This window comes from Megascapheus bottae, chromosome 4 (assembly GCF_031878675.1).
Source record: "Megascapheus bottae isolate mThoBot1 chromosome 4, mThoBot2.hap1, whole genome shotgun sequence".
Lineage (NCBI taxonomy): Eukaryota > Metazoa > Chordata > Mammalia > Rodentia > Geomyidae > Megascapheus > Megascapheus bottae.
In genome coordinates this window covers 63,466,632-63,720,877 of record NC_143512.1, presented here as the reverse complement: position 1 = coordinate 63,720,877, position 254,246 = coordinate 63,466,632, and the positions used below count along the sequence as shown (strand labels likewise).

General features: G+C 40.7%; 2 protein-coding genes and 4 pseudogenes across 2 annotated transcripts; 4 read left to right on the top strand and 2 right to left on the bottom strand.

The window, feature by feature from the left end:
- The first annotated feature begins 15,124 nt into the window (after positions 1-15,124).
- On the top strand, positions 15,125-180,219 carry Egflam (EGF like, fibronectin type III and laminin G domains). The gene is made up of 22 exons (XM_090332027.1): positions 15,125-15,293; positions 79,123-79,232; positions 80,482-80,565; positions 88,470-88,587; positions 89,783-89,918; positions 102,383-102,549; positions 126,464-126,579; positions 127,272-127,587; positions 128,534-128,634; positions 129,751-129,851; positions 131,543-131,687; positions 134,511-134,700; positions 138,642-138,767; positions 140,175-140,418; positions 144,629-144,740; positions 152,527-152,643; positions 154,932-155,112; positions 162,681-162,759; positions 165,412-165,555; positions 173,575-173,658; positions 178,236-178,339; positions 179,082-180,219. Exons 1-22 carry the CDS (start codon positions 15,197-15,199, stop codon positions 179,234-179,236), a joined length of 3,027 nt encoding a protein of 1,008 aa, XP_090188153.1. The 5' UTR covers positions 15,125-15,196; the 3' UTR covers positions 179,237-180,219.
- Positions 52,262-52,558, bottom strand: LOC150064566 (ATP synthase F(0) complex subunit g, mitochondrial pseudogene; annotated as a pseudogene).
- LOC150064565 (heat shock cognate protein HSP 90-beta pseudogene) lies at positions 148,459-149,314 on the top strand (annotated as a pseudogene).
- Positions 149,297-150,616, top strand: LOC150064564 (heat shock protein HSP 90-beta pseudogene; annotated as a pseudogene).
- Positions 174,163-174,741, top strand: LOC150064563 (ubiquitin-conjugating enzyme E2 T pseudogene; annotated as a pseudogene).
- Positions 180,220-191,553: 11,334 nt separating the features above from the next.
- On the bottom strand, positions 191,554-241,156 carry Lifr (LIF receptor subunit alpha). The gene is made up of 20 exons (XM_090332026.1): positions 240,199-241,156; positions 228,196-228,353; positions 227,170-227,284; positions 224,356-224,486; positions 223,020-223,183; positions 220,649-220,823; positions 218,170-218,424; positions 215,867-215,996; positions 214,823-214,992; positions 213,035-213,180; positions 211,813-211,975; positions 211,433-211,503; positions 209,056-209,269; positions 206,690-206,869; positions 204,207-204,308; positions 203,172-203,339; positions 199,671-199,832; positions 198,359-198,452; positions 196,807-196,885; positions 191,554-196,298 (listed from the first exon to the last, which is right to left on the bottom strand). Exons 2-20 carry the CDS (start codon positions 228,332-228,334, stop codon positions 195,678-195,680), a joined length of 3,279 nt encoding a protein of 1,092 aa, XP_090188152.1. The 5' UTR covers positions 228,335-228,353; positions 240,199-241,156; the 3' UTR covers positions 191,554-195,677.
- Positions 241,157-254,246: the final 13,090 nt, after the last annotated feature.

Below are 254,246 nucleotides of genomic sequence, written 5' to 3'. Positions count from 1 at the left end.
CATAACATAGCATTATACTATTTTCAATTATTGAATTGCCTGGACAGCTAAAAGAAGACCCAGTCTTCATTTATAGCCTCCACTATTTTTATTCATAGCCTCCACTATTTTTATTCAATGTCCATGCCTTGTTTCCTCAACTATTAAAAAAACTAACATCAGTATAATTTTTATTGAATGTTTAGGAAAAGATTTGATGATCCTAATGTCTCATATACTGAAATGCTACCATTTAAGGTGCATGTATTGTGCTTGGGTCTTTTTTATTTTCTTCTGAGAAGCTTTATGTTTCACCAATTTTCTTCAGAAAGCATGTATTTCCTAGAAACTGGCTTCATTAGTCCCTGAGTTCCTGGGAAAATCACTTAACCACCCAGAGTCCTCATTCTGCCATCTCAAATGAAAATAGTGATAGTAGCTACCTGAAGAGATTATGGACACATTAAGTCATTTACCATGGAGGACATTTAACCATCTTGTTTTTCTTTTTTTCTTTCTTTTTTTTTGGCTACCAAAGTGACAATTTGAAATGATTCAAAATAATAAGTATTTGGCTTTACATCTAACAAGTACTAAGCATTTTGGAAATATAAGCTATTAGAATGTTTAGGAAATACAGAGAAAATGAATTTAGAAATGGAGACGATATCATGTCTAATTTGTAACAGTGAGGCTTATGGAAGTAGATTTACATATAATTTATAATTTATACAATTCTATAAAATCTGGACAAACACTGGATCCTTTCATATAACTCTCCCCAATCTTAAAAAGGTATCTTAAAAATACATCCTTACAGTATTGTTCTTAGTATGGGCCTTTTTTCCTTACTTAAATTATCCAAATGTCTTTAGTTGCCTCTTTCTCTTGTGGACAGACCCCTGGCAGAGGAAGAAAGGAATTATCATCCCTCTGGTCAATCACTTACTTAGTTACTTCAGGAAAATTGCCTTTCAGTTATCTCTGAAAAGTCATTGGCTCTGGAGAGTGAAGACTGGAAGGGAATTTACAGGTGTGTGTAGCGTTGGGGAGAAGGGAGGGAGAGGCAGATACTCAATGAAACGGAAGTTGACAATGGCAGAAATGTGCTCAGGTAGCCCACTTAGCTACAGCTTCCAGAACCAAACAGATTTTTTTTTCACTCTATGATTTTACTGTTGACAACATATATACATCTGCTTGTCAAAGGTCTCATGATTCAAGTATCAATTTAAATTCCACATTCAAATACAACTTAACGAAAGCCTTTGTTCTCCAGCTATTCTTTTCAGAAAATTCTTAACCTGTGCATATAGGTACAGCCCAACATTCTTGGATGCTAGGAGCTCTCTGTGGTAAAACTTTTCTTTGTCTTCTTGACAATGTCTCCCCTCTGCCTCTCTCTTTCACCTCTATCTCTCTGTCAGCCTTACTGTGTTATCCAGGTCTTTATCCTTCTGCCTCTACCTCCTTGGTAACTGGATTACAGGATGCACCAGCAAGCCTGGCACCTTAGCCTTTCTTCATTATGGTATCATTTTCTATGAATATACTTTATTCAATATCCAATGGTCTGATCTTTATAATGCGGAAATTAGAGTAGCACTTCCTGTCCCCTGTTGCTCACTAGATGAACTCTGAACTTCTTTGTCTGTACTTCCACCCGCTCAGCCCACGCAGATTTGGATAATAGAGTTAGTACATTTAGTTGGTGCCTTTTGACCTCAACACTTACCAAGTACAAAACTGAGAACATCTATAAAATGCAGGTCACATGTTAGCTCTAGAACACATGTCAACACCATCCAAAGTGTTGGTGTCTCAGAGAGAAGGCTTCAGCAACAGTGAGAAAGAACTCAACTCCCTTTCTTTAGAATCTGCCCACTCCTTTTAGTAGCTCTTGGGCCTGTGACTTTACTGCTTCATGCTGAGGGCCTGTAACAAGCAAGGCATCTTTTAATGCTTTTTCTCCATAATGACTCCATGAGTTGGGTACTATTATTTCAGCACATTATAGATGAGGAAACTAAGGTACATTAAGGCTGTCTAATTTGCCCAAATTTTTTCAACTAAGCAACAGTTAAGATACAAATCACACATCAGAATTTTAACTCTGCTATCCCCTTTGTGGATTATGTGTCATGATGCTGTGTGGACAGGTTGATTAGCTAGCCTGTTAGTATGTTTTAGAGAAAAGTAACTGCAGTTTTCAAAATCAAACATGGGTGAGAAGAATGGCATTGTTTCACACTTTTGCAAGTCTTCTCAATGCTCAGCTTAATAAAGGGTAATTACTTCTTCAAATCTGCTTGTTCATTCTCTAGAACTTGTGATAGAACTTGACGTGGAATTGCTGGAAAAACACTTGTGAAGACTCATGAGGAAATTTAAATGAAACAGGCAGAGGGTGTCACTTTATTACAAGAGTAGTTTTAATCTTTCAGGACCACCGTAAGGCCTCTGGGATCCCAGCGAGGTTCTGGCCCCAGTCTGAGAAAAACAGCTCTAGATCATTCTGAAGAATGATCTTAGATGGCCATTTGCCATTCATCATGACTTTAAAATATTCAGTGACAATACTCTTTTGGAACTAGAGTCTATTTCTTTTTCTACTTGCAATGACTCCCTCCTCCTCTTTCCTCCTTATCTTTGGATGGTATACAGTAGTAGCTTCAACATCTACTAAGAATCTCTTCTGAAGTGGGTTGTCCATGGCTCATTTCTGAAATCCTAACATCTCAGGAAGATGATATCTAAAGAATCAAGGTTTGGTTCTAGCCCCAGCAGAAAAGCCTACGAAAGTCCATCCCCCAGATGACCAGCCATATCTGGGCTGGAGGTATGGCTCAAGTGTTGTTAGAGCACCAGTCAATGAAACACTTGTGCTTCCTTGTGTTCCACTCTATTGAATGGATTTCCAAGCTTAATTCAGTTAAGCATCTTTTACTTCAGACAGCCTTTGACTGGGCTTGCTGGTTCCTTGATCAGAGCTTTCCTTTGATTTTTGAAATGTTTCTTTAAATATTCGCTTTACAGCTGACTTGGTAGCAACCTGAGTTTTCCACCTGAAGGACCAGGATGATGTTTGTTGTTAGGTGGAAGTAAACGTAAAGAAACTCACACTGCCATTTTAACTTTCCACGCTCCCTCGTTGCAAATATATCTCCAGGAGCCATGATTCTTTCCAATTCTCAAACATCCAAAGGGATCTGTGAGGTCATTTAGACCCTGGCCACTCAAATTGGCCTTCAAATAGGCCTCACAGGAAATACCCAAGAGCTTGTTAGAAATACAGACTCTCTGGAGCCACGCAAATCCACAGATCAGAAGCTTCATTTTAACAAGATCCCGAGAGCCGGGTATGCACATGAATGTCAGTGATGCACAGCCTCAGGTCTGATGCCCAAGCCCTGCCTGCAGCGCCTTTCCCAGCCAGCCGCCAAGTGCCCAGGAGAGCCTTCACTTCCAGCTGCAGGATGCCAAGATGCCAGGCTCCCCCTCCAGAATGGGTCTTGAGTTTGCGAGTGACATCACATAAGGAGCTTTTTTAAAAGCCTCGGAGGAGCCCTCAGTCCTGACTGATCAGATGGGAATCTCTGCTGATGGCACTGCCCACCCCCCTAAGACATGCTCAAGTGCAGCCAGGCTGTGAACTCCGGATCTAGAGCTTCCCATCTGCATCCTAAGCTATCAACATCTTGCTTTGCTTTGATTTCCTGTGAAAATGCAAATAGGCCTTCCCAAAGACAAAAACCGTTATCTCTCATTTACACTTTGCTTGGAAATAGTTTATTTTTTTCTTAAATCAGCATAAATAATTTATTGTGAACTCTCTAAAATCATCCACTAGTAGGCTTAACAATTCTCCCAGGAATATTCTGGGATGTCGTGGCAGGAGTTAGGGAATGAGATGAAAGCATAGATCCCTGTTGAAGGGACAGAGGCCAGGGCCCACTGCTGTTCACCTCTTGATCAGCTAAGCTGCCTTGTGTAGTAAGGAGCTGGGCCAGTGCAGGAACCTGAATGACTCCTCCAGGCAGCCTGCTGCAGGCTCTTGCTCCTGCTTACTCACACAGGGCCCTGTGCAGTGGACCAGGTACATGGAGAAAATATAGCTGGGGCCCGGAGCATGGCCTAGTGGTAGAGAGCTTGCCTAGCATGTTTGATTCCTTAGTACCACAAACATAGAAAAAACCAGAAGTGATGCTGTGGCTCAAGTGATAGAGCACTAGCCTTGAGAAAAACCCAGGTCAGTGTCCAGACTCTGAGTTCAAGCCCTAGGACTGGCAAACACTGTAGCTCTTAGGGTTCTCTGCTCAACCCATAGAAAATTGTCCTCCCACGCCCCCACCCTTGGTCTGATAGGTCTAAGAGATATTTTTCTAATGTCATAATAATGCTGCATTTAAAAGCAAATCTGTAATTCTCTAAAGTAGTGAGCTGTTTTTATTTTTGTAATATTACCATGTAACAAACAGAAGTCTGGATTCTTTTTTTAAGATTTGATTTTTGTTGACATTTTTAAACTACCTAGTTTTTATTTAGAAAGTGCTGCATTGGATTAATTATGGTATGGGACATTCAAATCATGCAAAGTCATTTTAATTAACAATAGTATTAAAAAAATCAAATTACCACCTAGTCATATGAATGTACTATTAATACAATATAACACAGAATGAACATTTAATAATAAATAAACTTGGAGGTTCTAACATTTTAGATACCAGTGAGTATCCTCTATGTATATATATATATATATATATTTAAATACATAGTTTAAAAATTCTTCTTTATACTTATTTGTTTTGCAAACTAAATAACTTTGCAAAATAAGTAAGTTTAATCAATTTAGATGCTTGATAAAAAAATCTCATCACATATTCTCCTATTTCCTGCTGAAGCTCTGAATAACATATTAAAGTGTTTCCAATAATGAATTCAACATATAAGATAGACTTACAGATGCTGAGGTTTGAAAAATTGGTACTCAGGTCATCAAGTTTCCCAATTGGTACTAGTTACTCTTTGGAGGAAGGAAGAGATTATGTTAAGGATGACTGGTAAGGTACAAAGAGTTTTGGAATGTTTCTCTTCTTTTTGCTTTTAAATTCCTCTGTTTAGTGTGATAAAAGCAGTTAACATGAGATCTACCCTTTTCACCGATTTTAAGTGTACTCTCCAGATTGATATGTACTTAATGGGTATATAGTATTGTATGGCATATCTCTAGAATTTGTGTCCCATAACTAAGTTTATAGCTATTGATTAGAAGCACCTCAGTCCCTGGCAATCATCATATTCTACTCTGCCTCCATGTGTTTAATTGTCAAGTTACCATGCTGCTATCATGGTCAGTTTATTTCACTTGGCATAATGTCCTTAAGCTTCAACCATGGCAGGATTTCTTTGAGGTTGTTTTGTTTAGTTTTTTTAGGCTGATTATGATTCCATTGTGCATGTATCACCCTTTCCTCATCCTGATAGACAGTCAGCTTCCCATAGCCTGTATGTTCCCAGAGCATTTCAGTGTCTATTACAAGTACACAGTTTGCCTTTCCAAGAAAATATGATGGAGGACACTCTAGCAAGATGGGCAAGATTTTAAGAAGCAAACAATTTTTTTCTAAGCATAATGTTTTTCATTAGGGTTACATTTGAATTTTATTGAAATATAATTGGTATATATATATTTCTACTTTTTAAATGGTATACATTTTCATTTCAATATTTATCTTTGTTATTTGTTTATTTATTGCCAGTTCTGGGGTTTGAACTCAGGGCCTGAGTACTGTCCTTGTGCTTTCTCCAAGGCTAACACTATCACTTGAGCCACACCACCACTTCTGGCTTTTTCTGTGTAGGTGGTACCGAGGAATGGAACCCAGGGCTTTGTGCATGCAAGGCAAGCACTTACCACTAGGCTCTGCTTCTGGCCCTCATCTTTTTATTTTATTACATATAAATTGAAATAGAAGGTAACATTTTAGCTTGAGTATTCTTTTTTCTAAAATATTTATTATCTTCACGTAGATGTACCAAGGAATTGCCATTTAAAAAAGCAATTTATGAATACATTATATCTACCTGTGCCACCTCTTTCAACATTCTCACCCATCTCTCCTCTATCTACTCCTTCACTCACTCTTCTTAATTTTGTAGAATATGCATTGGATTCTTGACTACATTCTTTCTTCTTCTCCTTGTCATTTGTCTATCCTTTTGCCTTTGCTTCCATCCTACCCCTAATCAGGAAGTAGCCAAAATATTCTAAAAACATTTTTTTTTAATTTTCAAAGAAAAGCACTAGGAAAGGTCACCATAATTTTTAAAAATGCTGGTCCTAGGGCTTGAATTCAGAGCCTAAATACAGTTTCTAAGCTTTTTTGCTTAAGGCTAGTATTCTACTATTTGAGCCACAGCTCTGTTTCTAGATTTTTGGTGGTTAATTGGAGAAAAAGAGTTTTATAAGCTTTCCTGCTTGGGTTGACTTTGAATTGTGATCCTCAGACCTCAGCCTCCTGAGTAGCTAGGATTGCATGTCTGAGCCACCGGCACTCAGCTAAGCTGTCTTGTTGACTACAAGATATTTTCGTTGTTGTAGTCTTCTACCACAGATTTCTCTGCTAGCCAACAAGGCCCAGGTGAGGACAAGCACATCTGGATGAGTATGTTTAGGGCACACATGTATATACATAGGACACACATGAGACCCATACACATCCAGGGCACACACACATATGCATATACATACACATATACATACAATATACATACACATATACAGTATTTGGGGCACTCTTACACACACATGTGACACACATATACCTATGGCACATATGTGTACACATACATATATGGGACAAACAGATGGGGCCCATGCTTATACACAGGGCACACATATACACACATGGAAGGCATGCACAATTATAACCTTACATGAAACATACAGTTATGCACATATATATACACATGATTGGGACAGAAATACAGGCAATAATGTTATGCATACACATATATACATAAGTGGGTGTGCATGCATGGGCACATGCATGATACCCATAGGCGGTACACTGACAAAGGCATAATGTACATATACACACGTGGGACAAATGTACACATAGAATATATATCCACACATACATTGGAACACATATGAGAACATATATTTCTAAAAATTGGCCATATATACATATATACTTATGGGACATAAATACATAAAATAATGTATGTATATGTATACATAATATAATACCTTATATATTAGAAAATAGTCATTATATTGTCACAATCTGCTTTTCAGCCAATGAAAGTTCACAATCTGCTTTTCAGCCAATGAAAGTATCTAGCTTAAATTGAATGTGTGTATGTGTGTGTGTGTGTGTGTGTGTGTGTGTGTGTGTGTCTGTCTGTCTGTCTGTCTGTTTGGTGTGTCTTTAGTGAAACTTGGAAATATAAAAGCATTTGGGGTGAAAGAATGATTAAAACCATCCTTTTGCATTTATTAAACAAATACTTGCAGGACTGCCAAGTACACATGAGCCAGCATCTCCACCTCTGTGTCTTTTTTATGAGTTTTCCGTATTGTGATCTCAGTAGCCACTTGATCCATTTCTTTAGCTTTGATCCCAGAGCCTGAGCTGCGTTTCCTGGATTAGGGGTCAGGGTCTGGACCTGGCTGGGAAGGATGTGCCTGGGGCTGCCCTGCCCACGGACACAAGAATGTCCAAATTGGACAGGATCTTTTGTCCCACAGTTTAGCCCAGGAAACTGATGTCAGGGTCAAAGTGACTCATCCAGGGACACATAATAAGTAACAAAAGCAGCATAGCAGGGAACATGAAAAGTAAGCATATTGGATAAATTAAGAGATATTTAGGCTGTAGGAAAATATGAATGGGTCACTTGTTCCCAAGAACCATGTGGACTAAATAGCATTTCCTACCATTTGTAGGTGTGTTCTATGTTTCTTTTTCTTTATCTGAATGGCTCAGCCATTATTCCTAGCCACGAGAATCCCTAAGTATGATTTCACTACCTTCTGGAAGTTATCTTTCATTATTGTGAGATAATCTTTGACTTAACCATTCTTTCCAGTTCACAAAGAAAGTGTCTGAATGTAAGCTTTTATCTTAAGTTTTGGACTCAAGCTTTATTTGACAGCCTAGTAATAATCAGCCAGGACTGTCTGAAGTTTAACTCCGGTGAGGACTTCATCTATCCTTGGTAAATATGACAAGGATAAAACAAAATAAAACCAGCAATTAGGGAATGACAAGTGTGTGGAATGCTGAGTGCATTGTACTGTGTCATCTGATCGGCCATTGTTCAGGGCAGGAAACTGATTCTCTTCATCCTTAACCAGTGGTTTTCCTTCACACTGTCATTTAATTTAAAAACAGGTATATAAGGTAGCCTCTACTACAGTTTTGTATGAAGAATTTCCATTTTTTTTTCTTCTCCTAGCACTATCTTCCTGACAAGACAAACAACTTCAACTGCTTAAGTTCTTTCCCCTAGGGCTTCTCTAATGTCTTCCCCAATCCAGCCATTTTTTACTTGGTCAAAGACACTTCCCACTTGATGACATCCATATAATTGTCCCTCACTTGGGTATATTAGGGAGGGGTTCTAGAACTTTCCATGAATTCAACAAGCCATCATTGCTCAAGTTCCTCATATGAAATGGCATAGTGTTTGCACAGGATCTATGCACTATCTTCCTGTGTACTTTATCTCTAGTTTATAGTAATACCCAATACAAGGTAAATGCTGTGTAATTGTTATACTGTGTTGTAAAGAAAAAAAAGTCTGTAGGCTTTCAGAACAGTTTGGTTTGGTTTGGTGTGATTCCCATCCACAACTGGCTGTGGTTGTGGAATCAGTCTATACAGAGGGCTAATTGCACTTGTAAATCATGTGCTCTACAAGCTCCTCCTTCCCCTTTCCCTTAAGAAACATGCAAGGAAAAATGTAATCATCCTCAGGCTGGAATTGTCTTTGATTCTTTGCATAGCCTTTTTCATGGCATCAGAGCATCTACATTTATTTATACCACTTCTGGATAACTGGAAATGGTATTAGACTGTTTGGCTTCCCACGCTTACCTCCAGCATGGCCCACTCCATGCTCATTTCCGGTGTCTGGTGAACATAATATGAGCAGCCTGGAGATCATGTTTCCTGCAACCTTTGCAGGCAAGGTCAGCCATTTTTGTGTGATTGTGCTTGTGTGTGTGTGTGTGTGTGTGTGTGTGTGTGTGTGCATGCGTGAGTGACATTTCATTTTGTTTTGTTTCTATTTTACTTTATTTTTGGCAAGAGATATTTTTTTCCCTAACCTCAAGGTTTTTAAGGAAGAAACAACCCTTTCACAAGATTTCTTTTTGTTTTTAACAAGTGACATCTGTCTGATCTTGGGAAAGAAAAGTAGCTCTTTTATGAACTATAGGATGAACTTAGCCATCACTTTATGTGATATCCTTACTGTAGAGAAAAGAAAATCAAGGCTTCAGGAGGCCACTGAAGTTACCAAAGTCCTAATAACAGTGCCAGGTCTGAAAGTAGCAAGCTGGTCACCTGGTCTCCTATCCAAGGAGATTTCTTTGCCATAAATCAGTCCTGTATTCTGCAGTTGCATATGCTAACTTAAGTAGGTGTCCAAAGGAGTTGCCATTGAACCATGCAATTTGGTTGAGTACAATGCATCTTGATCAATGTCACCCCTCAACATTCTCAACTACCCCTCCTGACCCATCTCTTCCTTCACTTTTCTGAGTTCTGTAGGATACACATCGAATTCTTGACAGCATTCTCCCCACTCCCCTCCCCACCTCTTGTCTTTTTTGTCTACCCTTCATACATTTCTATGCAATTATATGAGACCACTTTTAGGGCCTCTTCTTTTGCTGTGTTATGTGTGACTTGCAGTTAAATGGAGTCCAGATATCCTCAGAAGGTTCCCAGTGTCTTAGCCCGGGTACATCCATTGCAGTCAGGTAACTAGTGATAACTCTTGGTTTTCTTTCCTGAAGCTGATCCTAGAAAGGATCACCTGAAGTATGGGATCTTCCAGCCCTACATCCATTAGAAGTGCTAGTTTCAAGCTCTTCCGTTTTCTTTTCCTCCTAAGGTATTCATGCCTTTCTCTTTCTCTCGTTTTCGAAGTCCCCATCACTCATCCTGTCCCAGCAAGAACTCTAAATTGCTCTATATTACATTCAGACTCATTCATACTTTGTTTTTCACCCAAATAATCCCATTCTGATATTTAGAATCATTACTAAACAGAAAAACAAGAGCCAGGCATGGTGGTTCACCCCTGTAATCCTAGCTACTCAGGAGGCTGAGATCTGAGGATCGTGGTTCAAAGCCAGTCCAGGCACTAAAAAGTCTGTGAGACTCTTATCTCCAATTAATCACCAGAAAACTGGAAGTGACACTGTGGTTCAATGAGTAGGGTGGTAGCCTTGAGCTGAAGAGCTCAGGGACAATGCCCAGGCTGAAAGTTCAAGTCCCACAACTGACAAAAAAAAAAAAAAAGAAAGAAAAACAAAACAAATAACAAAAACAAAAAAAACCCAAAATACAAATTTCCTCTATCACTCCTTCAACTTCCCATATCCTGTTAATATCTGAATTTTACACTGAATCTTGCTTGGATCATTTTGTTCCACTTTAGAACTTGAGGCTGGAAATTGTTTCCTCTTTACCTAAGAATATGTCGCTTGCACTTTTACTTAGTGCTTCCTTTGTTCTGTCTCGGAGAGTACATTGTTTAGCTGTGAGACTATTTTCTTCTTCCAAGGAAACAGAGCCCTTTTAGGTGAAGTGGCATTACACTTTAGTTGTATTTTCTCTACCATTTTATTTCTGTTTTTAACATGGAGCCTCATGCATTATGGGATTCATTTTCAATCAATGTTTGGTTTGTATTGGATGTGGGGGAAATGCCTCCATTGTATGCTGACCTATTTTTATTTATGTGTTTTTAAAAAAAGCAAATGGAAGGCATGAATTCTCTTTAACCCTTCTTAAGAAGTAGACTAGAAAAGAGGCGGGAGGAGGAAAGAGTTTATGTGCTGGTCAGCTCCTATTCTCCATCTAGTTGGTTATTATACATATGCTGTATATAACTCAACAAGTGGCTCGCTTATCATTTGTATCATTTGTGTAAATACATGTGACATGTATTTATCATGTATATGGACCATGCATCATAGTTAGGTCTAGTCTGATATGATGTGATATTTATGTAGTTTGTGGAAAGAGTTATGCTTATATATTATTTGTTTGAATACAAATCAGTACAACCTTGTTGGGAGGAAATTTGGTCAAATTAATAAAATTAAACTTTTGAGTGAGTAATGGTTCATCTAGACATGAGCCCTACAGTCATTTATAATGCATGCAAGCCCTTCTGCATTCAAGGTCATTCACTTGTAGTATGGTTTATAATACAATTGAAAACAGAGGAAGAAGGAACAAATAAATCATGTATCACAAATAGAATACTATTCAGATGTTAGTAGATAGAAACAGATCTACTGAGCTGGAAGGATATTGAAATTAACATAATGTTGAGATGCTATTGTTTGTGAAAAATACATATGCTTTGCTCTATGTTCACAAAGTGTCTATTTCTAAAAGGATTTTTTTCGGGGGGATAGTGGTCATGGGGCTTGAATTCAGCCTAAGTGCTGTCCCTGATCTCTTCAGCTCAAGGCTACTGCCCTACCCTTGAGCCAAGCACCCCTTCCTGTTTTGTAGAGGTTAGAGAGAAGAGTCTCAGGTCCTTTTGTGCCCAGGCTGGCTTTGAAACTTGATCCTCAGAGCTCAGTCTCCTGAGTAGCTAGGATTATAGGCGTGAGCCACCACTCCTGGCTTCTAAAAGGATTTCTAGAAAACGAGTGAGGTTTTCTTTCACAATGAAAGAGAGAAAGGAAATTCATGTTTCATTATGCATTTGATCCAATGTACATAGCAAATCCATTGAGAACCTTTCTAAATATTCTGTAATTGTTAAGTTTGTCTTTCCTTTCTCCTAACAGTCACCAAATTGATCCCCTTAAACAAAGGTCAAACTCATCTGCCATGTGCTCTTCCACTGGTGACCTTATTAATTGGCTTTAGATCAGAGAATTTGAACACCTTTTTTTTTTTTTTTAAATGAACCATTCCAAGCCCTTTTGTTCTGTTTAGTTCCTCTCCACTAGAAGATAGGAAGATAGTAAGGGGACAAAAACCCAAAGAAACAAAAAAGTGTTTCATTTGTCTCTAGCTAGATTTCCAAGGACCATGCTGGTTGTCAAACGGAGAGGAAGGGGAAACTAGAGGGCTGTGACTTCAGTGGTAAAGGAGGGGACCGAGTTCATCCTAGGATAGGTGTTAGCTTTGTCACAAGCTGTTTCTAGGAAGTAAGGTCTTAGCTCTCTGGCACAAGGATCTAGAGTGTTTGGAGGCCTTCAAATATAAAATATAACGCTATCATTAAAAGTGAGCCCTAGAGGAAAGAAACAAGACAGAATTTTGAAGCAACTAAGCCTGTTGCCAAATCACCCATGGCTACCTGGAAGTGATGGAAGGAACCACACCAGTCTAAGAAGAAAGGGCATGGTACAGGTCCAGGATGCCAGCAAGAGGACTAAAACTAGGTATGCAAAATTTGGAATGGAAAATTGGTGTAGATTTTTTTTAAAAGATACATTCAAAGCAAAAAAAAAATCACCTAATAAAAGTGAGGAATTTAGTGACTGTTTCATCCAGCCTATCTGCTGTCTACTTTGTCTCTATGAGAACATGGACAGTGGAAGCACAGCAACTGGATTTAGTTCCAGTTTGCCACTTAGGAGGCTCCATGACTTTAGGCAAGTTATTCAACCATGACAACCAGCCTCATATGAGTGTCATGGAGGCTAACAAGCATTTCAGAGAGAATCTGATGCTAGATGCTGGTAGCTCCTGCCTACTCTGGAGATTGAGAGCTGAGGATTGTAGTTCAAAGCCAGCCTGGGCATGGATATCTGTGGGATACTTAATTTCCAGCTAATCACCAAAAAGCTGGGAATGGAGCTGTGGTTCTAATGGAACACCTGAGCACAAAAGCTCAGGGACAGACCCATTCTTTGAGTTCTAGCCCAGGGCCCACACAGAAACAAACAGAGAATCTGTCATACTAAAGATGTTATCCAAATGTCAGCCAGATTCTGTGACTATTATTGCTTCAATAATAGTGAGTGAGAATGTTGAAAGGGGTGTCATTGATCAATATGTATCATATTCATAAATTGCTTCGTTAGATGGCATCTCCTTTGTTGAACTACTTAAGGATAACGTTAAAAATTCTGTATCAGGAAGAAACACTTTTAAGTGGGAAAAAACAAGAACCAATGTGGGAGGATTCTACATTGCCTCATTGTGCTGCTGATGTAAGAACTCTCTTTCTCTTGATCATAGCTCTCCAGCCACTTTGGCATCTGCTAGTATCTGAATTCTATGCTGAATCTTGGTTGGGTCACTTTATTCTACTTTAGCACACAACTCTGGCATGTGGTGTCTCTTCTTAACTTAAAGAGCATGTTGCTTGCACCATGGTGTCTGTATGTGGGAAAGGGAAGAAAATTCCTGAATGGAGAAGACTCAGGCCCAATGACCTCTGTGGCCCCTGGTCTAGCATCTCTAGAGACAGTTACAGTTCGGTCTTTACTTTTCTACACAAGTTCTATATAAAAGGAGGACAAGCTCTAGAGTCAGAGGCCTAACAACCCAATTTGGAGCAGATTTGCCTTTATTCATGGACTGTTGCACACTTGAAAATGCCAGCATTTAAGGAGCATATTCTCAGGCTCCTTAGGCAAGGAATGGGTCATTTTTTAAAGGGCAAAAATCTTGAGGTAGGAGAACACCAGTCAGCACGGTCCCCTGGAGCTCCACCAAGAGTGGGTTAACAACTAAGGGACCTGGGGTCCATCAAGCCTGCATGGGGACCACACACAGTCCTGGGGGCCACAGTATCAGTGTCTGTCTGTAGGGCGCTTCCAAGGGCCTCTGATCTTTCTCCAGGAACTGGTTAAAGACGTGTTTTCCTTTCAGTTTATTCTTCTTAGCTTATTCATTGCATCTGTGGTCTCTTCTTGCAGCTTAGGGGTCACAATGCCAGTAAGGGGTGGAACTTGGTCCCTGGACTCTTCCCTTCCCTGGGGTTTCCTCTTTCCAAGCTTGGAAACGAGTTAGGCTTGGAAAGAGAACTCTGAAACCTTGCAGTTTAGCTCCCCAGTCCTAGGGCCCCAAAGACAGAGGAATACAGATCAGACCTTGGCTCTGGCCTCCAGAGCCTATCCCAGCCCTAGGGAGTGCCCTCTTCCAGCCAGAAGTTTGAGGCCAGCCAAAGCCTGGAGTACACAGCCCATTCCCCAAGTCAGGATTCATGTGGAGTTTTATCTTCTTCCCTGGAGGATCTCAAGAGGCCATCCTCTGCAGCGAGGGGCCCTAATCTCCACTGGGCCTGGCTGTCTGAGCGGCCTCAGCTCTCCATCTGTTTGCCTGAAATCCCCTTTATCTCTTTACCCCGACCTGGCCGCCCCGCCCCCTCTCCCACTTGCTAATCAGCCCCGCCCCCTGCGGGAGCCGGGGAGGCCTGGGGAGAAGTTCCTAAACTAGGTGCAAAGCGCGCTGGAGCCACCGCCCTAGGAGCGTCCAGCCAGAAAGGGGCGGGGGGGGGGGGAGGAGAGGTGTGCCCAGCGCTCAGGGCCGGCCCTGACCCCTCTGCGGCCACCCAACTCCGGCCAGGCATCTCCACCTTTCCGTCCGCCCCTCCCAGGCCCCCCCAATCTAGGTCACCGGCGGGGAAACCCTGAGCTGGGGGTCGCCCAGGGTGGCGAGGGGCGGGCTGTCTGTTCCCGAGGTGGGCGACAACGACGACTCGGGGCTGCAGACCGGCCCTTCTCACTTGCACTAGATTGTAATTCCATCCCGGGGAGAGCCAAGCCTCCTTCCGTGCTGCCGGCCGGTCCTCCCGCCCCCTCCGCCTCCCCCATCCCGCCCCCCCCCCCCCAACCCCAAGCCCGGCCACTCCGAGGCGGCTTCTCTCCCGGCTGCCGTCCCGCCTCCTCTCCCACGCCCGGGGCTCCCAGGGTCCCTCCGCCCCCCCGCGCCCCCCAGGAGACACCGGCTCCCCGTGCGCCCGGGACTTGGTGAAACTTTGTGGCACCAGCGGTGAAATGGGTTTGATCCCAGGCGTCCTGCTCCGGCTCCTGCTTCTGGCTCCCAGCCTCCAGCCCTACGCCGCGTCGCCCAGAACCTCTCTTCGAAAAGCAGGTAAGGGTGGGTGGGGGGGGGGGATGCCTCCCCTTCCCCATCTCCCGGCCCCGGGCGCCCCTCGGTGGGCACCAACAGCAGGCGGCCCAGCCCTCTCCTTCCTGTGACCCGCCGCTGCCCTGCCCCGGAGCCCGGCGGAGACTCCCCTAGCCCAGGCTCTGCCAGGGGCTTGGGTGGTGGTGACAGGGGCAGCAGAGGTGATGGGGCCCGGTGGGGGCGGCGAGGGGGGAGCTCTCTGGGAGAGCTGACACTGAGTTGGGGCAGCGGTCCTGCCCTCTCAATTACAGAGGAGTCACACAGCCAGCGCCTCCAGGCTCGCTCAGCGGCTGAATGAATCCGGGTTGCCCTGAGCCCAGCCATTTCCTGGAGCCCCAGTGCCCTCTCACGCCCTGCCCACGGGGCTCTCTGTAGGGATGAGCCCCCACTCTGCTGTCCCAGCCTTTCCTGCCTAGAGGGGCGCCCCGTGGCTTAATTGGATCAGGCTTTGCACCCTGGTCTTTGCTGGGCTGTGGAAACAAAGCTGCATGCATTGTCAACTACTCCAAAGCCAGAACTTGAAACCACAGTAACTTGCATGTCCACTGCTTCTTTCCTTTCTTTAAAAAAAAAAAAATAATTATCTTTAAGTAGTTGTACAAAGGGAGTGCCATTTCACAAAGCAGATTATGAATACAATGCATCTTGATCAGTGGTATTCCCTTCCGTCCCCCTTCCACCCACCCCTTCCCTTACTTTTCTTAATTCCGTGGTATATACAAGGTATATACAATGAATTCTTGACTCCGTCCTCCTCCCTCACCCCCTTCATTCGTCCACTGTGCCTAATAAGTTAAAAGGCATGTGTTTTTATCTCGTTTGATTTGACCTGTATTGTGAAATTGCTCAAAGTAGAATATTCTAAAAGATAAAGTTCTAAACATGGATTCTGAATAACGGTTTTCATTCTTTCTTTGCTAGGACCATATTTAGAATTTTGAAAAAAAAACCACAACTGTGGTTTTTCTTTGCTTACATTGTAAGTGAAGTTGTCTTATGGGATTAATTATATCTTAAGAACAATGGAAAACAATGTGGCTATTTGAATACAGTCTGCAAAACCTCCCAGGAAGCGCAGTTTGTCTTCACAAATGTTTCTGTAAGAAACAGGCAAACCAGGGAAAATTTATCACAGGGCAAAAAAAAAAAGAGAAAAAAACAGCAGGTTCTTACTTGGCTCCTTGAATATTTTCACTGCTCAAGGATCTATTTGGAACTGTGTGACTTGTTGCTTTGGGCTGTGGGAGCCATTTTCACTTGGTAGTAGGCTTTACCTGCTGTCGCTAGTGGCTTGAAATTTAGAATCATTAACATAATTTGCACCATACACTTAAGATATGAGCCATTCCCCTTGCACACTATTCAGTTTATTAAGTAAAGTGAACAGCAGCAGTCCAAGGCAATGCTTCCTCTTTCCATATATCCAGGCACCCATACACATCTGCAAGGATTTCAATAAAGGCCTGCTTGCTAACTTTCCTCTTTCGATCAATTTTTGCATTCTACAGGCTTCTTCATATAAATCCACTTTGTTCCATGTTTCTTGAACAATGCATAGTTCTGTCTCTAGTTCTTAAATCTGACTGGTTATGACTTTAGTAGATAGGATAGACTTCAATCCATTTAAACAGAATTTTAAAGTATTTTAGCTGGCATTTCTATTCTCTCTGTTTCTCTCCTTATCCTTCTCTTGTTCTTCTCCTAAAAAGATGTTTTCTACCTGGTTCATTCAGTCTTGATTCAGAGTCATGTTGGCCTCTTTGGCTTATCTGAAGTGGTGTTCAGGTTTTGATTGTGGAAACTCTACCTTGCAAATAGTTTTGGCCTGTTACATACATCAAGTTTGAGGGAGAAGGCATATTTAGATTAGATTCAGCCTAGAAGAGTTGGGTTTTGTTTTCTTTTTGGCATTGTTTAATTTACATTATAATTTATTCAGATTTTAGGTTAGAAAGCTACTCAGATTAAAATGACAGCTACTTCGTAAACTTCAGGGGAAATTTTCCTCCTGGACTCATTTACATCCCTTGGAAAGACTAGTTTTTGATCCGTAAAATTGGTCCAGATTAAAAATGGAGTGTGTCCTGGTTGGCTCTGATGTGAACAGCAATGAGCTAATTTAGAATCTTCCCCAGACACCAGCAAAGCCTGCTCGGATCAGTGTGGGAGCATCCCTGAACCGCCTTCTTCCACGGAGATTGGGCTGTGTGCATACCTTGAAGGTAGCATAGCCATTGTGCAGGCATTCCAGAACTATCCTGTTTTGTTTGGATAGTTCTCCCTGTCTCAGGGCAAAAATCTACTTCTGATAAGCATTGCTTTGTTGGACAAGTCTTGGATTCAAACTCAACTGAGACATTCTTCATCCCCACCTATCTGTTGTTAGAAAAATCCAGGCAATGCCTTCACATAGGAGCATGGTTTCCTTCTACCCCAAGGTAGTGTATCTTTTTCAGTCAGCTTCAGTGAAGAAATCTTTGTATTTGCTAAGACCCACAAGAAACTGGCAGTTTTCAAATTATGTCAAGTTAAATAACCACTGACATTAATTTAGTGCTTGCTGCTCTGTGCTGAGAATTTGATGTGTTGATTTCTTTCATCAACCCCGTGGCCTTGTGAAATGGATCTCTTACCTCCATTTTCCTGAAGGGGAAACTGGGGCTTAGAGAGGTTAAATGTCACCATAGGCCACACAAAAAACAAGAGGTAGGATGGGAATTTAGGCTCTGATTTGGGGATTTCTTATTCAAGGAGATAAGATTGCCTATTTTCAATAGTGAGAGAGGAGAGTGGGGACCTCCCAGGTTAGGGACCCTGGGAGCCCAGACAGAGGGCCTTATCCCTTCTGGATGGGAAACCTGGGTTGCATGGGACATGCTTAGGACCTTAGCAAAGAACTGGAGATAATGCTGATTTGGGTTTGGAAACTACTGTCTGATGACTTCATTCATAAGAATCAGGGGGCGTGGCTTTGCATGCTAATGACGATCCACCTGTTTTCTGTTCTTGAGGAAGAAAGTTTAGGAGGGCCAGAAGATGCCCTTTACTGTCTGGGAATGGAAACAGGGGCCACTGAAGAATGGGAGAGTGAGGGCCCCAAGTCTACACCATCATCACGGTATAAGTGTCATTTACCCAAGTATCCATAGAAGCATAGAATTTGTCAGAAAGACTTCATTTCTTTTCTGGTATAAATTAGAATCCTAGACCTGGAAACAAAGGATAGGAGGATCATCCCTCATTTTGCATCTGGGCTGAACTGGGATTAGGTGACTTGCCCAAATTTCTATGAGAAGTTGAACTGAATAGCACAGATTCCTCCCTGGTCCCTCAGTGGCCTGCAGACTAGTACTCTCAATTGCCAGTCTTAGCAAGAAGTACAGGAGGAAAGGAAGGGAAATGAAGATATCTTCTGGAGCCAGCAGTAAAGAGCAATCTGTGCTCCTATGAGCAATTGGTAAAGCTCACCTTTATTATGATCAGATTTTGGATATATAGATATAGTCATGGGGCTTGAACTCTGGGCCTGGGCATTGTTCCTGAGCTCTTCAGCTCAAGGTTACCCATCTTACCCTTTGAGCCACAGCACCACTTCTGGTTTTCTAGAGGTTAATCAGAGATAAGAATCTCACAAAGTGCCTGGGCTCGCTTTGAACTGTGATCCTTGGATCTCAGCCTCTTGAGTAGCTAGAATTACAGGTGTGAGCACCTGGCAAGATATAATTTACATCTAGTAAAGTTTGTCTTTCTCAAGTGTATAGTTCGAGGAGTTCTAGCAAACATGTTTAGGAAGGTAGCCATCATACAAGAGATATACACAAAATTCAATATATATTTATATATACATATATACTCTCTCCAATCCTTTATTTTTAATTATTATTTGTATTTGAAAATACTAAAAACAGGCTACAGTTAATAAGTCAGGCAAAGAGTACATTTCCTTTTAGGTAATGTCACCCCTTCCCTCCTTTGCTCTCTCCAAGCTTTTCCAATCCTTTTGTAGAAAATAAAGCCTCCATCCAGCCTGTAGCATACAGGGATCGGAATTCTCTCGCTATACTCTTGCCTTGCTCAGAATGTCATACTGGGTATCTGCCTTCTGATGCTTAACATAGTGCTTTTTAGTATCTGTGATGTATTATACACATCAGTAGTGTGTTCTTTTTTCATCACTTAGTAGCAATCCATTGTGTCCATCATAGATGAGTACAGTTTGTTTAGTGAGTGAGCTTTTGAATTGTTTTCAGTGACATGATACTGTGAACAAAGCTGTTTCACACAGTCATGTATGAGTTCTCAGATAGGCTTTCATTTCTCTTGTTACATTACAAGAGTGGGATCATGACATAATATATATATACACACACGTATATATATATATATATATATATATATATACATATTGAACTTGATGGGGAACTCTGGATTGCTTTCCAGAGCAGCTGGACCATTTCACAGCCCTAGCAGCAATGTATGGAAGTCCTAGTTACTCAGAATCCCCCAGGGTACTTGGTACAGCTGGCTTTTGCTGTTGTTTTCTATTTGTTAAGCTATAGAAACAAAATGACAACAGTTTACTTAGCCTTTCCCTCTTGACTAATGATATCAAACACTTTTTTGTCTCCGAATTTTTTCTTGTAAAATCTTTTGTTTGTTTTTTCAGTGACTTTTAAATGTTCTTCATCTGTTGTGAATGCAGGTCCTTTCCATCAAACCTTTGCTTCATAAATACCAACTTCTAGTATGTAATTTATCTTCTCATTTTCTTAATGATGTCTTTCAAAAAGTGGAAGCCTTGGGGCCAGGAGTTTGGCCTAGTGGTAGAGTGCTTGCCTAGCATGCATGAAGACCCAGGCTTGGTTCCTTGGTACCACATACATAGAAAAAAATGCTGGAAGTGGTGCTGAGGTCCAAGTGGTAGAGCTCTGGCCTTAAGAAAGACCAACGACAGTGCTCCGACCCTGGGCTCAAGCCCAGGACAGGCAAAATAAAAAAATGCAGAAACCTTAAATTTTGATAAAGTCCAATTTAATTATTTTTTTAATAGCATATGGTTTTGAGAAAGCTGAACTCATGCTCACAAAGACCTTTTGCATGTCTAATTCTAGAAGATTTTAAGTTCCATTTCCATTTGGACCTATGACTCAATTTTGAGTCCGTTTTTGCATGAGGTATGAGGAGTAAGTCAAAGGTTTCTCTTCTTGAGTGTGAGGAGAGCATTTTTGTTGAGCACTTTTGTGCTTGTGGTGAGAGGCCCAATAGCCTTTGGTTTAGAGGCCTGCTGGAATTCTCCATCTGTACTGGCTAGTAGAGCTCAGACCTGCTTCTAGTTTCATGTACTAAACAGGGTGCATCTGTTTTGTCTCTACAAGGATCAAATAGGGCCTTGCTTATGGCTAAACTGCCCAGAGCCTGATACCAAGTGTTAAAGATAGATGTAGGGCTCTGGAGTTCTAGAGGTTGCTTGATTAAAGGCTTCTGCTCCCTGGCCTACAGCCTGGGCTGTTGGTTTATTTAAACAGCACTTGTGGCGTTAGTTAGCTCTCTGGTAAACACAGCTCCTGCCTGTTCCATTTGCCTGATATTCCATAGACAGTGGCAGTGGATCACTCAGGGTTTTGAGTTTATTTCCCCAGTGCCCTCTGGACCAACCTGGAATTCACAAGAGACCATTATTTCCTTACTTACAGCTTTCATACAAGTTTCCAAAGTATGTAATTTGGAGTACTAAACTCTTCTCAAATCCCAATCCCCTTCTTTCCAATTGTGTTCCATCACAATGATGATATGAATTGTTGTGCTTCTCAGGGAGACTGGAGTTTTTAAAATCCTGAGACATTGTGTGTGTGTGTAAAAGAGATATAGGAGTAGTATATGGATCTGCATTTATATCCCCAGCTCCTAGATGAAATGTTCATGAAGTTCAGGAACCATGTAGAAGACTCTTCTGAGCCATCATTTCATTCTACCACCCTTCTTCCTCTTCTGCTAGTTTTTAAGTCATAGCTATTCGCTATAAAGACCCCCTCCCCACCGCCCCGCCTCTCCTGTCATTCTCTGTTCTCTGTGAGGTAAGGGCTAGAGAAATCAAGGTTAGAGATTAATGTACCTTTTACACAAGGCAGTACTTGTTTCTCAGAATTTTTTCTAAGGAAGAGAGGCTCACTCAGAAAGGAATTTTTTTTTTCCTTAGAATTTTTTGACATTGAAATTCTCTTGGGGACAGTCGTCCATCTGTCCTTGGGTAAGAATGGCTCCAAAAATGTTCAGAGACTCCAAGCTAGTCTATGAAAGTCAGTGTTATCCTGGGGTTAGTTGGTATTCCCATGCCTCATCCACTTTGATTGTGGACCTCTCTTTGGGAGCAGGACCAAAGTGTAGTTTCAATTGCCTAGAAGGAGTAGTTATTACCACATCTCACAGAGGCGAAAAATAAAATTAAATCAAATTTCTGCCAGCAGAGAGCGCACTTTCCGGAAGTGTCTCTGAGCAGGTCTCCAAATGCATTCAAGTCCTGAACTTCCTTCTTGGTAAGGATTTGTACAGTACATGTCAGATATCCATCTGGTTCGCTTCATTGGAATACTTCACTTGTAGAATATGGGCTCTTCTGCCTCCACTTTCTTGGACCTCCACCCTAGATACTCCTTCATATCTGCAGTGTCCACTGGGATCATGCATACTGGACTGTTCAAGCAGCAGCATGCGCCTTGGACATCTGTAATCCAACAACCCTATGTTATAGTCCCCAAATGATGAGCTAGATGCCCTTCACCCTCTTTCTGCTCCTTCCTAGGAGACTCTGCCAGAGGCTATTCCATTTTCCAAGTTAACCAGTTTCTGCCCTTCATTTTCTCCTCTCTCCGCATGTTCTGTGAGTGCTTTCTCTTAACTGAGTAGGGGCTGTTTGGGAGGGGAGAGGCTTTGACTTCAATTCTGACACTTTTGTAAAGGTTATTCAGTGACATCGGGCAAGTTATGTAAGTCTGTAAACTTTTATTCTTTCAGCTATAAAAATAGGCTAAGTACCTACCTTACAAATTTAGAGATTAAATGAGACAGTATGTAGACCAATCATTGGAAAGGATTAGAAGACTGAGAGTTAAATGCACTCTTGAAGAAAGTAGAATGGTTTAATCAGGATTTTAAGAAATCCCAAAGAATTATGCAAAGATATAAGTACAAGCATATGTATGTATTTCCAGGTATTTTTAATAAGCAGAGGTATTTACCATTTTTTGTGCTTTTATTCTTCCTTCCCTAATTTTTTTTGTCAGTTGTAGGACTTGAACTCAGGGCCTGGGTACTTTTCCTAAGTCTCTTTGTGTTCAAGGCTAACACTCTACCACTGAACTACAGCACCACTTCCAGTTAATTGGAGATAAGTGTCTCATGGAGACTTTTCTGCCTAGGCTGGCTTCAAACTTCAGTCCTCAGATCTCAGCCTCCTTAGTAACCATGATTACAGGTCTGAGCCACAGGTTCCTGGCTTTTATTCTCTTTGAATACATATTAATATATGATTGCATATTACTGAATTTGTTTTGACTGGTAAATTTCAAATTAGTTTCAAGGCCAGAAAAAGCCTGTGGTCAACTACATTATTTGATTTATAGTTTGGAAAATGTTGCTGGTAAATGTGTGATTCCCTTGGATGGATTGGGTATGTAAAATAGTAGCCCTCAGCTAATGTCAGTGGCTCATGCTTGCAATCCTAGCTAATCAAGAGGCTGAGATGTCAGAATCCAAGTTTAAAGTCAGCCCAGGCAGAAAGATTCTTGGGGCTCTTGTCTACAATGAAGCAGTAGGCTCCACAGGCTGGAAATGTGGCTCAAGTGGTAGAGTACCCGTGATCAGTGAAAAATTCCCTCTAAAGCCCAAGGCCCTAAATTCAAACCCTATATGAACACACGGGCATACATATATACATGCACATACCCCCCCCCCCACCAGCCTTTAGGATGATGGACAGTTTTTGCCTGATAATTGTACTGGGGAGGGAGGCAGCTGTTTCTTAAATGATCCAGACTTGTCTGTGACTGGGCTGGAAAGTCTCCATGAAGGCATCAAGTTAAGGAGAGTTCTGCAGATCCTTAGATCTGAGTTCTTTAGGCTCCACTAGTGGCCACATAGGAAGAAAGCCCAGGTGCCAGCCACTTCCTAATGACTCTTCCATTCCTTCAGCTCTAAGAAACTTCCAGTTCCTCCAGACAGATAACCCCGCTGGCTTATACTTCTTAAGAATCAAAGAAAAGAAAAGCAGACAAAAGCTTAGAAACAGCAAAAGTGCTTCTTAAAGTAGAACATTTGAGGCTGAGAAGCCCTATTCTGAAATCCAGAATGCTCCAAGACCCAAAAAACATGGAACCATGAGTTGAAAATTCCACAGATGACATCACATGGGAAACTTGGCTTCATGGACAAAATTACTTAAAATATTGTAAAAATTGCCTTTAGGCCATGGATATAAAGATTTTATGAAACATAAACATGTTATGTGGTTAGACTTGTGTCCCATCCAAGATATCTTATGTGAATGCAAATGCGCAAACATCTGAAAAAACAAATCCAAAATTTAAACTACTTGTGGTCCCGAGGAGTTGAGACAAAGGATACTCAAACTATAAACAATAATCAGAGTAACTCCTATTCCTTTAACAAACCAGACCAAGGAGGGTTATACTTTTTTTTTTTTTTTTTTTGGTGGGTATTGGGGCTTGAACTCGGCCTGGGCAATGTCCCTAAGCATTTCAGCTCAAGGCTACTGTACTACTCTTGAGCCAAGCACCACTTCCCATTTTTCTAGGGGTTAATTGGAGATAAGAGTCTCAGGTCCTTTGTGCCCGGGCTGGCTTTGAACCTTGATCTTCAGATCTCAGCTTCCTGAGTAGCTAGGATTATAGGCGTGAGCCAATTCGCTCAGCAGAATATAGTTTTTTTTTAATCCTTTAATTTCATTCCCAAATATCTCCTTTCTCCACTCCCCTAAAGACATTTGACATTTTGTTCTTCTTCTGACTTTACAAATCCATTTAAAATTTTAATACTTGTGTTTTCCGACAGAACACTCCCCAAATCTCGAATCAAATTTAATGAAACGTTAATGTTATTTATTTTTCTTGGTGCAATAAGTTTCTATTAGCCATTTAGTGGCTTACATTGTGCAAAAAAAGTCATATCAGCAGATCCTTTTTCTGTAACATCTGGGCAGTTGGGAATATAATACTTAAATATAACCTGCATTTAAAGCCTTCCTTGGACAGATGGTTAATTTTATTGATCTAATTGTACACTTAGAACTAAGTCCCATGATCCTTGGCTCATAACTCTTGCAGGGAACAGAGAAATAAATAAACTGGGTGATGGCTGTGAATTACGTGCCTGTTATATTGTCTGTGATTTATTTTTTAAAATACCTCAATACAAACAGTGGCTATATGAATTACTTTAATCTCTACCCTTGGGAAAGTTAATGTTTGATGTTATCCAGGCCTCAAGGCACTACTGTGGCATGGGAGTTCATATCTACTTGCATCTCTTGGTGATATGCCATGCTACTGGTTAAATATTTGGAACTTTACCTTTGTCCTAGGTGGGAGTCCACAATTCATGACTGATTGGTTTTAAAGAATTTTTCTCTGAAATCCACTCTCAAAGATGGCTCTAAAAATACTTGAATGTTATCAAAAATTCACCCTGGTAGGCCAGGCCACTCAAGCTTGTAGGCATAGCTATTTGTGGTTCCAGACCAAATAAGAAGAAAAGTTACTAAGCCTTTATCTCGCTTCAACACTGGGTATAGTGGTGCACAGGTATCATTTCAAGCTAGATGGAAGGCTGAGAGTATAAAGATCAGGGTTCTAGACCAACCTGAGTAAGAAAAGTCCAACAGATTTTTTTTAATCTCCATCATGGAATTCTGGATGTGGTAACATATGTCACTCATCTCAGCAACTATGGGAAACCTTTCGTGCACAGGTGTGCGCTTATCTAAAAAATAACCAGCAAAATAAAGGCATAGAGGTTCAGCCTATTGGCACTGTGTCAACTTATGGATCCCCATGGCTTGAATTCAGACCCTAATGTTATACATGTATAACCAAGTGCTTGTCTGATTCTGGGAGATTAACACTATGTATGTGCTATCATGAGTAATGCTGCATTTGGGTGGCTTTCACAAAATTTATTTGAACAGCAATTCTGAGATGGTCTTCTCTTTGTAATGATGCAAAGACCTGCATCATTCTGCTTCTAATATTTCTATCTTACAATGCCACCTTCTTCAAAATGACCTTCCTAGGGGAGGTGAAGAGAAAGAACGTTTGTGAGAGAGATTCTGTGGCAGGTCAGAGCACCTCAACATAATTTTAAAGATTCTGGGAAATGTTTTTAACGGTGCACAGGAAAAGAAAGTGAGAGGGATGGGTCATCACCAGGGCACTAGTGTCCCGAGGAAAAACAAGAAGAGATGTTATCAAATTAGCAAGAGCAGGTTATATGCTATTTTTGTCTTTTTTCTATGAACATGTGACAGAATTTGGCCTGAAGTTTGGTTTCTTTGTAGTGTACAACCTGGTCAAAAAGTAATTGGTTTCTAGGTGCCAATGGCGAATGCCTATAGTCCCAGCTACTCAGGAGGCTGAATCTGAGGATTGTGGTTCAAAAGCAACATCGACATGAAAGTCCATGAGACTCTTCATCTCCAATTAAACACCAAAAATAAAGAAAGCTAAAAGTGGAGCTGTGGCATGAACAGGAGACTGCTAACCGTGAGCACAAAAGCTTAGGGACAGTGCCCAGGCCCTGAATTCAAGCCCCAGGACTGGTACCTATACCTACCCTATACCCATACACCATGTATACATGAATGCACGCATGTTTGTGTGCACACACACACACACACACACACACATAGAGTGATTAGTTGCTGCATTAGTGTGTTTTCTGTGACTATAGCAGAATACTGGGTAATTCTAAAGAAAATAAACTTATTTTGGCTCCCACTCCTAGTCCCAGGTCCTGGTGCTCTATCTAGTGATGGCCTACATGGCAGAGTCCCAAAATGGTAACGGCATCAGGGAGTCAGAGAAAGAGGGTGTGTGTGTGTGTGTGTGTGTGTGTGTGTGTGTGTCTTTTTTTTTTTTTGCCAGTCCTGGGCTTGAGCTCAGGGCCTGAGCACTGTCCTTAGACAGCCTCAGCTGTCTTGAGCCTCAGCACCACTTCCGGCTCTTTTTCTATATACATGGTACTGAGGAATCGAACCCAGGTCTTTGTGCATGCTAGGCAAGCACTCTACCACTAGGCCAAACTCTCAGCCCCATGTCTGTGTCTTTTTATAAAGCCGCCAATATTTAGTCATAGAGACTTCACCCCATGACCTTTTCTAATCCTAATCACTTTCTAAGAGATCTCACCTCTAAATACTATACAATCAGATTGTTTCCATTCTCCTAATACCTCATCATGGAGATTAATTTTTTTTGTCAGTCATGAGGCTTGGGAGTCTGGGCCTGGGAGTTGCCTCTAAGCTCTTCAGTTCAAGGCTTCTGCCCTACCCTTTGAGCTATAGCACCACTTCCAGTTTTCTGGTGGTTAATTGGAGATAAGAGTCTCAAGACCTTCTGTGCCCAGGCTGGCTTTGAACCATGATCCTCAGAACTCAGCCTCCTGAGTAGTTAGAATTACAGACGTGAACCATCACACCCGGCTTTGGAGATTAAATTTTAATGCATGAATTATCGGAGGTCAGAGTCAGATCACATCTAAACCATGGCAGTTACCATTTACCTTTATAGGTAAACCATCTATCAGATAGATAGATAGATAGATAGATAGATAGATAGATAGATAGATAGATAGATAGATAGACAGACAGATAGATAGACAGACAGACAGACAGATAAATGATAGATAGATGACAGACACATACTTGGCTAACTGTCTATATACAATATGTTGCTATACTTTCCTATACTTTCTAGAAAGTAAAATTAATTCCTTAAAAATGTTACACCACTACCCAGTCAATTGAATACAGGGAATTACTAAGCATATCAACTGAATGAAACTTTTAGCTCCCACTCCACTCCAGTATTTTTTTTTTGCCAGTCCTGGGCTTGAGCTCAGGGTCTGAGCACTGTCCTTGGACTTTCTCAAGGCTAGAGCTCTACCACTTGAGCCTCAGCACCACTTCCGGCTTTTTTCTATGTATGTGGTACCAAGGAATCGAACCCGGGTCTTCATGCATGCTAGGCAAGCACTTTAACCACTAGGCCAAACTCCTGGCCCCTACTCCAGTATTTTCTAGAAGCTTCTTCTACTCTATTTGTGTACTCTAACACAAAGGGCTATTCGTGGTAGTATAATTTATTCAGTGAGAAATGCTTCTTATAATACAAAATCATTTTTCAGACACTAGAGTGTGTTATGATGAGGATGGAGATGATATGGATGGATTAAGTTGATATGTTTGGGTGAACTATTATACTTTTCAGAGAAATGATCTCATTTGACCTTTGTAATGCTGACCTCACCAGAAAGCAAGGGCAGAAAAGACTGAGCAGAAAAGAAACAGTCATATATAGGACATGGTCTTAGGCTAATTGGCTGCTAGTCTTTGTGGTTTCTGCAGCTGATGAATGAGTAAATGGGCATGCTCAGTGAAGACTGGCTGTCCAGCTCTGACACCAGGAGGGACCTGCCCTCAGGGCACCCTTCCTACCCAGCCTTTACTTGAAGAAGCTGTGTGTGTGTGTGCATGTGTGCATGCGTGCGTGCGTGCGTGCGTGCGTGTGTGTGTGTGTGTGTGTCGGGACTGTAGAATGATACAGGGGTGCTCTCTGTCATGTTCCTGGCTAGATCATGATTAGGGAAAGCGTTAATTTTGCCAAACCAGTGCTTGATAACTGGGGATTGTTTTCAATTGAAAAGCAGCCACAGCTACAGCAGGGTGGGCCTTAACCCCCAAGAGTCTTTTACCAAAGACCCTTCTTGGATTTTAAGGACCACTTAGCCTCACTTTTACAGTTTCTCGTTCCTCTACTATCCAGCCATTTTCTTTAGTAGCAAACGATAACTGATTAGACCTTTGAGATGGCCTATTTTAAGGCTTATCATTGAAGTCTCAAGGCTTTCTGTTAGTTTCTCAAACACCACTCTGTTGTTTTGGGATTTTCTAATTTGTATTGTGATATAAATAAACCATTAGGTTGGAAAAAGAAGTGCTTATTTACTGGTTATGTTGAAGTAATGGATAGATGATCCAAAGCATACATATCCATTCCTCATGGTCGAATTTTAACAAGGCTTCAGTCTGACAAATCTGGGTTTCAGTTTGAGCTTCAACCTTTATTGTTATCTGATTCTAGCTGAACACTACTCAAGGTTTCTTTTTCAGCTGAAATTTAAAATTCACAATAACAAGGATTTTGTGTGGTTTACTTAAATGTACCTACAAAATTCTTCATCTCCTTAGTATATAAAGTACACTCTAATACTAATGTGCATTGGTTAGGTTCCTATGGTTTATAGTTTCTATAATAGTAGACATAATCATTTTTTTCCACATACCTCAAAGTTTGATAATACATATCTACTTGAACTTAGGCCCCTATGATAATGCGAATGAAAGAATTTTATTGCCTTAATTTCATATTACAGATTTCTTAGACTTTATATTCCTTCATGATGACTGTTGATGTCTAGATGAGCCATGAAGTTCATATCGCTGACAAAGATTTGTAACCTCAATCGAGTTTAATAATAAAAAAATAGCTAATGTTTACTTGCGGCTTTATATAATGTCAAGAAGGAAGGATCAATTTGCTACAGTAGTATCGATGATCTGATATAAACTGTGGCTCCCTACCCAAAAAGAAGCTCTTTATATTTAGAATATTTAAAAAAAAAGTTTCTTAGCTTCATGCTTTACAATGATTAGGAGAATGAATGTAAAAGGTATCATTTCTATGATGTCTGTTCTCTCCTTATTTTGGTTCAGCCATATTCTTTGCCAGAACAATCCTTCTCAAATGCAAATTGGATTCTGTTCTTCTTGTGTTTAATATGCTTTCTTGGCTCTGTACTGTCTTCCTAAGCGCATCTGAAGTTTCTCACAATGGGACCCTTACTCATCTTACTGGGACACAACCTATTTTCCAGCCCACCTGGATTCCTTACTATTTCATGTGCCTTCTCTTTGCTTTCCAATTGTGGAATGTTGCCTGCCGTTGATCTTCCCTCTGCCCAAGGAAACTTGGGCAAGTGTAACTTCCAAGTAACTCAGTTGTCTCTCATCTGTGAGTCTTCATGCACCCTCCTAGCCAAAGCCAGCCTTTACTTCTCCTCCCTTTCTGCTTACCTGACCATGTCTCCTATGCTTTGTCAAGAAAAGCACGCTGGCTTCTTTTGCCTCTGCATTCTGTTTGTGGCTTGGAGGAGCACCTGAAGCATGGAAGGCCCTTCATCAACAGCAGTGAAATGGAAAGCAATGGCCTCATTTTGGGCAAATACGTTTTCACATTGGGTGATTAATTTGGTCCTACTCGGACTCCTAGACTCATTCCCGTCCTTCAGTGCAATACAGAAAAGGTGTTGCTTCCATGTGCCACCATTGTTGTTCCCTCTGTGCAAACATTACAAAGCCCATAGGGAGGGAGAGCCACCAGGGTGGTAATGTAAGTCTCACCTCCTGATGAAGGTTCTGCCGTAAAATATGATTCACTACCCAGAAAGCAAGGAGGACTTGAAATAACCCGTGGAGTTATTTCAGACTGGCTTTCCATCCTGTCTTTCTTGGTTAGGAATCAAGGCAAGACCATTGAAGAGAGAGGTGAGGAAGGATTAAAATGTCTAATGTTCAATAGTCCTTCCTTTTACTTAAAACTATTATTATTTTTGTTTATGTGGTACTGAGGAATTGAATCAAGGGCCTCATACCTGCTAGGCAAGTGCTTTACCACTAAGCCACATTCCCAGCCCCCTCTGTCTGTCTTTGAAACTGAAGGAAAATGCAAGAATGACATCATTGAAAAAGCCAAGTGGTAGAAAAGGGATGAAACCACTCTGTCTCCCATAATGAACCTAGCGGAAAGGGCAGTAGGAAAGTGAGACCCTCGTCTTCCCCATTCTTCCTCTGTTTTATTGGAGTGACCCTGGTTTGCTTTGGAAGATCAATTCTGCAATCCCTAGAAAGCAAAGCAGCCAAAAGCTAGAGTGTTTGCCACCATTTTCTACTCCTTTGTTTTAAAGGACCGACAAGCCTGCTGAAACAGAATGCTCCCAATTGAAAGCAGTCAGTTGTTAGGTCCATTCATCAACTGATTTTTGATATGCACAAACATATCAAGAAGTCCTTGGTGATGTACACAACACACAAATATAGCATTAAAATGTGCTACTTTACAGCAGCATTAAAAAATAATGGCATAAGTGACTTAATGCTATAGTATTAAGAGGAGATATACTGATATCTAAACATTACTTTGGAATACAACATACTATTCAATGATAGAGGAATAGAATGGTAGTTAAACATAAGAGAATGCTAACCAAGATGAACCATAGACATTTTTCACTCTAAAATTCTCTCACATTTCTGTGTATATTTGAATATTTTCATGGCAAAGTAATAGAAAAGATAAACTATGGATTAATAAAAACAAAGGATTACCCATTTCTCTCATCAAGGTGAGGTTGCCACGCATGCTTTTCTGCACCCAGATACTTGATGAGCTTCTACTTTTATCCTGAGCCTCACTCCAACTTTTCTCTCTGCAGTTCTTGGTGCGAACTCCTAGGACTGCACCATTTCAGGCGGTATCAGTGGCAAATAGGGCAGAGGATCTGGTGTTATTTCTCCCTGGACTCTTCCCTGCTTTGGGACTATTTTGTTGGCCACAGACATTTCTCTCACTGTGGTTCCAGGCTCTTCATGAAGGCTCTAGTAACACAATTTCTCTACCTCCATTCTCAGCTGTAGGGTAGTAACAGCCTCTTTCTGATGTGGTCTCTGTGTACATCGGCCTCCTCAGCTATTCTTTAAAACTGCTCAGACCTCTATAAGTAGTCTTTTAATTAAAATCTTTCTAAAATTGAATAAATGGTTCTTCCTGCTGGGATCCTAATTAATACCTTTGATACTACTGCTTTGTAATATATGCCCTGTTTCTACTATTTTCCTCCCTAGGCATACCCATAAGGATTTGATTTGTATTTAGCTTGCATTTAGAACTCTCCTAGGATCAGGTCTGATTTAGCTGCAGGTTGTATGCTGTAAAATCATGGTGAAACAGCAAGTCTAGTGGAGACATTGATTGGTGGAGGGTGAACTGTCCCTGGGTACAAATCTGCTGGCCCCTCAAGTAAGAGCGTCCTGAACCTGCCAGGCTCATGGTGTAAGTGCCAAGAAATGATTACAGTGGTCTCCAGAACTCGGACGCCTCACAGAAACTCTTAATTAAACTGTAGCAAGCTCTTCTATGACCATGTGCCTATACTCAACAGGATTGTATTTTACAATTAAAAAATCTATTCAAAGTGGAAGGCCTCACATTAAGTGCTCTCACCACAATTAAATAAAACTAGAAATTTTATGGTGGGTGCCAATGGTTTATACTTGTGATCGTAGCTACTCGAGAGTCTAAGATCTGAAGATTATAGTTCACAGCAAGCCTAGACAGACAAACCTAAGAGACTATTATTTCCTATTAGTGAGCAAAAATGCTAGAAAGGGGTATGGCTCAAGTGATAGTGTGCCAGCCTGGAGTGAAAAGCTTAAGGAAGAAGATGAGGGGCCAGGAATTTGGCCTAGTGGTAGGGTGCTTGCCTTGCATGAACTAAGACCTGGGTTCGATTCCTCGGTACCATATACATAGAAAAAATGCCAGAAGTGGTGCTGTGGTTCAAGTGGTAGAGGTCTAGCCTTGAGAAAATGCAAGGACAGTGCTTAGGCCCTTGAGCCTGAGCCCAGGACTGGCCAAAAAAAGAAAAAAGGAAATGAGGCCTTGTTATTTGAACCCTAGTACCAACGTACAGAAAAAAACATTTCTGTCATACACATTATGCTAAGTTTTGAGTAATGTAGTAACTATATGAAAAGGTAAGCTAAGTATTTCTTGAGAGTAATCAGATAAAATACTGGTTGCCAAGATTAATTTGAATTTTAGATAATAAACAAATAATTATTAGTCTTAGTATATTCAAAATGCTACAGTAGAACATCCTTATCCTTAGAAAAAGGCCACTGTTAGGGCTGGGAGTTTGGCCTAGTGGTTAAAGTGCTTACCTAGCATGCACGAAGACCCGGGTTCGATTCCTTGGTACCATATACATAGAAAAAAGCCGGAAGTGGTGCTGAGGCTCAAGTGGTAGAGCTCTCGCCTTGAGAAAGTGCTCAGGCCCTGAGCTCAAGCCCAGGACTGGCAAAAAAAAAAAAAAAAAAAAGGCCACTGTTAAACTAACTTCATTTTATTTTTTCTTTTGCTGCTGGTCCTACATCTTGAACTCAAAGCCTAAGCTCTGTCCCTGAACTTTTGGCCCAAGACTAGCACTGTACCAGCTGAACCACAGCTCCATGTCTGGCTTTTTTGGTGGCTAAGTGGTGATTAGAATCTTAGAGACTTCCCTGCCTAGACTGGCTTTGAACTGTGATCCTCAAATCTCAGCCTCTTAAATAGGAATGATTACTTGCATGAACCACTGGCTCCTGGTAATCTAACTTCAGTTTTAACTGAACATTATGTGTATAGGTGCACTAAACCTGGCAAGGTTGGTGATAGTATAATCATAACAATGTACCATATTTATTTCTCACCAACCATGCTCTGGTACCCCTGATTACAGTAGCTGTGGAAATCATATAGAGAGGAGAATGAAACATTTGGCAGTAGCTGGAGAAGAAATTGAGTCTGGATTCCATTATATACCATCTAGGTGGATCCAAAAAACTAATTTTTCATATAACTTACCTTCTTCAATAAAATGCATTGCCTATACAATATGTAATACTTAGACTTTCTGTAAGATTGACTGAAAATGATTTAACTATGTTTAATACAGACATCTAAATGAGATAAGGCTATTGTTTTACTCAAATAAAAATAATTTAACAGGAAAAAAATTCCAAGAATCTAGCAATCTGGCAAATAAATATAATTCTTCATCTCTTAAGTCAGTCATCATGAACACAAACAAACCTCTCATACGTCAATGAATTTGACCAGAGAGAAAGGCTGCAGCAAGTTTGAACTTTTTTCCTATTTACTGGTTGCATATTACTTTTTGTTGATTTTTATGTTTCTGATACATTTAATAATTTTATTCCAATTTCTCAGCAGAATACCTTATATTTTATAATATCAGTAGAGTTGGACATGCTTATTAGGCAAATGAAAATGAATGTATTAGGTCACATCCATTTTCTTAGATTGGATTTTCCAGAAACTGAACTTCCAGTAAATGTTTGATGGGAAATTGTTTATTTGAAGTACGAAACAAGAGGCACAAGGAAGTGGGACAGGGAGAACAGATGTTTCTTTATAAAGTGAGTTATATGTGGATGATTGAGTTTAAATTCATGGGAGGAAAATCTAGAACATAACTTGCCATTATCCCACCTGAGGAATGGAGGAGAAGTACTCTAGCCTGTCAGTCACTGGAGGAGGGCTGCTGGGAGGATGGGTGCTATTTCCTTAGTACTTCTTTTCTGCCAGACTTACCGGCAGAGCGGTTTTTCTTTCTTAAGCAAAAAGCTGTGGAGCCCACTCTGAAGTGGAGAGGCCTGAGGCACTGAGTTTCTGCTGCATCCATAATTGACTGATGCGATTTGGAAATGTGAGATGGAATGCCATTTACCATGTTGATGGGAACTTTCTCTTCTCTCCTCCCTCTTATCTCCCATTTCACCTTGCATAGTTTTAGTTATGGTCGTCCTCTGTTCACAATATTAAATGGGTAATTCCATACATAAACACTTCCTCAGTTTTAAATTGCCCACGCTTCTGAGTAGGACGGTGAGCCCTTGTAACCACCCCATTCCATCCTGTCCCGGAACTGATCTTCCCTTTGTTCAACATTTTCATGACCTACATGCTCCCTGCCCATTAGTCACTTAATTGTTATCTCAGATGATCACACCAACTGCATGGAAGTGCTTGAATTCACAGAAGCGTTATTTTATTTAATAATAGCACCAAAATGCAAGAATAGTGATGTCGGCATTTTTTTGTTAAAATGGCTTCATTTTATTGTTACTTGTTGCTGATAGTATCTTATTGTGCCTAATTCATAAATTCATCACAGATATATATGTATCACCAAGCCCCTATACTGTATGTAGGGCTTGTTACTATCTGTAGTTCTAGTTATTCAGTGGAGCATTAGACTGTCTCTTGATAAGGGGAGAATACGCCATATTATGGCAAAAGCCAAAAGTGCCAAGCCCCAAGTCCCATTTCTCAAATCTAACCTGTATCTATTTTCAAAATATCTATAGTATAATATGAAATACAACTTTTGATGAAACCAATTTTCCAGTCAAACTGGGATGTGAGAACTAACAAAAACAACTGAAAAAAAATCAGACAACCAAAAATTCTACTCCTTTGTGCTGATGGGAAATGGTACTTTTCACTGTTGATTCTTATGCTTTCCTCTTGTTTAGCGCTTGTTTGTTGCTCCTTGATTGTGTTCATAAGGGAGAATCCACATTTACATGTAAAGACATGCAGTGTGAAAAACAATAGTGATAGCTAACGTTTATATAGTGCCTGCTGTGTGCTCTGCACTGAATTTAGACTTTTAGATGTAGAAAGGGTAATTGTCTAACTCTTTGGGTCTAAGGAAGATGTATCCATGTCTGATGTTATGCTGCTGGTTAGGGGTGAACTCTGCTTCAGAACTGGAAGTCTTCTTCTTGCTAGATTCACCCTCTGACTATATGTCTATATGGGAGAATTATGTGTGGTCTCTGTTTCATTGAGTGCAGTCTCTGTTTCATTGACAAATTCTGCCTTCCTGGAGAAATTCAGTCTTCTACACTTAGTACTATTACCCCCCTCAGGCAGGCTTCTAACATAGTGTAGTGTCCAGGGAAAGACATGAAAGATTATCCCTGCTCTTGAGTCGCTTAAGAGCTCCCTTTTGTCTCCTTATCAGCTGCATGCTACATGTAAGAGGCATTGGTTTCTAAGCCATGGAGACCCGCAGGTGGAGAGCCAGGGGGTCAAGCAGACATGGGAAGGGTGTAAGGTAGTGTCAAATTTGCTGGAATTATCCGCACAGCATTCTCTAAAGTGAGGTGAAGGGGTAAACTGAGAGGGACTTGGTGTCAATGGGCAGTGTCAAGTGGCTTAATTGCTTGGCTTTCCTCTCAAAGTTGGAAATATCCTCAAGGAATGAATCCACTATGTCATGGTTTTTAAATTCACAGTTGTAGTCATATGTCTTAGTATTTAGTATCAGTCCTTTGAAAGCAAGGTTAGCAAAACCTTTTTGTTTTTTTCATATATTTTTTATTTAAATTAATAGAAGGGTTACATGATATTTGCCAGATAAATGGTGCATTAATTCCCATACATTGATACCCTTTCACATGTCTTGGTCCCCATTTCCCTCCCCCCCACCCCCACTCCTCATCTTGTTTTCCCCCGTTCCCTATTGGAAAGGGATAGAGGTGAAATACTTTTTATTTCTATTTCTATTCATTGAATTTCCATTGTATTTACATATGTAGAGCAAAAGCAGCCAGTCCTATGCAACGTACAGATAAATGTTCATGTCTGGTGTTTTGTTCTTAGTTTTTAAATTTTTTATTTGTATTTTTAAATAGTTGTACAAAGGAGTTGCCATTCAACAAAGTAGTATAGAATACAACCAATCTTGATCAATGTCACCCCTTAATAAAACTTATTTACAAAGACAGGCCAAGGGCCATATATGGCCTTTGAACTGCTATTGAACTGCTTTGAACTGCCACTCTCTGCCAAGAGTGCTAAAACCCTGTGAACCCTAATCTCTCAGATGGCATGCCAGCAGGCCTGCTGTTTTGTCCTTGGATGGTCTGCTCTTTCATCACTAGTATCATTAATATCCTCTCTTTTCTTATTGAATGCCTATTGTTTCCTGGCAAGTAGCATGGCCCAATTATCAAAACACCAATTAAGACTGACCTGTTATAATGGTTGAAGTACTGGACAATAGCTCATCCAGACGAGTCTGCCTGAAGTAGCTCCAAACTCCCTGTTTGTGAGAAGTACCAGCTTCTAAGCTACACAGAAGCATACATCTTATTCTAACTGTAAATAATCTTGAGAGGATAAATACCCCACCCAAACAAGATCTTTGGCAATAAATGACTGTATCCAAAATATATAGAGAAAATATGTATAGTCAATATATGTATATGTATGTGTATATCCAACATATATGTAGGGCTGACCCATATCCTAGAACCCCTATTGTGTTAATATTTTAAGACATAATAATAGCCGTGTTATAAAGAAAAATAGGTAAGACTCAGTTATTACCAAGAGTGATTATTTTTCATATAATTAAAATGCAAATTCTTATCCAGTCCAATTTGCATGGATTAGTTAATTGAAAAGCATAAAGTATGATATCCACAAGAATTTTTATTATTTTATTTTTTAGCTCAAAAATGCAGTGGAAGATGCATTTGGCAATATCTGGGTGGAAGGCAAAGCTATAATATTTGTTTTAAGTGATAGCCCTACAGGTGGACTTCTTGGTCACCCTTCCAGCATAACCTGCATAGGAATTTATTTTCTAAGCATAGGGTACTTCTCATTGGTTAGCATTGTAGCATCTTTCTGGAGTGTTATCTGAAGCAGTCTCCTTAGTTTTGACAGAACCAGCCTTTCCTTGAACTTTGGTTGCATCTGTTCCCAATGGAAAAGGCCAATGCAGTTAGAGAAACAAATAGCAGGAGTGACTCCAGGCCCAGATGCCATATAGGTGGAGGTGAGAGTTGGAGTGGGGCCACTGTACAAGAGAGGAGCAGAGAGCTCCCAGGGGCTTTGAGGACTGGCCAGTGCCAGCATCAGTATCAGTATTGGTCTGATTGACAGAGGGAAGAAGGCTAGTGATTCATTCAGAGAGTAACAGAAGGGGATTTCTATTTCTGTGTTTGCCCCCAGTGATTTGAAAAAGCTGTTTCGCTTTGGTTTTGTCTGCTGAGAATAAATTTCCTGCCTCTTGTTCACACTCATGTTTTACTCAGGTATTCGCTCCAGAATAGAACATACACAAGCTTCTGCCAGATCCTAATAAAAATATCAACTCATTCTGCCTTGGTACATTTCCAATCGATGAAACTTTCTCCAGAAAGTGACCTTCCAACCATCCCTGAAACTTGCATCTTCTGTAATGAAACACACATGTAAAAATTACAGAGATCAGCAAATTCAGGATGAGAAAAAATGTACAAATATTTATTAGCCTTATAGCGTAAGAATTGCATTGGAAGAACTTTGACATAATCTATGGCTTCATCTTGACACTATTTTCAAGCAGGCATCCTCCTGAGGCCATCTTGAAGAAACTGAAGCAGGAAGGTAAAGTAACAGAACAGCAGCTTGACCTGAGACAGGTGTGACAGTCCCCTTTGTTCTTAGCTACCTCTCCTTTCTTCTTTTCCAGCCCTGCAGTTTGCTCAGTGAGGTCCTATTGGAACACATGAAGCTTCCAATTGATGCTTATTAAGACTTAGGAGAGCCTGAGCTCCTTCCTACTTGCCCTATGGATAGGCTCCTAGTAGAAAAGATCCTTGAGGTGTTGCGTATCTGAGTTGGATGTGTTGTGCCACTAGCACCATCTTCCTACACTTTATGCACATTTTTTTTTTGTGGGTCCATGGGGCTTGAACTTGGCCTGGGCACTATCCCTGAGCTCTTCAGCTCAAGGCTACCACCCTATCCTTGGGCCAAGCTCCACTTCCTATTTTCTAGAGGCTCATTGGAGATAAGAGTCTCAGGTCCATTTGTGCCTGGGCTGGCGTTGAACCTTGATCCTCAGATCTCAGCCTCCTGAGTAACTAGGATTACTGGTGGAAACCACTGCGCCTGACTTTTATCAAGATTTTAACCGTAAGCAATCATTACTCTTGAGTCACTGTGTGAGCATGCTCAGAGAGTTGTGTCCAATTTAAACAAACCAGGAAGGACTTGAGCCCAGCAGACATGGCAGTACCTGTCACAGAACAACGGCATAGAACCCCATAGACATATCGAATGGTAATTATCAGCTTCAGACAACAGTTGTCTATGAGGCTGAATTGACAGATTAGGATAATGAGAATGCTTATGTTTGCATAATGCTTCGGTGTTTACAGATATCTTGTTTGAGCTATCACTATTGCTACTTGTATATGTGGCATAGGTGATAGACGTTTTTACAATTCTACCTCCTGGACTTCTAACTTCTGTCCACTTCCTTGATCTCTTCCTTCCTTCCTTTCTTCCTTCCTTCCTTCCTCCCTTGCTCTCTCTTCCTTTCTTTTTTTTCTTTTCTTGCCAGTTCTGGGGCTTGAACTCAGGGCCTTGGCTCTGTCCTTGCACACATTTTGCTCAAGGCTAGCACTCTATCACTTGAGCTACAGCAACACTTCTGGGTTTTTCTGTATATGTGGTACCAAGGAATTGAACCCAGGCCTACGCACCCAGAGTGCGTGCTAGGCAAGCACTCTACCACTAGGCTATGCTCCCGGCCTCTCGATCTTTCTGAGCCACAGTTTTTCTTTGTAAAATGGGATAAATCATTTACCTTTTGGAATTTTGTAAGGTATACAGTGTCTATTCTACACCTCATAGACTGGTCTGTAGTGGATTCAGTACAGATCTCTTTACACATATCAATCTGGAAAGATGAGTAGGCATGACAGTGTGGATGTTATATCTCCTGACTCTCCCATGAGGAGTCTTAGAGGCAGGCATATTCCTATTTAAATGTCTGATCAGATGAAAGTACCATCCACCCTAATGGATGCTCAGCCAATCAGAAGGAATGGATGGAATGGATGTAGTCTCAGAACAGAGACCTATGTGTGTCATTTAAGCCAGGAGTGGGAAAGTAGCAAAGTAATGTTATTTTGCTAATCACTTATTCATGTTTGTGCATCCATTCACTTGTGCAGCTGCTATTTATTTAGTAAGTCCCAAATGCCAAGTATTGTGCTAACTTTTAGGAATAAAGTAAATGAGAAATACAATAATTTGTCTAGAACTCATTAACACACTGGAAAATTTCAAAGATATAATGATTCCTATTGGAAAAAGAAATTACTTATTTGTAATTTAACTATATTAGATTTAAATCATCTGATTACAGATTACAGAACTAATTATAAAACTGAAAGGTACATTACCAACAGCTTTTTCAGTATAATTTCTTATTAGAAATCTTTATTAATGCATTCTACATAAATGAAATTTCACTGCACAGGTTAGATGGTCTTTAGATTTCACAAAAGAGATAAAAGGGTTTAAGTATGTGATAAGGGTGTTTTATTGTGTTACTCAATTTTCTGGACATCTCTAGCAGTTTCAAAGTAATTAGTAAAATAGTTGAGCTTTAGGGTTATTAAAGAAAGATGGTCAATTTCAAAAATGGGGAAAACTCATTGATAAAGAAAAAGAAAGGTCCTCCACGTTCATACTCTCTGCTATGCATATTATTCTTATCTTCTGGTCAAATATAGAGCCCTCATTTCCCAACTGCACTTTGCCTAGAAAAACTAAATGATTTTATAAAACCTTCAGGTAATCTGATTGAGTAGATCATATTTAAGGTGAAAGTGAAGTTTTGAGGTCCCAAAGCTTTTATCTAACAAGGTGAGAAAATAGAGGAATTTTTTTATTAGTCCTCTCCAGTTCTATAATGAAGCTTAGGACAACCTAAGTGGAAATTTTCTTGTGATAAATTCCTCTCAGACTATAAGAAACACAAAGATGACAAACATTTATTCCTCCACACCCTTGTAAGTTACACAATTCAGTTGTCTAGACGACGTTTAATTAAGAAAGTTGTTGAGCAACCCTTCCTCTGGCTGTGCAGAGCAGATGTGGTATTTCTTCAGTACTGGAGCAGTAGTCCAGGATAGGAAGAGCACTTGCTGTAGCCTTCAAGGCCTATAACTGGCTCCATTATCTGCTAGAAAAGTGATCCTTGAGGGTTAGGAGTGTGGCCTAGTGGTAGAGTGCTTGCCTAGCATACATGAATCCCTGGGTTTAATTCCCCAGTCCCACATAAACAGAAAAAGTGAGAAGTAGCATTGTGGCTCAAGTGGAAGAGCCGAGAGAAAGCCCAAGGATAGTGCCTATGCCCTGAGTTCAAGCCCCAGTAAAACAAAGCAAAACAAAAGAAAAAGAAAAGAAAAGAAAAAAGTGATCCTTGGAAACCCATGTGGCTCTTGTCATTGTTAATTTCTGCTTCTGTTCCAGATAAGGAGAGGGAAGTGGAAGGCTTCTCTTGTTCCTATGACATAGAATTTCTTTGATCTCTTGTCATCTGCTAGATACATTTCTCTGACATCTGCTTGTCCTCTGACCATCCTCATTCCAGTTTTCTAAGATTGAGCCCTAAAGTCATCTTTATTTCCTTCTCCTTTTTCTACTTAAGGATTTTTCTTCCTTGGAAACTACTCTTATTTCTCTCCCTTATATCTCATTTTCTAGGTTTTACTTTAGGCTTTGTACTTAAGACCTGAAGTAGATTCCTTACTAATTTTTCCTTCAGTCTTCCTGAATCTTCCTTGTGTTAGTTAATAAACTAGGTTGTGCTGAAATAACAAAAAGTTCCCCAAATCTCAGTAGCTTGAACAAATCTTTGTTACCTTCACATCAAAGATTATAGGATATGGATCACGCTGTAGTGTTTCCACTTTGTATCCCAAGTTCCGTGCATGAGGACTTTGTCATTTCTTGATGCAGGAGGAAGAGAGGAACAGGAAGACCCCACACTAATAAATGCTCCAACCTAGAAGTGACCCACTAACTCCCACTCACAGCCATCAGCTACAACCAGTCACATGGAGGAAACATTCAGTCTTTTCATGTAAATGGGATAGATACAGAAATGGATACTGGGGACACTAGAGAACTTCATTATCCTATCCTTCACCAAAGGCCATGGATTTACAAAGAAGGCCAGAGTGCTTCATGGAAGAACTTTCCAGATTCCCAACCTAAAATCCAAGGATCTTTGGCATCATTGAATAGATATTCTTGAACACCTTCTCTGTCAGGCATCCTATTAGGTCCTTTATTATGATTATTATTTTATCCATTTCCTGCAATTATTTAGGAAGACACTATTATCCCTGTTGGACAAAGAAACAGAAAATTAAAGAGTACCTTAGCTTGATTTGTTCCAAAGTCAGAGTACTGATAAGTTATCATATTGATAAGTATGATAACAGGTGGTAGAGTGTGAACTCATTCAACCACTATGGAAAGCAGTATGATGGTTCCTCAAAAGTCTAAACATAGAGCTCCCCTATGACCCAGCAATTCCACTACTTGGCATTTACCCAATTGTCCAGAAGCAAAGACACTAGCACAACGATGTTCATTGCAGCACTATTTACCATAGCAAACATATGAAACCAACCCAGATGCCCCTCAGTCAGGAGATGACTGGATCACAAAGATGTGGTATTTATATACAATGGAATTCTATGCTCCCATCAGAAAGAACGACATCACCCCATTTGTAAGGAAATAAAAAGACTTGGAAAAAATCATATTAAGTGAAGTAAGATCCAAAGGAACATAGGCTCAATGGTTTCCCTCATTTGTAATAATTAGTACACATCTAGAACTCTCCTAGCAAAGGATTACAATAAATCAAACCCTAGATACATAAGGCCATATAGGATTAGGCTAAATTAATGGATCTCCAGGACATAGAAACAAGAGCTTAATTATGAGTGACTGTTCTTCTTAATGTACCATGTTTTTCTCTCTTCTCTTGTGTTGCCCTTTGGTTAATCTCATATTGTTTCAGCATCCCACTTTGTTACCTGGTATATTATATAGATGTTTACTTGTTTAGTTGAAATAGAAGGGGAAAAATGAGGGAAGGGAAATGGGGACAGAAACATAAGAAGGGGTATCAATATGTGAGACATAATGTACCTTCTATCTGGTGAATATTACTGTAATCCCTCAATACATTAAAATAAAAAAATTGAAAAAAAAGAATTTTGATAACAGGAAGTTCAGTGAAAGGGGTAGGAGTGTACTAATAACTATGAAGAAAGAAGAGAATACTATGGTTATTAGTAATTAGTGAGTCACCTCTATACTATAGGGTCAGTGACCATTAGAACAGAGATCTATACTGTAGCTAAAGGCTGCACTAGTTTTACACCAGCTCCTCTGTGTCCCTCTTTGCTTGAGGGTTTCCCTTGGCATGGAAAACCCTATGCACTTTGGCCTCCTCTGTATAGCCAACCACAAGCTGTTTGCCACAGCAAAACCATTGACAAGTCGTCCATTTTCTGGAAGAGAAAGCCAACAACATCCATAGATTCTGATAAAGAGTGCTCAAGTTATTTGCTTAAGGAATACAAGTAGGGTAATGCATATTTAAGACTCTTGTTTTCAAACCCCACAGACTGTCCACTCTGACCTCTTCCTGCTACTCCATGCTCCAACAGCTTTGGATCACCAACCACCCTCCTAGTCCTTGGCTCTTTTCCTTCTCCATCATTCCTCCTTACACTGGGACTTCCCTTTGCTTGATGCTTCCCATTCAAGTTTTAGCTCAAATGCTCCTCATCCATGCAGCCTTCTTGGATCTTCAAAATGCTTCCTTCCAAAGTCCCCCACAATCACTTATGCTCCTGCATTTCTTATCCTGCCCTGTCTGGCAAGGCTGTGTTGCATTTATGGATTAAGCAGCATACCTCTTATGGGCATGTACCATATTTCATTCAGTGACTTTAAATACTGATGAAGAAAGGACTTGGGGAGGAAATGTTTTCCTTTTTCTTTCCTCCATGCACATCATCATGTTCTCTCCTCTGTGTTGCCACCTGTGGTGTTGTGTCCTGAGCAGGGAGGGGAGAAAGTGACTATGAGGGTATGGCCTTCTGCATCCATGTATGACAGGCTCTCCTCCAGTGGCACATCCAGAACCATGATCTCTACTCAAGAGGCAGAGTTCAAGAAGTCATCCTGTTGAGAGTCCATCTCAACAAATGCCTGGATGTGGTGGTGTAGGAATGTAATTCCAACTCTGTGTCAGCATACATAGGTAGAGTGAAGTCTAACACATGCGAGACAATTAAAAAATTAAGCAAACATGTTTGAGATGTAGCTCCTGCCTAGCAAACATGAGTCTCCAAGTCCATTCCCCTATGTTGGGAAAAAAAGTTTCTATTATACACTCGAGCTCCACAAAAAGAAATAATAGCAAAGTAGATGGCTAGGGTGGTTTTTAAACACTTACATAAAGGAGGCGATGGTAGTTCATTGTAAACAAAGACAGGTGAACCTTCTCAACTCCCTCCACCTCAAGTGCAGAAACACGTGTTCTTAGTCTTTAAAATAAAATGTATCAAATCATTTGTCTCAATTTCTTGCACAGCAAATTTGTAAGTTAATTATATACTGGATCAAAAATGCATTTTATCTGTTTCAAATGAGCTGCCCTTTGATTTCATTGATGGCCCCTTTGTTCTTGTATGGCTGAGTAAGGGCCTGTTTGAAGAATAGCTTTGTCAAATTTTCCATATTAGTTGCCACTTCTTAAGTAGAAAGTCTAGAAGGAAAACATTGGACAAATCAGCTGCTTGGTTGTGGATTGCATACAAGTACAGGTAACATAAAAGTCTTCTTTTGTCTTTCAGGTGCTGAATGTAGTCCTTTTTTTATAAACCACAGGTGTTTCTCTATTTGCATCAGTGGGCTGAAACCCAGAGTGAATTGACCATTGATCCTGTATCAAAATCGCCCAAAGGTCCCACACATAGCAAAAGGATGGTTCCCACATAACATGTATATGGGTAGGAAGTTCAATACACTGCAAGGATACATGGTCTTGTGAGAATCTTGTACTCATGTGTTTGTGTCTATGCAGATCAGCCAGGACTGGGGCTGAAGAGAGGAGTATGGTTTTTCCAGAATATTCTAGAAGAATCAAAGTTATAAACAGTATTAGAAGACTGTAATAATACAAAAAGTTATGAAAACACTTATAATTATTATGCTGATGAGATTAAGTTAGAGATTTAATGGGAAACCATTAATTATTACTATTTTTGAAAGAAGTCCTGTGTCCTCTGTCTCTAGCTGTGACACAGAACAGAGCTGCTCTTCTGCAAAAGCACCCTCGGAAATCTCTTCTCCTCTTTTGTGCTTGTTTGTTTTTAGGGTGCAGTTTTTTTTATTTCTGTCTTTGAGCCCCTGACTCCATATGTTTTACATTTCCACTTGGAAAAGTTTGTACTGCCCTTGACTCTAGTCTAATAAAGCTTTTTTTTCTTAATGTTTAACCTTTTAATTCAGCTGGTGTTTCAAATGACGAAGGGCCTTTGCTTCCTAATCTGAGCTCTACTGCATTTGTTTTCAACTGCAAAGACTTGTAGGGTTTGAGTCAGTAAACTTGATTTGAATAACAGGGTCAAATCCTTGATTTTTCTGCAAGTCCTATTTCCTTGTATATAAAATATTTTAAAGAAGAATAGCAACAGGTTTTGCCCATATAATTACAGTAAGGATGAAATTTAGTCCCATGCATTATGTACATTTTACACGATCTTTTAAAAGTGATCAGTTCCATAATTGTGCTGGCATCAGGTAGAGCCTTGGCTGCCAGAAATTCCTCTTCTAAGGTCTCCTTCCATTCCTGAAATGCTTTAATCACAGACAGTTATCCACATGGAAAGCAAGTAAAAACATATTTTCCTTAGCAGTTGTCCTTTCCCAACCTCCTAAAATGTCATCCTAGGGTATAAAGGGTGGTTACAGGTTTTGCTGATTATTTCTCACATTAGTGGTTATATCAAAATGGCACAATGAGCCAACATTACTCTTGAAAGTCTGTCTCTTTCACCTTCTGTGTTTTGTGTGTGTGTGTGTGTGAGAGAGAGAGAGAGAGAGAGACTGTGTACATGTGTGTATGTACTCATACGTACACACGTGCGTGCCCATGCATACTAGAAAGGCAAGTGCTTGTACCACTTCAGCCATGATCCTGCCATCTTGAAATTCTTATTTTGATTTTTCATAAAGTATAGTGCGTGTATATCTTATTGTCTAGCCCAAGCATTTATATAAGAGCTATTTGTGGGAAAAGCATTTCTCTTCTACATGAAGCTTGCATTTCATGGTTGATATTCATGCTGGGAGGCGCATGTGGGAACTGAGACCTTTTAAGGAATGGTAGGTACAAGACTTCCATTTCACACCCAGCCCAGGTACTCTCATGCACCCTCCTTATGATGGTTCTTTCCATTTCTTTTCAAATTACTCTCACTGCCAGCTATCACCATGTAGCAAACCACACTACATCATTTAAAAGGATATTCATGTATAGTCACTCAGGTCTTGGTAGGTTGGCAGGACCAGGCCGGCCTCAGCTGGATGCAGCTAGTCAAGGCTATTTTCAGCCACAGGTTCTTCTTGGTGACAGATTAAGCTCAGGTCTGCTCTAACCGAGTCTATCCTCAGACACAGACTGGCCTGTATCATGACAAAGATACAAGAAGCAAAAGAAGCTAGGGCAGAGTTGGAGCACATGTAAAATCTCTTATTGTATGATGACTAATAATATCTCATGTTTCAACATGAGTATTGGTGCTAAACTCTGACATAAGATGTAAAGAATATAGTTTACCTTGTTTACCATGAAGCCAGCATGAATTTTATGACCAAATCAGAGTCTGTGGGATGAGAATTGTTCTTCCATGTTGTGGTGGGGACACACAATAGTTTTGATCAGTAGTCAATGTAACCACATTTCTGAGAGCATATGTGTATACTACACATATGTGTAGTGTCATGTTATAGTAAAGAGGTCATTTCTTCCCTTCTCACCTCCAATAGCCCCACAGAGGTGACATAGAAGATGATGCGTACACGTTCTGTGGTTCTGTACAATATTTCACTCTTAGAAAAGTAAGAAAGGCTGTAGATTTTGTAAAATTCTACCATTCATCTCCCTTTCAAAGAACCTACTGTTCCTTAATCCATCTTAATTCCCACTTGCATTTCCCAGTGTGAGCACCATCAACCTCAGAAGGCGAAGTTAGTGTTTAAGAAGAAATGTCTTTCCTACAAATGGGAATTTGAGCTTAAGTGATGCTCATGAAGGTTTAACTTAAAATCTCCCTTGATTTGGCTTAAAAAGCAAACAATTCTTAAGTTTCAGTGCTTCAGATAGGACTAGCAGAACTTACACGGCTTGCCACACAGCCTGATAAGAAGTGTAGACAGATCTCATCAGCCAGTAAGCACTGTGTCTAGATAGCTAACCACAAGAAAACAGCTCATGGTGTGTGGTGTTGGACAAGACTTTTAAGTTCTTCTCCTTCTCCTCCTCTTTCTCCTCCACCTCTTCCTCCTCCTCCTTCTTCTTTTAAAAGCACTTCGAACTTTGAAAAGAAAGCATATTTGTGGTAGTAATCAAGGTAGAGATGGCATAAATAAACTTTAACATAAGGCATTTGAAAAACTTTTACAATATGGCTGATGAATTAAATGTAGCTAGACGGACAACAGAACAGGGTAAGACAATAAGCAGAATACTTTTTTCTTCCTCAAGATGTATGTTGGAAAAGACCCATTATTTCACTAAATGGAAAAGACTAAAATAGAATTGATTAAAATAAAAAATTATCTGGACTTAAAAGTTTTAAACTGGAATAGGAAGGTAAATGTTAATGTGGACTTTATTCCTCTTTATCTTTCCCTGACTTCAAAATGTTTCAAAAAATAAATGAGGTTGTGTGACCATCACTAGACAGTAAGCCCTGTTTTCTACCTTTCTTGCACACACAAAAAATGTTCATATAGCCAGGCACAGTGGCTCACACCTGTAATCCTAGCTACTCAGGAGGCTGGGATCTGAGGATCAAGGTTCAAAGCCAGCCTGGGCACAAAAGGACCTGAGACCCTTATCTCCAATTAACCTCTGGAAAACAAGAAGTGGGGCGTGGCTCAAGGGTTAAGGTGGTAGCTTTGAGATGAATAGCTCAGGGACAATACCCAGGCCCAGGGGAAGGGTGGTAGCCTTGAGCTGAAGAGCTCAGGGACAGAGCCCAGGACAAGTACATGCCGCATGACCCGCCCCCCACACACAAAAAAGTTCATATAAAAAAGCAGAATGTATTCCATCGCCTTTTTTGTCAGTTGGTAGTGAATTGAATGACCGTAGCTCCAACTTCTTGCACTGTGAAGTCCAGTGTCAAGTCACCAGTCAAAGCATATTTAGGGAGAGTGCTATTTAACCAGCAAAATACAATTAGGAGCAAACCCCAGAATAATTGTTACAGTCTTTTGGAAAGGGGTTTGCAACGTCTGTTCATTAGTGGGTCTCAATGTTTCTGGGCCATAAAATGTTTTAGAAACAGTCAAGAGAAACACATAGAGCCCATGGTGTTGGGATATGAAGAGTGGTCTCTGTCCTGCCTCCTGGTGGAATAACATTGCTTGAGCTGTGTTTCTTTATTTCAGGCCTACAGCAGGAAGCTTTAGTCTTGACAGTGATGATGCTAGTAATGATGTTGGTGGAGATAATGCAGCTGGTAATAACAATAATAGAATTTCTAAGAATAATAGAATTGCTTCCTACGGTGAATAATTTGGATTCCACGAGAGGCCAGTTTAATTTTGTAGGCTCTCATCTAAACTTAGGTATCTCTCATTTAAAGAGAATCACATCTTCTTTACAGAATAGATTTTTAAGGGGCCGGTAGTTTACCCTAGTGGTAGAGTGCTTGCCTAGCATGCAGGAAGAACTGGGTTCGAGTCCTCGGTACCACATACAAAGAAAAAAGCCAGAAGTGGTGCTGAGGCTCAAGTGATAGAGCTCTAGCCTTGAGAAAGTCCAAGGACAGTGCTCAGGCCCTGAGCTCAAGCCCAGGACTGGCAAAAAAGTTATAAATCCTGTAATAATGAGGTACAGTCAATCATTGGTTGATAAAAGTAATGAGTGAAAGTTTGAGAGGAGCAGAATAATTCAGAGTTCCAAAGAAGTCACTACCCAAGAATACTTAGTATATACAATGGGAAAAATAGTAGTAACCTTATAGTGTGAAATACTGGCAAACCCACCTTGTCCAAACAACTGGGACTAACACCATCAGCAGTGAGACTTATTGACATTGTGTTCCTCTGAGGAGGGCATGGCACTTCTGTGATCTCCTGGCCCACAATGTAGAATATCAGTTTAGGATTAGAAAAGCATCACAAAGCCAAATTAAGGGACATTCTACAAAATAAGACCAATACTCTTCAAAAATGCCTATATCCTGAAATACAAGGGAAGACATATTATATTGGAGGAAATTAAGGACGTAGGACAACTAAATGTAATATGAAATACTATAATTAGTCCTGAAACAGAAAAGGACCATTACAGAAAGCTAGAAAAAATTAATCCCATGTAAATTTCCTAGATTTTGTTTTACTATGGTTATATTAGACCTATCATTGCAGGTAGCCTGGTAAAAGGTATATAAGGATTATTATTATTATTATTATTACCACAACCTTTCTGTATATGCAAAATTATTTTCAAATTTAAAAAAATTAGAGAAGTTAATTTTCTCAAACTAGGTGTCCTATTATATCATTAGAGAATTATTGTTTTAACCAAATAAAGGCCATTATTTTCTATTATTTACTTATCCAGAAACATAGAAATCCATAGAACACTGCAAAGTGTTCAGGTTCATGGTAACCATTAAAATTACATATTTTTGTTTGGCACTGAATTGTCAGGTATTTTATTCATTTTCCCTGTAGATTTTGGAATTCTTCAGGAAACAAGGCTGTAGGAGCAATGAATCACCTCAGAAACGGAAGGAAACCTTTTAAACACATGTCCTTACCAACTTTGCTTGACACTCTCCACCTGTCATCTACAGCAATTAGCTGGTCTTTAAACTCACACTTCTCAGGCAAAAAGCCAACAAGAGCTGTTCATTAGTAAGTGTGATTCACACCAAAGCATTTTACTTGTTGTTCTGGGACTCTAGACACAAATCACAGCGCCAAGAAGGTGTTCCCACTATTCTGGGCCCTGGAAACCTCCAAGCAAAGATATATGGCTGTCTCTTGGCACCCCTAGCCCTTGGGTTTTAAATCATTTGATAGAGAAATGGTCTGAAAGATGACCTACATCTTAAATCTGCTTCCTATCCATGTCCAAGTGACAGTGTGTTCCATCAAGATCCAGGGTCATTTAGCCCAAATCCACATTGTATGTTGACAACATGACAGGAAGTGTGGTTTGAAAAAAACAAAGCTCTCAAAGGCTTGGGAAGAGTTGGATGGAAGATATCTTTGAGCTTGACAGCACAGATAACAAAGTGCTGCGGTCTTCTTAGAGAAGAGGGAAGAGCGTTTCTCACATGCTCAGTCTGCAAATTTTCAGTGAGTCTCTCTCTTGGGGCTTTTCTTCTTTTCCATCTGTGTAGCAGTTGGCTGGCCTCAGTAAAGACTTGGATCTTAACTTGTGACCCCAGCTATATCTGAGCAATGTCAGGGCAATCTGTAGAGATACTTTCCCAAGGATTCTCTTCCAAGGCTCTTCTATTAGAAAATTTGTAGAGCTTTCCCTTGCCACCCATTGTTGCTTCTCTGTTGTATTGGCTCTGCAAATTTATGTAGCTCTAGATACCTTCTCAAGACCCTGTCTGTGGACCATTTCTGGACTTTTCAGTTACTTATGGAAATGCCTGTGTTGGGGATTTAACATTACTTAAAATGTGCAAGAGCACTTTGTGCAATCTATTATAGAAGTCTGTTTGATTGCTTGTGCATATGATTGCTATTAAATAACCAAATGTATAGCAATATACATAGTTCTTCCCATTCATTTGCTAAATTTATTGACTGTTTTGTGTGTGATATCGTTTAACCCTTTTCCTTATAGTTGCTAATTTTATCTTAAACGGATGTTTCACACATGAATGCATGTATATTATGTTCCGTGCAGTGGAAAAAACAAGCACAGGAGGCAAGGAAGTTAACTTTAGGATCTATAGCTTGTGGGTGGCCGAGGCAGGTCTGGAGCACACACAAATCCAGGGATTGTGCTGTTGGTCTTATAATGTGCTGCCTGAGGTCGTGTGGCTTGGGTTCTGTACCATAAAAGAAAGAATGAAGATAAGCAAGACTGAGCCTCCTCAGAATGTATGGACCAAAACCCTCAAGGAGAATTCTTATTAACGAGGAGTCTCTGAAGTGAGATGTAAAGGAATTGAATCCCAATTATCTATTAGGGCCTTTAGGTTTTGCTGTGAGAACTATTCAGGTCTGGGTCAGAGCTGAAGTGCTGGGTGACAAGGCTGAAGCTGAAGGCTGTGAATCACTCACTCGTCTTCATCTTGCCACATTCTCTCCATCACTGCCCAGCAGTGAGCAGCCTTTGTTTCTAAGTAAGTACTTCTCAGATGTATGAAGAACACTGATTTTGCTCAAATGCTAGGGCAATGAAAGGAGGTTCAACATGCTTTGACTTGTTCTTAAACCCCACTAAAAGGACTGGTAATAGATTCCCCCCCGCAAAAGGCTTACACAGAATAGAGATACCAACCACAAAATTGTGGAAGTTGGAAAATGGATACAAAGAGAACAAATGACTTAATAGTCTTTTTTTGAAAGGCTCGTGGCTTTTATTACTTTTTCTCTTAACAACCAAATTAGCAATCCATATTAAGACTGTCTATTCACTCAATACACATTCTGAAAGACACTCAAATTTAAGTTGCATTTAATCTACTTATAAGCATCTATGTAAAGTGTAAATATAAAAGAAACATCAAAATAAGCAAAACAATTTGATAGATCAAAGCCCAGATTTAAGTGTGGAAGAATTCTACTTTCTTGTTACTTTGTAGAATAAGCAGAATATACCTATGGCCTAGTTTGGGTATTTTAAAAATACCATTGACTTAATAGTCTTAAGAGAAGATAATCTTACATGAACAGCAAGGAAAGCTGCTTGCCTAGCAGATTTATACGAGAAACACAAAATTCTCAAACATTGGTAACAGTACCAGGTATGGAAACAGGCAGTGAAGTTAAAAAGAAGACTGGTTGGGGGCAGGAGTTTGGCCTAGTGGTAGAGTACTTGCTAGCATGCACAAAGACCTGGGTTCGATTCCTTGGTACCATATATATAGAAAAAAGCCAGAAGTGGTGCTAAGGCTCAAGTGGTAGAGCTCTAGCCTTGAAAAAGTCCAAGGATAGTGCCCAGGCCCTGAGTTCAAGCTCACGACTGGCAAAAAAAAAAAAAAAAAAAAAGAAGACTGGTTGGAAATGTAATTGAGGAGAAGTCAGAAGTAGTCAGTAGATCTTTGTCTATCACTTGCTGAGGTGGGCAGTTCTGGCCCTTCTTAAATGATTAGTTAAAGCGCGGACATTCACCACAGCTCAGGATTCAGAAATTTGTATCCACTGGGTGCCAAGAGTTCCTGAGCTTGAGCTCAGGACCTGAGCACTATCCTTGGACTTTCTCAAGGCTAGAGCTCTACCACTTGAGCCTCAGCACCATTTCCGGCTTTTTCCTATGTATGTGGTACATAGGGATCAAACCCGGGTCTTCGTGCATGCTAGGCCAAACTCCCGGGCCCATCAGCCTTTTTTTTTGACTCATCTTATTTTATTCAGATAACACTCTGAACATATGTCCAAGAACACTCAAGTAATAAATCAAATAGAATCAGATGTTAAGATTGGTCTTCAAACATCATAGCCAACCATGTTTGCTTGCCTATGATTTCTCTGATATAAACCCACATCCACACCTCAGTGGCCACCAAACCATTCAGCATAGCTTCCTTAACTGTGAGCTGTTTGAAGCTACCAGTCTGAGCACTATGGATTATTTTTTCAGGCTCTGAATAGCTGTGGGGATCCCAGTAGGGGATTGGAGGAAGCTGGCTCAATCCTGGTGTAGTGCCAAAATGTGGCCAATCGAGGTATGGAGATCACTAGCATTGGAGCCTTTTCCATGAGGTTTCAGACGAATTGGGCCATGGCTCCTGGACAGACCGTCCATCTCCCCCTGGAACAGCTGGCTGAATGTCCTCCCCGAGTTCCAGTCTTCTCTCCTTGACTCCCATAATTTTGGCAAACTGACTTTCTCCATTAGGTAGGATATGGGAGAGCTCTTGGCTGGAATTAGACCCACCTAATCAGAGAGATCTAATAATAACATTGAAAACAATTGAAACAGTAAATTTCACAATCAAGAAGCTGTATTTTTCTCTTTCTCTCTGTCTCTCTCCCCTCCCCCCACACACAATTGCAATAAACATCTGATTCTAGAACATTTAAATGTGAACAGAAAATTAAGGCTTCCCAAGCATCTAAAGAATGCTTCTAGCATGAAAGATACAGCCCAAACCCTAAGATAGAAACAACACAGAGGAAACTGAAACTATGAAAGGATAAAAGAAAAGCACTCACCTAAAATTCACTCAAATACCTAGACAGATGAGATACTGCCACTATAAACATGGGCAGGGTAGTATTTAAAAGAACAGGAATAATTACTTGAGAGACCACACATCTTCAAGGTTGACCACCAAATTATTGGTCAACCTACACATGTAAGTTCAACAGTCACCTAATTGTTTCAAGGCAAAACACCCCAGCAGAGCATACATTTTCAACCAGATGTCTACTTAGCTCATCCTGCAGTCTATTGTTAGGGGCATTGCCTGGCCTTTGGGTTCACAAGAAAACTGCGGCCCAACCCATGTTTGCCATTAGCTAATGGTCAGGGCCATTTGCTTGATTGCAGTTTCCTGCTATTGTTACTTTGCCAGAATTTGTACTTCTGTTTATATACACTTTGTGATTGCATTGCTGAGTAAATGATTCTTCTGACCAGGGAGAGGAGTTGCCTTTGTGGTAAGTAGTTACATCGTGGTCCCTAGTGATGGAACCATGGTTTCCTTGGGTGTTCAGGTGCAGAGTCCATAGAAGCCCTTCTGGAATCTGGGCCACCCCATGCCTTGCATTCATAAGCAGAACACAGAAGAAAAGATGAGGAACAACTCTGGGGTCTTAGCCTTCCGGAGTCTTGAAAGTTCCTGTTTTTATACTTTGTGGTAATACTTTGCACAAAATGAAGTCTGACGTTCTAGAAAGTACCATATTGTATGGAATCCCAGTATAATTATTGCACATAGGGACCACATGTAGGGAAAGCCCCGACTGACAGCATTTTAGTTTTGACCCTATTTTAGTTTTGTATGAGAAAGAAATATTTTCCAAGTGGGATTTTTTTTAATTTTTAAATTTCTTTTATTTTCTTTTACTTTATCTTTTTATTGTCAAGGTAATGTATAGAAGGGTTATAGTTACATTTGCCAGGTAGTAGGCGCATTACTTCTCACACATTTGATACCCCTTCTCATGTTTTTGTCTCCATTTCTCTCCTCATCCCCTCCCAATCATCTTGTTTTCCCCCCTTCCTTTTCCTACTTTAAATAAACAAAGAAACCTATATACAATATACCAGGTAAAGTCAGATACAGTAACAAGATGAAATTAACCATAAGTGCAAAAAAAGAGAAGAGAAATAACATAGTACATTAAGAACAACAATCACACAAGATAAAGGTCTTGTTTCTATATCCTAGAGATCCTTTCATTTAGTCTCTTCCTATATGACCTATATGTATGTAGGCTTTGAGCTATTGTAATCCTCTACTAATTATTACATATGAGGAAAACCATTGAGCCTATGTTCCTTTGGGTCTGGCTTACTTCACTTAATATGGTTTTTTTCCAAGTCTTTCCATTTCCTTACAAATAGAGTGATGTCATTCTTTCTGATAGCTGCATAGAATTCATTGTGTACAAGTACCCCATCTTCTTGATCCAGTCATCTACTGAGGGGCATCTGGGTTGGTTGCATATCTTTGCCATGGTAAATACTGCTTCAATGAACATTGTTGTGCTAGTGGTTTTAGTATGTTCTTGTTTCTGGATGTTTGGATAAATGCCAAGTAGTGGAATTGCTGGGTGATAGGGGAGCTCTATGTTTAGTCTTTTGAGGAACTGCCATACTGCTATGTCCTGCCATCACCATCTTTTTCCTTCCTTCTCTTGAAATCTGTGAGTGTTATAATTTAACTCTAGAAGAAAAGAAAGAAGTGGCTCCATTTCTTTTTAATGCCTTATTATTAACATCAAGGCTACTACTAGCATCTACTCTTCTGGCTTGAATTTGCAGTTCATACATAACTCAAAGGTTGCAGGTTATACATCCTGGAGCCTTCCTTGAGATTTCAGTTTTGTCAAGATGTGCCAACCATGAAACAATGAGTTTAGCCAACAACCTCTTTTCTTTCCACCAATGCTGCTAACATGAGAGGGCTTCAGGAGATTGAACGTGACATGCCGAGTGTACCAGAAAGTTTGGGACAGATACAAGACTTGCAGAGTTAAATGCTTCCCAGGGACCAAAGGGAAAGATTAGCACAATCCTCCTGTCTCCTCTGCCCTCATCTACCTGGCCCCAGGTCTCCACGTAGCCAGGAGCCATCCACATTTCCTATGGATCAGCTACTTGTATTTATTTTTGTTGTTAGAAATTCAAGCTGGAAAGTGTGCTGCTGGGGATCATGTATCTATAACTTTGACCCTTGTGACAGCAAACTCCCTCAGCACTCAGTTGTTACATTAAGATGCTGGTGGTTTTTTCCTCTTAAAAAAGAAGCCCAACACATGCTTTTTAGAGTAAAATTAAAATGTATAGAAACCTAGGAAGAGAAGTGCATCATCTAAAACACATTGATTTCCTCATCCCAGGATTTTGCTTTGTACAATTTTATATTGTTGATGTATTTATTTCATGAACTTCTTGGTTTAAGTACTTCAAAACAGAATCATTTCCACTTGTTAAAAAACTCTTTATAGACATGAAGTCTGCATGTAATTATAGGTCATTGAGTACACCTATATTACTGTAACTCATTTCAACTTTCTTGCTTGAATTTCTGCCCATTTAAATGTTCAATAGATAAGTGTACTGAGATGAATATGCTTGTACATGTTCAGCAACTTCCCCCCCCATATCAAATGTTATTTCTTTGGGATAAATTTTGAAAATTAAGAAAATTTAGAGTATATTAATATATTTAACTGTCGACTTACATTGCCCAATTAGTTTCTGAAAGAGTTATATCAACGTAAACCTCTAATCAAAATGTGTGGAACCAGTTGTGCCTATAAGCCCAGTGGCCTGGAGGAGAGGTGTGAAGATTGAGAGTTCAAGGCTAGCTGGGCTCCACACTGAAACCCTCAAAAATTCATACCAAACAAATAAAAATGGTTAAGGACACTCCTTGAATGGGAACTTATCTCTCCCATAAGAACTCCCCACCAACAGCAGTAGTATTGGAGTTTGAACCTGGGACCTCTTTACCACTGAGCCATGCCACCAATTCCAGTTTTCCTCACAATTTTTGGAGATAGGATCTTCCTTCCTGAACAGTCCACACCTGGTCAAAATCTGCCTATGTTGGGCTTTCCATCTAAGCAAGATAACAGGTGCATACTAATGTATGCAGGTTTTCATTAGGAAGGGGGCCTCATGTACATGAACTTTTTATGCCCAAACTGGCCTCAAAACAGGATCTTCTTAATGTAATGAGCTTAATAGGCACAAGCCATTGGTGCGGTAGCCCTCAGGGTTAATAATAAATGTACTTGTTTTTGGCAGTTATGGAGCTTGAACTCAGAACCTGGACACTATCCTTGAACTCTTTTGTTCGAGGCCAGCACTCCAGCTTTTGAGCCACAGCACTACTCCCAGTTTTTGAGTAGTTAATTGGAGATAAGAGTCTCGTGGAAACTTTTCTTCCTGGGCTTGCTTTGAAGCACGATCTTCAGAGCTCAGCCTCCTGAATAGCTGGGATTACAGGCATGAACCTCTGGCATCTAGCTAAATGTACTTCTTTAATTGCTCCTGTGTTTTGAATATTTTTCTGTGTTTGTGGGTGTTGTAATTTTGTCATTTTTAGTTAATTATCTATTTAAGCCCTTTGTTTTTCTCTACTGACTATAAAATGTTTCTATTTGCTTATTAATTCTTTATATGATAACAGATGTTAGTCTTGTCTATCTGTAAACATTTGTCACCAGGCAGAATTTTGACTTGATAGTTGTTTTGACATAAACTTTTTAAAAAAACAAAATTGTTGTATAATCTGTTTCTCCTCTTTGATTTCTCTGGTTAGTACAAGCTTAGAAGTAATTATGTTGGGGTGGATGGGTGTGAATGAAGAGAATTTTCCCATTTTATGGTTTTACAAATGTTTATTTCTCAGATGCTTTAATCCATCTGGAGTTAAAGTTATGTCGATGTGTTGTATGAATTAAGGCTAGAAATTGATTTTCTCTTCTAATTTGCTAACCAACTGTCCTAATGCCATCTGCTGAATAATTCTTTTGCTCCTCATTGATCCAAGAAGCCTTTCTTATCATAAATTAAGTTTTTATACATTCTAGGGCTATCTGTTCTTTTCTATTGATCTGCCTGTCCATCCCCATGCCAATATCATGGTGTTTTAATTATCGTTGAAGGGTATTTTAAGTCCACTGTTTCAAGAGAGAGCTCAGCAGAGCCAGAACATTATGTGAATGTGAGGATGTGGGCAATGGATACTTACAAAGACCTAACTGTCCTGTTCTCTTTGCTCATCTTTGAGGCAGGACAGGTCACAGGTAATTGCTGTTGCTTGAAAGGAGGTCCTTCAGGGTGGAGGCCTGTCCCCAATAGACCTCTCAGGCATTTAATCCCCTGCACAGGGCCTAGATGGGTTACCAGTAGTGTTCACTTCTCTGACTCTGAATTTTCTGTGTTCTACATGGAACATCACTGCCCACCCAAAGGACACATTTTTCCTTTAAATATTGGCCAATTTCCAATGTTCTACAGGCTCCATCATGGAACTTCAGTGAGATTATATGACTAGCTCTGCTCCATGAAAAGTGAACACGAATGACTTGTGTCAGGACTGGGAGGAAGCTTGAAGACTGAGCCAATTGCTCACCATGCTCTAGGCTGAGGCTTCTTCATTGGCTGGGCCCTGCTGTGTGGGCTGTGTGGAGAAGGACTGCAGCCAACCTTTGATGACTGTACAAACAAACTTTGTTATTATAAGCCACAGGTCAAGGGAGGTCATGTTATGGTAACATGGCTTAGCCTATATCTTGACTGACAGCAGAAGGTGAATCAGACATTTAGCAGTTGGTATAGCTTGAGCTTTGGTTAATAAAAATAGCCAGGACACCTCCGGGTATATGAGGGTGATTTAACCTTGCACTTTATTCAAGTACATCTCTTTAAGGTGACTTTGCGTATGTCAAATCTCATTTCCTGAGTATTGATTTTCTAACAGGTTTTATAGGCCTACTGACTCTTGTCTCTATGATTCTCCTGTTCTCCAATAACTGTGACATGACTTGCTTGTGTCAGAAAATAGAAAGCTCTTTCTATTTGACTGCTTTAGTTATGCTGATCATTTCCCTTCATTGAAGTTTTTCTTTTTTTAAAAAAATTTATTGTAAAGACGATGTCCAGAGGGGTTACAGCTAGATAAGTAAGGTTGTAAGTACATTTCTTTTTGAACAGTGTTACTCATTCCCTCATTCTCTCCTAGTGTTCTCTCTCCTGTCCCTGCCCCCTCAGGTTGTGTAGTTCATTTGCAACATAGTGTGTAGTGAGTGTCTCTGCTGAATTGGGTCACCTGTGTCCCACCATTTCTGTGCTTTCCCTTCTTCTCCCCAAGTCAGATAAACTTATATACAACCCACAAATGGTACAGAAATCAAACATAGTGACAAAAGGGAATAAACTGGAGGAAAAATAACCAAGAAAATAACTGCAAACAATACAATAAAAATTCTCTTGTTTCCATTTCCTGTTCATTTGGATAAACATCATTTCATATGGTCCCATGCATGCAGCTAAGGAGCCCCTGTGATCTTCTCCCAAGAATACCCTCCTGCAGCCTCACTGTGTGAATGTTGATAGTGCTGTTTAGTTAATCATGTCTATGTGCAATTATTTGTCCTTTACTATCTATTAGATTTACTTGATTTATAGACACAAATGATGGAAACCATGCTGCCTATGTTTACTTAGATCTGGATTACTTTGCATAATATAAGTTTTTCCAAGTCTTTCCATTTCCTTACAAAATGGGACAATGTCATTCTTTCTGATGGAAGCATAGAATTCCTTTGTGTATATATACCTCATTTTCTTTCATCCACTGAGGGGCATCTGGGCTAATGGTAAACAGTGCTTGAAGCAGAAGTCTTAATAATCAAATCCATGTTTATGTAGCCAGTATTGTTGCAGGTAATACCAACATTCACCTACAAGTGCATATAAAGTAACTTTTGTGTTTAAAAAGTTCATGTGTAGAAGTGGTGCTGTGGCCCAAAGTGGTAGAATGCTAGCCTTGAGCAAAAAAGCTGAGGAATAGCACCCACGCCCTGAGTTGAAGCCTCACAACAAAGCATACACACAAAAAAAATTCTTATGTGAAATGCTCTCATTACACTTTTTCATTTTATCACAAGACCTTCTTTCTCTCCAATAAGAAAAGTAGATGGAGATCATGATTGAGAGCTCATGATTGACCTAGCCCAGATTTCCAGCTGCTACTTCTCTGAAAGTATGATCTGACAAGCTAACTCTCTCCCCGACCTCAATTTCCTCCCTACAAAATAAGGTTTTAATGGCAGCTTCATTGAGAAAATATAGACAAATTGCCTAAACAGAATGACTGTTTATTCCACCCCACCCTCATCTTTTTGGTGCCAGTCCTGGGACTTGAACTCTAGGTGCTGTCCCTAAGCTTTTTGGCTCATGGCTAGTACTCTACCAACTGAGCTATGGCTCTACTTCCAGATTTTTGGTGTTTTACTGTAGATAAGGGTCTCACTGACTTTCCTTTCCAGGCTGGCTTTGAACTGTGATTCTCAGATCTTAGCCTCCTGTATAGCTAGGATTACAGGTGTAAGCCACTGGTACCAAGGCTAATTACATTTATTTTTATTACTCATATACTTGGGTGCTTGGTTAAATTTAACTTGAACTTCCTTTACAGGGCTCAGAGAGGATCTAACATCTCCAAAGGATTTCAATATATGGTGTTTTACTTATTGCTGTGTCTGAGTCTTTGTGGCTAGTTTTGTTTCTGTTTCATCTTCATCTCTTACTGGACTTGAGTACCAGGTCCCATGCCTCACTCCCCACATGCCCATTCTCTAATGCATCTTGGTTCATGGTCTGTTTCCATCACTTTGAAAGAATTACTTAACTTGGGTAATCCTCAGATTACCCACTCCTAAAACAGAACACCAGTGTCTATCTCGTAGAATTGATGTGAAGACAGGTGAATTAACACATCAAATGCCCTAAAACTATAGTTCACATCTGGAGAGGTCAATGCATTCTAGTTACTGTTATCCTTCATTCCACTCTGTGTGTGTGTGTGTGGTTTGATCAGCTTTAAGGAAGAGCAGCATCTCCTCCATTTGGCAGACCCAATTTCATCACATTTGGCTGCATTCTAAAGCCCACCCTCCCACAATATGACCCCATCCTGAATGCCCTTGAGAGATGAAGTCCTTTCACTATCTGTTGGAAGAAAATCCTTGCCAGGCCAGTTTTAACTCCAAATCTGATCATATAAAATTTCTCTACTTAAAAAAAAAATTCCCTACGTTTTGTGTCAGGTTTCAAGACCTTTAAAAACAACAACAAACTGTGCCTCCACAGTTTCTTAAGACTTGACACTTCAGACCAGGGACTGAATGAGCAGAATGTTGGTGATATGACTTCTACTGGCCACCGCTGTCCATGTACGAAGTCTATCTTCCATCTTCCTTTCTCAGGGTTATTCCAACTTGAGATTTTGACCTGGTCAAATCCAGATTTCTCCACTTTCTATGATCTTGAACTTGTGAATGTGTGTCTGTCTTTTCTCGCTTGCAAAATGAGTATTTTGACATTTACCTTGCAAAGCTGTTGAAAGAATGACAAAGCAATATAGTCAATATTTATTGTATGCAGCTGTGAGGATAGTGTCAACTCAGCTGGGTTTCATCTTGTAAAGCCCCAAGTTATTAAGGCGTAAACAGCCCAGGAGAGGAAAGGGTACGACAGAAGGGGAGATGGATGGGGAGGAGTTATGTTATATCCCAGCCATTTTGGGGTCCCCAAGCCCTCTAGCAGTAGAGTAACCAGCACTCAGTGGACGGAGCTAAGAGTCAGTCTAATAGCAGTGCAGTGGCTACTCTCCACCTTTGGGCTGATAGGGAGCAGCCCTGACCTTCTGTGGAGCTGAGCTTTTAAAGGAGAGCACCACATACAGGTGGGCCTGTTCACCAGGAAAACACCACACGTAGGTGGTCATAAGGAAAACACCACACGCAGGTGGTCATAAGGAAAACACCACATGCAGGTGGTCACAAGGAAATTACCACACGCAGGTGGTCATAAGGAAAACACCATACGCAGGTGGTCACAAGGAAAACGCCACCCAGGTGGTCAAGCAGTTTAAGTAGTTTTACAAAAAAAACAAAAGCAGAATTAGACAGCTAATCCTGACAGTTTACTACAGTTACACCCTCTTCTATGACTTGTGTCGAGCCTGAGGGTCTGAATCTTTTACCAGGAAGAACCTATTTTCTATTTGTCTAGATATGTCCTCTGGGTTTGGGGTGAGTAGATTCTCTTCGTAAAATGCCAAAGCCAGCCAGAGATATGGTAGCCAATAAACTACAGCTGGTATTATGCTTAGCAAAGTTCTGTGCCAGAAATGTAAAACTACGGTTTTTCAAGTTTCCATATTTGGGGAAAAAGGTTGGTTTCCTTTCCATGTTGAGAAGACAGTTAATCTGTTTGTTGGAAAACAGAAAGTCTTAAGCTTTTGGTAATTACAAATAAGTGGATGTGGCTTATTGATTAAACTCCATGTTCTCCTAACCCGGTGGCTTTACCAGGAGGGAGCCGCAGGTGAAGGCTTGCCAGAATGTTCCCTGCTGCCAACAGAAAAAACATTTAGAGGCTGGATTCCCACCCAGCAGGGGGCAAAATGCTTCTGAAAGCCTATGAGAACACAACACAAACATGCTGCCAGGTGCTGCTAGGTATTGCCAGGTCCAGTGTTGGCTTTTCTTTTGTCAGGACTACAGCTCGGATAGTCTACTCTGGGAGAGACCATAATTGCTTGGTGAATAGGACTCTGTCTGGGAGATGAGAGTCTCTTGCTCAGATTATAACAAAAGAACAAGAGGAGTGACCCTCACTGTTTATTTTAGTCATTTTATTCTATTGATTTTATAGCTGATAACAATGTCACTAACTCAAGTACAATAATTCTGCAAATTCTCTGATGCTATAGCCCATTTTTTGGTTCCAGATCAATCCACATTTGTTTGTTATTGTTCCCCAGTCACATCTAATCTGTGGCAGATGGTCAGGCTTCTCTGTTTTTGTTCTTTGTCTCTCACGCATCTGATGTTTTTGAAATGTATGGGTCTGTTAGTTTGAAGAGTGTCTTTGATTTAGGTGTGTCTGTATTTTGTCATGATTGGACTGAGCCTGTGCATTTTGACAAAAACACAACAAAGGTGATGTGTTCTTTTCATTTCATCATATTGGAAGGCACATAATATCAAATGGCTCATCTCAGTTAGTTAAAGGGGTCTCTGCTAGCTTTTTCCCCCATTGTAAAGTCATATTTCCTCCTTTTAGTACTGTCTTTATAGGTGTGAATCACTAAACCTAATCCATATTCAAGGGGGCGGGGACTGCACATTTTGTCGCTTCCTGGATTTGTATATTGACACTTTTGATCTCCAACGTCATGGTATTTGACAGTGTGGCCTTTAAAAGCTGAATAGGTTCTGAGGGTGTCACCCCATGCATACATCAGTTTTCTTATAAGGAGCTAAAAAGTCCCATCTCTCCTTCCTACTGAATGAAGATACAGTTAAGAAGGAAAGGAAGTCTAAGCAAGGCTCCTAGGATCCTGGGCTGTGAGAGACTTGGGAGTGTATGATACGAAGGGGAAGATAGAAGAGTTAGACATTGAATGCTGTTGCAGCTGAGATACACATTAGATAAATGAAATGTACATGGCAAGATCATTCCACAGGTGCCTGGGGATATGCAGGGAATGCACACCACCACCTAGAAGTACAGGTCTCACAGTGGGCTCAGTCTGGAGCAGAAGCATAAGAACTTCGTGAAATTCCATGTCCTAATGCCTTTGACCTTGACATTGGGGAGCTTTTATTTTTTTTTTACTGTAATGTATAGAGGGGTTACAGTTCTATTCGCCAGATAGAAGGTGCATTACTTCTCACACATTGATACCCCTTCTCATGGGAGATTTTTAAATACTCTGTAGCATCATCTTCCCTAGTCAGGATCCACAGCTATTGAGATGAACAGAGGAAGGGGTGTGGGACATGTTAGTGGTAGATATTGGGAACCATTGTACAGTTGAAAAAAAGAGCTGGGGTAAATTTAATTTGCAGTTTTAGGAACTATGGAAGCATGGGATGGGTGGTAGAAAGCATCTGTCTGAATGCCATCAGGTAGGGACTTAACTTCAGTTCGACAATATAGGTTTAACTCCTATGAGTGCTACTAGACACACTGTCTTTGAGGTGAATTTCTCCATCCTCACAATTAGAGACTAGAACAGACCAGTGGTTCGGTTCAGGATCCCACAGTGACAACAGCTCGTGAGATCTTGTTAAAAAAAAAAAAAAGTACAAATTCTTAGGCCCTATCCCGATTCGCTGAAGTAAAAACTTGGGCTGTGTCTCAGCATTCAATTCTAATGTTTAACTGGAGTTTGGAGAACTACTTAGATGAATGTGAATTTCCCTGTTAGCTTCTAGCTGCCTTCTTATTCAGATGCTTTTGCCAAGATTGCTAATCTGTGCATCTCTGCCCTCCCCTAATTGGTAAAAGAGCTGCAGTTGATTTCTCCTTGTAGAGCAAGAGGGGGAGGAGGAAGGATGGACATGCAAACATGGACCTTATGTGTTTTCCCACACTCGTGTGTGGGTAATAGGGGATTAGTGAGTGGAGATCTGCAACCTTCCTGATCACACTCTTGTATGATACTGTGAGAAATGAGCTTGAGTCAGCAAAAGCACTCTATCATCCTCTCACCATCCTCAACTTACCTGAAATCATGTAGAGCTGGATCTGGAAGTCAGTTACCCACAGTGGACTGCCAACTGTCTATCCAGTGCTATCACTGTCTCTCTATCTGTGGTACTTTAGTTCCTGTGAATTCTCTAGGCACTGCTTCAAGATTAAACTGGCTTAGGTTTCCTTCTTGCTTGGAAGTCACCAGTTGGGCCAGAAGGAATCCTCTGTGTGATCTCATGATCAGCAAAGCTCAATGTATGACGAAGAGTGACATGAAGCCAAGACTCAGACCTGTGCCTGATATGTGCATTGAACATTAGTTCATTTGTATGTTTTCAGTGTAGTTCTAACAAACTATTTTCTCTTGCTATTCTGACAACTATTCAACGTGTTCAAAATGCTTTGCAAGACTAGATTTTAAATCAGCTCAGATTCCTCAGATTTCTACTTTGAGAAGAGACAATGTGCAGAGATCTACTTCCCGAAACCCTGGATTGCTCCACCACATCCTGTCCCACCTTTCCCTATCTCTGCCTGAAGGATGCTCATGTGCTCGTGGACACCTGAGTCCATCATGGTGTAGATCCCTCAACACTCTGGGATGGCAGGTTCCATTTTGGAATCACATCTGTAAAGGCAGATGTCAAAGGGAAACATGACTGGGATGGTAATGGAATGCCCAATAATAGGCTGCAGGGCTGTAAGACAGTACCTTCTGCTCCTTAGAGTCCAGGTACTTTCTTAGTCCTGTGATCTCCCCCCACCTTCTCTTATTAGCATGTATTGTATAAGACAGATCTATTGTGATAAGCCCATAAATGCATACAATATATTGTAATCAAATTAACCCCCTCTATTACACATTTTGTGTCTTAAGCCCACTGTGTGTGTGTACTGGTCCTGGAGCTTGAACTCAGGGCCTTCAGGGCCTGTGCACTGTCCCTGAGTGCTCATTTTCACTCTCTCTTTCTCTGTTTCTTGCCTCTTTCCTCCTCCTTTCTCTCCTCCCTCTCTCTTTGGCTCAGGGCCAGAGCTTTACTAGAGTTACAGCTCAAGTTCTGACTTTTTATTGGGGGTGGGGTGTGGTAGTTTATTGGAGACAAGAATTTCATGGATTTTTGTGATCAGGCTGGCTTTGAATTTCAATTCTCCAGAGTAGAGAAGTGAGGATTATAGGTGTGTACCACTGGCACCCAGAAAGCCCATATTTTCATTGCTGCCTTAAAGGCACTACTTTGCAAGTAGTTGTACTGGGGGTAGTTGGGGTTTTGTTTTTTTGTTGTTGTTACATATTCACAATACTACTTTTGTAATAGTACCTATGGCAAGCTTCAAAAAAAAAATAGAAATGGGATTTTGTTTGCCTGTTCAGAATTCTCTGGCTATTTTTAGTTGGTCTGTGTACTTTCCATTGCATCAGTGAATATAACTTAGTTCGTTCTATGAAAATCAAATCACTGGAAAGCTAGCAATGTATTTCTGTCACAGATGATATTTTTGTTTGTATTTTGAAGTGTTTTTATGAATTGGTTTGCAAAACTAATTGAGTCAGAGATGAATTTTGCTCAGGAAGCTGAAGTATTTTATAAAATAAAATTACCATAAGAAATTGACCTAATTATTCAGAAGTTTCTAATGGGAAAAAAAGTTTAATACAGTTTTAAAAGCCTTCTAAAGAAGAAAGCTGAAGAATACTGTTCCCTCATAGCAAAGAAACATATTATTCAGTTATCTCTTTAAAAGTACAGCTTTTAGTTTACAAAAGCACAGATGTAGGCCCTACTCTATAAAGCATTATGAGTTTTTTAAGCTACAGTTCTTCAAAGCTAGTTTTCCATTACAGAGCATTTTTTCTTGGCATTTGTACTCATTATTAATGAAACATAAGTGTTGCCTTTGTGTTTAACTGCTTAAATCTTTTTTGTCCCACACCTAAGTGGCTTACTACATTTTTTTAATATGGAAGAACTGTTAGTATGCTTTTATATCCTAATAGATAAGACCCTTGAAGAGTTTAGAGTTCTAATCTGTATCAATTTGGTTCTTTTACTTCCTTAAGAGTTTTCGGAGATCAGACTTTGGTCTTCATGTGCCCAATGTAAATGAATACTGGACATATTTGTGATGACTCGGGGATGGTAGAGGTGGTAGGAAAGCATCAAGTGCCTGTAAGAGATTTAAACAATCGCTGTGATCCCAGTTTGTGCCATACTCAAACATCTCCAAGTCTCTGAGGCTGATAGCAGGCCATGAGTTAGGATTTTGCTTAGTGATTTCTGCAGCATTCATGTCCACTTGGCTATGAGGCACCTAGAACTGGGCCAGAGAGGGAGAATTAGGGACCTCAGTATCTGTGTAGTAGTGACTGGTGGGGAGAAGAAAGAAATGGGCACTGAAAAGGGGAGTCATGAAAAACACTCAGCCTGGAGGGCAGGAAGAAGAGCATGTCTGTTTCATGCCTCGTGATTGCTGCCTCCTTCTGGCTCCAGAAGGAGGAAAGTAGGAAGAATGTCTTCCTCTTCCTTTACCTCAAATTGTTATGAGGCCAAGTTCTGGCAACTATAGTAGATAGAAAAAAGTGTATATATACTTGCTCAAACAACACTGAAGTATTATTAGCTGGGGAAAAGAGCACAAATCCACAGCACAAGAGAAGACAAAAGGTGGCAAAAATGGAAAATCTGTAGGATAACAAAACGTCCGTGGACAAATGACAGCCTAAGAAAGCTGATGGGCTGCAGCGAGGACAAATCAGTAGGGGACTAGTTTTTGAGAAGTGCTTTCAAATTTACAGACTTGTTTCTTTCTCCTTTGATCTCTTTTTTCATCTTTCTCCTCATCCTCCTCTTCCTTCTCTCCCTCCTTTGTGAAAGGATAAATGTTCAAGTGGTAACAATGCTGATTTATAGTCTGGATAACCAAGAAATTATCAGTTCTATTACTGATGACCAGTTAGATTATTTCCAGGAAAAATAAATTAAGGAAATAGACAAACTACAAACTTACATGAGGATATCAGGTACATTCAAAATGGTTGTTGGAAGGAAAGAAACAAGAAAAGGAAGGAAGGAGGGAAGGAAAGGAGGAAGGAGAAAGGAAGGAAAGAAGGAAGAAAAGGGGGAAGAGAAGGAAGGAGGGAAAGAAAAGGAAAGAGGGAAGGAGGGAAAGAAAAGGAAAGAGGGAAGGAGGGGAAAAGAGAGGACAGTGAGATGGAGCATAGAGTTTAAGCTGTATGTTATTTTACTTTATTTCCATTTTGAAGATCTGAAAATGAAAATGCTAATGACTAGTATTGGATGAATGTTAGAGGGAAAAATGTCTTCCCAGGGGATAGGTGAGATATGTGAAGACAGTGTGTTGGGAGCAATGGGTCTCTGCAGTTCAGAAGCTCTAGGAAGTCCTGAGGCCGCAGCCCTGTTCCTCTGCCCTTACATCTCCCTGGCTTCCTGCAAAGCTTGGTGTAATGGCCCCTCTGCTTTCACTGCTGTGAAGATGTGGGAGGGGGAGCACTAGTTTAAGATCAGCCCTGCCCTAGAGAATCTAGTACCTATAGTACAAAATATTTTGCAAACTTCTGTTCTAAATTTATCGTCAGCCACCAAGGCGGGGGAGATCTGGAGGTTCCCTGTTCTATGTCCACAATACCAGGTGCTCCCTGATGGCATTTCAGTCACTGTTCATGCACAACTCCATGCGGCACTATTGGGGTAACTAATAGCTTCCTTCTCAAGCATCATCAGTTTGCTATTCCAGTTGACTTGTGATACAAGTACAGGAAATGATGTGACTATATTACCTTTTGTTGTTGTAGCTAATAGATCTGGTCTTAATTATGAGCTATTTTTAGCCTGACCATATTTAAGGGAGAAAAACTGGTTGTAAACACAAAACTGATTGTAAAACATAATGCAGACTTCATGGGATTTCTTTAGTAACCAAGGATCTTGGTTATACCCACACCCATGCAATTTTGGCCTTTGGATGTACAAATATTTCTAGACAGGTTTTTTTAATGTGTAAAACAATATAACATTCTAAGAAGAAATGGATAAATTTCTAGCCAATATTAACATACCCACACTAAACCAAGAAGACTTACTCCAACTAAACAGACCTATTTCAAGCACTGAAAAAGAAATGGCATAAGAGATCTTCCATCCAAGAAAAGCCAAAGGCCAGATGGATTCACAGCTGAATTCTGTAAGGTTTTCAAAGCAGAGCTCACACCGATACTCCTCAAGCTCTTCAACAAAATTGAAAATGAAGGCTCTTTGCCAAACTCATTCTACAAAGACACTATAACCCTCACCCCAAACCAGACAGAGATTCATCAAAGAAAGAATTATAGACCCATTTCTTTGATGAATATTGATGCAAAACTTCTCAAAACACTGGCCAACCGTCTACAACGACTCATCAAAAAATTATACACTATGATCAAACAGGATTCATCACAGGGAGGCAAAGCTGGTTCAACATACGCAAATCAATTAATATAATTTAACATAACAGGAGCAAGGACAAGAATCAAATGATTGTCTCAATAGATGCAGAAGAGGCATTTGACAAGATCCAACACCCCTTTATGCTAAAAGCTCTGGAGAAACTAGGAATCCATGGAACATTCCTCAGTATAATAAAGGCTGTGTATGACAAACCCACAGCTAGCATTATACTTAATGGCAAAAAGCTAAAGCCATTCTCCCTAAAATCAGGAATGAGATAAGGATGCTCACTCTCTCCACTCCTCTTTAACATAGTATTAGAATTCCTTGCCAGAGCAATAAGGCAAGAAGCAAGCATAAAGGGGAAACAGGGAAAGAGGAAATGAAACTTTCCCTCTTTGCAGATGACATGATTCTGTATTTTAAGAACCCTATAGACTCCACTCCCAAGCTGCTTGAGCTGATTCAAAACTTTGGCAAAGTAGAAGGGTATAAAGTTAACCCTCAAAGATCAACTGCCTTCCTTTTACCAACTATGAGAGGAACAAGGCAACAATCAGGAACGCAACTCCTTTTGCAATAGCCTCAAAGAAAATAAAGTACCTAGGAATTAACTTAAGAATGTAAAGGACCTTTTTGATGAAAACTTTAAAACCCTGAAAAAGGAAATTAAAGCAGAACTGAGGAAATGGAAAAACCTCCCATGCTTCTGGATTGGAAGAATTAACTCGTGAAAATGGCAATCTTGCCAAGGGATATCTACAAATTCAATGCAATACCCATCAATATCCCAATGTCATTCTTTAAAGAAATAGAAGAGGCAATCCAAAATTTTATATGGAATAATAAAAGACCCCGTATAGCAAAAACTATTCTTAGCAGAAAGAACAGAGCAGGAGGAATTTCAATACCAAACTTTAGACACTATTTCAGAGCTATAGTGACCAAAACAGCTTGATACTGGCACAAGAACAGGCCTGAAGACCAATGGAATAGAACTGATGACCCAGATATTAACCCACAGACCTATGGCCACCTAATCATTGATAAGGGAGCCAAAAAAAAACCAGAATGGAAGAAAGACAGCCTCTTCAACAAGTGGTGCTGGCAGAACTGGTTAAGCACCTGCAGAAAACTAATGTTGGATCCTTCTTTGTCACCCTGCATCAGGATTAACTCCAAATGGATCAAAGACCTGGAGGTAAAAGCTGATACACTGAAAACTTTTTAAGAAGGAATAGGAGATACACTATGTCTCCTCGGAACAGATTGAAGCATTCTTAATAAGGACCAAAAAACACAACAAATCAGAGAAAGTCTGGATGAGCGGGACTGCATTAAATTGCAGAGGTTCTGTATGGCAAAGGACATGGCTAGCAAATTAACTAGAAAGCCTACAGAGTGGGAGGTCTTCGCTAACCATACGACAAAGGCCTCATATCTAAAATATATGGACAGCTCAAAAATTGAATCACTCCAAAACTAATCTCCAAGCAAACAACCATCCCATTAAAAGATGGGCCAAAGACTTAAAGAGAGTCTTCTCTGAAGAAGAAATAAAAATGGCCTATATGTCGGGGTCCTTCGTCCCCAGTCCCTCTTGAGGAGGGATGGGGAAAAGCACACCCCAACCAGTCCAAGCCGCAAGAGGAGAGGGCCCACTGTCCTCCCGCACTCAGCCTTGCTTCTCCGGAGCACGAACAGAGACGCCATGCAGCTTCATCAAGGCAGGAATCTCTCAATCTCTCTCAATCTCCCCTCCTTATATTCGGTGCGGGAGCCTATCAGCACAACAGGTGGGCAGGATAAAGAGGTCCACTTGTTTACCCCTACTGCAGGTCTCAGCAGAAAGTTATTAGAATGGCATTACTCGGCCCCCAACATCTCCCCCGTTTTTATCTTAAAAAAGACAAAAAACTTAGAATATGTGGGGCTACCACCATATTAGATCGGCTGTGCCTGTCTTAGGTGTCTCCAAGCTCATTAGTAGGCTACCAGCCGTCCATTTAAGCAAATCAGACCTGAGGGGATGCACCTATTTCCCCATGGGAGCAGATGCCTGTCGCATTAGCATTCGCTTTCTGCATTGACTTTGTAGGCAGGCAATAGACATATTACAATTACAGTGCATAAAAACAAATCCAAACTGATCAATCCCATAGTGTCAAGATAAGTCACCCAAAGTTAGAATATTGTCATTTGTGCACATTACAATTCCCGCCCTCACATTCAAAGCATTCTCTGTAGGAACCACAGTGGCAAGGACAATACTCGCAGCAGTAAGGGCAGGAAAATACCAAAGTCTCTTTTACTGATGAGCGGGAAAGCATTCTCCTCCGCCTGTACAGGCACTAGTATATACTGAGTGACTCTGACTACAACAGAGAAAATAGGGAAACATTCACACAAGCCATAGGGAAAAGCAGGGCAATGGAAGAATTAGAGGAGTCTTCCAGTCCCCCCCCCCCATTTTCGTTTTCCCTTCATTTTAAGGGGCTTATGGGTGAAGATCCATTTTCTGTAACTTCTTCAAGCTGACTCAGGGGCGTCGTCTCTATATTTTGTCAGGGACTTGAAAAAGCTTTAGCTGTTTTCAACTATTCTGAACCCGAGCACAGGCTTTCTAAATCACTACCATCAAGCGTCTCTGCGCTACTTTTCACCTGTTCTTAAACTGTTTACTCCCGTATAGACTTAGATTTACCATTCACACACACATTCTCGGTCGTTCCAGTCTGAACCCATTTGGTTCCATTCTAAAATCTTAGGCCTCGCCCTACTGCTCTGGCCAGAGACTCCCGTGAGGTTCCTCCCTTCCTGGGACATTGCCTCGCCCTCCGCGAGGTTCCTCCCGAAGTGACCCGCACGCCGGAGGCGATCTGGGAATGATTAAAATCCCTTTCACACACACATTCACTGGTTTAGTCTTTGAGGAGTTTTCTTTCTTTCTCCCTGTGTCTTCTCTTTCTCTTCCTGTCTTTTTTTCTTTCCCTGTGAGCAATTTCAGCCTGTATTTTTCCTTCAGGTTTCCCTGGCCTTTTAATTGCCTTTTCTCTCTTTGTCTTTCTCTTTTTCTTTTTCCCTGGCCTTTTAGTCCCTTTTTCATTTTCTTTGCATTATCTTCCTTTCAGGTTTCTCTGGTTTTTCAGTCTGAATCTGACTTTTGCAGGTAGTTGCTTCCCTTTTTCCTGTTTATCACCTTTTTTCAAAAACCTTTTTTCTTTCTCTTTGTCCCTCTCTCCTTGTCTTCCTCCCTGTCTTTTTCTTTTTCCCTGTGAGTGACTTCAGCCTGCATTTTCCCTTCAGGTTTCCCTGGTTGTTCAGTCTTTTTGTGCCTTTCAGGTTTTCTCTGGTTTTTCAGTCTTTCCTCCATGTATCTCTCACTTGGCTCAACTCACAGTCGTGCCCCTTTCCTGCCCCACGTTGGGCGCCAATATGTCGGGGTCCTTCGTCCCCAGTCCCTCTTGAGGAGGGATGGGGAAAAGCACACCCCAACCAGTCCAAGCCGCAAGAGGAGAGGGCCCACTGTCCTCCCGCACTCGGGCTTGCTTCTCTGAAGCACGAACAGAGACGCCACGCAGCTTCATCAAGGCAGGAATCTCTCTAAAACTCCCCTCCTTATATTCGGTGCGGGAGCCTATCAGCACAACAGGTGGACAGGATAAAGAGGTCCACTTGTTTACCCCTACTGCAGGCCTCAGCGGAAAGTTATTAGAATGGCATTACTTGGCCCCCAACACTATAGACACATGAAGAAATGCTCAACATCTCTGGCCATAAAAGAAATGCAAATCAAAACAACTCTAAGATTCCACCTCACTCCAGTTAGAATGGCCAGAATCAAGAAATCTAATAACAGCAGATGCTGGCAGGGATGTGGCCAGGAGGGATCACTACTACAGTGTTGGTGGGAGTGTAAACTCATTCAACCACTATGGAAATCAGTATGGCAGTTCCTCAAAAGATTAAACATAGAGCTTCTCTATGACCCAGCAATTCCACTACTTGGCATTTACCCAATCATCCAGAAACAAGGACATCCTAAATCCACTAGCGCAACAATGTTCATTGCAGTGCTATTTACCATAGCAAAGATATGGAACCAACCCAGAAGCCCCTCAGTGGATAAGTGGATCAACAAGATATATATTTATACACAATGGAATTCTATGATGATGTCAGAAAGAATGACATTGCCCCATTTGTAAAGAAATGGACTTAGAAAAAATCATATTAAGTGAAGTAAGCCAGACTCAAAGGAACATAGGCTCCATGGTTTCCCTCATTTGTCATAATCAGTAGAAACCTAGCAGAAATTTACAAGAGAACAAAACCTAGATACGTAAGGCCTTATAGAATGACGCTAAATGAAAGGAGCCACAGGATATAGAAACAAAAGCCATATAATGAGTGATTGTTGTCCTTAATGTACTATGTTATCTCTCATCTCTTTTGCTGTCCTGTGGTTATCTCATATTGTTACAGTATTTCACCTGGTTATCTGATATATTGTATATATGCATATTTGGTTATTTGAAGTTGGATAAGGAAGGGAGGAAAACAAGATGAGGGGCTGGGGGGGGAGGGAAATGGGGACCAAGACATGAGAAAGGGTAACAATGTTTGTGAAATAATACACCTTCTATCTGGTGAATATAATGTAACCCTTCTATTAATTACAATAAAAATATATGAAAACAAAACCAATATAACATTCTAGAATGTTTCCTAAATAGGAGTGTTCATGTTGATAATACTATTAGTGGCAATTGAGTGTACCTTTTTATTTAATACCAGATCATAATTTTGTAACAGTGTGAACCAAGTCTTGTTTCCTGAATAAGCTTTGTACTTTGAGACAATTATGGATGTGTAGAAGAGTTGCATACAAAGTGGGCAGAATTTTAATACCTCCCCATCTTTTCCTCACCTTAACATCTCCCCTCACCATGGTGCATTCATCAAATCTCAAACTCTTAACTACTGATAGTACAATAATACTACATGAGCAACAGACTTTGAGTTTTATAGGTTTCCCAACTCTAAGATCCCTTCCTTTTTCCTTCTCTCGAATTCAATTCTACTCACACAGAGTGAGTAGAAACCTCTTCTGCATTTGTACACCAGTCTATCAAGGGTCACATGTAATCCACTTGACTATTGCCTCATTTCTGAATATTTTAGTGTTCATGGCTTCTCTCTCAGACAAGTGATCCTGTGAAAAACCTCTTCAGGGTGCAGCCTGCTCTTCTTTTAAGATTCTTTCCTCAGACTAACCACACTTCTCAGAAGAGCCAAAGGATAAGAACAGATTTATGACTCTGGAAATGTTTCTGTATTGCCAGTTTTTCTTCCCAAATGCCTATGCACTCATTTACTGTGCCATCAGTGACTTTTTTTTAGATTAGCACGTTGATGTCCTTGTGTTCGTATTTGTTACTCTCATTTAAATATTTTGGCTATATTCAATAGGTGAAAACAGCATCTCAATTTTTAAAAATTGTGTTCCTTTGATAACTTGCAAATTTTAATATTTTCCCCATGTGTGTTTACTAGATATACATTTTCTTTTCAGAGTTATCTCTTCATATTTTATTTATTGGGGTCTGAGTATATTTTTAATCAATATGTATGAGTTTTATAATAAAGATATCCCTTGGCCTGTCATTCTGCAGCAATTATTCACCCCTCCATCTGTTATTTTGAATTTTCTTTTTGTAAATTTTGAAGTCCATAATGAAAGTTTTATGATTTAGAATCCATTACTTTTCTTTTGATTTATTTCATAACCTCTTTTAAGCTTAGAAAGTTTCCTCCTCAAAAAAAAATCAGATTTGGAAATCCAATTACTTATCGAGGATTAGATTTCTCATATTCATATCGAGTATTTTTCCTATTTGATTCAAAGGTCTGATCTTACCACCTTTTAATTGCTAGTACAAATGAGCAGACCTCCTCCTGCTTTATGAGTAGTGAAACACCTCTTTTAAACTTGCAGTTGACAGGGCAGTAAACACCCCTCCTCTGTATTTCAGACAGAATCCTTGGGGACATCTTGGTTTCTTCCTCTCCCTCTCCACCACATGCACTCAACCACTGGGCTCAATCACTGATTGAGGCATGTGGCTTTCCCCACAACTCTGGGAAAAAGTAGGAACTGATTCTTTAGCCTGAGGCATATTTTCCCGTCCTGAGTGTGATTCCTGCTACTGTGGAGACACACCCCATGTATGTCCTTGGCATCAGTATGCCAATCACCAAAACCCCCATGTTATCTAACCTTGACACGCCTCATACCAAAGGGCAATGCCCTACTAACTTGTTTATGCCTCTATATCTCTTTATACTTAACATGATCTCAGGGACTGGCACAGCGCCTTGTACATATAGAGCACTCAATTCACATTTTAATGCATGTGAAAAAGCAAATAAACCAGTGAGAAGGAAAATAAAGTAAGACTCCTCACTAACAGAGTCCCAGCAGAGTTTGATTTGTATACTTTACAGTAAGATATGAAGAGAAAGAGAAAATTGTAATTTATTATGTCATCTATAATGCAGGTTGATTTATTACACATTCATTTCACCTTCCTTCTAGGAGCCATTACTGTAATGCACAATCTGAAAACATAAACTACACCTCCCAGACTCCCTCGTGATCACTATTCTGAATATAAATTAGACTCCACTAATTACTTGTACTCTTTGGAGACATAGAAGGCAGGAGGGAAGCAGAGGCTGATTATCTAGCCAACCAACGTCATCAGGGTACTCCGCACTCCAGTTTCTGTCACCAGCTTGGATGTTGAGGCAATTGTGGTGGCAGTAGGGACAGTAAATCCAGATGCTTCCTGGTTCTGCATCTTCACTATGGAGCTAATTCTCCTTTGCCCTCCCTCCTTTCTCTTCTCCCTCCTCTCTCCTCCTCTCCCTTTCCCTTCTCTTCCCCTTCCTTGTGTTAGTTTCTTCAGTCTCTCTAATGAAATACTATATGGCTTAAGAAGAAAGAAACTTCTCACAGTTTCCACATGTGAGATCAAGTCAGAACAGGGTCTGGTGAAGGCCTTCTTTCTGATGTCTTGCTGTGTTCTCTTATAACAGAAGGGGACAGGAGGAGTGGGGGTTCCTTTTATAAGGCCACTAATTCTATTCATGAAGCCCACGTTCTCCTGACCTAATAACCCCCCCCCCAAAGGCCATCTAATTGGAACTTACATTCAGCATATGAATTGAATGGGAACACAAATATACAATATGGAAACATCATTTGTGTGGGGAGCGCCATTGCTTTGTTACTGCTTAGAGAGCAGGGTGCTGCTACATATTCACAATGCAGCAGGAGGGCCCCGCAACACACCTACCCAAACTACCAATAATGCCAAGGTTGAGCAGTGATCTTCAGCAGAGGAATCCTCCATACTTGGAAAGAATTGTCCCAAATGAACTAACCAAATACATGTAGTTTTCATTCATTGAATCTTTGGGAGTGAGCAATGTAAATCAAATTAACAGACATATGCCCCATATTTTTTCATAGGCATCCACCCTAGAAACACCTGCTCATGTTCACAAGAAGGCACATACAGATGTTCTTCTCTGTATATTTTAGCAGCAAATTTTTTGTTTTTTTCGGTGTTTATCCATTTTATTTTTTTTTATTTTTTTTATTGTAATTAGTAAAAGGGTTACATGATATTTGCCAGATAGAAGGTGCATTGATTCGCATACATTGATACCCTTTCACATGTCTTGGTACCCATTTCCCTTCCCCCACACCCCCCTCCCGTCTTGGTTTTCCCCCCTTCCCTATCAAATTTCAAATATCCAAATACAAATAAATTCAATATATCAGATAACAAAGTGAGATACTATACCAATATGAGATAACCAAGGGATAGCAAAGGAGATGAGAGACAACATAGTACATTAAGGACAACAATTATTCATTATATGGCTTTTGTTTCAATATCCTGGAGGTCCTTTCAATTAGCTTCACATTATATGGCCTTATGTATCAAGATTTTGCTCTATTGCGGATCTCTGTTTAGCAGCAAATTTTTAAAGAGAAATTTGTCAGTCAATGGAGTAATGGTGTTTGCATGATCAGTATTTCGTAGAGATTTTGATGGAAATCTGCATTGTTCTGAAAAAACCCATGCTGCCATCATGGCCCTCTGACATTCCCCCCCACCCCCCAACCCACCACCCAGTTCCCAGGGCAAGTTCTTGGAAAAAAACCTCACCCCAGACCCTTTTGGGGAAGTGTACATTGACACATTGACCCTGATGAGATGTCTGTGGCTGCTTTTGATTTCACAACCCAAAAGCTTCCTCAACTTACCAAAAGCTTCCTCAACTTACTATATCTAGACCCTAGACTCATCTCCCACTACCTTCCCAGCTACTTGGTGCCCCTCTCCAGTGATGATTAAGTCCTAGTCAGATTTGGTGAGGTCTCTGTCTCCTTATTTTCCTTTCCTCCCTGATCTTTCCTAAAATCTGGTGCTGAAGTCTAGGACAGAGTTCCCCAGAGGACTCCAGTCCTTATGAGGGACTCTCCTGTCTTTGTCCTTCCTCGCCAGTAGCTTTCTGAGAGCCAGTCTGTCCCTCCAGCTAAATAGTGGCTGGAAAGCAACCCAAAGCCTCCAGCTTAGAGAGAATAGATCTGAGTTAGACCTATATTGATCCAACCGGTAAATTCAGTTCTAAAGACCACTGACTGGGTCCTTTTCTCTTCCCAACCTGACTGGACCCTTCACTGGACCTCCAGACCAGAGGCTATTTACCATTTGACAGCTTCAGTCCCTCACTGGAACTTTCTCCAAGGAAATGGAAAATGGCCAGAGGTTCCCTATGTCCAAGCTTTTTTTCCCCTTTGTTCCCACCCTCCTTTTGCCCTGCCCAGTTTCACTTATCAACTGACAATCTCCCCTCCCCCCTCCTCCCCCCACCCCCTCCAAGGTAGTACAGACTTATCTGGTCTATTCTCCTCAGGTCCTTCTGCTGAAAGCCTGACCTGTCTCCAGACTTTCCTCTGCTTAATCTTACCTAACACAACCTCTTCTTATCCCTTTTTCCTGTCCTCTTTCTGGAAGTCTTCTTTTCTGGGCTAATCTAGTTATGAGAACAATCCCTATGACTTCCCTCTACCTGTTATTTTCTGGTTTAGGAATCAGAAAAGACTGACCAATCCTTCCTCTCAGCCTCTGTTGGGTCCAGGGGAAGTCATATGGCCTGAGATCAGCCATTCAGATCAGACTTCAGGTGGTGAACTATGGCAAGGGCAGAAGATTACATTACTTAATGGGGAGAATTTTAGGTAGTCATAGGGCTTCCTGGGCTCACAGTTTTTGTGAAGTGACAGAACTGAGCTATTAGTCCACCAGAAATGCCTGGGGTTCAGTTACTCAAAACATTGGCAAGAAAGTTAATCATTTAATTACTCAGTAAAAAATAACAAGAAAAATCGAAGCAACATCTGGAGGCATTTCAGAAAATGTATGTATGTAATAACAAGCTAATGGGGTTAGTTGAGCAATTTCCTCAGATTTCGTGTATTTCTAGAATTCAAGTCAATGTACTAAAGTGCTGTCTTCCCATGACATGCCTATGCTATGTACTACATAAATTGAAGTAATAATATTTTAATAGGAAAAAAAGCCTTAGAGAATCACCCCAGCAGTAATAGATTGGCCCCATCCAATAAATAGATATATTAGATCTTTGTACACTGCAAGGTATCCTAATTGATACGCCATGGAACTGCATACAATAGTTCAAAGGAACTCTGAACAGGACATACTAGTAAGTAGAACAATCAAACTTCAGAACATTCATTTGCTTAAGAAATGTTTATTGAACTTGTATCCTTCACTTGCTTCTGCATGCTAGAAAGGATAGACTTGGGCTGGGAGTTTGGCCTAGTGCTAGAGTGCTTGCCTAGCATGCACGAAGACCCGGGTTCAATTGCTTGGTACCACATGCATAGAAAAAAGCTAGAAGTGGTGCTGAGGCTCAAGTGGTAGAGCTCTAGCCTTGAGAAAGTCCAAGGACAGGGCTCAGCCCCTGAGCTCAAGCCTAGGACTGGCAAAAAAAAAAATAAATAAAAAAAGAAAGGATAGACTTAGTTCCTGTCATCATGGAACATTATTCAAAACTGCAAAATATATAGATAGACAACAAATTGCCTAACAATAGTAGAATGACAAAGTTTATATAGCATAGTAGTATATGGAAGCATTTATTATTATTAAATTAATTACTTTAATGACATAAATTAAGGGAAATAACACTTAAAATTATAAACATATGCATAAATAATAATTGTTGGATCACAAAGGCAGCAATAAAAGAGAATAGAAATCAGATGTAGATATAAATATATGTACACATAGGAGACATTTTGTTGTTTTAGTATTGCATGACAAAAAGGAGGTAGACTATAAAGCTGAATAATGAAAGTATATATGATTTTTTTTCTATTTTTGAAGTTTTAATTCATATAGGTTGTTTTATAATTTCAATTAAAACACTATAGTCAATTGTTTAAGAAGATAGTAAAACATTTGAAACATTAAACATTTTTAATACTCATATTTTTTACCATTTCCAAGCCAAGAAAATATTAAGCAGACATGTATAGTACCGATATAAAAATATATGTTATGAATTAAAAGTGGACATCTTGCTTTAATCTGTTCTAATTTCCTAACATCTAAAGTGGTTGATCTGTGCTACCTTCCATGTTGCTTTGCTGATCTCTATTATAACTGATAGTTGGGTTGATGTCCTTCGCAGTGGCAGCTGGGTAGGAAATAGCCAAGTCCCTCTAAGATCACCTGAGACAGGCATGGCTTTCCATGTGTAAATATGCACTCGGAAATCTTGTGTAAATACACCCAACATGGGATAAATGGAGCCTCTAACGCAATGTGTTCTGTTTGGGACAGGCAAGGTGGGGCCTCCTCTTGACATCAAGCTGAGCGCGCTGAACTGCACTGCTTTCAGCATCCAGTGGAAAGTACCAAGGCCCCCTATCAGTCCCATCATTGGGTACACGGTGAGTACACTGGCACAGAGGGTTCTTCGGTGGGATGGGGTGGGGTGCCTGTCCATCCTTTCTATCCTTGCATCTCCTCTACAAGTTGTCTATCCCCTCTCCATTAACTTTGGGAATTTTTCAGATTGTGGAATACATTTCTATATATGATGAAATAGATTGAGGATGAAACCCAATTTTAAACATGAAATCCCCTTGTTCAATCTAGACACACTCTAAGTTTATACCACATTTTAGTACACCTATGTTTTGACTACAACCTCTCATGTGAGGTCAGGCATGAAAATTTTTGCTTCTGGTGTCTTAGTGGGCTTTAAAAAGTTGCAGGTTTTGAACTCTTTCAGATTTTGATTTTTTGATTAGAGATGTGCAACTTGTCTGAGGCCTTTATCAACCATTGTCCCTCTTCTTTTCCCCCCACCCTCCTTTTGTTGAAACCATGGGGAATGTTTTTAAGGGCATTTATTTGTAAGAGTCTTAAACATGTACTCTACATATGTCAGTTAGGATCTTTTCTAGTCTTTCTTCTTTGCAGCAAAGGAAAAATAAAGTAAGAAGGTATGGTTTCTGCTACCTAGCATAATGCAAGAAATTTGGAGACAAATGCAGAAGTGGGGAAGTCATAGCTATGGAATGTTGTCAGTCAACAATGTAAAATCTGAATTGAAGAGATGAACAGGTGTAAAGGAGGAATGAGCAGGGAAGACAGTGTTACCATCCGAGGCTGTACGAATTGGTCTGCTTTCAGTAACAAAACTGTTTTCTTTGAACAGTGTTTTTAGGAGTAAATCAACTTTAGTAGACAGGACATTTTAGATAAATATTTGGAGTCCTGAAATCTCTTTTGTATCAGGAGAACCAGCTGAGCCCATTCCTAGAGTACCATACCCACAGAGCTGAGCTCTTCCTTTTGAAGAGATGGGATCAAAATTCCCTTCAATACTACTCACTACTCTCTGTGTCACCAAGGGACAAAAACCCTTGATCATAACTCTTGTCCTGTGTTCTATAATGGAGAAATATATTTCTGGCTCTAAGTATTATCAAACAAAAGAATGGAAAATTAGAAGGTAAAACGAGAGGCCTTGAGTTGTCTTCTTTACTCTAAGTCTCTCGAGGTCTCTCATGTGTATCCCCCCCCCCCGGCAGCTGCATATTTTTGGGCTTGTGGCCTCTGTATCTATTTAAAAGCTCTGGTCTTAGGTAAGTCGTTGTTGTATTCTCATTAGGATTTCTGCTTTATTTCAAGGTCTTTTACTCTGAGATTGCTGCAGATAAATCCCTCCGGGAGCAGTCCCATAGTGTGCCTCTCAGCCAGGACTCCTCAGAAACTGTGAGTACCTCCATTCTGGATCCTAAAAGTTGGATATTTCTGGGAAGGTCATATAAATTCTGAGTTAGAGTGTATATATAATAATATTAATGCATGTGTGGTCCTTCTTCATTCCCAAATGCCCCTCATGCATGTACTCTCTAAAGTGCTGTTCAGTGCTCCTGAAAGACAACTGTTTGATCAGAGAGCCTTTGTATGAATACATTTGTCCTGAATTACCAGCCTATTTTTTATCATCAGCTGAAGTAGCTACCTCATGGCTAAATATTTTTCCTCTTTTTATTAGAAAGTGTAATTTTGATTTAAAACAATCTCAATAAGGGACCAGGAGTTTAATGTAGTGGTAGAGTGCTTGCCTAGCATGCACAAAGACCTGGGTTTGATTCTTCAGTACCACATACAAAGAAAAAAGCCAGAAATGGTGCTGTGGCTCAAGTGGTAGAGCTCTAGACTTGAGAAAGCCCAGGAGCCCAAGGACAGTGCTCAAGCCCTGAGTTCAAGGCCCATGACTGGCAAAAACAAAACAAAACAAAACAAACCAATAAGACATAAATAAATAGGACATATATGTGTCCTGCTTGGAGATGCAATATTTTTTAAATGCTTTAATTTAAAATGTGTATTCAAATGGACCTAGTTGGTTATTTTCCTTTTCAAACTGAGTACTAATTGTCAGATCTTCCACTATTGTTTTTTATTTCCTGTGAAGATGAACTTTTTGCCTTAGACATGGTTTGATCCCTTTACTTTCACTTCTTTCTGTCCCCATTCTGTGACTATCATTTCCAGGCAGGAGTCTTTAGAAGGCTCTACAAGGCATTACTCCAGCACCCACAGCACTTCAATCATGATGGTGGCATTCCTTGACACTCTTATTTTAATAATTGACTGGTAGATGCAATATAGTCTGAAACCTATTTGTCACCACTAATAAGTAGCTATTACTTATTAAGTGTCTATTTCCCTCCAGAAACCATCGCTCGTGCTTTCCACTTGTTTTTTCCATTTAATCTTCATGACTCTCCTATGACCTCATTTTACTGACAGGATTGCTGAGGTGCAGAGAGGTGAAGAAACTTCCCCAAATCACATATTAATAAGAGACAGTGACAGGGTAAACTCAAGGCTCATGTCTGAACTACTCTCCTAACTAATAGGAGAATAGGAAGCTGCACATTTCAGCCTGCTTGTATTTTTTTCATATATTTTTTATTGTAATTAATCAAGGGTTACATTATATTCACCAGATAGAAGATGCATTACTTCACATCCATTGATACCCTTTTTCATGTCTTGGTCCCCATTTCCCTCTCCCAACCCTCTCCCCTCATCTTGTTTTCCCCACTTCCCTATCCAATTTCAAATAACCAGATACGCATATATCCAATATCTGCTTGTATTTTCATAGCATGCTTTTAATCTCAAAATTTGACTTGTCCTTAAGCAACCCTAATTAACCTTGGAAGACCCCAGCATCTGCTCTGGGATTTACTCTATCTGAAGAAGGGAGATTGGCTTGGCCTTATCTAGCAAACCACAAATTTGATGATCCCTCTTCCTTCAGCAGTTTTGGAACTTTCCACAAGTCCATTGAGCCCACCAAGGGGTTAGCATTGTCTCTGGCAGTGTTTCTTGCCTTGTGTCCTGCGGGGATCTGTACTCTGTCTTGTAAACAACCCAAGTATTGATGGCACAGAGCTGACGACACCTTAGAGTCAAAGAGAACTTCTGAAATTGAGAGCCTGAGTGTTGGAAGGGACATAGGCTAAAAACTGGCATCTCTGTGAAGATCACAAAACAGAGGGCCACAAGGGAGACAGTATCCTAAGCTTCTGCTTTTTCTACTTGCAGGTTGGGGCTTTAGCTAAGCCTCAGCTTTGCTCCATGGAGGGTATACAATAATGAGACCTCTATAAGAAATAAGCCAAATCATATATATATATATATATATATATACACATATATATGCTTCTCATAAAATGTAAAAAGCCACATAAATGTCAGTTATCATTCTTGGTGTCTTTTATGTTAAATAAGAGTTAAATATCTGCTATTTACAGGCAGGCATTAGAATAAGTTGTCAAATTCTAGCACTTGACCATCTTGCTGATGTCAAAAGCTTTTTTATATCCAACACAAGATAACAGACAATTTCTATTCAGAGACAGCATCTATATTTTCAGAAAACTAACTTTGCACTGATAAAATACTTAAAGAATAACATGAGATCAGATATCATTAACATGGCATTTAATATACACATATTTATACAGACATGCAGTGTTGAAAAAGAGAGAAGTGAGCATAGTAATAAATAAGAGGTAAAACTTGAGACTAGAAATTGAAGCAAGAAACTTTCCAGAAAGCCAGATTTGAAGGATGGCATCCCAGTAGAAATGGTTTGAACCCCAGGGGTGAGGTGTGTGTTGGGTATGTGTGTTTGGATGGTGAGGGGGAGTTGCAGAACAAACAGGATAGTAAGAAGGAATGCAGTGGGCCAGGTTCTGGGTTCAAACAATATGAGTTCAGATTCCTGTCTTTTAACAAACCGTTTCAGTTTCCTATCAATGAAATAGGGGTCCTGATATTATTGTTGCCTTAGATAATGTATCAGTGGGCCCCAGACTATGTAACAGAATGTTATGGGATTTCAGGAAGCCCCCAGAGGTACTATGAAAAATAGCAACATTTGTGTAAAATACTACTCCTAAATTGGGTAAAAGTATTTAATGGGTGAAACTGTTAGGCACTTCTTTTGGCCTGAACATGTGGTAAAAGTGTTTCTGAGAGACTAAATGTGATATTAGTGAAAAGTTTGTATCTTATCATCCTATAGCATACAGCCATTATGAGTATGAAATGAAGTGATAGCTGTCAAGCCCCCAGCTTGACACCTGGCATGGAGTAAGGACTGACCGAGTAGACAATATAATTCATATTGCAATGATCTGCGGTTTGGATACTGTCCTGGCTGTGGCTAAGGGAGGGGGCAGGTCCACTGTCAGGTTCATTTTACTCCTGCAAGTTTTCTTTTATTCTTTATGTCCCTTCTCATTTTGTTTTTGTTTCTCCTCTCCAGGGACCATCTGAACACCAGGCAGCTTTTATAAGTATGTTTTAGGAAACTTAACACCCTGACCCAACCTAGGGATGTGGTGGTGGTCTCTTGTCACCCAAACATTCTCTTCACCCCAAGCAGAGCCCAGTGGAGAGTGCTTACATTTTTTCTTTTTTTATCATTGACCAAAGAGATGCTTTTCTCTTTGTGTGTGTGACTTCATCTCACATGGCAGAGTGAGGTTAAGAGAAACATCTCTAAAGGTTGAAGCAATTTTAAGTCTGTTCTAAGAATCAGTGAAACTGATTGAAAAAGAGGGAAAGTATTTAAACTAGTGGGTAGCACTCTGGGAATGACCCTGTGTCCTTTTTAGCCTTTTCTTTCTTGATTCCCTCTAACCAACTCCTGATTTTGTTTTCAGCATTGTACCAAACATCCAGAAATGGCTTATTTAGTTTCTCATATTGAATTTCAAATAGGAGATTGAATTGATGTTTAATTTAAATGATAAATAAAAAACACACACTAGCGTGAAGTAATGTTCCTTCTATCTGGTGAATATAATAGTAACCCTTCTATTCATTGCAATAAAAAATATGAAGAAAAGAACAAAAAACAAAACCCACAATAAATTTGTCAAATAATCTAGCTGGCAAGGTAGAGTTCTGAAGCTTTCTTTATCATCTGTCTGTATCTGTCTATGTAATAGAAAGATTCTAAGTAGTTGGACAAAGGGATTTCAATTTAACCCATTAATTTGTGTGTACAATTCATCTTTGTGAGTGTCATGCCTTCTATTACCTTTGAAGCTACTGACTTCAGGATCAGAACCCAGCTCTCTATCTTAGTCTTTCCTCCATGTTTCTGTAACGGAACACCATGCCATGGTGCAGTTTCTAGGGAAAGGGAATTTCTTTGGCATGTTTCTAAAGGCTGGAAGTTCAAGGGTGTGAATGCTTAGCATCTAGTGAGTGCCTCGGGCTGCATCATCCCATACCAGAAGGCAGTACAGGAGAGCAAGAAAAGCAGAGGGGTCAGCTTCACTCTTATCATAACCCCCTCTTAATAACTGATCCACTCTCATAACAGTAATCCCTCATGCCTGAATCTTCCCTCAGGAGGCTCAATCTTCCAGCACTGATGCACTGGACATTTATCTTCCAGTACACAAACTTTGGGGGACACATTCAAACCCTAGCAAATACTGACACTGTTGATCAACGTGAAGGGGTCAGTAGTTGAGGCTCATTCTGGGATGAGGTAATCCGAGTCTGTGGATATCCTGGCTCTTGATTTCTTCCTTGCACTTCAGTTCATTTATTCATTCATCAAGAGCATTGCATGACTGTTTACTCTATGTCTGATAATACTGTGCTCAGCTGTGGAATGCTTGAGGAATAAGAACTCGCTTCCTGCCATCAAGCATGTGGGAAAAGGTGGCAAATAAACAGACAATTACACTATCAAGTGAGAAATGATAAGGTTAAGGTCTATCAAGGACATGGGGGAAGTATGGAGAAGGGACACCTAACCAGACTGGGAGCCAGGGTAGAGAAATGAGGTAATGTCTCAGCTGAACTGAGTCATGAAGGATGAGCTGGGTGAGCCAGGCAGGAGTAGGGAGAAGGACATTTCATGTAGAGGGAGCAGCAGGTTCAAAGGCCCAGAGGCGAGGAATTGGATGGCATAAATTTGAGTCCTGCCAAATTCTTGGGTATGACTGGAATGTCAAATGCAGGGAGGGGAGGTGGCACGGGATGATGCTGGAAGGGTAAGTATGGTGTCTCACAGGGGGATTGCAGGTGGGAAGTGATAGAATCAGATTCAAGATTTAGAAATATAGCTTCAGCATGGCTTTGTGGAGTCTACATTGGAAGTGTAGACAGTATTGGTGGCAGGCAGATTCGAAGGACATTGTCTTTACCTACCGTAAGGAGTTGGATGTAAAGGGTGGTAAAAGACGCAAAGAAATGAATAGGTTCAAGAAGATTGAAAGCGATGTTAGCAGCTGTATTGGTGACTGATTGGATGGTGGTGACAGTAGAGGACAAGCACAGAGGAAAGTGTGACACATTTCTGGCTTGGTTAATTAGAGGTGATGCAGTGTTTGCTTTTCGTTTTGCCAGTAGATGAAGAAATGATTAGTTGATTATATTATATTTGGTAGTGCTGGTTAGCATCGTTCAAAAGGCAGTCAGAAATGCCATCGTGGATGTAAAGCAGGCCATCCATAGCTGACTATGTACACTCAGGAGGTGTCACCACTAAGCTATGCCAGAAACTAAGGGTGGAGGAGAAGAAATTTCTCATGGGAATCTACAGAGGAAAAGATGATGGTAAGCAGGGGCTGGGCAGGGGAGGGGGGGAGCTCTTGGGAGAGACTAAATGTTAGGCTGTCAGAAAAGGGGGAAGAGGGGATTTTAGAGAGCAGAAACAAGAGGAAGTAACTGAGAGCTTGTGGTTCCCAAGAAAGCAAAGAGATTTCAGAAACAAGGATGGACAACAGTGTTGAAAGCTACAAAAAAAAAGAAAAGAAGAGAAAAACAGTGAGGGCTGGAGTTTGGCCTAGTGGTCGAGTGCTTGTGTAGCATGCATGAAAACCTGGGTTCAATTCCTTGGCACCACATACATAGGGGACAAAAAGGCAGGAGTGGTGCTTTGGCTCAAGTGGTAGAGCTCTAGCTTTGAGAAAACCCAAGGACAGTGCTCAGGCCCTGACCTTGTGACTGGCAAAAAAAAAAATCCATAGTGACTGAGTCATACCTATTGGATTAACTACAAAATTGTGGGGATTTCAGTAAGAACATCTTAATAAATTTGTAGAGAAGAGAAGCCAAATGGCAGTAAATTGAGGAGTGAAAATGGGCAAAGTAGTGGAGATGTCTTTAGAAAGTGGTCTCTAAGGAAAGAAGTTGGAGGTTCATGTGTGGCAGAAGAATGATGGCTTTTTAGGTGGGAGATATTGGAGCACAGTAAAAACAGAAGGATCAGCAAGATAGGAGAGAGATTAGAGATCCATGACAAAGAAAAAAATAGTTTGGAGTGAAGCCCAGGCATCTCTAAACTATTGCAATGTGAAATAGGGGTTTAAGAAGTACTGTATTAAGTTTTAATCATTATTTGTTGAATGGTTTTTAAACAATTGCGTTGTTGTTTCGGTACCGGGGTTTAACTCAAAACTTTGTGCTTACTTGGCAGGCACCCTACCACTTGAGCCACACCACCATCAACTCTTTTTTTAATAATATATTGTCTTTTTCATAGTCAGGCTGGACTGCAATCCTCTTATTTTACTTCCTATGTAATCAGAATGACAGGATCATGCCACCACACCTAGCTTTTTATTGGTTGCTATGAGGTCTCATGAACATTTTGATAGGCTTATGGTAAACTATATCTTCTGATTCTCAGCCTCTCAAATAGTTAGGATTACAGGTAAGAGCCACCACACCCAACTTCAAACAGATTTTGAATCCCCTTATTTTTCTTCAACAACAGTGACTGTTTTGATATCTGCAGAAGATTTTTGTGAAGAAATAGAAGGTATGATTGATTCCTGTTCTCAGGTGGCTTACAGTATCATAGGAGAGATAGCAACAATATGTACTGTTGGTTGGCTGTCCCTTATCTATCATGTTTTCAGAGATTTTTGAATTGTTGTCATATTTATATATATACATAATAAGCTATCTTGGGGATGAGACCCAGCCTAAGCATGGAATTCAGTTTTATTTTGTATATACCTTGCACGTAGCTTGAACAAAATTTTTTAGTAATATTTTCAGTGTTCCTAGTATGACTTAAGCATGAAATCAGATGTATGATATTCTACTCGTGGGTGTTATGTCAGTATTCAGTATTTGAAAATTTGGATTTGGGGATTAGGAGCATTCAGCTTGTATACATAAGTGCTAGATTAGAGGCACCAGATTTAGTAGTGTGAGATCACAGAGCTGGGTGGCCAGGGATAGTGTCCAGGGGAGGGGCTGGTTAAGGAACCTTGATGCAAGATGGTCTCATGACAAGTCTGTACTGATAAGTGAGAAGCTGAGGCTCGGGAGGGTGATTTTCAATGAGTGGCAGAATCAGTATTCAAGCTCAGGATGAATTGATTCCAAGTCTGTTCCCTTACAACTGGAACTTCCTATAGCTTCTCCACAACCATCTAGCACCACAGCCCCAGAGACACACATTATTTTGGTAGATTTGTCCAAGGTGGAGCCAGTCTTTTTCTGCTGGGGCTTTCTGCTCAGGGGAAGTCATATAGCCATCCATCCTTAATCTTAGTGGTTCTCAGCAGGGGAGGGTGTCCATGGACTAGCAGCAGGATGGAAATTCTTCAGGCCCTTCCCAAGATTAATAAATGAGATATGCTGGGAGTTAAACTCAGTAAATTATTTTAAAGCTTTCCTGAAGGATTCTGGTACTATTATAGGTTTGAGAACTAAGATTTTTCCCTTTATTTTATGGGTATGAATGTAGACTTTAGTCTGCTGTGTGGTTGGCATTGCAATTTATAAGTTGAAAGGAAGAACTTTAGTTTTAGCCCTCAGCGATCTAAGCAGTTTTGTAGTCTGGTCAGAGGATTAGGATGTTGAGAGCAGCCTTTGAGAATGGGAATAGTCCAGGCGTAGGGTGGTATGTAGATATCAGTAAAGGGTCACCTTCCAGGCTTGGGAATAATGTCACTGTATTTCCCTTGTAGCACATTTTAAAACTAGACAAATGCTAAAAGAAGCCAAATAATCTCTGCTCCAAGCAATTTTCTAGGGGCCTTAAGATGTAAACTTGTCTGCTTAAATGGAACTTCTGACCATCAGCACCTTTCTTGTTTGGTTATTGACAGGAAGAAGTGATTGGAGATTTGAAGCCAGGCACTGAATATCAAGTGAGCATAGCAGCTTACAGCCAGACTGGCAAAGGGCGGCTTAGCCCTCCTCGGCATGTTTCCACTTTGTCCCAAGGTAAAATAGGTTCCAGTTCATTAATCATAGAAAAGTGGCAGGCTATTAGTCATTTGCGTTTCATTCAGCAACCAGAAACCAGGGGGTACTAGGTATCAGGTACTGTGCTAGACCCTGAAAAGGCAGGAATGACCAAGCAAGCAGGGCCTCTGCCCTATCAGAAGTTAATGGGGTGAGTGGTGATATTATTTGATTAGGATGTGGTCAGTCACTAATTGTGAGAAGTGCCACCCACAGGGGAGATCTGATAGGTGATTAGGAAAGGAAACGTGAGAAAAATTAGCCATAGGCAAAGGAAATTAACTTGTGCTCATCAAGGATAGAAAGATAGGTGGACTGCGGGCCCTGCTTGCACAAGGTGCTCTTTGTATGGGGAGAAGGAAATAGTAGCAAGTGACCCTAATGAATCCCCAAATCAAATTACCAAAACCCCTTAGGGAGGTAGGAAATTCTTCCAGAACAGAGCAATAGCCTGAAAATGAAAACAAAAACAAAAAACGAAACAAAACAAAGCAAAACATAACAAAACAAAACAACCCTGGAAGTTAGGAAATGTCTGGACCTAAAGCATTGGCTACTGGAGGATTCTGATCATAACAGAGGCAGCATACTAGAGCTAGAAAACAAGTGGCACTGATGTTAAGCATTTCACTTAGTTTGATGGTAAATGTTGGTTCCAACATGCAAATGGAAGTGAAAGATTAATTGGCAGAGGTGCGAATATGGTGGAAGGTTCTGAAATGCATACAACTGCCCCATGGTTAAATGTAGCCTAAGTCTTCTTGCCATAGGAGAAGGGAAGGCAAGCTATCATTGAGGAGAGCCTTATGTGGACTTGCAGCTATGATTGGCATGCGTGTGTGTGTGTGTTTGGCTTCAGTTTTAAAGCTGTTTTGGTTGGTTATGGGAAGTGTATTTAGGACTGAGAGTTTGACCTAGTGGTAGAGTGCTTGCCTAGCACGCACGAAGACCAGGGTTCAATTCCTTGGTACCACATACATAGGAAAAATCTGGAAATGGTGCTGTTGCTGAAATGGTAGAGCTCTAGCCTTGAGAAAGCTCAAGGACAGTGCTCATGCCCTGAGCTCAAGGACCAGGACTGGCAAAAAAAAAAAATGAATGTATTCAGATGTATTCAGTCTCTCCAGCCTTTGTGACTTCCTGCTATAGTTAGCCATTTTATTGTCTTGCCTAGATTCCTGCCTGCCTCCAGCAGCACCCCAGCAGCCTCATGTCCTGGTGGTCTCCGATTCTGAGGTGGCTCTGTCTTGGAAACCCGGAGAGAGGGAAGGCAGCTCCTCTGTTCAGTATTACTCTGTGGAATTCATCAGGTAAGTTTGTGTGTCAAAATGACAGGTGTGCTTCGCTACACAGAGAGTGCGTAAAACTAGAGGAACATGCATCTCTTTGTCTTGACCCTGTGAAAGAAGGAACAGAGGCTTGAGGCTTAAAAAAAAAAAAACTGGTTAGCACCTATCTCCATCCTGTCTCTCTCCCCTCCTCCATTTCCCACTGCCAGACACCGTTCTGAGTTCTGAAAACTCCAGAGGAACCATTGCTGTCAATTCTGACTTCGTTTCAAGCTTAGAACTTGCTCTTCTGTTTTAAAACATTACATTTGGAGTAACTATGTGATGACTTTGCTCAGGAGAAGAGGATTTATTTTTATTTTTTATTGTCGGGGTAATGTATAGATGGGTTATAGTTACATTCTCCAGATAGTGGGAGCATTACTTCTCACACATTGATAGCCCAGGAGAAGAGGATTTTTAAAAAAATAAAAATACAATGCATCATGTCCTCTGCATTTATATTATCTTGGGCCAAGTGTCTCTGTTTGCTTTCTGTCTTGCCTCAATCTCTTACAGGCAGCAAGAGCAATGCTTAAGTGTTTATTAAATAAAAACCAAGAATAAATATAGCCACCCATGTCTTGAAATATTTGTGCTCTAAATGCCTGAGAAATCTTCCTTCTTCTGCCTAGAAATTTCCCCAGGGTAAGTGACTTTCTCACAAAACAAAAATGCGTACACAATGGTGACAGTGAAAACCAAAGGCTGGGGAAAATGTTTCTGATGGCGCTGTTGCAGTTCAGGTACCATGTCTCACATGTGTTTCTGTCAGGTTCTTTAGGAGTGAGAGCTAGTTGCCATTGAAGTTTCCTATAGTTTTTCTCTATAGATGTCATGTGACTGCTTAAAACTACTCTAGAGTTTTGCATTATCCACTGCTGGAAAAATGCTGAAAAACTTTCAGTGGGGGCTGGGCATGGTGTAATCCTAGCTACTCAGGAGGCTGAGATTTGAGGATCAAAGTTCAAAGCCGGCCCAGACTGGCTTTATCTCCAATTAACCACTAGAAAACCAGAAGAGGCACTGTGGCTCACGTGGTAGGGCGGTAGCCTTGAGCTGAAGAGCTCAGGGACAGCGCCCAGGCCTCATCACCAACCAAAAACAAACAAACAAATAAAAAAAAAAACCTTTCAGTGGATGCTTTTAGTCAAAAATTTACCACTACTTTATTTTGGATACATATAAGGGTTTAAAATATGTCTATGTTTTAGGAATAAGATAGGTGTTTGCAATCCCTATTTGGATGGTTGTGAAAGTGTCTGGCATGTGGATAAGCTTGAAACATGAGTACAGTTTCTTAGTTATTCTAATAAATGAAATGGAATGGTGCCTAGCATTGTCTGCCTTTCACAACTTTCTGCCTAAACAATTCTCTGGACCCCTGTAAATGTCTTTATAATAGGACTTGCAGAGTTAATCTTCATTTGACCCTACTTCAAGCCCAATTACACTGCCTACATATTGGTTTTACTTGAGAATGTCACAAGTCACAGACATATCCTTAGGGTATGTTTCAAAAATGATTGCCCAACAGTTGATAATTTTTAGAAGACCATTCTAACTGTATATCCCACCATAACTCTTCCTTAAACAAATCACATAAGCATTCAATTAGCTATCTCACTGGAAATAAGCTTGAAAAAGGCCATTACTGAAATGAAGATCAAGGCAGAGCTTCACAGTAGAAGCAAGGCAGATTTCTGGATTTTCTTTGAGTAGTTCTAAGACTTCATGGTACAGGTCTAAAGCTTTGAGTTTCTCATTCAGAATTGATCCTTACAGCCTGAATGATGTCATCATCTATTAGGTTTAAGTTTTTCAAATACAGACTCAGGAAAGGTATCTCTGAATTGAACAGAAGGCTTATTCTTTATCCAACATCTGTCTTCCTACCTGCTCTCTCCTGGGGTATAGCAACTCCCATGGAGCAAAAACAATGCATGTTAAGTAGGTGCTGGGACATCATTTAGACACCAGTCATGAAAATCAAACCACCAGCTCAAACCCTGAGTAAACTCTCAGTCCTCTGAGCCTGGCTTTCCTTCTCTAGAAAATGCAGATGCTCATGCCGCATCAGAAAGGGAATAAAGACACCACAGTGTCTCTGCACAGCACGTAGAAGAGTGATGCATGGGGCCTTTTTATATGGATTCTTCTACCCTTAATCACACACAGATATGCTGCCACACTACAAGCAGTCATTTTGAAGTGGATCACTTAAAAAGCATGGTCCACAGCAGTTAAATAAGGGTTGTGTTACTCATATCAGAGACCATGCAGGTAAACAGCAGAGCTAAAACTACACTAGACCCCAAACTGGCCTGTGCATGCACATGCTACTAGCCCCCTGGAAGTAACACATTCTCATTGGTATGTGGTAAGTCTTCAAATACCATATATGTATGTATATATGTGTGAGTGTGTAATATATATATATATATATACCTTGAGCATTCCCACTGTAAATTTTATTTTATTGCTTATAGAAAGCAAACTTGTGCTTTCAAGCTCTTCATAGGTAAGTTGCCAATTTACTTCATAGCACTCTAGTAGAATATGTAACAATAGACAAATATCTAATAGCAATATAGTTATAGTCCTATGCTAACTTTCTGTCAAATGTCAAGATTGAAAATATTTAAAGAAGTTTTCCTTTTTCTTTTGGCAATGCAGGGGTCTAATCCAGCCCTTTGTGCATGCTAGGCAAGTACTCTGACACTAAGCTACAGCCTCAGCCCTAAGGAATTCTTAAGCAATTAATTAATTTAGAGAAGATTGAGGAAGATGGCAAATGAAGCAATTCCCCCCTTTTTTCCAAGATGGTATTTAGGGAATTGTGCTATTATAGGTGGCAACCTTCCTTTCTGCCAGAATGGAGTAGAATAGACCATAACAGGCATAACGGGTGTGCTTGGAGGTCAGCAGAGATCCAATGTTAACAAACGGTGCTTTGTGAAAACAAGAATTCCTTTGTCTTACCTTTAGTTTCCAAATTGAAACTCTCAGAAGCACCTTCCAGATGGGTGCCTGGTTCCAGAAATTCTGATAGCTGCCAAACCCATCCACCCCAATTCAGATGGAATGGCTCTTCTGAATGTTTATGTGGAGGTCTGACCTACACTTCTGCAAATTGATTTCCTTGTAACTTTGGGCCCTCCAACTGGGAGCGGTCCTCATATCATTCCTTGCCAGATGGATGGAACTTGACATAAATTGAATTCTTGTGTAGCAGTTTGGGGAGCCATTTGTAAACTGTAAATGAAAAGTGTGCTTTCCCATTGCCCTACCTGGGACAAATTGCCATCTGAGTTTATTATTACCTGTTCCATCCATCTGTTTGTCATTTGGTGGGGTCCAGCCAACACGTAAATAAAGAAAGAGGCTGAAGGCCAAATGAAATTTTTTTTTCCTAATGTGACTTCTTAGTGCTTTTTGACTTCTCTCTTTCCATTAATTTTTGGTAGAAAACAAATCCTTCCTTTTCTTTCTTTCTTTCTTTCTTTCTTTCTTTCTTTCTTTCTTTCTTTCTTTCTTTCTTTTCTTTCTGTCTTTGTATGTGTGTGTGTGTGTGTGTGTGTGTGTGTGTGTGTGTGTGTGTGTGTGTGTGTGTGTGTGTGATGGTTGTGGGGGCTTGAATTCTGGGCCTGCGTGCTGTCCCTGAGATTTTTACCCCTGGAGTCACATCACCACTTCCAGTTTTCTAGTGATTAATTGGAGATAAGAGTCTCTCGGTCTTTAGTCCCCTTGGCTGGCTTTGAACCCTGATCCTCAGATCTCAGCCTCCTGAGTAGCTAGGATTACAGGCAAGAGCCACCACGCCTGGCTTATTTTTGTTTTATTTTTATTGTTTCCCCTCTACTATCCTGTTTACTCAGGATAATCTATGCAATGACTTTTTTTTTTTCACAGACAGGCATTTAATCTGCAGTCTGCAGCTCCCCAAGCACACTCTGAGGTAGAATTAAAGGGGTCCCTGCTCTTGGTTGGAAAATAATTACATTTTTAGTTTCAGCTATTGTAACTTAACATTTTTTTCCTAAATCAATTCAGACAGCAAACCATGGTAGCTTTAGCAGTACTATGCTTTCTGTTGTTGTTAGAATGATGAGTTTTTTCTTTTCTTATGGTAATTGTTGCCCATACTTCGAAAATAGTTATGTTTATTACTACTTAGAAATCACCACAGTGACTTAAATTCATTGCTAGGCTTTCTTAGTATGTTCATAAAGAAGTACGTGTGTGACTATATCATATTTATTATTTTTATCATTGTTTTCAACATAGCTTCCTTCGTGATCTTATTTTTTTATTGTATGCATATTCACATAGCCTGAGAAAGAGACAGCAGCTTCATCAGACTTCATAGTGGTGTAAGAAGGGTAAAGATGCCAATTTACATCAGAAGTTGTCCTCTGTCTGTGATATGAATTATGTCTCAGCTCTTCTACTTTGCCATTAGAATGATCAAGGAACAGTGGACAGAACCTAAGCAGTTCACTAGACTTGTGTCCCAGTAAAACTCCATATATACTGGCAGCTCTGGCTCCTGATTTGCCACCATTATGTTATTTCTGGGTAATTCATGGCAGCCACCTTTGACTGGGGACTAGGAGCATATATGTTGTGCTGAATGTTTTATGTCCTGTGTCTTCTGCTGTTTTGCACAGGCAAATTATGAGTGAAAGAAGACATGAGAAAGGGTATCAATGCACCTTCTGTCTGGTGAATATAACGTAATCCTTCTATTAATTACAATAAAAATATATGAAAAAAAATAAATGAATAGGATGTATATGGAGGGGTTTAGGTGCAGACATTTAAGTCTGTTGAGCAGATGATGAATGAACTTGCACTATTCTTAAAGAATGCCAAACCAATAATAAACAAAACATGAGATAAAAAAGAATTAGAGTTGTAAAAACTATAGGTCTATCACTTAGAAAGTTTTCCAGAGAATGTAGATAATCATAGTCCAGAGTGCTGAGTTTTGCGAGCAAGGGTGGTGACAGTGGCTAAAAGGACCACGTGTTTGACATCTGAATTGTTTTTTCCTCCTTCCCTTTCTTCCTTCCCTCCTGTGCTCCTTCCTTCCTTCCTTCTTTCCTTCCTTCCTTCTTTCCTTCCTATCTTCCTTCCTTCCTTTCTTCCTTCCTTCCTTCCTTCCTTCCTTCCTTCCTTCCTTCCTTCCTTCCTTCCTTCCTTCCTTGTGAACTCAGAGTCTTGTACTTGTTAAGCAGGTTCCCTACCATTTGAGACACATCCCTATCCTCTTTTGCTTTATTTTTCAAGTATGGTCTCCTATTTATGCTTGGGCCAGCCTGGACAACTATGTTCCTATTTGCTCAAGATGACTTTGAACTATGATCCTTCTGATCTTTGCCTTACAAGCAGCTAGGATTACAGGCATGATTCCCTAAGCCCAGCTTAACTTAAAAATTTTGTCACAGAAAAGTGGCACGTATTTATAAGTAACCCAGTTCTGAAGGTATCTGGGATGGCTTCTTACAATTGCTGACGAAGGCATGTCAGAGATAAGTAGACAGAAAAGGAATGAAGAAGTAACATGAAAGGTTCTGGCTGTGGGAAGCACTTAAGATTGGAGGTATAAAGAAAGTGTTCTAGAAATTGTTCAGAAAGCCTGGAGCTATACATGGTGAAAGTTAGGTAAGGAAGCATCAGACCAAAAGAGCCATCATGAAAGAGCTTGCTTTATACTGAAGGAAATAAGGAAACATGGAAAGTTAGGTAGAAAAGCAATAGAGGTGTCAGCATTTTTTTCCTACCAGTCCTGGGGCTTGATCTTAGTGCCTGGGCACTGTCTCTGGGCCTCTCTGTGCTCAAGGCTAGCACAATACCACGAAGACACAGCACCATTTCTGGCTTTTTTCTGTGTATGTGAAGCTGAGGAATCGACCTCAGGGCTTCGTGCATGCCTGGCAAGCACTCTACCACTAGGCCACTCTTCCAGCCCTGGCTGTACTTTTGAGAGATCACAGGGACATTTCAAGAAACACAGAGATGAATGAAACAAGGATGTAATAATGCTTCCTGAGCCCACAGCCTCGTGGTGAAGACATAGGAAATGACAATGAACCATGATAAACTTGGTGTGTATAGTAAAACCAGGTTCAAGGCATGGCTTAATTCAGAGGAGTTTTATAAATTATGTTTCTGAAATGATTATTAAAAGAACGAATATAAAGGGAAGTTTTTAGGAAAGAAGCCATCAAGTTAGTATGGAAGCAGAAGTTTGACGTTCAGGGAGAACATGAGGTTGCACACGTCTGACTGCACTATCATTGGATATTTGGTCCCCTCATTTGGTGCTCAATGGGTGGCTTCTACTGTCCAGGCCACAAGAACATGATATGCTATATCCCGAGGGACGGTGTTCTGTGCCAACAAATTCCACTCTCCAAATTAGTTTACAAGCAGTGGAGTTTAACCACTTTGGGCCCAGTTTCCTCATTAAAGTCAACATGCTTTAAGCTTCATTTCCACTTCAGCTTCTAGAACCAGAGCTTCTTTATTTTTATTTTAAATGTTATCATAAAAGTGATATACAGAGAGGTTAAAGTTACACAAGTCAGATAATGAGTACATTTCCTTTTGAACAGTGTCACCCCCTCCATATTTTCTTCCAGTATTTCCCTCACCCCAACTTCTCTCTCCATCAAGCTGTAAAATTCATTTCCAACTAGTGTCTAGTGGGTTTCACTTTGAATTGATTCACCATTTGTCCATCATTTCTGTGCTTCCCCTTCCCTACCCCAAATCGAATAAACATATATAAGACAAAGGGTACAGAAATTAAAAACAGCAACAAAAGGGAAAAAAGCAAAAAAAAATTAGACAGTGGAGAAAGAGGAGGAACCACAATAGTACAATATAAAACCTCTGCTTCTATTTCATGGAATTCATTTCAATTATCATCATTTTATATGGCGATATGCACATAGCTATTGAGCCCTTGCAATCCTCTCCTAAGTCTGAATATCAGAACAGAGGTTTTTAAACTGTAAGGTGACTGACCAGAAGGAAGGAAAATAGTTGAAGGATATTGACCAACCATTTTTTAAAAGCAAAGTAGAGTACACCCATAAAAGAGTAGATGGTACCACATAGGTTAAAAGTAAGAACTCCTGTGTGAAACTTGTTTTTAAGTTGTGTGTGTGTGTGTGTGTGTGTGTGTGTATGTGTGTGTGTGTGTGTGACAGACAGAGAGAGAGAGAGAGAGAGAGAGAGAGAGAGAGAGAGAGAGAGAGAGAGAGAGAGAGAGAGAGAGATCTTTATCGATAAGAGTACAATGTTCTATGCATGTTCTTCTGCGGATCATTACTAAGCCATAGCGGCCAAGTTCTGCTTTAATATGACTAAGTGGTGCAGTGTTCATCTTTTCCAAGGCAGTTGACTTTAATCTTGATGATTCATTCATTCCTAATATTCACCAAAAACGTTCCTTAGTCGATGGAACTTTTGGGCCTGTAAGGAACTATTGTACTTCCTAGTTCAGTGTGAAAAACTCAGAAAATCTATATCATCTCTATTTGACACAGGCTTTCTTTTCCCTGAATATCCACTGGAAGCTCACTAACTTTTCTATCCAAACCAGCCGGTGTCCACCTTTGAACTCAGGTGATAAAAAACCACATCCCATCTATGGGCACTGGACCACAGAATCCATATAGAGCTTGTTCTTGCACTTTGAAAGGCCAGGTTTATAACCCCCCCACTGTACATTTTATCACAGCACGTCCTAGCTATACACTCTTTGTCTAATATCTATGTGGTTGGCTTAAAAAACTGCTGAACATGAAAACTTTCTAAGTACCTGTTAAATATCTTTTGTGTTGGCCTCTCTTTCTCTCTTTACCTTCCTTCCTTCCTTCCTTCCTTCCTTCCTTCCTTCCTTCCTTCCTTCCTTCCTTCCTTCCTTCCATCCTTCCTTCCTTCCTTGATTATAGGCATGAGTCACTGTGCCTGGTTCTGCTCTTGTATTTCTATGTACTGAAATCACTTGGAGTTTTTATACTGCCACACATCTTATTTGGGGAGGCCATGTCTCACTCAACACTTTGCATTTCCTAGAATTCCATTGTTATTTTAAATATAACAGGCTATGACTCTTCACTGTTTGGGTATGTGCGCCAGTTCTAGGACTTGAACTTAGCTCTTTTGCTCAAGGCTAACATTCTCCCACTTGAGCCACAGCTGTACTTCGAGCTCTTGTGTGTGGGTGTGTATGCATGTGTGTGTGTGTGTGTGTGTGTGTGTGTGTGTGTGTGATTAATCAGAGTTAAGAGTCACAGACTCTCATGTGTGGGCTGGCTATAAACCATGATTCTCAGCCTCTTGAATAGCTAGGAATACAGGCGTGAGCCACCAGCATCCATCCTGAGACTGTTTTTCATGTTTTTACCTAGTGTTCAAAATAAAAGTACAGAAGCAGAGCTAGCTTTCTTTGCTACCTTGAGGATTTTTGTTGTTGTTTTTCCCATTTTCTCTTCTTCTTAATTTCTTTTGTTGTTCTTGGGAAATTCTTTCCACACTGTCACACTAGAGTCTAACTTTTGTGATGATGCCTTGGTGATAATCATTAGATCATTTTTAATGATCACCTGCTGAGATTGACAGTGGGCAATATGCTCAAAATACTATATCAAAGGAGAACAGAAGATATTTACCATGTGCCATATACCACTCAGTGTTTCTCTAAGTAAATGGATTTCCTTCTATGTTCATGGGTAGAAAGGAAATAAACTACATCTGTGACTCTTAAAACTTTGAGCTCCATAATTATCTTTAAGAATCTAATTAAAGCTAAGGAAACTTTAGTTAGAAACATGGCATAAGTGTAAGTGCTCATATTCAAAATCTTGCCCATCACTTCTAGAATTCCTCAGATAACCATATCAAATAATCTCTGCACTAAACCTTGATAACCAGGCTAGTGTCTTTGCCAGCCAACAGCATTTCTTCCCATCAAAAGAAACCAATGGATATGCCTTGAGTACTTGATTGGATTTTGAGGATTCATTGGTGAACATTTCCTATAGCTCTTCCCAAACTCCTCCTGCCAACCCCTCCAAAGGCCAGCCGCCAATCTCCTGAGGTGTGGGACATGAAGTACAGCCCTGTCCTGCTACTTGGAAAAGTGCTTGAAGTTCCAGTCCAGCTAGTGACTGTCCATCTCTTTTGAGGTCGCAGCACATGGTCTCTGCCAAAGCCACTCCCTCTGTCCCTTTTCATTGTTAGGGACTGGATTAGGATACATTGCTCTGGTTATTTGACTGGCAATGTTGTAGTAGTAAGGATAACATGGTTTTCTCCAATCAAAAAATACGATAAAGCTATTGCTGAGAATGCTTTAAGGCAATAGTCTTGCTTGGTTATCTCTCTCTCTCTCTCAGCCTTACCTTTGCACTTTTATAACCCAAGAGACTGAGAAACTTGTGACAAAACTGGAAGCAAAATATTAAAGACTTTTGAACTGGGATTCCACTGTCAGAGCTATCCTCTCATGCTCTTTAATGAAGTTAGATGTTAAGGATTTCAATCTCTAATTTGCTGATTTTTTTCTCTCCTGTGAAATGAACAACAAATCCAAAGTAATCTTTGTGTTTGCTCTAACTTTTGTGTGAGGATTGCTGCAGATCCTTGAAAAGAGCCCTGGGTAAACTCCCTGCACATTCCAAAAACAGATGAAGTTATTTCCTCTAACGATCTCACAGGAAAGTTTCACAGAGAAGGACAGAAGAGTTTGATTTAAAGATTAGATTTTTCCTAGCTCACTTTTAGATGTTCCCCTTCTACCCCCCATGGCTTTCTCTGCAAACTGATTTTCTTCTCAGTTGAGTTTGCAAATGTGTATTGTCTTCCACACACTTGGGGTTTTCTCTTTGATGATAAAGTTAGTTTACAGAATCCCATCTTCAAGGAAAGACTTAACAGGAAAGTGATATTAATCCTTCTTCCTCCAGCAAACCAGCCCTGCAAATTCTGGCTTTTCCAAGTGCACGATTAGATACTATGTGTAGTTATTAACTACTGCTCAGCATGGTGGGCCAGAGGGTTCTTTTAGTAGTAATTCATGCTAATGAAGATCAAGTGAGCACATATTAAAGATTGGGTCCATCCAGTGTACTTTTATTTCCTTGCTGGATAATTTGTTCATGAAGGACCAAACATCAACATTCCTTGCTGGCTGTTTTCCTCAGGATGTTTGTGAGCAGAGATGTTGTACAATGCAACTGAAAACTTGTGGAAAAATCAGAGGCAAAATATTAAAGACATTGAACTGGAACTCAGTTGACAAATGAGCTCTCCTTTTTCTGGCCAGGGAAGGAGGAAGAATAATTAGTCCTACCCCCTGCTCCCCCCTGCCACCCTCAGATCTTGCAATATCAAGGATCTTCTTAATCTAACCAATCAATCCAAACGTACCTTGCCATTTCTTAGCCATATGGCTTTGGGCAAGTTTCTTAGCCATCCAGTGGCTTAATTTCTTCTGTGTTAAAACCACAACAAAATTGTTTAGTACTAGTACCTTCCTTCTGCTATAGTTAGTGTGGGAAGAGTAAGTGAGTAGAGGTATTAGGACAATGCTAGTACTTTAAAAGTGCTTGATAAACGATACTATGTTTAACTACTAACACATATGTCCAGTTAAGCCATTCTCAATGTCGTTGGCTCTGTCCTATGTTCCCCACTTTCATATTGTAGGTCTTATCAACTGCAGTTGCTTTACTTTCTGTCCTTCACCTCGGACACTGATACAGAGCAATTCTATCCTAGAGAGATGCAATACAAGCCTATAGAAAAGTTTGTTTTATAGCCATGGCATTGAGAAGGCCATGCTACTTGGGAGGATCATGGTTTGAAGCCAGCCTGGGCAGTAAAGTCTATCAGACTTTTATCTCCAACTAATCAACAAAAATCCAGAAGTGGAGATGTGGCTCAAGTGGTAGAGCATGGTCCTTGAAATAAAAAAAAAGCCAGTGGATAGCATTTTGGACTTGAGTTTAAATCCTAGAACTGGTATATGCATGTGCATACGCATGTATGTATATTTACACACACATACATACACATTCACACACACACACACGCGCAAAGAAAGACAGAAAGGAAAAAGAGAAGATAACAGGGAAGGAATTTCAATAAAATATGTAACTAACTACATCCAAAATATTATCTCTTCAATCCCTATCTAATATGAATGTAAACAATTTGTATTTACAAGTGAGATATTTTATATTGATTCTTCTCTTTAAAATTCAGTATATACATTATACACTTCAGACTAATCAAGGACTAACTCACCACATGGTATAGCTATAGAGCAAGGGGCCATGCTGACATGGAGTAAGTAGGCAGCTCTACAAATGAATCTTTCCCTTATATTAGGGCAAACCCATGCTGAGTGCTTACATTCCCTATAGAAGGACATGTGTTATATTTATCTTTGTGAGAATCCTCTTAGTTACCCTTATCCTTCCTCATTTACAAGTGGGAAAACGTGTGTGTGTGTGTGTGTGTGTGTGTGTGTGTGTGTGTGTGTGTGTGTGTACTGTGGGAGGAGGAGGAGATGAGAGAGAGAGAATACTGAGGCTGGAACTGAGGGGTTTGCACTCTCTCTTGGTTTTTTTGCTCAAGGCTGGTGCTCTACCCCTTGGACCACATGTCCATTCTACCATTTTGCTAGTTAATCAGCGATAAGAAGCTCATGGACTTTCCTATCCGGGTAAACTCTGAACCATGATCTTCAGATCTCAGCCTCCTGAAGATTACAAGTGTTTACCTTCAGAGCTTGTACTCTTGCTCCTGTGTCTCACCTCTCCAATGCAAGCTCCTAAGCGAAGCTGCACTTTCCTCAGAAGGAACCTCAGAATGGCAGGTAGAATTCCAGAAAGTCGACACAGAAAGTACAAACCGTTAGGAGTAAGAAAGTTCGTGAAGAGATTCTTCCTGGGTTTCCCATGGTAATTCATGTTATCAGTCACCCTATAAAACTTACATTTGTTTATTTGTGAACAGCTTGTGAATAGAGGGAATCTGTGCTTTCCTGACCTCTGGAAATGGACTGCCAAGGAGAGGCTTGTTTAGGAAACATCTGGAGGACCTAGTCCTTGAAAATGAACTCGCCTGTGGAGGGTCTTTTCATCATAGTCAAGGCTGTGCAAGCAAACTCAGATGTTTTCTACGCAGTGCTTACAAATGGCCCTAAAAATGATCTATTTGCTTTCATTGGCAGGAGCTTACAAATGATGGCCTACAATTTAAAATCAAGACCACTTTCAGATAGGAAATGTTAACTCATTTTTATGAGTATTGCTTGCAGAGTTCAAATGCTATTAGTTTACACAGCCAGCTAGCTTCCCTTCCCTCTGGTATTTCTGAACTGCTTCTTTTTTTCTTTCTTTTTCTTTTTTAAATCAATAAAGACCAGATTTAGACAAGAGTTGGACCATAATCCAGGAACATATCCAGATGGACTCCATGGTTATCAAAGGCCTTGCTGCAGATACCAACTACCAGTTTGCTGTGAGGGCTGTGAACACTTATGGCTCTAGTCCTCGAAGCTGGCCCAGCAACACCATCAAAACCCTTGGTGAGTACTGTGTCCTTGCCCAGGCCCATGCAGGGCTGTGTCTGGCCTTGCCTCTCAGGGTGTCTGGCCTTGCCTCTCAGGCACTGCCTTGCCTGGAGTTTCCCAGTGGCCCATAGAGGTACAGCCTGGAATGGGCTCTCTTCTACTTCCCTGCCTACAGTTTCCCAGGCCATGGGATATTAAAACATCTCATCAGGGACATAGGCTATGTCTGCATCCAGGAGGTCAGTGGAAGGTTTATTTTTGCCTCATCCTTGGGGAGTTTGGAGTCAGTCATGATCATAGGACAAGTCACATAGCAACATAATCTGTAATCCTTCCAGACTCAAAGTTTTGAGAAAATGAGTTCATCATAGAGCCACGGAATGCAGGCATGGGGGCGGGGGTGGGCCCAAGGCTTCTAGATTCTTTCAGGTTAGTCTTTACTAGCACCCCTGAGAAAAATGCTGAGAACGTCATTGGGTGTTAACTTGTAGGTTGGGGTTCTATCCAATGGGGTATTTTCATGGCTAAGCTTGGGCCAGTGTTCATCAAATCACATGAGAATCATCTAAGAAGTCAGATTATTCTGTTTCTAGTCTGTGATTTCCCACATTTCCATCAGGAGAACATCTTGCCAAGCTCAGCCCAACTTAGAAATAATTATATTTTGGTAGTGGTGTGAAATTTATATTAACTAAAACCTTGTGTGGTAGGAAGATGTCAGAACTGAAATGCCTGACCTGTCTTTCTCTGAAGACGCCACTGTTGCATGGGAATTCCATCACAAGATGCAGAGAAGCCACATGTGGAGAAGTCCAACTGGGAGTCTTTATTAGAAAACCAGTGACTTGCAGCCTTAAGTATACTTAACTCTCTTAGGAAACTGAGCCATGAGGGTAGGAGAGTAAAGAAAGAGAAGAAAAGCAATCTCAACAAACCAGATCAACTAGAAGGGAGAAGTAAAGAGGGACGCCATGCTGACCTGAAGCCTGATGCAGAATGGCAGCTGAGGGACTGAGGCCTAAATACAGTCATGGCCAGGGGGTGGTATCACAGGGAGCTGGGAAGTTCTAAGAACCTCACAAGTTCATGGCACAAGTCTGGCAGATCCAGAAACCTATTGTCCAAGTCCCCATCCCTATCACCTAGGGGTGGGATCATTTCACTGCTAACAGTTTTGGGAACATCCTTCCACGGTGATGCCAGATGGACCCAGTATCCATATTTCACTCTCCGTTTTTCATTTTGGCTCATGAATGCCTCCATAAGAACCCTGTTACACTGTAGCCTCTCATGAACCTAACACAGGAATGCTCATACAGAAAGTTGTCCTCCCCCACCCCAGTTGGCTTCCCTTTGGTCTAACACCAAGACCTATTTTTATTGGTTAGTGGTCATGAAGGAGCTCTTCCCCTTTCTTACTAGAAAGATTTTATCTGGGTAGAGATTCACAAGTCCTAGAAAAAGTAGCCCTTTTGAAAAAGATCCTTATCCTACAGCATTGAATCAGGTTTCCTTTGAATTGTTAGAGTGTATGTTCTTCCAAAACTCTGTCTCCTGTGTCTGCTCTGCCTCTCTGTCTTTCTGTCTCTGTCTCTTTTTCTGCCCATCTGCCATTTCCATCTACAGAAACACTGAAACACTGGTCTGATTTTGGAGTTTTTGATCATTATTTCCCCATTGCTGGATCTTAATGCTGTGGAGTAAGAGTAATTGTGCAAAAGTCCTTCACTTTCACAACATTTGACTATAATTGGTTTCTTCTACGAAGTAAATTGTCATAATTTCATGGTCATTGAGTGTAGAGAAGGTAGGTAAGGTCAGGGTAATTCAGAGAAAACTCTTTCGGGTATATATGCTTACTCAAAGTAGGACAGTAGGATTAGAATTTATTAGGAGATCTATTTTGTGCCTAAGAATGTGCTACAATTGATATTTCAAATATAGTTTTTCTCCTGATCACTCTACTTTTAAGGAAAGCCTTTATTCTATTACATGTTCACATTTCTTACTCTGGAATTGATGTTAGACTGTTATTTTGCTTCCCAGAAACTTCTTTCCCACATAGGTAAAATTGCCCAATTACTAAATGGCATTATTTGAACTACAAGGGATTTGAAATCTCAGAGCTGACATTGGGAAAGCTTAGGAGGCCAGCTTTGTGCTAAGCACGTTTCCTGTGAAATTCATTTAATTCTCAGAGAAACTTTGTGCTACAGAAATGTGACCTTCTTTTTCACAGATGCAAATCAATGAGTTTTTGAAAGATTATTATTTATTTTGCCAACACTGATCATTATAAAGGTGAGGTTAGAAGTTGGGTTTGGCTGACTGTACAGCTGTTTTCTAAGTGAGAGTTGGACTAAGGTTGTTATTCTTCTAATGCAAAGTATGGTAGCCTGAGATGGTTTAAGGCAATAGTTAAGTGAAGAAGGGGGCAGTCCCAGCAGTTCTGCCAACATGGAAGGCCTCCAAGCATTGGTTTATTTTCTTGATTCTTTCCTCATCCTGGTCTTCCTCCTCCCCCGTCTTTCTCCTCCTCCTCTCCCTTCTCCCTCTCCTCCTCCTCCTGCTCATGCTCCACTTCTAGATTTTTGGTGGGTTAATCAGAGGTACAAGTTTCATGGACTTTCCTGTATGGGTTGACTTTGAACCATGATGGTCATATTTCAGTCCCCTGAGTTGCTAAGATTACAGGCGTGAGTAACTGGTGCTTATGGAATATATACATATTCCATAATATGAGTATAATAGGGTAGCCATGGAAAGACAAGCCTTCAAAGGACCAGCTCTGGTAGTATATTGTGTTTTGCAGAACTAGAGATTTCATAGGGCCTGCATTCACTTCTTTTGGTTTTCTTATTTTGTCAGTCCTGGGCTTGAACTCAGGACCTGACCACTGTCCTTGGGCTTTCTCAAGGCTAGAGTTCTAGCCCTTGAGCCACAGCACCACTTCCAGTTTTTTTTTGCCATGTATGTGGTACTGAGGAAATGAACCAGGTCTTGGTGTGTGCTAGGCAAATACTCTACAACTTAGGCCAAACTAAGTACCGAGCACCAAACTTAGGTCTGTCAGTAGCCAAGAAGCTATCAATAAAAGATAAACACCAAATAGCAGAAAGGTTGCTAACAATAATAAAATAGAAATATTACAAAGGTAGCAAAGAATATCAAAATAGAAATGTTATCTTTTTGTTGTTTTCCCGAACCTCATGATACAGGCAGAGGATGAATCCATAAATTCTTCATTGCAGCAAGTCTATTCTCAGAGCAATCACCTACAAAAGGTATTCTTTGGGGTCCTAGCAAAAATCATTTATTTCTCTGCCTCAGGGCATTGGTACATGCTATTTTCTCCACTTGAAACTTTCTGCTGGCAGAGCTATCTTATTTGTGACTAGTCCTTCCCTTTCAGTTTTCAGGCCATAGGTCACCCCAGCATATATATATGAATATATATATTCAACGCTGTTACCTTGCTTTGTTTTCTCCCAGTCATTTTCACTGGCTAGAACTATTTTATTTGTGTCTATCTTTCCTCAAGATTCAGCTTTCTGTTGGAGCAGAAATGGCTTGCTATATGCTCAGTTCTCAACACTCTAGACAATGTCAATGTCAGCCCTCAGTAACTATTTTTTTTTTGCTACTCCTGGGCTTGTGCTCAGGGCCTGAGCACTGTCCTTGGACTTTCTCAAGGCTAGAGCTCTACCACTTGAGCCTCAGCACCACTTCCAGCTTTTTTGTATGTATGTGATACCAAGGAATCGAACCCGGGTCTTCGCGCATGCTAGGCAAGCACTTTAACCACTAGGCCAAACTCCCGGCCCCCCTCAGTAACTATTTTTTCAAGACAGGGGTGAACGAATGTGACTTAACCAGCCAAGAACCTTTTGTTGCTGTGGTGGGCTGAGTAACCGTCCACTGATGCTGTCTGGGAAATTCGGAGAAGAAGGGAATCCTAGAATCTCAAGTTCAAAGTGGGCAAAAGAGAATCTCCAGAACTGCAATGTGACAAACTAAGGAACAAGTAAATAGGCTAAACCAGGGAGGGAGGGAGGGAGGGAGGGAGGGAGGGAGGGAGGGAGGGGAAGGAAGGAAGGAAGGAAGGAAGGAAGGAAGGAAGGAAGGAAGGAAGGAAGGAAGGAAGGAAGGAAGGAGAAAAAAAAGGAAGCCTAGTGAATTGCAATTCAAGGCAGTATGGACGGGAAGAGGTTTTTGAGAGTAATTCTGCTGTACAGAGGAAGATTTGCTGATAAGGAAGACAGCACACACAGATAAAGATAGAAAGGAAGGAAGAAAGGAAGAAAGACAAGGAGAGAGGGAGGGAGAGAGGGAGAAGGAAGGGAGAGACTTAAACCTAATTTTATTTTATTTTTTGCCAGTCCTGGGCTTGAGTTCAGGGCCTGAGCACTGTCCTTGGACTTTCTCAAGGCTAGAGCTCTACCACTTGAGCCTCAGCTCCACTTCCGGCTTTTTTCTATGTATGTGGTGCCAAGGAATTGAACCCGGGTCTGCGTGCATGCTAGGCAAACACTCTACCACTAGGCCAAACTCCCGGCCCTTAAACCTAATTTTAAACTAAATATTTTCCTCTTGAGTTCCTTTTCGATGGCTGGAATGAAGTTTAACATTTATTTCTATATCACTTTTTCCCTTTGGTCTCCTGACTCTCATTATGGTGTCAGATCTTTGAGGATTACTTGGGGAACTATGAGAGATATTTGATTTGAGTTTTTTGCCCAAATCTCCACAAAATCTGAGCTCTTCAACAGTTTCAGAAACTTCCCTTTTCATGGGCTTAAATCAGTCTAATATTTAGAATGAATCTGCTCCCCTTTACTTCCCATCTAAGCCCACCTGTCTTCTCCATACTTTCTTGCATTCATTACCCATGCAGCTGGTTGTATCTCCTGCCACACAGTGACAACAATTATAGTTGTCACTTGTGTGACAGGAGTTGTCACTTATTACTGAGGGCTGGCACTGTCTGGCTTTTGCCCAGTTTTGCTGTGAGATTTGGACCCTGGCGCTAACGTCCTATGCTCACAGGTATTACCTTGAGCAAGTTAGTTACTGCAGATGCGAGTTGTCATAATGATAGCTGCTGCAACATTCCTTTACCACTCGTCACAAGGAAGGTTTTTGGTTGGGAGTGGTGCCTCTGAATTGGCTCAGAGAGCAAAGGAGAAACATAAAGTTAGAGTGTCACAGCACATCCTCGGTCACATAGCATCAGAGGAATCAACCAAGAAGCACGCCCACATCCATGACTTACCACCATTCTCCAGCACCTTCCACACAGCCTGCTGCCTCCTTCTGCCAGTGCCTGTGAGCACATCTGGAGTTCTGCACCCATCCCTTCACAGAGAACAGAATCTGACAGGCAAGTCTGGGCTACAGGGACTTTGTTTTGAACATTCTCAGCAAAGTCACTTAGCAGTTTCCTCATCTCTAAAACTGGGATAGTAATGTGAGACAGAAGAAGAAACACATGGGGTCACAGGTGAGGTTACCACTTGCTCATCATGTTGGAGCTGAAGTTGTCAGGCATTCCTTCCATGCCCCGGAAATTGAGGTTGGTTGGCTGACTGCTACCACCAAGAGATCTATAGCTTCTTCTCTATATCCTGAGCTTTTCTTTCTTGGCTCTTAAGGATTAGAATAGCATAACTTAGAAATGCAAGTCCAAGAAAACACAAGTTTTCCTGAGAAGTAGAAAAATAGAAGCTTCACTTAGTAGGTTAAATAGAAGCATTAACTGGGCGCTGGAGGCCTATGCCTGTAACCTTAACTACTTGGGAGGCTGAGATTTGAGGATTGTGATTTGAAACCAGCCCAAGAAGGAAAGTTTATGAGACTCATTTCCTGTTTACCACCCAAAAAGGTAGAAGTGGACCTGTGGCTCAAATAGTACAGTGCTAGTCTTAAACCAAAGATCTCAGGGACAGTGCCCAGGCCCAAGACCACACACACACACACACACACACCATAAGCATTAGGATGGGTTTGGATTGGAGAGGGAAAGGAAGTTTCCCACTTCCTTCTGAGTCTCTGAAATGCAGGCAGATTAACAGGAGAAAAGATTAACAGGGAGGTGAACAGGGAGTCCTCTTCAGTAGCAGTTTTGTCAAGCTTGGAAGGAATTCATTGATTCATAAAAATGAAACTGTTCCCTTGATAAGGATCACTGTAATTATCCACACAGGGCCATCAAAGAGTGAAAAAATATGATAACCCTCAAACTCAGTGAGTAGTGCAAGCTTAAATGTCTACTACTGAGGTCAGAGGGGAAGTGGGATGTAGGACTTTTAGGGAAGAGTCAGTGATTTGGGGGAAAAAGAAGAACAGGCCATCAGGTGAATACATAATGGGCTGATGCCGGGGCGGGGGTAAATGGACCAGCTTCTGGCAAAGGCACCAGCTTCCTGACTAATTCTTCTCCCTCCTGTGATAGAAGTGTAAGTCTCCCTGGCTGTGGGACTTGGGAAAGAATGACAACAGAGGCAGAGTACTCTGTCTTTATTTCCCATTTCCTGTTTGCTTAGAGCTCTTGGTTAGAAGTATTGGTATATATCAGGTTGATATTTCCTGATTGTCTTTGGTGGTTATCATAGGTTGATTGGTTTTAAGACACAGCTATGAGCTAATTAACACCACAAGGAGCGATGCATTCTGACAGCTATGGCATCTCACACCTCTAGTCTATAAAGCAATCTTGACTCAGGTACAAGAAAAGGAAAAACTCCAAGTCATTGGGTTCAGATATTGGAATTGTAGTTTTGGTTGATTTCTACCTTTTTTTCAGTCAGTTGTGGGGTTTGAACTCAGGGCTGAGTGCCATCCCTGAGTTCTTTTGCTTGAGGCTATAGCTCTACCACACTGAGCCACAGATCCACTTCTGGTTTCTACTTTCTTGAAAGTTAACAGTCTATTTAGACAGAGGTCAGTATTTTTTTCTGTAAAGGGCAAGATGGTAAATATTTTAGGGTTTTTCAGGTCACCTCTGCTCTTGGTAGCCTAAATAGCCATAGATCGTACATAAAATGATATACCTGACTGTGTTCCAAGAAAAGTTAATTTATGAACACTGAAATCTGAATTTCTGATAATGCTTGCATCTTATCAAAAAGAGAAAATCATTTACAGTTTTTGGGGGGGATTCTTTTTTTAATATATTTTTTATTGTAATTAATAGAAGGGTTACATGATATTTGCCATATAGAAGGTGCATTAATTCACATACATTGATACCCTTTCACATGTCTTGGTACCCTTTACCCTCCTCCCTACCACCCCCCCTCTTGGTTTTTCCCCCCTTCCCTATCAAATTTCAAATAACCAAATACAAATAAATTCAATATATCAGATTTTTCTCCCATGTGAAAATTGTTGTCAGCGTCTAAAATACAAGGGCATCTGTATTTGGTGGTTGGGCTGTAGTTTGCTGACTTCTGTACTATCCTTCTGGAATGCATACAACCTTTTCCAAATGTTTAGGAGTATCCTGAAAATCTGGGGAGTCCTCTTCAGTAGCAGTTTTGTCCTGTTTGGAAGGAATTCATTGATTCATGAAAATGAAATTGTTCCCTTGATAGAGATCACCATAACTTAATTTTCACATGAATGTTCTTGAATAAGATATGGAGATCCTACCACCATCTCTGTTAGAATAGGTTTGTGTTGCTCTATTCTAGACAGAAAGAGAAAGGAGGAAGGAGGGTGTGGTTGTTTACTTGGTTGGACTTTACTGAGAAGTTGGGCTGTGCCTCTAAATGAGCTTAAGGGATTTGTAAATCTTTACTATGTAAGATGGAAAGGGCACTGAAAGAGGACCAACTCATTTGCTTCCCTCATCACCTAAATCAACCTGTATTTTAAGTGTGCAATTTGTGCATAAATATAGCCACCAACATGATTTTACATTCCGGTACCCTCCATGGTAATCGCTCTATTGATTTGCTGATGCCTCTGCACGAGTAAATCTGGCTAACATTCATTTGCACCACTTTATTGGCTCTAAAGGGAATGATTCACTTCTCTGCTGAAATACCTGCATTCTATTAATTGCTCTTCTGAGGCCTTTGTACATGTTGTATTACCATACATTTACTTATAATCAGCACACTTGTATTTTACCTCTTCTGGCTAGATGGAAGAGATACTAAGCAACTAATAAGAAAATACAACTTTCCAGAGAAGGAATTTATCGTGCTCTAATTTCAACCACCAAAGCTCTTCAGTTGACTCTGTTAAGTAGTTAGAGGATATGGAGCCATATATTACTTATTTTAACTTTAATATATTGAGATAGTAAACACAGACAAATGAATACACTGTTTTTTTCTTCCCATTTTTTTGTTTATTTTCTTCTTCCTTCCTCTTTCCCACCCTCCTCTTCCCTCCATCTCCCTTTACCTCTTCTTCCCTTCCCCTTCCTCCCTTTCTATTTATTTCCTTCCTCCCTTCTACTTCCTTCCCTTCTCCCTTTCTGTTCCTCCTTCCCTCCTTTCCTTGCTCCATTTCCTTTCTTTTTCTTCTTTCTTTATTTCTCCCTCTCTTTCTTTCCTCCTTCTTCCCTTTCTCTCCATCTCCCTCTTCTATTTCCTCTTATTTGCTTTTCTCTTGTTGGTCCTAGGGCTTGAACTCAGGGTCTAGGCATTGTCCCTGAGCATTTATGCTCAAAGCTGGCCTTTTACCTTTTGAGCCACAGCTCCACTTCCAGTTTTATCAGTGCTTAATTGAGGAGTCTTATGAGCTTTCCTGCCTGGACTAGCTTCGAACCATGATCCTTAGATCTCAGCCTCCTGAGTGGCTAGGATTACAGGCATGAGCCACTAGTACCTGGTTTTCCCTTTTTCTTTATACTCATCATTTCAAGGTGGTAATTAAGAAATCCAAGAAACCAGCAAAGGATTGTAAGACTCACAGGAATTGGGAAATGAATGACCAACCACAGGTCAGAGGAAGACAATCATACATAGATAATGGTAGTTTTCAAGTCATCCAGTAGGTGGCGATAAGTTAATAGACTTCCAGAGTGGGAAGAGCCATTCTGTTCATCCTGTAGTCACCTGAGTTGAGATGAGGGCAGAAGGTGACAGAAGTTTTATTATTTACCTTCCCTGGCAGACTTTTTCCATGATTAATTAATCCTGTGTAAAATAGGAGAAAGCAACCCACTTTAGATCTTACTTTTTTCAACTGAAGTTTACAAGCAAAATAACAAGGAACAGCAAATAGGCAGTTTTCCAATGATCTGAAGTTTTTGTACCATCCTATAATCAAAACAGTATCCGGACACATGGAACTGGTACATTTCTTTACTGTTCAATAAAAATTAAGGACCTCCAAGTTCAAAAAGAAATAGAATAATGAAAATAGGAGATGAGAATAGCTACAAAAAAACTTAACAATTGTCAACTCTCTTTTCTTTGTATGTCACCATTAAGTCCCCCCCCAAAAAAAGAGTAATTCTCAAGAAACAAAAGAATCTGCTTCCCAAACCAACAGGGATTATACTGTTTAAACTCTCATTCACATTACTCATTGAGTGCTTGTACATTAAATGCTTGTTTCTGTTTGGCAATCTTTCTATACTGTAGTGTTAACAAAAAAGAAGAAAACAGTGTCCCTGCCCTCATGAGACATTTGTGTAGGAGAGTCTGTGATGGATATGAAGTAACAGCTTAGATACATGTCACATTATGTGACAGAAATGAGAATGTCTGTGATGATGAATGTAAAGGTTACCTGGAGAATGGTGGGAGTTATGGTTTAGCACAGATTATCAGGAAAAGCTTCTCTTAAAGGAGAGGGTTAAGCTGAGTCCCTTTATCTGGAGGGAGCCACAATTACAAATGTCCTGTGGTGAGAGAAGGCTTGGGAAGTGTTTGGACAATACACTAAAACAACAAGAAATATGTGTGCACGACTATTTATCAGAGCAATGCCATCCTTGCTGAATGAAGAACTTTATATTTTTATATATTTCCCATTTAAAAATAAACATGATTGTGGCTCGATGAAATATTGGGCTGAGATCTAATGTATCTAATGGACTGAGAGCTATAATTTGAATAGTACTAGATCAAATGTATGAAGAAACAGAATAGAATTTTAAAGAAACTATACATCAGAACTGAAAAAGCACAAAGCAAGGGGATTTTTGGTTTTATATACCACACAATAGACCAGCCATTAATGTTACACATGTTTATATTTCAAGGGCAGTGTTCAGACACATTTGTGGCCACCTGTGCAGTAGAATCAGAATGTTTTCTTTTTTTCAGCACAGAGGAGGTAGCAGTTGGTGATTTTGTAGACTGGGTGACTGGAGATGAGATTGGAAAAGGTTTTAGGATTGAGGCAATATTATATTTGGCTATTTAAAAATCATGGTGGTATCTTATATACTCTGGAGGCAGAGGCAAGTGTGTGTCAAGTTCAAGGTCAGTCTAGGCTTGAGGGGCTGAAGGATTTGGGGCACAGTCCAAGCTAGTGGTGCTTGCCCACTAGGGTTTAGATCCTAAGTTCAGTCCCTGGTTATGCCAAACAAAATAAAAGTTGAGTGGTATTTTCTCCATGAAATAGGGGAGGGGATCAAGGAAATCCAGGCAGATGGTTTTCTGGGTCCACTGCTGAGCAAGATCTTAAAGAACATGTGTAGAAATTTTCCAAAGGCAAGAAGCTACAGTGTACAAATCCATCCTAGTCCCTGTTGTTGAGCCTATGTGAAACAACTTCTAGTAGCAGCCCCACTTCTCCTTGCTCATGGTATAAAGGCTACCTTGTTAGACTGAAGTCCTAAATCTTAACATCCAGACCTGTTGAGGTTTTTAGTCCTTCATCCCTCCCGACCTGCAGGAGGGATAGAGAGAACACACCAAGACAAGGCTGAGAAAGGAGAGGGCACCCAGCAGAGGGTCAATCACCAGAGGGACAATCAGACGCGTCAGGGAGACCCGTCAAGGCAGGAACTCGTTTATTGAGAAAGTACAATTAGCTAGTATAGGATGCAGGAACCTATCAGCACAAAGGTGGGCCGGGCAGGGGGAGGTGGTAGAAAGCGAATCAGGTCTGAGAGGGCGGAAGTGTTCTGGGCCTTACTTTACATCACAACTACAGCCAAGCCTTCCAACCAGGTGACAGGCAGGTCGGGTCCCAAAACCAGGAAATGAGTCCATTTCCCTAATGTGACGTGCCCCACACAGACCCAGCTGTTTCTTCTGGTATATTGTTTCTGACCTCTCAATATGTGCTGCTAGTAAGGGGTAGACCAGTTGTCTGTCTTGTACTTGTACTTTTTCATCAATCTTCATATAGAAGGTTCCAAAGAGATGATATTTTTTTTCAAAGTGCTTGTTCAAAACTGTAGACACTCTCATCAGATGGTAACTTGGGGTGGATCCACCACATTATTCCATTTATTATTCAGATGGTGATTTCTCAGTGTTAGAAATTCATGGTTTTCTGTCTAATGGAGAATGGTTTTGTGAAGCTGCATGTTCAGAAACCCTTGGCTGTACCTCTTATTCCCCCTCTGGTTCAGTCTTCCTTTAATCAATATGCCAATATTTATTTGGACATGAGAACAGATTACACTTGTTTCTATTTCTTTTGAAAAGGTTTCTTGGGTACAAATAAATCTCATGACTCAGAGAAAAGGAGGGAAGATGAGGCTAGCTTTCTTTTGTCACAGACTTTTGATGAAATTTCAATTGCTGTCAGGCATGATTTTAGATTAGAGTGAGGACTTAAGCCAGCCTTCTTTTCCTCATCTAAGGCTGGCCTAAGAGTGGTTTTTATCAAAGGCTACAGAAGGGACTTCCCCTCCGGGGCTGCTGCTTCTTCAATGAGACTACTTAATTATGATGTTATATGTGGTTTTATTATGCAAGTTTATTCCAGATGCTTTAATTTATACTAGACCCTTGGTACCCATGGGGTCATGGTCATGACTGCCATTAAGGAAATCTCAGATGCTCAGAACACTTAGAGTTTGGTACTGTACTGAGGATGCCTGTTTCTTTTCTTTTTTTCTCATAATGCCACACAACTTCCACCACAGACATGCCATTTTTCCATAAATCTCAAATTTTTCCTTAATTATTAACCACATTCACTTTTACCTCTTTTTATGGTGCCAATTGCTTTGTGGGAGAAATATTTTCACAAAATTAAAGATTGGCAGATCATAGAACAATTTCAATACACCTGAAAAAGGGTCTGAGAGCCTCTCACATCAACTGAGCTTTATAATCTACATACAGATCTTTTTGAATTTTGTTTTGATGTTGTTGTACCTGAATATCCAGAAGTAGGTGTGGTAGCACTAGGGCGTGACTATCTTTTCCAAGCTTGTTTCCTGGTTTTAATTTCTGAGTCTGGCTATTTCAATATTTCTTAATAATATAATTTTTATGTTAGTTATATATCTATCTTATCTCATTTCCCACCTAAATTACTTTGGTCCCCTGTAATCCTAAAAGGGAGTACATAGAGTTGATGGTATGTCTTAATAACTGCTTCTTAGCTGAAAGTAGACTGTTGGTTGGCCTTGTCAAGAAAAAAAGAACTGAAAAATCACTTTTCTATCTAATTGAAAAGGGTAACATAAGAAAATCAGCAGGATATTTGGTTGATGGGCTACTGTAGTTGTTAGGAACCAGGAAACATCAAGTTCTTCTTGTATAGGAAAAGGATTCTTTAGTCTTTTCTGAATCCAGTTGCTTTAACTGCTGTTGTAATAACTGTTGTTGAGAGTTAGGCTTCTATATACAGTTCCACCATCCTATAGACTCCCAAGAATTTAAGGAAGAAATATATCCATCCAAGAGTAGATGTTCTAAGCCAAATACCTTAATTCCTTAATGAGATGTTTCCAGTCACAATAAACTGAGAAGGAAGGAAGGAATTTTGTTTCTGTTCTTTTCTTATTTTCTATGGGATATGCTGTATTTTCTTAGATTCCTTTTCTTTAATATATATTGTTTATTTATTAGTTATATTAGTTATGCTATTTACTATTTATATTTGTTTACTATTTATGCTATTTGCTTATATATTCTTTATTTACTATTTAGAAATTGCTAGTTTTCAAATTCTAATAGTCTAAAGTTAGTCAGCCTCTCCCCTCAAGCAGTGAGAGGATGATGGTAACTTGATTGGGTTCAGTTCTTTCTTGTCTTACATAAAAGTTTTTATTATTTTTGTACTACTTTAATAGTCACATATTTGAAAAACCATAATGCTTGGTGAAATTTTTCTGTATGTTTACTAGCTTCTTGCTATGAGTCTTTGCAATTACTCTTATTTCTCCTGACTTTTTTTTTGCCAGTCCTGAGGACTGAACTCAGGGCCTGAGCACTGTCCTTGGGCTTTCTTCGAGGTTGGTGCTCCACCACCTAAGCCACAGCACCACTTCCGGCTTTTCTATGTATGTGGTTCCGAGGAATCAAATCCAGGTCTTTGTATATGCTAGGCAAACACTCTACCACTAGGCCAAACTCCTGGCCTCTCCTGCTTTTTGAAGCATAGACTTAAAAAAATTCTTAAAGATCTGTTAGTGATGAACTCTCTCCAGGTCCATAGTCATGTCTTTGTAGTGAACAATCATTTAATTTAGCATATATAACTTTTTTCTACTGCATTTCTATATTTCTATCAGCAGGCACACATGCATTCTGTTATCAGAAAAATTTCCTTTGGTCTAACATCTTACCATCTATCTTACCACACACATGTTGTTTTCCTTCATGTTGTTATTCCATTCTGTTGCTGTGTTAGTCAGCTTTCGATTACTGTCACAAATACTTGAGATAATCAACTTAAGAGGAAGAAAGGTTTATCTTGGCTCATGGTTCTCAAAGTTTCAGTCCATAGTTCATTGTCACTGATGCTCTGGGCTTGTGACAGCCCAGTATATCCTAGAAGAAGTGTGAGATAGAGGTGCTGCTCACTGTGTGACAGGAAAATAGAGAGGGAGAAGGAAGTGGGAGGAGGGAGAGAAGAAAAGGACCCAATATTTCCCCAATATTTCCTAGTTCTCACTAGACTTCACCCCTTCAAGTTTTCATGAACTTTCATTAGCCCCCTAGACTGAGTCTAAGCCTATGTTTTTTGGGGGGGGATTTTTTTTTAAAACACTGGGTTCTTTGGCATATATTCCAATTCCAAGCTATACAGATGTCCACATTTACTGTACCCATATTATTCCTAAACCTCCTATTTATTCTTTAACCCAGTTCAATCTATTACTACCTTCCCACCACTCATGTGAAGACACCAATACCTTCCATTTGTTCCAAATAGAAAATCATCCTATGAACATATCACATGCCAGGAGATTTTTCTTTAAATGTTTAACTAACAATGAACACATTTTGGGGAGATCTTACTAGATAATAAAATCATATAACAGTCTCTCTCTCTCTCTCTCTCTCTCTCTCTCTCTCTCTCTCTCTCTTTCTCTCTCTCTCTTTCTTTCTCTCTCTCTGTCTTCCTATCTCTCTTTCTTACACACATATATATGATGGATACTCTTTTATATATTGTTATTGTAATTAATAGAAGGGTTACATTATACTCACCAGATAGAAGGTGCATTACTTCACAAACATTGATACCCTTTCTCATGTCTGGGTCCCCATTTCCCCCATGATAGATATTCTTTTCAAAGGCATATACTCCTTACACTATGAACAGTAGTCTTCTGCCATTAGTAGTTATTCCCAGACTCCCAATGAGCACGTTGAAACTGACAGGCACTTAAAGCATCCACCCTTTTAAAATGGGGGCTTTTCCAAGGCCATACTAAAGCTAATAGCACAACAATATTAATTGCAGCATTATTTACGATAGCTAAGATATGGAACAACCCAAATGCTCCTCAGTAGATGAATGGACCAAGAAGATGTGGTACTTATACACATTGGAATTCTATGCTGCCATCAGAATGACATCGCCCTGTTCATAAGGAAATGGAAAGACTTGGGAAAAAAATCATAGTAAGTGAAGTAAGCCAGACCCAAAGGAACATAGGCTCAATGGCATGGCATCAATCATTTGTAATAATTAGTACACATCTAGGATTCTCCAAGCAGAGGATTACAATAGCTCAAAAGCTATGTGCATATGGTCATACAGAATGAGACTGAATGAAATGAACTCTAGGTTATGGAAACAAGAGTTTTATCTTTGTGATTGTTGTTCTTAATAGACTATGTGAGGTTATTTCTTACCTCCTTTGGTTCATCTCATGTGGTTACTGTATCTGACTTTGTTGCCTAATGTACTTTGTTTATTTGAAATAGGGAAGGGAAGGGAGAAAACAAGATGACTGTGAGAGGGTTGGGGAGAGAAAGGAGAACAAAAACATGAGAAGGGATATCAAGGTTCAGAAAGTAATGTGCCATTATCTGACAAATGTAATTGTAACCCCTCTATACATTATCCCAACAATAAATTTTAAAAAAGAAATCTCAAAAAATGGGGGATGGGTTTACAAATAACATTTATCTTACATTTGCTATATGTAGAGTACTGTGTGGGAATATTCATCTTTCCACTCATTCACTAATGTACTCAGCAAATGTATAGTGTTGTATGTTGTACACATAATACTGAATTCCCAATGCCACCTGCTTGGAAACCTTTAATTATCTTTCTAAATTTAACCCTGCAGGTGTCACCTGCAAATCCTGCCCTATCGCTACAGAAAGTTATCAGTGAATTATTATTCATTGTTCCTGAAGTTTCAAAGGCTCTATGCCTGAATTTCCAGCACAGCTAGAGGAAAGCACAGCCTTAGGTGTCTTGCTCTACCCGATGGCCACATGGCCTGCAGAGCAGCAGGTGTATCACTGTACTTTCTAGCCCTCTTTCCTTTTCCACAGCTCCATCCTCTTCAGAGGGAGAAAGACACAGTGGCTGTGCTTGGTGGACTGCATTATGTTGTTCAAAAGGCAACACCCCATTGAGTTACACACCACTAGCCCTTCCTCTTCATGTGCAAGCATGTGCATCCAGCAGTCAGAGAAGCTTTGACGTGAGGGCTCTGGGGGGGTCACTTGTTGCCTGGGGAACCATTCTTGAACTCTGGTCAAATGAGAATTCTGTGAAGCGTGATGAGCTGAAAAGAAGAAGCCTGCCTGTAGTGGCTGCTTTCTGCCATCTCTCCCTTTGTAGAAACAGTCCTAGACTGGTACACTGCACTTGGACTGGAAGTAAATGTTTCAGATAGGTTGTTTCTGGAAAAGGAAGAGCAGAGGAAGCTGTATAGCATCCTTTAAGACCTTTTTCATCTGACCCTTTTTCAGATAAGGTTGCATCTTTTTTAACCTTCTTTAGGCAGACTCAAGAGCTTCCTGAACCCCAGTATTCCCATGACCTCCCAAAATGTGTGAGCTTGTCTCTCAGGACTCATCCTCGCAACTTACATCCAATTATAATATTTCCCCAAAACATGATCTTGTGAGTTCTTTAGGTCTGTGCCACTTAGCAGTGAAGTTGCAGCTTTTACAGCCACCTTTACTGCCCAAGACAATGTGAAAGGAAGGAAAATTGTAGCAGACTTCCATTTGTGTCACCATAGCCCAAATGATCACAACTCCGCCAGAAATCCAGTCCTTCACTTCATAGCAGCTACAGGAGAGGCAGGCGAAGGAGCTGGCACTGGAGTGTTTACCATAGCTCCAAATTTTGCCCTCATAAAGATTTTCAGCAGTGGTTGTTGGGGATGTGGGTGGAGAGTTTGTCCAGTCATTTTCAGCCAGGCTAGCAATGTTGAGTTCACTTGACTAGATGGCCTAGTCAATCCAAAGCAGATTCATGCAGAAGAGCCATTCAGAGCATCAACTCCAGGAAGGGCTCTGGGTATGGGTTCTTGGCCAGGAAAACTCTGAAGGATAATTTCCTTAAGACTTGGGAAAGGAGTATTAATACACTTGAAACTCTTTGTTATAGCTTTTTCTATGCCTGGGTTTTCCTATTTGAACCCAGAGGAATGTTGCCGTAGACATCTACATTATGTTTGTAATATCCCCCAAAATCATGCTATTTATTTCCTATATGTTTTATAAGTTCCTAAAGCAGGCAAGAATCAAGTGAGGTTTCTGTGATACAATGGCAATCAGAATAGGTCAGGATACTTTCTGGCAGGAAAGTTTTATTTCTGAAATGATCACAATAATAAATGTAACTGTCAATTTATAATTCTATAAAGGAGATAGCCAAGAAAACATACAAGAAGAAGCCTTGCTTGTCTGAAGATCACAGCCAAAGAAGATAGCTCTAAGAAAGATTTTGAAAAGATCTATTTAGAAAGTAAAAAGGAAATGGGGACCATGTCATAAGAAAGGGTATCAATGTTTGTGAAGTTATACATCTTCTACTTGGTGAATATAATGTAACCCTTCTATTAATCACAATAAAAATTTTTTTAAAAAAGGTACAGGAATGGGCAGTGTCAGAGAAGATTGCCAGGCATAGGGACATAATGTGGAGCCACAAAGGGAGAAGAAACCTATTTCCAAGAACCAATATGAATGGAACAGAGTGAAGAAGAATAAGAAGTAGGAGCTGGCAAATCCAGCTCACATAGGATCTTAGGATAGACTTGAAAGGGTCTCACTCAAGCCACAGTTCTTATCTGTTGAATTCTAAGTTAAGCACCCAATTCTTAAACATTTGCACTAAAGATTTGACCATCACCTCTGTCCATCTCTTGCCACACGGATATCCTGTCTCTCACTATTCACATTCTGGTGGCCTCTGGGATTCTGAGAAAACAACTTTTCCTTTTTGCCTATTTTTAGAATCAGTTGAGAGATAAGATGGCATAAATAGCAAAGAATAAAACAATACCTTTTATTTCTTTTCTGATTGGCATTTATTTAATAAAGGGATTTTACTATGAGATTTTCATTCATGAATACAGTGTACTTTAATCACATATGTACCTCTACTCCTCTGTCTCCATTCTTTAGTTTCACCTCTCCATCTTCCAAACCTTGTATTTGTTTTTGTTTTTCCCACCCACTTCCACAAATGAGAGAAAATATTTGTCTTATTGGGATTGGCTTATTTCACTTAACATGATGATTTCATTTCATCTACTTGCCTGCCAATGACATAACTTCATTCTTCTTCATGGCTGATTAAAAGACTATTGGGCATATTTATCACATTTTCTTTATCCATTCATCCATGGGTACATATCTATGCTGATTTCATCATTTGCCTGTTATATTGTGAACAGTGCTGCAATAAACATGAGGAAATAAGTGTCTCTACAATAATCTGATCACTAAATAAGTAAATGAACTGAACAGATAGTTTCCAAAGAAAAAGTACAAATGGACAATAAAATAAAAATTTAACATTCTGAGCTATCAAGAAAACACAACTCAAAACTACATGGGCAATCCATCTCATTCCAGTCAGAATGGCCGTTATCAAGAAAAAAACTGACAACAAATCCTGCTGAAGATGTAGGAAAAAATAACTCTCATTCATTGCTGATAGGACTATAAGTTAGTGTGACTACTGCTGATAGGAATATAAGAAATAAAGTATAGAGGTTCCTCACACACACACAAAAAAAGAGAAAAATAAAAATTTAAAATAGAACTACCATGCAATTTAGGCATATCCCTTCTGGGCATTCTTATTTCTGCTGAAGATGTGGCTTATTCTTGGAACTAAGTAAGAATTCCCAACATCCCTGTGCCTAATGCAGACCTGGAACAACACACTGAGGCCTGAGTTTTCAGATATCACACCTGCACAATTTCCTATTTCCTCTGGTCCTGGTAGGCAAGGAAAGTGGGAGGGAACACATGTCATTAAGCTTTGCTTAATTCAGAAACATAGGATAAATGCTTCTGTTCAGCAGCTTGCTCTCTGTTCCCATCTCTCAAGGGAGGAAAACATTTGGATAAGAATCTGGCAGAACCTGGGAAAGAAGACTGTGTCCTCATAAAAAGGAACTTGAAAGAGGATTAATCATTCCTCCTGCTGAGAGCTGAGAGGCATAATGTGTATGGAAGAAGGTTCTGCTCAATGGCATTGCATCTACTAAGGGGCATATAATATTGAAAAGCAAGCTCCAATCCTTCAATTGTGTAATTTCAATGTGGAAGTAACTCCTTTTCTCTTTTTCATCCATATGAGTCCAATTTTATAGTTGCTGCTTCTTCCCATTTTCCTATGTGGCAGATATCTACATCTCAGTCAGCACTGTAAATTCTACAGTCTTAAAAATGTTAGTGCCAGAAAGGATCCCAAAGATCATAAAATCCAATCCAAGTCATCATTATTATTATCATCATCATCATCATCGTTGTCATCGGACATCAAAAACAAGAGACCCAGAAAGATTAAGCTACTTACTTAAGATTATAGAAATGCTTGTGTGTCTCTCTCTCAACCATTTGGGTTCTATGAGCAAAGATAATTCCAACTCAGTCAAATTGATCCAACAGAAAACTCATAATTTATAGAAACTTTGTGATGCCTTATAAGAAGCATCTATATGATTTTATAAAATAGAAGTCATCCTTTTATCCGCTAGTAATATATACATATTGTTTATCTTTTTTCTTATAATGGGATAACCTCCAAATCTGATTTGCATTCAAACTGTGGCTTGGCTATTCTGGTTCTGATAAATGTCTTCTTTTTAATGTTTCTTTTTCTTAATTAATGAAGTGTCAAATAGAAAGAGATAAGTTAGGCACTTTAATTACAGTAACCTCAGGCTACTGGGAGACTTCTTATCAATGGCTTGGGCTTGTACATTCTGTGCTCACTTTAAAAAAAAGTGTTGCTGATGCGAGTGATGAATTTGAATTCTGGGGTGTTGGAACTGTCTCCTCACACCAGAGGAAATGAGCAGTGGGCTTCAGTTTAGGGAATGGCATTTAGCCTGGATCATTAGGAAGCACGGGGAGTTCAGGAAGCTGCCAAGGAAGCAGGGAGGTCATGCATTCTATATCAGCTCTGCCACAGGTGATCTGTCTCTCCACGTAAGTTAACATGGCCTGTCTGAGCCCCACTTTACTCCCCTGTAAGGTATGTGCTAACAGATCCCTCATGTCACTCTGTGAAATTTTGTTACAATTTCTTTGTGTTTAAATCCTTGCATTGTTTACATCAATCTAATCATATGAGTTATTTCCCAAAACTGAATCATCTCTGGTTGTAATGTGCCCAAAGAAAACTAAAGGACTTTAGGAAAACTAAGGAACTTTATCAGTGGACATTTACTTTCTTTTTACCAGTCAAAAGAAACAGAAACTGGAACCATTTCCATTCTCATTGGGATACCATTCATAGCTATAGCTCTGTACTCATGGTCTTTTTTTACAGAGGTTTTTTTTTTTTTTCCAGAATGGAGAAGTTCCTAGGAAAGGTGAATAGGAAGTAAAAGACCTCAGCTACCTAGACTGGGGAAGCTAGCTTTTCTTCCAAATATATACTGTATATTACCTGATGTGCTTGATGGCACATCAACAAATGTGCTTAGGATGTTAAATTTTAGTGTATTTGTTGCCTACTTCTACTTTCTCAGTTGAAAATGTCTGTTCAGTTCATTTACTTATCATGAGTATTGAAGTAGGAACCACGTGAGCTGATTCAAACCCAGGATCTTCATCTACTGACGCATGGCCTAGATTTGAAGTCACTTCCCTACTATGGGCTTAAGTGCCACATGTGTGAAAACAAGTTTGGACTGGATGATGTCTAAGGTCTCTTCTAATCCTAGTCTTCTAGTTCTGAGTTGGGGAATGGGGCATGATTGGTGGCAGTTTGGAGACAATGTGTTTGATCTTAGTGTCAGAGTCCCATCTGTAAGGCTTTCTGACTATGTAAATAAATAGGGACTCGTTATTAAATGGATGAGATGAAACTAAACAAAGTCCCACAGCAGTACATCATGATAGAGACTATCCTCTCTCTCCCCATGTGTTGGTCCTTGATGAGTACAGCAAAGTGCTATTTCCATGAAGGAAAGGAAGAGATATTAAGAAGTCTAAAATCTGATTCCTGTCTTCACATGATTCATAGGTGAATTGACAACACATGGGTAGCGTTCTAATCTCAGAAGTCCAGAAGGTATAAATACCATCTTAGATATCTACTTATGTCCCCAAGTTACGGAAGCTTACTTTGAGCTCACAACTAGCATATCTTTATGGATGGGTAGACTCTATATTCTGTAGCATTACTATTTTTTTCTCAGAAGAATCTGATGTACTTGTTTTCTGTTTGGTTTGGTTTGGTTTTGGTTTTTGTTTTGCCAGTCCCAGGACTTTAATTCAAGGCCTAGGCACTGTCCTTATACACTTTTCGTTTAAGGCTAGCACTCTGCCACTTGAGCCTCAGCACCACTTTTGGCTTTTTCTGTGTATGTGGTACCACGGAATCAAACCCAGGGCTTTGTGCATGTTATGTTAGTTGAGTATTTTACCACTAGGCCACACTCCCAGCCCTCATATGCTTGTTTTAAAATATCACTTGATTTGGGTCTGTTGATGGTACAAATTCAGCTCTATCTCCACAGAGGTCAACTAGAAGGATGGGCAGGGTGTATGAATGGAGGAAGGGTATACATACTGAGATAGGTAAAGGGACAAGAGGGTAGTGTGGGGAAGACATTAACCAATGTATTGGGAGAAGAAGATATAAGATGTGAACTAACTATATAGCTCTTAGAATGCTCATTGATTTGTGCTCAATCCCTAATACCAATGAAAGAGTGGCAAGGGAGGGAGGGAAAAAAGGAAGGAAGGAGGAAGAGGTGGGGAGGAAAGGAGAAGGGAAGGAGGGAAAGAGAGAGAAGGAAGAGAGAGAAGAAGGAGGGAGGGAAGGAAGGAAGGAAGGAAGGAAGGAAGGAAGGAAGGAAGGAAGGAAGGAAGGAAGGAATGAGAAAGAGAAAACAGACAAACAAGTGGCATTCAGAAAACAACTGGTAGATCAATTTGGCCATAGTATGACTTATGAAAAAGAAAATAAAAAACACAATTTGGAATCAGATATTAGTAGCTATAAATGAAAAGAGAGACCAATGGTAGACAGATAGATATAGATATTAGACTGTTGGGGTCCTTTGTCTCCGGTCCCTCTCAACTAGTAGGAGGGATGGGGAAAAACACGCCCTGACCAGTCCAAGTCGCGAGAGGAGAGGGCCCACTGTCCTCCCGCACTCAGCCTTCCCTCCCCAGAGCATGAACAGAGACGCCACACAGCTTCATCAAGGCAGGAAAATCTCTCTCTCCAATAAACCCCTTCCTGAAGAAGTCCCTCCAGCTAATATACCCTCACTCTAGGCCCCAGCAGAGAGTGATAAACAATAACACATTTGTAACCAATGCTAATCAAGTCTTGCGCCCTGCCTCTTGCGCCTTGCCTTGTCTCAGCAGAAAGTTATTAGACATGGCGTTACTCGGCCCCCAACAATAGACATTTTGCCTTGTTATTATATGTCTATTTAGCCCTGTCATTTACTATCCACATGTCTTTGAACAAGTTATTTCATTTCTCGGAGTCATTGCATTTCTCTGTTTGGTTTAGTGAGTTAATAACCATTTCATAGAATTGTGTGTGGATTAGTACAATCAATGGATAAACTGTTCCTGGCATAGAATATATGTGAAGTTTTCAAATTTCAGGACTACCTGTATGTTGTTCTACTACAGGTAACTGGGATTTGAGCAAATGGAAAGACCTTTATCTAAGTGAGGCTGCATCAGTCACAAAGTGTACACTTGTAGGTAAATTGCCCCTCTCTTAGCTTGAGTTTACTTATGTGCAAAATAAAATTAACCACAGTTACATTGAAGGAATACTGAAAGAAATGTGTTAAGTGTTTGTTAAACTTGTGAAGTATAACAGAAGCAGTAGGTTTCAATAAAAGTGATGATGGAGAAAGAGGAAAGGAAAGAGAAGTTTTATAACGGAGATTTTTGCCCAAGGAGTCTAGAATTTTTCTTGTAGGTCGTAGGGGCATATGGAAGGTCATTTTTTCAGATGGGTACTATACGGTGAGGAGGAAGAGAATCACAGCATTGATATGAATATGTTCAAGAATGTCAAGACTGTGCACAAGGCAAAGGGAAACACCCTGGAGGTAGGGAAATCTATCTAGAGATAAAAATCGGCTTTCCTATATGCATTACACAATTCTTTTACTACCAAGTGGAATCTTTCCTGTGAAATCCAACAACTATGAACATCTGACATACAGAAATGGTGGATTAGGGAAGGACAAGGAGAAGAAAGAGGCCCTAGGAAAGAAAGAGGCAGGAAGATAGATTAAGCAGATACACGTTTCTTTATGCTTTCCTTTTTAACGTGTGTGAAGACATCTGGCTCACAGCTGTGCCGTGGACCAGATGGCTAGGAAAACATGAATTCCTGTAGAAACCTGGCATCAGAAGGCTTGAATTTTGAGCTGATGGGCGCACTATTTTAAACAGAGCAATGGAGGAGTACTGTGGAGAGGGTGAGACATCACTTCCCTCTGTTAACCCACCTCCACCAAGACAAGGTGTGGACACACCTGTTTACATGACGTGTGTCTGGGTGAGGGTCCCCATTGGTTCTATTCTCGGTAATGATTATTTTTACTGTGTGACTCATTTCCGCCAGGGATTTTGCTGTTTCTTTGTTTGTGTTTCTCAGATAGGGGTCTCCTGTGAACTTTGCTAGTCTTGACAACATAAAATGACAGCTCTTTCTGCATTCCTTAATTACTTATGAGAGGAAGCATTTATTTTTTTTTCCTGCTCATGGATGCTTCCTTTTCTGTGATGAATTTCTTGGATGCTTTCAATACATCCTTTCCAGTTCATCAAGCTGTGTGTACAACTGAGGATAGAAGATGGGGTGAAGGTGTTAGTGGATCAACAGGGTGCTGGTTCTCTTTATGAAGGTCCCGGAGAGGCAGGAAGTGGCCACTATGGTCCTCATTATGTGACGGACATGGGAGCCGGTGAAGACGATGACGGATTTGAAGATGACCTAGATCTGGATATTTCCTTTGAGGAGGTAATGTGACCTTCTGCTCTCAGTATGGGGTTCTTGTGCTTTCTTGGTTGAACAGAGCAATTAGTCAGTCAGTCATTTGACTAGCAATATTTTTCCTTAACATTTAATGTGGTCCATTTGCTCTTCACATGCAATTATTTCTCCTGATTGTGAGCTCAGGAGTGGGCAGGTCATAATGAGCAGTGAGGATGCTGTGGCTAGTCTGATATTCTAGAGACAGCACTCCCTGCACTTGACAAGTGGGCAAAAACCAGATGCAAATCTTCCATTGGTGGCATTTTATAATCTCAAGTATTCTAAGGGAACGAGTGGCTCCTTGACAAAGCAGTGCATCTTACCATTATTGCCTTTGTACCTAATGCATCATGTACTGAGAATCAGTGCTACAATTCCAGCCTTCTCACTGATCTTCTGTCTAACACAGTGCAAGGTACTTAAACTCTCAAAGTCTCAAATTCTTCATCATAAACTGAGTTTGATGCTGCTTCCTTGAGTATTTCCCAGAGTTATTTTTGGCACTCTTGTAGTGGCCTTATTGATCAAAACACATTGTATTTATAAATTGCTTTGTTGAATGACAACTCCTTTGTACAACTAATTAAAGATAACGAGAAAAGAAAAATCACACAGATAAAGCAGTCTTATTACTATGTTCTGGGTTTATGCTCAACCCTTTTCCTCTCTGCCTTTAGGTCAAACCACTTCCTGCTACCAAAGGAGGGAATAAAAAATTCTTGGTGGAAACCACAATGACATCATTCTCTAACCCCAAAACCTTTTCCCAGCCTGCCCCACCTACCTCAGCCTCTCTCCCTGCCACTGTAGCTGACCAACCTACTCCTGCAGAGCAGAAGGGAAAGAACACTGTGGCTATGGTGTCCAGGCTCTTTGATGTGTCTTGTGATGAAACGTTGTGCTCTGCTGACAGCTTTTGTGCCAATGACTACACCTGGGGGGGCTCCCGGTGCCATTGCAACCTGGGCAAAGGTGGTGAGAGCTGCTCTGAAGGTAAGTTCTGCAGAGAGGGCAGGAACATGGTGATGGTCTGGGCTGAGAGCCAGAGGGAAGTTTGGGGGATGCACACAGTTCTCTTATAGTCCTTTTTGTATGATAAACCCTTTCCTCCATATACTAGCCATAAAATAAACCATACAGGGAAAAATGAGAAGCGGATTGTATTGCTTCTAATATGAGAGTAAGCTCTATTTTTACCAATGGCTTTTTTTGGATTACCAATCCTTAAATCACCAACCCAGTACCTATCAAGGTGGGTTCTATTGTCACCAAACCTCTAGCAGGAAGCTTGATAGAGGGATTCAAAAGGATAATGTCTAGATCAACTTACATTTAAAAAAAAACTATTACTGGATAGTGAATGATGGTGTTTTTCAAGATATTGGTTTCTTTCTCTCTCTTTTTTTGCATGTAATATGTCAAATATCATTCTATAGGAAGGCAGAACTGGTGTCTGGATGGAAAATGCAATAAAAGCCTTCCATAACAAATGCCCATTATACTATATGTTCTATCCATGACATTTCATGTACTTTCATACTAAGTGCTATTTTAGGTTGTGTCACTTGGTTTTTATAATTTTCTTTTTTATTGTAATTAATAGAGGGGCTACAGTTATATTCACCAGATAGTAGGTGCATTACTTCACACACAATGGTACCCCTTCTCATGTTTTTGTCCCCATTTCCCTCCCCCTGATATTGGTTTCTTTTTAAGGAAATAAGTACCAATCTCCAAATTTCCTGTTTCTTCCATGGAGACTTTGGAAGCTCCAAGTCTCTATGACTGAGATTAGCAGGAGTGAGAGCAGATATAGAAAGCAAAGTTTAACAGATTAGAACAGAGTCTAACACAACGCCCAGACAAAGCTACATATTGAGTTTTGCCTTTGATAACATGAGGAAACTGCTTTCTTTTCTGTTATCCTTTCTCTTTTCAGATATTATTATACAGTATCCTCAATTCTTTGGCCACTCCTATGTCACCTTTGAACCTCTGAAGAACTCCTATCAGGCATTTCAAATTACTCTGGAATTCAGGGTAAGAAAGATTAGTCATTTGATGAGTGGAGTGGCTATTGGACATCCTCACACATCAGAAGGGAAGGAATTGGAGAGGGGAGGCAGAGAAAATAATCCAAGAGATAATATGACACTGAGCCTTTCAAGCCATTCACAACATCAACAGCGATGGTGGGCACAAGTGCAGTGATTATGACACACTGGGTGGGTTCTGACTGTGGCAAACTCTGGAAGGACTTTGTCAAAGGTTCCCAGTGAGAACACCGAAGTGTCAATCATGTTGCTCATAATAATATCTTTCCCCAAGGCTGGGATTTCAAAGTAACACATCCCCCATTGCAACAATCCCCTTTACAGAGACCCCAGTATCTCACTTCACTGTGATGTCTGTAACTGAACCTCAAGACAACTGTACTCTCTATGCCACCAGCACACAGTGAGAACCCAGAAGAGGCTGTGGGGTGTGCATTAAATGTCAATGAAAAATTCTCCATGACTTCAGCTTAATGTTATCCATTTATTATCTCCCATGAAGCAACAGGTTTGGAGAAACAAGAACCGCCCAACCCCTACCCACACCATGATCACGGGCCCAGATTCAACTACCCAAAAGATGACTTCTCATCTAAGAAAGTCAGCATGACCATCAGCTAGGCAGCTTGCCAGGTCCTAATAAAAGGAAAGAAGCCAATTCTCAGGCCTCCTAAAGGAAAGGAAGAATAGTAGAAAGAATAGGTAGAATGACATTACTGACTTACATAACTGTAACCCCTTTCTACATCACCTGTACAATAGCAATTTGAAAAAAGAATGAGTAGAATGAGCACGACATCATTTGCTGACAATAGAAATCTATGCACGCACACTGCGTGCTGTCTATAAAGGTTGGCTTTGCATGCATAGCTTTTGGGAGGCTGTGCAGGTGAGTGCATCCAGCTGAGTAGAAAGCAGGTCAGAAACAGAACCCTTCCTCTCACCTCACTGCTGTTCCTCACACAATGTTTGCATTGTCACCATTTGTTTAATGAAAATAAGCTGAGACTGGGGATGAATTGGAGTCCTGATGTTTCCAGATGGTGCTTTGTGGAAGAGGAAGTGGTTATTGTTCATGTGGCTTTTGTTTGCGCTCTGATAGGCTGAGGCAGAGGATGGCTTGCTGCTCTACTGTGGAGAGAATGAGCACGGGAGGGGGGATTTCATGTCCCTGGCAGTGATCCGCCGCACCCTGCAGTTCAGGTAACTCCTGCTCCAAACCCTGGTGGACATTGTTTTAAATTCATCATATTGGTGAATGCAATATGGATGGCGGGATTCTAGTAGCTAAATGAATGTTGTGAAGAAGATGAGTGTGGACCAGTTTCCTGGATGCTGGTCTGTTGGTTGCAGGGTGATCTCGGAAAGCTGAATTCAGGATCCTGGTGCCCCTACACTCACTTAATAGCAAATAGGCCTGGAGCACCCCCACACAGTGGGAAAGCGGCTGTGGGCCAGGACTCAACTTTCCTTTCCTTCTAGAGCTCAAGCAGATGTAATGGGAAGAGGGCTGAAATCTTCTCCTGGGTTTCTTTGTGGCAAATAGAACTGGCGGCCATAGAATGCCAAAAGGCATCTATAGTCCTTTAAGCGTTCACAGAGGCTCAAAGCCTATCCTTACTTCCCCAGGAACTTCTGCTGAGCCCATTGGGTTTTCTTTTCTGCCCTCATGGCATTTCCCCCAGCACACAGTTGAAGCTATCATTAGTTACTGTGTAATCTTCCAGGAGACAGAGTTATGTAGAGCATGAGCACATACAGCACCTATTTGTGAGTAAGCAATAGGCATTGGCCCTGACCTTCTTTATGGCACACTGGCTAAGGTCCTGATGCCTGATTTTCAGCAAATGGTATAATCTTGCCAAACCTGTTTCCTCATAATAGGACAGGGACAGAATTTACTCATTCATTTACTTGGAGCAGTGCCTGCTCCAGAGCATGCATTCAATAAGCATCAACCACTATTATCTCCTTAAATTATTTCAGCATAGAAGTATTATAGCTTCCCAATCAGAGTAGAAAATGCATCTCCATCCTTTGATGAACAGTTTGGTTCCTGGAAGCTTGATGGTGCCTCCTGCAAGACTGGGGAAATGGTTCTAACTTCCTGGGGTTCTAGCATTTGGAGAATGAGATAGATGCTCAGTAGAACTGTAGTATCCGTGGGTAGCAGCTCTTCCACTCTTTTGCTGAGTGATGTCAACATGGGCCTATATAAAGCCTGTTCTTCCATCCTACCCGACTAGAGTCATGAGACACAGGAAGTCCATGAGTTGTGATAAGAAAGTAAATCTGTCCAATGTAGTATCTTTTGGGCACTGTGGGCCATGAGGAAGTTGGGAATAAAATGCAAAACACAGCATATTGCAGCTACCTACGCATGCTCCTACGCATCCTGTCCCTGAGCCACAGCTCCTGTGGAAACCCCACCTGTATGTGGGCCCAGATGGCAGGCCTGGTCTGCTTGCCAAAATAAATGTGAAGACTCTGATTTCTACAATTTATTAATATCACAGAGTCTGCAGTTTGAGAGAGTCCTCGGAGAAATCTACAGACTCAGATTGGCTCATGCTTGAATTCCTTGCACCTTGAATCTACTTCAAGCATCTGGCAGCTCTGGAAAAGAGACAGAGGGCCTTCTAGCCTGCTGTCACCAGAAACAAAAAGGCTATGAAGGTCCTACACTGAAAGGCTCCATAGCAGATTATGGATTTATAGACTGAGAATATTCCAGGGAAGATGTCTGACTCTTCTATGTATGGCATGAAATAGTTCTTGATATCTACGAACAAAACGCTGCGCCAGTGGACGCTAAAAGGAACTATTCTCGTAGTGTCTAAAAGCATGATGAAACTGGTTGATTTCAGTCTTCCTTCCCTTTTCCTCTTCCACAGGTTTAACTGTGGAACTGGAGTTGCCATTATCCTAAGTGAGAGCAAAATCAAACTGGGAGCATGGCACATTGTCACACTCTACAGAGACGGGCTGAATGGACTGTTGCAGCTGAACAATGGTACCCCCACCACAGGCCAGTCCCAGGTGAGTGTGAGCTCACACCCTGCCCACCCCAGCCACCGCCCAACTTTAGGATCCTGAGAAGGCTCGCTGCTGGCAGCTGAGGCTGCAAATTCCGGGAGGGCTGTTTGTCATCGTGGCCTTACACAACTGATTTCCAGTGGCTCCCTGCTTGGCCTTGCCACTCAGGCTTTCAGGCACACATCCACTCCACGCCTACTGGAAACCTTGATGCACAAGTACATACCAGCTATACACAGACATGTTCTTTCCACAAGGCCATCAAAGCCAGAGGTTGAGAAAGACAGATACTGAAAGGACAGAAATCATCATTAGTGTCAAACACAAAGTTTGTTTTTAAGGTAGGAACGCTGCAACACTGTAGCTTTACAAAATGGTTCCAGAAGACAGCCATAGTTCCATAAGCAAGAATAAGCAGTGCATACACCTTACTGGAGAGGCCAGCATTTCAGGAAGTGGTAAAAAAAATAATTTCACTTTTGAGTCACCAATCACCGAGGTATTCACATATTTGTTATGTTCCTGGTAATTTGAGGACTGTGTTTAGAATCAACAGTTTGAATTAGCAACCTGCTGGGAATCAAGCCTGTAATTATAATCAAGCTGGTATCTGGATTCTCTGAGGAAAAATGTAGCAAGAAATCCTTTAGGTATATGTCTAAGTTTCCTCCACACCTGGACTCTTCTCTACTCTGTTGGCCAGATATGTAAAGCGCTACCTTCTGTGACCAAAGACAGACAGAACTCTTTTGGGTTCAATGGTTTCAAAGGAACACAGCTCCCAGTCTTCTGCATGTGAATCCAAGGATAAATTTATTTATCCAAGGGAAAAAACAAGACAAGTGATTTAAAAGTTGCTCTATAACAGTAACATGATAAAGTTTGATAGGGCTAAAGAAACGTAAAACTTAGGCCCAACATACTAAACATGAACAGGATGAAAAATAACCCATGTGAAAATGTCTTATGATTTAAAGGAATGAAGAAAATGGCTGAGTATGAACAGTAATCTCAAGAAAGCCTAGGCTGCATTAGCAACAGAGGAACATCTAGAAAAGAGATTGCAATTTTTTTCTCTCCCAGTGACTCTAATGAGGATTCTACTTCTAAAAGGATTGTATTCAAATCTGTGATGAGCTTCTAAGTAGGTTGCAGACACACTGGAGCATATTCAAGGGTGGGGCAGTCACCCAAACAGGAAGATGACCTGAAATCCCTTCAGTGACTGATTGCAGGAACATTGTTTAGTTTGGAGACTCAAAAGGGAAATCTCGCAGAGGAGGGACCTATACTCTGGCCTTGGGAGACTACAAAGGTATGGCAAACCATCTTGAAATAGTTCCTTGTCTATGGAGAGATGTTCAAAAAGTTAAACTATTGATAAAGATGTACAAGAAATCTAGCAAGCCATGGGAATTGGAAGAATGGAATTAGAATCATTTCATTCTTTTTGTTTCAATATTCCACACTGAGAATTAATGGTGAGAATAAGGTAATATTACTGGTACTCAGGATGACATTTGCCTCTGGACCACTAGGACCTACTGAGAAAGTCATATAAGTAGAACTACAGATGTGGAAAGCTTAACCAACTGTCTTGAGACACAATCATTCTATATTAAGGTTGCTTCCCCAGAAACAGGTGTAAGACAAGGAGCGTACTTAGAAAGTGCTCTCTGAGAAATTGGGGAGGGGAGAAGTTGGGCAAAGAATAGGTCAGCAAGAGTGGGATCACAAACAATTCTTCAGAATATGGCTTCAGTCTGGTTCCACAGGGAAGTTTTGGAATATAAGTAATATATTAGGGCTATATACTCCATAGACATAATGTTTTATTACATACATTAATATGTATCTATGACATACAAACCCTCAGCTTAATTTTAATTATGTTCTAAAATCTAAGTGGCAGTGATTGTATATAGAGATTCCTTTCTTGAATACTTATTTGTTAAACATGACATTTAAAATATACTATAAAAATCAATGTTGATAAATTCTTTAATAAAAATGGAAAAAAGAAAATAATATGAGATTTCTACTTGTTGGAAACACTTGCTTAAAGGATTGTATTTTAATGACTCACATTTTGTAACTTCTGGCAACATGCCTTCCCCAACTCTCATTTTTAATTCTTTAATTCTGAATGAGCAAGATACATCTGGAGTAACAATAAATTAGCATATACAAGTGTATTTTATATCCTCCTACCTAACGTTTAGCCCTGAAGTTTTGTAAACTCAAGCCTATAATCCAGATTGTGGATTAGTCTAAGATTGGAAATTTCCTTGCCTTGCTATAATAATCATTAAAGTCATATTTCTAAGCAAGTTCCAAGATATTTTGCAATGTAGTCTGTTGGGCAATGGTCTTTGTAGCACAGTGTGTGAAGGTGATTCTGAGAGTGAAAGGCTAGCCGTTAGCCTACATACACACAAAATTAGTATTTCTACCTTGGGGAAGAGGGCCACAGAGCACCTCTGTGGCCCATCCAAGGTACACAATTAATTGGTGTCAGCACTGGAGAGAGAAAGATCTTTTTCTGAATCCCAATATGATCCAGTGCCAGCTGGGTTGGTCTTGGCTTTGACCTTCTTCCTCCTTTTCCAGGCATTTCATTTGTCCTTCCAGAAGTCTAGTCCTCAGCAGGTCACTGAGTTCTCTCTGTGGGAGCCTGGGTCTCATTTTCTAGGAGGTCTGTGTACTAAGATAAACAGAATGGAAAAGAACCCCTGTGGCTATCAACTGCCTTGTTCCTCCACATACTTGGTTGTATTTGGCTTTTGGTTTCATTAGTAAGACAAAAAATGTTTCTCTTTCTTAAAGGGTCAGTATAGCAAAATTACCTTCCGGACACCTCTGTACCTTGGTGGGGCTCCCAGCGCTTACTGGCTGGTGAGAGCAACAGGGACAAACCGTGGCTTTCAAGGCTGTGTGCAGTTACTGGCTATTAATGGGAAAAGGATTGACATGAGGCCCTGGCCACTGGGCAAAGCCCTCAGTGGAGCTGATGTGGGTAAGTAACTGCCCAGAGGCTTGATACAGGCATGTGGGGCTGCTTTTCAGGCTGGGCCAGGGCAGAGGGTGAGCAGCCATCCAGTTACAGTTTGGGGGAGATGGGTAATGAAGAACTTCAGAAGGAAAGTAGGTCTAAGTTGGTGCTCATGGCATGCCAATGGCTGGCTGCCTTCTTTCTGTGTTCTCCAAAGTCTTTCCTGTGTGAGTGAGTGAGTGTGTGTGTGTGTGTGTGTGTGTGTGTGTGTGTGCTAGATTTTTACTGTCTTTTACCAAGAACATCAGTAGAATGGGGTTTGAGCCCTATACGTGTAACTTCAGTTACCTCTCTAAAGGCCACATTCCCAAACAGACTAGATGCACCAAGTAGTCACATAAGTCAATGCAAAATGACACTGGGAGTGAACGTTACTAAGACACCTATGGTAGAGTTGGGTCAGGGTAATGTGTTTGTGAGGAATTTAACAAATAACAAGAGTACATTACTGAATGTAGAGGAGAGAAGGAAGGAATTTCCAGTCATCAAAAATGGCTTCTTCCAATGAGAAAAGACCAGAGCAATGTGTACCATTATGTAATTTGCATTTGAAAAAGATGCTTACCTGTAGTTAGTCGGAGGCATCCATAGGACAACATTGATGGGCTGGGAAGATGGTGTTCCAGGCTGGCAATAGTGGTAGTAGAGACAGGGATGCATTTGAAGATGTTAGAGTGTGGGGGGTGGGGGAACAGAGAGGCTCAAGTGATGGATTTGGAGCTAAGAAGCAAGGAGATGATTCAGTGGTTGTGGTTTCCTTAACATTCCCCAACCCATGACAGTCTACCTCTATTTTCCTCCTTAAGAGTCTAATTTTCTACTGTATCACACTAGCATCTACCCTAGATTTACTCTAACATGCACAAAGCTCTGGATTGGATTCCTTGGTACCACACACACACACACACACACACACACACACACACACACACACAGAAAAAGCCAGAAATGGTGCTGTGGCTCAAGTGGTAGAGCACTAGCCTTAAGAAAGTTCAACGACAGTGCCCAGGCCCTGAGTTCAAGCCCCAGGACTGGCAAAAACAATCAAACAAAAAACAATTGTCCTATGATAGTCAGACAGCTGCAAATGCTACTGTAAATGTGATGGTGAGCTTCCTGCGGCTTCATGTCTGCATGGCCTGCCCTCCCTCCCCCATTCTTTGCTCACCTTCTTAGAACTGAAATTGCCTTCCTCCAAAACTAACGTCTTCTTTTCTCTGCCCCACTCTGACCTACTTCTCTGAGACCTGTCACCAGGATTCTCTTCTCCAAAGCCTAGGGGTTCTTACCTTCGTCATGCTGTGAGCCCTTTGTAGTGTGGTAGAACCCATAGATGGCACATTGCTGTTTTCATTTGATTCTTTTATTTTCACTTCTTATTTTGGTACTGAGAATTGAACATAGGGCCTCATGTTTGCCAAGGATTCACTCTATTGCCTGACTGCTGTTTCTTGGTACATGCAGAAAATAATATACATTATAATAGGAAACAACTATATTGGCATACAGCTCTAAAGTATTTTAAAGTTTTGACAGCACAAGAATAAATTGCTTGTATATGAAGCACAAAAAGGCAGGATTATTTAATGGTGGGTGAAATCACTACATTATTTCAGTGTGGCAGTAAACGTAAATGATACTTTAAGATATCTGCAACAAATAGAATGTGACAACTGTGTGGTCTGATGGTCACAATTCAGAGGAATAGCTGCAGCCACATGTGTGCTTCTGCCTCATTAGTCCAGGACGGTCTGAGGGGCTGCTGTGTGGCAGTGTCTGTGTAGATCATCTAAGAGCCTGGAGTATAAACCCCAGCACCAAATACAATAATAACAATGTTAAAAGAAAAATGTTGGGCCGGGAGTTTGGCCTAGTGGTTAAAGTGCTTGCCTAGCATGCATGAAGACCCAGGTTCGATTCCTCGGTACCACATACATAGAAAAAAGCTGGAAGTGGTGCTGAGGCTCAAGTGGTAGAGCTCTAGTCTTGAGAAAGTCCAAGGACAGTGCTCAGGCCCTGAGCTCAAGCCCAGGACTGGCAAAAAAAAAAAGAAAAATGTTAGGGGAAGGTGAATGATAAAGGGGGGATGAGATTGATTGGAAATATAAACACGTGTGGAAATATAACACTGAAATTCCCCCCCTTGGTATAACAACACAAGCTAATAATAATAATAATAACTTTACAATAGCTGGATGTTGGTGGCTCACACCTATAATCTTAGCTACTCATAAGGTTGAGATCTGAGAATCATGGTTCAAAGCCCAAAGTGGGGCTGGGGCTCAAGAGGTAGAGTGCTATCCATGACAGCACCCAAACCCACAGTTCAAGCCCCAGGACCAGCAAAAAATAAAAATGAAAGGAATAGTAACAAGTTAAAAAGCGGAAGGGAATACTAAATTCTGATAAGTAAACAGGGAAAATACAGACATCGTATTTTTCCCATGGACATTCATAGACTCGCTTTGCTTCAGTTTTTTGCACTGGTGAAGTCCTCTCCCATTTAAACAAATGTGTTGTGGCATGACTCTGTCACCCACTGGCTTGGGAACTCAGGAGCCTCTCACCTGTCTGTCAAGGTTGAATTCTCTGGCTGGTTTTTTAAAACCCCATCAATGTACTCCCCTCTTTAAAAGCTATTTACAATGCAGAAGACATGCAGAGTCATTTTTCTGCACATATCTAAAGCAACCCAAGGAGACCCCACTCTTCCTGTAGGATCAGAAGAAATGGTGGATGTGAGGCTCTGTGAGAGTCTGGCTCTCACGTCAAAGCTGCTGTATCTGTGGCAACTCTGTGTGCCGGGGGCCAAGTTTTCAGAGCTGTGGCTGAAGAGGGACGATACTCACAAATACCTGAACTTCTGATTGTGGCCAATTGGAAGGCATGAAGACTAACCAGCCCTACCAGTATAGCACATAATCCACAACTCTTTAATCACATTCTTTAGTGGTCGTGAAGCCAGTTTTCTGCCTAGTAAGAGTCAAAGCCACTCTATCCCATTCCTATAAAAAGTGTTCTATATTTGCCTAATAGTTCTGGGTGAGATTGTGGTCCACCTGTCACTCATTTTCTATACATACAGAGAAAAAGAAGGAGAAAGAAGTTGAAAGTCCAAGACAAATCCATTTATTTGTACTTCGTTTGATTTTTGTTATTGTTGTTGCTGTTGTTTGTGGTTCTGGGGTTTGAACGCAGGACCTCAAGCATGTTAGGCAGGCACTCTACTACTTGACCCATGTTCCCAGTCCTCAGCTGATGATCTTGAAAATGACCTTCAAGGGAGTTCTGTGACATGTATTATATGGAATGAACCCATATGATAGGATTCTCTTGCATTGCTCACTGTGGGGTCCTTTCCTGACACTCAAAAGACTAAACTGCCTCAGGAGAAAGGATTCTAGAACCTACATGCTGAGTTACTGTGAAACCCACTTCACCTCCCTGCCCCAGACAGGAATCCACAGGACAAAAAGTTAATGAGCTTAGGTGATGCTTAGCTCCTTCAGTGATTATCTTGCTTGTTTAAGCTTTGAACCAAGACAGCCATACTTAAGCTAATTGGGGTCACACACATTAAGATGCTCTTTACATATCCCCTTGTGCAAGAACAATGGAGAGATGGATTAAAGCAGAAACAGTTCCCATTGGTGGCCATAAAATTACCCAGTGGTGTATCATTTGATTTATTATGTACAACATATTTCTTTAAGTCTCTGTGGCTCTGCATAGAGAACAAGCCCAGTCAAATCTAAAATGTGGATTGCCCTTATTTTGAAAGCTAGCTTAAAGTACATGGAGGGACAGATCAGCGGTATGGCAGTCCAGCTGTGTGTGTCTAGATCTGTGTGGTGTCACCCAGGGACACCTCCTGACTGGCTCTGTGCTTCCTGCTTCATGTGTAGGGGAATGCAGCAGTGGAATCTGTGACGAGGCTTCCTGCATCAACGGTGGCACCTGTGCAGCCATTAAAGCTGACTCCTACATTTGTCTCTGTCCTCTGGGGTTCAAAGGTCGACACTGTGAAGCTGGTGAGAAACAAGCAAGTTGCTGGCAGTTCCTAGCTGCATACTAATTCGAATGCCTGTAACTTGTCAGCAATGTACTTGTGGCAAAGTCTTGTATTTTTTTACGGGCTCAAGGTTGCCCCTTGGGAGGGATGGAAGTGTCTCAGAGTGCCAAAGTTGTAAACTAACTGAAGACTTTCCTTTTGAGATGCTGATTGTGGGTGGCCCTCCAAATCCTTTTAGAAAGCCTATATTTGTGTGGTTTATTTCAGACCGAATTTAAAGCTTTTAAGCTCCTTTTCTTCAGGGTATGTGGAAAATTGATAGAAAAAAAGATTGGGGGGCCAGGAATTTAGCCTAGTGGTAGAGTGCTTGCCTAGCACACACAAAGATCTGGGTTCATTTCCTCTGTACCACATACAGAGGAAAAAAGCCAGAAGTGGTGCTGAGGCTCAAGTGGTAGAGCTCTAGCCTTGAGAAAGTCCAAGGACAGTGCTCAGGCCCTGAGCTCAAGCCCAGGACTGGCGAGAGAGAGAGAGAGAGAGAGAGAGAGAGGGAGAGAGAGAGAGAGAGAGAGAGAGAGAGAGAGAGAGAGAGAGAGAGAGAGAGAGAGAGAGGGAGAGGGAGAGAGGAAGGGAGAGAGAGAGAGAGGGAGGGAGGGAGAGAGAGAAAGAAAGAAGAAAAGAAAAAAGATTGGGCAAAACAAATAAGGTGTGATAAGGCATATCACATATATACACACATATATATATATACAAAGAATACCCACATAAACACAGATAGCACCGATACATGAATAATAACTGAACAATTTAAAGAGTGTGGGAAAATATGCAGGTTATTTTAAACATACTTTAATTTTTTTAAGAGTCTAAAAAATTAAATGCAAAATAATATAGCCTGGGCCCAATAGCATAAAAATAAATGCTTGCTTTATGTTTGCACCTAAAATGCTGCCCTGGGAAATTTTCTTTTAAAGCTATAAGCTCAAATCTCATGTCTGCTGGAAATGTTGTTGTGTACCATGCCATGTTTTGGTAGTCAGAGAAAAAGCTGATTCTTAGTTGCACATATCTCAAATCATGCAGTTCAGACAGTGGCAGCAAACCTGTTCTATGCAACCATTCAGGGACATGAGTCCCTAACCATCCAGGGTCTTAGATCTTCTCCTGAGTCAGGCTTGCAGCCAGCATGGGAGTAAAGAGAGTGGGGGGGGGGATGGAGGGAAGTTTTAGGGACCAGACTTGGGGTGCCGTGTAACACTTCCATCCTATTCCAATGGCTAGAACTCAGTCATGTCACCCCTCCAGCTATAGAGTTTCTGGGGAGTCCAGTGAAGGTCTGCACCAAGGAGAAGGGAATTGGTGCAGCGCACACAGCTCACCAATTGTGGATACACGTGTGTACCTAACATCCTGCTTGTTTCTCCAGCCTTCACCTTGACCATTCCTCACTTCCGAGAGTCCCTGAGGTCCTACGCTGCCACGCCCTGGCCTCTGGAGCCCCAGCATTACCTGTCCTTCACGGAGTTTGAGATCACCTTCCGGCCAGAGTCGGGGGACGGTGTCCTCCTGTACAGCTATGACACGGGCAGTAGAGACTTCCTGTCCATCAACATGGTGGGGGGCCACGTGGAGTTCCGCTTTGACTGTGGCTCAGGAACCGGTGTCCTCAGGTAAGGGAAGGAGTGGTGACCAGACCCTCTTCCCATCTTTCCTAGAGGGGTCTCTCTGGAAGTCTTTGCTGCCTCCTAAAGATGACAGACTTCTGCAAACAACTTCCTAGTACTTAGCAACTCTCTGCTTCAAAGGCTTGTGTCCTGTGAGGATAAATGACCTCCATTTCTCCCTGAGGTCCCTCCAGACCACCGACAGACACTTAATAATCTGTGACCCATTGGCCCCAATACAGAACATCACGTGAGGGACATCTCATCAAAGAGATGTCAGCAGGTGTGAACATGCTTTCAGTGTGAACATGCGTTTGCTAACTTCACTTTAAATTTTAGCTGTGTTCATGAGCTAGTTTTTTTTAATAGTAATTAGTTATTTGAAATTTTTCTTCTGTACTGTTCTTCCTATAAAAGAACCTCATATAAATCTTGCCCTCATCCCCTGACCGGTGGGCTTGAGGAGTGTGATGGATGGTAATCGATGAGTTCTTCACGCATGTTGACTGATATGTGCAGAATATGTAAGTAGTTAAAACTTTCCTCCTGTTGTCTAGTCTGTACTATTGAATTCCTTCTCAAATTGACTGTTCCCACATAGTCAGTCAGCATTTGGGTTTTTTTTTAATCCCCCTGGGGCCTGTGGTTGAGAAAATGTTTTGCTTATCTGTGTATATCTTCCTGTCATGTGATTTTTTCATATAGTTTTTGGGTTTTTTTGTTGGTGGTGGTAGGTTGGTTGTTTTTTGTTATTGTTGTTGTTATTATTTTTGCCCATCATGGGACTTGAACTCTGGGCCTGGACACTGTCCATAGCTCTTTTGCTCAAGATGAACACACTTTACCACTTTGAGCCACAGTGCCACTTCTGGTTTTTTAGTGGTTTACTGGAGATAAGAGACTCATGGACTTAATTGCCTAAGCTGGCTTTGAACCATGATTCTCAGATATCAGCCTTCTGAAGAGCTAGGATTATAGGCATGAGCCACAAGTGCCTGGCTCTTTCATATCATTTTAACCTTCAAGTTCAAGGGCTAGTAATCTAACAGAAACATTCTCTTTATTTCTACATTTGTCAAATTCTTCTGCTGTGAAACTCACTAGGATGTTTTGCTTAATGGCACACTGCAACAGGCAACCAGTTAGTCTGTCATTTTAAAGGGAATTGCAGGTTGTATTCAATCACTGTTTATATTGCAAGCTATCATTTTTAGAAAGTGTTGAGTGAGATGGTACTGCAGTGTATCACCTTTAACTGCCCATCATTTTTCATGGCTGATGGGAAATGCTCTCTGCATTAACTCAACAGTTGTAAAGAAGGATGGTTTGCTTTTGTCCTTGGGGCTGAATTCTTACATATCACTGACACCTCCCATCTTGGGAAATGGGCATTTCTGTACTTCTAAGTTATGCAAAAACGTTCTATATCTCAAGACAACTTTGTTGAGTATTTAATAGATTAAATTTGCATATGATTATACAAAAGAGCCAGAGCAATTTACTTAAAACTTTATGTCAAGTGTAGAAGGGAATACACCTTGACTATCACCTTGGGCTTTCATTGCTTCTTCCAGATAAAGAGGAATTCAAAAGAGGTCTGGGGCAACAGGACCACCTCAGCTTCCTCCTGTACATGCTGTCCCCTCTACCCGGCTTCTCTGTAGTGGCAGCTCCAGCAGTCGGCTGATGGGGGTGCTGACATCCTTCAAAGTGCATTTCTTATGTTTTTTTTTCTAATGGGACTATATTCATTTAATATTACACACACACACACACACACACACACACACACACACACACACACACACGTCTGTGCCAGTCCTGGGCTTGAACTCTGGGCCTAGGCACTGTCCCAGCTTGAGCCACCGCTCCACTTCCAACTTTTTCTGAGTAGTTTATTGGAGATCAGAGTCTCATTGACTTATCCTACTCAGGCTGGACTTGAACTGTGATTTTCAAATCTGAGCCTCCTGACTAACTAGGATTACAGGTGTGAACCATCAACCTCTACCTTAACAAGCCTATTTTTGATGAGTGGTATCTTCCATTTTTTTTAAATGTTGTTTTCCTACCTACCAGGAAAAGTGCATAGAAAAAGATTTATTGAATGAAAATGGAGAAAGAGCTGTCAAAGAACCAACTCCATCTTCCTCATCCTCTCCTGTGCACCATGTAACCTGACAGCAAGATAACTATTGAGCTTTGAGATGCCTCTTTAGAAAATGAACTTACATGTTATTTATTTTGAAATCATTTCAGAGACTTAATAAAGGAAATTCAAGTGAAAGCTTGAAATTGAAGTTATGGAATTGGCCAAACCGTATAACTTTAGGGAAAAGATAGTGTGGTAGAAATCATTATGAGCTTAATTCAAAAATCCAGACAATTAGAATGGGCTGTGGATGTCTGTGATCAATATGACCGCAGAGAGGGAGGGGGTGTATTGACAGCCAGTGACCTCTGCATGACAGGAACATGGCAACTACAATGTTAGTTATTATGGAAATAGACCTCTTAAAAAAGGGTGGCTTGTGTCTTTATTGCATATTGATTCAGCCAAAGTGATTAAATTCTAATTGCTAAGGACAAATCACAAAAGCATTTTCCTGAGCAAAAGAATCAGATGAGCGTCTGGTGACCCTTCAATAATTGCGCCTATTGGTATTCCTCATGGTTCTCTAAAGATGATCCAAGACCAAAAAAAATAATAGGAAGATTCAAAGAGAACCAGGAACCAGACATTGTCAGAACAATAAATGCAATAATTACGTTGTTTCTACACATCTCACTGTAAAAAAGCAAGGCCAGAAACTTTTTACCTCAACTTCTACCTCAGCTTGATAACTGAATTTTTTTTAAGTAATGTTAATCTGTCTCACAATATCAGAGAACATGGGGCATCATAATGCCTGAGACACGGCGATTTACAAACAGCAGAGATTTTCTTCTCACATTACAGAGGCTGGGAAGTTCAAGGTCCAGTTCGAGGTCCTGGTTGGGGCCTTTTTGCTGTATTGTCCCCATAGCAAAAGCTGGAAAGGCAAGAGAATACACAGACGAAGACAGAAGCTAAGTTTAACCTTTTGTTGGGAACCAATCTCATAATCATGAACTTACTCTGATGACACTGACTTTCCATGTCTGAAAGTATAGTCCTATCTCACAGTTAAATTGGGGATTAGGTTCCCATCATATAAATATTGAGCATCTTTCTCAATACTCTATTATAGAAATTTCAAAATATAGGAAATTTGGAATATAAAAATTATATCACCTCTAGTCCATAATTAATGTTTTGCTATGCTTTCTTTATCACATATCTATACATTCCTATATCTATGGATTCATCTTCATTCTTTATTTTATGGTTGAGGCCAACATCAGCATGCCAAAGAATCTTTTCTTGGCACCATAGACCTTTATTTTCTTTTCTTCAAAATAAATACAGGAATATTATCGTATTTTACCTTATGCCATTCCTCATATAGACAAAAAGACTCACTATGCCTACATTTAGTCATTGTGTAAAGAATAAATGAAATGGTAAATGCAATGCTCATACCTTGCAGCTCAATAAATGGTAGTACCACTGCTGCTATTAAGCAGGAATTATTTTGCTTTTTCTGAATGATGTATCTAATGTCATTAAAGGTGGATGGATGAAAATCATTTCAACTTCCTAGCTCATGTCCTTTTCTACCTGTATTTTCTACCTGTATTTGTTAAGATTCTCCCAAGAACCAGAACCAATAAGCTATACCTAGGTATGTAGAAAGGGATTTGTCTTATAGGATTGTCTTACATGATTATAAAACTGAGAGTCCTACAGGCTGCCATCCACAAACTGGAGGCCCAGAGATGATCATGGTGTAATTCTGTTTGAGTCCATGAAGTAAGTCCTTATCTGAGCACAGAGGACCAAGAAGCAAAAGGCTAATGATGTAAGATCTGAGCCTCAAGAACCAGGACTGCTAATGTTTAATGGCAGGAAAAGCATATTTACCCTTCGCCCAACTTTTTTTCAATTTAAGCCCACAGCAGATCAGATGATATCCATCCACATTAGTGAAAGTCATTTTTTTTAACCCAGTCTGCCAATTCGATACTAATATGTTCCCTCACACATATACCCAAATAAAGTCTTATCAGCTAACTAGAGGGCTCTTAGCCCATTCAGGTGGACATAGAAAATTAATGTCACATCTTTCTTTGACAGGAGTGAAAATCCCCTCACCCTAGATCAATGGCATGAACTGCGGGTGTCTCGAACAGCAAAAAATGGTATCTTACAAGTGGATAAGCAAAAGGCAGTAGAAGGAATGGCAGAGGTAAGACCATGTCTTTTCTCTTAATGGTTCATCATTACTGATAAACCATCCACTCAGGGTTTTTTGTTTGTTTGTTTTGTTGTTGGTTGTGGGACTTGTACTCTAGGCCTGGGCGCAGTCTGTGAGCTGTTCAGCTCAAGACTACCACCCTACCCCTTGAGCCACAGCACCACTTGTGGCTTTTTGGTGGTTAATTGGAGATAAGAGTCTCATGGACTTTAGTACCCAGGCTGGCTTTGAACCGTGATCCTCAAATCTCAGCCTCCTGAGTAGCTAGGATTACAGGTGTGAGCCACCATGCCCGGCGACTCAGGTTTTTTATTTGTATTTATTTTTGTTTTGTTTTTGAGGCTTTTTGTTTCATTTTGATTTGGAGTTTTGTTCTCATTGTTAGACCAGTAGCATAGTGTAGTGTTGAAATTCCATGTAGTTACCCTGCAAACATAAATGGGATTTATTGTAATAATTCTGACCTCATAGAGCTGTTATAAGTATTAAGTGAGTTAATAATAAGAACAGTACTTGGAAGAATGTCTTCTGCTTTCTTTACCTTCGAGTTGCAGTCTTGTCCTTATCGGCAGGATAAGGTCACAGGTAAGAAAACACAGGTTAGAGCCAGCAGTGCAAAGTGACATCTGATAACTAATGGCAAACCAAACTCATAGGTTTCAAGTTTTCATTACTTACCTACCAGTGATTCAGGCTCACCCTGGCTACTGGACCTCCGGATTCTATATTTTTCTCATCTATTATCTTCATATCAATGGGAAAAAGTTATTCTAGTAATAGTAATAGCATCTATTTCATAGAGTTGTGAGAATTATAAGAATCAATATGTGAAAGATAACAATACCTGCCACATGGTGAGCACGAGGTAGCTTTATGTGGCAGTGTTATCATTACTGCTGCTTACTAATTATGTAATATTATAGATATAAGGGCACAGAATTCTACTGGAGTTTGTAACTTTGCTCCATGATTTTATTCCCAAGGTCATGTCCAAAGAAAAGCATTGTTGGTTGCCAGAGGAGATAAAGGAGATTTCTATTAAAATGGAACCTGGTAGCAGTCTGCACTTTTACAAAATGTATAGCCTTTTACAAATGGAAATGAGAACCAAGCAGTGATGGTTCATGCCAGTAAATCCAAGATTTTAGGAAGTTGAGTAGATTTGAGAATCACAGTTCAAAGCCAGCCTGAGTATGAGACACTTACCTCTTATTAACTATCCAAAAAGGGCTTGAAGTGGAGTCAAAATGGTAGAGTTCTAGCCTTCAGCAAAAGAAGCTCAGGGATAGCCTTGAGTTCAAGTCCCAGGATCTGCACAAAAACAAAAACACTAAAAAAAAACATAAAAAAGGAGACTAGACCCTTGGATTTGCTAATATCTTGGTTCTAAGACCTTTATTTTATGAAAAATAGTATTTAAGAGAGCAATGAGATCTTGCTATCTCTTTGAATTTAGAGTCATTGAAGAAATGGGCAATTTAAAGCACAGTTCCCCCTATGGGACAAAATTTCAAAATGTCAAATTCTTTTTTAAATATCTAAAGATACTAGGATCATTGGTGGGGAAGGAGTGGAATTGGGTTCATTGAAAAGACTGTCTGGTTTCATATGAACTTGTTACCATGAGCTGGTTTTAGATGACCAGGATGCTGCTATGGGCGGTGGGGGGGAGAGTACAAAATAAACAAACCAAAAAAACCCCACCCAACAACTCATATGTGTGTATTTTTTAAAGCTACAATCTGTTCAATGTTTTTACAAATCTGTTTATATGACATTGATAAAATAGAGTTGGTCTTTTGATGAGGGAATATGCCATGGTCACTTGTAATCTTGCCTTTACAAGGCAAGGTGGGAGAGAGGAGAGTCCTTGACATTTTGTTCAAGTTACAGATTCAGTGGAGCTATGTCTTGTTTTAAGTTGATTTAATGCATTGCATTAGGACTTAAAACAGAATAAAGGTTGTTTTGAAACAAAAAAGAAAGAGCTCAATGGCAAATTTGGCTATACTGTTAAACGAGCAGATTGCTGGAGGGGAGAGGCATAAGGAAAAGAATTAAGTTGGGGGAAAAGATACCGAGCTGAAGAGAGAAGAAAGAAAATGTGTGTGTGTAGAAGCCAATCACAGAGGCAGCAGTGAGGGGAGGACTGCTGAGACGGTGTCCTCCCTGAGAATTAGAATACCCAAAGTTGATTCTGCTTCAACAAGTGAGTGTTCAGCATATCTAGAAGTCTCCCCAGATATGTTTGTGGAGATAAGGAAGAGAGAAAGGGAGAGGGAGAGGGGAGAAGAGAGAGAGAGGAGAGGGAGAGAAGCACAGGATAGGAGGAATAGTGAAGGAGGGACTGAGAAGGAAAGAGGAGAGGAAACAGAAGACTAGATAAAGTGGATTTTAAAGGGAGTACTTCAAAGGAAATAACTCCCAACACAATCCAAAGCAGTCTATCTTTATAGTCCTGGCTATCTGTTGGTATATTCATTTAAATTGAAATACATAGAAGAGTTATATTTCTTGAGGCCTTAGAACCATCTGTAATACAGGAGTGAAAGTTCAGGGTAGTAATGTCTGTAAATAATAGGGTTACTTAGTCTTTGGTTACCAATTGAGTGCTGTTCACGATTCGGTGTTTGACATTAGGATCTGAAAGAGAACACAATATTAAACCATACTTCAGATCGTGTGTTAACACCCTAACTACTGACTGACAAGGCCAAAGTAATTCCCTCTCTCCTATTTTTCTGAACCGTGGCAAGTTGAGTTGAGGCTGCTCTCAATCAGACAGGGGAAAAGTAATGCTTGACCTGGGCCAAGTCCCCACCTTGGGGAGTTTTGTCTTCAGAACAGAAATCCTTGGGCATTGGGCATTGTGTCTTCAGATGTCCATATCAAGTTCAAGTATGACTGACAGGGCAGCGGCCTTTGGAGAGCCTAGAGACAGTTGACAGAGTTTAGAGTATACCTTGAGGGACTTACCCAAGACTCAGGCACCTAAGCCTTGTATCAAACTAGAGCTGACCTTAGGCTGCTAAGAAGGCAACACTACGAAAAGTACGAGCTCAGGGTGGTGTGAAGTATACAAGCCTGGAGGAAACACCACGATTCTGAAGACTTGAGAAAGGCTGGCATTCTCAAACTAGGCAAGAAACCCAGCACCAGACCAAAAGTGCCCCACATTAGTGAGTTAGTTTGCTTTTCTCCTATTCTCCCTCTGGGTATGGCAGCTGCAATCCTTCTTGCCAAAGGGGGCCAGAGACGTGAAGGAACCAGCTCTCACCCATTCACTGGACACATCCAACTCAACATCCTTTCAGAGCAGCCTGCTGCTGGTGTCTTCCAGCCCTGCAGCCTTCCTCCTTTCTCTTACTTGAGTACCTGAACTTTGGGGTAAGAGGAAAGAGGAGGGAGAGATGCCTGTGGGTTTGTGGTGAGAGTTCCTGCCTAGATGAATCTTGTGTTAGACTATATGAATTCCTGAGAGCCTTTGTACTTCTTCAATGACCTTCCAGCTAATTATGAATCCTTGGGGTTCTTAGGCTGGGGAAGAGGCCATGGTATAGCTTAGAGTGCTTATCTAGGATACACAACATCCTGAGTTCTATCCCCAATATGGAGACACCAGTACAACAAAAAGAATCCTCAAGCTCTTGAGTCAGCCCCGCGCAGTGCTCCTGGCGTGCGAGCCCCTCGCCGTCCTGGCCCACCTCATCGTCCCGCACCGCAGCTCTTTTCCCTGCACGATGCCTGAGGAAGTGCACCATGGAGAGGAGGAGGTGGAGACTTTTGCCTTTCAGGCAGAAATTGCCCAACTCATGTCTCTCATCATTAAAACCTTCTATTCCAACAAGGAAATTTTCCTTCGGGAGTTGATCTCCAATGCTTCTGATGCCTTGGACAAGATTCGTTATGAGAGCCTGACAGACCCTTCCAAGTTGGACAGTGGTAAAGAGCTGAAAATTGACATCATCCCAAACCCTCAGGAACGGACCCTCACCTTGGTGGACACAGGCATTGGCATGACCAAGGCTGACCTCTTTAATAACTTGGGAACCATTGCCAAGTCTGGTACTAAGGCATTTATGGAGGCTCTCCAGGCTGGAGCAGAGAACTCCATGATTGGGCAGTTTGGTGTCGGGTTTTATTCTGCCTATCTGGTGGCAGAGAAAGTAGTGGTGATCACAAAGCACAATGATGATGAGCAGTGCACTTGGGAGTCCTCTGCTGGGGGAGCCTTCACTGTTCGAGCGGACCATGGTGAGCCCATTGGCCGTGGTACCAAAGTGATCCTCCACCTCAAAGAAGATCAGACAGAGTATTTAGAGGAGAGGCACGTGAAGGAAGTGGTGAAGAAGCACTCAGTTCATAGGCTACCCCATCACCCTCTACTTGGAGAAAGACCAGAAAAGGAAAACAGCGATGATGAAGCAGAAGAAGAGAAAGGTGAGAAAGAAGAAGAAAAGGATGAAGAGGAAAAGCCTAAGATTGAAGATGTGGGATCAGATGAGGAAGATGACAGTGGTAAGGAGAAGAAAAAGAAGACCAAGAAGATTAAGGAGAAGAACTGAACAAGACCAAGCCCATTTGGACCAGAAATCCTGATGACATCACTCAGGAGGAATATGGAGAATTCTACAAGAGCCTTACCAATGACTGGGAGGATCACTTGGCAGTCAAGCACTTCTCTGTAGAAGGTCAGTTGGAGTTCAGAGCACTGTTCTTCATCCCTGGTCGGGCTCTCTTTGACCTATTTGAGAACAAGAAAAAGAAGAACAATATCAAAGTTTATGTCTGTCGTGTGTTCATCATGGATAGCCGTGATGAGTTAATACCAGAATATCTCAACTTTATCCATGGTGTGGTTGATTCTGAGCACCTACCCCTGAACATCTCCCGAAAAATGCTCCAGCAGAGCAAGATCTTGAAAGTCATCCGTAAGAACATGGTGAAGAAGTGCCTCGAGCTCTTTTCTGAGCTGGCAGAAGACAAAGAGAACTACAAGCAATTCTATGAGGCATTCTCGAAGGACCTAAGGCTTGGCATCCACGGCGCCTTTCTGAGCTGCTGTGCTATCACACTTCTCAGTCTGGAGATGAGATGACTTCTCTGTCAGAGTATGTGTCTCGTATGAAGGAGACTCAGAAGTCAATCTACTACATCACCGGGGAGAGCAAAGAGCAGGTTGCTAATTCTGCCTTTGTGGAGCGGGTGCGGAAGCGGGGCTTTGAAGTGGTGTGTATGACGGAGCCCGTTGATGAGTACTGCGTGCAGCAGCTGAAGGAGTTTGATGGTAAGAGCCTGGCCTCTGTGACCAAGGAGGGTCTGAAGCTGCCAGAGGATGAAGAGGAGAAAAAGCAAGGCCAAATTTGAGAATCTGCAAGCTCATGAAAGAAGTCTTGGATATAAAGGTTGAGAAGGTGACAATCTCCAATAGGCTTGTGTCCTCTCCCTGCTGCATTGTGACCAGCACATATGGCTGGACAGCCAACATGCAAAGGATCATGAAGGCCCAGGCACTTCAAGACAACTCTACCATGGGCTACATGATGGCCAAGAAGCATCTGGAGATCAACTCTGACCACCCCATCGTAGAAACACTGAGGCAGAAAGCTGAGGCAGACAAAAATGACAAGGCTGTCAAGGACCTGGTTGTGGTGCTGTTTGAAACTGTGTTGCTTTCTTCTGGCTCTTCCCTTAAAGACCCCCAGACTCACTCCACCCGCATGTACCGCATGTACTGCATGATCAAGCTAGGCCTGGGCATCGATGAGGATGAGGTGGCCGCAGAGGAGCCCAGCGCTGCCGTTCCCGAAGAGGTCCCCCCGCTCCAGGGTGATGAGGATGCTTCCCGCATGGAAGAAGTAGATTAGAAAGCCCCACTGGGCTCCTCTGTCTAGTGACCCCAAGCAGCCTAGACTGGCCCTGGTCCACCTCACCCCCTCTGCTGATGTTGTCTTCTCCTATCCCATGTCCAAGGCAGGAAACAAGGGATTCAAGCCCTGTCCCCCTCCCTTCCTCTGCCAACAGGGTTGGGTGTTGTGTATTGTGTTTTTTTGTGTTCTGAAATTAAAAGTATGCAAAATAAAGATGGAGTTTTATACAAAAAAAAAAAGAATCCTCAAAGCTGCCTGAAGGTTATTGACCAGGGACAATAATCAAATCAACCTGTCCCCTTTGCTAAACAGTTGGGCCCCTGACCTGAATGCTCCCAAAAATCTCTAGATAAATCTATAGATTTCCCTGTCTCCTCTTCTCCACCTCTGACATGACCCTGAATGCACTTTCCTCATGCTTCTCAGTGGGGACAAATTAAAACACACATTTCTCTCTTGCACACTCTTGTTTCCAAACTCATTGCCTTTGAGTTAAGTTTAAACTCACAACATGGCATCCCAAGTCCTCTGTGATTGCCTTCTCCCTATTTCTGTCCCAGTTTACATACTTTCCAATCCCTGATTTCTTTCAGTTTCCATAAATCTAATTCCTCCCCACTCACTGTGTCTAGGGTACGGAGAGAAATATGCCTAACTTCGGGTGTAATCAGAGGGTCCTAGACAGTCCTCACTCACCTGTGCTGCTGTGTGCTCTGATCCCTGGACTTGTCTGTGTAATTCCCTACCTATGTCAACCTGGTGCGGGGGCAGGGGGAGGGGAGGAGGCAGGACTGGGTTTTCCCATGTTCTCTCATTTGTATAGCACTTTACACAGTAAGTGCAGTGCCTAATAATGTTTGTTAGATAAATGATAGAAGGATGCCACTAATTATATTTCTTTTGCCATAAATCAGAGAGAACATTAAGTTGCATTAGCTAAGGCTGGATTATCCCTTGTGATCGCAGATTTTGAATTTATCTCTGCCCTATCTTCAGATGATTTAGCATGTTGATTATGGCTTGTGCTTGAATAAGCTTAGGCATTAACTACTACAGCTGGTAAAACTACTGGAAGCGGGGGAATCCTTCAGAGGACTAAGATGAAGGTGTCTGAGAGAACTGGGAAGGGAGAATTTCTCTGCCCTTTGCATCACAGCACAAAGACTGCCATCCCCTACACCGTGCCTTCCCTAGTTTTAGGCTGCTAGAAGTTCTCTCTTCACCATTCCCAAGCAGAGTAATAAACATGGGGGAATGCTGATTACACAGACAAATCTGGGCAAGGTGTAAATGGTATCCCAATTGCCAGGATAGGCTGGATTATGCTACCCAAAGTCACAAACAACACGAAACTATCTGCAGCTCATAACAACGGTATAGGTCTTTGCTTTCACCACAGATCAACACATGCTTAGCAGCAGCTTTCATCTGAGTTCCAAACTGAAGGCTCAGCAAAGGAGAAAAAGTTATGATGAACCACTTCCTGGTTGTGAATGCTTCTGCCCCAAAGGGATTCAAGTCTCTTCTGCTCTCCTTTCATTGGTGAAAGCAAATGACATGGGCCAAGCTCCATAAATTGCTTTCTGTGCAGGGAGGGGTGCAAGTGAAAGGGCAGTAAACAACAAAGAACAGTAATACAGTCTATAAACTCATTTTATAACGTGCTTAGAGATAATAAATGGAGTCTCAGAGAGCTAAGAAATTTACCAACATGCTAGTAGATGATAGATGCTGATTTCTGGTAATGCAAAAGAATGGGGAAGTCCAGCCATCCCTAGATGGGTTGCTTTGATGGCTCATAAGGCTGTCTCTGCTATTTGGTTCCTCAAAGAGCCAGAGGCACATTTGATAGTCTAAAAAATGATAATGGAATGATATTATGATTTGTTGTCTTAATCTATTGGCAGGGTGGCTTTACCCAGATTAAGTGCAACACAGACATTTTTATTGGGGGTGTCCCCAGCTATGACGATGTGAAGAAGAACTCGGGCATCTTGAAGCCATTTAGTGGGAGCATCCAGAAGGTATGGCTTTACTTTCTCCAGTTTACTCTGTCCCTTTGACTTTACACAATTGAATTGTGATCGGTATGATCTGCTACACACAGAAGTTTGGAAAAGGTTGTAAAATTTTGACAATTTCATTTTTTGAAAATCCTTTCCCAACCCCACTTGGTTACAACACCTGTTCCCAGGTTCATGTTCATTATACATTCCATTTATGCCACTCAGTCAAATCAGTTTTCCCCCAAATTCTGTGCATATTCAAGGAGATAACTGGCACCAAGATACTGCAGACAAGTCAGGCACTAGTGACTCACACATGTAATCCTGGCTACTCAGGAGGCTGAGATCTGAAGCCTGCCTAGGCACAAAAGTCCATGAGACTCTTATTTCCAATTAACCACCAGAAAACCGGAAGTGGTTCTGTGGCTCCAGGGGTGGTAGTCTTGAGCTGAAGAGCTTAGGGACAACACCCAGGCCCAGAGTTCAAGCCCCATGACCGGGGGGGAGGGGGGGAGAAAGATACTGCACAATCTTCTACATCAGGGAAAGAGGGAGATGGAGCCAAGTGCATCTTGTAGCTTCTGTTTCTCTTTGTATTGCTTTGCAGTTTGCTTAAACTACAAGACACTTCTCATTCCCACCCCCACATGAGCAGGTGCTATTGCTCATTAGTCATATAACTACGGTCTTAATAGCATACATTAAGGACAAAATAACCATTCAGTTGGCATTCCTATTTGTCTCCTATTCCTTCTCTTGAGGCTGTCCATTACCCTCTGAGTGGGAGGACATGTTCTGTGTGCTACAAACATGCAGCTTGCCTCACAGACTTGTAGATTACTGAGACTAGGCAAAAAAGCCTTACAGAAAAGTAAGCTGGGACCCTGGTATTAGCTTCATCATATGTTCCTGCAGTGATCAAGGATGGTATCTGGGCCATTTTGGTGGTGACCAAGATAAAGGAGGAGCAGAGGAGGTTCTGCTGTGATTTGCACATTGTGGCAACAGGAAAGGTCCATGAACTAGATCTTTACCATCTCCTAGCTCAGTGCTGAGTCCAGGAAAAGGGACCAGTCAATATTTGCTGGCTCTGATGTATTTTCCCCTTTGCTACTGAATCATGATGACAAGGACATCACATTTCAGGCTGTGCTTTCTCCCTGAGGGACCCAGGAGAGATATTGGCCATGTTTAGCCATCTTTGAGATTCTTTGCCTTCCCCTCTTTCAGGCTTGACCCCTTCCCCTCCCATCTTCTAGAAGGGCCACTCTGTCCTCCCAGTAACTCAGTCATTGCCAGGCTTGTCTTGTCTTAAGCATGCACTACTCCATTTCATGTCCTTCACTTCCAGCATGGAAAAGCGAAGGTTATAAAGGACTAGAACTCCTTCCTAGCAGCTTCTCAGATTTGGACTGAGAAGGTTTTGGTCCCCAAATCTCTCAATGCTATCCAAGGTTAATACAAGAACTTAGGAAGTGCCAGAGATGCTCTCTGTTTCTCCTTGTTCTACAAAGCCAAAACATTCTCATAGCAATTACACATCCCAAGTCAAGAGCTGAAAAGTTGCATCCGTTTCTTTGAGGTCTGGAAAGCCAGTAATTGCTCCAAACAACTCATCAGATAAGCATCTTCAGAGCCAGGAAATACACAAAGAGCAGGGCATGAAAGGACTAGAACTTCACTTATTGTTTTTAGTGTCAAGGAAAGGGGATGTGGTGAGGAGAGGATTCAGAAATGGCCAGGAAGGAGGAGAGTAAGAGTGAATTAAACAATTGGGTGGCTCAGTTGATGGAATTTTAGTGGACATTACAAAATAGGCTAGCCAAAGCTCATGAAAATACAGCAAGAATTTTCTGGACTTCACAGCTTAGTTTTGCCCTTTCCCTAGTCAGTGTTCTAGCCATGTCCAGAGCTTCCCAAGGGCTCCTTGGAAGGTTTTCACACTCACTGATGACTGGGTCCCACCTTCAGAGACTGGCTCTGTTTGGTTTGGTAGTCTGAAGTAGTATTTCTTCAAATTTTCTGAGAGATTCTGCTGTGTAGTCAGGCTGAGTAGCAGAACTGCAAGTCTCAGGATATCTACTTCCCCAAGTCACATGTCTTCTAAAATCAGAGTACTGCTTTCCTTTGCAGTTTCTCCTAAGCACAAATACCATCCCCTCAGGTCTTCCCTTAGGGACTGTCACAGCAGGAACATGCCTCCCCCCACTGTGTAAGAGTTTGGATTGGTATGGTGAAGGGAATCTCAGATGACTGCAAATATGTCTCCCGATTCCTGAATTTCCTTATTACGTCTTTCTCCCAAGATCATCCTCAACGACAGGACCATCCACGTGAAGCATGACTTCACATCTGGAGTGAACGTGGAGAACGCAGCTCATCCTTGTGTCCGAGCCCCCTGTGCCCATGGGGGCAGCTGCCGGCCCAGAAAGGAGGGCTATGAGTGTGACTGCCCTTTGGGCTTCGAGGGCCTACACTGCCAGAAAGGTACACACAGAGTCTAGGCACAGCTTCCTGGAGGCATGAAAGCAGGGACAGAATGTTGGGAGGGAAACTCGGCATTATCTGTGTGTGCAACCCTATTGGTTACTTTGATGAATGATTTCCATATGTATTCGGTGGTCAATTACATTTTAACCTGACAAATACAATTACTTAATGAGAGTTAAATACTGAAAGACTTCCATAAAAGGGGATAAATAGTTCCCTGCCCTAACTCTGTGCCTGCTTCTTAAGAATTTCCCCCTCATTGCTCTAACAAATAGTTAAGCAATACCATAGCAGGTAGTGCCAGAAATGATGCTTTTGAGACTTTTCTGTCAAAGATATCTGTGTTTTGTGGGTTGATGGATGTTTTTTATGGTTTTGACCCCTTTCTTGTATGCTGTATAGAGAAACATTGCCCACATATGGAAAAATGAATCATGCATTAATTATTCCAAACTAAAGAATGCATAGCCTTCTGCAGCATGCTGTTTTCCCTGTTGAGCTGTTACAAAATGGGATAATGCTAGCAATGGTAGCTACCAAAAAAGTCTTAGTAGAGACTGAAGGAAGCAGTTCACATGAGGCATTTAGACAGATAAGCACTCAACCAATACTGTCATTTTAGCCATTATTATTAAGGGGAAATACAAAATCTGTTAGCAGTGTCTATCATGCCTTTGTCTTGAAGCCAGGAAGAGCCTTTGCCCACAAATACTGGCTCTATCTCATTGTGCAGCAGCTTAAAGAAACAGAGGCTGTGATTGGTCCTGGTGGTTTCAGTAGGCCTGCCCACATGTGACTGATAGGTCAGGCTAGGTGAACCTTCTTGTCTCAAATGTCAAGGTGCCCTTACCTGCTCAAGAACTAGGTTTTTGTTTTTGTGGTTATGGCTGTTTTTAAGCAAATAGGCCTGGAAGAAATAAGGAAGAAAGAAAGAAAGCAGCAAGCTTATCTTGTTTTCCTGAATCCAGATTCTTACCAAAATTAAAACTTAAAGGAAAACTAGCTATAAATCAGAACAATCTGAAAATATATTAAAGATACCAGTTTGAAGTAGCATATTTTTTACCTTTCCTTTTTTTTTCTAAGACAAAGTCCTGCTATATAGCCCCAAATGGTCTTGAACTCATGATGTTCCTACCCCAGACTACTGAATACTAGGTTATAGGTATATACCACCCTGCCCAGGTATATTTTTATATTAAATGAATTACGGAATCTGAATGCAAAATAACAAATGCATTTTTCAACCAAGAAGATGAATTGCTCTGTTTGTGAATGATTCAGATTATAATTCTAAAAAGCATGAATGTTGAGCTAGTAGGTGGTGGATTTAGTTCAAAAAAGGTCCACTCATTCAGGAAACTGGGTGTGGATTTCACACACCAGTGTCTGAATCTCCAATTTTACTTCAACTTGCTTCTAACAGAAATAGTTCATATGCAAGTCGGGGCTTAGATGAAGATCTGCATGAAAGGAAGGAAGAAAGGGTAATTTGAGGGTTTTGCTAGAGAACAGCTCTAACAGATATAAAATGCCCACCATGTGAATCTGGGACTCTGGGTTCAGGTACAATGTGAACCAGATGAAACAGGTTTCTGTGAAGGCCTGGATTCCTAGCATGGGTTGCAGAAATGGGCAGTGGCAAGGAGCATTTGACCTCTACCCACACAGCAAGATCAAACCCAGGCAAACCATTTGCTGTCCTGCATGCAGCATCAGTATCCACTCAAGCTTTGCCATCAAGATATTGCTTTTGACAAAATGGAAGCCTTTATAAATTCTAGGAAGGTTTATATATTGGAGCTCTTTCCTACGTCCTATAATTTCCTCTCCACAGATACGAACTTAAGAGGGTTAATCAGAGTTTGAGCTGGCTTTCCCAGGCCTCAGCAGGTGCACACATGTGGCTAGTTAGCATAGACACTACTATAATTTGGGGGTTCTTGTCTTTTGGAAGGATTGGAAAGAAAGAGAATGAGGAAGAGATGGAAATTTATCATATTTCTGAGTGATGAAAAGCACTGAAAGTTTGGATAAATTCATGGGCTGGAAGCCATTTGTAGGTGTATCTCTTGCTTAATAATAGAGAGGGCTTTTATTTTTCTACATAATAATCAAATCATGCTTCAAAAGTAAGAATCTGTTTCTGGTATTTGCTACAGTTCTTTAATCAGTTTGTTTGGGTTTGGGGTTTTGTTTTGATATTGGTTTTTACCAGTCCTGGGCCTTGAACTCAGGGCCTGATAATTGTCCTTGGGCTTTCTCAAGGATGGAGCTCTACCACTTGACCCACAGCACCACATCCAGCTTTTTCTATGTGGTAGTGAGGAATTGAACCCTGTTCTTTGTGTATACTAGGCAAACACTCTACCACTAGGCCAAACTCCTGGCCCTTGTTTGCTTTTTTTTTTTTTTTTTTTTTGAGCAAAATGTTGTAAAATGCCCGGGACTGGGCCTTACCCAGTCTTTACCTCACACTTTTCTCTGTGATGAGCTCCTCAGAGAGTCTGGTTTCCTTATGACTGACTGTAGTCAGAAGAGTTAACACTTGTTCTCACTTTTTGATGGCCCAGGATGGACCAGACACAAACAAATCCCAGATCCTGCCAGCCCTCAGGCCACCTTGGGAGGCCAAAAGTAGGAGCTGAGCCTGAGCTCAGACAGAGGTGACATCAGTTCCCATCCAGCTTCCAGGACACTTCAGGGACCCATTTTGTCTAAAGCATCAGCAACTTCACAGAATCAGCTTTCCCAAGCCCAACCTGAACCTGAATCGTCCCCTGGAATGGGAAGTGACCGAGTTTCTTCTAACTCCCAGCTAGGATGCTGGGTACCCAGAAAACCACAAAGTTTCGCTTTGGTGATTTTCTCACCTCCCAGCTGGAGATTCTCACTTTCAAGCAACTTCTCTCACCAAACCTCAGAACCCCATGCATGTACTACTCTAATAGCAAGATCCCTGTGATCTCACAGGGGTACCAGCGTGGCCTCCCCAATTCAAAACACTGTTCCCACCCCCTAGAGGTTGCTTTCTGACTTGCTCTACTCTCATCTAAATTTTTCATCTTGGTCCTATCACTCAGAGCTCTTGTATCTAGGTAAATTGTAATTACCTAAAGCAGAGATGTACAAGGCTGGTCATAATAATAATTTAAAAAAGCTACGTTCTGAGAAATATTAATGATATTAATGCTAACCTTCCAATGCATACAAACACATACACAGGGGGTGGGTCCTAGCATCAAATCAATCTGAGTAATCTGGGAAAACCACTAACCTTATGGTTGGATTTGTCATAGACCTTGCTATGTTGCAAGAGGAGAATCCAGGACATAGCTTTATTTTTTTGGCTATGGCCAGATCATTCAGGAAATAATTCTGGTTCTTTCCTTCTGAGTGCAGAACCTCTCTGGCCACTAGGTGGAGGTGTTTGTCTGCAGCAGGCCAGCTGCCTTGCACATTCCCAGTTCAACAGTCTCACAGTAAAGCCTAGCACTAAGATATACAATCTCTAAGGATGCATGCACCTAAAAGTTCAGATTTTGCCTTATCAGTGCTGATCATAGATGAGATATCACTGAGGACATTTTATGCTATATTTAGTAGATTTACATCATGTTGCGAAGGCTAAACTAGACAATTTTAAACTCATTTGTGTTGACCCCAAGATATAGAAAAATGGATTCAGTAAATACAGATTCTCCTTTGAGAATACTCTGAATATAAAAACACAAGTCAGTCATACATGAAGCTATACAGAGCAGAGGGAATTTGTTATCTTAGGCTGTTGTATCATGTTAACAGTGGGAAATCTGGAAATGCTTAGCCTAAATGCTAGTCTTTAGTTAGATGAGAATGTTCTGTTTACCTTGGGGATACAGAATCAACTTAATACAGGTGGCTTAGGACCAAAAGTAGTTTATATTTCAGATTTTTTTTAAGTTTTTAGAGGAGTCACATATATATAAAGAGATATCTCAGATACAGGACCCATGGCAAAGCATGAAATTCACTTGGGTTTTATATGAAGTTAATGCTATACAGTATTTTTTTAGTGCACCTGCTTTTGGACTGTGACCAGTTCCATGAGGTCAGGTGTGGAATTTGTGGCAACTTCTCAGCATTCAAACAGGTTCAGATTTTGAAGCGTTTGGCTTGGATATTTTCAAATTAGAAGTGGTCAACCCGTACAGTAGAGAATTGTATACCAAGTCAACTGTCCAGACAGGATATGTGCTGCGCTGTGTGGAGCTGCCCAGTGAAAAAAGAGTGAATGCCCAGACAGGGTATGTGCTGCGCTGTGTGGAGCTGCCCAGTGAAAAAGAGTGAATGCTGGCTGCATAGCCCACAGAGCACTGCTCGGTGTTCTCCTAGCTCCTGGACCAGTAGGCTCTGAGAATTGATTGGCCTTTTTATCCACAAGTCTTGAGTAGATGGGAGAGCCAGCTGTAGTGGAAACTTTAAGCTTTTTGAGTGGGAAATTGGCTTTCCCTGGGATATGGAACTTGTGGCTTAGCTTCTATTATTCATTGAAGATGTTTTGGTGCTACTCATTGACAAATGGTTTAGCAATTGAGAGAGAATGGCAAAACCTTTAGACTAATACACCAGTAAGGTCATCGCCACAGAGCAACGCATGCAGAAAAGAAAGAGGTATAAAGGTTAGGTTAAAGAATAATATGTTTAACATAGTATATAAACAAAGAACAAAGGGCCAGGAAAGGCTAAGTGGCCATATCCAGTTCTAATGCTTCTGGATGGAATCACTTTCCACACTGGCTCAATTGAGAACATTTTCCCCATATTCAGTGGCATCATTTCTGGGTACCTTTTGTCTTTGCTAAATTATAGCAACCTAGTCTAGTTTCTAGAATTTGATCAAGGGTAAAGGCCTGGAAATTAGAGTGGAAGAAATAAATACCAGGCTGGTTTATCATCACTCGGTCACAAATAGCCTAGCATCAAGAAAAGTCCTATCCCATGACAAGGCGAGTAAGTCAGTAAGATGCTGGTTTTCCAGGCTGAGAAGAACCGTGGGCTGTCGTTTGAAAGTGAAGGAGCAGGCACATGAGGAGTGTGAAAGTACTATAAACACCTTGTTGATCCAGTAACCCACTATGCGGGAGGAGAAGTAGTTCTGCCTAGGAGGGACTTCTAGAAGTTTCTTCTATGGATCTTGTTTGCAATCCATTCAGAATGCTTGCAGAGCTTTGTGAGGGAACAACGCTGTATCCAAATGGCTGTTAGTTGTCAAAATGGCCGTGAGCGCTGATTTTCCTTTTCTCTTCCATGCTGGCCCTGGGCAGAATGTGGGAACTACTGCCTCAATAGTAAGTACAGTAAATCCTGTAAGAGATGGGAATGCCTGGCCCTTGCCACGCCTGCCAGGATCGCTCTGCCCAGGTTGTGGGACCAGTGCAGCCAATCACACAGGGGGACCAGGGGTCGGCAGCATGGGGGATTGGACAAGAAGACCAGGGAGATGAACAGGATCTTTGGGAACCAGGACGCTTGCTGCCCAGCTGGACCTGTTGCAGGGATCTAAGGAAAGAAACATGCTAAGGCTCTGTGCACAGAGGTGATGTGTGATGTGTGCCCTGGGTGTTTCAGGGCATCTAGGCAGCAATGGCTGCTGACCACACACCTGTGGACTTAGCCAACAACAGCAGGTTCAGGCCCTGGTTTTAATTCTCACCTGGGGAAGGGAGAGAGCCAAACCCAATAGAGTGTGTTGTTACATTTATCCCTGGGAACTCCCCCTCTTTCTTTCTATTAATAGTTCCCTGAAATACTTCCTTCAGTTTGGCTCCTTCCTCATGTTTCCTTCCTCTCTTCACCTTTCTATTTCCTTCTCTTCACCCTCTGCCTTTTCTCCTTCGCTTTCTCAATTTCCTTTAGCCCCTGGTTGCCCCATCTATCTACTTGTCTCCTTTCCATGACATTTCTTTCCTTGTCCTGGCATTTTCTTCTCTCCTTGCTGAAGCTATCTTCAGTTTACTTTTGCCTTTTATTTTCTACTCAGTTCCTTTCCTTGTCTTCTGGCCATCTTACTTCCCCTTCTCTCTCCTTCCCCCTCCCCACCTTCCTGTTAGCCTGGAGGGAAAGGAAAGAGGGTAGACACAGGGTCTTTCTTCTCTGCCCCTCAGCCCCTCCTGGTTGTCGGGCCTTGTCCAAGGCTACTCTGTCTCTTTAAGCAATAAAGTAATTTCTTGGATAATTTACTCATAAATCCTCTTTTAATTTTTTTCTTTCTATTTCACATTTTTTTATCTTTATTTCCTCTCTTCTTTCTTCCTTTATGAAAAGGTTTGGGGAACATGATAGAGTAACCCTCTAACATAGAAACTTGTACTTGAAGGTCCAACATCTTGGGGTTATCCTTTTCCACTCCCCTCCTTAAAAAAAAGTTTAAGGCCTGGGGGGGGCGGGGCGTGACTCAAGTGAAGGCTCTTGAGCTCAAACCCTAGGACTGCCAAGCATAATAAGTAACAAAAGTTAAGTTTCAGCTACCCTCTTCAGAGTATCAGATCATGATAAATTTCTTTTCTTGGGTGGACTCTTGGAAATAATACCCCTTCTGCTTTAAGCAAGGCCTCTTGAAGCTGCAGTTGCTCCATAAACTGCTTTCTTCTCTTGTTTTGTGTAATTTTTCAATGTCAGAATATCCTTAGTTTATTACTTCACTATCTTTTCAAAATGGGAAAAATATTCTGCCATTATCTCTCTAATAGGAAACCCTCATCACCTCCCAATGCGTGATAGTGAGTGCAATGCTTGCTTTGCTCATTTGCTTTGTGTAGGAGTGTGATTCCTCAGGAAGACAAGGTGATAAGAATTTGAGAGGAAGGACATGTATATAAAATACTGGAAAGTAAAGAGGGGGATAGGAGCCAGAATTAAGAAGAGCTCCATAATTAAGAGTTCCATGGTCTACTGGTCCTCCGCCCATGATCTCGAACCAATCCCAATGCGTCTCTTCTATAAAATGAAAACACCTCAGTCTTCCCTTCCCCCACCTTCTTTGCTGCTTTCCTGAGATGGTGGTGAAATCTCACACAGAGAGGTGATTTATAAATGTGAGTCACTCCACACTTCTCCAGTCACTTAAGATCATAGTTAAAGGGGTTTAGCAGACTATCCTTAAATAAAGAAATTCTACTGGGCCTTGTTTAGAGATTATTTTCTCTGCCTTCCTTGGCAAAGATCTGGGGTTATCCCCAGCTGCTCCCCACATGGCCCAAGCTCTCCTCTTTGGTTTCCAAGAATCACTGGGAACAGTTCAAGTTTTGGCACATTGCGAGGTCTTCTCAATAGTGCAGAGGTCAGGGACAGTGACTGCCAGCCCCCAGTGAGAGGAAATGGGGAGAAGCCAACACCCAGAACATCAGATCAGGCTGCCTTAGACCTGGCCAAGTGTGTGTACAGCCAAGAGAAAGGGGCTGACAAGTTGTTGAATGGGACATTTTCAAAGGCCAGGCTTTCTTGGTACGTTCCTGCCACGCGTGTGAGTGCAGAGGTCAAGAGGGTCACATGCCATGTAACCTTTCCTTTCTGTTTTGTCCCAGCTATCACTGAAGCCATCGAGATCCCGCAATTCATTGGTCACAGCTACCTGACATATGACAATGCAGATATCCTCAAGAGGTAACGAATTTGAACAGCACCCCTCTAATCTCCCTGGGTCTCCAAGTCTCAGTATCTTTCCAGCAGGCACTTCTCCAGTCATTCCAGGTCAGAGCTGAAAGGGTTTAGCTTCTCTTTCATGTCAAATGATAATGTTTGAGGAAGGCCATCGTTTGGGGGAGAAAAAAAAAACCAAAATAAACATAGAAACTAGAACAAAACAAACTAAATTTGAAGATAATCAGTTTTAAGCAACCCTGCCCCGAATAATTCAAATCCTTTCTGGTAGAAGAGTCATGTGACCCATCTTTGGGTCATGTTTTTTCTCTTGCAAAGCGGGGAGAATCCGTACGGGGTTCTGAGTGTGGTCCCCCAAGCAGCTCAGTTAGGTTGATGCTTTCCATGGCTGCAGTCTACATCTCTTCCCGGGACCAGCTGCAGAAGGCTTGGCCGCCATGCAACCAAATGACTAGAACCAAGCCATCCTGCCAGGTTAGTGCATCAACAAAAATCAAATGTGCCCTTCAGGACTCTGGTCAGTTCAGTGAGGGCTATTTAGCTCTCTTCCTGTGGACTCAAGGCCATGACATGAGGGGGATATTCAAGTCATAGCAGGAACAGCTTTTATTCTCCAGTGACGGGCTGGACTAGACCTAGCTCTTGGTTTGGAGCAGTCTACATATGGGGCAGGAAATCAATCTAATCTTCAGGGAACTCTCCCATTCAGTGTAATTTGTTCTTGACACCACCATCTCTCTTTTCCCTCTTCTGGTTCTTTCTTTTCATCTCCCAGCATATTCCTGCTAGAACTTTCCATCCTCTTCAAGTTGACTGAATCTGTACAAATCTTTGAGCTAAGTGCACCTAGCTCTTAGGGCAGAGCTGGGAGGGAGTGGTGATATTGGATGTCCTTGTCCTGTCTACATACAGACATTGCTTCATTCCTCCAATCCCAGTTCATGTTTGTGTTGTCTTGGCACAGAAATTTAGGTTAAATGCATTACCCTTCAACAGAGACCCTCTTTTTTCTTCCTTCTTTTCCCTCTCAAGATAGATGGCCATTCAGTCCCCAGGAAGTAGTGTCAATGTAAATGGAGCCCCAGTTCTTAGCCTCTGGTGCTGTGGGGGAGACAAAAAGTTGGGTGAAAGCATGAGGTGAGTGTCACACCAGAGCTGGAGTGTGTGCATCCTCACATATGTGCACACACTTGTACCTGTGTGTGAACCTGCCACCTGACCCAAATGAATAGATTTAAGGTAGAAATCAAGTTTGGGGTTTGTTTCAGTTAGATGTCTTCAATGTCAAATAATAGAAAGCTCAGCCTAAAATGTGTTAAGTATTATTTCATATGTCAAGTAGTTCACACAGTTAGACTGAATCCTGAGTTATTTAACTTAGAGAATCAATTATATCATCAAAGACTCAACTCTCATGTGTGTGTCTGCCTTGCTACCCTCAGCAGATTTTTCAGTTACCCATAGGATAAGATATGATAAAATAGAAAAACATCCAGTAGAAAAAAAGGAAAGAAAATAAGAAAATAAAAAAGGGCTCCTTGTAAATTTCTCTCATCTCATTGGACAATGCCCACTCTAAACACTACCAAGAGAAATGAAAGTGTTTGTTTCATGCCACTTGTATAGTCAAGGCAAGTGAGGGAAGGAAGACCCCTGGAATAGAAGGTAGAAGTTAGAGAACGGCATTAGCAGGTTCCTAGAGAAAGGCCCAGGGCTGGAGTGCGCTGTACCTGGCTTCAGGGATTTTCCTCCTCCTTCACCCCTATAGGACCTGCAGAGAGAAGGCAAGCTTGCTCTCTTAATTCTTTAGCCAGGCCCTGGGAAGCCCAAACCTAATTCTGACCATTGTACACTCCTGAAAGCACTCTAGACTCAAATATACGGGAAATACAGAGGGATGGCTCAAGTAATGGGGGAAATAAACCATACTAATTGTTTCTAATGGTACCATCATACTAGTAGCAGTGTTATTAGTATCTATCTCGCCTTTGATTCTAGGACTTCAGAATCTAGCACCCCTCCCTAATATCAGATGAAATACTGATCACTGTAGTCAGAAGTTCTGTTTGTTTGTTCCCAAGAACTGAGAGGAACACAGAAGCATATGAACCTAATCCCAGCTGTGCTTTACCACATAGAACAACATACCGTGACTGAATTGATCTGCAGTCCCCATCCCCTGAACCTCTGCTCTGTCCCATCATTCTATCCAGATGTGTCCCAAGGACAGTCCTCCATGCTCTCGGTACAGAGCACCTGCTGATCTGAGTCTCTTGGCAACAAGGAAGTCCCACTTTCCACTGGGGAATGGGGAACTGTTTTCTAATCAGAAAAGAAGACAAGTACATACCTGGGTACAGCCTGGAACAGTGACATTTAAGTAGAGTCTAGTTAATGTCTGATCCTACAAATACTCTGCTGTAGAGGTCACTGTACCTGAGGGAAACTGCCGCTGCTCAGTGCACATCCAGATCTTTAGATAAATGGTATGACACGTGGAAGTGGTACTATTTCTACTCTCCTAGAACTACAACCACGTCAGGAAGGCCAGATTATCTTACACTGAGCATCTTGAAGCTGGAAGACCTGGCAGGGATTACTTAGAAATACATATTGGTATTTGATTTTGTGGACTTGCTTGTGTATTTCCTTCAGAGTGTCAGGATCAAGATCAAATGTGTTCATGAGGTTTAAGGCAACTGCGAAGGATGGCCTGTTGATGTGGAGAGGAGACAGCCCCATGAGACCCAACAGTGACTTCATTTCTTTGGGCCTTCGAGATGGAGCCCTTGTTTTCAGGTAACCCCTTCTGCTTTTCAACAGAAGCTTAATATTTTTTCTTAGATAGCACAGATCATAGCAAATGAAGCTATTTTACAGTGAGCCCAAACAGACTGATGGAATTAGCTGGAGCCTGAACCTCCAGATTTATTTGAAACTCCTGGTTTTTTTTCTTTTCTAAAATATTTTATTATCTTTAAGTAGTTATATTAAGGAGTTGCCATTCAACAAAGCAGTTTATGAATATAGTGAAGCTTGATCAATGATGCCTCTTTTGACAATCTCTCCTGGTTTTTCTTTAAGCATCTTTTAAGGAATTGTTCAGTAGAATGCTTCTGACAGAAAGGATTTGGCCTGCTGCTTATTTCTATAGATATATATTTGTTGGGCTACTGCCATACACATTTATGTATTGTCTGTAACCATGTATATGCAATATTTACATATTTGGTAGTTTCATTAGGAAAGCCTAAGGTATGTGCTGTTTAGTCCTCTGCAGAATAATCCTGCAAGCCTTGTTCTTTATACTGCCATTATATGTCCCCATTTACCAAGTAGGAAGAAGCCTGGTGCCAGTGGCTCATACTTGCAATCCTAGCTACTCAGGGGGCTGAGATCGGTGCTTTGCAGTTCAAAGCCACTCTGGACAGGAAACTCTGTGAGACTTTTCTCTCCAAAAAATCCAGAAGTGAAGCTGTGGCTCAAGTGGTAGAACATCAGCCTCAAGTGAAAAATCTCAGGGAGAGCAGCAAGACATGAGCCTGCTTTCCCATACACACAGACACACACACACAGACACACAGACACACACACACACACATGAATTATGAAGTGGAAGGAGGATTTTGATATTGTCAGCAACCATGAGAGCCAAACATGGACGTGAGGTCAACTCAACTCAGGATGACCTGAAAAGCTAAATTCCATAAGACCTGGTTTTTAAATTCCACTTTTTGCCCTTTAGAATATGTGACCTTGGGAAGAAGGTCACTTTTCAGTCCAGAAGATAAAAGCACAAGCCATATCTGAATAGATCAGACATCCTAATACTTCTTACCAAGACCATCTAGAAGTGTCTACCTCTTTTAAGTGAGTTTAAATTGCTCTCAAGTTTGACAAACAGGTGCTGCAAAGCAGTTAAACTATTACCTGGACAACTTTTCCCCATTCTTACTCCCTACCAGAACAAGTGAGAGCCAAATCTACCTGAAGCAGAAGCTCTCTTGTGTAATTAAAACAGCAACAACAACAAAAAAAAAGCAAATTAAAAACAAAACAACAAAACAAAACACTTATCTCCCCAGAGACTGCCATACATAGAATCCTCACTTGAGGTTGGACATGGCTCATTTAGACCACTGGCGTTCAAGGTGTTGATCTGTATCACACTTCAAGGAATTAGAAATGTAAATTCTTAGGCCTTACTGTTGATCATCCTGGCCCAGTGAAGGGGGTGAGCTGTGGTCATTTCCCCAGATGCCTCAAGGGTGTACCAAAGCCTGAGGGCCCTTGCTCTGTCTCTGGATCACCTGTTCCTTAGAGCAGCCGTGTCTCAAGCTTTTTATTCCTTTTATACCCCTGCTAGTGATGAGCCCATATGTTCAGTAAGTGAAAAGAAATGAGTTCAAATGGACATAGACAAAGGAGAAAGAACTGAGCTAGGGACATAATGAATTCATTCAGGGGCACTTTTTTTTGCCAGTGAAATGCTGGGATCATTTATAGATAGAAGAGGAAAATATAAATCTTCAATTTGGAGAAAAGAAGGCATTTTGGAAGGAAATGGTACTTATTCCACCCCGCACCTGCCCCTAAATAGCACAGGTTGCTAAAGTGATTAATTTCATGATTGTGGGGACCTTGGGAGCGCTGTGTAGCTCCAGACTGGAGACTGGCAGGAGAGAGGTAGCTTCTCCCCATTTCCGTCCTCTCCCTGACCTCTGTCCCCTACCCCTCCCGAGGTCAGAAGAAGTAGAGCTTTTCCAACTTGGGTCAAAGCCTCAAAGCCATTTTCCTGTGGTTTTCCTGTGGTTAACCTCCTTGAGGCCTCAAGAACTTGATTGTATGCAGAAAAGGGAACTGAAACAGTAGCTGAGCCCGGGTGGGATGGCCCAAGTTCCCTCTCAAAGGAGAGCCAAATGGAATTCTCAGGCCTGAAAAGGAAACTTCAGAAGTTCAGAACCATCCCTCAGCTCCCACCAGCTCTGTTTGCTCAGCTGTCACTCCAGCCCTAAAGAGGAATCCCATCTGCCTGCCACTTCCCTTCCCTTTTAATAGTTTTCTTCATCCTGAATACGTGTATTGCATTACTATATCTGTTAGGAAAATGGAGAATAGAAAAGGAAGAGGCCAAACCTGATCATCAATAGGTGAAGACTTTATTGAGGAACAGTGAGGGGCACAGGCACAGACTTTCCCGAGGAATTGGGGTGGGATTGGAGGTTATGTGAAGGATTTGGGGTGGGTTTACACAGGGCTTAACAGGGAAGCAGAAAATAGAAATGGGCTATTGTTTCTTTGGGGCTAAGTTCTGCTCTTTTGCCAGGCCGGGAGTAGAATGCTCTCCCTGGGGTGTGAGCGCTATTGTGTCCTGGGCCAAGGTCAGAATGACCTGCCAGTGGACAACCTGCGAGCATGACCCTGGGGAATAACGCAGGACTCAATCCTTCAGTGTCTTTCTTGGGTTCTGAAAGTTGTCCTTATGCTTTTTTCATTATTATTGTTTTTGTTGTTGTCATTAAATAGTTGTACAAAGGGGTTATGATTTTATAAGTCAGATTGTGAATACAATGCTTCTTGGACAATATCATCCCTTTTTATGGTTCCCCCTCATTTTCCTTTCTATACCCCCCTAAAGTTGCATAGTTCACTTTTGAAATTTACTTTTTATTGCTATTATAAACAATAGTGGTGCAGAGGGGTTACAGTTATGTAAGTCAAGGAATGAGTGCGTTTCTCTGTGGACTGGGTCTCCTTCCCTCACTCTCTCCCAGTTTTTCCCTCCCATCCCTTCCCACAAGCTGTTTAGTTCATTTTCAACATGGTGTCCCGTGAGCACCAGTGTTCATAGTTCATTTTTTACATCATGCACATTGAGTATAATGACTGTATTTGCTCACTCTCCCTGTACCTTTCCCAGTTTGCTCACCCCTCCTAAAACATGTTTCCACTTTCTGGTATGTTTTTCCTATACCTTTTTTGATAAAAAGTACTTCATTTGTTCAAGGAAGTTATGCCTTTGGATTCCTCCTCTATATCTTCCTCTAAGAAGTTTTTTTTTTCTTCTAATCTCACAGCTTTGATTATATTCTCCTTAAGACATCCAGCTAAGCCCAGACCCAGGGAGATTTGTGTTGGTGCTCCAGGTGTTCCCTGGTATCGCCTTCAGTGTCCTCATCCCCTCTTCCCATGGAAGTGATGAGCCAGACCAGAGACAGGAAAATAATAGAGGCTGCTGGTTTGCAAACACCAATGTACAGTGAGTCATGAGGGAACTTGTTTCAGAGATACACTGCTTGGCCTGTCCACTTGCACCCTAGGATTATGATGGAGTAGGAGTGGGTTAGCTCCAAGATCTTACTGGGAAACAAAACATCCCCAAATGATTCCAAGTACCACACATTGAAACACATGGGCTGAAGTGGTTTGGAGGTTATGAGTGCCTTATCTTCATGTCTGTTTAATCTCATAAAGGTTACCCAACCTCTCTGAGCTTCAGTTTCTTCATCTGTAACCAGAAAATGTTGATTATAAGAAGTAAATGAATTAACTCATATAAAAGGCTTAACTCATAGTCAAGTATAACAGGTTACTATTAGTGGCAATAAGAATGAAACATCAATCTCAGTCAAGTGTTTTCTGAGCTCTAGAAGTCCCTGAGAGAGACCAACATATGCAAGGAAGTTAGTTCTTATCAGTATTATTTTTCACTGTACCTCGAGGGCTGTGTACATGAGTGGGCCCTGGAGAGTCACTTGTTCTCCCAGGAGATAGAGTGGAGATCAGACAGGCTGTAGTAGTTGAGGCAGTTCCAAAGCAAACAAGAGCGCTTACAACGTAACAAAGCACACTCTCACTTTCTAGACTGTCTTCCCTATGTAAATGCTAGTCTTGATACTAATGTTGAGCCCAAAGCCCTCTTTCCATAGCTTTGGTACAAGGATAAATAGGAGAAAAGAAGGAAAAGTGTTCAGCAAAAATAAATGTGGTTTTCTGCTTTATTTTTTGCTTTGCTTTGTTATATAATTATATGTAGAACGTAATACATGCTGGGTAGATTTAGGAACACCAATGGACATTTTTTGCCTACAAATATTTTTACACAACAAAGCAAGGGAAGAGATCTGAGATCTGATACTAATATAGTATCCTGGACTACAGTGGGAGGACTACCTTTGGTGACACTTTACCACAACTAAAAGTGTCACCAAATGGGACGTCGTAAGGCTCATTTTGGTGTTACATGACAATCCTTGGTGCATTCCAAGCTGAGTGGCTCAGGATAGCCCATTCATTGTACTAGAACATACAATATTAGTAGAGAAACCAAACAATTGTTCATTCATTAAAAAAAAAAATCTGTGAAGCTGGATTCGGGTGGCTCATGCCTATAATCCTAGCTACTCAGGAGGCTAAGATCTGAGGATCACAGTTCACAGCCAGCCCGGGCACAAAGTGGTGCTGTGGCTCAGGGACAATGTCCAGGCCCAGAGTGGAAGCCCCATGATCAAAAAAGAAATAAATCTGTGAAGCTATAACTATTATACAGGGCATGCTTTCTCAATAGACAGCTTAGAAAATCTAAAATGTGCTGAGTGCCCATCGCTCACGCCTGTAATCCTGCCTACTTAGGAGGCTGAGAACTGAGGACCATGACTCAAAGTCAGCCTGGGTAGGAAAGTCCATGAGACGCTTTCCTCCAATTAACCACCAGAAAACCAGAAGCACAGCTGTGGCTCAAAGTGATAGAGCACTAGCCTTGAATAAAAAAGTTCTAGGGGCCTGGGAGTGTGTCCTAGTGGTACAGAGCTTGCCTAGCATGCAGGAAACCCTGGATTTGATTCCTCAGCACCACATACACAGAAAAAGTCAGAAGTGGTGCTGTGGCTCAAGTGGTAGAGCTAGCCTGAGAAAGCCCAAGTGACTAAGCCCTGAGTTCAAGCCCCAGGACTGGCAAAAAAAAAAGAAAAAGAAAAAAGAAAAATCATCTCTAGGATAGTTTCCAGGCTTTGAGTTCAGGCCCAATAACCAAGAAAAAATCTAAAACATAGGCACTGCCATGAGTCCTGAACTAATTTCCTCATTCCTCTTCCAGCACAACTCTTTCTTCTACTCACTTGTATAGAAGAGGGAGCTGTTCCGTGGTAAGTAGGAGAGACTGGGGAAGCAGATAGTTTCTCAGAGGGTCTGAAGTCATAAAGTCAGGCTATGGAGATGCCAACTGAGTTATCCCCCCACCCACAGTGATGGCTGAATTCTGGCTGACAGATTCCATGTTGACTCCATCAAACCTATTCTGCCCTTTTGTGTGAAGCCGGGAAACTCTTAGGCTGCAGGACAGAAGGAAGCCTGTGGTTGATCCACACAGGATATCGTGCAGCTGCAAAGGTTTCACAGGGACACAAGCCCACTCCCGTCCAGCCTCGCTGTGACCGTAGCCAGGTCACCTTGATTCCGTAAACCCGGAGTTCTTTCTTGAGTACTCTGGTTACATATTGACAGCCTGTAGGGCCACTTTGCACACATGGCCACTCTCCCAGAAGTGGTCTGCTAAATGAACTCTTGATCGCACCTTTCTCCTTCTCCCAGGTGTTCAGTGTGCATATTCAAGCACACTGGCAAACAAGCTGTACTAAATGCCACATGGATTTGAGGTAGTGACTTTATTTTGTTCCCTCTTTCTGTTATGTTCCTTCACTTTTCTCATGATCCTGTTGGGTTCTGGCTGGTATTGGACAGATGGGGAAAATGTACACTCAGGGACATGCAACAAATTCCCCATGTCACAGCAAATGATGAGACTGAGGAGCCTCGCAGGTTCACAAGACCCAAGTGTTTGTGGTCTGTTAGAAAAGCCACCGGTAGTCATTGGGCTGTTTCTGCCAGCAAGCTCCTATTCATTCATTTATTCCATAAGTACTTGGCCACCACACAATGAACTCTGAAACATTCCACTTTGCAGCTGCTCTGCCCCGCAGACACTTGCGGGAAACTGCTCGAGGAAACAGCCGAGTTTTCAGGGTCACGGTGGCAACTTGGTCCCGAGATTTGTCAGTTTGTCATAGATTCTATTGTTAATTCCATGTTGATGGCTCTATGACTTCTTTGAGCCTCTTTATGAAAGGAAGAACCTCCAACCTCTCTCTGGGAAAGGCCAAGGGCTTTTTATTCTTGTTCTGTTCTCAAAACCAAGGCATGTGAGCACTCCAAAACAGTCTGGCTTTCCTCTAAGCATTCTTATTTCTTGGACGATGTTGAGGTGAAAGAGAGGCACCTCCCCTCATGATATGAGCACTGTGGTCCCAGTGGAACACATATCAGTCAGAATATAATCACTTGGGCCTTATTAATTATCCAGGAAAAGTCTGGGCAATTGGCTCAGTGCCCAGACTAGAGTAGTCACTCACTAAATATTTGATGGATTGAATGCAATTAGAATAATCAAATGAATACTTGATTAAGAAGGATATTTCTCTCCAGTAAATAGCATGTTTACGTCTTCTGATATCTTTAGGGTTTCAGGGCGTCTGAGAACTGAAATAAAAAATTGGAAACTACTAGATAGAGCTCATATCACAGTAAAATGACTCCATTATAGGTAATACAGCAAGTTCAACCTCTATATATTAGCTTTGTGGTTTTAGGCAAATTCTTTTTTTTTTTTTTTTTTGTCGGTCCTGGGGCTTGAACTCTGGGCCTGGGCATCGTCCCTGAGCTCTTCAGCTCACAGCTACCATCCTACTCCCTAAATCACAGCACCACTTCTGGTTTCCTGGTGGTTAATTGGAGATAAGAGTCTCATGGACTTTAGTGCCCAGGCTGGCTTTGAACTACAATCCTCAGATCTCATCCTCCTGAGTAGCTAGAATTACAGGCCTGAGCCACACCCAGCTACTTTTATTAACTTCTTAGGGCTGATGTAACCAATTGCCACACATCAAAGGCCTTAAAACAGTAGAAATGGCAAAAAATTCAAAATATAATGTATAGCCCCCATCACTTCTTTCCCAGGGCTTGAGCAGGAGATTCTTGTCTATGATAGCCCTGAGGTTTACTAAGTGACCCCCTTGGGGGTCACTTAGCTTGTATGCATCATTCCCCACTCTGCTATCATTGTCACATGGCATCTTCCCACATGTGTCTCCATTTCTGTGCCCTATTCTTACATAGATACCAGCCATGTTGGATTTTAGCTATCCTGAACCAGGATGAGATCATCTTAGCTAATTATATCAGAGCCTGCTTCCAAATAAGGTTGTATTTTTATGTTCTGGGTGGACATGAATTTTGTGAGAACACTTTTCAACACAGTATGGCATCAGAAATGACAGAATCCTTCTCTTGTTCCTGAATTTGTTCCTGAGTTGATGCTTCCATTTGTGGGCTGAAGACAACTCAAACTTGATTCCTCTATGCTAATGGACATAATAAGCCAGTCACAAAGATGACAGATACTTCGTGAGCAGGAATCAATAGGAGTTAAGGCCTACCCACAGAAAGGGGAAGGCTGGTTGGCAGGAGCTAGAAAGTGAGCTAAAGGAGAATGGTCATCTGATGTGTATAGTGTGTTTTACTTTACAAGGTGGAATGAGTTCTGGAGATTGGCCATGCAGCAATGTGAAAGCACTTAGCCCTTTTGAACTGTATCTGTCACATGGTTAAGACTGGAAATTACAAAGCAGTCCTTCCTGGACCACCTTTTGTGGTTTGTGCTCTCAAGGAAACCCCAGTCTAGGTTTTCAAGAACCTTTGCCATGAGAATCCTTTGAGAACGGTTCTTGACATGATTTCTGTCTTGTTCTTTTCTCGTGTCTTTAGCTACAACCTGGGCAGTGGTGTGGCATCTATCATGGTGAATGGCTCCTTCAGTGACAGCCGGTGGCACCGGGTCAAAGCAGTCAGGTAAGCACTGAGCAGAGCCAGTGAGGAGAGAGGGACATGTGGCATCTAAGTCCCGTTCAGTCCCCCTGTCCTGTTCCCCAGTTGTCCCTGGCCTCCTCATGCTCCTGACCCAGGGTACTCAGCCCATTTGTGGCTAAGTCCCTCCCCAGTTAACATAGCTCCCCTAGCAGCAGTGACCGCTATGCTGGTTTCTGATTAAATGTGGGCAGAACATGCCTTTGCTCTTCTTTATAATTTGACCACTTGTGTTCTTCTTCCTAACAATATGTTTTCAGAAACCAAATATAGCAATAGTACACGTTACATGCAAGTCCAAGGCGAAGCTCAGTTAGACAGAGATTCTAGTTAAAAATTCCCTGAAAAGACTTTGACTGTCTGAGCTCGCCCGGCGGCTGGGCTCCAGCCAGGGTCGCATGCTGCTGCGGCAGGGTGAGCTCGCGCAGTCCATCTCGAGCTTCCATTGGTGTAAAGTGTAAATTGTGTGGCTCGTTTTACTTGGGAATCATGCAGAAAGCCTCCCTGCTAAAAAGAGAACTTGAGATGCTAGCCACAGATCCTCCCCCAGGCCTTACATACTGGCAAGAAATGGACCAAATGGATGATCTTCAAGCTCAAATATTAGGTGGAGCCAATACACCTTATGAGAAAGGTATTTTCAACCTGGAAGTTACTATTCCTGAGAGGTACCCATTTGAACAATTCGATTAAACAAATTCGATTTCTGACTTCTATCTATCATCCAAACATGGACTCTGCTGGAAGGATTTGTCTAGATGTTCTCAAATTGCCATCAAAGAGTGCCTGGAGACCACCTCTCAATATTGCTGCTGTATGTCAGACCCTAACCCTGATGACCCACTCATGGTTGACATTTCCTCAGAATTTAAATATAATAAGCCAGTTTTGCTCAAGAATGCTAGGCAGAAACAGAAAGGCCATGAAGAAGAGGTGCTTGATGATTTATGAAAGGCTAGTGACTCTGAACTATACAACGCACTACAGAAAAGGTAGGTCAGGCAAGTAGGAGGCATAGAAAAGAAATTTCACTCTGATGTTCAGGAAGTTTTTCTTGATCCATCTTAGTTAATACATTTTTTTGACAAGGTCTCATTCACTTATTTCTCTTGAATGTTTGTATTTGAAAACATAATCTTTGTATTTTTTAAAAATTACTATATGTATTCTGATCTACAGTGATTTTCTTGAGGTTGTTTCATTTATCTTGTGAAGTCTTTTTAACCTGAAAAATAATCACTCAATGTCAGGAAAAAAAATTCCCTAAAAATTACAATAACTGGGCAGGGAGTTTGGCCTAGTGGTAGAGCGCTTGCCTAGCATGCACAAAGACCCAGTTTCGATTCCTCAGTACCACATAGAAAAAAGCTGGAAGTGGTGCTGAGGCTCAAGTGGTAGAGCTCTAGCCTTGAGAAAGTCCAAGGACAGTGCTCAGGCCTTGACCCCAAGCCCAGGACTGGCAAAGAAAAACAAAAATGATAATAACTCTTTCTATGGTTGAAGTTAAGGATGAGGCCTGGGGGAAAGGGGCTTGGCTTCTATAAGGTACTGGCCTTGCTTGGTGTCCTGCTTGGCCACTGCCCCTGCACTGAATACCTCAGAAAAGATTTGAGGAGAATAAAGCACCTTTCTGCCTTTCTGTCGTCTGTAGCCTTGAAAACCCCAAAATATGATTTTGATGCGTCCCCAGTTTTAGCTAGTTTTAAAAGAAGAAACATGTTCCTATAATGAAATATTTACAGATTTGGATCTCAAAATTTATTCTAGAACACAAGTCAAAAAATACATGATGTGTCCGGGCCAGGAGTTTGGCCTAATGGTAAGAGTGCTTGCCTATCATGCACAAAGACCTGGGTTCAATTCCTTGGTACCACATACATAGAAAGAAGCTGGAAATAGTGCTGTGGCTCAAGTGGTAGAGCTCTAGCCTTGAGAAAGCCCAAGGACAATGCTCAGTCCCTGAGTTCAAGCCTCAGGACTGGCAAAAAAAAAATAATAATAATGCGGGGCCGGGAGTTTGGCCTAATGGTAGAGTGCTTGCCTAGCATGCACGAATACCCTTGTTCGATTCCTCAGTACCACATACATAGAAGAAAGCTGGAAATGGTGCTGAGGCTCAAGTGGTAGACCTCTAGCCTTGAGAAAGTCCAAGGACAGTGCTCAGGCCCTGAGCCCAAGCCCAAGACTGGCAAAAAAAAAAAATAATAATAATAATGCACTGAGTCCAACATCATCCCCAAATACTCGAAACCACTGAGCTTCTTTGTTTCTCATTTCTGTTTGAGACCCATTTGTAAATGAGCTTGCACAAAAACATGCAAAGACTATGAAATGCTTCTTAATGCCAGCCACAGTCCACAGTCCATTCATATAGCCCAGCCCTCAGAACATCTTTGGATAGAAATGGTGACTTGAACATTCACATGGATAGATTTAAAAAATTTAAAGCTTATTTTGGTTTGGTTATACTTATGAAGATGCCCAGCAGTGGAGGCAGAAGGCACTTTCTAGACCAAGAAACCAGATGGCCAGTGACTTGCCCAATAGGCTGTATGGGCGGGGCTTAGATCAAACCTCTTTGTGTTCCACTATGTGATGCAGGCCTCACACACTGAGGATTTCAGATGTCTGGGGAAGTCAAGGCTATGGGAATGTCAGAATTTCAGAAGCCAGAGCATCAAGCTCGGCCCCAGGAGATGGCTCCACAGACACAGCTCTTCCTGTTGATCACATTCCTAGTGGGTCTTAGGTTACAGTGAGGGCAACATGGAGCTGAGCCCAGGAATTGGACAGGTGGGAAGATTCAAGCATATATTGTGAGTTGTGACTAACTAGACCTAAAAAATCTGTTGATCTAACTGGGAACTGGGCCAAAATCATAAGTACTGCAAGAAGAGTGTGATATAATTCTCTGTGCCAGGCTCTAAGATCAGAGATAGAAGAATCAAATGAAGGGGAGTACTCCAAGAGGCCCCCATTTTGTATATTATCTTGCTCCAGACAGTCCTAATCTTGAAAGCATTACTCCTAACAGAATAGGAAAATTTTCTCACAAATATGTCACGTCAGATACGTTTCATACCGTACTTTATCTCCATCGATATTCACAGAGATTGAGCGGTTATAATCTTATAATTGTGGTGGATAAAATGGTTCTATGATGATGGTAACAAGAGCAACATACTCCTTTGACAGTCTTTATCGAGCAAGATATGTATCAGGTTCCATGCTCTGTGCTTTGCAGGTATAATATCTGACCTCTGATCTCCATAATAATGTTGGAAGGTGGCCATAGTTATTCTCACTTCATATACAAGGATTGAAACTTCAGACGCTGATCAAGTCACGTGAATTACATTCTTGAGTAAAACCAACATCCTTGCTCGATGGTTTCGCATTCACTGGGAAGACACAAACAAGTAACTAACATGATAAGAATTACAGTAGGTATAGTGTAAGGAAGTGATATTTCATTTTTTTTTAGATCAAAAGTATCATTCCTTAGAAGATATATCTTCAGAAATACAAGAGAGGAGAAGATGACCCTAATTGGTGGAATTGAGTTAAGGGGAGATAATGTAATATTTTAGAATGACAAATAATTCAGAGTTGAGAAGATAAACTGCTGGGGACATCACCCATCCACGTATCAAAGGAGAGGACAGAACAGGAGAAAGCTTTCTAAGCCACCGTTACAAGTTTGCTATCAGGCCTTTGTCAGACCTCTACCCACCAGCACTATAGAAACTGTTCTTTAGATTTTGGTTTAAATAATCCCATTGTTAGGAAAGAACTTGACACATAGTTGGGGCTTGTATATATATTGAGATAGATGATTGTATTAGCTTTGATGACATGTAGGGAAACAGGTTTCTTAGTCCATTAAAGAATTAAAAGATAGCTAGTCTCCATGAGCTCATACCTGTGATTCTAGTTACTCAAGAGGCTGAGATCTTGAGGATCATGATTTGAAGCAGTCCAGGCAGGAAAGTCCACAAAACTCTAGTTAACCACCCCAAAACACAGACGTGGAGCTGTGGCTCTAGTGGTGTCTAGCCTTGAGCCCAATAGCACAGAGACAGCGTCTACACTCTGAATCAAAGCCCTGAGGCCAGTGTACAGACACACACACGCACACACACACACACGCATGCACACACACACACGAATACACACACACACACACACACACACACACACATGAGAATTATAAGGCAGGAAAAGGTTTAAAGTAAACAGTAAGTCTGTTTGAAAATGAAAGAAGGTAGCATGATTCTCATCCTTAGAGGGGCCCCAAGAGGAATATAATAAGAGACTTTCAATGGGCTTTGTACCCATAGCTTGAAGGAAAAGCATTTGAGTGGGAAGTCACAGCATTATGAGAAGAGCATTTGAGCAGACACCTAGGGTACCATGGGAACAAAAATCACCATGATGAGCTTCCTGCCGCCTTCCCTGTGCAAGAGTGGCCACTTTTCATCTCTATCTACCTGACAGTTTCCCTTTGTCTCTCTCTCAGCTCCAAAAATAATGGTTTGTTTTGGTTTCTTTATGTATTGCAGAGATGGCCAATCAGGGAAGATCACAGTGGATGACTATGGAGCCAGAACAGGGAAGTCACCAGGCATGATGAGACAACTCAACATCAATGGGCCTCTGTATGTGGGTAAGTGGCCTTGACCCAATCTAAAGTAGACTAGGGTTTTCCTTGGAAGTTCTTTATTTGTTGTGCAAGGGGTGTGCAGACTGGTTTAGTCAAATACCTGGAAATCAGGAAGCTGTCCAGATATTCCATTCTTCCATTTTCTGACTTCTGACTCATAACTAAGGGGACAGGAAGGGGCTCATTCACATATTTTTGTGCTTTGGACCTACCCAGCAGGAAAACTGTGCTATTCTTGTTTACAGAACAAGACCCTTCTAAATATAGCCACAAATTCTCTCTGAAAAAGGAAGATCTATCTTTCTAGCCTCTCTCAGAATACAATGAGTAGTATGTCTATAAATGGCTTCTCATCCACTAATGCAGCCACATAAACATGAAAAGATGACTACCTTCTATATTTTCTAAAATTGAGCCTAATTGAAAGCAGCCAACATCAGTATATTTGTTTTGACCAAAGATGACATCCTCTCTAATGACAGTATTATGTTGGTATCATACAACATTGCAAAATTTTGTGATGGTCATTTGGGCCAGAAATCACACATGAGGTATGTTTTTATAACCTTTTGCTGTTTATCAAATTGATCCAAGTCAACCTACTCCTTCTGGGAAAATTATAAAACAGATGTGATGTACTGAGCAGTTTCTTCTTGTCAGTCAAGGGATGCCTTGGCAGATGGACATTCAAATACATCTCTGACACTTCTTCTCTGGTTCACCTTACCTGTTTGCTTCCTGTCAGGTGGAATGAAGGAAATTGCTCTGCATACAAACAGGCAGTACATGCGCGGCCTTGTGGGCTGCATCTCTCATTTCACCCTGTCCACCGATTACCACATTTCCCTCGTGGAAGATGCTGTGGATGGAAAAAACATCAACACTTGTGGAGCCAAGTAACACCAGTTGTCCTTGCACAAGGAACAGAGCATCCTGGGAGCCCTGAGACACAGCCTTGATGCTTCACACAGAGGCCTGGAGACCAGATGTGTTTCCTCTCATCAAGAAGAAAGTACACCCTGATGAAAACTGAGAACCACGATGGAGGCCCTGGGTGGCCTTTCCTGCTGACACTCTGTGGGTCACATCCAATGGGATACCCATGTAGGAAGTGTCAGGCTTTAGCTGACACTATGGAATGTATAGAATCTGCCAGAGATCATACATGAATGTCAGCTCCACAGCCTGTCTGTTGTAGTTCAATGACTGTGTTGTGACTCAGAAAGAGAAAGAACCATACAAAGCCGTATTAAGCTACTTCTCTCTTTCCCTGATCTATGACAAGAATTACTGACAACAGAATGACTATGTGTGACCTTGAACTTCAGATTTTCCACGTTGGCCCATAGATTGTTGAAATTAACTCTTTCTGCTCCTCCCTGTCTGGCTTAATGTTCATGAAAATAAAGGTTGGGGGAGATTAAACCTATAATCATATTGTGGTCCCCTTCCCCATAACTTACCTTTAATGCAAAAATCCCCACTTGTTTTTTTTTTTATAAATGTAGATCTGAAAAAAAAATGGGTCCCACGATTTTGTAGCTGTACTTTTCTATGTGTATATTTTTTATAGCTGAAGACTGTCCAAACAATATACTTTTGGAAGTTAGGGTGGATGACTATAATACTTGGACATTTTTCTAAAACTTTTCTCCCAGGGGAGACTGGTTTGGGCCATTGATGGTGTCAGTGAGCAGTGGAGATGACTTAGGGGGGACAATGGGGGAACTGACCATTCCTTTGCAGTGCATATGGTGATTCAAGGGGATGAATATGAAACTTAGTAGAATGAGCAGACTAAGAGGACAGAGACACTGCCATTTTGTTTTAAGAGAAGGGAGAATGTCTGTAATAAATCTGAATAAAGGGGATGAAGAAGGCAAGAGCTCATTATTCCTTCATTCATGGACACACTTTCACAGATGCTGTATCTGCGAATAGATAGTAAAACTATTGGCACTTACAGGACTGGGCAGACAGGACCCTCAATGGGGTCCAAAGGTCTTGACAAGAATCTGGGAAAGGGAGCTTCTTTCTTCTGTTTCATCAGCTGTGCCCCCTTTGCTATGCATGCACGTGACAGCTGCAGACAGCTGACTCACTGGCAGGTTCCCATGACAGGACTTGCCAAGAGAAAGGTGAGATGAACGCTGGCCCCCACGAGGAGAGAAATTGGATCTAGCTCAGGCAAGAGCCTATAATTAGCCCTCTTGCTTGTGCAGCATTCATTCAGTGAAGACTTTAGAGCTTTGTGCAAAGCAGTTTTAAGCATATAAAGACTCTAGAAGATGAATATACAATAGATAGTTTTGCCCTGTGCCCCCATTTTCTGCCTCCTGTCTCCAGAAGCATTTGGCGATCCAGATCTTTCCTACCAAAGGAAACTAGGAAGCTTTCCAAATGCTCCATTTTTCCAACAGTAATAACAACAGTCTTACTCTGCACATATTATTAGCTGGTCAGTGCAATCTGGAGAGAAGTCCCATGTAGAAAGTCAGCCTGCCACCTCTAGTCACCCTCACCTCACCTTTTTCCCTTGGAGTCTGGCAGAGTCAGTGATTTGGAAGATATAATGGAGTTGCTCTTACAAGAATTTTGAATGGATTGCTTCCAGCTTCCAAAAAATTCATGGTGATTTTAGCAAAATCTCCAGTTCAGTTCAGGCCAGAGAGTTGCCTTGCAGATGAATTGTTGTTTCATGCAAGTGCTATCCTGAGAAAAAGGCAATGACCCAGGGATGAGGAACTGGGAGTGAATAAAGCTGAAATGGATTGGGAAGCAGTTAAGGACACAGGGAAAGGGTGACACAATGTTGAGTCCTGTAGATGAGAGGGACACAGTAGAGGGATTCAGTAACAAGAAAGGCTTGGAGTGTAGGGAGTAATGCTCTTTTGCCCTTTCTGTAGTTAACACTAAGGAAATATGGCAGGGGTAGTAAAGAAGACAGGATAAAGTCTTTAGCCTTAAATGGAGGGATTGGACCTCGGTACTCATGGGTAGGAGAGCATGGAATTGTGGGTATCTCCACTTTCTCTCCAAGTATATCAGTTATCTTTCGCCCCAATTATGCCATCTGCCCTCAGTGACACACAGCAGGAGGTGCTTATTGCTATGTACTTTGAGCAGCGATGTTGCTTCCAGTGAGCTGGATTAGGGGGTTCTTTTGGTCTCAACTGGCCTGGCTTACATGGGGAGGGGTTTCTTATTTCAGAAGGTCTTGGCTGGGATGGTGGTAAGATAAGATGACTGCACTCTACTTCATGTCCCTCATAGGAGCAGGGAGCTGACCTGAGCCCGATCTCCGTGACAGTAAAGAAGGGCAGGGTATGAGACTTTGAAACTGAAATGCCATAAGGCACTTCAGATCCAAGAGCTGAAAAACTAGACTGCACCTCCAGAGCGAGCAACACTGGGATTCCTGTCCATATCAAGAAGACCTTCTGAGGCACATGGCACAGATAAAGGGAGGGGGATGAAGCAGGACAGTGAACATAACTAATCTACCACTGCAAGTTGTGTGGTTGAGACATGGTGGCTTCCTGAGCACAGATCTGCCGCAGCTCACTTGTAGTGTGATCTGAGAAGCTCTTGACCACTCACCAGGCCTGATGGCAGCAGTGCTAGTCCCTCCCCGAATCCTCACCCTTCATTCATCTGTTCTTCCACCTCTTGTCTGACCTTAGACAGCCATGTTCTGAAGAGGTTTGGTTTGGGGAGTAACTGCCACGGTGAGAAGTAGAGGAGGCTGGCGGGGCTCTTGGATTTGGCCACAAAAAAGGTTTGGAGGAAAGCCAGGCTGCTCAGAGGTTAATGCAGTTCCTGTCCTGTAGGGAGCTTATCTGAGGGCTGGGTCACTGAAAAACATTTGTCCTACCACCAGGATTTGAGGAAATCCCCCCGCCCCCATGTCGCCTGGGTCCTAAACAAGGTTGATAATATCAAGGTTGATGATAATATCACCCCTGTCCTATTGAAATGGATGTTCACAACCCTCCATGTTTCCTCTATGCCCACCCTAGAAATCCCCCTCAGGCCAGACTGGGGGGGGCTTCTTTGTCCTGCACACTGCCCCCAGTAGCTTCTCAGCTCTATCTGCTACCACTCTGATAGCTGCTCTCTTATTTGCCTTTCATTTCCTGACCAGTCCAGTTGTCATTTGGGCTGTTCCAACACAAACAGGACCACTGGTTTTCATACCCACGCCAGCTTCACCTTAACTGGTGCCTTCCTTCCCCTTTCCCTCCTCTCCTTCCTCCCACTCCTCCCTGCTCCCCCTTGAGGGATGCTGCCTCCTTGCTGAGTGGGAGGAAGGATCTCGGAAAAGTGCCCAGAGCTGGCAAGCCCAGTGCTTTCCACTTGGAGGAAATACTGCATTTTTCACCTTTAACCCAGAAAAAAATATGGTTCTCAGAGTTTGTTTTTAGCACTGTGAGTTCCCAAAGGAAGATAAATAGGGATTAGGAGGGGGCCTCCAGTCTCTCCTTGCTGCAGCCTGATTGCCAGCACCCCCTCCCTCCTTCCCCTCCCCCCCACTCCGCACACAGAGCAGGCTGCTCTTCTTGGGAAGGAACTGCCCAGGGGCGGCCTAAAGCCCATGCAGGCCCAGTTGCTAGGGAAATAAAGGCAGAGCGTTCCAGTTCAAGTGAAAGGGTTTCAGAGTATAACCTGGAAAAAGCATTAGCTGCTTCCCATTCTCTTCCCAACTTCCATCCAGCCCAGGAAGCTGGTAGGAAGTGGGGGTGGGGGCAAGGGAGGCTTTAAACATATGGAGGCACACCTCCTCCACTGAGCAAAGAGGAAGTTTGCGATCACTTCAGATCATTTGCTCAAGGGAGTCTGAGGGGAGGAGGGAAGGGGGAGGGGAAGACGGGAGAGCAGACATAAAATATACATGTAGTACATATGCAGCTTCACCCCTCTTCTACAGCTAGTTCGCAATGTGGAGCTGTGCATCCTGTGAGTGTATAGACTACATGAATTTCAATAGAGATAAGGACTTCCATAGCTCTGCCTGGGCCATGGGATGCCATAAGTCACCAAGCTTGGAGGCAGGTGCTCAGGGTGTAACTCAAGAAGACACAAGTGCAGAAAGGCAGGGTGACTGACATCCACAGTCTACCCAGGATGCACCATGATGCTGCACTGGGGAACTGCACCCTGGAACTTACCTACTCTGTAATCTGATCCTCAGCCAGCATTGACCTGTCCAAGGACTAAGGATTACTAAGCACAAGTCTGAGGTTTACTGGGGTCAAATGCCAGGCCATCTGACCCCAGGAGGTAGAGGGGATTTGGGCAAAGGTTGGTTCCCAAAGTCTGCTTGGCAGGTAGTTACCATAGCTCTGATGAGGCAGACATCTTCTGAAACATCTTCCAAAACGTCAGAGAACTCTAACATGAGCAAATTCTGAAAGTATAAATCAGAAGAACTATTCCACAGAGGGGGTTTCAGTCCCTCTACAGGGCACATGGACCTGGACAGAAATTTCCCTTGAACTCTACAAATAACCTGCAACTCTTAGGGGAGTTGTTGCAAAGTATTTCTGGCTAGCAGTGCCCTCCCTGGGCCAACCATGAGCTGAAAGAGTAGGACAAACAGCAGGCAAAACTTCTCTGTGTCTCCTCTCTACCTCTTCCTTGCTGAGACATTTTTATCCTAGAAAGTGTGTGCTCCCAGGAGCACTTGCTGTTTCCTGGAAAGACAAGGGAGGAATATCATGTCTTAGCATCTGGAGGCAGTCTCTTCTCTTCATTTGTCTTCTCTCTCTGCTTTGCTTCAGATGCAAATGGTGTAAAAAGCACGAAAGATTTTCCAGGATGTGGTCCAGCCTCTCTCAGCTGGTGTCCTGGCTGCCCTGTGCTGGTGGACAGCCTGGTACCAAAGGGCCATAGACTTGACTTGGCTATGAGAAGACTAGAAGTAGAATGCCATGGAAAAGGAAGGCGAGAGAGGCTCCAGGAATTTGCCATTTATACTCCTTAATGAGAAAAGTGGAAGGCACCAGGCCAGCGGATTAGCTGAGGAAAGCCCTGTTAGGAAGTTGGCTGAAGAAAAGCAAAGGCAGAGAAAACACATCAGATGGAGGGAGCAAGGAGAGGAAAAGTGTAAGGGGTCACACAATCCTTGCCCTAGGATCTCAGCATCCCTGGAAGACATTTTTTTTGTTGTTTTTTTTAACCAGTCCTGGGGCTTGAACTCTGTCCTTGACCTTTCTCAAAGCTAGCACTCTACCACTTGAACCCCAGAACCACTTCTGGCTTTTTCTGTGTATGTGGTACCGAGGAAATGAACCCAGGGCTTCGTGCATGCTAGCAAGCACTCGACCCCTAGGCCAAACTCCTGCCTCCCCCACCACACCCCCGAGATATTTTATGTTTGACTCACATCTGGGTGTCAAAGGGCAACTGTGGGAAGAATCTGTGTTGCAAATCACACATAGACCAGGGGAAATGAGCCCACTGGTGTTGTTCAAATTGTATGGTGGGGATCTCAGAAATGAAGGAACCTGGGTGCCAATGGGTAGAACCATTTGCCCAGGACTGAAGTCCTTAACATGCCTGGACTTGACCTTGGACCTTGGGTTAGGGATGTGTCAATGACTTGCTGTGTATCCACTCACTTTTCTCTCCACAGGCACTCATCAACACATGCTCCTCTCACGTTTACTGAGAACTTATTTGCTCTGAGAATATAAAGCACAATGAAGACCTGGCCCCTGAAATCAAGATGTGGAGGCTGTTGTCTCCCCTAGTGCTTAGCACCCCCTTAAACTTCCCTGGTCAGGCAGAAGTCTCTTTTGTGAGAGGATCTGTGCATTTGTGAAGAGCTTCCTGCTTTGGCCAAGCCCAAACAAAATCATTTCTCGTTTTGTTAACTTCAGCCAATTAGTAATTCCATCCTGGGAGTATTTGTCCATCATATTCAGAATTTAGGACAAGAATTCTTGGGAGCAAACATTCTGGGGTCCTTCTTAGGTTCTAACCATCTATTCTGCCTTCCAGTCTCTCCCACTTCCAGGTAAGACTTCACAGGAAACCAGAATCATTTTCTTAATATGTATCTGCTACACTATGAAGGACACATGTGTTGCCAACTCAAGAGAATGCCACAGTCTGCTATTTTCCTAAACAATGAGTCAAGTAGACTGCAAGGATAGGGGAATTCTATGCCCACTGTAAAAGCATTTTAACATTCCTATTTATAGGTAATGAAATCCTGTCCTCTTTTGAGTTCAAGGACCCTTTGCCAATGACTAAGTGCCCAGGATGCTGTGCAGTTGTTAGTCTGGTGCTCTTGGGACTAAGGAAACTGAGTCAGGCAGCTACCCTTTCCAGTGGCCACTCAGCGTGAGCTCTGGGTAACCCCTGGTCCCCGCCTCTGTCTCACTTCTTAGAGGAAATAGTATGTAAGCAGACACTTGCATGAGATCCATAGCTGTTTTACTTAGTGGCAAAAGATCAAAGAAAAGTTGGCTTTGAGAGTTTTCATACTGATTGCGCCAATATCTCACTGAGTCTCAAGTGTGACTCGTAAGCACTTTTAAACTCATGTCAAACACATTGCCCCAACTTTCAGTTACCCTCTGTTTAGCAAACAATAAAGTCAACATCATGAGACTATAATAAGGAATTAAGTAACCATTTGTTCATTGGAATTTTATATATGCATAAATATATATAATCTTTATAGAAATATAAATATATATATGAGTACCTTGGAAATACTCTTGATACACCAAGATGTCCAAAATATATTAAAAACAAGTTATAAAACAGAATATACAATATTACTCATATCTAAGGATATAAGCCTATATCGGTATATTCACACAGGAAAATGGTCTGAAAGACAAAAAGCAAAATGTTAAACAGAGATAATTCTGCCAGGAAGGCTGTGTACATTTCTTTTCCCTTTAATATCTAGTTTTCTCTTTTGGAGTATTTGTTTTGTCCATTGAGGATATCACCCCTATCTTTTAAAGGACTGCTCTTGCTCCATTTCCTGAATGGGTAAAACCGCTTGAATAGACTCTCTTCACAGCCACAGGACTGGACCTGCTGCTGCAGAATGACTGTCCGGACTGCTTGGAGTCCCCTGGACTCACGTGCACCGGGAGGAGTTTTGTTATTGAACTATGTAGTACTTCTGGGTGGAGTTGGGGTCTAGTGAAGTCTGCCTGAGGATGAATCCAGGACTTAGCCAAATCCAAAACAGATGTTTGAAGACAATCTGATGATTGTCTCTTAGAGAAACAGCTATGCAACTGGAGTAATAGGTGGGCTGGGAAGCTGGAAGGCTACAGAGAACTTGACCCATAGAGAACGAAGATAAATTTCTGTGGATGCAGGGACTGGGCTCTGGGGTATTGGAGAGGCAGTGGGCAGTGGGTAGATAGGCCAACCTACTGTCTCCTCTAAAGTCCAATTAGAACCCCATGGCTGTGGTCAGAGATAAAAGGATAGGGGCAAATGACCTTTTAGGGAGAAAGGGGAACTGAAAGCAACACATACTTGAGAACATTCCAAGGCAGGCAGGGTGGGCTAAGATTGGCCTTATGCTACCTCAGGTCACCTGCAGTTCCATTCCAAGGACAGAAGTTGATCACAGACACTGTCTTTCCATAGTTGGAGACTATTCTACTGGAGGATGGATCATCCAGCATAAAATACTTCTAACAACCAGGCAAACACATTCAACCACTTATTTTTGTGTGAAGGACATTTAAAGAATATCCAAGCACCTAAGCTGAGGTGGATGCTGGGTCATGCTCTGTGAGTGCAACAGTGAATTCAACACTCTTCTATTCTGGCCTCCAAAGAAAAGTGCCAGACGGTGTTCTGTACTGCACAGAGAGGCACAGAAGGGGATGGTGCAAAGAGCTGTAGACTTGAGGCCCTGGAATAGGCTTCTCTGAATCAACGGTGCACCCCAAGTTCACCCCAAGGATGGAAGAAGTTACCCAAATTGGGGCAGGGAGACTCTAGACAGCAGCTCCAGGGGTATAATCCCAGGAAGTAATGTAGCAGGCCTTTCACTATCAGCTCCTACATGGACAATGGAATCTAAGATGTGTCAGGACTAATGGATGGGCATTTATACCTTTAGAATATGGACAAAAAGTCTGAAATGTCTCTCTGATGTAGGACAGAAGCATGTAACAAACAAGGGTAAGTGTTTCCACCACCATCCATAAGCTAGCTGATATAGGGAGAATTCAGCATGAGCTGGAACTTGACAGTCTTTCCCTTCTTTCAAGTGTTCACAGACATTAAGTATTGGAAGCTAATGCACTGGAGTTGCATTACTGTAAAATGATTTCCCCGTAGTAACTTTTGTCAAAAATCATCCTCAAATACTCCATAATCTGAGAAGTCACTGAGGGATAAAAATCATCTCCGATTTAAACCCAGATAACCTTAAATCATCCAGATGGGAAGATAGACTTTGGAAATCACTTTTCCTGTTGGTTCAGTAACTCCAGCGGAAGGGAAATGGGTCAAATTTATAAGCTGCTCAGAACAAATTCTGTGTCATTTATAAACAACCTGACTTTGCAAGCTATCATTGCAGTCTGATGTTGAGTACCTACATCTCTATTTTCCTTTTACCTAAAAACATGATCTCTTTTTTACCTTTTTTAAGTTCCTGAGGCTGATGGTAGTATACACTTGAGCTCAAGAAATCACATGAGAAACAAATTACACAGTGAAAAGTCCCCAAGATCAGATCATATAAATTCTGATCATTTAAATGTCTCACAATTGCTAACTGCTCTTCTACAGTTTAAATCTAGCCTCTTCATGTCTTATTACTCTTGCTAAGACAGATTGCCTGTAATGAAGAATTTCCTCACCTCCCTTTATTAATATCTACTTAAGATGACTTTGTACTTTAAAATGTTTAGACTATCTTTGGAGAAAATGAATTAAGGACAAGTATCTATTAATCATTTGTGATTCTGGATTCGATTTGATTAGTTTTCTCAATTTCTCTTATGAATAGAATGGAAATTTAAAGGAAGATAGGTTGTACCAAAAGTACAAAAATGTCTCAAAATATTAAAATATAGCTGTTATTGTATATAACTGCTTTTGAACCACTTACCAGGTGGAATAAAGAAGTGTAAAAACCATGTAAAAGCTGACTTTCCAAAGTGCTTAAAATGAGACAGAAAAAACAGACAAAAATAAAACTCAGACCACTAAAGCCCAAATTTTCCAGGTTAAGATGTAAGAAAATATATTTATTTTTTTCCATGACAATACTATGATAAAATCATTAAATACATGCTTTAAAAACAGACATAAGTAATACAGTTAACAGCCAAGCATACTAGTTTTATATTTATGATGTCTTACTGGTAGATTACTATTTGTAGTCTATGTTCTTTGCCACATTTTCAAAAGATATAGAATCTAAATTCTGAAATTATACAATGATATAAAATATCCAAATTTCCTCTTGTAAGAGCAACAGAATATCCACATTTTCCCATGGCAGGAAATACTTCAGTTGTAGTGTTTGGAAGTGGAGATTGCACTTACCGAGTTTTATTTCACACTAACTCAGAATACTGTGAATCAGAATGAACCATGCTCTTCAATCTACTTTGTTTTCCATGTACACACATAGCTCAGTGATTCCTTGTATAATTGAACACGATTTTAAGTACAGTACACATCCTGATCATCTGTGTGAAGAAAATGCCTACCTACTAGTGGTAATGTTTCAAGAAATGGAAAAGGGAACCATGTTGACTCTGCAATTTCTCCCTGCTTCTTTCAGCTACATTTATACACACCTGACCAAACAAAAGTTAGTAAACAGTAACTAGTATTTATGTATAAAAAAACTAAATATTTAATACCACCTTAAAAAAACACTCTACAAACTTTATAAAAGACAAAAACTTCTATCTGTTCACAGTATGCATATTTTGTAAACAGTAATTCACTAAAATGTCATTTTGAAAATAAAAATGATAATTTCGTAGTGCTATAATTTTGAATTATGGCCAACTGGTGGGAGAGAAAAAAATGGTAGGAATAAATCTTACTAGGTGACATTATCTCAAATAAAGTTGTCTCTGTCTAGAATAACCTTCTCCAAGCAATTCAAAACTGAAAAAGCTATGCTCATTTAAAATATTAGAAAAAAACAAATCTCAAGGTGTCACATAAAAAGGACAATGCAAGACTGAATAGATTTGACATTGACTATCAATTACTTGAAGTTTAAGTCAAATTTGATACAGAGACTATCCAAAGTTTCCAGTGACACTGGAAGAGCAGCTCAGTTTCCCATAGGTACGTGTTTCAGAAAAAGGAAAAACAAAACAAAACAAAACAGGATTTCCTGGAAGCTCACAGGGAGGAGGCAACTATGTGGACAGACCCCTAGTTAATCCTCTGCTAGAAATGTTCCAAACACACAGACTACTGGGCAGGGGTCACAAGGTTAGCTGTGATGTGCTATGCTGAGTTCACTGATGCGAATATGGCAGTAGCTTTCCACTGACCCCAAACCATCTAGGGCAAGGACACTGCTCACTGTAGAAGCCTTCCAGAACCCAGAACCTTGCCCTCTCCTTTATCCCCCAGACTAGAGCAAGATTATGTTGAAGCACTGAACTGAATCGAGTACATTCGAAGAGACCAATCCTTAGCACATTTCCATTCTTATTAAATGCTTGTCTTATTTGAGGTGAAAAAAAAAAACTCGACAATGAAAACTAAAACGATTTGCCAATTATCTAAATGTTTCCTATGCTATTCACATTTTTCCTAAATATCTGCTTCTAGAAGGGAAAATTAAAAAGAAGGAAACTAGCTCATATTAGGAAAAAATGGAGGAAAACATTTGGATAAAACTGGATGAGCAAATTTGTAAGAATCAGTATTTTCTCTGAATAATTTCAAAAATATTAATACCAATGTTAAACCTAACAGTTAATATCTTGTTTATGATTTAATGAAAATTTTATTACCACCTAGAAATCTTTTGATCTGTCATAACACACCATTAGAATATTTAGGAAAAGTACATTTGTCCAGATACAGCAAATTGACCAATTGTAAAATGCAATAATTCTAAATGAAAGTATATGTTTTTAAAGTACAAAGAAATTTAATAGATTTAAGTAAGCTATTCAGTCAGGTATACAAGTTATTTGGGGATTCGGAGCAGCATAAGGTCCTTTTTAGTTTTCCTTTTAAACTTTGATTGGTTGGCTAATGTAGAGGTAATCTTAGCAAATATATATAGCAACAATCAATTTCCTTTTCATTTAGACTTTTTTTTTCTCATTCACATCTTGGTTTTTAAGGTATTTTATCCCAGCAATGAAAAAGTTTTATGTTATTACTGCTTTGTAATAATGTTCAATATTTTACTTACAAAAGTATTTTTAAATGTATTATTTCTATGGTTGTTCAACTAGGTGCATACACTTAAACATTCAGTGGATCCCCTCCCAACCCTATTGTTAATTTTCATAAAAGTTCAACAAAGAATTTGTCTTGCTTACGGAAATCCTTTAAAAATGGACATTTACAGCTCAAAAAGTTAACATTTCCAGTATAGGGAGAAACAAGTACTTTTCAGGCTGAAATAAAATAGAATTCGATCACAATCAACTATCATAATTGTAAGCACGTGGAGATATAAGGGACCAAATAATAACCCCTCAAACTCTACCATATTCAATCAAGTCCAACATGTTAGTCAAAAATACTGTTGCTCTCAACCTTTTACACTGGCATTTAAAGGAAATACATTATAATTAGCATGAGCATGATTATGTAAAGAGTCAAAAGCAGCACTAATTGCAAAGGAATAAAAATGTAACCACTCTAGTGGTTATATTGAGGCTTAAATATTACTAAAAGCCCTGAGACATACAATCCATGAAGATATAAATAAACCAAACTTGAGCCAAGCAACTTCCAATGATCTTCTAGGGCGAAGTGTATAGATAGATGGATGTCCTATATGTTTGACCATAAGTCTTTTACTTCTGGATTCAAAAGATGTGTTGGCTATGACACTGAAACTGTTCAGCAGTCATGTTCTGAAATATTTTATTGAGAGAATGAAGGTTTATATTAACCAGGTAGGCTCACACATGCAGTGCTTTTTGTCAGAACATATTCTAGGTCCTAAACTGAGTACCCACCAAATAAAAACTAACTATAAATTAAAAAGGCATCTACATCTAGTGATATGTGCATACAAATCTTTTCTAAGCTTTAGATTTGAAACTCTGAATCAATAGCTTCAGATCCATACAAGTTAAAATTTGCCATTACACCATTCCTTGAGAAAAAACTCTGTTGAATTTGAAAGAGAACGAGATAGGACTCAGTCATGGACCTTTCACTACGTGCCTGATCTCAGTAGCGCATGACATGCCTTGCATTTTACGTGAGATGCCCAATTTTACACTTTCAAAACAAGAAAAAAAAGGCACTTAGAAATTATACAAAATTTAACATAGTTCAAAAGAGAGAAAAAAGTATCTTAGTACACACTGAACAGTTTTATCAAATTGCATGCCTGAGAAGTAGAAAACTTTGAACCCTTTTTAAGCATCCGCATATTAAGAGGTACTTTACTTTCAAATGATCATAAAACTGATTTCAAATTCCCTTTGAGCATAAAACATACTGTGATGTCTTAGCTATTCAATGACAGAAAGGATGGAAAGAAGTTCATTAAACAGAGACAGTATGCAGAGCATTAGGAAGCTGCAGGACTGATTACTAACAAGAACAGAGTTTGCATGAAGTTTTGAGGCTGACTTTTTACCACAGTTTCTGAGTGTAACAGTACGAGATGTTCTAAATGCAATCCTTCAGATTCATGAGCTGTGAAAGTAATGCTGGTATGGGAAATGAGGCTGACACTTCCTCCTTCAAACTTTTCAATGAATAGCTGCTTCTGTTTCCAGCTGCAGGAACAAAGCACCTCTATCACATAGCAAGAAACACACAACTGACTGTCCAGACACACAGAGCCACAATCTCAAACCTGGTACTCAAGATCAACAGACTGAGGACTTAGACCTTATGCATACATGTTTCAATCGATGTACTACAGTATAATTCACAAGTTCTATCTAATATCAAAGTCTTTAAGGCTATTTTATATTAAACATTACTTGAAATAGCCACTCAAGAATCTTACAATGACCTCCAGAATTTCTATTGCTCACAGGAAAGCTTGACTTACAAAGAGATTAAAAATGTGCCCCATATACAGTTCCATTCAACTAATAAAATGCAATTCTAGTTTAGACATTTAAAAATGTCTAACCCAAGCCAGGCGCCGGTGGCTCTTGCCTATAATCGTAGCTACTCAGGAGGCTGAGATCTGAGGATCGTGGTTCAAAGCCAGCCTGGGCACAAAAGTCCGTGAAACTCTTATCTCCAATAAACCATTAGAAAACTGGAAGTAGTACAGTGGCTCAAGGGGTAGGGTGGTAGCCTTGAGCTGAAGAGCTCAGCGATGGTGCCCAGATCCAGAGTTCAACCACCCCCAACCAACCAAAAAAGAAAAAAAAAAGTTTAACTTATAGTGCTTTCATTGGGAAAGAGGAATTTACCATTTCATTCCAAGTCAAGCAAAGCTGGAGACAACACATGTAGCCTTTCCTCTAACTAGTTCTAAAGCCTGCCATGGAGAAATTGAGAGTCTGACCATAGCCACTGTTAGTCCACCTTGCACACACGGGCATGGACCCTGCACTAACAGTGCACACGAGGGAACAGATGACAAGTATTCTCTCCCTCCTCCCTTTCTCTTGTCTCTCTCCGTCAAGGTTCCTGTACATGCTACTGTTGGAATAGGAGGAAAAGGGAACCATCCTGCCCAGGGGTCTGACTGCCTTCCACTGCATGAAGAAAGGGAAATCTGCCATGGCCTCTGCCCTATCCACATCCTCTGAAGCTATGTAGCTAGTCACAGTGTGCGTGGTTACCTTCCTTGCCATCAACCCAAGAATCCTTGAATATGGAACTCTAGAAGCAGGGAGGGTGGAGCAGCTCCTCAAATCTGCTTCATACCATTTAGTCTTGGACTCAAGAACTCCAGGGATGTTCTAGCAAACTATGCTTCATCACTTAGTTGAAGTATACGTATGTTGGTGATCGGGATGAATCAGACTCTTTCCTGGGTTCACACATTAATGTAGTTTAATAAGTTAATAAGTTTAATAAGCAATTACCTTAACACTTGGTTTTGAAGGAAAGACAGAAAATAAAAGATTAATATGCTTCAACAGGACACAGAACATGGAAATAACAAGCTACAGTAGGGAGAGGAAGCAGCCCTAGTTTAGAGAACATGGAAATGTGACTGGGGGTGAGGGGAGGAACTAAAGAGGATCAGTAACAAGGAAGACAAGAGAAAATTCTACTTAGGGACTGGTCTGTTTTCATCACTGACAACTTCTATGATTTGTTATATAGCTTTCATATACTGTGTATGCACATTATGTATATCTCATTACGCATATGTATATATCATATCATGATGCTCAGGATTTACTTGAATCCTAGCAGTTAAAATCAGAAATCATACAATGAGTACCTAAATAGATTTTTGTTCCTTGTCATCCTGTGGGTTTTTTTTTTTTAGGACATTAGTTTTCAAACGGTACACTGATAAAAAAACAATTGATCCATTATTTGCAAAACACATTACAGAACTAAAGATGACCAGGTGTGGTGGCTCACGCCTGTAATCCTAGCCACTCAGGAGGCTGAGATCTGAGGACTGAAGTTCAAAGCCAGTCTGGGCACTGAAGTCCATGAGATTCTTATCTCTAAATAAACACCAGAAAAGGGGAAGTAGCACTATGGCTCAAGAGGTAGGTCGGTAGCCTTGAGCTGAGGAGTTCAGGGACAGCGCCTGGGCCCAGAGTTCAAGTCCCATGACCACCCCCCCCAACACCAAAAAAAAAAAAAAAAAAAAAAAGAACTAAAGATGATATAAAACAAGCCTGTCTTAACTGTCTTAACTTATTTCGGTTTCAAATTTTCAAGTGCTTTTGCCTTACAAGGAAAAAAATATTTCTTAGTTGTGTATTCTATTTTTCCAAAAACCATATTCACTGCAGACATGACCAGTGAGAAGCCAGCATGAGTGCAGGATGCTGTATGCCGCAGATTCCACGAGGTTTTACAATCTCTCATTTGAAATAGCCCTTAAATTACTGTTCATGGGAAAAGCATTTTTTAGCTTTATGCTTAAGAAGTTGAGGATTGGCTCTGGTGGTCTAGAACACTCATAACTTAAAAGTAGGAGGAAGTGCTATGATTCACAAGCAGGAAGAAAACCTGCTAGGAGGCATTGAAGATCGTCAGCAACTGGTACCCAGGATTGATGGCACGGTCTTCTCAGGAAGAATAAAGCCAGTCAGAGCTTCACATGGCCAGATAACATTAAGCACTAGCTCTTGCTTAGTAGTCATCTCACAAAGTAAATAACTGGAATTGTACATGAATACTAGTGAATTTGTTCATAGAAAGCTGATGTATCATAAAAAATGGATTACAAAACTCTGATTTATAGTCCTAGAAATTTAAAGATCAAATATTATGGCAATCAACTACAATAAAGGAAGTTAACACAAAAACCTAAAAAGAATGGAGTATTTGAAAAACCTATGAAAGCAAGAAAGTGTGATTCTGATTTGGGCCGGTCAGTGTCACACTCGTTTTCCAAGTTTGTACCCCTGAGACAATTGTTTGATAACCATTATACAGTAAGCACAACAATTCTGCATACTTTATCAAACAGAACACTAACAGCTGTTGCTACATTAACAATTATATTAACTTCTGTGAATGATGTGGATAGAGAAGAATCATCTTCAGTGTTTGAAAAAGCTGTGCTTGGTTTCCTTCTGGAGCAGAGTAAATATTAGGTAAATTAACACCATCCGACATTTGTGTCACATAATATTGAAATGACATTTTTCAGCCTTGCCTGCAAATCTGATAATGCACATACATGAGAAAACCACTAACAACAGAAAACATTTGTTTCGCATGTATGTAGATAGGATGACCCTTGAAATGCTTCTTGAAGGAGAATTCTTTGGCTTGATTACAAAGAGTTCCAAATCTTTAGTTTTGTTGGCTGAGGATTCTAAGTTATGTACTTTGGCTTTCAGACTATATTGAAAGTGCATTAACACTTCTAGGGTAACAAATTAGTGAAGTTTCCCGGCTACCAGTACTTCACAAGGCCCCTCCAGGAACGCCCAGGACTCTTGCAGCAACACCAGCAGTAAGAGTTTATTGAGATGGCAGACTGACGTGACAGACATGATGACACTTAATCATTCGGTTTGTTCTGAAAAAAGTTTGTGAAGGACCACCCTCCTCCATTAGATTTAGGAGAGTCTTCATCTTTAGGAGGAATCAAAAACTGTCGGGAATTGATGGAGCACGGACTTCCAAAAGAGACAACTTCACTGTTGCTGTCTGTGGATCTGGGAGAGTCTGGAGAAACCAAATTCCAAGTATTTACATTGGCCTGAGGTCTGTAACCTGCAGTTTTGTCTATGTCATCTTCTGCAGCTGTCTCTTCTAAAGCAGAGTTAATGGGGAGGAGCATCTGTGGCTTGTAGCCTGCCCCCACCACAGGGCCAGTGTCTTGCTCTTCCTCTGGTTTGGCCTGAGGCTGATACATGGACTGCACATCAATATAAATGACTTGTGAAGTCCCTCCTGCTTCATCCACTACTGGGTTCGGTATCTCTTCCTCAATGATTGGAGGGCAATAGGACACAACCACATGGTTTTCGGTTTCTGTGTTAGAGCCCTCTTCAGGATGTTCAGCTACGGGGGAAATTATTTCTGTATCTTCTATTTTAGGAGCTGCTCGAGTTTCCAGAACCTCAACATTATTTGGGGTACAAGGATTCATTTCCAATGTTTTAAGAGCATTGTTCCCCTAGAAACAGATTTAAAAGCAGTGGTTAAGATAGCACTAAATACTACTGCCATGCTCCCCCTTCTAAAAATTACTATTTCACTTATTTTTTTCAAATTAGCCTGTAAACATTTGTCTCTGCTGCTCTATACTGCACAAAAGAGCCAGCCATGTTTCTCTGCACCTCAGTATTTTCCTTAATATTAATGGTAATAGAAAAAAAGAGAACATAGTATAAACCATTTAAGATTTAAAACTCTGGAAAATTAGCAGATGTTAAAGTATGCTACTTTTTCAAGATTTTTTTCTTAGCATGACATTGAATGCTAAAAACTTTTCACAAAAGAACAGGAGAGGGACTAGGAATGTGGCTTAGTGGTAGTGCTTGCCTAGCATACATGAGGCCCTGGGTTCAAGTCCTCAGCTCCACATAAACAAGAAGTAAATAAAAGAAATTAACAGAAAAACTAATTAAAATGAGAAAATAGCCAGTATTTCTAAGAAAAATGTAAGAAAATAAAAGGTTTACCTCACAGACACTCTTCTGAAACTGTAATGCTTTACAATTTTCAGGATTTGGAATATCAGGGTAGAAGGTTTCTTTAATCCTTAAATAAAGAATAATTAAGTAAGTTTAATAGCTGTGGGATGACCAGTCAAGTAGCAAAGTTTGTAAGTCATCTGTTTTATTTTATATTCATATATATATACATAAATGAACAGCTGAGATAAAAATGAAGTATCTATAGCATGTGATCTTTTACAAATGTGTTTTCTTCAATGTTCCAATTTGGAAACTATACTAATTTTATTTCTAGAACTACGATATCTTTTCTTTTCCAATCCATTGAAAATGAAGCAAAATTCCAAGGGTGACTACATTCTCATATCCTATATAGAATACAGTCACGGACTACAGGGTCAATTACTTAAGGCCTACGAAATGAGACAGGATCCGTGTTTGCATATGCAGCTGTCTATTAGAAGGAACGCCTCGAGTGTGGTGCTGTGCACGTGCTTCTTCAAGGTGGGGAAATGTGTAAGATTAAAAGTGACAGCCTGGTGTCACAGGAAGTTACTTGCTGTGTTAAGATAAAGACTACACATCTTGAATGAAAAATAAATACCAACAAAATAGATTTTGCCAGTGTCATGCCATACTTCTTTGCTGAAGGCATTAAGAACAACTTATTAATTGACATTCTTGCAAAAGGAATGTCTTTGCTAATGTTTAAAACACTTTTAACCTCTAAACACCCTTTTAAAATGTGCCCTTGTTTTGGTATTAAAAACGGTTGTTTTAAAATTTTTGCTAATGAGATATGGTTACCAAAACAGGCTATTCTATAGTTCTGCTATTATTTTGATATAGCAGGCAACATTGCTAGAATACATGAGCTCCTCTGTTGTTAGGATGGCATTTTCACGCAAGTGAGGTCTTTTTTGTCATGAACGCAGCTCTTCATCCACACCTCCTGCCATGGCAGCCCCTGCTTCGCTAAGACCCCGCCCACCTCCCTTCACTCCCACACTCCCCCTGGCCACACAGCTCCTCACTTTCAGTGTGTCACAGAAGCCATTCTCTCTTGAAAGTTCTTTCCCTCCCCTTGTCCTTCAGGACTCTCCACATAGCAGCCATCCTGTTCTCCTCAGGGCACCTGGCTCAGCTCCCCTCCCTTGCTGGCACCCACCCACACTCTGCAAGCACAGGCTTATCACGTGCCCTCAGTCTATTGTCCTCACCCTCAGCCTGCTGGCCAAAAAGACCAGATTGTTTCACCAGGGAAAGTGAGAACTTCATCATTAAGTTACATTTAGATTTGCACATAGCTATTATCACAGTTTTGCCTAAATAAATATATTCAGCAAAATGGCCATAACTGTAATATTGATTAAAAACCATAGAGAAAAATTTAGTTTTACTCTATTTGCTTTCAAACCTTTAAATAAAAATGCCATATTCTTGCTTAATATTGAAGTTAACACTAATTCTGACTAAAACATGTGTGTATACCAAATACAATTGAAAAGATGTAATTATTTTGTAACTAATAATAATCAAGTGTGCCATGTATCATTACCATTCTCGTTTCCTATAACAAAGGATACTTGTCACCACTCCAACAATGACAGCCACCGCCACAGGGATGAGAATGGCAATAATCAATCCCACAGCTGAAAAGAGAAAATTAGAAGTAGTAAAAATCACAACTGTAGAATCAAAACTAGGAAATATTTATTTTTATTTGGAAAAGAAATCTATGCAGAGGACACTAAAAATCTATTAAAATCTAACCCTTGAAGTATAGTAAGTTCTACTGTAGGAGGTCAATTCTTCACAGCAGAGCTTCTCAATCCTGCCACCACTGATAGGCCAGCTGTTGTTCCCTATGGAATGGGGCAGCAGGAAGGTCTCTGTGCATTGTAGGAAGTTCAGCAGTAGGTCTGGCCTCTAAACACTAGATTTCACTCATGTATGGAAATCAAGAGTGTCACCAGTCATTGCCAGTGAATGAAAGACACCCCAGCTAAGAAGTACTGCTTTGCTCAAAACCTAGATACACAAGCCCATATAGGATAAGAATAAATGAAAGGGGCCTCCAGGATATGGAAATAAGAACCATTTAATGTGTGACTGCTGTTCTAAATGCACTAGGTTATTTCTCATCTCTTTTGTCCCTTGGTTATATTCGTATTGTTACAGTATCTTCTTACCTTGTTATCTGATATTGTATATATGTTTATTTGAACTAGGAAAGGGAAGGGGAGAAAACAAGATGAGGGGAGAGGGAAATGGGGACAAAAACATGAAAAGGGTTATCAATGTGTGTGAAGTAATGCGCCTTCTATCTGGCGAATATAACTGTAATCCCTCTATTAATTACAATAAAAAAGAAAAAAAAAGAAGTACTACTTTGGAAATTACATCCTCATGGTTCATTAAGATGTGTACCTGAACTCTACTCCAGTTCAAGGACAACCTAGGAATCAAAACAAAGTTCTCTGATGTTTAAAATAGGTAAGGTCAATTTTTTTCCTCTACTACCTCAAATTTCTAAGTGTTGTGCTTAATGAAAGATATAAAAGGATATTATTCTGATTTTCCTAGACATGTTAAAAATAACTTAGCTGGGAAACTAAACTGAGCTTAGAAAAATTCCATGTGTATTCAGACCTCCAGATTTAGGTTTATCTCTAATTAATTCATTTCTTAGACACTCATTTGGAAATTGGTTCAGATAACACAAGAGCAAAGTTAAGTTATTTCATGGCTGATAACAATGCTTTCTACCTGACATAAAAATCAACAAAACATGCCAGCTTTGGAAAAGAGTGGTGAAAATCACTACATGCATCATATGTACATATATCACACATCTTGGCTGAACTTACAGTTTTCTTTTGTCACAACGAACATGCTCTTCTTGGGGCCCAGGCCACCATCAGTGTAGGCTTGCAGGACCAGATGGTAACTTGTTTTTCCTTGAAGATCAGCAATTCTCAGTGTCTTCTGGGATATGTCGGTAATATTCTTTATCTTGACATCAGAACGACCTACTTTAAAAATGAACAGTCTAATTCATCTCAATACTCCTTTATTTTATTATTATTATTTTGCAGTCCTGGGGCTTGAACTCAGGGCCTGAGCACTGTCCTTGGGCTTTCTCAAGGCTAGTGCTCTCCCACTTGAGCCACAGCACCATGTCCAACTTTTTCTATGTATGTGGTACCAAGGAATTGAACCTGGGTCTTCGCGCATGCTAGGCAAGCACTCTACCACTAGGCCACGCTCCCAGCCCTCAATACCATTTTAAACATATAGTTATATATACATTTTAAACATATAGTTATATATATATTCTTGTCCCATCAACTACCCTCTGAAATGTAACTCGACTCCTATTACCCACAAACTGAGGATCTCGCTAAATTAGCCCAGAGCCATGTTCAAGTTCTATCTCTCCTTGTCGGGAATGACATTTAAATTACTCAGAACTTGAGTTTCTCTGACTTCAGAGTCAGAGAATAAAATGACTTTGTCAGTGCTGTGAAGATTTCATTCACATCCTCTGGAGTAAGCAATAAATACATGTGCTTCTCTGTCTGTGACTAAGGGCTTGAAACCACTGCAACCTACACACTCAGGGAGATCCTACCTGAATCAGAGGCCAAGGCTGGATGGGTCTACAGGGGTCTAGAGGTGACTTCAAATCACTTAGAAAAAGGATTAGAGTTATAAAAATTCTCAAATGTGAGAGTACGAAGAAGCCTTTGAAACACTTCAAGAGAAAAATGTGAAGAACTGTTTAAACCCCCTTTTCTTTAAAAAGTTTCAACAAAAATAATTCAAGCAGATATAAAATTGAAATGAGTACTAAGTGATTAGTAATACTGAAGCAGTTCTCTACCAATACCACTCTCTTCCTCTGTAACCACTTCAAAATATGTTATCAGTGCCTTGTATATTGAGCTCTATATTTCTTTTTTCTTAATTTATAGAATAAACGAGTTCCTGATATGAAGAAATGCTTTTATTACAATTGCTCTCTCCTTCATTTGCTTGATTTTTTAAAATGCTATCATTTCCTAATATCCTCCAGCAAATACCTGCAACTGGCTTTTCTTAATTGTCGGGATATGTATAGAGGGGTTACAGTTACTTTCGTCATTACTTCTCGAACACTAATACCCCTTCTCATGGTTTTGTCCACGTTTCCTACTAAAACTTTCATATATTCAAACACAACAAAACTCCACATCCACATCTGCCCTGTGCCCTCCCTCAGGAGCCTCCTTTCCTGCCTCCTGCACTGGACAGCAAGTTACCCGGGTGGCTGCCCCAGGACCTCCTGATCCACTCTGCTCTGCTTCCTGGGTCTTCTCCAGCTCCTTTCCTCACAGAGTGTGAGGCTCAGGCAGTCTCACCAACTTCCTGATAAAGGCAGCAAAATGTGTACAAATCGTGTACACAATGCTTGTCCATAAATGTTTCCATTCTTTCACACCAGTTGGGAGACTTGGCAGAGTATAGTTTCAGGCTCAAGATAAATTTCCTCAATATTCTGAACATACTATGGTATCTGTTACTATCTGAGGGTTGCTGTGAAGTTTGCTACCATTCTTCCTCCTGATCACTTCCATGTGACCTGTTTTTCTGTGTGTGTGTGTGTACATGCACATGTTGTATTTGTGAACCTATACTAGGGGCTTGACCTCAAAGCCTAAGTGTTGATCTTAGCTTTCTTGTTCAAGGCTTGTGTCCAATCACTTAAACCACAAAAAGCCACTTCTGCTTTTTTGTTAGTTACTTTGATATAAGAGTATCATGGACTTTTCTACTTGCTGGGTTCCAAGTCTGCAGATTTGTCTCCTAACAAGCTAGGATTGTAGGTGTGAGCCAGTGACTCCTGGCTCTGATATTTTTCGGCATTTGGAATATGTACACATTACTATACTTTTTAATACTCAGGTTCCTAGTCCTCGGACATCCCTGAAAGTCCTCTACTCAGCCAGTTTTGCCTCAACCATCAGTTGGCAAGTCCTGCTCCTGCAGGCTTAATCATCCTAGTCAATGAGATCTGATGGCACTCTTAGATTTTTTCCATTTTCCTTCTCTGTTGAGTGACTGTCTCATGTCCATTAAAAAATATCAGAATTCTCCTTTTGGCTGTTGTCTTGTCTCTTGCACTTTCTCCTAAGTGGCATTATGAAATGAAGCTCTTCTTCTTTTTTCCATTTCTTTAAAAGAATTTTATTTTGGGGGCTGGTAATTTGGCCTTGTGGTAGAGTGCTTCCCTAACATGCATGAAGACCCGAGTTCAATTCCTCAGTACCACGTACACAGAAAAAAGCTGGAAATGGTGCTGTGGCTCAAGTGGTAGAGCTCCAGCCTTGAGAAAGCCCAAGGGCAGTGCTCAAGCCCCAGGACTGGCAAAAAAATATTTTATTTTATTGTCAGGGTGATGTAGAGAAGGGTTACAGTTACATTCATCAGGTAGTGGATACATTACTCGTTGAAAATTGCTACCCTTTTCCATGTTTTTCTCCCAGTTTCCCTCTCCCTTCCCCTCCCACTTATCTTGTTTTTCCCTTACCTTCCCTTTTTCAGATAAACAAATAAACATATGTACAATATACCAGGTACCACATTCGGTTATAGTAACAACATGTCTTCTTCTCTTTCTTTTACTCTAACTTGAGTGACCGATCCACTATGTTTAACTAGAAATCTAGACACTAGAATTTTAACTGGTTCAAGTATAAAATTTCAGAGTATTGGGGGAAAATTACTCTATACTTTGGATTTTTGTAGAATTTGGTACTTGGAGTTTCCCTCTTTCACTGCCTGAAGGTCTGAGGCCCTCATAAATTGAGTGATCCAGGGAAGCTAAGCACTTAGAAGCTACTATAGCCAAGGCTAAGGCAGTCACTGACTCACTCCATTGTTAGTTCTTTGTTACAATGGAGGCTTTGAAGCCCTTAGGGGGCCTAAAATCAGACTTCAACATAAATGATTTATTTTTTTGTCAGTCATGAGACTTGAGCTCTTCAGCTCAAGGTTAGTGCTCTACCACTTGAGCCAGAGGGCCACTTCCATTTTTCTGGTGGTTAATTGGAGATAACAGTTTCACACAGACTTTGGTGCCCTGGCTGGCTTTGAACTACAATCTTCGGATCTCAGCCTCCTGAGTAGCTAGGATTACAGGTGTGAGCCACCAGTGCCTGGCTAACATAAATGATTTCTTAAAGAAATTGTAAAACTGTTATGTGCATAAAATGTCTGAATTTTTTGTTTTTCAAAAAGTTTGGGAAACCAGTATTATACCACTCATCATCATTTTCTTTTCATGTTGTAGCTAATGAGAGCTTTCAGTCTTACTAGCAATCACTCACCTGGTTCCAGACCCCTCATCTTAGATGTGTCTTTTTCTCCTTTCTGAAAGTAAAATAAGTACCCTCTTAAGAAGCCTCTCAGTTCTTCCACAGGAATATCTTCCCATTTTACTAAGATGGAATCTGCAGACGTATCTTCAACAGTGAAATTTGGTGCAACAATTGGGGCTGTAAAAAGAAGCAATCACTGAAAGCAAATTTCCAACGCAGGGCAAGACCTCATGTCTCATGAGATGTCTGGTCTCATAAAAGCTAAACTTTGGGTCAGGAGTTTGGCCTAGACCTGGGTTTGATTCCCTGATGCCACATACAAGTGGCACTGTGGTTCAAGTGATAGAGCACTAGCCTTGAAAAGAAGCCTAAGGACAGTGCTCAGGCCCTGAGTTCAAGCCCCAGGACTGGCAAAAAAAAAAAAAAAGCTAAACTTGGAATTAAAACTGTAGTCTTTATTTATAAATTAGATATCATTGCATTGATACTCCCACCATATTCAACATATTAATAATAGATTCAAGTATTTTAGGAACTAATGTAAAACTTGCAAATTTTACACAAAACCTGTATGTATGATTATGTTTAAGTGGCTATGCTTGTAGATTTCAATTTCATTTCTCCTCTTTATTGCTAGTCTTGAACAAATTGATAGTTTTTTAAACTTGTATAAATGCAAATCAAGTATTTGACATCAAGTAAAGATATAACTTTCTCAGTGGAAATAGTAACAGTGAAATAATTTTAAGCTTATTAAGGCAATTATTCATCTACCTTCAATTAAGTGTTTTAACTTATTTATTTATTTATTTTTTGCCAGTCCTGGGCTTGAGCTCAGGGCCTGAGCACTGTCCTTGGACTTTCTCAAGGCTAAAACTCTACCACTTGAGCCACAGCACCACTTCTGGCTTTTTTCTATGTATGTGGTACCAAGGAATCGAACCCGGGTCTTTGTGCATGCTAGGCAAGCACTTTAACCACTAGGCCAAACTCCCGGCCCTTTAACTTATTTTTTAAATACTTTTTTGTATTACCGAAACTCACCCAATTCTTCCACATATCCAATTATGGAACGCAGTAATTGATAACCTTGATTTCTGCACCCATACAGGAAAAAATGGTATCTTACACCTGAACGAAACTGATCTACAGGAAGAATAACAAATCAGAGTAAACTTATGTATGTATATACAAAATTATGTATGCATATTCACTCTAGTCACTATCATATCTTTATTTTTTGCCAGTCCTGGGGCTTGAACTCAGGGCCTGGGCTCTGTCCTTGAACTTTCTCTAGGCTAGCACTCTACTGCTTGAGCCACAGTACCAGTTCCAGCTTTTTCTATATATGTAGTACAGAGGAATTAAACCCAGGGCTTGGTACACACTAGGCGAGCACTGTCCACTAGACCACACTCTCAGCCCCACTATTGTATCTTTATAATTATTCCCTCTGCTTCCATTCATGGTACTGGGAAGAAACCGCACTCCAAGAAACAGCACGGGATGAGTGCCACTCTACCCTGGAACTTCAGTATAAAGGACCAGGCCTAACTTCTGTTCCTCTACCCACTCTCTCACAAGTACCTCTAAGTCGAGATACCTCAGACATATAAGGGAAGTATCTTAACTTGAAAGGTATCTTTTTGTGTGTGTGTGCTAGTCCTGGGGCTTAAACTTAGGGTCTGGACACTGTGCTTGGGCTTCTTTTTGCTCAAGGCTAGTACTTTACCATTTGAGCCACAGCCTCCCTTCAGGGTTTTTTGGTTGATTAATTGGAGACAAGAGTCTCCTGGACTTTCCTGCCTGGGCTGACTTTGAACCATGATCCTCAGATGTCATGATCCTCAGCTAGGATTACAGGCATGAACTACCAGCACCTAGCTGAAAAATATTTCTTCAATAATTTCTTGATACAATGCAGTTGCAATAAGAGAAAACCAGAAATGCAGAAAACAAGTCTGTGACATGGAGTGGGCAGAGTGGTGGGAAGCCACAGGAGCAATAGTAACTACCAATCACACAGCATGTTACATAGCAGATGCTGTGGGAACTGAAATGATGGCCCAAAGGAAACTGAAATGAGAACATCACCACAGAGATCTTCCAAAAAGGGGAATTAGGAGCTCATCAAGGATGTTCTAGGAAGACAATGCTGGAGGAGAAAATGGCACTTCACATGCAGAAACGTAATTACTCTAGAACATTAATGCTCCCGTTCTGTGCACACACAACACACATGGTTTACAGGCACAAACTGTGAAATGGTCAGCCTCAAAGGAAAACAGAACAGGCTTTCTGAATTATAACTTCTTTTCTTGCACCTGGGGTGAGTACATACCAAATATTCATGGAAAACCCAATTAGGCCAAATGTATACAGTTGTGCAATTTTTCTTCTTTGAAGAAAAGCATGTTGGAGATTAGGATTTTATTCCACTAGCAAATCTGTTAACAGTATGGGATAACTACAGGGCAGATATTCTACAAGATTCCACCTCTGAAATGAGCCTGTATGGATGAAAGCATTAGGGACATGTGCTAAGGCCCTAAAAAAAACAGAGGACAGCAGGATTAAAGGACAGATGAAGAGTTTGCCACAAGCAACCATAAAGGACAATTAAAAAATAAAAAGACAAAATAAAAGACAATTTCCCAGCCTCTCTACTTGGGACTCATCCTCATCATATGACCATGGAAAACTGTGTAAGCAAGGAAGAGAAGAGCCTTCTGCTCTCCTGCATGCTTCAACCAATACATGAGAAGCAGGAGCTGGGACAATTCAGGAGGCAAGGCTACTGGGCTGCAAAAACTCCATGGGCCACGCCCACACTACCTAGTTCAGTGCAAGGAATAATGGCACTGCATCAGACTCTCGTGCCAGATAGGTAGTTTGAACCCATGAGATACCCAGGGCTCCTTCATGCTTTACCTGCAAGACTCACAGGCTACCCAGCAGGTAGGCACTTGACCGAGACCCCTCCTCTGCCTACTCCCACACTGGCAGCCTGTTGTCTCCCAGCAAGGAAAATGGAAAGTAGTGATGGTGACTTGTCCTCTGTATACCACTGTTCCAGCCTCAGTAACCTGAACCCTGGGCAAACAGAGGCATGGGCATTGGGAGGTTGTAGAGAGACTTATGTGCTCCTTCCTTCAAGAACCTTTTCCCTGTGCTTCATCTCTGACATCTTACAGCTACTTTCTCAACAGTATGAGAGCTGTGCCATTATTGACTCATTCTATTATTTGCTATTCAAGTTATCTCCTATTTTTCTTGACTATAAATAATGTGGCACAGGATACTCTTAGATGATAATTTATGTTGTTCTCTGATTATTCCTCAGAATAAATTCCTAAGTCATTCCTGGATCAAAGATTTGAATCTTTTCACATATATACTGTTACAAAGCACCTTCCAACAAAATTAAATAGATTACACTTGCCCCATGGATTGTTCTGCGGCACCCAGTCACATTTGTGTGGTTTTAAAAAAATTATAGGAATTCTGAGCAGCACTCATTATCTTACCGGATTCTATTATAGTTTTGGTGCTGTTTGAGGGAACTTTTTTCCAGTCCATGAGGCAGTGCTCAGTCTTTGATGAGTTACACCATTTGATAACATAGTCACAGGTCATGTTGGGATCTTGATGCCAGCTGAGGAGAATCTTCTTTCCAATTCCAACAACCTGCTCTACTTTGAGATCATCTTCAATGAGAAACAGAGATATTGTATTGGCATTACAAATAGTAATCTAAGGCAAGCTTCATAAAAATGGACAGGGGTTATAAAAATACTGCACTGTATACAGATTATATGTTCAAGACATATCAATGTTTAACAAAGAATAGAAGTGTTTCTCTGTTATTTTCATTGGAGTAACTCTAGCACTTATCTGGACCCAGAGATTGACAAAGCAGGAAAAAAACCTAAGATGGATATAGAAGCTGGCAGAGAGCTGTGAAGTGGGATGGAGCACAAGGCTGGGCTTCCACAGAGACCCATGGAATATTGGGGGCCAGTAACCAGGCTGGGGTGGGGGCAGGAAGGGAAGTATGGGAGTGTAGTTTTCTCATCCTGCCAGATCTGATGAGGATGAGGCATCTGGGCAGGCGCAGGGAGGTAGGGTCAGCGTGGTGAGGTCAAAAGAGAGATAGATATTGCCCACAAGAACAGGAGGAGAGGTAAGTTCTCCCTGATTTACACGGAAGGGTTCAGTAAATAACCATGAAAAGGGTTTGAAATAACAGAGCTTCTACAATTAAACAGAAGACAATTTGGCTTAGAATAAAGAAGTCTTTGGACATAAGACAGCTTTGAGGCTGAATATGATTATAAACCCACAACATAAATCGAACTGATGCTGCAGAGTTGCAACTCAGGAAGTCTCCAGCAGCACAAGTGTCCTGGGCTCCATCAGAACCACCTTCTCAAATAGAACTGTAACAGGAAGGACTACAGTTTTTGAGTCAAAGAACTACTGCCTGTCCTTAACAGGGCAAGGAGGATAAATGACCTAAATACCAGGTTATCTTAAGGGCTCTATCTTCCCTTAGCCAGGTCCATATTAATGGCCATCAGCCTACATATTCGCTGTATCTGGTACTGCTACCTCTTACTGTCACCTGGATTATGCTAGTGTCCTGTGAAACTTGCTGTGCACTCCTCATTCCCTCCTCCTAATTATACTATGGCTGCTGCCTGGCACAGAACCAAGAACCAGCTCAGTAGTAAGAAGAACCTGTTCTAAGTAAGCGTTAAGAAAACAAAGAGGACCCTAACTAGAGGACCCGTTTTTATTTGCTTTTTTCTCTATAACAAATTGTTATCACACAGGGCAAGACAGCAGGGGGCAAGGATGAGAAATGACTAAAAGAGGAGTTAACTGGAAGAAGTGTAAAAGACCATTTAAAATGCATGACTCGCCCAGCTATTCAGTAGGCGTAGTTGGAAAGAGTGGCCAACACAGGTAAGAGGGGATGGGCACTAAATATTACCAAAGTACATTGCATGTACGAAAATGTCATAATGAAAGAGTATTATGCACAAATTTTTGAAAAGTCCTTGTAGAAGCTAAGAAAGAATGCAGCTGTTATTGATAATCTGTAAAATTTAAAGGACAGAATAATTCTAAAACTTCATCCCCATTAATTTCCCAAAGCCTATATTAAAGATTTAATTTAGACTTTAAGGAAGATGTTTTCATCAATAAAGGAATTTATTGAAAAATGTTGCCAATTAAAACTAGTGCTTTTTCTCTCCACTGGATAATTTGCAAACCAGCCCACCTTCACAAAAACTGTCTTAGTCTAGGGAAGCTATCTGAAGTTAGTATTCCCAGTTAAAGTATTTCTTCTTAAGAGTACTGGAGTACTGTCCTCAACTATAACTTTCCAACATTATTTAACAAACTGAACCCATTATTTTATCTGTTGGTGTAAGTGTTTCACATCCATACTAACTCCTGTGACCTCTCAGTAAGTAATGAACAATCTGCTTGCTATTCCATGTATGTGATTATAAATATCAGCAGAAGAGCAAGATGAGAAGATGGTTTACATTCTATAAGAACAAGAAATTTGGAAGTAGCACTGTGGCTCAAAGTGGTAGAGCTCTAGTCTTGAGGTGAAGAGCTCAGGGACAGCGCCCAGTCTGAGAGTTCAAGTCCCATAACAACAAAAAAGAAATGTCAACAGTTTTTATATTAACTTCCTGTTCTTGTTCTATATAGTAGGTTATCTTTTAATTTTTTTATTGTTTTATTATCTCAAAGTAGTTGTACAAAAGAATTGTTAATCAAAGCAATTTGCGAATACAATGCATCTTGCTCAATGTAAACCCTTCTGTATTTCTTTTTAAATTAATGCATATTCTAAGCTGTATGAAGTACTCACCATTTGGGATTTCAATAGTACTTATTTTGGAAGGTGGTGATGGGCCAGCAGAATTTTTTGCCACCACACTGACAATGCAGTCCCTTTTATTGAGTGGTAGTTCTGCCTTGTGTTGAGGATCAAGGACCTCAGAAAGGAACTGTGTTTCCTCATGGGATGAACAGGAGACATTATAAGAAAGTATTTTTCCATTAGCTTGGTTAGTGGGTAAAGGCTGTGGAAAAACAAAAACAAATTCTACTAAAAATTTGCCAAACCTAAGTATGAGAGACAAGGTCATGAAGTCTAAACTGGAATGTTGGTCCAAAACAACAAAGTAACATTAAAAAAAGAGAATGTCAGCATAGGAAATATAAATTAAAAATCTACTGTAATGTGTGTAGATCAGGAAAAGATATGGAAATAAATTCATACTTGCCATTAAGTAGTTAACAGTAGAAAGAAAACATTAAGTACAAAAGCCTATCATGTGGTTAAGAACATTAATCTACTTACAAACCAACAAAATGGAATAAATAATTACAGCATTGTATATTCGTAAAGCACATATTGTCTTAAAATCGTCCATGTATATTAAAAATATTAGAAAAATAGAAAAAAGTTGAAAGAAAAAAAGCAAAAATCTCCTGATTATCTACCTTTTCCATACTCATTCAAGTTGTTTAGACATAGGTGTGGGGCTTTTTAAAAAATTTTATCACATAGGCTCAATGGTTTTCCTCATTTGTAATAATTAGTACACACCTAGGACTCTCCTAGCAGAGGACTACAATAGCGCAAAACCTAGATACATAAGGCCATATAGGATGAGGCTAAATGAAAGGATCTCTAGGATATGGAAACAAGAGCTTTATCTTCTGTGATTGTTTCTCCTCTTTTGTTGCCCTTTGGTTAATCTCATATTGTTACAGTCTCTGACTTTGTTACCTAGCAAATTGTATATACATTTGTTTATTTGAAATAGGAAAGGGAAGGGGGGAAAACAAGATGATTGGGAGGGAATGGGGGAAAGAAAATGGGGACAAAAATATGAGAAGGGGTATCAAGGTGTGAGAAGTAATGCACCTACTAGCTGGCCAATGTAACTGTAACCCCTCTATAAATTACAATACAAAAACTGAAAATAATTTGTGAGATAGTTGTCAAGACGTTTTAATCATGCTATGTGAGTTTATATATATATATATATATAATACTACTTATGTAAAAAAATTATATCATGCCGGTACAGTGGCTCATGCCTGTAATCCTAGCTACTCAGGAGGCTGAGATCTGAGGATCAAGGTTCAAAGCCAGCCCAGGCACAAAAGGACCTAAGATTCACCTCCAAATAAACTCTAGAAAACTGGAAGTGGGGCTTAGCTCAAGGGTAAGGGTAGCCTAGAGCTGAAGAGCTCAGGGACAGCGCCTAGGCCAAGTTCAAGACCCATGACCCACAAAAAAATACATATATATATATATATATATACACCATGACTTTATGTTACTAAGTAGTTTAACTCTTGGTCTGAACTCTGCCTTATGGAGTGGAAATTCCTTGTTCTCATCAAACTATAAAATTCTGTAATTTTTTTCATGCTAATCTAATCAGACAGATCGTAGTGACTGTATTTTATGCAGCATTTTATCAGTATACTAGATGATTCCTTCAATCAAATTTGAGTTGTTCACAATTTTTTTAGGACTAAAACAATACTTTGACAAACATTTTTAGTGTCACCTTTTTTTTTTTTCAGAATCTTTCAGAATATGGCACTGTGTAAGACTTGGGTTCATTCTTAGAAGAAAAATGTAAATAACTTGAGATTTACCTTGTAGTTCTGGGGCTGGTTTTCTGATGAAAGTGAGGGAGGGGGAACTCATAAACCCCCAAGAACTCTATTAGCATCCCAAAGTTAATGTATGCTTACAACTGAAACAGAAGACCCTCATTACAATGACTAGTGAATTGAGTAATTAGGAACTGGAAGTCTATAAGTCAGGTAAGATCCTCAGCAATACTACAAATGTGGCTAGTGTGGGAAGTCTTGGTTTTTTGATTGGCAAAACTACTATATTTATGTTACACACAATATATGTTGAGCATAATGAAGTTATTTAAATGTCCAAGGAAGTCGGATATAGCTGGGTGCCAGTGTCTCACGTCTGTAATCTTAGCTACTCAGGGGGCAGAGAGCTGAGGATTGTGCTCCAAGCAAGCCTGGGGCATAAAAGTCCACGAGACTCTCATCTCCAATTAACAACCAGAAAACTGGAAGTGCTCAAGAGGCGAGTGCTAGCCTTGAACTGAGAGCTCAGGGGCAGCGCCTAGGCCCAGAGTTCAAGGCCCATGACTGACCAAACCACAAAAACACACAAACAAAAATCAGATATTTACCTTCCAATAGATTACTACATTTCTTCCATCAGAACTCCACTCTCTCCATATATCTGGTCCCTTTGAAGGAGCTAGGAAGGAAATTCGTAAGTCAGCTCTTTAAAGAGGAATAATGTATGTAAGTGGACAATACCAGTAATTGAGATATCAGTGCCTGAAATTTTCTCCAGGATATTTGGAATCCTCTGAAAATGTTTAGTGGCTTTCATTTAGAAAATGAAGCAGCAGAAAAGTTAAGCTCTCAACTCCTACCAAGGCCCCCAAAAAGTAGATTAAAAATCATCCCAAAGTCATCTTGATTGGATTTGGGTGCCTCTTGGTCTGATATTTTCTAGTTTCCCCATTAGTAATAATTAGCTATGAACACTTATTTAACTTACTGGCTTCTTTGGTTAAATGTTGTTTTTCATTACTCCATTTGCTCCATTTCCAAAAAGATTCAGTACAACAACGAATTCGAAAAGAATATTTAGTATATGGATTTAATTTCTTCACATCAACAAGATAATCAGCACTTTCATCTCCTTTGATTGTGACATTCTGCTATTTGAAAAACATAAAAAGGTATACAACAATTGAAATAACATATTATCACTTAAAACATTTAACATGGTGATAAAGACACAAGTAGTCCACAAATACTTAAACACAAAACATTAAAATGAAACAATCTGAACAAATGTAAAGATTTGTGGGTCTCAGCAAAGCCTCTGAGGTCTTCTCTGCTTGGCTTTTTAATACGGTTTTTGGCAGTAGTGGGTCTAAACTAAGAGCCTACATGCTTACTCAACTCGGCACACTTGAGCAACATCTCTGGCCCTGTTTATTTCACTTAATTTCCAGATGAGATCTCATGTTTTGGGGCACAAGACTGGCTGAGACATCCTACAGGGGTCTACCTGTGGCTTCCCACACTGCTGTGATACAAATGATATCACTGTGCCAGCCTACTGGGTAACATGGCATTTCACTAATTTTCTTCACAGGCTGGCTTTGATCCCCAAGCCTCTGATATCTACGGCCCAAGTAGCTGGGATAACAGGTCTGGGTCACCTTATCTAGACCTCAGATCTTACAAAAAAAATTTTACAAATTATATTTTATATTTTTGACTTATTTTTTAGGAATAAGTAAATTTCCAAATGAATATTTATGCATGGTATTATCACATTACAAGTCAACCTATATATTTAGAATAGGTCCCAAAGTCATATTTTGACTTACAGTTACCTATTAAAACTTGTTCCACTGTTTTTCTGTCATTTAAAAAAAATCAGTATTATTCTGGTGCAATTAGTGCATTATCTGGTGTTAAAAGCTATTCTTCCTTCACAAATTTATTAAGCAATAGCCACATACCAGGTACTATTTTTAAATACTAGGGAACATCTAAACTTATGCTCAAAAATCTCCATTATTACAATTATCTTCAAATGTTTAATGTAATGCTATTAGAATGATGTCCTTTTTTATTCTTAGTAAATCTCCACAATTAATCATTTGTGAGTCTTACTCATAAAATTTTACCTTGTAATTTTTGAGAACTAAATGTTCTAGTCAAAAAACACCCCCAAATATGCTTTATAGAAAACTGTCACTTACCAATTTTTGTTTCGAATTACCTTTATTAATTTCAATTTGACATAAAAGATTAATCTGTGCAAAACTGCCTGGTAAATGCCAAGAAAGTGCAACAGCTGTTGAATCAATGTCCTTAATTTTCAATGAAGTAGGGGGATAGGGAGAAACTGTAAGTAGAATTAAAAGTTTAATTCTTTTAAATATATATTTAAAGATGAGACACAATCTCATAATACAATTTTTTTTTTTTTTTTTACTTCAAGAAGAGCCAGACACCTGTAATCCTAGCTACTCAGGTAGCTGGGCTGGGAATCATGGTTTCAAGCTAACCCAGAAAGGAAGTCTAAAACTCTTATCTCCAAATGAACAGCAAAGACCAGGCAGGAGTTTAGCCTAGTTAGTGGTAGGATGATTTGCTTGCCTAGAATGCACAAAGGCCCAGGTTCGATTCCTTGGTACCACATACATAGAAAAAAGCCGGAAATGGTGCTGTGGCTCAAGTAGTAGAGCACTAGCCTTGAGAAAGCCAAAGGTCAGTGCCAAGGCCCTGAGCTCAAGCCCAGGACTGGCAAAAAACCAAACAACAACAATAAAAAAAACCCAAATAAACACCAAAAAGCCAGAAGTAGAGCTATGGTTCATGTGGTAGAATGCCAGGCTTGAGCAAAGGACCTGCGTTCAAGCCCTAGTACCAGCATGGAAAAAAAAAAAAAAGTTGAGATATCATTTTGTCAGGGAACAAAAATATAAAATCCATAAACGTTCACTTTTTCTACTGACATGCCAACATTTCTTGTTTTGTCTTTTTTTGGTACTGGGCAAGGCAAGTGTTTTACCACTGAGCTACACCCTAGCCCCATTTCAACATTTTTAAAGAATCAATCACAATGAAGGTTCTTCATCTGTTAGAAGTCCAAAGCACAGTTATATCACAGTATCCTTCAAAGAACTTCTGCCATATATGGAAAATGACAAAGCGGAGAGTGAATATGAGAATTAGTAGAAGCATCTATACTAGGCTCTCGATGCATAGAATCATATCTATTGTCACAAAAATTTTAATGTCAGGCCAGGAGGATGGCCTAGTGGTAGAGTGCTTGCCTGGCATGCATGAAGCCCTGGGTTTGATTCCTCAGTACCACATACACAGAAAAGGCCGGAAGTGATGCTATGGCTCAAATGGTAGAGTACTAGCCTTGAGAAAGCCTAAGGCCAATGCCAAGGCCCCAAGTTCAAGCCTCAGGACTGACAAAAAAATAAATCAATGCAATAAGGTCAAAGAAGTCTGACAGCGGAGCTAGAACTAAAGGTGGGCTTCAAAAGAAGAGTCAGACTAAAATTGGCAAAAAGGATGCAAAAAAAATGTTTTCATGTTGGAGGGTTGGCAAGAAGGTAAAGAAAATGCACATTACACCGCTGACTACGCATATGAGAATTTGAGTGACAAGAGAGAATCATTTGAATAAAGCAAGCATGTCAGAGGGCAGAGAATTTTAAGTACTGCCACTCAACTACATTTTGATTCTGTGACAAATCGAGAAGTAAAGACAGCAGGAAGTTAATAATGAATAAAAGTGACAATACTATAAATAATACAACAGGTTCATCTACAACTCATTTGCCGGGGTGCACTTGGTTTAAGCCCTTTATTCCCCATCCCCCAACTGTAAGTCTTACACAAAGTTTTTGTGTCATTGATCTCTCAGTGTGTTGCTGGATCTAGCAGAGTTAATGCATCTGTAAAAGCATTTTTCATGACTTCTAAAGTACATCACAACTTGAAAAATTATTAAGACATTGGCTGCTTACCTCTTTCCGTTATATTGACTAATTTTGCTGATTCTGATTTTCCCAGAGGATTTTGAGCACTCAGAGTAAAATTGTAAATTTCTTGATTTGGAAGAATTTGAAAGAACAACAGATAGCTTTCATTTGTAAATGTTTCAGCTCTTTTAAATGTAACATATTTCCTTGAAAAGCTATGAATTGAAAGAAAAATTAGTTTCAAATATCAAGAGTTTGTAGAAAAATGGACAAAATTTCTCCTCTTCCTTTTCTCCCTCAAGATCCCTCCTTCCTTCCTTCCTTCCTTTTACATTGGAGACTGAACCCATAGGCCTATCACCTGACTTATTTACTCAGCACTCTAATAAATTGCTATAAAATTTTAATTTCTAATTATTATGTATTCAGATGAGGAAATGTATAGAATATAAAAAATTAGCTATAAACCACCACTCATAAATAAGACTTTCACATGTGAAGGTTCCATTGTCTAACCTTTTTAAAGAAGAGACATGAAGTTGAGTCTGATAAAGCTTCAGTTTTTAAAGATTGTATCATTTTCTTTTTTTCAATATATTTTTATTGTAATTAATAGAAGGGTTACACTATATTCACCAGTTAGAAGGTGCATTACTTCACATACATTGATACCCTTTCCCTTTCTCATGTCTTGGTTCCCATTTCTCTCCCCCAACCCCCGCCCTTCATCTTGTTTTCGTTCCTTCCCTATCTGACTTCAAATAACCAAATACTAACCAAATACTAACCAAATAGGCATATATACAACATATCAGATAACCAGGTGAAATACTCTAACAATATGAGATAACCAAGGGACAGCAAAAGAGATGAGAGATAACATAGTACATTAAGGACAACAATCACTCATTATATGGCTTTTGTTTCTATTCCCTGGAGGTCCTTTCATTTAGCGGCCATATATATTATACCATTTTCTATGTTAAGCAATGTGTCTTATAATAAGAACAAATCAAAACATTTCCTTATGTCACTTAAATGTCCTTCCAAAGTACTTGCCATTTGACCTTCTTTCATGGTAAGCATTACCTTTCAAATAAAGTATAATTTGTATTTCGTGGGCCAACTAATCCTGTTGGTCTCCCTGGGTTCCAAGTACATACTATCGTTTTTAAATCATGTGTCTCACAATTCATTTCCTGTGGAATATCAGGTGGGTCTAATATAAAAAAGGAAAAAAATAATTACATGTTAAAATGTGTGTAATCATATAAATGCAATATTATAAAATGTTAATAGCTTTATTCCATTTCATTAAAAAATAATTTATAGGACTGGGAGTTTGGCCTGGTGGTAGAGTGCTTGCCTAGCATGCACGAAGACCCAGGTTCAATTTATTGGTACCACATTCATAGAAAAAAGCCAGGAGTGGTGCTGAGGCGAGTTCTAGCCTTGAGAAAATCCAAGGACAGTGCTCAGGCCCTGAGCTTAAGCCCAGGACTAGCAAAAAAAAAAAAAAAAAACCCAAAATTTATATATATCACTTATTACTTTACCTTTGAAAAATATAAGAATTAGCATCCCTTCCACAGTTATTTTTGCTGGAGTTTATATATATATAATTTGTTGCTGGTCATGGAACTTGAACTCTGGGCCTGGGCATTGCCCCTGAGCAATTCAGCTCAAGGCCAATGCCCTACCCCTTGAGCCACATAATTGGAGATAGAGTCTCCCGGAAGTTTTAGTGCCCAGGCTGGCTTTTAACCACAATCCTCAGATCTCAGCCTCCTGAGTAGCTAGGATTACAGATGTGAGCCACCACGCCCACCAAGAGTTTATATTATGCTAGAAATGATGGGCTAAAATATCTTGAAAAGTAACTGTGGGCTCATTTAGAAACTGCAAAGAGAGTTGGGCACGAGAGGCTAATGCCTACAATCATAGCTACTCAATAGGCTGATGCCGGGGCCTACCGGCAGCAAATTGGGGTTCCTGAAATAGGGGGCAGGGACTGGAAAAATTAGAAGAGAGACAAACACATCGGGTCCGGGAGGTCTGCAGCCCAGGCAAAAACTGCAGCGCCCCGTTTATTCTCAACTCAAAGTTTATATCCCTTCTTGAGACCAGGGCACTCCCAGGTGTTACATCCAGATGGTTAATCAGGGAACTGTTGGGGGTTACATTCATATGGTAAATCTCAGATCAGTTGAACAGGAGAAGGCCAAAAAACAATGAGACAATCAAGCAATTATCTGATGCAAATCAAAGTACAGTTTGATTCCACTCTTGCTCCCTACAGGCTGAGATCTGAGGTTGCAGTTCAAAGCCAGCCTGGGCAGGAAAGACCCTGAGACTCTTATCTACAATAAACTAATCAGAAAAAGGCAGAAGTGGTGTTGTGGCTCAAGTGATAAGAGTTCAAACCCCAAGACTGGCAAAACAACAACAACAAAAACCCAAGAGTAACTTGAGAAGCCAACTATCATTTCTCCTTAAAGTCCTACTTCAGTTTACTAAGTCTCTCAGAGACAACTGAGTCAGTAAGTCAGAAAAGTCTACAGGCAAAAGTATTATTTATTATCTACACTCTATGTTTGAAAAAAAAGTACCAAACATATGAAAAGAATCAGTCATATTACAAGTTTGGGTAGGACTAGAAAAAGAAAAAACAAGTTTGGCTTTGTTTGGACAGAACTAGAGAAAGAAAAAATTGATTTTTTAAAATATAGAAATTACGTATAGTCATGTTTAACCAGTTGTGTGCGAGTGTGTGTGTGTGTGTGTGTGTGTGTGTGTTTGGATGCATGCCCTGCTTCTAAAATACTTTTCAATGATGAGCTAACAAGATATTCATAATGGAAAGCAAGCCATAGTCTTAATCCCTAATTCTCATGAAAAGTTTCTAGAGAAATGCTACAGCTGCTCTGAGTTGACAAATATTGAACACTAGGCTTAAAATGTTACAAATGAAGGCAGAACTATGAAGTTAAAAGGTTTATTCTAGTAGTATGATAGATTAGAACGTGATCCAAAATAACAGAAATAGAAGCAACATATATTTCTATCTTTATTGGAGGGCCACTTCTGAAGGCCCCGTTATATGCAATCTCACCGTTCATCACTGACTCATCTTCAATCCTAGAGTCAACTGTGAGAAAGTGTAAATCACCTGTGAAAATTCCGTTACAAAAGAAAAAGAAAATACGATTTTGTAAAATTTATAATCTTTCCCTTGAAATCCAACAATGCATCAGAGAAAAATTTTGAAACCCTCAAAGAATTCCAAGGTCTTTGTATTATCACATCAATAAACAAACAGAAAGAGAAACACCTTGCAGAAAAAGAATTTAGCCTGTCAGAGGCTCTGTCTCTTTTTAAGATTACATACTTACATCCTACAAAAATAACTGTTCCATACACATTATCTTCTGTTGTGAAGATCACATTTGTTCCACTATTTTCAGAAACAGAAATATTACGGATCTTGATTGCAACGTTTTCCCCATCAAGATGGATAAGAGGGCAGGCGGTGCTGCTGATCTGTGCTAACTGCACTTTGCTATAACTTATACAACAAAACGTTATGTCTGAGCCTACAAGTACCACTTTGTCTTGAGGAAAAACGTTGGTCTGAAAATGAGGAGACCCTGTGGGGGGGGGGAAGAGGAAGAAATCATACTTAGAAACAGTTTTATGTTAAATAGTCTCCATAGTAAAACACTTTTTTTTCCTAAAGATAATGTTAAACATAGCCCAGTTTGTGCAAAACATACTGTTAAGTGTTTGGGAAATAATATTGGCACAAATATAAAGTATGTTTTATAAGTCACATGCTAAAATGAAAGTAAAAATGATATGCTGTTTTATGTAAGTGTGTGGGATGGAAGTGGATCACAGGCCAAAATCTAAGATCACACATCAATGTTTAAGAAATCTTAATGTACTATGTTGTCTCTCATCTCCTTTGCTGTCCCTTGGTTATCTCATATTGGTATAGTATCTCACTTTGTTATCTGATATATTGAATTTATTTGTATTTGGATATTTGAAATTTGATAGGGAAGGGGGGAAAACCAAGACGGGTGGGGGGTGTGGGGGGGGAGGGAAACGGGTACCAAGACATGTGAAAGGGTATCAATGTATGTGAATTAATGCACCTTCTATCTGGCAAATATCATGTAACCCTTTTACTAATTACAATAAAAAAAAAGAAATCTAATGTTTATCTGGGCATGGTGGTAAACACACCTGTAATTATAGCATTCCAGAGGTGGAGGACTTCAAGTTTGAGACTACTCTGAGCTACATACTGAAGCACTGTCTCAAAGAACCAAAACAACTCTTAAGGTTCAAATCAGGGGGTTTGTATGCACAGGTAAAAACATACAGCAAATAAGTCTCTTATTAAATAAATCCCCATTTAAAATCCCTTAGAAATTATTCGCATTTAGGGCCAATTTTATATTTTCCATTAGCCTAAATGTCTGCTCAAGTATTCTACACACTCGAGCAATGCGCGTTGAATCTCAACCCTAAAGCCGTAAGTTCCCAACTCCACAACAAATGATCTTCTGAATTACCTCTGTTCTCTCTTTTCACCCATCACTCCCCTGCCAACTTTATTAATCCTATCATTCCATAGAAATGGCTCACTGACCTCAAGCTCAATCCAATAGTCACTTCTCAGTGATACCTGTCTTTAATCTTCACAGCATCCCCATAGGTTGATCGAAGTCCTCCTTCTAAAACATTGTCCTCACCGGATTCCCTAACACTGTATTTACTGAATTACTCTTAGTGCTTGGGTCAGTAGCTTGCTTCAGTCATACCCTTAGACACAGGAGCATCTAAGAGATGTGTCCTTCGTCCCCATATCCTTTCTGTAAGTTATTTTAACCTTCGGAATTTAAGCATTTCAGGGGCCAGGAGTTTGGCCTAGTGGTAGAGTACATGCCTAGCATGCACAAAGATGGGTTAGATTCCTCTGTACCACATACATAGAAAAAGCCAGAAGTGGTGCTGTGGCTCAAGTGGTAGAGCTCTAACCTTGAGAAAGCCCAAGGACAGTGCTCAGGCCCTAAATACAAGCCCCCAGGACTGGCAAAAAAAAAGAATTTAAGCATTTCATATCACATGTAGATTAATGATTTCCAAATGGGAATAAACAGATAGACCAATTTACCTAGATTCCAAACTGTCATTTCCAACTTCCTGTGGGGCCTAGTACCCTGCTACTCAAGCTTATGCTAAAATTTTTCTTCCCCACCCACTTTGTCATTCATGTCCTGTCTCAGGCTACCTAAACTAACAGGTATAGTGGGCTCCATTTCTCAGTCTCAAATTTTCCTTCAATCTCTTCAGAGTTTTAACACCCTTTTCCCTTTTTCTTATGAAGCCAAATTCACAGATTGCAATTATCTTTTTCAATGACTATTCTGGTGATTTTTTTTTCTTTTTGCCAGTTCAGGTTCTTGAGCTCAGGATCTAAGTGCTGTCCTTGGGCTTTTCCAAGGCTAGAGCTCTACCACCTCAGCCACAGCACCATTTCTGGCTTTTTCCAGGTCTGTGGTACCGAGGAATTAAACCAGTCTTCATGCTTGCTAGGCAGGCACACTACCACTAGTCCAAACCCCGGGCCCCTTCTGGTGATTTTCAAAACTAGATGTCTATCTAATCACCAGGAAGTTCTTTGTAACTATAGATTTCTAAAGCCGATCAAACTTCTCTAATCCAAACTCATGGGTTGGTAAGCCTAGAATCTTTCAAGGAGATCCTCATGGAGCCACTGGGATTCAGAGAATTGAAAGTATAAACAAATTTATTCAGCAATCTAATTCATTTAAAACAAAAGATCTTTAAATAGTAGCTTACAAGGAATCTTCTTCATTTTGCTCCAGTTACTCCACTCTTTATGACCAGAGAAATAAAGGTAGTCGATGTAGCACCGAATGGACACATAATGCACAGTACACTCCAAAGGCATGTCTGAAACCCAACTCCACTGATGAACTGAATCTTCGCCATTCACAGTTGTGTTGTATGTCTCCTAAAAATAAACACAAAGTTCTATTTTCAAGTAGTGAATTTGTTTAGGATAACAAAGAACCACGAGAGACTGAATGTAATTATCATGTAAACAGTTCAGTCTTTGCTAAAACTACTTCAGTTCTTTATAAAGGAAAGGTCAGAGTAACAATTATCACTGTGAATTATGGTCATTTCTCAGCACAAGGCCTTGGTATATATTACTGTACAAGATGATAACAATCATCCAAACACTCAATATAATACCTTAAAGAAAATATACCATTGCTTAAATAATCTGCTTACTCATAAATAAAAAAAAATATTTAAGCTGGGCTCCAGCAGCTCACGCCAGTAATCCTACCTACTCAGGAGGCTGAGATGTGAGGATTGCAGTTCAAAGCCATCTCAGGCACTAAAGACAGTGAAGCTCTTATCTCCAATTAGCCACTAGAAAAATGGAAGTGGTGCTGTGGCTCAAGGGGTAGGACGGAAGCCTTGAAGAGCTCAGGGACAGTGCCCAGGCCCAGAGTACAAGCCCTACAACTGACCAAAAAAAAAAATTGAATCTGATTTTAAATGTAATTTATGGTACTATAGAATATTAATCTCAAATGTTATAACTTAAAAATCTATTAAGGCTGTGAGTTACAGCTAAAAAGCAATAGATTAAACAAGTGCTGTTTAAACTGTTTTATTTTTGTAATACTCAAAAACAAGACATGACATTGTTTTAAAAGCCAGAGTTGTATAAGAACAAAAAGCCCAGGGAGATGCAACAGCATTAATAATTCACCTGGAAGCATCTCTCTTAAATATGAGCACTGATCAGGAGGAGAGAAAATATAGAAAATACCTAGTAAGGAAGCCAAAACCCATAATAAACAGAAAAGGTTACGATGAAGAAAGAGAAAAAGAGAAAAGTTAAGTTTCTTATACCATCAGAAATAAGAAAAATATTAGGATTTTAAAAACATTGTTGACCCTAACTACTTGGAATTTCAATTCAAAACCAGCTAGGAAAGACAAATCCTTAAGCATCTTATCTCCAATTAACCAGCCAAAAGCCAGAACTGTGGTGTGGATCCGGTGGTAGAGTGCCAGCTATCAGGAGAAAGGGACAAGCAAGATCGAGTAGCTCTGAGTTCTACCCCATTAAACACACACATACATACACACACATAAATTTGCACATGCATGTGTGTATGTTTCTATATAGTGTATGTACATTTATGTAATTTATCATACAGTACTGCTATATGTATATAAATGGAAATTCAATAGCAGTACCATAAGACATCACTTAGGAAAAGTTTCTCAGACAACAGAGCAAAAGGCAAAACAAAAAAGGATAAAAATTTAGATGTCTGAGCTGGGTGTAGTGGCTCACGCCTGTAATCCTATCTACTCAGGAGGCTGAGATCTGCGTTCAAGGTTCAAAGCCAGCTCAGGCACCAAAGGACCTGAGACTCTTATCTCCAATTAACCTCTAGAAAACAGGAATTGGGGCTTTGCTCAAGGGTAGGGATAGGGTGGTAACCCTAAGCTGAAGAGCTCAGGGACAGCGCCTAAAGCCCAGGGGTAGGGTGGTAGCCTTGAGCTGAATAGTTCAGGGACAGCACCCAGACTGAGTTCAAGCCTCATGACCTACAAAAAAAAAAAAAAACAATAGCTAGATATAAGTAATTTTATGTACAATATTAGAAAAAGATACATAAAATGAAAAGTATACTTCAATTGGTAAAGACATTCATGCCAAAAAATACTAGCCTGGAGTACACAAGTAACATTTACTGTGTTTAAGTAGTACAACCAGGAACTTTTATGCCCTTAATTTCCTTTAGTTGTTACACAAATGACTTTGGAGTCACTGTATATGGTTCTAACTCCTGGTTTTTAACTCAAAACTCCTTTGATACCACCTTGAAACTGTTTTTAAGCCTACTATAAATGGCTCATTCCTATTACCCTAGATACTTAAGAGGCTAAATTGTCCTTTGAGGCCAGCTTAGGCAATAAAACCTGCTAGACTCAATCTCAATGTTTAACCAGCAAAGGGCAGGATGGAAATGGTAGTTCAAGTGACAGAACACTGGACTAGAAGTAAGAAGCTGAGTTCAAAGTTCAGTTGCATCAAAAAACAACACAAAATATGTTATGACTGTTTTATTTCTTCATGTCATAAAGAGGAACACATCTTATTTTTGTGCAAACTTACTAATTTTACTAGCTCCTTACGCTCGGTGCGTAGAATTTTAATTTCCCAGATGATATTCATGTGATATGGAAAATCAGAACCCTTATCATTCCACTCCAAGAACAGTGTAGAGGTTGGAAAATCAGCAGAAAAACTCAGTATCTCCGGAGTATCTGGAATGAAGTCTTAAAAAGAACAAGGAAACAAAAAGTTTTAGTAAGTAATGATTTTTCACATTATACTTTCATTAATACTTTTTAACTTCTATCTGAATCAAAAATAATAAAAAATTAAAAGCAATTTCTCAAAACTATTATTGAAAAATGAAACGAATATATTAAGTCCATTGTAAGTCCATAATGTATTTTTTTCTTTTTCTTTTATATTTTTTGTGCCAGTCCTGGGGCTTGAATTCAGAGATCCTGGGCTCTGTCTTTGGGCTTTCTCAAGGCTAGCACTCTACCACTTGAGCCATGGGACAGCACAGCACCACTTCTGGAATTTTCTGTGTATGTGGTACTGAGGAATCGAACCCAGGGCTAGATGTGTTAACTATGAAAGATGAGAGAGTAAACTGTCATAAATAAGCCCATCTTACAATTGAAAAGTAAGTTTTTAAAATTTGATTGTAGTAACGTTGATTGAGAAATACTATACTCTAGATTTATGTATAATGCTTAGGGCTCTCCAGAATCTACAGCATGAGTCACTGAAGGCTTACCTATACTAAAAAGGCAACAGACAGCTACTCAGGGACAGAGAAGGATGCACTGAGATGCTTTAATGAAAGCTGTGGAAGATAAGAAGTAGCTGACATGGGCAGGAGAGGAGAGCTCAGGCGCCAGAGTGACCAGAAAGAACTAGGGACTCCCAAGTACGTGATTCTTCTTTCAGGTGACTAATGACATCACAGTGTAGCAACTTAAAACTATGACATATGGGATTATTTAACACACTAAAACACATAACACTCAGGCCACTGAGGGAGAAGGACTGTAAATTCAAGGCCAGCTGAGGCTATAAAGAGAGATCTTGCTTCCTAAAAAAAAAAAACTACAACCAAGTTGGGCGCGGATGGCTCACACCTGCAATCCTAGCTACTCAGGAGGCCGAGATCTGAGGATCAAGGTTGAAAGCCAGCCCAGGGATGAGACTCTTATCTCCAGTTAACTTGAAGAAAACCAGAAGTGGTACATACTGTGGCTGGAAGTGGTACAGCACTAGACTGAGCTCAAGAGCTTAGGGACAGCACCCAGGTCCTGAGTTTAAGCCCCACAACTGACCCCAATCCCCCTGCAAAAAAAGAAAAGAACCCCCCCCACATTAGTCACAATAAATTTGTTTTTCAAATACTCACAAACATCTTTTTCATTCAGTGTGAATTTGCTTTCAGAACCATTTGAAGACCTTAATGTCATTTCATGGTCACCAGGTGAAAGAGCAGGGATTCTAGTATTTCTTTTCTCTATTGGATAACATGAATGAGACCTGCAATGAAAGGAATGGAATTTTAGTTAACAGATGTTTCATATAAAAATCTGATCACAGGAGGGGGCGAGGGGAGGGAAAAGGGTACAAAAACATGAGAAGGGGTATCAATGCGTGAGAAGTAATGCACCTACTACCTGACAAATGCCAACTGTAACCCCTCTATATATTACACTGACCATAAAAGAAAAAAACTTTAATCTGATCACATAATATATACAGGAAAATAGATTATGTTATACATAAAAAGATTCTAGGTTGTACTGCATTTTAACACTAAAAAAAAAAAAAGAGGTTAATGGTAATTTTATCAGTGTGTTGGTAAACTGCCCTAGAAAGTACAATGAGTCAGCACAGAGGTCATTTCAAGAAAACTTGGGGTTCTAGCATGCCATTCAAGCCCTACCTCAACTTCCCTATGGCACCTTATTCCTCACATGCTCTCTTCCTTCAGTTCCTGGCTCTCGGGGACCACCTCATACCAAAATGGAGTTCAGTGGATGCCAGTGAAATGTGCAAAACTAGTAGTCATGATGTCCCTTCACTCATGGTCTCAACTTAATCCCTGCTCAGCCTTGGCCCCACACTTGAACAAAACTGCTCACTTTCTGCTTTCAGATTATTTCCAGTTCCCACCTAGGATCGCACTAACAAACGTTTACTTCTCTAGTTCCAAGACTTCTGTATCTCTATGGATCATGCTTACATTCTTCAGCTTTTATTAGTAATTTTCATATTCTCATGAAAATGTTAACTAGTACAAAGGGATCTTCTGCTTATCTCACACCGTAGCCCTCACCCAGCATGTCCCTGCTATGTCTGCTCCTGGTCATTCACTTACAACTGTGGACCTGGCTCATTTGGCCACTTCCTTCTCTGTCTCATGTGATGAGAGAGCTTTAATCACCAGCTATATGAATTCTTCAAGTCACACTATTTCATTAGTTCAAGTTACTGAGCTCAACATTTGTTGAGGAGTGGGTGCTTTTTTTCTTTTTTGCTAAAACTGAGCATGTCTTGACCCTCCTCTCTGACAGCCTCTCTGGGCCTCCAAACTTCTTGGGTTTTGCTCCTTTGACCTATACATACAACTTCCATCAGCCAGTAACCACAGCATTGTTATTATTTATTGTGCACTCTAGGGAAGCCAAAATAAAACTTAAGTTTGAGTGCAAGGTAGCCAGCACTCATGATATTTTCCCAATTCTTCAGGATTCTTCTCCTTTTCTAGATTCACAGGGAGTCCATCTTCCTCTGTCCCATGGAAGCAAGACAATGGTGCTTTATTTGCCCAGAGAAAGTGAAAGCTACATCAAATAGTGCAGGGAGGAAGTTAGTTCTAAAAGCCTCTTCTCGGGCTGGGAGTTTGGCCTAGTGGTTAAAGTGCTTGCCTAGTGTGCACTAAGACCTGGGTTCCATTCCTTGGTACCACATACATACAAAAAAGCCGGAAGTGGTGCTGAGGCTCAAGTGGTAGAGCTCTAGCCTTGAGAAAGTCCAAGGACAGTGCTCAGGCTCTGAGCTCAAGCCCAGGACTGGCAAAAAAAAAAAGCCCTCTTCTCCTGCCACTAACATCAAAATACCTAGATCCCTTTGAAAGAAGCACAGCATAGAGATCCCAACTGACAGCAAAACACAAGAAAAATTCTTTGTTATCACCAAGCAAAAGAAGGAATTAGGACTTGAAAACCATTACTGCAATATGAACTAGGTTTTACTGACTAGTAAATTATGCCAATGCTGAGAAAGATGTTTAATAAATTAGACACCGAATAGTTAAGTCTGATTGTGCTTAAATACACATTGAGTCAGTTTATATCAGAAACATTCATTAGTGAACTGAGACCGGGAAAAACCTGCTGAACTCCCTCTGATATTGCTGAACAGTTCAGCATCCTTTTCCCTTTAGGGAAAACCAACAGAAATTATTCAGCTGAGTAGATAGCCCAAAGACGGACCTCTACTCTAAAGTAGAAGGGCTTCTAGTGCACCCAAGACTCCTTGAGGATGGAAGGTGATGTCTTAGAGCTTCCCACCTGCCACCCAATATCCATTTCTCCATATTGCTTGGTAACATGGACCTACGGTCAGCATCCAGATAGGAAAATTAATATATCTGCCAGTTTCATGTGCAGTCAGATTTAGCAAATGAGATAAAAGCACCAATCTTTTTCCTGCTTGATTTTTAGAATGTAGATCTGATGGTTGTTCCTTGAGAATCACCTCAAAGCATGTGATTGTAACCTAATGACGGCAGAGCAGCATGACATGAAGGGCTGTGTCTCTATGACCATCCACACCTATGCTAGCTCAGAACTGGCGCTTTCAGACCTTTCCTAAGCGTAGAGTAAATGTTGGTTGTAGTACACCATGTTACTGACATTTTCTACTAGGCAGGGCCAGACTTCAGCCTGATACAGGCAGATTCTGGTATGGGGCAGATGAGGAAAACTTCTCCTAGCAGATCAGCAGAGCGCAGGGCAGCTCCATATGAACTAGTCAAAGAATTAGGTTTTGGCTAGGAAAAGGGTATGTTTTCGACTTGACTGAAATATGATCTAGAATTTTTAATGAACTGAGTGTTAAGAATTAAAATGTCAATTTAACAATTCCTAAAATGAAATTGTTATATTCTAAACTGAAAGATGAAGAACGGCTAGTTGCAAGTTAATTCTTTCATTACCTATCTTTAAGGCAAATTTCATTAATGGTACCAGGGACGGGTTGAAAGGCAACGCTCCACAAACAGTCCCATACTGCTAAGTTGTTAGTTGTGCACTTCAAATCATTCAGTGTTCCTGGGAGGAGAAAACACAAAAACACAGTCCATGAAAAAAAGTACCCTGCACAGAAAATGGAAAGCAAGGAAGATATTTAGAAGGAGGAAAAAGTGGGGGAAGATAAGGAGGCAAAAAAATGACAGTGTGGTAAATCTACGTCATACTCTACAAACACTTATAAAAAGGATTTTCTTATTTTTATAGACTGAGAGCATGAAATTAACAGTAGCAATATTAACGATGCATTACAAAAGTGTAAGACAGAAGATAGAAACTATTACATGTGTACATATTAGAAATCAGCAGTAACCATAAAAATAAGGTTACTTAATCAAGGAGTGTGTGAGACAGAGAACTATTGAATTATGGAAATGATATAAAAATAAAGCCAAGAAGTAACATATGGGTAATATTCTTCATCCTAGAAAGCTAAGTAATACATACATAAACACTTCAGCATATTTAAATAAGGTAACAAGTAATACTGCAAAGGATATTTAAAGTATGTTTATATAATACTGTAAAAAGGTAAAATTAGAGAAAGAAAAGTGTACAGTGTTGGTGAGGATGGTGCTGGAGGGGCAAAAAACAGTACAGTGAGAATTTTTTATGTGCAGGGTCTGATTGTATCTGATGGTGATAGTAATTAGTGACTACATCCTTGCAAAACCCACACAACTGTACCCTAAAAGGACAAATATTATTGAAACTTAAACTTTATTCTTTTCAAAAGGCAAAGAAATATTGTGGTCTGTCTTTTTTTTAATGGCTTTATAAAAAAGAAACCAAAAAATACCTAGAAAAAAGACTGAGACAGATTTTAGCCAGTAAAAATCTGCATAGGTCAACAGTGAAATAGCACCGTCGCACAGCTAGAATGAAAATAAAAATTAGGTTTGATCGATCTCTGTTTTTGATGACACACTTACCTTTTTTATAGCTATTTACTTGATCCATCAGATATAGAAGAACAAATGCTGATAAGAGCCATCGGAAATTTGAAGTCCTCATTCTTTTACTGTCTACCATCTGAGATGGTTGTCTCCAGAATAAGTAAATATCCATCATCTGTGCAGTGCAGTCAGTCCTAGGTTAGGAGAAGAATTTCAAACAGTGTCCAAGCTGCTCTGAAGACACACCTATTATTGCATACAGCATACTGAAAATGGAACTGACACATGCTGGAGCATGTTGCTCATTCCTAACTGAAGAGATTCAACCCAAGCTTACTAAGCTTCAGGAAACATCAACAACTGGACACAGATGTTGCTTCAGGTGTTTGGCACTCAGTCAATGGACAAATGATGGACTTCTGATTCAAGATGATAAGTAAATGCATGTTTATCCACTCTCTACCTCATACTACTAAAATGGACAAAAGCATTTCATAAAATTAAAAATTTGGGGCTGGGGATGTAGCCTAGTGGCAGAGTGCTCAGCTGGCATGCATGAAGTCCTAGTTCAATTCCTCAGTAACATATATATAGAAAAAGCCTGAAGTGGTGCTGTGGCTCAAGTGGTAGAGCACTACCTTTGAAAAAAAAAAACCCAAGGATAGTACCCAGGCCCTGACTTCAAGCCCCAGGACTGGGCCAAATATAAAATAAAAATTTGACAAGTTTAAATGATACAGGATTGGTGCTTTAGTCTTAATTAGTGCTCATTAACACATAACCCCAAATATACCACTTCTTACACAATCCCAGGTATATTCTATGCCACATATGGTGTGGCCCTTCAGCTCTCTGTGCCTCAGTTTCTTTATCTGCAAAGTGAAGACGTAAACTATTTTCTTGAGTTTGAGGATCAAATTTAAATACATATAAAGTTCTCAGAATAGTACTAAGGACATGGTAAAGGCTATATGTTAATTGGCATATGGAGAAGAGAGAAATCAAGGATATTTGCTAGGCTTTATCTAGCTAACCCGCAGTGGAGTAGAGATGGCATGATTGAGTTCTCTCTGGGTACATGAAGAAGGGGGCCATGAGATATGAGGCTGAGGCTGCAGGACTCAAAGATTTATTCACAGAAACCAAGCCTGATATGTTGCCTTCCCTTCCTGGCTCAGGACAGAGGCACTCTCCCTGTAGAACTTGAACTGTGTAAGAACAAGGACAGAGAACACAGACATTGGACATTTAGAGATTCCACATCATAATGAATTTCTGTCCACTCTCCTAGAATGAAACCTGACCATTAACTGGTCCTTCCTTCCTTTTCTGACTAAAAACCTGGGGTTATATTTATTATTGCTTAATTTTAGGGTGCACAGAAAATCAAAGATCACAAAGCATAAAAGCAAGGCCTAAAATATTAATAGAAATTCAGAATGAAAGGAAATCAAAAGGAAAATAAGAACTACTCAATGAGGAAATGGATAATGTGGAAAACTCAAAAAGGAAAACAAAAACCCAAATCCTCTAAATAGTGTTTACAGACAAACATGGCAGAGCCATAAAAACCAGGAGAACATGCGATAATATCACCAATCTCACTTATGTATTCAGGGAATATATAAAACCTCAATTGCTCAAGTCACACAATTTCACAGTTGTAAAGGAATAACCAACTGAATGAAGAATAAACATGACCTCCAAAACTCAAAGCCCACACCAAAGCAAGCACAAGCTATACATATTGCTTGTTAAACATTATTAAAATGATACAATCCCGCACAGCAAGTTCAGTTATTCTAGAATGGAGACTCCTATGTTCCTCTGCAATGCCAGGAAGAAGTGGCAAGAGGGAGATGGAGGGAGATGGAGGGAGCAGCTGAGGAGCTCAGGACCAGGCTGCCAGTCTAGGGACTCTTCATCTAATTTACAGTAGGGACTAAGGATACATTACTTTGAATGTCTTTTGGCTTTAGCCTTCACAATCACAGCATAGATGCAAAGTCTGGGATCTATTAAAAGACCTCCGAAGTTAAGATGTAATGCTCTGCTCCCATTGGCAGGAAATGTGTGTGCAGAGGGCAAATGGCTTGCACAAACCTAGCATCAGCTTAAATCACCTACCAAGATTTCCAAGGAGGCAGTAAGCATCAGAATATGGGGTGCACAGCAGAAAGAGACATCAGCAGTGTCACCCAAATCTGCTCAACTTAAAAGAGGCAGAGCAATGAAGAAGACTTCTGTCATAACAATTACTTAGAAAATTGTAAGCAAGCCATTGGGCAACATAATTTTATGTTTCCAATGCATACAACTTCATTACCAAGCCATACTTGAGGTTGGTATATGACATGAACAGAACTTTCCAGTGTACTTTCAGAAAGAAAAGGAAACCCATGAAACTTCTCTATGCTCACTCTGGCTAGAAATACTATCAGAATTTGCTCCCCATCCCTTGTTCCTTAAAGAGCTTATTTTTGCAGAATTTCAGGAGCTTTCAAGAGTAGGATATCTGGATTAACATTGTGCAAACACCTAGCAGGGAGGGGCAAACCAAGTAACAAATGCACATAAAAGCAGGTATTTAATAATGTAGATATTATAATGTAGATTGTATATTGTAATATATAAGTGTATATTAATATAATGTAAATACTGTATATATGTATTATATATAACAATTCAAAACAGACAATAAACGCTTCTGTTCTTATTAAGATTGCTAAGTGGGAAGAAGAACGAGTATTCTTGTTTCTTCACATACAGATAGGCAACACACAGCAAGCCAAATAGAAACCAATCTGAGCTCACGTCCTATCTACCAGGAAGCCTGATCACTGACTACCACCTGTGTAGGCAGAGCATTCACATATGTACAGTGACTTGCTTTTCCCTTAGCCTTGAAAATTCTGGCTATAGTATTCATGAGGTTTTGGACATTTGTTCTAAGGCTAACTATAAATATGAGCTGAGAAAAGTAAATCTAAATCCGGAAACTACAGTCTCTGTGTAGTTTGTTCAGTTTATTTTGGACATGAGACAGGAGAGAATTATATCACATCCTGCAATCACAAAGCTAATCTGGGCACCTGAGGCACCCATCAGCTTCAGGTGAGGCAGGCCTCCCCTGACATGAGATCAGGTGAATTTCCCCCTGATAGCTCAGGAACATTCATAGGCTTTGAAGCATTTTGGATTTCTGATTTTTGGATTTGAGAGAGTCAACTTGTATATGTTTCTCTACTATCTCACCAATATTGAGGTTGGGTCAAAAGTGGGGAAAGTTTTATTATGTAGTAAAAGTATACGTATATTTCCTGATGATCTGAAATGGTTTATTTGTGAACTGCTTACTGTATCATTTACTTGTTTCTGTAGTCAATCTTTTCCTACTACCTGACAAGAAATATTACAAAAGCATAATCTTTTTTCCCCATCGTAAGAAATGTGTGTAGAATCAGAAAAGATGTCTCTAATTTAGACATATAGTAGGAAATCCAGGTCATCTGACCAAGGCTCACCTATCAAATGTCTCTGACTCTCCGATTTGGGAAAAAGGGAAATCCTAGAGCTTGAGCTCAGGGCCTGGGTACTGTCCTTAGGTATTCTCAAGGCAGGCGCTCTACCACTTGAGCCATATCACCACTTCCAAGCTTTTCTGGGTATGTGGTTCAAGGAAGTGAACCCAGGGCTGTATGCATGCTAGGCAAGCACTCTACCACGAGGCCACACTCCTGGCCCAAACATCTCTAACTCTTACGAACAGTTATTAACTCATATTAACTCTTGATTTATTTTGCGAATGTATTCCTCAGTTGTTTTCTTACTTTCCTTTGAGGCTTTTGTTTTACTTTTATTAAACCAGATTTTTCAATTTTGACTTTTGGACCAAAGACCTTCTCATCCCAAAGTTATACAAATCATTATCCTTGTTACATCTAAGGTGACATAAAACTAAATGAGGTGTACACCATGAGTCAGGGACTCATTATTGTCCCTCCTGGTTACCCTCTATGCCAATTGTTTATGTAATAAACAATCCACTCTTTCCCTCATACATTCCAGACACCTTTAGGGATCACTGCTTCCCAGCTGTCCTAGAAGAAGTCCTCGAGCCATTGCTCTTTCCACCTTCCATTCCCTCCCTGAACAGTCCTGACAGCTCTTGTGGCTTCAATCACCACTCACACCCTCACTAACAACTTCCCAATCCTTCCAGAACTGGTCTCACCAAGCTAGATGGACCATCTGCCACACAGGTGCTACCAAACCTATACCAATCCACCCCATATTGGGTCTCCTCAGAGTGACAAAATAGTTTCATCCTACACATCCACTTGGACATGTTACAAATTCTTCAAGAATTTTATGTATACACCAGTAAACTTACTTCTCTCTCCAAACCTGCTTCTGCTGGGTCCCAGGCCCTGGTGGAGGCAGCAGTAGTCTCTCTGGCTTGCCCAAACCTGGATCACAGAAGGTGATCTCCCTTGACTCTTCTGCCTTCATTACCCTTCCCACCATGATCCCCTGTCTCCTGTTGCTAATTCCCATCACTTCTGATATAGGTAATTTAAAACAATCACTTAATTCATATCTCATCTCCTTGCAAACCACCATCCACAATGAGCTACTTAGTTTAACAGTGTTGACATTTCTAAGACTTAGCATTCTTTTAGGCTTTGGGTCCCTCCAATAGCTCAGATACATCAAAGTTCAAATCAGATTTTTGCTCTACAGTCTTCTTCCTTTCTGAGAACATTTCTTTCTTCTGGACTCAGGTTGATAACACATCTGTAGTATCAGGACTCAAATATTGTACCAATTACATGTTCATTCCTACTTGAGTTATCATGAAGATCATTTTTCTGTTCCTTCCACACTTCTTAGTAATTTTGCACACTATATGCAGAATTTAGTGGGGGAGGGGGCTGGGGGGAGGGGTCAGTCATGGGACTTGAACTCTGGGCCTGGTCGCTGTCCCTGAGCTCTTCAGCTCAAGTCTACTGCCTTACCCCTTGAGCCACAGAGCCACTTCTGGTTTTCTGGTGATTAATTGGAGATAAGGGTCTCATGGATGGTGCAAGGAGTTTGGCCTAGTGGTAGAGTGCTTGCCTAGCATGCACGAAGACCTGGATTCAATTCCTTGGTGCCACATACATAGAAAAAAAGCTGGAAGTGGTACTGAGGCTCAAGTGGTAGAGCTCTAACCTTGAGAAAGTCCAAGGACAGTGCTCAGTACCTGAGCTCAAGCCTAGAACTGGCAAAAAAAAAAAAAAAAAAAAAAAAAAGAGTTTCACAGACATTTTAGTGCCTGAGCTGGCTTTGAATTGCCATCCTCAGATCTCAGCCTCCTGAGTAGCTAGGATTACAGGCATGAGCCACCACACCCGGCTCAGAACTTAAGTCTTACAACAACCACATATGTAGGAATATTTTATCCTCACTTGTATGTCCAACATTTGGAGACCTAAAAAAAAATTCACCCAAATGGAGTTTTTCATAGGACTTAAAATCTCTGCTGTCACCCAAGTGTTTCATTACATTCTAAAGAGCAATGTGAGCAGAGTGCTTTGGAATGACCCTTTTGCCACAGAGAAATCTGTAAATGAAAAAACAACAGTGGTTCTAATTGTGGAGCTTTTCTTTTTCATACATGAAAGCTGTTTTTAAAGGCTTTATAAATTCTAAGAGAGGGGAAAAGGCTAATTGTACAACCATTTATGTAGCTATAATGCTATTTTTAGATAAGTCTACCACTTAATATAGAATTCATATTTTCCAGATATCATATATTGTTCATAAGGGGCAGACACTTTAAATGCAATATTGAATTTAATTCACGTAATCATCTTAAAAGGCCAGCGTTGTTAGTCACTCATTTTGAAAGGAACTGACTAACCCAGAGGCAGGGGACAAGGAAAGAGAAGGTAATGGCAGGGTCAATTTGATAAGAGTATAACATATGCTGCACACATAACACGGGGTAAACCTTTTGTACAACTAATGTACATTAAAAAACAGAATGAGGGCTGGGAGTTTGGCCTAGTGATAGAGTGCTTGCCTAGCATGCACAAAGACCAGGGTTCGATTCCTTGGTACCACACACATAGCAAAAAGCCGGAAGTAGTGCTGAGGCTCAAGTGGCAGAATGCTAGCCTTGAGAAAGTCTAAGGACAGTGCTCAAGCCCTGAGCCCAAGCCCAGGACTGGCAAAAAAAAAAAAAAAAAAAACCAGAATGATACCATAGGCCAAGTTGAGAAAGGATACCAGTAGGAAGAAGGTCAATGGAGAAGAATTTGGTTAAATACTTTACATTTTCACATGGATACAAAGATCACAGTAAAACTAATAAATACTAGTTTAAAATGTTGGTTTAAATTTATTTTTTATGAACTGAGGTACAGAGAGGACACAGCTAGGAAGGGGCAGAGCTAAGTCCAGCACTGTCTACAAATCTTAGCTCTAAACCATTGAGCTATACTGTAAAAAGAAGAAAAGGTTTGTAGAATTATTCTTCCATTGAAGAGTGCCAGGTACAGGATCTCAAACAATCCACCTAGCAGGCCAGGAGTTTGGCCTAGTGGTAGAGCGCTTTCCTAACATGCACGAAGACCCGGGTTCAATTCCTTGGACCTTATACACATAGAGAAAAATAAAAGCCAGAAATGGTGCTGTGGATCAAGTGGTTGAGCTGTAGCCTTGAGAAAGCCCAAGGATAGTGCTTAGGCCCTGAGTTCAAGGCCCAGGACAGGCAAAAAAAAAAAATCCACCTAGCATCTCCAGCCTCAGCTCTCAAATTACACGACTACTATCAGGGCCTTCCTCCCTATTTTACATGGTGTTCAAAACCTATCGCTGTTTTTCTCCAGAACACCTTGTATGAATCTTGTAGCAACCAGCAGAGGCAGCTTGTGATCAGGAATGCCTCTGTCCCCATACTGTAAGTTAATTTTTAATGTTGTTATTTGGGTAAATACCACCTGCTTATCATCTCATAATGAAGATCAGACAGCCTGTGTTTAGGAACAAAATGGAAAATAACTGCTGTTTTATTGTCCTCCTTCCAACTCTAAGTGCACTTTTATCTGGCTAAGCTCTTAACTCAGCAGGTGCAAACTCAAACAAACTCCAAGAGTAAGCCAGATGAAGTGAGTGCCACCAGGAATGTGCAGTCCAGAGACCCGCAGCTGTGGCCTGGGTCTTATGGCTATTTTATATCACAGGAATAAGGTACAGGACAGCTATGGATCTTCAGTTTAAAAAGAAAGAAAGACAAGACTGCTGCTCTTTCAAGGGAAGTATGAGCACACAGACCAGGAAGAGGAAGGGGAAAGGAGAGCTTTAGTCAGTGGGGCAGAGATGCTCATCTTTGGGCACTGGAGATGACTCCAGGTTTTCTCCTCTCCCAATGAGAGGCTGCACTGAAAAAAAAAATCTATTGTTTTATTTTTAAAATATGAAATCTCCTTATTTTTTGATGCTAGTAACTAATTTGGGGAGGGGGGGTAGAGGGAATGCACTATGTGAGCCAAACAAAATACAGCTGAAGACCAATACAGCTCTCAGAAAACCAGTTAAAAGCCTGCCTCAAAATGCACTAACACTAAAAATTTATCATTTTAAAACATAAATTATTATCCAGGTGAAGTAGCTCATGATTGTAATCCTAGCTACTCAAGAACAGAAATCAGAAAGATTGTGACTCCAAGTCAAATCAGAAAGGTTTGTGAGAGGGCCGGGAGTTTGGCCTAGTGGTTAAAGTGCTTGCCTAGCATGCATGAAGACCCGGGTTCAATTCCTCGGTACCACATACATAGAAAAAAAAAAAGTCGGAAGTGGTGCTGAGCCTCAAGTGGTAGAGCTCTAGCCTTGAGAAAGTCCAAGGACAGTGCTCAGGCCCTGAGCTCAAGCCCAGGACCGGCAAAAAAAAAAAAAAAAAAGAAAGGTTTGTGAGACCCTCATCTCAGGCAATAAAAATCTGGACATTGTGGCAAGGGTCTGTCATCTCAGCTAGGCAGAGATGGATAAAAAGGAAAATCATATCAAATTGGGGGGTTGACTCAGGTGCTAAAATGCTTGCCCAATAAACATAAAGACACGAGTTCAAACCCTAGTACCATGCCACCATTATATGTGTGTGTGTGTGTGTGTGTGTACACATATGAGGGAGGGCATAAAATATATGTACATACATATATATGTATATATATATATATTATTTGTGTTTCAATACACAGATATTGACCAAAATGCACCTAGATACCTTAACATTCTTTGGGATCAGAATCTGAAAACCCTCCATTCCAAAAGAACTCATTTTAAAAATTCCAGTCCTCAAAATTAAGACATCAATTTAGATGATCAAATGGCTACCAAAGAGATGAAGGAGAAGGAGAAGGAGAAGAAGGACGAGGAGGAGGAGGAAGAGGAGGAGGAGGAGGAAGGGAGGGGGGAGGAGGGGGGAAGAGGAGGAAGAAAAAGAGGAGGAGGAGGAGGAAGAAGAGGAGATGGAGGAGGAAGAGGATGATGAAGATGATGATGATGATGATGATGATGATGATGATGGTAATCATGATGGTGGTGGTGGTGGTGGTGGTGGTGGTGATAACCACAACAATAGCTACTGCCACTACCATTATTACTAAATTAATAGCCCTCAAGTTGTATACACTAATAATTCCATGATTCATAAGGTTGTGTTTTAGTTGGCTGTAGGAGGAAACAGCGTGCAAGGTCAGTATTTGTCATTAGGGGTCTAGGACATATCTCTTATGACTCCTGAGACTACTACAACATATACATGTACATTTTACATGTGTACAAATTGTGTGCCCAGAATGAGTCACAGATCTAATGCCACGACACATACTCTCAAATGGAAACATTATTTAAACGTGTAAAATCATGTGCTAGAACTCCTCATACAGGGTGTTCTTGAGCTCCATTGCACTCTTGATTTATTGGGAAGGACTTATTATTAATTAATAATTCTCATTAATTTTACAAAAGATAATCTCAAGAAAGCATGTGGTTTTCCTTAAGGTCATGAAAGATGGCCCCTCACAGAAGACAGAGTAACAATTTTCAGACTATTAGCCCAGGACATTCTCACACAGGTTTAATATAAGTCACCTAAATCATCTGTAAATGTCAACTAGGTGAATAATCTAGCTGTTGCTCATCCAGATAGCTGAAGAAAGAGGAGGCAGGGTGCGTGCATTCATTGAGAAGTGCAGCAGAAGGCTGTCTTTTAAAAACTGCAGGAGAGTAAGTAGAAGTCATTTGCTTGTTGACTGTGGCAGCTACCATTCATTGAGTGGGCTCCTGGCTCTGGTTTGTGAAGGCTCTTCCTTCCCCTGTGACACTCAGGGGCACATCTATCCAGGTCAATGCTGCCTACTCCAGTGCCTGGCAAAGCAGAGGCACTCAACCGGGTCTGAGTAAATCACCTGTCTCCCTGATGTCTCTATAAAAGGAAACAAAAGTCAGATCCTGACCTTCAAGAACCAACCTAGGTCTATTCAAGACAACTGCAGAAGAAAAACAATCAAGGCAAAACAAAACTCACTGGCAATAAACTGGTACTTCTCTTTTCAAAACAGAAACCCATCAAGTTATTTCCCAGTGTCCAGAAGCAATGAAATACTTTGCCAGAACGCTCTGAGATGCTTTTCACACAGTTTGAAATAATTTATGCAACAAAATTATTCTTTAGAAATCCCATAATAAAAATGGAACACAGATCTGTCAGATCAGATCAGTGAGTCAAGATGAAATTTATCAACGATTTACTTCCTTTGGGCACCAGGACTGTACTTCTCTGTACATTTACAGAGAAGAAAACACTTCTGGACCGAAATACTACACATGGAAATGCAAACTGATCCAAATTCCTCTGCACATCACATTTACACACTGAAATTCAGTTGTAATCAATACAGAGAAATAAACTCATCTAACATTTGGTGTATAGTCTTGGAATTTTCCTATACAATATATAAAGAATTGTAAACACAGCCAAGCCCCAGTGGCTCATCCTTGTAATCATCCCTAGCTCATCCCTAGCTCATCCCTAGCTACTCAGGTGACTGACATCTGAGGATCACAGTTCAAAGCCAGAAGACTGGAAGTGACACTGTGGCTCAATTGGTAGAGCAATAGCCTTGAGCTGAAGAGCTCAGGAACAGAGCCCAAGGCCTAAGTTCAAGCCCCATGACCGCCCCCGCACATGTAAGTTGTAAATACACACATATACACAAACTCCAAAAACAGGAAAAGAACTTAGACCAACTTACACTTGCTACTTTGAAATCTTCAAGTTTACAAATTTTGAGACTTGTTCCACACTCCCTACATTCCTGTTGATGAAGAGAATATTCTATGACTTGTAGCTACCACAATTCATTTAATCAATCTTCCTATTACTGAACACTTGTTTCCAGTTTGTAACTGGTATACAACAAGCTTACAAAAATCATTGTTTGCAAATTACAGAGGCTCTTTTATAGTGTATACGTTTTTGTGGAGGTCCATCAGCATTTGGAGTTAACTTTTTCCCAAACTTTACAGAGCTTGAGCCAAGTCTGAAGCTTCCCACCACAGTAAGGACTGCTGTGGGAAGGAAAAGGCTCCAGACAGGAGAATGGCAGCCGCTTGCTCCATGTTGGTGAGAACCACTACTATCAGTTGGATTGTATGTTCACACTTTATTCTTATTTTCCCTTAGTTGAAATTCCTAAGGATGGAAATGACTGACTAAGGGACAGGGAACATTTTTGAGGCTTTTGATGAGTAATACAAAATTGCCCTCCTGGAAAGTTCCGATTCAAACACCCACCAGCAGCATCTGAAAGTGACAATTTCCCAAACCCTCCAGGGTTGGCTAGTTTTGTGTTAAAACAATCAAGTTCCTCTATAGTGACATTATTAATAAAACACATCCAGAGAAACAGCAAACAACTCAGATATCAAATAATGGATCTTAATGCACACAGCATTTTTAAATGGAAGTTACCAAACTCTAATGATACCAAATACCAGCAGACTGATTGTAACCGGATGACTTCCAGAAAATCTAGTGACACCAGGGCTCCTAAAGATGCCAGGCACTAAGTGAGTGCACACACTGTACCTATATTTGCTTCTCTGGCTTCAGAGGTTTCAGTGGTTAGGTTTTAAGCAATAGGCTCTATTTTTTTAAACATGAAAGTGTATACTCCTTCAAATTTTACAAGCACAGTCATATAGTTAATGTGGCAACCTAAAATAATTTTAGATAAATAATTTTTTCTATGTGTCTATGCCAGTAATGGGGCTTGAACTCATAAACTGGCATTTTTCCTTAGCTTTTTTTTTCTCAAAGCTGGCACTCTAGTGGCTAACTGGAGACTTTTCTCCCTTAGCTGGCATCTCTAAGGATTACAAGCATGAGCCACCCATGCCTGGCCTAATTCCTTTTAGATACACAATTCTTTTAGACATATTCATAACTCAGCAACATCTTGGTGCCTACTGTGAGTAAAATATTGTTCTAATGTTGGAAACACAGTAGTGATCCCCACAAATTATAACACTTCCAGATCTCACTTTCTTTACCTGAAAACTTGAAACTTGAGAAATTGAACAGATGACCCAAGGGCCCTTTCTGTCTATCAAAATTTATCTTTTTTAAAAATTGTTTTTGTTAAGCATCTCTTGGCTGCTTTATTTTCTTTCTTTCCCTCCTTCCTTCCTTTCTACTTTTTTTTTTTTTACCAGTCCTGGAGACTGAACTCAGGACCTGAGCACTGCTGCCCTTGGGTTTTTTCAAGGCTAGAGCTCTACCACTTGAGCCACAGCACCATGTCCAGCTTTTTTCTATGTAGGTGGTAACAAGGAGGCGAACCTGGGTCTTCATGCATGCTAGGCAAGCACTCTACCACTAGGGCAAACTCCTGGCCCGGATGCTTAATTTTCTATTACTCACAAGAGCTTTGCTCTAGTTCTTCCACAAATTAGCACCAGGAAATCCCAACAAAGAGACAATACACCTACTATAAAACTTTGGTGACCCAGGAACCTTGAAGGAATAAGCACAGGATAAAGTTCCAATGAAACGATTTGTGCTCCCAAGTTTGTTTCTTTGAACAGGTTTCTCAAGTGTTCTCGGCTCCTTTTCTGTTGTGCAGGGCTCTAAAAAAAAAAAATGGCTTGAGGGGCTGGGAGCATAGCCTAGTGATAGAGTGCTCGCCTTGCATGCACAAAGCCCTGGGTTCGATTCCTCGGTACCACAAACAGAAAAAGCTGGAAGTGGTGTTGTAGCTCAAGTGGCAGAGGGCTAGTCTTGAGCAAAAAGTGTCCAAGGACCCAGTGCCCAGGCCCTGACTTCAAGCTCTACGACTGGCAAAACAAAACAAAACAAAACAACAACAACAACAAAAAACCAATGGCTTGCTTGAAGCCTGCCAGGGTATAGTCCTGAAGCCCTGGTGATGGATTACCCTACACTTAGTCCCACAATCCCACACAAGTCTGTAGAATGGGGACCACCCCCTGTCTGGACAGCATTTCTAATATTAGCAACAGAAAGCAGTACATCTGTCACTTCTGTATTTTTTGATATTTTCCCCCAGATGTTGATAGTACCAGCATGTCAACTGTCCTCAGGTCCAAAGATTCGTCCAAGAAGCCTTCTTGAGAAGCACTTAGACACTTCAGAGAAAAACAGAGAAAAGGCCAAGCCATACACACCTTCAGGAAGCAGTAGCACCTCCTTGTGGACTTCTAGGATACTGTTACTAACAGCCCTAGGCATATGCACTGATTCTAATTCTGTATCTCCCTCATAAACCACAACAATCAGTAACAGCCAAGATTTTCCTACCTCTGTGCAAAAAGTGCAAGAAAAACCATCACTAGCCAGAAGTTTTCTCTCCACTTCCAACATCAAACTATAAAACAGTAGCTAATAAACACATGCTTTGCTCACTTGAGTAACATCAGCAGCCACATGATTTCCAGGAAGAATGTACATGCCATAGCATGATGGAGGGAAAATCTGGAATCCTTCAATTTTACAGGAAATGTAAAGGAATTGATAGCTCAAATTAATTCAAGTTTCTAATCCTCTAAGCTTACCATATCTAGCTCCCTGCTTCTTTCTACTGCTCCCTGAGGAGCTTTGCCATGAGCTAAAAGGACAAAGGGACAAAAAGGTCCTTGGCTTCAGACAGAGGACTTGAATAATCTACCCCTCTCGTGGAATTAACACAACTTACAGGACATAGATACAACGCATTCGTGTATCATCTAGTTAAAACTGGAAAAAAAAAAACCAAACCTTAAAACATATATCCTACAAGATCACAAAACTCCTGATATGGAATAAGAGTCTGAAAGTGCCAGTCAAGAAAAAAAGACAACAGATTCTTGCCTATCTACAACAATTGCTTGGCATAATACACATTTCCCAAGCTTTCAATTAATATAAAGGAACATATATTTAGAATGACAAACAGAACTTGGGAAAAGGAAATACCACAAGTTCCCGACAGTTCCTAAAATAGACCAGGTACACATTCCTCCCAGAAGAATAAAGGTACCTGAATAAAACACATATATTTTACCTTCTCATTAGTCCAAAAGAACTAAAACACTCAAAGTATAAAAAAGGGAATTTTAACCATTTTACATCTATTCAAATGGCTACCTCACTGAACTCTCTTTGAAACGACTATAATTTACTGGAATAGGCGTGTTTTTTAGATTTCCTACTTGAGTTTCATGGAAGACAAATGAAGTGTAACTGACTTAAAGCACCAATTTGAGAGCTTGTTAACTGTAACATTTGGGTAAGGTCAAGGGCCAGAGCCACTGCAAGGCTTAGATTAGACTCCTGAATCCAGGTATTATGACCAAAACCTGGCAAGCTGACTTCTTAACCTCTCTGATTACTCACTGAGCAAACTGTCATAGGCCACTGTGGGGCAGAAATTGTGTCTCCTGCTGCCTATACAACAGGGAACTGGCAGGCCCTGTTCCTATCCTTCTGGAGCTGCCAGCCATAGAAGAATTCCACCATCTGCAGTTTCTTTTCCACTCCTTGTGAGCATTTCTGGGCCTATCTAACACATACTCTCAAGACTTGATGGGAAGACACTGCATCCCCTCTCCTCCACCACCCACTCCAACCAAAGAGGGAGCTGTGCAACTCTCAAGCCTACAAAGCACAAATCCACTCACCACTCTCACACTTGCTGTGCCTTCTGCCTAAGCCATTCTTCCCTCATTCAGCTCTCAGCCCAAACTCTCCTACCCTGGACGGGCTTTTCTGGCCACTAAGTCAACAAAAGGAGTCCCCACCCTGGTTCTCTCCATAGCCACCCTATTTAATTACTTTCCTAGTGCTTATTACTGATATTATCTCCTTTATTGTTCCTTTGCTTTGTATTCATCTCCCCAAATCAAAAGGGACTATGTTATAACCAGGTGTGTCTGTCCCATGTACTGCTATATCTCAGTCCTCAGAAAGGAGTCTGGAATGCTATCAGATAACCAATAAATTCCGAGTTAAGAAGAACAAATATATATAGTGTTAGCAGTTCTGTACCACAATAATAAGCAAATGAAAACATCTTAAATGCTAAAAGATTTGATCAGAGGAAGAAAAGAAGCAAGAAAACAAGGAAGGGAGGGAGGGAGCGAAGGAGGGAGAGAGGAAAATGTAAAAGTCTAAACAACACAATGGAAATAGGTTCAATTTCTAGTATTAGCATTTACTTGCAATTTAGTCTATTCTTAAAGCACTTTTTAAAGACTAATTCAGAAAAAAGAGCAAAAACAAATATTTTTGAAAGAATCACTCATGCTGTGTTAGTAACTCACACACTGTAAAGTTTGTTACCAAAATCATTAACACTAAAGTATCAGACTGGTAACCACTTACAAGAGGTGGAGATTTTACTATCTAAAGGCAATCAAGTTTTATGAAACATGAGACTGCTTTCATCTTCAATCTAAATGAAAGTGTAAGCTTTTGCTAAATGTTCCAAAGTATTTTAACTCATGATTTCCCCCCATCTGTATCTGTTCTTTTCTTCCACTGAAACAAAAGGCTAACTTCTCATTAGGGGAAGATGAATTCGATTGACCACCATGGCTCACTTTTGGATGGCACCAAAGTCCTGTAAAACCAAACGGTGCACGCAAGGGAGAAGCCGAATTGATTTCCAGGAGTGTGATGTAAAGAAGCAAGTTACTACTACCTCTGGGCCTCTGAGGATAACAGAAATCCATTTAAAAGCCTCAAAACGATTGCTTTACAGTATCTTAACAGCAAAATATTAGGAAGATACATCTCTCTCAATAAAGAGGTTAAATGAATTATGGTTCACCCTTAATGGAGTACTTACTCAGCTGCTGTTAAGAGAATGAGACAGCTCCCAGGTACTGATAAGAGATTGCCCTGATCTACTTAGAAATGGGGGGAGGGGGTGGAAGAACAGCTGGCTGTGGAAGTGTATACAATGTAGCCTTATTGGTGGAAAGACAAAAGAAGCAAGTACAAAATGTTTACAGAACACAACTATGGCCAAAAAACCCCAGTAACCTCGGTTCCTGGGGAAGGGAACTGGACAGGATGAGGGAGAGGATGGAATCGCTCTCCTCTGGAACCTTTTCTTTTGAATCTTTCCGGGTATGAACAGACCCCCTTGCCTCAGAAGGTGTTAATACAATAAATTTTAACATAATGGTTTATACTATTACCAACATAGTCATCAAAAGTACCCAAAAGGAAACATCTTCAAATATCCTAAAATATGCACTCTTCATTAGCAATCCCTCCTTCTCATTCCCCAGAGGAGGGTCTAAGTCTTCACTAATGACTGCGGTTGACTTGTGATCTCACCTATTACAAAGCAAATCTGCCTCAACGCAATTCTTAGAGAAAATAGCCATTCAGTCCACCACAGCTCCTATTTAAATTGGGTTTATAAATTCCCTAATGACAGCAACAAAGGAGCACTTCCCACCCTGAGGTAAAACACAAAGTAAAGGTGAGAGACAGGCAAGAGTACCATCTCCTGGTTTTAAATCCTGAGACCACACTTTGGTTTCTGTTTCTCTGCCAGGCTAGACAAGAAACCCTCTGGTAACAATGAAATATAATTTAGGATTTGTAGCAAAATAATCTCTTAAAAGGGGGGAGAGGAGACATCATTTGTACCAAACCAATAAATGCTCTGATTTTCTTTTCTCATTTGTGGGAAAGGGAGGTTTGCTTTAAATTTACTTTTGGCACCATTTCTGCATCCCAGGCTAAATGATATTAATTGCCATTAGTTTGACTCTAAGGAAATAAGTTTTAAAAAATTAAAACCAAATATAAAAACGAAGGGAAACAAATTGGGAGGGCAAACTTTAAACAGACTTTTGATTGCAAAAAAAAAAAAGTATCTTAACAGATCACACAAAAGTAAAACGCAAAGGACTCATTTCCACATAAATGTTAGTCAATAACATATACCCTGAGTGCACTGAACACGCATCCAAGAAGGAACACAAAGATCACAAGTGCAAATAAAAGACCTTAATTTTTTTTTTGGTAGCTGAAGCTGGGGAGCTGGGAATGACATTTTCAAGCCCTCAAGTAAATTTTTTTGTAAACCAACTCTTGACTTGGGAGTTTTCTGTCGGTCTGGATTCACGATCCTTTAGACAACGCATTAGAAATGGCATCTTTTAGGAAGCCTAACTTTGGTTATCATCAACCTTGGTAAAACTTTGGGGTTCCACGAGGAGCGCGCCCTGGGGTACAAGCGCGCAAAAACAGCACTAGGAAGGCAGCAAGGACCAGGGGCTGCTCTGAGGGCCGGGAAGAAGTACAGGGACCCCGGATCCAGCGGCAGGTCCCATCTCCGGGAGGGGGTGGGGGGCAGCATTCGAGCGCCTTCCCACTCCCCAGGTGGTAACCAACCGACCGCGCGCCTCCAGCCCCGCGCCGGGCCGCGGGGGGCGGCGGGGCGGCGGTGCCCGGGGCTCCCGAGTGACCCAGGGCCGCGAAGAGGGCGCGACCCCGCGCGCGCTGCCCACGCCCGGCGGCACCCCGGACGCGGCCCGCGCGCGCTCCCCCCCCCGTCCCGGAGCGCGGCGCCGCGCACCCCGCACTCACCCGCCGCTCCCCGGCCATCCCCCGCCGTCCGCTCGGCCGCCTGGGCCGCCGCCCCGGGACTGTCCGGAGCCCGCAACCACCGCGGGGGCTGGAACCGCCAAGGAAGGGGCCGGGCACCGGCCGCCGCCGTCGTCTCGCTTCCCGGGTCCCAGCGCTCGGCCGGCCTCGGGAGCCACAGACCAGGGGCCGTCCGCCGCCCTCCGCGATCCCGGGGAGCCGCCGCCAGCGCCGCCGGGACGCGCTGGTAACGGCCGCGGTCACCGCCGCCGCCGAGACGCTCCAGCGCGGACTGCGGCGCGCGGGGGCGGCGCCTGCACGCCGCTCGGCGGGGGGCGCCGCGGGCCGGCCCCGCCCCCGGCCCCGCCCTCCGCCCGCGCCGCGCCGCGCCCCGCGCCCCCAGGCCCGGCCGCGCGGCCGCGCGTCCGCACTCCCGCCGAGGGACTCAGAGTCTCGGGGTCGCGCGCACGCGCGCCCAGAGTGTCAGAGCCGCGGGGCCGCGCGCGCACTCCCGGCGCCGAGGGTGGGGCCTTCTGCGGAGACTCCGGTCGCCAGGCCAACCTCGGAAGGTCGTGGAATAGTCGTAGTGGAGAAGCCAGAGGCCGCAGCCGGTGCAAAAGGCAGGAAAGTCCGGCCGTCGGCGCGCCCCGGAGCCGTGCACTGGGGTCGGCCCGGGTAAAATGCACAGGGACTCCAGCTCGCCCCCCCCCCCCGATATGTTAGACTTTGTGAGTTACCTAAACTGCCCCGGCTGCGGGGGCCGGGCCACGCAGGGCAGCGTCCCTCCCGGGGTGCAGGGCACCCTCAAGCCCGGAGGGCCCGCCTGGGCATCGGAGACCGTCCTGGAGCCGTCCAGTCGAGCCTCCCAAGGCGGGGTGGGCGTATTTGTGCGGAGGAGAATCGGATCCCTTAATGGGGTGAGATTTTTCCTCCGTGCATTGTTCCCATTTCCGCAGTTTCACTTGGCCTGGGTGTTCTTGCAGAGTAATGCACCAAATGAAATTAGCCGGAGAGCATTTTTGAGAGCGCAGAATCAGGGGTGGAAGATGTTTACGCGCTGTGCCGGACGCGCTTAATGGTGTGTTCTCTTCGGCACAATTAATTCTGCAAAGTTCACAAATGTGCCAGAGACAGTCCCTGGCACGCAGGCCTCTGCAGGCACACCTTCGTCAGGAGGCGGGTTGTTTGTTTCATCTGTGATTTATTTGATGCACCAAGGCCAAAGTTTTTTTGGTTTTGTTTTTCTTTAAGCGACCTTTGGATGAAATTCCAAAGCAGTTTGTAAATTAGCAAACTGAAGCCTATTTTCTAAAAACAAAAACAAAAAAAAACTTTCCCCTCTTGATAACTGTAGTGAGCATCAAAACACCTGAAAGCACATTGATTGCAAAGTAGATTACAGACAAATGTTTCACAGCAAAACACTGTCCTTAAGGTGTCCTAGTGGCTTATAGTGAACAATAAATGCTTCCAGTTTAAAAAAAAAAAAAAGAAAAGAAGCAGCAACTGTATTATGTGCTTTTAAAACCCCAATTAGATTGTGGGACACTGATTTTGTTTATACCCATTCTTGATTTCTTCATGGTTTGAATTTCACATTGGCTAATTCTGTAACTATCTTTTCGGCTAGGCCAAAAACTACAGCCAACAGGAGTTTAGGGCCCACAAAAAAAAGTACTCTAATTTTTTTCAGATCAGAATTTAAAAAATAACATTTAGATTTAACACATGTGTTAATATAGTTATATAGATGGCTTCATATTAATGCAAACTTAAAGTTCTTAAATTATTTTTAAATTGAAAAAGGACTCAATAATTATTAGGATCCAAGAAAAGCATGATTCAGTACTGTTTCTAGGGGTTGAAGAAAATTCTTTTTCCACAGGGAGGAAAATTCAAGTATAGAAAACATGCCAGTAATCCTAGCTACCCAGGAGGCTGAGCTCTGAGGATCAAGGTTCAAAGCCAACCCAGGCACTAAAGACCTGAGTCTCTTATCTCCAATTAACTGCCAGAAAACTGGAAGTGGTGCTGTGGCTCAAGTGGTAGAATGCCAACCTTGAACTGAAGAGGCCAGGGACAGAATCCAGACCCAGAGTTCAAGCCCCACGACGAACAAAAAAAAACAAAGCAAAAAAAAATAAAAACAGAAAACAGAATAGTAACATCTTCAATGTTGTTTTCTGTGTTCTTATTCTCTTAAAATGTGTTTACTGGGCTGGGAGTTTAACCTAGCAGTAGAGTACTTGCCTAGCATGCACAGAGACCATGGTTGGATTCCTCAGTACCAAATGCATAGGAAAAAAAAAGCCAGAAATGGTGCTGTGGCTCAAATGGTAGAGCTCTAGCTTTGAGAAAGCCGAAGAACAGTGCCCAGGCCCTGAGTTTAAGGCCCAGAACTGGAAAAACAAACAAAAAAAGTGTTTACTATTTTAATCCTCAAAAATGTACCTAGGAATGAAGTTTATGGGACTTAAAATTGAGGTGATTTGAGTGCTCCTCTGAAAGAAATAGGAAAACAAAACAAATACCCCATGCCCTAAGCTGCTCCAGCACCATCCAACACAAGTGGAAATGACAGAAGTCCAGTTGGAAAGTGACTTCAGCTTCAGCTGATAGTGATGAAAATAACTAACTTTTGTAAATTATATAAAAATATAAGACGATGTGAGTGAATTTTTAGACTCTTGAATGAGGGCTAGAAAAGATGCTTGCAAGCTTGAGTTTCACAGAAAACCTGTCTTCAGTGTACTCATTCTACAGGTGAGAAACTAAGGAATTGGCCAGAGCCTTCCCCATGCCACACTGAAAAAGTCTTTGAAGAGCTGTGGTTACATAGTCTTCCATGAGGAACAATGGATTTCAGGTTTCCCTAAAAATATAATTCATTTTCTTTTCCATAAAACAAGCGCTTGGGGTGGGAGTGTAGCCTGGTGGTAGAGTGCTTGCCTAGCATGCATGAAGTCCTGGGTTTGATTTCTTGGTACCACATACACAGAAAAAGCTAGAAAGTGTGCTGTGGCTCAAGGGTAGAGTGCTAGCCTCAAGAAAAACTCAAGTACAGTGCCCAGGCTCTTGAGTTCAAGACCCAGGACTGGCAAAAAAAAAAAAAGCAAGAGCTTAGCAATATTATGACTAGGCCATAACATAGTTTGGGGGCACTTGATAAGATGTCAAGTTTCATCTATTATATAAAAATATGAACTAACCAGATGAAATTCTCTCCCCTCACCCCTAGGCTTGAACTCTAGGCCTGGACATTGTCCCTAAGCTTTTTAGCTCAAGGCTACAACCCTACCCCTTGAGCCACATCTCCACTTCCAGTTTTTTGACTGGTTAATTGGAGATTAGAGTCTCACAGACTTTAATGCTCAGGCTGGCTTTGAACTGGTTTTGATTCATGATCCTCAGATCTCAGCCTCCTGCATAGCTAGGATTTCAGGCGTGAGCCACCACGCCTGGCCCAGAAGAGAGTCTTAAAAAGAATGCCAGCTGAAGTTCAAGTGCCAAGGGTCGAAAATTTTTTAACACATTTAAATCAGTTTTTTTAAAACATCGTATTAACTATTTGTAATTTCATGAGATATGCCATAGCAGTCATAAAATGTGACATATTGCTTGATGCTTACATGGTATAATACAAAGATACTGACACACAGTAGGTCTCCACAAATAATTGTTAAACAAAATAATGGAATACAAAATATCACAAGAGTGTAGTTTATATGACGAGTTAAAATTGAATAGAAGTAAGCAGCCAAATAAATGAAGTACAAATACTTATAGATAAGCGGAATTCTCTTATTTCTTTTTTTCCATATATTTTTATTGTAATTAATAGAAGGGTTACATTATATTCACCAGACAGAAGATGCATTACTTCACATACATTGATACCCTTTCTCATGTCGTGGTCCCCATTTCCCTCCCTCCCTCCCCCGCTCATCTTGATTTTTCCCCCTTCCCTATCCAATTTCAAATAACCAATTAAGCACATATAGAATATATCATGTAATAAGGTGAAATATTGTCACAGTATGAGATAACCAAGGGATAGCAAGAGATGAGAGATAACATAGTACATTAAGAACAACAGTCACTCATTATATGGCTTTTGTTTCTATATCCTGGAGGTCCTTACTCTTCTTAATTATTTCATATTCAAGATTTGTGCTTTCTTTCCAGCTATTAGCCAGTCTCTCTGCTTTTCTGTTTTGTCATCAATGTCTCCTCTTCCTCCTCTTTTTCTTTCGCCTTCGTTCTCCTAGCCTCCTCCTCCTACCTTCTTTGTATAACTGAAATTCCTAAAAATAAAGGAATACCAATACGTCAAAATAATAATAATTGTATCTCTAATGTAAGTTTTAAGACTAAAAGGCTTTGTTCTTTGCAATGACCAAAGTTCCACAAAAGCAACAAACTCTAGATGAGGGAGGTAAGGATAGTTATTAACTTTGACTATCCTGTCCCTTTAAACAAGTTTCTGTGGATGAATGATCTAATATGTGCAGTGTCAATCAACATCAACAATAACAAAAAAGGCATGGCTGTATTTCTGGAAGAAATTTTGGAATCAGATAAGAATTTAAATTTACTAAAGACTAGTTGAAATGAGTGAAACTTTTCTTTAAGCCTCACTGGTAAATGTAAATTTAAATTAATTTATTTTGCATCACAATTTTGGACAAAATTCAAAACTTTAATTAGAGGACATGTAAGAGTAACCAGCTAATTTTCTCTCAGTTTGATAGTCTATATCCAGTGGCTTCAAATGCTGTTTAAGGGGCATGAAAAAATATGATAAACACAATGAAAGGAAAGTATCTGCCCAGTGTTCTGTTTAGAATATTCTCTCCTAGATAAATTCTTTCAGGCTGTAACATAAAGTGTTTTGATAACACACTACATCCTTTGCATGACCCCAACAGGACTGCATTTTATTTGACTTTGGTTTATTTGTACTATGCCCTCTTCCCAAGTGGTTTACAATGAAACACAAACATTTTTTAAGACAAAAAAAAATTGGACAAGGCAAGCAGTGGGATTCAAATGTAAAACTTGGTTCAGAGCTTCCTCATGGCCATGAGCTAAGGGAAATGAGAATATTTCCACTCCTCATGGTTAAGTAAAAGAATCCTAAAGTCTTCCCCTACCCAAGTTCTGTGAGGAATTTTCAGACGACTCAAAAGTCTAAGAATGACTCTACCCAACAATTTCAGTCATCTTTTTGTAGCAAGAAAAGTTGTTTGTTGTCCAAATAACTTTGAAATTGCTGTTTTTGGAAGTAGTGAGTCCCTAGAGTTATTTTTTATATATATTCTGCCCTTTAAAGTCACTAAGGACTTAATATCAAATCTTGCTTTGCTCAGTTTGCTTCTCTAAAAATGAACTTAATGAAAGAATCTACCTCATAGGTTGGTGGAGAAATGAGTGAATGTCTATAAAACCGCTTATTTCTATAAAGCAGTACACCCTCCGTTAAGATGTGTATAGTCTTTTTTATTTCCTCTTGGCTACCTCAAATTCCTTTGGGAAGAACACATGGCATTTGTGTCTGACACAGAATAAACAATAATTATTCCCTGGGAATGCCACCATTGTCGTTATTTCTTAATTTATTATTTATTTACTGTTATTGTAAAAGTGATGTATAGAGGGGTTACTGAAGTCAGGTAATAAGTACATGGCATTTTGAAGAGTGCCATCCCCCCCTTGTCTTCTACAAGTCTTTTTTTCCCTCCCTCCCTCTCCTACAAGTTGTATAGTTCAACCTTCTGTCTAGTGAATATCACTGCTGCATCTGCTCACCTTTTATCCCACCATTTCTGTGCTTCCCTTTTCCCCAAAATAGATAAAATATTCTATGTAAATAGAATACAAAAGGTACAGATATAAAAAAACAGCAACACAGAAGAGAAAAACAAAAAGCAAAATGACAACAACAAAACCCCTTTATTTCCTTTCCCTGGAGTTCATTTCAATGAACATCATTTTATATGATGCATATAGCTCCTGAGCCTCTGTAATCCTCTCCTAAGAGTAGCTTCCTTTGGTCTCACTGTATGAATGTTTAGAGTCCTGTTTAATATATCACATCCAAGTGTATTTTTTTTTCATTTTTGCCATCCACTGTGTTTACTTATAGATTTATAGGCACTCTAATTACTACAAACCATACAACCTATGTTTCTTTGGGTCTGGCTTACTTCGCTTTATATAATTTTTTCCAAATCTTTCAATTTTTTTTATGAATCCACCATTATCTTTCATCTTTACCAACAAAGCAAATATGTGAATACTGGTTAGGGTGAAGTGATTGCAATATTCAGTTTTACTGAGTGATAGGACAGGAGTTTGAGGTGAAGTGGGTATCACAGAGATTATCAAATAGTTGATGCTTTTTTATTGCGTGCTATCATTCCTCTGGGTTCTGAAGACCTGTCACGTTCAATAACCTCCTGAAACTCTTGGAAGGCAAAATGCCTCTGTCAAAGAATGAGCCATAAGCCAAGGGTTGGATGTCTAGAGCAGGGCCAGGAGCAAGGAGTCAGTAGAGGATCAGCCCTCACAAGCCATCTTTGTCTAGAGAGAGCCCTACCTATCTCCAGATTCCCTTTGTTTTGCTCCCTCTGTGGGTACCTCTCACTTGGTCCCAAAGAGTTCTTGTCTGATTGAAAGCTTCAGCTCACATCTTTGCTATTCCTGTCACCCAGGAACTCTTTCCCTCTTGTCTCCCATCTTTTTTGCCTCTATCTCCACCCACATCTCATGGATATGTCTGCCTTCTCTTTACCTTTTCCCTCATCCTTTGCATTACCAAGCACTCTTCCCTGTCCTCAGCTTTCTCTTCTCTTGTGTTCTGTATCTGTTTATCCAGTCATTTCAGGGCATGGCACAGAATTACAATGGATATTGCCTTATTCCTTAGACCCAGAATCCTGTGCTCATATTCTCCATTGAGCTAATGGATCCCGCAAAAGAGCCATTTAGGCCATTCTCGTTGGTAATATTAAGCCCATTATTTAATTTATTCCTACAGCTACTGCACTCAGTGTGTTGCCAGAGGCATCTTGTGCAGATGAAACTAGAAGCCAAAAGATTAAGGGATTCAGCTGAGGTCCAGCCAGAGGTAGTAGACTGGTTCAAAAATCAGACCCAAATTCCTAACATCTTTGAATATGTTATTCTAACTAATGCACTTAATCTGCAGCTTTAGATATTCTGTATAAAATCCCCAAAGTCTAAGACTGTAAGCGTTTTTGTTTCCAGTTCCTGCCTGAAGAATTTTCATTGGCTACACATTTGCCAACAGGAATAACTTAAGGTGCTTGAAACATCTGGTAGCCAAAAAATAAGGAGTTAAATAATTAATTTAAGTAACAGTAATGTCCCTTGGGGTTTCCTTCAGGTACCTAATCTGCTATCGGAAAACAAAAGTGGCCTTCACTATGACAGCTCTGATAAACAGGGACATTTGTGGAGCTGTTTTCTCCATTGGAACATTAGGTAACTGAGGACACCACTCTCAAAGGGAAAGTCTACAGCTTGGAATTGCTTTTCTGCAGATATATTATGTATGCTTCAATTGCAGGCGAAGACAAGCATGATATAACCAATGTGCTATTCAATCTACACTTGAGTGAATACAGGACTACATTCTACCAACTGAGGTGGGCTGAAGCTAGAATGTGTCCATTAGTCTAATCTCCATGGACTAATTCTAAGAGAGACTTAACATAGTTGCAAGTAACCTTTGGGTTGGAGGATTAATGTTAATTAGTTATTAATGTGGAGAGTCCTGGTCTTAACCCTTTGTTGTCTTTTTTTCTTTTGCTGTTGTTGTTGTAGATACTATCCTCTTTTTACGGATGAAGAGACTGAAGCCAAAGAAGTAAAATAACAAAGATTTGAACACACAGATCTCTATTTTTTATAATAACTTGGAGGATATTGGCAAAGAGAATGAATCAATACACTCATTAGATTAACAACAGAGAATATTATAATGTCTATAAATTTATGTCAGGCCCTACATCCCTACAGGCCAGGTGTCATCTCCACTTACAAACAAGGGAAAGGGGATCAGTAACCTCTCAGGTGTTATCAGAAAGTTCTAAGTGATATCACTATCAGAACATTTATACCTCAGGGTACAAGTATCTAGTGTGTCCAAAAAATGCTATCCATAAAATGAAACACTATTTTCCACTAGGTTTGCATATACAAAGGACTTGCAAAGAATTCTGAGAACCTGTCTCCTTCTTGGAAGGAAAATACCTGAGCATACAATCCCCTCAGAAAGGGAGAACAGACCTGAAAGATGCAGAAACTAGATGTTGAGTTGCAGTTCACATCCTGGATCTGTTCCAGCCTGAACCCTTGGATTTTACAGTCACATAAGCCAATTAATATTCCATTTTCTCCTTTCTCCTTCTTCTCTTGTCCTTCCTTTTTTGCTTATTTTTTAATTTTTGTTTTATTATTATTTTTTTCCTAGTGCTGGGTTTGAACTCAGGGTCTGAGCACTATCCTTGGGATTTTTCCTCAAGGCTAGCACTCTGCCACTTGAGCCACAGCACCACTTCCTATGTATGTGGCACTGAGGAATGGAATCCAGGGCTTCATGCATGCTAGGCAAGCAATCTACCACTCGGCCAAACTCCCAGCCCCTTTGCTCATTTTTTAAATTGTTTATTGGATTAAATTTGTTAGGATTGGTGGTGTTTCATTGTAATAGTATAATCGTTTCATTTCTTAATTCAAATAGCTTTTGATTATCAGGTGTCTGTGGCTCGTATCTGTCCATCAGGAGGCTGAGATCTGAGAATCACAATTCAAACCCAGCCTAGGCAGGAAAGTCCTTGAGTCTCTTATTTCCAATTAACCACCAGAAAAACCAGAAGTGGTTCTGTGGCTCAAAGGGGTGGAGCACTAG

Coding starts and splice junctions, on each gene's coding strand:
- Lifr (XM_090332026.1), bottom strand. CDS start 228,334: ATGATGGATATTTACTTATTCTGGAGACAACCATCTCAGATGGTAGAC. Junction 224,487..227,169: donor GAAATTTGCCTTAAAGATAG/GTAATGAAAGAA, acceptor CTTTCATTGCAG/GTCTCATTCATGTTATCCAA. Junction 198,453..199,670: donor CGTTGTGACAAAAGAAAACT/GTAAGTTCAGCC, acceptor TTCTCTTTTCAG/CTGTGGGATTGATTATTGCC.
- Egflam (XM_090332027.1), top strand. CDS start 15,197: ATGGGTTTGATCCCAGGCGTCCTGCTCCGGCTCCTGCTTCTGGCTCCC. Junction 89,919..102,382: donor TACTCTGTGGAATTCATCAG/GTAAGTTTGTGT, acceptor AAATCAATAAAG/ACCAGATTTAGACAAGAGTT. Junction 138,768..140,174: donor AGGTCGACACTGTGAAGCTG/GTGAGAAACAAG, acceptor TTGTTTCTCCAG/CCTTCACCTTGACCATTCCT.